Below are 288,358 nucleotides of genomic sequence, written 5' to 3' on the forward strand. Positions count from 1 at the left end.
GGGCAAATCCCTTCTGGTAAGGACAATAAGCGTAATTTAGAATTTTAGGCTTCTAACGAAATGATCAAAACAGGCCTACGCTACTGATTTGCCTCCTGGCTGTTTCACAACTTTTGCCACATTGAAGCACATGGACAATTTTTTCTTTTTGCCTAATTAACTCTGTCTACCCTCAGAAGTTTAGAAGTTGTTTCTTAATTTATGAAAATAATTTTAAAGCTAAGAAAGAGTTTGAGGTTTAGGGAGACAATTTAGACTTTTGCCTTTCTGTTTTTTTCCATCAACCATGTACAACTTCAGATTTGTTTTGAGTTTCATTATGGGTCACTTAAGACGGGTAGAGCAGAATAACTAAAAAAACTAAAGATTTGAGATGATCTGGTTTTGTTGAATCATGGAGACAAGGATGAGACTGTTTTCTTATTTATGCCTTCCCTCATTCCTAATATTTGTTTTCTCTTTCCCGGCAATAAGATATAAAGCCCATTAGAGCAAGGCTGCTGTCTCATTTGGTCCCGCTATATTCCTAGTACCTAATAAATGCCTGGTACACATTAGGTTTTCAAAAAATATACATTTGAATGATGAGCCCATAGCAGAAGAGAATGAGGCCTGAGTGAGAGTAATGGGCTTGGGGAAAGAGGGGAGGCAGGGCTGGTGAGAGATCAATGCAGGTACAGAACTGACCGCCCCTGGAACTGACTAGACGAGAGCTCATTGGGAAGGAAGTTGTTAAAGCGGCAGCAAAGAACGGAGACTGGTGGGCTGAAATGGTAAACAAAGAGCAGTTGAGTGGAGTTTGGAGGGGGAGTTGCTGATCTCTGATGTGGGCACGTGGAGTGTGAAATTCCAGGGAGAGATCCCCAGTAGGCAGGTGAAAATGTGGAACTAGAGCTGAGAAGGAAAGTCAGGGGTGGAGATACATATGTGATCATCGAAGCCCACAAATGTGATAGATTGTCAAGGTAAAGTGAAAGGAATGAAAAGAGAAGGAGCCCCAAGCTGGATCTCTGTGGAATATATGCCTTGAGAGTTATGGGGGCTATCAAAAACTGGAGGTGTGATCAGAGATGAAGGCATATAATCAAGAGAGTTAGGAGGAATTAAAGAGAGGAGTTTTAGGAAGAGCACTTGGCCAATGGTGCTAAAGTCTGCAGAAAAACTCACAATGTTTAGGACTGGGGGGGAAAAGATAGACTTTGGCATTTAAAACATGTGTGTTTAATTAATATGAAGATAGCAGATTCCTTTTAAAAGTTTAAATCATTTTTTAAAACTTTCAATTACAGCCGACCAATATTATATTAGTTTCAGGTGTCCACCCCAATGATTAGGCATTATATAACTTACTAAGTGATCATTCTGATAAATCTTGTACCCACCTGACACCATACACAGTTATTAGAATATTATTGACTAAGCTGATTCTATAGACTAGAGAGTTGTGGGCAAAAGCAAGATTGCTAGAGGACTGTTTAATACTTATCTAACACACCTCATATTATTCAAGCCTATAGTAGGTGTTCAATAAGTACTTGTTTGAGAGTAGAATCAAAATTTCCATTTTTAAAGAAGTAGCTGTTTTTGCTCTTCAATTCTCCATACTTGCTAGATTCTCAGGTAGTTGCTGAGATTTTAGAGCTCCTTTCGCAAAGTCGAACCCAGCAAGGACCTCATGTTGTGGTTATCAACAATTATCAGGAGTATTTGTAGTATTTTCTTGATGTCTCCTTGCATGTCGAGCTCTAGGCTGCGGAGAGCAATCTGCTGATGGGGTAGATCTCTACCTATCTGAGTCTGAGTGCACCAACTTAGTGAATGCCTAAATCACAAAATAATTTTAAAATCACTTTATGTTTTATGTAACTGGAAATTCCTTCTTTCCTTTGGAAGTTGCTTTTGGAAGGTTGCTGGAAGTGACTGCTGGGGTGCGAGGTGGGTGGAAACGGCAAAGGGGGCGCACGGAAGAGCCTGTTAAGATGTGCGGCGTGCCAGCAGTTAGCGGCTTTCACCACTAGATGGCGACCTTGCACCGGCCTGGGATTCGCCCGTTAACAGGGTGGCAGGGTCCATTACAGGGGGTTGAAACCCACCCCAAGGGGAAAGAGAAGCTTTTTTGGATGTTGTGAAAGACAATGGTTGATGAGGTTTGAAGTAATAAAAATTGAGGAATAACAGTGTCCTCCCAACTTGTTGCACAGCCTATGATGAATTTAGAATACTTGAGCATCTGGCTGAAAACCTACAATGTGAGGAATGGGAACAGCTGTTGCCATTTGCTTGTGCTATTTTTGGAAAGCCATTTAAGGTCCAGGTGCCTCAGTTGTTTCATCTGTAAAATGGGAGATGATAATACCTAACTTGTCAGAGACTGGGCCAATTTTCCCCAAGGCCTTCTCCTGTTTTCCCAGTGAAGGAAAAAAGAGGTTGAACTTTAGCATCTCTGAAAGGAGAACAAATAAAGCTTTAAAGAATATTGGTTGGTCACCGTCTACTTTTTAACTCTGTAATTTGGTCAGGTGGATGGAGGCTTTGTAGATGCTTCTCTCATTGGGAGAACCACGGGTCTGAGTTTTTTGCCACAGGTTGGAACTAGGGAAGGGAATAGAGGTAAGGGTTGAAAGGGGTGTGGTATGTGCGTGTGATTCTGCATATGTGCCCACTTAGGTCCAGAACCATAGAAAGGAAGAGTAATAGAAAATGCTCATTGTTTCTGGGAATTATTATTGTTCATTGGGCAACACATTCTCAGTTATCTTATTCATTTATTCATTCAGTTGTTTATTTATTTGAGAGGGAGGGAGACATAGAGAGAGAAACATCCATGTGAGAGAGATACATAGATTGATTGCCTCCTGTACACTCCCGGATCAGGGATGGAACCCACAACCTAGGCATGTGCACTGACCTGGAATCGAATCTGAGACCCTCTGGTGCATGGGACAACGCTCCAACCGAGTCACACCGGCCAGGGCCATTGTCACTTATCTTGAATCCTCACAACCTGTGATAATGATGGTCTTGTGTCTCTGCTTTACAGTCGAGGGCCTTGGGGGGAAGGCTTGTTGTGTTCAATATATTTAAAGATTTATTTTCAGTCTCATCATTAATATAACAATGACAGCCTTTTTATTTCATGCTTACTCACAGGGCTTTGTATAAGGAACACTTTAGACATTTATCCAGAATTTATTTGAGTTTTAAATTGATACAATTTCATTAGAAGAAAATAATGTCTCTAGCAGGCAAATGTCCGGGAGGTTTAAGTCATGGCTGCTTTTCTCAGTTTTCTGTAGGATGCTACGCAAATGCTGAGCTGCCTTTGGCAGGAAAAAAGGAGCTGGATTCTGTCCTCTGTAATCCAGGATTTCCATAATTGAGCCAGGGAGAGTGTCTTGCTCAATCTCAGAGTAATTAGTGTTTCACCCAGAGTTCATTGAAGGAGCCGGATTGCAGCCTTTCTCATATGAGAACCACTGAAGGCTCTTTAGCTTAGCCATTGTCTACATCTTTTTATTGGGACATGATAAATAAATTAGACAAGGATTTGCTCTCAGAGAGGGAAAGGAACGGACAGAGGGCTATGGAAGTCTGAAAAGATACATTAAGAGAAAATGTGAATTAGATGAGGGAAGGCCCTATGTCCTATGGGATATATTTCTGTGATTGTCTATTCAGTCCTCTCAGGAGTTACTTACCACCTTTGAGCAACTGTTGAAGGTAATCACGTATTCTCTCTCTCGTGCTCCTGGTGAGCTTTGATTAAATTAATCGATTCTGAAATTCTCTCTTCGTTTTGTGGGTGGTCAGAAAAGCTGTGTAGCCTGAGCTAGGAGCAGGCATGTAATCTAGCTCTATACTCAGTCATAAGTATCCTTGTCTTACAGTGTGGTTTAAAAAATTTTTCTTACCAAAGTTTTTATTGTAGAGCCTTAATATACCTAGAGTCACTTGGCTCTGTCTTTGAATGGTGTTGCCTTTCTTCTCTGAACCTAACAATAGAGATGCCACAGGAAAAAAAAGATTGTTGGTGCTCAACCATTTTCATTAACTAAGCCAAAAACTGTGAGGACCCTCGGGAGATACGTGTTTGGCTGCCAGGTGGGAGAAATGATGGACTGGAGAGGAAGAAGCCCAGGGACATCCGAGGGATTGGCTGGCAGAGGGACTTCTAATGTGTCCTTTCTCCTCTCGCATCTCTCCGGGGACGTGGGCAGGCGAGCGGCGGTTCCAGGCGGACGTGCAGCACCACGGTAGGGTGACGGCAGCTCTGGAGCCGAAGGGAGAAGCCAGTGGCCACAACACCTGTATGCCCGAGCATTCCCTTGTCCTGCCTTCTCCCTCCGCCAGCCGGCTGGGCGTTATGCCAGAGGCTGTGCGTGCCTGTGAGAACACCCGGGAGATGAGGTGATGGGATGTTCCCTAACGGCCGGGGCAATGCGTGGGGATGGTGGTGAAGGTCGCGGCTGAATTCAGATCGCAACCTCTGAGACTTTCGACCTTGAAGACCATCCATCTAACTCACCTGGAGAGTAAACAAAGCCTAAGTTTTTACATCTCTCCCAGATAGACATTTTTTGCAAAATAGTTGGTCATCCTAAGGGAATAAAAGATGAGCTTCCAAGGAAAAATAGTGAGACATGCGAGGAGTAAAAGTTCTATGAAAGGAATTTAACAAAATTAATAAGCTAAACCATGGGAAACAGAATGAACAATAATTTAACAAAAAACATAGTAATTATATTTAAAGATACAGGAGAATATTGAAAAAATAAAGAATGGAGAAGCAAATAGGAAGAAAAACCAATTGGAAATATTAGGCACCTAAAGATAATTGTTGAAATAAAGAACTCAATGGATGGGCTACGTATGAGAATGGATCCAGCCAAAGACCATATTAGACTGAAATGTTGGAACAGGAATTTTTCTCAGAAGGCACTGGAAAAGATGATGGGATGGCAAATTGAGAGGTGTGGAAGGCTGAAGGAGGAGTATAAATTTCCCTCAACAGAATCACAGAAGAGAAGAGACCTTTAACTGGAAAGACACAGAAAGTGCTGAGTAGGAGAGGTGACCTCACGCAGAGACGTCCCAGTGACATTAAAGGATATCAAAGAAAGAGAGAAAATTCTAAAAGATTTCAAAGAAGAAAAGCATATTACCCAGAGGAACAAGAAAATCAGATTATAATCATACTTTATACGATTATACTTACACACTTTATATATTCATCTGTATAATCAGCAGCTATACTTGATATGCTAACGCAGTGAATCAATATCTTCAAAGTGTTGAAGAAAAGACAATAAAACTAGAATTTTATAATGAGCAAAACTATTATTTAAATATGAAGTTGAAATACAGATGTTTTGGGGCACACAATATCTCATAGTAATTACTACCAAGGATTCACTTTGAAAGAACTCTTGAAGGATGTACTCCAGCTAGAAGAGAATGAATCTGGGAGGAAGCAATCATTTCGAGGAAGAAAGGTGAATGCATAACAAAAAAACACAAAGTGCACATGATTTTGCGTAAAAGTGATAACTTAAAAAAAATTGTCCATGATATTAGGCCACAAAGGATCCATCATTAAGTTCCAAAAAATCAATCTCATACAGACCATTTCTCCAACTATAAAGAAAAAGTTTAGTAATCAGAAATAATGAAAAGCAACTTATGCATTTATTGGTGTTTCTTAAAGAATGATTCAGTGGTCATTCTTCTACTGTCTTTTTGCCCAGAAGAGTAAGATTCTTTCCTTGGAACATATTCCTAGAAGTGGGAAGTCTGAGCTTTATGATATGTGCATCTTTACTTGACTGGATATAGCGAAACTGATTTCTAAAGTTCCACAAATCCCTACCTGTGAACTAAAGTTGGGAAATGTATTGAATTATACACTCATTTGGATGAGAATGATATCTTTATGATAGTGAAATTTCACATTGTTGAACATACTTCATTTACGTCTACTCTCAATAAGTTTTATAATTTCCTTCATGAAATTCTTGAGCTTTTTAAAATATTTACTCCTATGTGTGTTACTATTGTGAGGGTTCTCTTTTCCTCCTCTACTATATTTTCTCATTGTTACTAAAGGAACCCCAGACTTCTTTCATGGATTGTTTAAAAACTAAGATATAATACATACAATAAAATGCACAGATCTTAAGTGTTCGGTTTGATAGGCTTGATAATTGTTTACATCTGTGTAACCACCACACAAAACATAGGCTGCTTCCATCACTATTCAAAGTGTCCCTTTCCAGTGGAAACCTTACCCTAAGACCACCCTGTTCGGACTTCTGTTAGCACACATTAGTTTTACCTGTTCTTGAACTTTATGTGAATGGAATCATACGGTATTCAGTCTTTTGTGTCTGGCTTCATTAACTTCAGGGAATGCTTTTGAGATTCATCAGTGTGTGGTATGTATGGATAGTTCATTCATTTCTATGGCTGAGTAATATTCCATTGTTTAAACGTACCATTCACCTTTTGATGTACATATGCATTTGGAAATGTTTTTGGCTGTTATAAATAAGACTGATATGTACATATATTTTTGTGATGTATTTAAAAAAATCTCTTGTGGAAATATCTGGGAGTTGCTGGGGCATATGGTAGATGCATTTGTCTTCCTCTTATTGTCGGATTGTTTATCTTTTTATTGTCCATTTGTAGGAGTTCTTTATGTATTCTGGGTATGAATCCTTTGTCAGAAATGTGCATTGAGAATATTCTGTTAGTATTTGCTTTACACATTTAGGTGCTATGGTGCTGGATGTGTAAATGTTCACGATTATTATATCTCCTTGATGGGTTGACCCCTTTATCATTATAAAATGCCCTTCTTTGTCTCTTTTGACCTTTTCAGCTTAGTGCATTTTGTCTCTTGTGAGTATAGTTACTTCTCTCTTTTGGTTTCCATTTTCTTGAAATACCCCTTTTCCATCCCTGCACTCTCAGCCTGTGTGTGTCCTCAACGCTAAAGTGAGTCTCCTGTAAGCGGCGTATTGTTGGATCTTGTTTCATTTTTTTTATCCATTCAGCCATTCTATGTCTTTTGATTGGAGAACTTAATTTATTTATGTTTAAAGTAATTACCGATAGTGAGGACTCGCCATTGCCGTTTTGTTCACTGTTTTCGGGCTGTTTTGCAGAGCCTTTGTTCCTCGGCCCTTAGCTTGCTGTCGTCCTTTGCAACTTGATCGCTTGGAGTGGAGCTCTGACTACTTTATCATAATCTGCTGTGTATCCACTGCAGGTTTCTCCTTTGTGGTTACCATGAGGCTTACATAAAATGTCTTATTTTTGTAACATCTTATTTTAAGCTGATAACAACCTAACTTCCTTAGCATAGAGAAACATTATACTTCTCTCCCCCTCACATTTTAGGTTATTGATGTTACAATTTACATATTTCATATTGCATATCCGATAAAAATTATTGTAGTTATTTTACTTTTACTTTTTACTGGTTAATAAGATCATGTAGGTTTCAAGTGTACATTCCTATGATACATGATCTCTATATATTGCATGGTGTGCCCACCACCCAAAGTCCAATATCTTCTGTTACCATGTATTTGTAGTTATTTTTAATACATTTGTTTTTAAAATTTTAAACTATTTTAAAGCAAACTATGCACCACCATTACAGTACTAGAGAATCTGACTTTGGCTATGTATTTACCATCACCATTGAGTTTTACACACAAACATTTGCATGTTTTTACAATGCTAATTAGCATCTTTTTATTTCCTCTTGAAGAAAATTTTTAGCATTTCTTGTGAGGCAGGCTAGCTGTGATGAATTCCCATACAGATAGAATTATATGTCCCTTGTCTGTTTCCTGAGCTGGTCCCTTAGGGAAGGGAAGACATTTTACTCATTTTTGTAATCCTGCTGCCTAGCACAGTGCTTGCTCCCAAGGAGGTGCTTAATCAGTATATGTAAAGTGAAAAAGTGATGTTTGAGCTGAGTTTTTAGAGATGAGGTGCTTATTAGGCAGGCAGACGGAGGGCGGGTCTTCTCGGCAGGGAGCGTAGCAAGTGCAAAGGCACAGCAGCCTGAAGGACAGGGAAGTTCCAGGAGAACCGGCCGGGCTGAGACAGGTAGTCGAATAGCGAGGGAACCAGGGAGCAGATTTTTGAGGGGTGAAACTTCTGAGGGATGGGGGCTATTTCTGGAAATTATAAGGTCTGGATTGTGGATACATGTTACCAAAGTCCATGTAGGTGTAAGGCACTGGGAATGCGTACGTCAGAAAATGGTAAAGCTGAGGTCCAGGCTGGATGACCCATAGGGATGCTGACGTCACCGGGAAGATGCAGAAATGGGGAAGGCGGTGGAGACAGAGGTTTTACTAAACACCCTTGTACCAGCAGTTTTAATGAATAGGTGGAATTCTCTGAAGGGCAGAGCAGGGTCTACATGGATGGGTCCCAAATGCAGCTGACAACACTGGGAGCTGTGAGGGAATAGGATGACTTTTAGGTCTTTTTGATTCAACAGCCCCTGGAAAACTCTGTTCTCAAAGGTGTGATGAGGAGGATGCTGAGGAATGATGACTGACTCTCCTCCGAGTCACAGGACCTTCCTGTTACCTCCTAACTGGATTTGGCTTTACCTGGAGGCCGCCACGGTGGGGACATGGCACGCTGAGGGGACTTCCTTGGCCTGATTTGTCTCAGTGTCTGCATCAGGGTTCCCTTGCCTCTGGCTGCTTTGATCGGCCTTCAGAAATGCGAGGCCTCAGGCTCTCGCAGGCCACAGAGTGATTGTGGGCAAGAGAAGCAGGAGGGACCCTGAAAACCTTGCTCTCCCCTGCTGTGCTCCCCGCTGCACCCCATCCCCCCACTGTTGTGTGGATGCTGTTGTGACTGCAGTTGGTATATTGAAAGGTTTTTATATAAAATTTGTTTGGTCTAAAAATAGAAAGCACTTCATTTAGGGGAAAAAACCCACCACCCTGAAAACCTTGAATAGTTTTCTTAGTGGTAGGAATGGGAGGGTGATAATTCATCTCTACTTCATGCAGACCGTCATTAACATCTGCAGGACGCAGGGCAGGGTGCAAATGGAGGTGCTGGCCCCAAGCTCCTCCTTTCTTTTCCTGGCCTGATTCCATCTGGCATGTGTGGGGGCTGCACCCCTGGGCTCCATCAACACCCTGCAAACAGTGGGCCTCAGGCCTGGGGGTGTGCACACTGGGGGTGTGTTTCATTGTAGGGAGGGCAAGGCAGACCCTGAGTATTTATTTGGCAGGAGGTTTCAGGGCCACAGGTATCTGCATGTTCAGTGCAGGCTTGGGTGGTCATGCCCCCTGGGCCCTGTGGGCTGCTGGACTCCTTAGCTGTGGGTGGCACATGGCCAGAGCGGGCCTCACGGTGGGGTCTAAGGGCCCTTCTGTCCTCATAGTGTTTCATTTGTGAGATGACTGGTTGTGGCAGAGAAAAGGGCTCAGGCCACTTTTCATTCAAATGGGCTCTTATAGGGATGAACAGAAAAGCACTTAAAGGTTACGCCCTTCTCGAGGAAATACCTTGGAGTGTTCAAACTTCTTGCCTACCTCGGCCCACGGCCAAGCTTCACCGTAGCTTAGGGCTCTGCTGGGTTAGAGTGCACTTCATGGGCTTTTTTCTCCCCTGGCTTTTGCTGAGCTCAGCTGCAGGGCGAGTCAGGGTGGCCTTGTATTTGGGGTCAGGAGGGGAAATGGTGTTGCAGGGAATTAGTGAGTCTTGCTCACCTGAGTGCTGTGCCCTGTGACTCTGCTGTCCTTGTTCATCTGATGAACATTGTACCATCAAGGCTTCCCCGGGACCCCGGAGCGGGGCTGTGCGCGAACACAGTAGCTGTCAGCGGCCGGGCCAGGCCTGCAGCAAGGTGTCTGACACGGGCCACGGCCCTTTGCTCGTGCTGAGACTGGTGTTGTCAGCATGTCTACTGTTCCGGACCTCCAGGAAGGGGACAGTAGGTGACTTAAATTCTAATCTTGCTATATGCGGCCTGTTAACTGCATGACCCTAGATAGGTCACTAAACCTCTAAATGTGATTTCTTCCCTTATAACAAGAGAATCCTTCTACCTCACAGGGACATTTTAAGGATCTAATGAGCCAGTGCAAGTCAAAGTCTTCTAGAATGTGTAAAGCCCATTGAAATTTAAGAGATTATTACCACTGTGGTGTGAATCATTTATCATGTCCCCCGCAAAGTGACAGCTCTGCAGGAGAGCAGCTCTGCTACGGGGAGGGTGGAGGGATGACTCGGAGGAGGGCGGGGGGCTGGGGAAGCCAGAAGGGTGAAGACAGAGGAAGGGGAGGAGGTGGAACAGCTGTTCAGGAAAGGAACAGTGCCTAGAACTCAAGGTCTCCTAGTGGTCAGCACTCGGCTAGGAGCCCTTTACACAGCGGCTCAATTCATACTTAGTATAAACTTTCAGATATTTTTCTACCATTTCGCCTTCACCTTTCCAGGAGTAAAGAGATTAAAATAATCTGGCTCCCTGCATTTTTTGGGCCCCTTTCCCTCACTATTTTATCTTTTCCCCTTTTCTCTGCTGCAGCCACACTGACCTTATTTCTCTAGAACACAAGCTTAGCTTAGCCCAAAGGCTTTGCGCTTGCTGTTCCCTCTGCCTGGATCGCCCTTCCCTCAGTATCCACCTGTCTCACTTTCCACGTCCTTCCTGTCTTTAGTCAAAAGTCACCTTTTCAGGGAGGCTGTTAGTTACCCCCTGACATTTCACATCACATCTTGCTTCCTAATTTGTGTTTTGTCATTAGCACTTGTCACTGTCTAGCATTCAATATATTTCACTTATTGAGCTCACGTGTCCTCTGTAGCCTGGTACGGTGTAAACTGCACAAGGGCACGCTTTTGTCCTGTTATTTACCACTGTATTTCCAGTGACTGCAGCTGTGCTTGGCTTAGAGTAAGCACCCAATAAATGTTGAATGAGTGACTGAGTGAATGAACGGAAAACAGCGCTGCGTGGGCTTCTTTACAGTGGGTTTTTGATTTCGATAAGAAGTCACCAGTGATGTAATCTATCCCAACACCAAATATTTGCACAATTCCACATGCTAAGCAGCATGTCTTCGGATTAGCCTCCCTCCCACAAGCAAGTTGGCTGTTGAATTTTGATATAAAGATGTTCACTGAAGCACATGGAAGCACTCCGGATACCCCAGGAAGCTCAGCACACCAGCCTGAATGACCCACGGCCCAAGGTGGGCCAGCTCAGTGTGCATGGGGGGCCCCCGGGCCGTTTCCTGGGGAGCACCCCAGGGCCTGACTAGGTATGGGGGCGCCGGGCTGGGGGAAGCCCTGCTGTACTTGGAATAGATGGAGGGGGGAGTTTTGCCGGGTTTCTGCAGGGATGTGGCCATCACTTTGCAGATGGAAGCAGGGTTCCCTAAGGGGTATTTTTCAAGTTTTTTCCTGTCTTCTTCTTCCTTTTCTTCCTCTGCCTCCCCCGCCCTTTATGGAAACCAGGAACACGCAGCTCTTTGGTAGATTTATTCTTCAGTGGCGGGAACCCTGCAGTACAGCTTCTGCTATTTATGAGACAACTACAACCCCTCTGTACCCAAATCTCATCTTTATGCAAATCATTAATACCTGGGAGTTTAAATGTCCCTGGCTAATGACACGTGGGGGGAAAATGGCCTGAAAATTCTCTAAATGCAGAGCTGGAAGTGCTTTTGCATCTCATTACGTGAAAATGATCACCAAAAATAAGATGCTTTTTATGATATCTTTCTCCTTTTCTGTTTGTTTGATAAGAAATGTCTCAAGACTGTGTTGTGAAGAAGACAGAAGAAGAGAAAGCGAGAGAGCACAGATGGAAACACTTCACCGGCTTTGGGACTTAGTGCGCTCCGACAGAGTGCTCGGGGCCACGGGTAATGCTCATGGAGAGGAGAGAATACTGTGAGGACTTTGGGTCTTTTTTTTTTTTTTTAATTTTATTTTTGTTTAAAATATTACAGATGTCCCTTTTTCTCCCCAATGAGCCGTTCTCCCCAGTCCCACCCCTCTCCCCAGTCCCTCTCTCCACCATTGTCCGTGTCCTTGGGTTGTGCATATTTGCATATAAATTCTTTGGTTACTCTCTCCCCCTACACCCACCCGCCCTCCTCCATCTCTCTGACATTCGTCAGTCTCATCTATGCTTCCATGTCATTGAATCTATTCTGTTCATCAGTTTATTAAGTTCTTCAGATTCCACGTATAAGCGAGATCATGTGATATTTGTCTTTCTCTGCCTGGCTTATTTCACTCAGCATAATATTTTCCAGGTCCATCCATACTGTCCCAAAGGGTACGAGATTCTTCTTCTTTACAGCTGCATAGTATTCCGTGGTGTAAATGTCCCACAGCTTTTTTATCCACTCATCTACTAATGGGCACTTGGGCTGTTTCCAGATCTTGGCTACTGTAAACTGTGCTGCTATGAACGTCGGGGTACACATATTCTTTCTGATTAGTGTTTCAGGTTTCTTAGGATACATTCCTAGGAGTGGAATCACTGGGTCAAAAGGCAGCTCCATTTCTAATTTTTTGAGGACCTTCCATAGAGGTTGCACCAGTCTGCGTTCCCACCAGCAGTGTACCAGGTTCCCCTTTCTCCACACCCTCGCCAGCACTTGTCCTTGTTGATTTGTTGATGGAGCCATTCTGACAGGTGTGAAGTGACACTTCATTGTGGTTTTAATTTGCATCTCTCTGATGATTAAGGACGTCGAGCATTTTCTCATGTGTCTCTTGGCCATCTGTGTGTCCTCTTTGGAGAACTGTCTATTCAGGTCCTTTGCCCATTTTTTAATTGGATTGTTTGTCTTCCTCTTGCTGAGTAATACTAGTTCTTTGTACACTTTGGAAATTAGCCCCTTATACATCCTTGGCAAATATGTTTTCCCAGACCGTGGGGTTCCTTTGTATTTTGAGGCTGTTTTCTTTTGCTGTATAGAAGCTTTTTAGTTTGATGTAGTCCCATATGTTTATTTTTTCTTTTGTTTCTCTTGCCCTAGGAGATGTATCTATGAAAAGTCCACTATGTGGGATGTCTGTGACTTTACTGCCTATGTTTTCTTCCAGGATTTTTATAGTTTCGTGACTTACATTTAAGTATTTTATTCATTTTGAGTTTATTTTTGTGTATGGTGAAAGGTGGTGGTCTAGTTTCATTTTTTTGCATGTATCTGTCCAATTTTCCCAGCACCACTTATTGAAGAGGCTGTCTTTACTTCATTGGATACTCTTGCCTCCTTTGTCAAATATTAACTGACCATAATGGCGTGGGTCTATTTCTGGGGTCTCTGTTCTGTTCCATTGATCTATATGCCTGTTGTTGTACCAATACCAGGCAGTTTTGATTACAATGGCTTTGTAATACAGTTTGAAGTCCGGTAACGTGATCCCTCCCACTTTGTTCTTTTTTCTCAAGATGGCTGCAGCTATTCAGGGTCTTTTTTGGTTCCATATAAATTTTTGAAATGTTTATTCTAGGTCTGTGAAATATGCTGGTGGTATTTTAATAGGAATTGCATTGAATTTATAAATTGCTTTGGGTAGTATGGACATTTTAATGCTATTAATTCCTCCAATCCATGAGCATGGTATATTCTTCCACTTGTTTAAATCTTCCTCTATTTCTTTTTTCAGTGTCATGTAGTTTTCCAAGTACAGGTCTTTTACATCCTTGGTTAAGTTTATTCCTAGGTATCTTATTTTTTTAGTTGCAATGGTAAGTGGTATTGCTCTTTTAGTTTCTCTCTCTGAAAGTTCATTGTTGGTGTATAAGAATGCCATTGATTTCCGGGTGTTGATTTTGTATCCAGCTACCTTGCCAAATTTGTTTATCAAATCTAGTAGTACTTTGATGGAGTCTTTAGGGTTTTCTAGGTACAATATCATGTCATCTGCAAATAATGACAGTTTTACTTCCTCCTTTCCAATTTGGATGCCTTTTATGTTTTCTTCTTGTCTGATGGCTGTAGCTAGGACTTCCAGTACTATGTTCAATAAGAGGGTGAAAGTGGACATCCCTGTCTTGTTCTGGTTTTTAATGGAAATGGTTTTAGTTTTTGCCCATTGAGTATGATGTTGGCTATAGGTCTGTCATATTTGGCCTTTATTATGTTGAGGTATGTTCCCTCTATTCCCACTTTGCTGAGAGTTTTTATCAGAAACGGGTGCTGGATTTTGTCGAATGCTTTTTCTGCGTCTATTGATATGATCATATGATTTTTGTCCTTCATTTTGTTTATGTGATGTATCACATTTATTGATTTGTGGATGTTGTACCAGCCTTGCATCCCTGGAATAAATCCCACTTGGTCCTGATATATGATCTTTTTAATGTATTGCTGGATCAGGTTTGCTAGTATTTTAGTGAGAATTTTAGCACCTATGTTCATCAGGAATATTGGCCTGTAATTTTCTTTCTTTGTAGTATCTTTATCTAGTTTTGGGATTAGGACGATGCTGGCCTCATAAAAAGAGTTTGGGAGTTTTCCCTCCTCTTGAATTTTCTGGAATAGTTTGAATAGAATAGGTGTTAATTCTTCTTTGAGTTTTTGGTAAAACTCACCTGTAAATCCATCTGGTCCAGGACTTTTGTTTGCTGGGAGTTTTTTGATTACTGCTTCAATTTCATTACTTGTTTTTGGCCTATTCAGGTTTTCTGCCCCTTCTTGATTCAGCTTTGGAAGGTTGTATGCTTCTAGGAATTTGTCCATTTCCCCCATGTTGTCCAATTTGTTGGCATATAGTTGCTCATAATATTTTCTTACAATCCTTTGTATTTCTGTTGGATCAGTTGTTATATTGCCTCTTTCATTTCTGATTTTACTTATTTGGGTCCTCTCTCTTTGTTTCTTAGTGAGTCTGGCTAAAGGTGCATCAATATTATTTACCTTTTCAAAGAACAAGCTCTTGGTTTCATTGATTTTTTGTATTTTTTTTTAGTCTCGATGTCGTTAATTTCTGCTCTGATCTTTATTGTTTCCTTCCTTCTACTTCCTCAAGGCTTTTCTTGCTGTTCTCATTCTAGTTCTTTTAGTTGTTGTGTTAGATGGTTCATTAGATCTTTTTCTTGTTTCTTGAGATAGGCCTGTAAATGCTATGAATTTTCCTCTCAGGACTGCTTTTGCCGTGTCCCATAGGTTTTGGGTTGTTGTCTGTTCACTTTTGTTACTTTCCATGAAGTTTTTGATTTCTTCCTTGATCTCCTTGGTAACCCATTCATTATTTAATAAGATGCTATTTAGCCTCCATGTGTTTGAATATTTTTGAGTTTTTTTATAGTGGTTGATTTCTAGTTTCATGGCATTATGACCCGAGAAGATGCTTGATATGATTTCAGTCTTCTTATATTTGTAGAGACTTGCCTTGTGCCCTAACATGTGGTCTATTTTTGAGAATGTTCCATGTGCTCTCCCTTCCCCCTCAGGACTGTGCCCTGTGGGTGTGTCTGGGGCCTCAGTGAGCGGGACCGCCCCTTTCCTGTTGGGAGTGGGGCTCCCGGCTGCAGGAGAGGCCTGCTGGCTCCGCCCCTCCCTGCTCAGCTCTGGTGGGCTGGTCCCACCAGGCCAGCCCCTCAGACCGCCTACTGTGCAGACCCCAATGGCAGCCTCCGCTGGACTGTCCCTACAGTGCCCGCCGGGAAGGTGGGGGCCAGTTCTGATCAGAATAAAAAATGCACAAAGCAACCCACAGGCAGAGTCCGCCCGGCAGGGTCCCGCCGCCCGTGAGCCAAGGCCCCCAGCGGGAGGGGACCCAGAGTCAGCTCCACGCAGCTCCCCGCACCGCTGGTCTCAGCAAAGCTGGGGCGGCTTCACACGCCACCACGGCGCCCTCAGGGCCGGTCACGGATCCCAGCCTCTCCCACCGGAGCTCAGGGCGGGAGGACACCCTCAGGGCCGGTCACAGATCCCAGCCTCTTGGCACCCGGGAGCTTGTGGCGGGAGGACACCCTCAGGCTGGTCACGGATCCCAGCCTCTCCCACCGGGAGCTCAGGGCGGGAGGCTCCTCCCCTCCCCCGCACCCGCAGATGCAGCGCTCTCTGGGGCTCAGCACAGTGCCCCACAGGGAGGCAGAGGGGCCCCGTGTGCGGGTGCTCAGCGCAGCCCTCTGGTCCCTCACTACTTGGGTGCGACAGGCCTTGGGGCAGCCTTCCCTGTGGTCGGCACCCGGAGCACCAGACGCCGGTCACAGCCACCACTAGAGGCCCTGTTTCCCAGGAAGGCGCCGTCGCCATTAGAGGCCCTGTTTCCCGGGAAGGCGCCGGCCGCCGTCAGAGGCCCTGTTTCCCGGGAAGGCGCCGTCGCCATTAGAGGCCCTGTTTCCCGGGAAGGCGCCGTCGCCATTAGAGGCCCTGTTTCCCGGGAAGGCGCCGTCGCCATTAGAGGCCCTGTTTCCCGGGAAGGCGCCGTCGCCATGAGAGGCCCTGTTTCCTAGGAAGGCGCCGGCCGCCGTCAGAGGCCCTGTTTCCGGGGAAGGCGCCGGCCGCCGTCAGAGGCCCTGTTTCCGGGGAAGGCGCCGGCCGCCGTCAGAGGCCCTGTTTCCGGGGAAGGCGCCGGCCGCCGTCAGAGGCCCTGTTTCCGGGGAAGGCGCCGGCCGCCGTCAGAGGCCCTGTTTCCCGGGAAGGCGCCGGCCGCCGTCAGAGGCCCTGTTTCCCGGGAAGGCGCCGGCCGCCGTCAGAGGCCCTGTTTCCGGGGAAGGCGCCGGCCGCCGTCAGAGGCCCTGTTTCCCGGGAAGGCGCCGGCCGCCGTCAGAGGCCCTGTTTCCCGGGAAGGCGCCGGCCGCCGTCAGAGGCCCTGTTTCCTAGGAAGGCGCCGTCGCCATTAGAGGCCCTGTTTCCCGGGAAGGCGCCGTCGCCATTAGAGGCCCTGTTTCCCGGGAAGGCGCCGGCTGCCATTAGAGGCCCTGTTTCCTAGGAAGGCGCCGTCGCCATTAGAGGCCCTGTTTCCCGGGAAGGCGCCGTCGCCATGAGAGGCCCTGTTTCCCGGGAAGGCGCCGGCCGCCGTCAGAGGCCCTGTTTCCCGGGAAGGCGCCGGCCGCCATTAGAGGCCCTGTTTCCCGGGAAGGCGCCGGCCGCCGTCAGAGGCCCTGTTTCCCGGGAAGGCGCCGGCCCCTCCGGGACTCACCGCTCCCCGGGGTCCCTCTGCCCTGTGGCGGGGCGCTCCTCCCCCTCTCTGCTCCGGGTGTGGGGTCCCCGCTTTTGGATGCCGTCCGCACTCCTGAGGGGAGGGAGCCCTGCAGCCTCCAGGCCTCGGGGCTCGGAGCCCCGCACAGGCTTCAGGGGGCTCCCCCTTCCTGCGCCCCCTCTTACCGGACTCCGTGGTGTCTCTTCAGCGCTCCCCACTCGCGCTCCGTCCACTCAGGTATGTTTCTCTGGTTTCTCCAGGCTGGCTCCGTAGGGTTTTAGGAGTGAATGGAGCCCGTGGCTGGGAGCGGGGCGCTGTGCTTCTCCCAGCGCCGCCAGCTTCCCTCCCCGGGCTTTGCGCCTTCATGAGAAGCAGCAAGTCGTCCTTTCATTGTCTGATGTCTGAAGTGAGGAGGCTTTGAGGACCGCAGAAATATTTTTCCATTACTCCCCTTTCAGCTGGATCCCAGGGGCGCAGAGCGTGGTGCGTGGAGCCCCGGGAGGCCTAGAACCCCTGGCATGAGCCGGGGGCCTTTCTTCTGGCACCTAGGGCTGCGCCCATCCCGGGTTGTGAGCTGAAACCTTTGCACCAGATGAAAGGGCTTTAAGACCAAGACGGGCAAGCGCTAGCCCAGAGACACCGCCGGCGCCCCGCTCCCTCCCGCATTGCTCCTTTCTTTCTTTGTCTTGCCCTTCTCTCTCTCTCCTCCTATCGCCCCTTCTTCTGTCCTGGTGCATTTCTTTTATTCGTGACTTTTTTCTTTTCTTTCTTCTTTCCTTTTTTTACATTTTGCCTCAAACGGGGCATTCCTTGGCCAGTGTCTGAGTCCAGTGGTTGCCTTCAGATCTAAGCAACTTTTAGAGTTTGTTCCAGGGAGCAACAGGACAGACCAACGTGGGGAGCAGGGAATAGGTAGAGGGGGAGAGGAGTGAGGGGTGAGGACATGAAATGTGAGGGGTGAAGGTGCCATGTGCACCCTGACCTTGAGCCCCATGGGCTTCGTCCCATGGGGGAGGATTGGGTTTACTCAGGTTGGAGGCCGGGCTGCCTACCTGGCATTCCTCCCACTGCAGCTGCCCCTTCCACCTTCCTAGCTGGCAGACATCTCTCACCTAGAGAGGCTAAATGTGGCAGAGGTTTGTTTTGCCACCTCTCTTGCAGCCAGGGCAGTGATCTTGGATAATGGGTGGGACGGAATGTTTGCTGAGGGTCTTTGGGAAGAAATTTTCTTCCCTTTGAAAAGACAGATGCATGGAAGAAAAGACCTTTCTTTGTTTCTGGATTTGCTCATGTCTACATGTGGCATCTGGAATTGCTATAGCAACCTTGCTACCGCCACCAGGGAATCATAGCTGAATCCTCCAAGGATCACAGGGCAAAAACCTGGGTTCTTGAGACCACTGAGCTTCCCATGCAAGTCTGGAGCATCTCATGTAATTGGTCATTATTCATCTCATTACTTCAGCCATTTTCAGTTGGAGCTGCTGCTTCCTGCAGCCGAAAGCAATTGATGAGAATCAGCAAGCACAGTCTCATGGTTGGCTTTACTTTGTGCTTCTTGTTAGTTTCTTTAATATAGTAAACAGACAAAGCATTCTATTTATGTTCCCTCTTTCTCTAATGCCCCTTATTATCCAGAAGCTGAAGGTTTATTCCTTGCCTGTCTTTATAAACTTTCCTAATAAAATAAAATACTTTATGAGCCCAAAATGTGTGGCCATCGCACTAGCATAAGAATAATCAGTTTCAATGATTTGTTTTTGGTCTTCTAATGAATGCTACTATATGATGCTGGCCTAAAGAAGGCAGAGTCACTTCTGGTAAGATCTGTCGCATCTTGGTGTTACAAGTGCAGAAGGGTCTTTCCTCTTGTTTTACTCCTCTCTCCATATCCTCCTTCCAGAAACAAGGTCTGAAGGTCGTTCCCCTGTTTAACACATGGAGCCCTGGTGTTTAGCTCCATGATGAAGAACCCCAGATTCTGCAGGATACTTTTATCACCAAGGTCAGAGGCAATAAGGACAGAAATGGGGCTATTTGACCTTGTGAGGTTTCATAGCATGCTTATAACTTCAAGAATGCTCCTGATCTTTCCTCTGTGACTGCTTGCCTGTGGACTTCAAGCTCCAGCATCAGATGTAGAGATGACATCTTTACAGATGGCTTAATCAACCCCCACAAGCATAAGCCAGTTCCCTGTAACACATATATACCTCTGTGCATGCGTGACTGGTTCTGCTTCTTTAGTTGAACCCTAACTGGTAGAATATACAACCTGGCCCAAGATTCAGAGAACTTGAAGGAGGATCCAGGGGGAGGTGGAGCAATTGCAGGCCCAGCTGCTGGTTCGTAGCAATGAGCTGAATCAGCTGATCAACAATAAACTATATGAATGACCAGTGACTGCAGCTTCCTTGCTGCTCTCTTGTTTTCCCAAGAATCGTCGCTGTGGCCCGCCCTTCTAGGAAACATAAGAAAGGAAATTCTGGGAAATGTAGTTCAGCCTATCCAAGTCGACACATTACAAAGCCATCATGAGGGTTCTCTATAAATATTTGTTGAATGAATGAATGAATGAATGAATATTGCCCTCCTTTTCGTCTAAGTTTTCTGGTTGTCAGAGCACCTAATCCTGGCTCTACCTCTTACAAGCCAAGCAGTTTTGAACAAGTCACTTAACCATTTGAGTCTCGATTTCCTCATCTAAAAAACTTCAAGAATAACCCTTGTTCTGCTTATTTAATAGGACTTTCATAGGCATCAGGTGAGGTGATCTGAACAAAAGCACTGTGAGCATTATAAAGCATAAAAGAAATGTGATTTTGTGGTATTGTATTATTTTAATTATTAATGTTGCTATTAATACTTCAGCTTCCTAATAGTTAATATGGAGTTAACAGTTCCTGACCAATTTACCTTATGGGGAAGCAAGGAAATTAAAGTTAGACGATGTACGTAGAAGCACTCTGTCAGCTATGTCATGGCATAGTTTTCAAAGGCAAGACTTAATTATCATTCAACACTTGGTTATATTTACACATTGTTTTATTTCTGGGCTAAATGGCTTAGAGGAACAAGTGTGTAATTGGAACCATTGGTAACCCTGGGAACTTTCGGGCAGTGGCCATTCCTTGGATGGGAATTGTGGGCACTGGATGAGGTTTCTGTCTTGTAAATCTGGGCTTGCATTTCAAAGCAGCCAAACTTGCTCAGCAGGATGAAGAAATCTCTGCGGAAGTTCTTGGTGAAGATAGCATAGAGGAAGGGGTTTGCACAGGAATTGATGGGGTAGAACAGGACCAGGAGGATCTTTGAATTGGACACAGTAATGAGGGGCACCTTGAGGGAGGCAGAGATGGCAAAGAAGGAGATGGGTGCCATGCAGAGGAAGTCTGTGAAGATGAGCACGGCCATGCGCTTGGCGATCTTGGTATCACTAGAGGAGGACACGATGTTGGGGTTCCTCACTGTGAGGTAGATGTGAGTGTAGCAGCCACAGATAACCACAAAGGCCAGCACATTGAGCACAAGGAGGGACATAACATACAGCTGTGACAAGGGGCTGTCGATATCCATGGGCAGGCAGATGCTCACCTTCATGTAGCTGCTAATGCCAAAGATGGGAAAGAGGGCGGCCACAAAAGCAAAGATCCAGCCTACCAGCATGACACTGGCAGCATGGCGGAGCTGCACCCTGCATTCCAGCTGCATGGCATGGGTGATGGTGTGCCACCTTTCCAGAGTGATGGCTGTTAGCGTGTAGACTGAGAGCTCACTGGCGAAGACGGTGAAAAAGCCAGCAGCATCACAGCCCACTCCAGTTTGCCAGTCAATGGCATAGTTGTGGTACTGGCTTTTGGTGTGGATGTCAACAGATGCTATGAGCAGCAGGTAGATTCCAATGCAGAGATCGGCAAAGGCCAGGTTGCACATAAGGAACCGGGGGACAGTGAGTTTGTATTGGCTGGTAATCAGAATCACCAGCACTAGGATGTTCCCAGTGATGGCCAGGATGCTAATAAACCATATCAAGATTCTGAGAATATCATACCCCATGATATCTTCACATGGATTGAATGCATCTGGCTTAGGAGAGCAAGTCACATCAACTACCTCATTGCATAAGCCATAGTCAAATTCACTGTACATCATGTCAAATCCTTTGGCGGAACTGGACTCATCTTCTGCCAAAGAGACTCTCTGACCCCTAGCATGAGTCATATAATCAACTTCTTGCCTTAAATTAGATTTGTTGCAAATTGGATGAAGCACAGAGCTAGAAAAATACAAAAAGGAATAGAATCAACATCCTGGATCCAGAATAGCAAATACATCACTGTCTTTTTGCACAGGGTAGAAATGATGTTTTTTTCCCCCCTCTTCTACCAGTTTGTCTGCCCTTGAGGCTAAGCTCAAGGGTTAATGCTGCTTACTGTAAATGAACAGAACAACTCATGTATATATTCCTAGAGTTGGATGGCCCACTGGGGAAACCATCTGGCCACAACCTGAATGTGGGGAGGAAGGCGCCTGGGACTAGCTAAGCCTTTGCTGTTAAGTGCAAATAATTTACAGACCTGATATCAACTCTACCCTCTCCCTCCCCCATCTCCAGGTATTTCTTAATATGCCTGAGTAGGGTCTGTTCCCATTCCTGTACTCTGTACTGAGGTTGCTGGAAGATCTGGACAGTTTTCTGACTCAAATGAGAACTTATGTCTTTTATCTACATAAATTGGAGGATCAGACTATAGTTAGTTCCCAGCCAGCCCGTCCCTGGCTCTTCGGTACTTAGGCTACTAGGCGGCCGGCTAGTTTGCTTGAAATGTTACTGAGGGCCCTCTTCTTTATTAACTCAATCTCCAGGGGTCACAGTAGGCTTCAGGCATGCACTGTCCACAGAGTAAACCTGGCCCTCTCGTGTTAAATAGTTCCCTAGTGAGTCCCCCAAAGAGCAAATTCAGGTTGCAAGGGGACCTAATTTATCCCAAGATTGTCATCTCCTGGGAGCTGGCTCTTCTTGGGCTCACTCTTCGGTCTTAGTTTTCCTTTTATCCCCAAATGTACAAGAGGCTTTGTCAACAGAATAGGGGCACCTTCAGAAGGATTTGGACGACAGCCAGATGATAAATATTCTACCCAGACAGGTGAATGGCACAGGTAGAGACAGAGAGGGCAATGATTCTGTTTTGAAGCAAAGGCTTCAAAGGAATGGGGATGGTTCACACTGGGTCTCTTTTGGGATGGAAAAATCTCTCTCCCTCACACGCAGCCCTAACTCCCTCCCTGGGGAGCAAACTCATAGCAATGTAAAGAGACTGCATTTCTTTCAAACCTTAACCTAGACTTGCATGTGAGTGGGAAGCAAGTGTTAAAACTCTTCAAAGCCCCCTCATAGGAAGGAGATAGAGGCTGAGGGAGTGAAGGGAGTAAATAGACCATTTGATAGTCAAGTGTCCCGACATGCATGGCCTGAACTTCTCCCCATTCACCTCTGTGAGAAGGGGTATCAGGGAGAATCCATTCCTCCCTTTTCTCCCTCTGAGAAGTGAGTTGAGTTGCCAGGAAGTCATTTTCTCTTGGCCCAAGAGACTCTCCTTTTTTGTTGGGGAATGTGCCATCTTTCGTTTTAGAGAGTGATAGGGCTTCTCACATCAGTCATGGGTTGCACTAAGGGGGCTAAACAGTTAACATACATGTAATTGAAAATGCACAGACAATCTTTTGATTTAGTCAGAGATCTTACAAGAGAGGAGAGACAAGCTCAGAGATGGGCACAGAGGGAACATGAGAATACTCTGTGGTCCTTATTCTAACTTCTGACTCCCAAACCCTGTCATTGGATTAGTGACAACACAATCTAGGAACAGAAAGCAGGTAATGGCTCCTGCAGACTGTGATTCCATTCATTGGACCAAACCTGGCTTAACTATCTAGAGACAGTCTTCACTTCCCGGAGCTGATGTTGGATTCTGTGAAGATTCTTAGTGTTGATACCAATACCAATGTATTTTAAATATCGATGCTTTCCTTTACTGAAACAGAAGTGACCCAACAACATGAGTGTGGAAAAGGTAAACAGTGCATGTCTCTGAGAGAAGAATAGAAACAAAGATGGAAATGAGGGAAATGAAGTCTTGCCCCTGCAGTACCTTTGCAAATACTAAGAATCATAAAGAGTTGGGAATTCAGTTTAGGGTCAGTTAAGAAAGTGGTACTCTTGGACCCTGATAAGTCAGTGAACAAATACTTGGGAAGTACATGGTGGGATGGCCCAGAGCCTGAGCTTTGGAGACAGATGGAGCGGCAAAGGGTTTGGATCTGAGTTCGGTTGGTCTTGGTCAAGTTATTTACTGTCTCTGAGCCTTAGTTTCTGTTTCTGAGAGAGGGGAATAAAAATAACACTGTTACCTTTGTGAGAATTAAATGAGATAAAGGTACAGAGTATTACAGTGAGCTCTTAGCAAGTATCAGCAATAAGAAGACAGGCAATGGTGGCTACTTATTGAGATCATGTTGGGGTCTAGGTCCTGTGTGGGTACTTAGAAGCAAATGTCATGGTGCATCAGTTTAAAATCTAGCTGTGAAGAAGAGGCCTAGAAACAAGAAAAATTAAATAATAAAATGAACAAAATAACATTGTAAGCTGAGTATAGAGCTATGACAAGGAACTACCTGTTTCAATGACAAATGAGGGGTGTGGTTAACAAGGTCTTTCAGTGAGAGGCCAGGAGAGCCACTGGCCAAAACCTCACAGTCATAAGGGCCTAGCATTTACACTTTGGGTATTTCCAAATGAGGAAGGAAAGAACAATTTCCTCATACAACTTTGAACTTGAATCTCATGACCAAACCACACCTAGTACGGCATACAAAGAAATCACACCATTTAAAAAACCCTGTGATTATCTTCTGAGTAGCATAACTATTTTGTCCTGTGTTTGCATGTGTAAATTTGTAAAATTAAAGACTAAATACCTGCTGAAATTTTACTTGATTTTGGCATGTCTTTTTAGATGAGGCATTGGTCCCTCGTTTGCTGTATTGGATAGGCTCTGTTGGTGAGTTACTGTAGAGACCTAGAGAGGGTGAGAGCTGGGTGATCTGGGGGGATCAGGAAGGCCTCAGGTCATGGGACAAGGTAAGGCAGACCTGGAGATTTCTGGTTGGGAGAGCCCTGAGGCTACATCTATACTGCAGGGGGTGGCAAGACCACAGGACTCAGAGCAACACAGTAAGATAATATATATCCCTGTGGCCTGTTGGTGTTGGGCCTGACAGCATACCATGTGCTGCTCTTACAGAGGCCTTAATATCTTCTGAGGTTTCTCCTGAGGGGCATTCAGTTCCAGGGTTTTGGCAGTGAATTGGTATCTTTCTTGCCCTGGCTGGAATAATGCTTGTGTGGAATTTAAAAGAGGCGAGCCTCCTGCCTCAGCCCAAGCCCTTAAGAATTTTAGTCATTAGGAAGAAATTCCCTGGCCCTTGAGCTAATTGGTGAGGAGTGTCCAGTTCTGGATAGTTTCCCGGTGATGCATGCAAATCCAGAAAAGTAGCATCTTTTCTGAAAATCTTTCAAATGGGTCTGAGGGCAGACTCCTAGTTACTTTAAAACCATGTTAGGATGTTTCGCTTGTTGTTTTGTTTTTGTTTTATTTTGTTTTTGAGTAGGGTCTATGTCTACATGATCAGGTCAATATATGTTAAAGGTTAAGTAACAGAGGAGACTGTGTTAAACAGTGAAAGAATAGCACCGGAAAGCTGTATCAGTGCTGGGCTACTGCACAGGAGTGGTGACAAGGCACCATGTGATCGAGCGCACTGCATGGCTTGGATTGTATCAGTTCAAGGGTGGTGAGAGCTTAGAGAACTCCTGGTATCCAATTACTCTATCTCCAGTGGATCCTTTGAATGTCTGGAACATGTGCAATTTCCAAAGTACTCCCTCTTCACCCTCTCCAGATCCTGGCAATGATTATCTCACAGTTTTATCCAGTTTTCTACTGGGATGTGGCTCTCTTGGGATTACCTTCTTTAATCTGACTAACCTTGAAAGCCAAAGTGAATAGATATCCCAAACTTTGTCTTCCCTGTGAGGTGCTAAAATCCAAAGATGGGTTAGCGAGGCTTAGAGTGTCTGGGATGTGTTGTGATGTGTGCATTCGTCTCTGGTACGGTGTGCATGGGTCTTCCCTCCAAAGTTGACTTTGAGGGTCCCTGGGACACTTATGAGGTACAGAGTTTGGGACTTGAAAGATAGATCCATATTGGCACATAGGAAAAAGGGAAGAAATATTAATTTAGCATCAGCCATAATTTAGGCACTATGCTTGGTGTTTTTCATGTTATCTTATATAATGTTTGATAGGTAGCCTACCATGTGGGTAGCCTTCTCCTGCGAGCCCATTTTCAAAGGAGTTAGAAACCCTCCACAGTACTGAAGCTCTGATGTAGAATATGTCTAAGGGCTTTCTTCAGGAAGATCTCTCTGCCAGTAGATTCTCTTAATGCCTCAGATATGTAGAAGTTGTGGACCAACTTCTGCACTGGAGAAATCCCAAGCAGGGCCCAAGGGATGAACATGAAAAGACTCACATTTGCTGTCTCCAGTTTGCAAAGGCGCAGCAGTGGCTAGGGTAGGTGAGGCTGGCCTCCATGAGCTCAACAAACTTTTCCAGACTGGGAAGCTTTTTTAAATTGTAAGTCGACCTGGCCCGCAGCTTCTTAAGGTTTTCTAAGCCATAGCTAGGCAGGGAATGGATCTTGGTTCTTGAAATATCTCTATAAGGAGAAAAAGTAGATATAACCTGATTACCATGGGCCTAAAATGTTCTGCTCCATTAGCAGGCAAAATAGAAGACACTGTAGTGATCCTCTTACATGGATGAGGGGAGGAACTTCAATTCATCCAACACCTCAGTCAGATCAATATTTGGCTAACAGGAAATTTGGTTCAGTGGGAGCTCTGGCCCTTATGTTCCTGGTAGGAGGACGTAGATAACAAGAAACTTTGAATCCTGGATATATCTGCTCCTGGCTGATCTGGGGTTTAAAGATAGCCATCTCCCCTTCTATAGTCTATAAAATAGGTACCCACTAATTTCTATAGGAGAGAGGGACTCAGACCATTTCCTCCCTACTATAAATACAGCTATAAAAATAGTTCTGATGACCTGAGTGGAATCTGTGGCCAAATATCAGAAAAGGGTGAGAAGAGAACATACTATAAGGGGAAGAAGGGCCTGGCAGGTAGTAGAGGCACCCTCAGCACAAAGTCAAAATGGTGATATAGAGTAGTAGTTACGAGCATGGCGTCCACAGCCAGACTTGCCTGCATATGTACCCTGCCCCTCTACCTCTCAGATTTGAGACTTTGCTCTAATTATGTCACTTTTCCATGTCTCAATTTCCCCAGCTATAAAATAGGAATGATAAATAATCATACCTACTTCAGAGGGTTGTTGTGAGAATTAAGTGAGTTAAAATACATAGAGAACTCCCTGGCCAAAAGACAGCACATGACTTGTAGCTATTACCCGTAAATCAGTCAATCTCTCTGTCTCTGAGACACACACACACGCACGCACGCACGCCGTTGTTCTTGCATTGCAGGAGAGTCTCTGCCTGGGTGAACCAGCAGACGTCCACATGGAAGGCAACACAAATGGAAGTCCCATCCTTTCTGGTAGCAACACGAGTGAACTGGGTACTTTTCTGGCAGCACTGTTGGCAGCCGCAACCCTCAAAACAGCCAAGACCAGCTGGTAAGAGCAAGGAGATTTAAACGGCACCAGCTTAGACCTGTTGGGGCCGGCAGGTTGGCCGTGAACGAGTGCTTCTAATGGGGGTGGTGGCAGCAATGACCAGGAAGGGTTAACTTCAGCACCCTTGGATATACTTGGGGAAGGAGAATCTTCTAATGTCTATGTTTCCTATAAGTCAAAGCAGTGGGCACCCAGAGCAATGAAACTTGGGGGCGTGAGCATATACTTGTTACCCCATATGTTCTCATAGCCTGATGAAATTTACATTCTCACAGCCTTGTTTTCACTGTGTCACTCATTCTCTTGCTAAAAAATTTGTAGGGCTTCCTATTGTTTAATGAAACCTACCCCTAACCGCTGCCATGCTTGTCACTTCCCTTTCCCAATCAAACTTCTTATATTTAGTTGTCCATACTTGATGCCACATCTCACAGTTCAACCCAGTTTCTTCCCAACCTGAAGAGAAACAATCCTCACTAAAGTCATATCTTAGTTCCAACCTTCTTGATTTCTCCATTATATTTTATCTGGAAACCACGCCTCCTTTCTGAAACACTCTTGGCGTTGCATTCTTTTTAATTTTTAGTGAGATCTTCTTTGACTTCTTTTGCAATTTTGTTTTCTTTCTCCTTTATATACCCTTTAAATATTGGCGTTTCTCTGAGTGTATATAATCTTCCCGGGTGATCTTACCCACTTCCTTGGTTCCAGATACCAGGTATATGTTGGTGACTTCTAAATGTATATCCCAGTTCAGATTCTACTTCTGAACCCCAGGCCCAGATAATCAGTTGTTAATTTTCCCCATGGATATGAGTCTGATCCATAAACCTTTGTCCCTGTGATGAGTCTTCACTCTCTGCTGCTGGTAGATCCAGCTTATACTTTCCTTTGTTCCAGAGCTTCTCAGTTTTTTTTTCTGCCCTAGAAAAATCTCTCCAGTTTCTCTCTTCAGACAATTGCTCCTCTGTACAGTTCTGCAGTTGACATTCATTCTGGTCTTTATGATCAAGTTCTTGTTTCATCTGGCATTTTGTCTCCTTTTTTCCCCCTCAAATATGGAAGGGTGCAAAGACTGCCTGTTTTGTGTAAAACAGTTCAAGGATCCCTCTAAAAAATGAGATGAAAGCATAAAAAATGTTCTTCAGGCCTTGGCTGGTGTGGCTCAATTGGTTGGAGCATTGTCTCATGCACCTGAAAGTCACGGGTTCAATTCCTGGTCAGGGCACATACCTAGGTTGCAAGTTTGATCCCCAGGAGGCAACTGATCAATGTATCTCTCTCATATCTATGTTTCTGTCTATCCTTTCCTCCTTCTCTAAAATTAATTTTTAAAAAAGTTCTTCAGGAACAATTTAAACCAGGGCAATCATCATCTGCCATGAACACTTTTCATATGTCATAAAAGTAAGCAATATAAAACAGAAAACTATTTTTTTCTTAGTTATGCCTTCTTCCATTAAATTTATAATATAAAAAATCACATTAATTGAAGATTTCCAAAAATAAACACATTTTTATATTCCATGCAGGATCACCCTATTATCTCATATACTCTGTGGTGGATTAAAGCTGACTGCAAATTCTTTACACTCTTCCAGTAGAGGGTTTATTTGCCCTTCCCTCAAACCCAGGTTGACTTTTGATGTCTTTGGACTACAATAGGGTGTAATGAAAGTGTTTCCATATCAGTTCTGGACCTGCCTTTAAGAGCACTGACAGCTTCTGTGTTGGTCTTACAGAGCCCTAAGTTGCCGTGAAAGAATACGGAATACCCTGAGACAGACATGCTAGGAAAAGTGTAAGCCATGTGTAGAGGTCCTAGAGCAGGGGTGGGGAACGTCTAGCCTGAGGGCTGTATAAGGCCCGCAAAATCATTTGGTCTGGCCCTGCGAAGGCAACCATAAGTAGGACTCAAAATTCAATAAATCTAGAAGGTTTTTTCATAGCTAATTTTTAAGTTGATAATTTTGTATGGCCTGCAAATGATGTTATAAATACCCAAATGGCCCTTGGCAGAAAAAATGTTCCCTGTCCCTGTGACCTAGAGTATGAGATAGTGCGTGTGTGTGTGTGTGTGTGTGTGTGTGTGTGTGTAGACAGTAAAGGGGGTGGGCAACTAGGAAGTAGATTCCCCAGACCCAACCACTTGAGCTGACATCACATGGATCAGAGACAAGGCAACCAGATTTCTGAAACACAAAATTATGAGCAAAGTGGAATGATTTAAGCTACTAAGCTTTAGGGTAGTTTTAATGCATCAGTGGAGAACCAAAGCAGCTCCCACTGGAGTCTCTGTGATTCCATCATCTCTATCATTTTTAACAGTTGTAGAAGTATTTTTTCTTGAAAGCCATGTACAGCACAAAAGCCTTATGTTTTTATGCTTTCTGCCTGTCTCACCACTTACTATCTTTTGCTTTTATAAACCAGCTCCTTGTATTTGCATTTTATCTCTCCTTGAGTGCTGAGGGCTCCTTGCATTACGAACAGTGCCTTTCACATTGTAAGCACCCAGGAAATTGCTATTTTGTTTGAAGATAGGTTGGGGAGTGACACTGAAGGATTGGGAAAGAGAATAAATAGATCACCCTAGCCAACTGTGAAGTCTTCTAAACTCTAGCAATTACAGAGAATCTTGTACCTTGTGTTATCTCTTCTATTGCTTGATATTGTTTGACTTTTCATGTATATTTGTTTTGTCTCCTCAGCGAGATTTCAGATGCTCTAAGAGGAGGGATTATTAAGATATTTTTGCGTTCTACATCGTATCTGGGACACGGCTGGGCTCATGAAATCTACTCAGTAGATACTTGTCTGATTAGCGGAGATGCCTCAACATCCTAATAACAATGAGAGGCAGGAGCAAGTCTTACAGGGGAGCAATTCTGAAAGGAGGAGTAAGCAACATAGACTGAGAGAGGAAATCTGGATTTAAAAGGAGCTCAGCAAAATGGTGTTTCTGCAGCAGGCAGTTACACTGACTGACAGCATCAAAGGCACCAAGGAAAGGAGCAACCTTATGCAAAGTTTCCAAGGAGAGAGACCTGTATTAGAGAATAAGCAGGGTGATGTGTTGGGTGGGTTGACGTGAGTGCAATCCAATGCCTCCGTGTTTGATTGGTGCCTGCCTTGGTGCCTTTCTGTCTGCTCAGTGTTCTGGAGTCAGCTTGTATTTCTGAGTCCTTTCCACAGCTACAAAATCTGTGAGCTGCTGTCATTTGCACTAGGTGGCTTTGCTGCTGTGAGACTAAGGCATCTTGTCAGTGTCCCGGCACCCAGATCTTTCCCTGGTAGATGTTGAAAGGAGGGAATAGTTGGTAGAGAGAGATGCAGAGCCTCTTAGAGTTTGATAAAGCAAAAAGTCTTTAGTAAAAATGGTTCCTGGGTGGTAGGGAAATAAAAGTGTTCATAGAAGTGTTTGCTTAAAGCTTACTGGATACTTGCTGAAGTTAGCAAACATGGAACCTTTCAAAACTTCCAAATTTTAGACTGGCAGAAAGATGTCTTTCTGGTTTCTCCAGGGATTAAGAAAAATCCATAGAAATTTATGTCAGCATAAGATAAGTGGATGCTATTCCATGTGGTTTGAGACTTAACAACAAACACTATTCTCTTTTTTGCTCTCTGTTCCCCTAACACACACATACACAGACACAATCACACACACAGACACACACAGTCCATTCCCTGGCCATGATCCTTCTACGTGGCCTAGAAATCTAATGTTAGATTTTAATTCATTTGTGAAAGCACTTTCCGCTCTTATGATGCAAATATCCCTGGGGGAGTAACAAAATAAGACTATCAGTTATTCCCATCTTCATGGAAGGTTATTATGACTATAGGCTAAAGGTAGGCTTGGTGAGAGGCCCAGAACACAAAGCATGGCAGGGAGAGATTTTCAGAAGGATTATTCTGGTCAACCATATTATGAGGCCTAAAGGGAACCACAGGAAGGGATCTGAGCCTTGAAAGTGGGGCAGCAGAGTTTAGAATTTACGTGAGCAGAAGAATGACTTATTGAAAGCTGTGTGGTAAGGTTCATCTTGAGAACCTTGAGCTTGGCACATAGTAGGTACTCATAAATACTTGTTAAATGAGTTGGGAGGAAAAAGGATTGAAGGTAGGAGGAGATGAAGGCTGTTGCAGAAATTTAGGCATAAGCTAAGAGCTCTCTTCCCCACACACTGTCATTTCATCTGTTAGGAGTCACTGTATCGCATGACAAAGATTTATTGGGCACCTGCTGTGTTACTATAACCTCCTGTGACAATTTCTGCAGAGTTTATTGTTCTGGGCAGTAACATTTTTGTTTTTTCAATCCTCACCTGAGGATATTTTTTCCATTGCTTTTCAGAGGAAGTGGAAGGGAGAGAGAAAGAGAGAGAAACATCAATGTGAGAGAGACACATCGATTGGTTGCTTCCCCCACGCACCGGGGCTGAGTCTGCAACCAAGGTACATGCCCTTGGCCAGAATTGAACCTGGGACCCTTCAGTCTGCCAGCTGATGCTCCAACTACTGAGTCAAACCGGCTAGGGCGTGGGCAGTAAAATTTGTCCCTCTACAGGAACGAGATACTTTAGGGCATGTACTATTTATTTTTAAATCTCTCTATCCCCTATACCTAGCATAGTATCAGACACATAGTAGGTCCTCAGTCAACTACTAAATGTATCACATGTAAGACCTAATATGCTCAGGGAATAGTAAGAATCTTTGCTTTATTACTGACGTTCCTAGTGCTGGTGGGCTAGGCAAGGGGGCAGGGGTAGTCAAGGCCAGGTGATATTAACCCCTTATCTTTCTGGCTGGTTCAATGACTGTCGTTTTAAGATGTCATTTTGGTTAACATTTCAGCACATGCTACACTCTGGCAGTGACTGGTTTTGAGAATTTAAACCCTAAAATGTACCAATGGGAGACTTCATGGATGATGGCTGGCGCTGAAGGGATTTAGTAATCCTAAACTGTTTCAACACTGTTAGGATTCTTGACTTGGAGGTGCGAAGTGGAGAGGGAGACGGCAGTCAGCAATAAGATGCTGAGTCAGGAGAGGCAGGAGTTAAGTTGCGCTCTGTGCCCCATTTAATAAAGTGTGTTATAGCCAGTGCCACAAATTTGATTTGAACAATTTCTATCTTTCCCAGCAAAGATGTTATTATAGGTCAATCATTTCCATAAGTGCCAGCACATTTCTGGTGTGTACTACACTGACAGATGGTTAGAAGACCTCTCTTTCATGATCCCAGGCGGAATAAAAAGGCAATTTACTGTCTATAGGACTGTGGGTACACTGGTAATGGAAGAGAATCATTCTTATACAAATAACTCAGTGTTTGAATCTCAACTATCAAATGAATCTGAACTATAGCCAAATCAATTTGATAAACTATCAGAATATGACTGTACTGGCTCCAGCTTGCAAAGGCAATGCATTAAATTTTTCCCACAGGAAACTGTTTCCTAAAGAAACAGCAATTGCTTGATTGCTTAAAAAAAAACCCCAAACCTGAGTGAGTTCAGAATATCAGGTGAAAACTCAGGTGGCCCCTGGCGGTCAAGGTCAGGACTCATGAGGGGGAAATCAGGATGCTGGGCTGCTCCTCTGAAACTCGATGGAGCTTGTCTGTGTGCCCCTGGCTTTCTCAGAATCTATTTCTCTTTGCAATGGAACATCCTGCCCTTGGACCCTCAGGTGTCCAGAGGCTCCCTGTTTTACACTCAACTAAAAATTTTGCCTTCAGGAAAGGAGTTATCATTGGTTTGAGAGCCCTCCCCTTAACTCTCTTAGGATTCCTTCCATATACCTACTGTTGGGGTGGGAGATTCACACAGTTAGCTCATGGTGGAGATATTCTAGAGACCAGGGCGAGGCTCCTCAAGTCCGAGCCCTGGTGCTAAGGCAGTGATTCTCAGTGTGCTTTCTGGACCAGCAACATCAGCTGGGGAGTGATTAGAGCTGCAGTTTCTCAGGCCCACCCCTGACTTGCTGAATCAAAAAATCTGGCTGTGCGGATCAGCTATTGAGGCTTTTACCAGCATGCCAGGTGAGTTTGACATATGATCAAATTTAGAACCACTGCTTGAGGATAGTTGAGAACCAACTCATTGCTGAGGTGGCTCATAGCTGAGTTCTACCCTGGGAATTGCCTTTGTTTGACTTACCCAAGATTTGGCTCCTAACTAGGGAAAGCCTGTACTCAGTGACTGCTGACAAAGAGGCCTGGCCCCTTGTCTTAATTCAGTACAACTTTGAAGGGCCATCTTAACTCCAGAGCTCCCTGTGGGATCAGCTGAGGTCTCTGTTGCAAATGCATTGCTGTCAGCTTCCCTCTTAGCCTGAGTCTTCTTCCATCAAGCACTTCCCAGGAAACCCCCTGCATGCAACTATCCATATCACAGTCCATTTGTGGGGAGGGGAATCCGACCCAAGGCTCAGTCATAGCACTAGCCTGGGCAACATCTACTGTGGGCTGGGCAGTGTGTGCACACTCCTCCTGCCCATTAACCCACAGCACCTGTAGTGCTTGTTAAATGTTGTCATTGTTATTTCATTGAAAGTGAGAGGGTGGATCAGCCCTAAATTGTTCCTATAAGTTTCTGCAGATGACACAGATAAAAGTTGACTTGGATTGCCAGCCCTGTCTTGAAGCTTGTATGAATTGGAGAAAGTTGACTTTGAACTTCTACACGCTGATCTCTTGTACATGGTAATGGGGCGAGCTACTCACAGAATGACTGGTCCAGAGGCTCCCTGGAAAACATCATTAGGCAATTCTTCCAAATTATTGTTATCACTTAGATTCCTGGGGACGGAGTTGAGGAAAGAAGAAGGGAAACACAAAGCCACATAAACATCACTGTAGTAAGAGCCATTTCCCTCTCAATGGCCTGGAAGAATAGTCAGGGCTACTTACAGCTCATCTAGTTGGGTTCCATTGAATGCACAGCTGTGTATTTCTTCAATCCCATTCTTACTCAGCCAGCTGAAATAAAAGACCCATTAAAAAACCAATAATGTCAGATGCAAACAATACAGGGTTTCATAATTGGAAGCACTGGGGCAAGGTCAGACAGCACAGGTTAGTGCCATAAATAAAACACCAGCCTTAAGGCTTGGGGATGGGGCAGATGGGAGGCTGATTTATCACTGCATAACCTTTTGAAATGTTTGATGTTCGCGTTATGTGCATTATTGCCTATTCAGAGAAATAAATGAAATTTGATTTTGAAAAGGCACACTTAGGCATAGCTGTCTGGATCTGTTGAGGTCTTTGCACACATCATTCGTGTGCATGTGCAGAGGAGATGCCATGGGGGGAGCAGATGAAGATGTTCCTCCTTCTAAAGGACAGAAATCATTCAATTGCACAACTGTTTATGACAGACAACATTTGTATCACCTCCTCTAAGGCTTTAAGCCTCTCACCCAGGCTCACCCACAGCAGTAGGCCTGGCTGTCATCAAAAAGTGATCTAATTAAGCTGTCACGCAACCTGAACGTCTCCTGTGACCCATAGGGACCCCCTGTTATTGGAGGTTTGTGGAGGTGGCTCTGGGTTAAGCCAGAAAGGAAGAGAAATCAATTACAGAGACTGTGGGCTGTGGCAGGGCGAGGTGGTGAGAGTGGGCATGGAGGAGGCTCTGGGGTGGAAGGGACTGGATGTGGAATAGTCATCCTGATTGTGCAAAAAGGGTCAGTGAGCAGGTTTGCCTGGACAGGGAAGCCCAAGGGAACCTTGGGCCAACAGTTCTGCCTTGCTGTGCTCCTGGGGGGATCTGAAAACAAAAACAGAAATCCAAGGTCAGGAGAGCTTAGCCTGAAGAGCCTTTGACCACCTGCTTTTGATGTGCTCCCAGGTTCTTTTCCCTGTCGGGCTTAGTGGGTTTACAAATAACACTGTTCAAAAGCTGGCCCAGGGAAGCTCCTGTGCACTCAGGACTCTATTTCCTAGACTGCAATGGGCTGCTAGAAAATGCTGAATATCATAGAACAGCTATATGATTTTTTTCTTCCTCCTAGAAAGCAGTGTAGCTAAAAAAATCCAGACAGGAGTAAGGTAAATCTTTTAAAACCTTAGCAACCAATTAATTGGTGGCTTCTGATGGCTAAGGAGTGGCTATGACCTCCCCCCACATCCCACCTGCTCACACCCACCCAGGAGAAAGACTGTCCCAGGCACGTCCAACCTCCTGACATCTTTGTCAGCCTGTCCCCTGGTAGTGAGATTTGCTGGAGTAGCTGCCTCTAACCTGTGGGATCCTTGGGGGTTTTGTATCAAACACAGGATTCAGCAAACTTTTTCTGTCAAGGGCCAGTTAGGAAACTTTAGGTGTTGTGGGCCAAGAGGCAAAACAGGTTAGTTACTATATAGGTACATTATAGGTACTTATAAAACAATTTCTACAAAAATTTTAACCAAATTAAAAAAACATATAATAGTAATAATTGAGTACATTTTTGGGGGGGTAGGGGGGATATAGGTCTACTATTGAAAAGAATGACTTTTTTTCTTTTCATAGGGATAGCGCTTGGCTTAATTTAGATGTCAGTGTTTCTATTATCCAATGTTCACTTGTAGAAAGCAGCCCTAGCTCATGGGCCTTGGTTGGCTGACCCTTAATCTAACACAGGGCTGTGTAAATCCACATGGGCTCCGTCTATTTTTCTGTAGAATAGATAATTTCTGAACATGTATGTCCTGCAAATAGATGTCACTATGATTAAATAATATACAGAGTAATTTAAAAGAATTATTATATTCAAAACAGCCCTTTGGCTTTATGGATTTTCTCAATCAACAGATACCATCATATGGGGTAGTGATAGTGGTACTGGCATTTTTTTATGTCAACAATGACAGTGACATCATCACACGAAAAACAAACTGTTCCCTGGCCCATGAAAGCTCATTGAGGGGCAGGCAGGTGAGGTAGAAGTCAACTGAGGAAGGGAGGAAATGCACCTGGTGTGTGAGCCTCTCCTGTGGTGCTCCTGCGTCCAGTCATAGCACCCTAACTAAGAACAAGTGGAGTCTTAAGTTGTGTTGAGTATGGATCTTCTGACTCTGTTATTTGTGGATTAAGAACCATCTGAGGTAAGAAAAATAGATTTTGCTCTCATAAATGTGAATTTATTCTTTAGGGACACATCTGAAAAGGGATGACTCCTAAGAGTCATTCTGGGAAACCACACAATGTCCATGAACGAGAGTCAGTGAAGAGCAGTTATGATCTGCACATTCCTTTTGTAGGTTTGGGTCTGCAAGGATCTGTCATAAATTCTTATTTCCTCAGGTTCTTTGCCTCCACCTGGGGAGAAGTAAGACTAGGAAGGTTAGGATGCCTTGCCTTCTGCCCTTAGGTTCTGGACAGAAAAGATGCATGTCAACGTGCAAAACTGTGAGAACGACATTAGCACACTCCTGCTTAATTATATTTTTTCTAGAAGGATATTCTGTTGATAAATTTGCCACATTATGACATTAACAAATTTTGAATCACTATGTTTAAAAGTGATACATACATTTAGAGCAAGATTTAAAAGGTATTAACTTCCAGGTACAACTGGTCTCCCTCCAAGATGTGGCCCAGGAATCCTTTTACTGTTGTGTTTGTGTCACACCCACTGGGCAGGTACTCACTAGTTTCCAAAAGCTCCTTTTGTTTTGTTTTGTTTTATTTATCTATTAATTTGAACCTCATGGCCTTGATGATTCTGTTTCCTCAGTTTGCCCTTCGCCGGTGCTCTGGCTAAACCCCCCTCATCTCTTAAAGCCACAGACACATCCTCCTTTCTCAGCCTTCTTCCCCTCATTTTAACTCTTCCTTCCACCTTCACATCACAGGCCGGTCAGCTTAAATTATTCTTTCTTTATCCTCAGAATAATTACTTTTATTTTGCATATATTTTACTCTGTATTTTAGTTAATTTCTTTTGCTTTCCTATTCTCTCATACTTCCCACACTTCCATCACCTCATTCTAACACACACACACACACATTCACACTCTAATTGTCACGAGCATATTAAGTGAAAGGATTAAGCATTATTCATCTATAATTTTTGTCCTGATACTATGTACTCTGAATACATGCCTTTGCTTTTACTTTTTCGTCACACATCCAATTCCTCTGCTAGTCTCTTTCCAACCCTTTCCTTTGTTTTCTGTGATTAGCTTATATAAAATACTGTGCTTAGCTTTATTCTCCAGCATGTCCTCGCCTGCCCCGTTTCTCTGTCCCCCCCCAGTTGCTTCTCTGAATCATATCATCGCTCTGAAAAAGAAGGAGATCCCTTCCACACTGAAACTCGCCTTCTGTACACATTAGCGTATTACACAGGCACATGCGTGTTTAAGAAAACACAATGATTTGTGAAATAGATGAAATGCTTTGCTTATAGATGGCTTTTCAGTTACTGGTCCCCTAAAACCTATTCTGTTCATCTAACTCCCAAGGATCCCACACACACTTGGGGAGCCCCGGTGCCCTATTTCTTGGCCATCTTGGGAAGTAGATAAAGGGCCATGCGGGCCCGTGGCACAAAAGATTAGAACGGTAGTTTATTAATGACACAAAGCGCGTTAAAAACTTTCCCGATGTCAGAGGGAGTCACTCAAGCTCATTAAAAAATGTGATTGTTCCAAGAGAATGAGGAGCCATCTCATGCTCAGCACGGGGCTGAGCAGGAGCCGCTTCGCATAGTGACGAGGGAATTTCCATGCCTCCCTGGACTCAGCCTCCTTCCTGCCTTTTTCTTTGGGCAACAGAAGCCTTGCCAGGCAATAACTAGCGTTACCGATGCACGAGTTATTCTGTCCTCCGGAACAGATGTTGCATGGCAGGAGACCATCATTCAAAGAGCAATTTTAAATACTTGAATCACACCACAGCCTCATACATTATTAACACAATTCCATGTGGTGATTCTGAAATGTACAGATGGGACATGAGAGAAAATCACAGAACCAGCGAGAGATTTAAATGGTGAAATGCCGGTTACCCAGGTGAAAAAGGAGTGTCCCATTATGAGAAAGGTCATTAAAGGAAGACCCAAGTGTGGCTCCCCTACATTTTTTCCCCCTTTACTTACAGAATCATGCTTTCAAAGCTCAGTCCCACGAAAGAATTTCTCTCCACCGTGTGGATGTTTATATTGTCTTGAATGTCTCTAGAAGAAAGTATGGACAGATTAGGTGTTTACGTGGGCTCCGCTCACGTCGCCTTCCCACAATTAGTTTACTGGGCATGACGTGGTCTTTAGCTGAGGCAGTGTTTGAGTAAGGTGATGAATTCCAAGTGTGGGAAATCAATGACAGCTTATTTACCCTCAGTATATTTGTTATTAACAATGGGATTGTACGCAAGCAGCATCTTCTCTCTGAAAGTTTTCTTGGCGAATTTCACTGTGTTAAGGTCCTAGCATACTTATTAGCCTTGCCTCCACAGTTGGTGTTGGCTCAAATATGACAAAGACACTTAAACTGACCCTCCATCTCCATCCCAAACTTCTCCATGCCCCTTAGCTGGGGCTTCATCTTCCTCCCACCTCAAGCCCCTTCTTATAGGCCAGTTTCCTTCCTTCTGTTCTCTTTGGGTCACAGAAAAATTTTATCATTGATTTTTTTCCCCCCTCCTGAACAGAAGGATGGAGATAGTCTCATATTTCTGTTTGTACCATTCACCCTCCCATTAAGATTCCCCGTGGGGTCAGATCTAACATATAAATGTAGAAGTAGTAAATTGCTTGGAATAATTTGAGAAATTTTGGGAGATTCTCTATCTTTCTGGGTCCCTTGCAATCTACCTCCCCACCCCTTCCTTCCTTAGCTCCTCGTGTCCCTGCCCTCCCATGTCCTTTCGGGTCTGTCCAGATTCCTACAGGTTCTTCTATTGAAAATAAACCTGCCGTTAAGCATTGCATTTCTCCTCCTCTTCGAGGAGGTCTCGAGAAAAGGCCAATACCTGTCCCTGACATGGTGTGAATTTGTCTGTCAGGTGGTTTCTTTATTCCTAGGGCAGCACAGGCATCCTGGAGGGAAGGGCAGGGGATGGTGGCTGACAGGGGAGCTGCAGGGGGAAGGTATGTGAGGCACTAACCGGCGAAGAAAGGAGAGACTGCTTGATTTGCTACAGGCTGGGTCTGTTGACACCTCTCTTACTGAGGAGCCTGCTGACTTCCTCCAGACTGAGGTTAGCCGGCCTTCAGGTAAAACCAAGGCCACTTGCTGTTTGCTTTCCTATCTCTGCTCAGCCAGAGCAACGTATTTGGAAGATGCAGACAAAACAAGGCATATTACAGGCCCAGGGGCTGATGGGCAATACAGCTCCTGAGTCAATGTTGGTAACCGCTGAAGGAGAAACTTACAGTAGAACCTTTTGGAGAGACTGAATCCTGTGAACAGTTGGCAAGCGCTTAATACCTGTGTTGGATATTAGCCTAGAGAGAGACAAAATGAGAGTGAGGTAAAAATAAAGCTGGCTGTTTTAACTATTGCTAAAGTATATGCTTTCCATATTTAAAATATCAATTTTGAGCTATCAGAAAAACCTACCAGAAAATCCCATAATATAAGTGAATCATGCTTGCGTTTTCTATTTTAAGGCTCTAACTAGGTCTAGTAAGCTGTTGATTCCTTAGAGGGAAAAAAAAACCAAAACATGCACTTCAGGCACACAGGGGCTAGTATGCCACAATGTGTACTTTCTTCCTTCCTTTTTTTAAATTGAGACGTCAATATGATCCCAAAGCAATTTTCAACTAGATAACAGAATTTTCCTCAATCATTATTTGCTTCTAACCTCCTCATACCCTCTGGAGAACTATCTCTTCTCCATTCCAAATTATTCTGTTGAGATTAGAGCATGAGATCCATGCCCTTTCGCACCAGAGTGGGCGTGTGCCTCTCTCCTGGGAAGAGGTCGGAGTTTGGTTAGAGCCAAGCCCACTGATACCATCACCTTAAGAGACAGTACATCAGTTTCTACAGCTGAAACTTCCTGAGTTACATTGGATCCTTCCCAAGGCCTGCTTGTCTGGGCCTGGGTGCCCAGGAAGCAGAGACTGAGGTAAAGGTTGGCCCATAGGTAGTATGAGTTCAGAGGGTTTGGGATGGGGGAATGAAATAGGGAGGGAGGAAAGATAATTAATACAACTTCTCTTTTCCATTCCTTGGGTGAACAATTCTGAATGTATTCTAAATGACACCTTAGAGGGGCTCTAGCATGATTGAGCTCCAATATCTATCTATCTATCTTTCCTTCCTTCCTTCCTTCCTTCCTTCCTTCCTTCCTTCCTTCCTCCCTCCCTCCCTCCCTCCCTCCCTCCCTCCCTCCCTCCCTCCCTCCCTCCCTCCCTCCCTCCCTCCCTCCCTCCCTCCTTCCTTCCTTCCTTCCTTCCTTCCTTCCTTCCTTCCTTCCTTCCTTCCTTCCTTCCTTCTTTCTCTTTCTTTCTTTCTTTCTTTCTTTCTTTCTTTCTTTCTTTCTTTCTTTCTTTCTTTCTTTCTTTCTTTCTTTCTTTCTTTCTTTCTTTCCCTCCCTCCCTCCCTCCCTCCCTCCCTCCCTCCCTCCCTCCCTCCCTCCCTCCCTCCCTCCCTCCCTTTCTTTCTTCTTTCTTCTTTTTCTTCCCCTCCCTCTCTCTCTCTCTCCTCTTTATCTTTTAAATTAAACATTTCTTTTTTATTGTTCAAAATATTACAGATGTCCCTTTTTTCCCCATTGACCCTTTCCAACCCACACCCACTCCCCCCTCAGGCCTCCACTGCACTATTACCTGTGTCTGTGGATTATGCATATATGCATATAAATTCTTTGGTTAATTTCTCCCCATCCTCCCGCCCACTCCCACCTTCCCCCTGAGATTCGTCAGTCTGATCCATGCTTCTATGTCACTGAATCTATTTTGTTCATCAGCTTATTATGTTCTTTAGATTCCACATATAAGCGCGATCATGTGATGTTTGTCTTTCTCTGCCTGGCTTATTTCACTTAGCATAATTTTCTCCAGGTCCTTCCATACTGTCCCAAAGGATACAAGATCCTTCTTCTTTACAGCTGCATAGTATTCCATGGTAAATATATGTTTTTGTTGATTTTTTAGAGAGAGAGAGGAAGGGAGAGGGAGAGGGAGAGGGACATTAATCTGGCTGCCTCCTGCATACCGCCTACTGGGGATCACGCTTTCAACCCTGGCATATGTTCTGACCAGGAATTGAACCAGTGACCTTCTGGTGCATGGGATGATGTTCAACCAACTGAGCCACACCAGCCAGGGCAAGCTCCAGTTTTTTGGCGGTGATCACCTGGTAATACATCCTTGAGTTGGCTTTCCACCTTCCTTTGTTCTCTTTTTCTTAGTCACCCAATCTCCTTTCTTGGGTTTGGATGAAAAATAAACTACTTGCGTGTAAGTCCTTGCTCAGACACATTCTAGAGAACCAAGGCTAAGGCAGACACCAGAGTGCACTGAATTTCACGTTTCATGTGGATTCGCTCATGGTTGCTATCTCCCTTTACTCTAAGTCTGTCTGCAGTTGCAGCCCAGCTCTGTTCCTCTCCCTTCTTTTACAGCAACATTTCTAGAGAAGCCGTCTTTGTCTGCATGAGGTATTCATTTTCTTGTACTCCATCTTCTCTACCTGCTCCAGTTTGTTTTTATTTTACATCTCTCCACCAAAACTACTTTTGTCATGCCCCAGTTTCACCAACCCACAACCAATAAACCTAACGAACAGTTTAAATTCTCATTTTTTAGATCTCTCAGGAGAGTTCAGTACTCTTTGCCACTCTCTCTCTTCTATTAGTTTCTGCCGCATTGCATTCTTCTCCTCTGCTACTCTTAAACTTTTGTTGTTGTTGATTCCCCCTCCTCTATATGTACTCTGAGCCTTTTGCCTTTTTTCTCTATAGTCTTGCTGGGAAGATCTCACTTCTCATGGCTTTAAGTGCTATCAATATAGTTCAACTACTAGATTCAATACTTGACTACTGGCCTCTCTAGTCTCTCTCTAATTAAAGTTTTCTTCATATATCCTTTGAATGTCTCATTTACATAACAATGTAAAGTTCTTCCCTTCCATCACTTCCACTAAACCACTCCCCCTCTGTTCTCCCCCATAAATAGAGCTCCCATTTATCAACTGTTAGGATGTGACAGTTCAACTTGGCTTCCTCGCCCTCATTCCCCAACATCTCACCCATCTCAAAGTCCTCTTAGATCCCGCTTCCAAAATATTTCTCGATTCCGTACAATTTCTCCCATCTCTGCCGACACCATTCTAGAACGAGCCACCGTGATCTTTCCTCTAGATTTCTGCAATAGTCCCCTGCTTTCCACACATTTAGTCTTCTTTTGTAACCCATTCTCCATACAGCACACAGAGCACTCTTTAAAAAATATAAATCAGATTGCTTTTGTTTTCTGCTTTTCTTTAGTTCTTTCCCATATTAAATTTATTCTCCTTACTGCCTACGCTTGGCCCTCATCTCACTAATTGAAGTGTATCCGCGTTGCACTTCAGCACTGGTAGCTTTCTCTCAATTCCTCAGATACACGAAGTTCTACCCAGTCTCCAGGCATTTGCACATGCTCTATCTGGAAGGCTCACCACCCACTCCTCACTTGGCCAACCTCAATTTACCCATTAAGGTTCAGCACGAATGTCATTTATTCAGCGAAGAGCTTCCTGATGGCCAATCTAAAGTAAGGCCCCTGATTTATTCCCAGTATGATTATATCCCTTTTAGCACTCATCAGATTCTGAAATATGTATTATTCTGTGTTTATTTATTTATTCAGGGTCTAGCTCTTCAACCAGATTGTGAATGGCAAGAAGGCAGAAACCATGGTTTTCCTGAAAACAGTGTTGGCACAGTGGTTGGCACATATAATGTTCTTAATGTTTATCAGGCCAGGCAATGTGCTAAGTGCTATCAAGAGATGAGCACAAACAAGGAATCATTCACTACTTGTGCTCATCACATCTAAGAATTTTATATAATTGAAGGAGGGAAGAATTCATAATTGTCAATGAGAAATGTACAAGTACATTATTTAATATTAATAGCATGAGCTTCCAAAGTTACTATACTTATGGGATATCTATAAATGTCTATATATGTATGCACATTGAAATATTTGGTCTTTAAAGGAAAGGAAACACACAGCAAAGATGGCTAAAATTATTCGAGTAGTGCTGAGTTTAAAAACACTTAAAAAGATCTAATAAGATGGACTATTGGTGATAACTCTATATCTGAGACTCTCCATAACCCCAAGAGAACTCAGGAAATGGAGCTGGGATGAACTCTTACTTTTCAGTTCATTTCCCCCCTTTGATCAATACATTCATGTCTGACGGAGGCTAAAAGGGGGTAATCAACTAGGAGCTCTATGTCTCAATGGGTTTGCTTTATTCAAATGACTGTTGGCTGCAAAATTATTTTGATTCATTCAGCTACAGTTTATCCTCAAAAACAGGTAAAGTTTCGAGGGTAAAATGTCAGCAAATTTAAGTTCTGCAAATGGACCTTTTATAGAAGGGTAACTGGCTCGCAGTCCTCCCCTCTCTACAGCCACTTGCACATCCTGAGCTGGTGTTAACACCTTTCATGCCTGACTGTCCCTAATCTTTTGGTTACAGTACTGAAAACGGCCATCTTTTCTGTCAAGATGAACTTTCTGAGGTCCCTTCAACTGCTGGGAACCACTCCCACTATGTCCTGCCACCTAACAGGATAATACATTTGCCTTTCATGAACAGGTGACCCCACAACTCTAAAGCTCACTGTCCTAGACATCATTAGTGCTTTCATTAATCTTGATGAGTACTGGTGATTTTCTTTTCTCCCCCTCAGATTAATAGCATGTGTGCTTGTGCTTCTGTTAACTTGTGTTTCATTGGACTATATGCCTTTCTTCAATTCAACCCCCATTCCATCCAAGTGAGGATGCCAAAGACCATGTCCTGTCTCTGGAAGCTTGCAGGTGAATTGAGGAGTTAAGACTGGTGCAGATGAAATACTCAGACTGGTCTAGTGCTAAACTGTACTTTATTGGCTGTGAATGTCTTAAGAGTTCAGAGAAGGAGAGAACAAAGTGGAATGGAATAGTCGTGGAGAACTTGTAGGAAGCGAAGCAAACCAGATTTCCGAGAGAGTATGGAGCCTACTGGCCTGAGCTAGAGCAGAGACCACAGGAGGGATGTGGGAGGTGGGCACAGAGGAAGATAGAACTAACTGAAAGGGAAGAAGGAGGCAGTATCTTAAGAACTTAATTTATCACGGAACATGATGCATGCCATCATTTATGAAAACTTTCATGTCGCACATTTTAAAAACAAGGAAAAACAACTTTCTAACCCATTTAAGTTATTTTACTGGGTTTTGAATACTTTCATGAGAAATATAAAAATGCAACATCTTATGGGTTGTTGGTAAAAAACATCTGATTGACATTAGGAAAGAAAATATACTACCTAAATTTCATAAAAACATTTTCATGAAAGTTTAGGAACTGAACTCTAGGTATGACTCAAAGAGTGCAGCTAAGGCTTGTCTTCCATTGGTTCTACTTATTTTAGTAAAGTTCTGTTCTCAGCTTTGACAGCCATTGAAATCTAGTATTCATATGACCTGTGAATTGCTTTTCTCAGTGTTAAACTGAGGATTAAAAATTAATGAAGCGCATCCTATGACAGTGCTTTCTTTAAAATATTGTTATTATATTTGGTGAGCGCAAAATAAGCTTTTTGTGCCATATAAAATGGTATATAAGATGTAAAAGTAAAAGCATATTATTTAATTTATTTAATTCATATTTGTTTTATGCTTTCACATGTTATTTTTGTGTGTATAATTTGTAATGCATACATTTGTACTACAATTGCATGGGCATCTGCCTTATAAATACAGTTATTTTGGGACATATACTCAAGTTTTTTTGTTTGTTGTGCTGATGGGATGAGGAATCATGACCATATTGTCCAGTGCATAGGATATTTTGCTTGGAAAGAGAGGCTTGAGATTCTGAAGGGCTGCCAGGTGGAAATGGTAATAGATTTGTGCTGTGCTGCTCTGGAAAGTAGGTATAGAATTAATAATAATAAACATTTATTGAGCACTTCCTATGCACCAGGCACCGCACCAAGCACTTAACATTGATTATTTTATTTATTCCTCTCCTCTACCTTAGGAGACAGGTATCATTACCATCCTCATATCAGAGTGGAGGGGGCTCAGCTGGGAGAGGTCCAGAAACTTTTACAGAGCCATATATGAGAAGGGCAGAGCTAGAGGTTGAATCTACTTCTTTCTGCCTCTAATAAAGTTTGTGCTCTTACCATAGGACTGATTCTCATTCATTATGAAAATTGCCCAACAGAGGAATGGATTGTAACACTAAGCACTTGGTTCCCTACCTCTGGAAATGTGTCCAACTAACTGTGTGGAAGAGTTTCTTCATGAGGGGTGTAATATTGTGATTTATAGTAAGAAATATATATTTGGTCCTTGTACCCCTTCCTGGAACAGAACTTCCAGGTTAGTGAACATGGGGAGATTTGGGGAGAGTGGTGTGTTTGTAGAGATCATGGAATCTCTGAACCCTTCCCCATGCCTTGCCCTGTGCATCTCTTCCATCTGGCTGTTGCTGAGTTATATCCTTTTATAATAAACCTATGTAACCTGGAAAGCAAAGTGTCTCTCTGAGTTCCATGAGCACTCTAGCAAATAAACTGAACCCAAGGAGGGTCACTGGAACCTCCAATCTATAGTCATTCAGTCAGAAGCACGGGTGAAAACCTGGGCTTGTGATTGGTGTCTGAAGGGTGGGCAGTCTTGTAGGATGAAGCCCTTCATCTGTGGGATCTGATGCTATCTCCAGATAGGCAGTATCAGAATTGAGTTGGATTATAGGACGCCAGCTGGTGTCTGGGAATTGCTTGGATGTATAGGGGAAACACCTATTGCAATTGGGTATGGAATTAGCAGGGGTGGGGAGCTTGAACTGTGTGACCTCTTAGATACCTTCCAACTTAGGAATTTTGAGCATTTCTCTAGACAGACTCTTTCCAGGTGATATAAATGCTTCATTTACTAATGAGAGACGGCAATGTCAAATAATTTGAGGAAATGCCAGATTAATAAGACTAAGCAGTTTCTTTCCTGCAGGGTTCTCAGAACCTTTGCCATGATATTATTCATCGTACATGTCCAAGGGAAGGAAATAATGTGCTGTCTTTCCCCAGACACATCAACATTGGACTCCTCCTTTATGGTAGAGTATTTCCTGGGCTTGGTGTTTCCTATTCAACCTTGGAAGCCCTGCTAGAAGCTAAAATATTTACACCGATTTATGGTAATTCTCTGAAAATGCTGTTACCATTTAGGATGTGGTCAGCAAACTCTCTCTTAGAATATTGTATTAGTTAGTATCCTCCATTCCTCTACCATGTTATGAATCAGAAAGCTTACAGTTCAGAAAATCAGAACCACTCTGGTGAGAGGGCACACTGTGTCAAGGGAACTTTGGTTCAGTTCCTCCTAGCATCTGAGGTGTCTTTGGATGGCCCCCTTTAGATTACAACCTGAGCTTACGACCTAAGGTCTGAGTAACTTCTCTGCAGCTGTACAGAATACATTAGTCACAGGATGAGTTTCCTACTCCTAGCCCAGTCACTAACCTCTACATCTACCGTGTCTGGGTAAGATATCATGTTCTCTAATGGCCAACCATATCAGAAGAGAACTCAATCAAAGAGAAACCTGACAAAACAGGCTTGAATGTACAAAAAGAAGTTTGTGATGGGCTGTGTGCAGCTCTCACTATTGGTTGGTTGTTCTTTCAATTTAGAGTCTGCTATCGGATCCCTTGGGGGCTAGGGCAGATCTCAGTGTATCAGGATGTCAAAGTTGGAGTTTTCCTTGACACACCAAGGCATGAGAGGTGCTACATTCCAGTTTCTGGCAGCAGTTACACAATTTTGAACCACTCAAACCCATTCGACATGGAAATAGTATAGAGACCTCATGAGACAACTGTGAATTTGCCCTTCCCACCATGGGGAGAGGTAGGAGCTGCTTGCTGCTCCAGTTGCATTGAGAGGAGGACTTTAAGAAGACCAGGTGGCAGTTTAACAACTGTACCCTTCTGCCTGGGGGACCCAATGACCAGTGTCTGACTTGGGCCCAAGTGAGAGGCTGGCTAAAGTGGCAATAGCTCAGAGGACTGCTATTTAGAAAGTAACCAAAGTCCTAGGACCTCATCACAGTTCTCACCCAGACTTCCAACAAGAAAAGTCTGGAAAACTACCTTGCTTTACATTTAATTTTTTTAAAAAAAATATATCTTTATTGATTTCAGAGAGAGGAAGGGAGAGAGAGAGAGAGAGAGATAGAAACATCAATGATGAGAGAGTCATCATTGATCTTCTCCCTCCTGCACGCCCCCGACTGGGGATCAAGCCTGCAACCCAGGCATGTGCCCTGACCAGGAATTGAACTGTGATCTAGTGGATCCTAGGTCAATGCTCAACCACTGAGCCACGCCCGGCCAGGCCAACCTCACTTTATATTTGTGTAGCATATATGACTGGCAGCATTATTTTATATGATCTCACTTCACAGTGAGTTTTTAAGATGAGCAAAATATGATTTCCATCTTACAGATAAGGGAGAAAATGCTCAGAGAGAGTAAATGAATCACCCAAATTTCTAGACTTGAACCAGAAGGAATAATAGCTGATGCTTACCAATGAGCTTACCCCCTTGTTAGGCACCATCATAAATGTCTTACCTACATTAAAGTCATTTAATCCTGCCCACAACTGATGAGGAAGGTATTATTAACTCCATTTTGTATCTGAGGAAACTGAGGCTTAGAGAGTTTCAGCTAATTTGTCTGCCAGAAGGTGGAAGAAAAAACCCAGGCATTCTGGTTCCTTTGTCTCTGGGTGAGTTCTTTCCATTGTACCACATTGGCCAATTTTAAAACCTAAAGATCTCTCCAGGTTAGACCCACTGCTAACAGAGCATTGCCAAGTGGCAATCTTCTGAGACCTTCCTGGATGCTGAAGTAAGAATGACTTTAACCAAGCAGTTACTTTTAATTAATTAATTAATTAATTAATTTTTAAAGCAGTTACTTTTAAATTACATAGTGGAGTCGCAGAAGCATTGTATTTTAAACAGTCTGCTCACCCTTCCCCAAACTCATTTCTAACATTAATTATTTAGAAAGCTATTTCTTAGGTACATTTCAACTTATCCTGAGTAGATGCTCACAGGTTCCAAATGACAAACAATAGTAAGGTGTCAATGTTGTGCTCAGAGCACTGGGTCCACTTGCCTTGGCTCCATGCACACCCTACGTCTCTCCAGCTGTGCTGTGCCAGGGAGCAGGATGAGCTGTGTTGGAGTCAGACATTCCTGGCCTCAGTTCTCAGTTCTATCAACCACATAATCTCTGAGTTTCAAAAACTCTTCATTTGTGAATCAGGGAGAATATGTCCCTCACTGTTTTTGGAACACTGGAGGATGAGATGAGTTGTGTGAATGAAATACCTAGTTAAGGGTCTACCATATACTAAGTAGATGTTCAACAAGTTCCATATTCCCTGTCCTCCTGCCCCGAGATCATTTCTTAATCCCATCTTGTGAGTTTGGGCAATTCAGTCATCTCCGAACCTCAAGTGCCCCATCTGTAAAATGCAGCCATCCATAAATATCTCTTAGGGCTTCTTAAAGACTACCCAAGTAAATACAGAGTGAAAGTACTTTCTAAGTTATGATTCTGTTCCTCATCACATCACCCAGCAATGCCTCGTGCAATTAGCAGGGTTTGCACTTGTTTGCTGTGTTGAGCTTTCTAAGTTCTCCCACACTCTGCCTCATCTCCTCCCTTCCTTTCCCTTCTTTACATCCTTTGGGAAGGAGATAGGGTCATTCTTTTTCTCTCCATTTCACTCGAGGCCCAGAGAAGCCCAGTTCCTTGCTTACAAGTTCTCACAAGCAGGACCAGGGCTGGGACCTGGGTGTGTGTCTCTCCTGTAAAGAGAAGAGCTTCTCCTTGGTGTCTCACCCAGTGAATCTGTGTCCTGGTGGCTGCTGTGGTTTGGCCCTTGTCCTGAGAGACTGCCCTGGGTGCACTTTGTGAAGGAGGTCACCTGCCTAATTTCTTCCCTTGCACGTCCCCCGGACATCTTGCTTCCTCTTCCTAACGCTGCTCTCTCTGAATCCCAAACTCATTGCATCTTGAACTAGACATTATTTGTGGGGTGTTTGCTGTGGGTGAGCTCATGATTAAACTGCAGCAGAACGTTTGTGTAATATCTGCTGGAGATGAAAATACTCTTTCATAGAGCATTTGTCACTGCAGTGTTCACACGCTGTGACGCCCCAAGATATTTCTCTAAAAACAGCAGCTGCTTCCCTTCCACTACCCAAACAGAAAGGTTCAGACCCAGGCCCACATTTGCATTAAGGGCCGGCTGTGTGGGGGCTTAGCTGTGGCAGACCCTGTACTCTGTGAGGGCTCAGAGATGAACTGGACACGGCCTTTGCTCTAGATTAGAGGTCATTGGAATCAGGGGGTGACCTCTCCTGGCACTTCATTGCCCCCCAGTCCTGAGCCCACTGATCTGCTGGCTGGGGCACCCCCAGGATAGCACCCCTCCTGCAGCTGTGCCCATGGAGAAGACAATGACACCCTTCCCCAGGAGGAAAAGCTGAGGTTGGGAGCATTTGGCTAGAACATGCCTGTGTTCACATCCATCATGAAAGATAAAGCAGATGAGACGAATGAGGGCGAACAGGAAAAGATGCCACCCTCAGCAAGGGCGGCAGGGGGACTTGAGGACAGGTGCGCGAGAGGCCTGGGCCACAGCCAGGCTCCATGGAAGAGGAAACGTGAACAGTGGGATCCCTTTTTATGTGCCGGGCCCCGGGGACATAAAGATGAAGAAAACCTGGTCACCACCCTGGAGTGGCACAGAGCCTGCGACCTAGAGTTAACGCCCCCTTCCTCACTGTCCCGCCTGCCCCTGCTGCCCGCTGCGCTGCCCAGCTTCCTCTGGCCACGTCTGCTGCCCGAGGCTGCCCTCACCCCACAGAGATGTAGCTCCTAGCTCCCGTGTTAGCTCTCATCTCCTCGTGTGCCACCCCTCCCAGGGATAACCACAAATCTAAAAGGATCTGTGAGACCAAAACTGCCCTTCAAATCTCCCAGCATGGAGGCTGCAGGGTGGAAACAGCAGCAGCAGTTTATTTTCCATGGGGCGCTGTGATTCCCCTGACGCCCCTGCAGGTTCTGCCCCCTAAGCTGACTCTCCTCCTGCCTGTGCCTGAGACGGGACCACTCAGGGGGTCTGCGATTTGTCCCTCTCAGGCCTGCTCAGTGCCTGCTGCCTCGGAAGCCTCACCTCCACACTGGGGGCCTCTCGGGCCCTGCTGAGGCTGGCTGTGCTTATCAGCGAGGGACCGAAGTGTCAGGGGCTCATCCTGCCACTCTCCTCTAGCTCCAGGAGTTGAGCTTTCGAGAGTAATTGATAGCTGGTTTAATGCACCCATAGGATCTCATCTTGAATCCTGGGGAAAAGGAGCCTGATCTGGGAAATACAAGATGCTGGGTCTTCCTGCCTTGCAGAGGGACTTTCTCCTTCCATACTAGAGCCTTCACACTGGGCCTGACTATGCTGAGCTCGGACAGGCAGTGACACCGGGAGCCCCAGGGCTTGAAGAGATCATAGAGGGCGCAGAGTCCATTTCCCTCATCTCACTCACCTCTTGAGGCATATTCTGTTATTTCCATTTTGCAGATAAAGAGACTAAGGCTTAAAGGGATTAGTCCATCGTTGTCCGGAGATGATACTAGCAGTGAGGAAGAAATGTGGCTGATTTCACACAGTTAATCTGAGACCCTTCTCTCTGAGCCTTCTCTAGACTTGTCCTTATATCTGATTTCTGTTGATGACAGAGACACATCTTATTTCAAAATTAATGAGGTGAGGATACATCTACCTCATAAGAAGGTGTATCCTGTGAAAATATAACTCAGAGACTCTGCAGGTAGGTGGAGTAGATGGTTACCTACATGCTATTGGAGAGGCTCCTGTAGGGGCTTTTCTCTCCTCAGAGCCCTCTTTCCTGGGAGTCTGTCATTACCAATCCTTGGATTTAGCATTGCCTTTTCCAGTCTTTTCTTTTAAAAAATTCAAATTCCCCTGGGAAGAAGAGTATCAAGACCTAAACATATTGCTGTGAATTAATAGATCAAATAATTATCTCCTTGATGGAAAAAACCTGGGCTTCTTGCAGGATAAGGCAAACTGAGCAGGTTAGAGGAGCAAGGAGAGGTTACTGGCACAAAAATGCCACCTTCTTTCAGATCAGGCCCTCAGACAAGAGGAGGTCCTTGCCTTCCTTGAACTTACATATTCAGGCTAAAATCTCATCCTGAATTTCAGTTTTCCAGAAGGAAAATCTGGCCATATTTTCCTGGAGTTGACAGTGGCAGGCAAAGTTGGCTGTGCTAGATAGATTACTGATAAAAGAAGCAACTGTGTAATTTCCATTGTGCCCTAACATGCTTGTAGTCATGACAACATATTTAGATACTTACAACATTGCCAGCCAGGGAGATGGCTAATAATTTCTTCCCAACAATCACAGTCCCTATGTAAGATGAATTCTGGCCCAGATTGAATTTTGATGAGTGTTGTCTGCAGGATGATTCTGTGTGGGGGGCGCTGGGGGTGGGGGTGGGAAAGGGAGGCTTTGGGGTTTATTAGAGGCGAGTGGGTGAAAATCACTGCAGTCACTTGGGTCCATGTCTGACATAGAGGTGAATCATGTAGTACCAGTGATTGTTGTTTAGTAACATGTCCCCCATTACCTTTCTATTTCTCCTGGTGCCACCATTAATGTACCTCTGGATTATGGCAACTGCCCCTTAGCAGAACTTTCTTGAGTATGTCTATACTCTGCTAGTGGTTAATCTAGAGTCTAAGTCACTGTCTTCTGCTCAAGAATCTCCATGGCTTACTCTTTCCTTCTGTGTTAGACCTAAACTCCCCTCCTTAATGTTTTTTCCAATCTTGCCAAACCCAATCCATGCAGATATAGTCATACTTCTTTGTTCCCAGTGCATACCTTTTCAGTTGGGACTCAGTTCCTCCCCATCCTCTGCCTACTCCATAATGGCCCTTTCACATTCTTTGTTTTCACTCACCTCTTTCTTTCACAGGAAATTTCTTCTTCTTTACTGTCTTTTCAAATTTTAATCATCTTTCCAACATTCATTTTATCCCTAAGAAGCTTTCCCTGATGAGTCCAGCCAGAGGCATTGGGTCAGCCCTCGTGTCTATTACTGGTGCCACACAGATCTACAGATGTGTCATTATTTTTGGAGTTAGTGGTTGATAGTCTTTTTCCCCCCCAGAAGACTGAACTCTTTGAGGTGATCAAGAGCTGTCTATAGATGTCTCCTGTATCTCACACAGGGTCCTCCATTCTTTCTCAACCACTCCTTCTAAAGCATCACTCTCTGCTTTCTTTTTCATTACACCACTATCACCACATGACATTATCTAACATTGTTTACCTCCACAAACAATAAGCTCCATCAGAGTAGAGGCTTCATCTGTCTTGTCATCTTTTGTACACCCAACAGCTGCAGCAAAGTCTCAGATATAGTGTAACCTCAATAAATGTGTTGACTGAATGAGTGAGTTTGTATTCATTGGCCAATTCACATCCAAAATGACGAAGAAATGGGGAGACACCAACCCTCTCCACCATGTGTGTGGCTGCCATAATGTCTAAAAGTGAAATCTAGTTTATATCTTTTCCAAGCCATCATAGAAAGCCACGCATTGCTGAATATCTAATGTATTGGAGAAATACAATCTGTAGGGACACTGTACATCCCTTTCAGAAGAGCCCTATAACCAGGGACCACAGGCAAGGCTAGTTGACTTCTCCTATAAAATGCATATACGCTCTTACTGTGCTGCTTATTCCTTGGATTACTGTGAGGTTCAAATGCATTGAAGTATGATAAAAGAAAGCAGGAAATTGTAAATCAACATAAAAACGGTAAGCGTTAGCCAACCAGCTGGCAGTGTGAAGAACTGAAATTTATTTTGATAGAAATGGTTAGAGAGATTGTGGGCCACTAGTGTTGGAAATAACATTAAAGGGAGGTTAGGAGCCCCCCATTAGAACTCTGCAGGATAATGTACTTTTGTCTGTTGGAAGGATCTTTACGAATATGTCAGGAGTTCAGTAAGAAGAATGCCTTTGTCCTTAGAAAAATACCAGTGATATATTTCCGTGTATGAATGCTGATCAGTGGGTTCTATCCAAAAGAAATAGTTAAAGAGGCCTTCAAAACCTTAGAAATGTTAGAAGGAGAAAGAGATGTCATCATCACCACCATGATGATCGTTATTGAATTAATCCTTACAACTGTCCCAAAATGTTGGTGTTATTATTATTCTTGTAAGCAGAGGAGAAAACTTAGGCACAGAGAGATGAAGTCCCTTACGTGGGCTGCCTTAGCTAATAAATCACAGGGTCAGGAGTGTAATAAGAATTGCTAACATTTATTGAGAATTTTCTAAATGTCAGTCATTCTTCTAAGTACTTCATTTAATACAATCTAAGGATGCAGATAGTGTATTCCTAGGTTAAAGAAAGTAAGACTGAGACTTAGAGAAGTTAGGCCAATTACCCAAGGTCTACATACAACTAACAAGGGTAGGAGCTGACACCTGCGCCCGGACAGGTGGCACTAGAACATATGTGCCTCCTTGCTACTGTATACTGCCTCCCTACTCTCTGCCCTCCGTCCCTTTGCCATGCAGTGTCCCATGAATGCTTTTATAATCAGGGAAGCCACTTTCATTAACCCCCACAAACCAAATGAAAGAGAGGAATGCAGAAAAGAGAGGAATTTAGGGGTGGGAAAGAAATAGCCTGAATCACTGAAGTGAGTTCCAGTGAAGAATCTCCAAGAATTATCCCCAGCTGGAGAAAGCAGATGACGTGGTTGCCACTGGCAGGCATCCTAAGGAGGTCTGACAGGCCCATGTGTGAGTGGAAGATGGTTGTCAGTTAGATGGGGGCCTACCAAGCTGTGTGAAGGGTTTGCTAAGATGGAATTATGGTCTATTGAATGGCAAAAAGCAACATCCGGCTGCCTAAAAATTACATTGACAGGATGCAAAGGCAAGAGGATATTGTTATAGATCAATAGGTAATCTTTCATACACAAAAGGTCAACTCCAGGAAGGTGGAGAGATAGAGAGAGAAGCATTGCCTGCAAACACAATATTGACTTAAAAAAAAAATTCCACCCAGTTGGCTTCTTTGATGTATCTTCTTTTAGTCAAAGTACATTTCTTTATTCATGAGTTTTTTCCCTAACCACTTTGGGTTCCTCAGTGAAGTATGAAGGCCATGATGAAGAATACTGATTTCTAGTTGTCTCGAATGCTGTGCTGTCAAATGATCAGCCTCAAATGGAAGAGAAACACTTTTAGGTCCATGTGTGCTGCAATTAGGATGCTCAAGTCAAATGACAACTCACCCCTACCCCTTGTCATTTCCTGCTTTGGTGGCTGTGATGATAAGCACATTTCCTGGCTTAAGGAAATAAACAACTACTCAATCCTACAGGTCCCTCTGATTTCTTCATCCATTTTGTGTGTTTTTTCCTTTTCTTTGAAACATGTAGTTCATCATCCAGAAGAATATTTGAAATCATTGCCATGATTCTCAGAGTCACTGGGTGCTACATCCTGGGGAGGAGTGGGCAGGTGGGGAAGGCCCACCTTGGGCAATAAATCAACAGGCTTAAGATGAATAACCCTTTGTCTCAACTTGCTGATGGGGATCTGCATGGCAGCGGATGTGAAAGAATTCTGGACACTGTAGAATTATGTAAGGATATTATTTTCAGAGCAGTCATGAAAGATCCTTTGGCAATGACAGGGCTTCTCCAAACTGGTTGCTAATTCTTTTCATTTCTCAGTTAGAAAGCACGTTTTAAATGCTCTGAGAACAAAATCCTCTCAGGAAAGGATGGAGCTGGAATCGGTCACCTCCAGCTTTGTCTGCCTATGATAGGGAGCCAGATGGGACTGGGGACTGCTCAACACCTCAATGTGACACAGAGGAGGGGCTGGACTCGATGACAGATGACACAAATTTCAGCCTCTTCCAGAGTCAAAGTTGCAGCTTTGTCCCCTGTGTTCTGCCAGAGTTTCCTCTTCTTCCATGCCCACATTCTCCCAGTTCCTCCCCAGCCCTCATGCCCTAGAGGAAAGGCCAAGGGTTCTTGCTAATAAGAATGAATGGTGCTGGCCACAAGTAGGGGCCCAATATTGGGGCCAAATTCTGCCTCTCTTGATTTCAAACTTTGCAATAATTATTTTTTTAATTTTATTTTTTTAGTCCCTACCCGAGGATATGTTTTTATTGATTATTTAGAGAGAGGAAAGGAGAGAGAGAGAGAGAGAGAGAGAGAGAGAGAGAGAAACAAGCTTTGAGAGGTGAAGTTCTTGTCTGAGATCAGTAAATGAGCCTAGAAAGTTTGATTCCGTAGCCCAAATTCTTACCTATTGTTTTGTGGGGCCACATCATAGCATCCAGGGCTTTATCAAGCTCAGCTAATTTGAAAGCCGCTTGAGTAGAAGAAGCAGTGTTTTTGCTGATGGGGGCAGGCCCAAGGGATGGAGCTCAAACACTAGGAATCTCTCTACTGATTAATATCATGTCTATTATTAGCCAAAACTTACAAAATAAAACATTGTAATCTGTCAAAGAAAAAAATGCATATATGCAGAACAAAGGAGATGATGTCTTTGAGGTCAAGGTCACAAGCTAAATGCTAGCAGAAATTTTGACTGCATCTCATTAACACTAAATTAAGACTGAGTTCTGCAAGAGGTCTGTGTGACAATCCCATTAATGCAAATGACATTCCTTGTGATGTCTGTTTTAGTAAATGGAAACAAAATGCAATTATATTAGTGGCATTCACTCATTAAACTAAACTAAAATCCACCAGCAAGTGCCTCCCCACCTCCACTTCTGCACCACATCTTTGATAAAAAGCAATTGCTTCCCAGAGTAGCAAGTGGACATTTTGCTAAAATAGGAATACACGATTTTATCATAGAGGGGGCACCAGAATACAGGAGTTCTTACAAATATCGGAGGTTGGGCAGGTTCTGGAAGGCATCGGGGTCGATGTATAGCAGGTTGTTGGCCTTTTCAATTCTACTGTAAAAGAGAAAAGAACATGAACATAATCTCTAGAGTAAGGACTGCTGTAGTATTTTCACACTATGCAGAATATATCAATGTCATCTGCCCGTCCATCGTTTCAATAAAAATTGAGCATGCATGCAGTGCCTTTTACCATGCTAAAGTGTGCAAACTAAATATTAACCCTGTCCTGTTTAACTCTCATCCACCAAAGTTCTCCTGGGCTGTCTATCAGAGGTGAACAAACACTGGCTGGGTGAGTCATTTTCAACCTGAGCACAGCTGAGCCTTTAACCAGTAAGGATCTCCCAGAGTCTGAGGAGGCTAAGAGGGTAGGGATGGGACTAATACAGGGAATCAAGCTTTTGTCTGGTCAGGAGACAAAAGATAAGGGGATGGAAAACAACAAAAGAGGGTGAGAAGAGAGATAGGAAGGAAACAGGCTGAGGGGCAAAAGGAGATTGGAGAACCAGAGAATGAAAAAGCAAAGGAAGACAAATATTGGGGCAGACAGTGGCCATCTGGTTTTAACCATGAAATCCTGGCGGACAGTAGCTGGGGATGTGCAGTGGCTCCCTTCATGCTGTAGACTGAGGCCGCTCCCTCAGCGTGTGGGAGGTGGTAACCTCTGCTGCAGGTTGGCCTGAGCCGTGTCCTGATCAATAGTCCGGAGGTGAGCATGTTCACATTTGGATTCCAACAGAGAGCTGCCCTTTCCTCATCTTGCTGGATCAATGTATATTTGCAGAGACGCTCTGTGTTAATTACTTCCTCCCTGTTTCATTAGCTTTTATGTTGCAGTAACATGTAGCTACCCAGATCCAAGTCCCAGGTAATTAATCATTTTAAGTACAGTCAGTGCTAGGATGGGGTGAGCACCTCTCCATGCAGGAAGGAGCTGTCCCATTAGCTCCAGTGCCCATTGAACTGCGTAGGGGGATGCCTGCTTGACCCTGCTCAGAGGGCTGGCTGCCCTTTCGTTCATTTCTCTGATAGTTCCTGTGGGTTCTGAGACCCTGGTCATGCCTCTTTTTCCCAGTAGGGTAAGGAGAGGCCAAGCAGAGAGAGGAGAAAGGGCGGATCAGGAAGGCAATGACAAAGACAAACCTCATAGGTTCTTGCTTACATTTCATGTAATCTGGGCAGGTTGGAGAACGTGTTCGCCTCTATCACTTCCAAGACATCATTCTGCGAGATCTCTCTGTGAAGGAAGAAGTATAATTCAAGTCAGTTCAGTTATATCTGTAAATGGACTCAGGGATCATCATAGAGGCTGGTGCTTAGGATGATTCATGAGACTCACAAAACACTTTTCTGCCCTCAACGAAGTCTGCTGTAATAAAATGAATATATGAGATGCTAATACTTATAGAACAATGAGACAGGAAACCCAAGGCGATGCCTCACTTTAGAGGCTTTTCAGTCTATAGATGTAGACACTGAGGTCTGGAGAGGGAAGGAGATTTGCTTCAAGATATTTAGGGAATATGTAGGGTGAGAACAAACTTGAAGTTCCCTATACTGGGGGTTGGTTAACTTTTTCTACAGGGCCAGATAGTAAATATATTTTTTGGTTCAGCAGACCATTTGGTCTCAGTTGAAACTACTTAACTGATATTTAGGGCAAAGTAGCCATAGATAACATGTAAATGAGCATGACTGTGTTCCAATAAAATCTTATTTATAAACACAAGTGGCAGGTTACTCTTGGTGCCACAGACTGTGCTCAGTGACCCTGCCCTAGACCATGGAGTCAAGTTCTTCTGTCCACTGATCTGGCTGCCAGAGATGAGAACCTTGATTCAGTGTCTTTTAAAGAAACATGGAAAATCCTTCCCCCTTCATGCCATCACCCAAGTGGGAGTTGCTGTTGCAAGGTCTCTGGCATTAATGTTGTCTCGGCCTAAAATACCCCCCAGAGATCCTTCAGGCCCCAGCTTCTTTCCCCCTGGAGTAATTTGAGGGCAGTGGGGAATGAAGTCCACCATGTTGAAGCCTGGAGCTTGGGAAGAGAGAGGGTGGCTTCATCTGTTAGTGTTTAGAAAGTGGCTCACAGATGAAACGTACTGTTATTAGGCCTCCCGGGGAAGACTCTGAGAGTTTCATTGCTGCAGCTGAGTGTCTCAGGAAATCTCAGAGGCAGCATGCACTCAAATCAGCTGAGGAAGAAGCCTGTCTGTTGGCCTGGGAGCTCTAGAAAGGCCCTAGATCAAGGGACCAGCCTGGAGGGCAGGACAGGAGACTGCCTTGTGGGGGAGGGGACGTGTGACTGTGAACAGCAGCCACCTCAGTGAGGGGGGCTGGTGACATCTGGGGCCTGTCAACTCCTTGAAGGAAGGTAGAGTCATTTCTCACAAGCCCCCGTGAGGGAAGAGAAAATGCCTCTTATTCTAGGAGAGCATCTTTTATGATTCATTTGGAATATTTAAGTCTTCACGATTTTCACAGTTGAAGATAGATGAGGGTGGTGTGTGTGTGTGTGTGTGTGTGTGTTTAATAGAACATGTTGGCCATTGGCCATTTATCTTGCTTGTCAGTCCGGCACATGGAAGGATTGCCAGGAGATACAGGGATGCAGACTAGGAGAGGGGTGGTAGGCATAGAGAAATAGGCATTTATTTCAACACTTATAGGAGGAGTGAGAGTTGCATGGGTAGAGACTAAGGTACAGAGGAAAGAACTAGGTGACAGAGGGGGTTTAAATGCAAATGGAGTCATATTTTCCCAAAGCAATTCCCAGGTTCACTAACAGTTACCAGTAGGTTGGTCACCACTTGTGGAAATATCTCAGTTTAATATTGCCCCAAAGGTAGGCATGTCTCCTTAAAAGATAACTAAAAGTTAAAAGAACACACAAGCCAAGAAACACTTCTAAATTAATCCAGAAGGTAGTTCACATTTAATGGCCTCACCCTCAAAGATAGGAGAGGGTATAAGGATTGGATAGGGTGGGGGTGGGGGGAGCCTTAGGCTGAATGAGGGGTGGGGGGAGGTGAACAGTGTGCTGTAGTGGAAAGGGACTTCCTCACTGAGAACCCAGTCCAGCCCAGTTCTGCCTCTAGTTATTTCTATTACCATTTAGTAAGTGTCATCTATTTACCAGCCACTCTGCACACTTTCTCTCCAGTGCTTTGAACACACCCATGAAGTGGGCATTTTGATCTCTACGGTAATAAACAGTCCCGCCTGTATGCAGAACCAGCTCTGGCTGGACCACTTCCTTCCACACACCCGCCTCCCAGGCCACGTTGGGCCCAGTATTTCCACTCCCATATATTTACTCAGGAGAAATAAAAATTTATGCACTTCCAAAGATTTGTACACAAATGCTCATAGCAGCTTTATTTGTAATAGCCCAAAACTGGAAGCAACCCAGTTGGGTGAACTGTGGAATATTCATGTGATGGAATACTACTAGTTGATAAAATGAAACAAACTGCTGATACGACATCGCTGAACCTTTAAAAAGTTATGCTGAGGGAAAGAATGCAGACATGAAAGCATGCATACTTCTTACTGTGTGGTTCCATTTATATGAGGTTCTAAAACAGGGAACACTAATCTGCAGTGACGGAAATCAGGGTAATTGTTGCCCGAGGCCTAGATGGAGGTTGCTGACAGGGAAGAGGCAGGGAAACTTTCTGGGGTGGTGAAAATATTCTATATTAAGGTTGGGGAGGTAGGAACATGGGTGTGCATATATTTGTCTAACTTACAGACTTTAAACTTAAAATGGGTACATATATTTTATTGTATATATAACACTAAAGTTATTTGAAAAATGCTCTTGTTTTTTTTTTTTTTTAAAGGAAGAAGACTAAAACTCCGGTTTTTATTTTGTTTTGAGAACTGAATTAAGAGAACAATGGAAAAATCTTGGTCATGTTGTCTGGCCAGACAGTGGCATTTAAATCCTGTTCTTTCTTGGTGATCCTGTGTTAGGTTCCTCCCTGACTTGGCTGTCTCTCCCTCCTCCCTGCCTATGGAAAGTGAAGACTTGGACTAGATCAGAGTTTCTCAACTCCAGCTGTACATTAGAATCTTCTGGTGGACCTTTAAAAATTCCAAAGCCTGGGTCCACACCAGAGAGTTGGGTTTACTTGGTCTGGGGTTTGACTCTGGTGTTGTTTTTTCCTCCCTTTAATTCTCCAAGCCATGGCGATTCTAATGTGCATAAAGGATTGAGAACTGCTGGGCTAAATGACCAAAAAGTCCCTTTTAGATCTATGATTTCTGTCTTAAAACTTGCTTCAGGAGCAAGGGCCAATTTTCCCTTGGCTGCTAAGACAATAAATTAGATAAATCAGGTTCTTGGAGCACAAGAGGCAATGACACTAAATAGTAGCAAGAGAAACCTGGTGACAGAACCTGGAGACGGCAGTAAAATAGAGCAGGTATGAGTTAGGTTTATTTTTTCATAAGTAAGAAAGTTTCATCACAAAGTCACAGCACTGCAAAAGTATAGCAAGAGATGTGGAAAAATATGTTGTAGCACCTTACGTTTGGTTAGTGTTGATAATTAACAGAGTTTTTTTTAATGCATAGCTTCCCTTCATTTTCAGTGCACTTGTGTAAGTTAGAGTGAGTGCAGCCAATACCATCTCCAGCTAGATTAACAGAGGTGACCAGGCTTGGCTAGGATAATACACAGTTGTGAGGATTACACAACTGGTCTTTGAAGGGAGCATGTAGAATCTTGACATCCAAAGAACTTACATAATTAAAAATCATTCTTTGTCTCAAATGATTCTGTTGACAATTTTCTTTGCATTGCGACAAATCATTACAGTTGGCACAATTCAAGATGTGATGGTGTTTCCTTAGAGTCAGAAGTATAGGTTCATGAGAGAGAAGAGCTCTAGGGATGGGATAGATTTCAAAGTGTGAGCCAGTAGTCTATATGGTAAAATGATTTTTTGTAATAATGCTGAAACAGAAATTTTCATTCTCATTCTGTGAGCATATGGTGTAGTCCTACTTGATATGTGATATGCAACAGCTATAGCGCAGAAGCAGATATGAGAATGCATCTGTCTTCTATTAAGCCAGGAGTTAAAAATATTTGCAAATATGTAAAACCACGGTCCTCTCCTTACTTATATTTTTTGAAAGGGTGGTTATTTTGCATAAAAACATATTTATATTAACATGGAGGAATTTATTGTTTTTAGATGAACTAGCAAATGAATTATTCCCCAGTTTTAATTTTTAGTATGGTAAATGTCATTAGCTATAACCCACATAAGCAAATCTTTTTGGTGTCTTTAATAACTTTGTAAAGTGTAGAGATCCCGAGACCAAAAAGTTTGGGAGCTGTCCAAGGTAGACACTGAGCGCCGCCCTTCTGGGTTACGGATCCTGACTGTGGAAAGCTTATTTCCGGAGGAGCCTCTCATCTCCTAGGACAGTGCTTCTCAAGTGTTCATGCATGTGTGAATCATCTGGGGATCTTGTTAAAATCCAGATTCTCAGTGAGAAGATCTTGACTGGGGCCTGAGGTTCTGCATTTCTGATACCCCAGGGCAGGGGATAGTGCTGGTATTGAGATCACACTGATTGCAAGGTCCTTTAGAATGGTTAATAACACCCCCCCGGACCTTTCTCTCCAACACACACATATGAGTGAATACGAGGAGCATGACAGAGGAGTTCAAATCAGCTTAAGAGGAGTGAAGTATTTGAGTTTAAAAACCCTACACCCCTCTGGAAAGCTTTCCATTACTCTCTCATCATTGAAGTTTTCCTGTCCTCTACATTCTCACAAGACTTCTTTCATTTCCCAGTTAAAACAATTAACATTGTTTTGTCATTGCTTTTTTGGGGGGGTGGGGCTGGTCGTTGTTTAATTCCCCAATTTGACTTTGTGTTTCTGGATGGTGTCTTATCTGTCTGTCCTTGTATCTCCAGCATCTAGTGGTAAGTTGGCATGTAATATGTACTCAAGAAATGTTTAGTGAATGGACGGGTAGATGAAGGAGAAGTAGTCTTCAGGTCCAGAAATGGTATCTGCAAAACTGCGAAGGAGATGAAGCTTGTCTTTGGTATTTATTTGCCCTCTTTTCTGTAGGCAACATGCCCAAGTCTGCAAAGAGGTTGCCAAGGCTAGCTTGTCTGTGGGTTAGGCTTTTGTCCCAGTAGTTTTAACATTTAATACGGCATACAAGGGGCATATATGTGTATTTGGTCTGCTGCACTCATAGTGTCTGGATGTCCTTAGCTCTACCTCTCTGCATCCCAGGTGAGGTCCTTGAATTGACAAAACACCCAGACAGGAGAAACAGGGGAGGTGACTGGCATGACTGTAGGTATGCTTAAAGCATTTGATTGGGGGTTAAGAAGGTGAATTTTAAGGTCCTTTCTGTGCATGAAATTCCATGTTTCTTTGAAAGAAGGGGAGACGTGCTTGCAAGAGGTACTGGGGGTTCTCAGGGCATTCTGTCTGGAGTGAGTTTCAGAGCCACAATCAAGTTCTACTCCAGGTTTGCATTCTGGTCAATGGAGTGGTATTCATAAACAAGTACAGGCGTACCTTAGAGATATTGTGGGTTCAGTTCCAGATCACCGCAATGAAGTGTCATAATTTTTTTTTGCTGGTGGAGGATCTTGCCTTCAACTTGTAAAAAATGCAACATTTATGAAGCACAACAAAGTGAGGTGCAGTAAAACACGGTGTGCCTGCATGCTTGATGGGGAAGTGGGGGGTGTCAGCAGGAGAGATTTTAGGGAGTAAATGACTATGTAGAATTAAGCCAGGTCCAGCATAAAATTTCAGCCTATCATAGAGTGGTATTAATTTGTCCACCATTTCATGTGATACTCATTTGCCAAATGCTGGGACTGCTTCATTCAGAGCAGATTGGCTATGGGTCTTATACGATAAGAAAGAACTGAAAAATTATGAGCAGCAATTAAAGGTTTCACTAGAATTTCAGTGGCATCTATGAATTAGAGAACAGGATGTAAATAAGAAATCACATACGCAGAAATGTCTTCTTTGTTTTTGCTTTTTTCTGACACAGGAGATATTCTCCAACAGGGTCTTCTCCACCTTTTCCCTCCTCCCCTGACTCTCCACACAGCATTTTTTTCCAGCACAAGGTGCGGCAAAAGGAGGCTTACAGTTGTGAGTACATGAAACACAGAGTTTATTCTTGTATTGTTATTTATTAATTATTGTATTATTTTTCCATATGAACAACTGTAAAACCTACTTTTGCCCCACCATGTATATTCAATATACTGCCCCCTAACTGGGTACATTAGGGGATTTGATTGAATTAAAATGTTTTTAATATTCACTGAATCAAATTTATTTCTTTTGTTTTCAATAACCTTAGGCTAAATTTAGTTGACTAAATTTAGTTCCCTGTGTTCCCTCTGGTCTAGGATCCCCACACACTCCATGGTACAGCCCTTCCTTACACACTGCCTTGGGTTTGTATTCTGCTTTGTCTCCTTCACTAGGCACATAACTCCTGGAGGACAGCGACACTGCCTTTTACCTTAGTATTCCTGCCCCAGCCAAGTGTTTGCTGAATGAATGGTCTTTGAAAGACTGTAAAAGATTTCCACCTTTGCTCTTGCACAATAAAGCTGTGTTCTTGAAAACTTGCAGTAAAGAAAGCATTTGCATATCAAATAGTGTGTTAGCACAGGAAGGAAGCTTCCTGTTTAGCAGAACCTTGGAGTGAAATTTTAAAAGAGCGAAGCACTAATTCAACAAGTGCTCAACAAATTTTTATTAAGCAGCTTTGCATTTCAGGCACTATACTCAGTGCTGGGGATCTGAAGATGAATAAAAGTGGTCCTGGGCTTTATCAGTTATCTCTCCCTCAATGAGTCTAGTATTTTAGGCTTTCCTTAACTGGGTGCTATCTTTATCTGATGTGCTATATCTGAGTTACTGGAAAAATAAAGTGGATTGTTGGCACATTGCATTTCAATATAGCTACAGATATATCAATAATGATATGCTTATATGTAGTATATATTATACATTATATATGTATTATATTAAATATGTTATATATGATTACATATTATGCATATATGATATATATAAATAAAATGTGTTTTCCTGTATTTCTACCACATGTCTACTCCCCCAGTTCTTTGGAAATATGCTGTATAATTAAAAAAAATTTTTTTATTGATTTCAGAGGGAGGAAGGGAGAGGGAGAGAGAAATAGAAATATCAATGATGAGAAAGTCATTGGTTGGCTCCTTCTGCAGTCCCCCTGCTGGGGATCAAACCCACAACCCAGGTGTGTGCCATGACTGGGAATCAAACTGAGATCTCCCGGATCATAGGGTGGATGCTCAACCACTGAACCACACTGACCAGGCATGTGCTGTATAATTTAAATACATACAGAACAGGGCAGGTAAAAATTCCCATGAAAATGAATTCCAGAATATTTCATAAAACTCTCCAAATATCTACTCCCACCCTCATTCAGAATTCCCTTAGGGTCAGATCCAGAGACTTTATACTAGAGATCGGAATTTGAATCCTACCTCCATTTTTACTAGCTGTATAACTATGGGCAAGTTACAGAGTTCCTCTGATCTTCAGTTTTCTTGTTTATAAAATGTAAACAATGACTACCTCACAGGGCTGTCAAAGGGATTAAATATGATTGTGTGTGTGGAATCACAATACTTGTCACATGGTAAACTCAAATGTCCCTGTGCCACCCTGACAGCCTGCCTTTTGTGTAGTTAAGGACTGAATTTCTCTGCAGCTGGGAAACACTGGGCTAGCCAACCAATGGTGTTTCAAAAATGGTGCTAGCAAAGGCTCTAGCAATGCTTCTCTTAAACTCATCTACAGATCATTTAAATCCTTAAACCAGGCTGTGGCATTATCCCCAACTCCATCCTGAGTCTTACCCACAGTGAGACCCACCATCTGGTTTGTTGGCCAACAAAAGAGATTAGGCAGAACACATAGATGCCCCACCAAGAATGTCTCCACCGCTGAAGCCATAGCCTACAAAGTATGCTGTTCCATTCAGGAGAGGGTCAATACAGGGTGGGACATGTCAGGTGTGGTAAGGACATTGCCAAGGGGCTCCTCTCACCTCCTCAGATGACAACAGGTAGTTATCTTCCTTTCCTAACATGTCTCATCTGCTTTCCTCTCCTGGGTAAGGAGAGTCTTTGCTAAAAATGCTTTGAAGATGATGTCCCCCAAATGAGACAGAGATAAAAGCACCCTCAGTGACTCCACCTAATTCAGATATCTGAATTCAATTCGTTCACTTTAAAATATATCAATAACAAACTATCGTGTCCATTTTAAATTGTGTCTTACTTGAAATGTTTGATATAACTTATGTTATACCAAAGTATAGATTATTACTTATTCCCCTTCCTCTCCTCAGCAGATGAGGAAAGGGGCTAAAAATTAGTCAGATTAGCTGACATTTCTTATACATTCTTTATGTTCCAGTGAATTCTTGTATGCTTCATATTTGTTAAAGTGCTTAATCCTCCCAACAACCCTATGAGATGAGTATCTTCCGTAGCTCCTTTACAGAAGAGGGGAAAGAGACACAGAGCCAGGAGGCGAAATTCATCTGAGACGTGAACCCACCATTCACGGGCCTCAAAGGGTGGCAGAAATCCGGTAGGTCATATTTCCAGGGATTTGCAAAACCATTTCCATTTCAGAGATTCCTGTTGTTGTTATTGTTTTAACTTCTAATAGAATAGAAATCTTTTCTGGAGCAATATGACTGTAAAACAACTAAATGCCACCCCTTCCTCCACACTGCATGGTACTTGAGTTCTGGCAAGGCAACATGTAAGTCAACGTGCGCATTCACCCTCCACGGACAAATCAGAGTCCCAAGCAGCGACCCATGTGATAGGCTCTTTTTAGTACATTCGCTATGCAAATATAAAGTATGAGGAGAGTAAAAAGCTTTCAAGAGTCTGCGATTTAGAAGCCATATGAATGAGAAGTTGGGAGTGAGCGCAAAATTGATAGAAGTGGAAAAAATTGTGAGAAGGGTGCCAAGCATCCCAAACAGAGCAGGGTAAACAGTGGGGATTCAATGCCTTTTCTTATTTTCCACATATACCATATTTTTCCTCTTAAACCACTCTAGCTGTCAGCATATTCAAGCTCTGTCTTAGTATCCCTCAAGCCTGCCCTGCTAGAACCACTCTGTGGATGCCTCACATGTCATTGGAACAAGTTTCCTTGTTAGACCAGAGTCCCAGGTCTGCGACTGGCAAAGTCGTGTTCTGTGACGTGTCCTGCGAACCTGTCATGGACAGCTAGTCTTGGGCAGGCTTGTTATTTTCCTCGTTCAACTCCTCCCCTCCCTAATCGCAGACGCAGCTCCATCTGTCATCCCCCTTTAAATCCTGGGGTCATCTCTGACTACTCTTCAACGTTTAACAGATCCCAAATCCTCTCAATTACTTTTTTCAGTATTTCTTGCAAATGTCTCTTCATTTCCCACCATCATTATCGTAATAATGACTCTTTGCAATTTCCATTAGACCAGCAGTTCTTAACAATCAGGTGATGACTCAGGAGAGGTTCGATGTGGGTCATGAATCTTCTTTTTTCAAACAGTTAAGTGTCCTGATGATTTACTTAAAAATTTGGAGTAGATTCAAGGTTATGTATGTAATATGCAAGAAAATAAAAATGGAGTGACTAGCTGAGAAAAGGGTGGAAAGGAAGGTGATGGCCTAAGAGTTCATCTCTGCCTGGATAGGGGAGTGTGTCTAGTACTTATGATTGGGAGCCATGAGTAGGGCTGTTGTTTGGGAAAGCAAACGGAATGAAAAGAGGGTGATAAAAAGCGAAGGAGGGGGAGAGAGCAGGAGAGAGAGGGAAAGAGACTTTCTAGAAATAGGATAGTAGAGTTAAAAGTTAGAAAAGGTAGACAATTCCTTTATTAATGTGTGTATGCCTCTCAGAAATTGTTTAAACATTAACTCATTGAGTTCTAAGTGATGGAAGACAAAGAACTGGCAAGATCATAAGGGAGTGAACACTGTGTGTGGTGGAGAAAGGGAAGATACATTGATTAGGTCACTTGGCTTCGGTGTTGTCTGCCAGCTTCCGCAGATGCCAAAGATAGAGGTGAGAAGCTTGGAGGGGCCTCTAACACGTAAGGAATGATAACTTGTCTATAGGTTCGGGACACTTCTGAGCTTGAGCTGTATAACTCGGGGCTGCAGGAATAATGATGCTGATAATTAACCTTTATTGGACATTTGCTGTGCAGCAGGCATAATGCTAAATGCTTGACATGGATAATCTTACTATGGCCTTGTCTTATCAGAGTCCTGCTCACTTGTATTTGTCTTAGTTCATATGCACATGTGAGTGGCAGAATGAACCTGGAAGCTAGACAGGCCTAGATTCAAACTCTAGCTTTATCATTGCCTAGTTGTGTGCCTTAGACAATTCAGCTAAACTACGTAAGATTTGTTTCAATGGGGGTAATTATAACTACCTTTTACGGTTTGTATGAGAGTTACTGATATATGGCATGGAAGAGATTTCTAGCTGTCCACAAAAATCTGTTTTTCCCCTCATATTTTTGGTGCACAGCTAGATTACATTTCCTGGCCAATCTTGCTGTTAGGTTTATAGCCTTGTGGGGATGGCTTCCTCCCATGCAGTGTGAGCAGAAGTGATGTGTGCCATCCCAGGCCTGGCCAAATCCCTCATGTGTGCTCCTTTGTGCTCTGTCTCCCTTCCATCGGACTTGGCTGGAGGTGCCCAGGGCAACCTTGTAAGCCATGATTAAAGATGGTGAAGCTGCTCTTGCCCTGGGATCCTAAGTAAAGTGCTGAGGAACACCACCCTGAACTACTAGGTAAGAAAGAAAGAAGAAAGAAAGAAAGAAAGAAAGAAAGAAAGAAAGAAAGAAAGAAAGAAAGAAAGAAAGAAAGAAAGAAAGAAAGAAAGAGGGAGGGAGGGAGGGAGGGAGGGAGGGAGGAAGGAAGGAAGGAAGGAAGGAAGGAAGGAAGGAAGGAAGGAAGGAAGGAAAGGAAGGAAGGAAGGAAGGAAGGAAGGAAGGAAGGAAGGAAGGAAGGAAGGAAGGAAGGAAGGAAGGAAGGGGAAAAAAAGAAAGAAAGAAACTTGTTCCTAAAGCCTCTGACATTTTGGAGTTTCTTGTTGCCATACATTCTGACACCTGAGCTAAGAGTCTAGCACCCTGCATGGTATCTTGTATTTGCTCACAAATGATTCTCTAATCAGGTATGAGTTTTGCATTTACCATCTGGTGAAAAATGGGTATGTATAATAAGTGTTGAGAAAATTTTTGTGGGCTGATTAATTAGGAGTCATGCAGGAGTGTTGCTTGTCCAAATTGGAAGGAAACAACCAACCAAACATCCCCCTTGAAACTAAGTCTATATTTGACGTCATTTAGCCAGAAACCTCTCTTCCTTAGTGACACAGTATTTACTACCTGCAATTGAATTGCTTGGCCCCTTGCAGTGAGCACACCAGGTGCCTGCTCCTTATTGAATTATGGGCCCTTGGCTTTTTTCCTGCCTTCTTCAATTTTTAAATGAAACACACACACACACACACACACACAACTCCAACATGCCAGAAAGAACAATATTTTAACAATGGGACTACTAACTCCATTAGCACACAGACCCGGGAGGTGCTCGGGTTAAGAAGTTTGAACTCCCTGCTGCTACACTGCAGCGTGGTGGAGCTGCAGGAGGAAGCGAGGGCTCTTGAGTGGCAAGAGGCGGTCCTTCATCACTTTAGCAAATCACTGGAGCTCTCTGAGATCCATTTTCCTCTGTGAGATGTTGTGAAGACCCTCTGTACCTTAGTACATTTTATACTCAATCCTCTGTAGTTGGCGGGCTATTGAAGACCATCTGAATAATGCATGTCATGCAGGAGGGAAAAAGCACATCGTGTTATGCAAAGGTTATGCTGTTACTATTATTTTTATTACATCACAGGAGCCAGGAGACACAGGTTCTAGTCTCAACTCTGCCATGAATTAACCACTCTCCTTGAGTCAAATCAGTTACCTTCTCTGGGCCTTTGTTCCTCATCTATAAAACAACACTATTGATTCAGATACTCTTGTGGGTTCCTCCTAGCCCTAGAATTCAGTGATTTTGATTATTTCTCCGATTCTATTATTAAAAGGCAGCCAGCTGCATGGCGGCAGTCCCCCGCGACAGCCAGCTTTCCTTTCTAGCAAGCTGGGGTGAGGCAGGGGCTCTGCGAGGCACTTCTTAAGTCACCGCACCTGTGTTCTGGGGAGCAGCAAGGTGGGCAGACGCGTGAAGGCGCAGTGGCAGGGTAGCCAGCAAGGGCCTCCTCCCTGCGCCCTGGACACGGTGAAAAAATGCCCCTGGCCTGGGCCATTTTTCTCCTGAAGACAGTGTTGGTTTTACTGTCAGCTTAAAGAGGGCTCCATTGAGCTCCCTGTAAGCCGGTGTTGATTTCTCTCTTGTCATATATCCTGAGCCTCTTTACCAAAGAAACACCAAATGTAAGTGTGCGTGGCAGCTATTGTGGGCTCTCCTGTCCGCCTCTGTCACCCCACAGCACCCAAAGGTCTTCCTTAATACTCTCTCTGGGATCTGTTTGCCTCTTTGCTATCCTTGCCTCACCTGTAACACGACCTGTCCTCCCCGGCTGGCTTCCAGCCTCCTTCCAGCCTCTGTTTTCACTCTGTAACACATAATTACTCTGTCTTTTATGCCCCTTCATTTTCCACCTCATTAACTCTCATTCTTGGCACAAAAGTGCCTCCTTTATGGGCTGCAGTGAGGGAACAGCAAGGAACTCACATTTGGCCACTTCTGAATTTGAGTCACATTGATTGTTTAACTTTCCTCTTTGGGATGCTTGAATGTAGCGCCCTCATAAACACTCTGTGTACAGAGCTGTCGTCCATTCTGCTCTTTGCTGCATTTTCTGAATTTCTTTGAATTTAGAAATTCAGGGCCCTATTTTCACTGACTCCATAATCCATGTCTGAGCAGTACCTTCCCCATCCCACTCCAAATCGTAGTCCAAAGCCCTGCTCCAGGTCTTTTTTTTTTTTTTTTTCCCTTCACGTTGGTCCTGAAAATGGCCCCGTTTTTACAGCAAAGAGATCTGTATGGTCAGGAAAAAGGAAGACAGTTTTTAAAAAGAGTTTCTATTTTATGAGGCTTTGCCACTACCTGGAGTCATTCTAGAAAGTAAGGAGGAGAGTGGATTCTCTGATTTAGCTGGTGAAGGCCACCCAAGATGTTGGGAGTCATCAAGCAGTTCAGCATATGTTCAGGCCTTTTCAGTGCTCTGGAAACCTTTGTTTCAACAAACACTTGGAAAGAAGCAAAGCAAAGAATGTTGGAGTTGTTCCCGTGGAGGTCAACGGTGTTGGCTGCATGGGGCAGAAAAGAAGCGAGGTCTCCTTCCTCACTTAAGGAGCTTCTAAGGGGCTTTTCTGTACCCTTTGTACGTGTGCAATTTAATTGTGAAATACATGTTTGTCCTTTACTAAAATAATTTCAGGTCGTGAAGATCCTGTTAGAAAGAGATCTTTTAGGAAAAGTTATCTTGCTTTGTGATGCCCTTGAAAAGAGAATTTTAGAGTACCAGCAAAGGAAGGGATTTTTAGTAGCTATCTTATAGATTTATTTTCCTACACACGCCCCCTCTCTCCTTTCCAGATAAAGTTACAGATAGAGTAACAAAGGCACCAGAAGCTGTAAATACATGGGCAAATCACCACTGAGCTGGTCTTGCTTAAAATGTTCTTTACCTATGATGATAAAAGTGAAGTTTTACTCATCAATTCAAGTTACATGGGTCTCCTCGCTGGAGTTGTAGAAACAATAGTCAAAGCTCAACTGTCTTCCAGGAAAGGGGCCTATCTGTGTTCTAAGCCAGTCAATAGAGCAGGACCCTTACAAGCTGTGTGAAACTGGCAAAGTTATTTAACCTCTCTGAGCCTCCGGTCCCTCATATCTGAGATGAGGACGATAGTATTTACCCTGTAAAACTGTGAGGACTCAAATAACTACATGTTAAGTCTCTGAAGCCTGGTAAGTTCTAAAGATACGGTATTTAGTACCAATGTTGTTATTTTTTTCCTAAAATCTAGTGACTATAAGTCTCTTAGGGTGAAGGACTGTGTTACATCCCTAACTTGCGACCTTGCAGCGAGCAGCCACTCCACATCTGTGTGCTGAGTGGACACAGGGCATATGCAGGGCTTGACGCCTTTGCCTTATGCTGATTAAAGCAAACGTTTGCCCTGCCCTCGCACCTGAGCAGTGGAGCGGGAAGGAAACCCATGCCAATCTTAAGGCCCAACCTGTAGCCTTTTCTCCAAGGAAGCCTTCTCTAATCCTCCAGAATTACGACATTTGCCTTCCTCTGAGCTTCCCTAGCACCCTCCTTGTGTCATCGTCAGAGTATTTTATCATAGCAGGACTAACAGTCATGCTGGCTGTAAGTCTAGAACTGTGGCTACTGTTGAACTCTTAATAGAATAAACCCAGTGCATCACACTCAGCAGGCTTTCAATTTTATTGAGTTGGAGGGAACATATATTAACAATGCTTTAGCATTTTTGGTACCAAATCTCAAATTCCTTTTCAGGCCTCTTTTTCATACATACTCAGCAGAATACAATTTCTGCCTTTAAGATACTTCTGACAGGACACTGCTCTGTCATCTTATCCATTGAGACTGATTTTCAAGGCTTCTTGTTCAATAAGTGATTGTTGATTGACTGAATTAATGAAAGAAGCAAAAGCTGTTATCTCATCAGTGAAAATGATAAAGCACAGAAAAGTGTGGTGATTTACCTAAGGTCGCACAGCAAGTTAAAGACAGAGAAGCGGAACCTGGGTCTGTCAGCTTCTATGCTGATGTTCTTCCAAGTGCACAATGCAGCATCCTGATGCTATGGATCCTTGTATCTAATTTTAAGCTATGAATAGCCACCTCCTTCCTGTTTGTCCATGATACCCTTTTTTCCATTTTTTTATTCTAAAAATATAAGTACTTGGAGGAAAAGAAAAACATTATGACCAAATGTACCTTTGGTAGAAATTCTGGGACCAATTTATTACATCAAATCCTGATTTAGATTTCAGAATTCATTTGAATGGATTAGTTTCACAATTTGTATATCTAATTATGTTTTCCTATGTCACCAACTGCAAGCAATTTCTCTCCTTTTAGGATTATTGTATCTTTAAATGTAAGACATAAGACACAGGAATTACCATAGCAACTTGCTTTTCTAATTAGACTGCAATTGCTGACAATCGATATGATTAGACAAGGTCAGTGATAGAGTAAGCCCCATAGTATTTAAAGACAGCTGGGAGGTGCAGAGGCAATGAAGAAATGAGAAAACTATTAGAAAATCTCTCCCCAGAGTTGAGTGTGAGTCTTTTATTGCTCGCTGCTTGTATAACCTAAAGAGGTGTCTTATAGTGGCAACGGTTTATAACCGGCCAGCAAACTGGGGAATGGAGGCTGAGAGATGCTCAGCTGAGGTTGGTTTTGTTTTCTTCTAGTCCCCAAACACTTTACAAAACTAAAGACTGAAAATCACCAACTTAAAAGTGAGGATAAATAGTAGCCAAAAGGGGAGTTAATGAAGAGGCAAACTCAGGGGAGCTGTTTTCAGCTCAGATAGGGAACGAAGGGATTTGAGGGGAAATGGGAAGGGATGGTCCATAACCAAGTTTGCCTGGAGTGGGGCTCGTTGAGCTAAGTTTGTGTAGCTCCAGGCATCATAGGGAGCTGAATTGGTTTCTAATTCTGCATCATCTGAGCTTCCTTCAGTGGCTTCCTCTCCTTGCCTCCCTGTACTGATCTTTGCTTTAAAGAAAAAGTCACTCACACCAGTGCCAGTGTCTGACAGCTGATTAAAATCTGATTGACGGGGAGGTGGGGATTACATGTCAATAGGGAGCAAAGCTTTAACAAAAGAGTTGTTATGAATATTGGACACAAAGGAACAGATAGTAGAAATACTTGTGGAGCCCTTAGGTCTTTCTGGAGATCCTTAAATCACATCTTTGATCTACCATGATTTTATAACAGGCTGGTTAAGAATGAGCTCCAGGCCCTTACCCACTGATGAGAAAGATGAAAATGAAGTAATTGTCCCAGCAGCTGAATTGTAGGTGTCTCTCAGACACAATGCACCACCATGGAAAGCAAACACAAAGCCATGCTCCCTGGGAACATTTGTGTTACGGAGATAAGACCTGGAGTCTGGGGGGCTCAGATGATTGATATCTAGTGGGAGAGTGTAGAGTGATTAGCTTTCTGCCTGATGGTCCCACTCCTGCACCCCCTTCTCCAGCCATTCTCTGCCTAATGACTGAGTGGGAAGAAGCCAGTTATGACAGGGGAGAGGATGAGAGCTAGAGCTCCTGAAAGTTGCTGAGATCAGGCCTTGGATTATCAGAGTATTGCTCAACCCCTAATAAGATCCTGAGTAGTTAAGGAAAGTTGACCTGCTCACCTGTGGTTAACATTCCCAAATCTCCTTCTAGCAGGGTATCTGTAGCCCTCGAGACACCTTTAGAGCACAGCCCTATGTGCAAGACAACGGTCGCCAGTTAGTTTTAGTTTTCTACTTGCTTATCAGTAATATATGTATTTATAGATATGTATGTATATTTATATATTTTTAGGCTGGACCTTGGGGAAAGTTACTCTTGGTGTCCTCAGCATCTTGTTTCTAACACTTCTTTCCCCTTTCTGTCACTTCTTCGTTGAGATGCTCAGTACCGTCAGGCAGCCCAGCTTGTCAAGGTCGAAGGTAATCTAAATTGTATCTTCCACTAAGATAATTGGTTACCTCCCTAGGTCAACCTATTTTCAAAGCAGAGCTGGGAGAGGGTGGTATTCTCTCACAGACAATGATGCTCTCAGTGATGCTGAGAGTCCTGACTGGTATGGAAGCCTGAGATGTAGGCCTTTCTACCTCCAGGCACATGCCGGTGCTGGATGAAATAGGTCAAACATTTAAAAAATACTTAGGCAGTGTAGAAACTATGAAAGTGACTCTATCCCTAACCTGATCAGAATGATGAAGCCAAAGGACCAAGGGAAAACTCTGATCAGCTTAATGGCTGGGTTTTGAAGCTTCAAAACCCACTTGGGAAGATTAGTCCAAATTGCAGATTGTATCTGAGAGGAGCTAGAGTTGAGCCACCTTCATGAAGTCAGGAGTCAGGAAAGGCTGCATGTTAGTGAAATGCGGGCTCTAAAATTCCCCTTAGTAACTGGGGGAAGCCGCTTGGGCCCCAGGTGGAAACAGTCACCTGCAAGTGTTTATAACACCAGGCTGGTGACACATGATTCTGTTGGTTGAGAATTCACACCATCCACTGGGTACAGTAAACTCAAACCATGAAATTAATAGAAAGATCATCCCCAAACTGGAGAACATGGAAGCGCTCCACAGCAGCACATGAGAAACTGTCTGTTAGGATGTTTCTACACCCAGAGCGTGGGACGTTCGCTGAACACACCTCATTCCTCCGAAGATGGGCTGAGGGAAGGAAACACCACACCAGAGAGAATATTTATACCTTAATGACTGGAGATTAAAATAAGACTGCAAGAGGTTTAAAAATAAGTATTTTTCAAATGCTCAAAGAGATAAAGGAAGATCTAGAAATCTTAAGATAAAACAGAAAAGTGTGAAAAAGGACAGGTGTAAGAAAGAATTAGTGGAAAATGCTGCTATAAGAATTTGCAGTCAAGGTAATTAAAAATTCAATAAATGGATTGAAAAAATGATAAATGAACTACAAAGTGAGTAGAACATGTAACTTCTAGAAGAGTATAGAAGAAAGGGAGACTAAAGAACTTGTAATGTGACATGTCAAGCTTTCGTGGGAGAGGTTTTATTACTGCATGTGTCTATGAGTACATATACAGGGCGGGGCAAAAGCAGGTTGACAGTCGTGAGTACACGAAACTCAGAGTTTATTTTTGTATTATTATTTATTAATTATTGTATTATTTTTCCATATGAACAACTGTAACCCTACTTTTGCCCCACCCTGTATGCGTATTTGCTGGATGCCGAGTGTCCTCTCATAGATCGCACGTTTATTTCCACAGGGCACTTGCATGTTTCCTAAATGTAAGTCTAAAGCAAAGCTTTAAGCATGCATAGGCCAGGGGGCATTTCCCGGCCGTTCTGTTGCAGCAGGTACCCGTGTGCTTGCTGCTGCATGCGGCTTTGTCTCTGAGAAACCGGCTGCAGGTGCTTCGGGGGCTCTTTTATATCCTTGTTTTCTGGTCAGTTTTGAAGGAGCCCACTGTCTTCTTTTTAGTGTGTTGCCAGGCTTGGATTCCGGAGACTGGATGTCTTTTATGTCTTTTACATTGATTTCCCTCTAATGATATTCAGCATCCTCTGACAGTAAAGATGCCATATTCACAGGCCTTTCAGAGGCTTCTGTCTCACTGAGCTTCCCAGACTCAGCCTCCCTGGAGGACACAGAGCAGCACAGAAGGAAAAATGATGCATGACTCTCTCGTCTTCTTTCCAAGATTAACAAAAAGTGTACCTTCCTCGTATCGTTGCAGTGTCTCCGCAGTGTTTTTCTCAGCACTCTACAGGGCTTTCGATTTGAACTAGAGCAGACATGTTCCTTGTAGACTCCTGCTTTTTCCCAACCTGGTATCTGATCCCTTGTGTTTATCATTTTCTTGAATTAGGGATCCTTGCCCTTGTCTTTTATCACTTCAATAGCTATCATTTTTCTCTAAAACATTATGTCAGCATACAGCTATGGGAAAAAATTAGGATACAAAAGAGCATGCGTAATATAATCTCATTTTGATTTCTTAAAACGTGAGTCAGCAGAGAAAGAATTGTGAAAGGCTGTTTAGTAAAATGTTAACAGCACATATCTCTCATTGTGGAATTACATAAAACCCTCATTCTTTCTAACTTTCTGCATTGCTTGTTTTTTTCTACAGCAAGCATGTATTGCTTTTATAGTCATAAAAATTCCTGTCTTAATTGTGAAAACTAAAACCCAAACTGTTTCCATCAGGGACAGTATTCCTGGCCCCACAGTCTGGGAGAGTCTCTAGGTTGTTAAAGGAAGGCAGACAGCACTGTACACAGTGCCTTGTGAAACAATATAAGCTGTGGTTTGGGGAGCTACTTAAAAAACAGAGTTGTCGCTTACTTTGTGTTTCCTATTCAAGTGCAGTTAGGCTTATTTTAGGAATAGGCCCAGAGAAGTGCTGCAGAGGTGGACATGGAGATATTAAGGCCTGGTAAGACCAAAATGGAATCTGGGTCTCCAGTGGACTGCTATATCTCAGACCAGGGGAGTAAGTCTTCTTGAAGAGCACTCCTGATCTCCCTTTCCCTGCTCTGATTTTTCTCCCCACCACTACTCAGAACTTATCATCTCACTCTTTCTATAAGTTACTTCATCTTTTTTTTTTAAGTTGATTGTCTTTCTCCTGGTCCAAGAATCTGAACTCCCTGAGGGCACAGATCTCTGCCTGCTTTGGTCACTGTAATCTCTCCAGTGTCTAGCACACAGTAGGTCTCAGTAAATTATGCTGAAGGAGGAAATACATGCTACATGTTTATGTGTACACAGAGGGAGGCATGGTAACCCTGCAGGCAGGGGAACAGCGTGAGTAGAAATGAGAAGGCAAGAAAGGGGAGAGCATGGATATGGGTGGCAGTTAAGGTCCTTGGAGATGAGTAGTAGCAAACAAAGCCGGATGGCTAAGCTGGGGAGAGATGATAAAGAGAGACTTGAAAAGAAAACAGGAGGGAATCAAAATAAAGAGTGAGCACACTCAGGGCATGTGCTGAGAGCAATGCAGAATTTCCTAACATTGTATTAAGTCAGGGCTCCGACATTGACATTGGGGGAAAAGTTCTCTCCCTGATTGAAGGAAAAGTGGACAGTGATACAAAATTTGGAATAGAAATGGGCTTGATGGTTTCGTTCATTGTCTGTCTGTGATAATATTACCTGAGTCAAACATTCAGAGTTTAAAGGCTTTGCCTTTGGAATCATTTCCAATTCAAGCCACCTGACAATGCAAGATAGCTATACTCATGCAGAAACAGGACATTTAAGGAGATAAAGACCTTTTCTTTAGGCTTCTCTGAAATTCTAATGAAATGAAACAGATCTGTGCCTCCTGCTTAGCTCTGAGTTTTTCATACAATGCATTTGAGAGCCCCTCTGTGAGGATGTATTTGAGCATTTTGGTGGTGTTCATTTGTGATGAGTATGGGTCGAAATGGAATTCACTCAGTATAAAATGTTTACATACTACAGTGAGCACGCCTCTGCTGTTTCTGAAGAGAGAGCACACTTTTCTACTTAGTCCAGCTTCTCAGGCTGACATGTCACAGAGCTCCTCCTGCCATGCAGAAAATCTAAGTTATAAAGGAAATTGCAATTAGGGCGGGCAGAACGGAGACCCTGTCTTTCCAGAAATGTGCATATCTCATAAAGATTTCCAAGCTACATTTAGAATTATTTTGGTCCTCATGTTATCTTTAATTGATAGCCCTGGAGGATTTAAAAATATATATTTCTAGATTATTCTAAGGAAGGTCCAAAATAGGGTTGCTGGGAAACATTGTAATGCAATATACTAGAATTGACCGTGAGTCTGGTCTGAGGAGTTTCCCTGAGGTCCTTCCTGAGGACCTTTCTGAAATCCTTTCCTTTTTCCCCTTGATGTCCTTGTCTGAAGGGGAGGCGATAGAGTCTCCCAGTCTTAGACAGAGCTTCCTTCCTGTCTCATTTTAAGAGGTGAAGGGGAAGAAAACATTGGAGAAATGGTGCCATCCTCCCACCATATACATAGCAATCATTTGGAAGTATTTCCAGGGACATAGGCAAGGCAAATGCACATTCATCCATACCATATTTTACACTGTAGAGTCTAGAGCTGGTGCTTTTGAAACTTGACCTTCCCAAATTTTGTCCAGTGGCCTACTTCTGGGGCATTTAACCTGTGGCTTAAAGGTGACCATCAACTTCTGTGTTTAAGAATTATTTGGAGTGAGAATCAGACCAGATTTGATGTCAATGGCTGAGTGAGAAGATTTTAAGTGCCAAAGACGGAATGAAAGAACAAAAGCGACACTGCAACCCGAAAATAGGATTGCCAGAGCACTGTGGGAAGTCTCAGAAGGAGGCAGGAGCAGTTTGGCAAAGGTGGGAGTCAAAATCCACCAATGGCCTTGATTAAGGAGTAAAAAATTCATTGCTTGCAACATTTTTTCCTCTATATAGGATGGGCAGAGAATTCACCCGTGTTTGTTACTGTATCTTTTGAAGTCCTTCAAAGGACATAGTTTTGCTTTTAATCATACATTAGTGAATGTTGGAGCAGCAATTTCCCTTTTTTATGGCTTTCAATGTGACATATTAAGCTCTAAAGAGCCAAATGTATCTCTAAGGTTGGCATCCCCAGACTCCAGTGGCATGAGCCAGGAGCACAAACAGGTTAGGACCAAAGAGACAGAAATAATGAGGGAGGACCGAGGATGTGGCATATTTAGTTCAGTCAGATCCTGCCATTTGCATTGTTTAAATAGAGGATTGCCAGGAGGCAGAGACCAGCTGTAGTGCTGTGTCACCTGCAAACTCACTGAGCGGACAGAGCTTATTTTCTATCCTGACATTGACAATAGTGTATGAAAAAGGTGGGACGTAGGAGATCTTAGAGCATTTTAAAAAGCACATCAACACCTTCTCATATTTCTATGATGAAGATAAGCATTGACTTGACTTTCTCTAGAGATCAGGAAAACGCTATTGTTGTTCTTGGGAGAAGAATATTTCCCTGTATGACTTCAGCTCTGCCCTGGTTTGGGGGAACACTGAGGAATTTTACTCTGTCCTCAGGAAGAAAAAGCACTTTCTGGAGCTAAAAGGCCTGGGTGTGCCAGACCACCCCAGGTTTACCACTTCTCCCACCTGTGCTTCTGACTAGATGTGGTTGTGGTATGTTTATTATTTACTCAGTGAATGCAATCCATGAAAACAGAGAAACTGGACAGGTAGGGCCCTGAAATGAATTTTACGTGTGCCCTGATTTGACTATGGAATTAGGCTGAGATAAGTGGACATATGGAGAGTGTTTTGAGTCTTTGCCTGATCTGCTTCAGGACCCTGGCCTTGGAAAAGCAGACTTTGGTGTGCATCTTGGTCCTGTCCAAATATACCCGGCCCCAGCAGAGGAGACCTCAAGCCTAGGGTTGTTGATAGCTCCAAACAGGGTACTCAGGGTCAGTCACAAATTACATCTGACATTGGCCTGTACCAGAGACCCTCCAAAAAGACTTACAGGCCTAGCAGATCTATCTAATACTTAGAAACAAACCCAAAAACATAGCCAAAATGGGGAGACCAAAAAACAAGCCCCAAATGAAAGAACAAGAGAAGTTTCCAGAAAAAGAGCTAAATGAAATGGAGATAAGCAATCTCTCAGATGCAGAGTTCAGAATACTGATTGTAAGGATGCTCAACAGCATGAAAAGTTATGGAAGCTATGAAGGAAATTAAGAATGGCATAGCAGAAATAAAGATTACATTGGAAGGAATAAACAGAAGATTAGAGGAAGCTGAGGATTGGATCAGTGAATTAGAAGACACAGTAGGAAAAATTACTTAATAAGTGCACATATGTAGATCTCCTATTTCCTTTGGTTCACAAAGCCAGTCTAAGGGACATCTATGCCATGGAGAGAGCTGACTTCCTTAACAACAGTTCCCCAAAATCAATGACACTATGCAGTTTTAAGTGTAATTTGGGTCTGCCTATTGTACACAGACCATTATACTATCAGGACAATGGCGGACAAGCTCCTAGCATCCCGCCTGTAGAATCATAGTGGGACTTTAAAGGAGTCAATATCCTGGTGAATTCAGGTACTTATCCTAGTATATGAAGCTTTCCTTTCCATTCTAGGTTGATCTTTCAGAGCTTGGTGGAAGCCCATCGTGCCCAATGTGATAGAAGGACAAGAGCTGTGGGAGACTGCATACCTCTTTAGGAAGACCTCAGATCCCCATTATGACTTCTATTCTATTTCATTAATATCTGCCACTCAGAACATTTCCCCCTCCCCTTTGATTATGGAAACCCTACAGTCTCCGCAAAACCTTCTCTGATCAAATTGCCACCTCTTTGAACTGTTTTCAGCACCTGAGATCTGGACAGCAATATTTAGAGGTTGCTCACTTTCTTGTGTGTGTCTTCTGTTTCACACAAATTCCTCTTATTTCTATAACTACATCACAAACTTCTTGGGGGTTAGAGCCAAATTCCATATTTCCTTTCAGCTCCCAATATGAAAGACCGAAAGACAAATGATAGATGATAAAAGGAGCTAAGAAACTTCTAATAAGAACGAAACCGAGAGTTTGTGGTGTGTTGTTCTTTTTGATTATACAAAATCATAAGCAGTGGGGGAGATTCACATGCACAGTTGGTGAGGAGCACCTTCTGTTTATTGCCATTCCCTCCCGGAACCCACTCACCCTCCCACCTTCCCTCATTCATTTTATACACCACACTTAAAATTGGAGGCATAACCTTGTTCAAGAATGTGCAAAACAGGAACACGGTAATGAACTCTTGTTGCTGCTATAAACTTGATGGATGGCTTGTGGAGGAAGGGCATTAAATGGCAATCTTGGTCCAGTGATTAGCTCTGTGGCATTCCTCCCTTGGAGCTCATGCAGATCGGCATAGCTTTCCTTCTGCTCTAGGTTTCCTGTGGGCTTCATTGTGTGCCAAGAATGTTTCTGGGTCTTCGCTGGAGGAGAAAGGAGCAAAGGTCTTTCTGCTTCTTTCCAGCATTCCCACTGCCTTCCTCCATCTCACTTCCCCCAAGCCACCTAACTCAGAACTCTAGCTGTGCTTGACCTGGATAAAACCTTATGTGCTACCTTGACCTGCACTTTCCCTCTGACCTCTGCCTACCTCAAACTGCCAGGACATAAAGCCTGTATTCAATATCCTACTTTTTGCCTGAGATACAGAATTCCTGCCACAAGGAGTGCTCAGGCTCAGTTTTCCCAGATGAACCATATAGTGGGTTAGCTCTTGAAGTAGTTGCATGTGAATTGTATTTTCCATGTCTGGCTGTGTTTCCAGAGCAGCGACAGGGGGGCTCTCAGGAACCGGGACAGTACTTTCATAGTGACTAATTATACTAAAAACAGGACTATTTTAACCATTGAATGTGACCTGACAATGAGAAAGAAAGTGAGAACACTTTTTCCCATTATCATTTGCTTATAGCAATGGGGCAAATGTTTATGCATTTGTGCTGGGCTTTTCTCTAATTGTTTTGTGTATATTTTATTGACAACTACTCTGGAGCAGGGAGTGTCAGCCATTTCTCTTTGATCTCTCACTTTATAGCTCCTTACACAGTAGTAGTATTTTTTAGATCTTGTCACTCCTTATGGATCATGGACCAGCAGTATTGGTCTCGCCTGGGAGCTGGTTAGCACTACAGAATCTCAGGTCCCACCCAGACTTCCTCAGTCAGACTCTCCTTATTAATTGTTCCCCAGATGACTTGTATGCACATTAAGATTTGAGATGCCGTGATGTAGGAGACATCTAGCAGGAACTCATAAAGTGCTCATTGCATTAACTAAAAGAAAAATTCTCTCTTGCAAAGATGAAATTCTGTGTCTTGGCTAAAAAGTTCTGGCTGAATACACATGTTACTAGAATGTTAATTCCAAGGGGAGACAGAGAGAAGTAGGCAAAAACATGGGCAAAATAAGCCAATAAATATGGTTGACTTAGAAAAGAAATTTCTATTAAAAATGATGTTTTGATAAGATAGTTTGGACCAATTTTTAACAATGGACACACCCTTTCAAAGCATTTCCTCTTTGGCATGGAATAGGCCAGTTTTGCACTTGGATTTTCTCTGCTTGGATCAGGCATTCATCGACTTCTAGGACATCAAGACTGAGCAGGGAGTATGAGAAATGCTGAGCAAAAACACCTGCATGTGAAGGTTATGCACCTTGTAGAAATATGTGTTGCTTTTTTCTTCTGACTTGGACAGTCTGTAACTATCCGGTACTGATGCAACTGTAAGACTCTCAAGGTGTAATTTCTCTTTAATAAATGAGTGGCAGCTTTGCAAAAAACCACGCATTACATGGAGAATGTGCATGGGATGTGGCATTGGAGGAATCCCACCTCCATGACTTCCTAGCTGTTGATCTCAGGCCAGTTACCCAATTTCCCAGAACTTCATTTCCTCACCTGTGAGATGAGCAAAGATACCTGCCTCAGCTGCCACTGAGGGTTGGTGTTGGAGATTGTGAGCTAATAGGTATATGAAGCATTTCAAAACCATAAAATTGGAAACCAATGCAAAGATATTCATACTACTGTTACTACTACAAATAAAATGGATGAGACCTTTGCAAATTTGTTTCTGTATGTCTTACTTCTCTCCATCAGAGAGCAAGATGATCACCCTCCTATATAATATATTATCTGGGCCTATATGTTACATTCAGAGATATGAGAGAATAATAGATTACTGTATGTGCATTGGAGTCAGAATGCCTGGGTTCATATCCTGGTTCCATCACTTATTAGGTACATGATATTGGGCAAATCACATAACCTGCATGGCTTCAGGGCCCTCACTGTAAAACAGGGGTGATGAGATTATGACAATTAAATAAAATAATGCATGTAAAGCAGCTTATCTCAGTTTCTGACAAAATAATCACTCAACAAATGACAGCTGTGATTGCTGTTGTTCACCAGTTTGGGAACTTCTTTAGAGCAGGACTGTGTATCTTTATCTTTATTGCCTGGAACATCCAGCATTAATGTTCTAGGTACATAAGCTTCCTCAAATCATTCCCTTATCTAATTAACCCGTATCTTGTGGCTCATGAAGAACTTGTGGAATTATTGACTGATGGATGGATTATGCTTCTCTGAGTTTGTTTGATCTCTCTTGGAGTTGCTCACAAATGGAACAGAACAAACACAACAGCACATACACTAGTGAGAAGGAAGTGTCCCTGGCTTGAGGAAGCTCATTAACTCTACAAACCTCATCCTCACAGGTGTCCAGGGAGTGATGGAAGTCACAATCACTTACTCTGTGAACCCTGATAAATCATTTGATGGGTTCGCTGGTGTCATCCATCAGCCTGCACTTGTCTTGAGTACTTGACTGAAATCTATAAATCTACTCCCTTTAAAAAGCCCCAACAGGCAATCTCTGATTTGGCCTCATTTTCTTGAAGTTAGCATGGAACTTCTTTCTCTGTAGATTTTTGTTGTTGTTGTTATGGAATTTGGTGCTGTCTAGGCCACGATCCTTTCCCCCCAAAGCAAATGTCTGCTTTACTAAATGAGAAGTCACATCTTAAGTGTCTTACTTGATTGGACTGAGAAGTTTTATGTATATATAAAGGAAAGCATAAGGGGGCACATTTTAAATAAGTACATGAAGACTGGCACCTCAATTTTTAACATTCAGTAAAGAAAACAACAACACACCAGCCTGAGTTCTCTATGTGGTCAGTCAGACCGTGAGGGAGCCTGTCCTCAGTAGTGGAATCTCAAAGGCACTCATGTCAGTGTGATTAAGGGGAGCTCATCCTTCCTCAAATTGTAGTTCATCTACACATGGACTTTGCAGCCCAAACAAGTAAGTCCACCCCAGATATGGGTTTTCATGTATTGAAGCCAATCTCCTCAAGAACATGTGCCATGTTGACTAAAATCCCACCGTAAGCGATTCACCCCTTTGAAATAGTCATTAACCACTTCATGTCTTTTTAAAAAGGCAAATTGTACTGGAGGAGCCAATTCATAAACTCCTTAGACTTTAATGCCAACACATCCTTCAGATGCTGTTATTTTTACTGGGAAAGAAGAATGGAGGATAAGATTTAAAAGATATTGAGAGCCTGATTTGAGGAAGAGCTTCTGAATGGTTGGGAAATGACCCAAGAGGTAGAGATGACAGATTCAAGAGCTCTGCGTGCCATCCCCTCCAGTGTGCCCAGCCCTGTGCGGCCCTTTGGAGGAATATGAGAAGAGAGAGGGCCACGAGGAGTAGTGAGTGTATGGCTGAGCTGAGGCACCATGAACGGGGAAGCAGAGCCTCCACATACCTTGTGTTTGTAGGCACTTGTAACTTTTCAAAGCACGCTCACATCCAAGTGCAAATTACATGTTTATGAAGCACTTGGCATCAACAATTGCTATCTCTATGCCCAGATTCTCTCAGAATCTCAGACCCACTGGGGTGGTTAACTTCCACTTTATTCATTGAGGCTCCTCTGGCATTTATCCCTCACTCTTATGCTTTTCCTCTCTGCCTGTTCAACTTCTGAAATGGTCTGAACTATAAAAACACATCTCTGATCATTTGAAGCCCACGCAAGCTGGCAAGGGTGGATCTGAGCCCCATAGGAGAGGTTTACGGAGTGTGAGATACAGGCAGTTTATTTGTTGGGGAGCGGGGTAGGCAGACAAGCGGGTCCATATTCTATTTGAGTCTTTTACTGTTTAAAGCATCTTATTAAGTCATAAATGACCCAGATGGATGTGGTCATGATGGGCATGGGCTAAATGAGGAAATAAAAATGAATAGTTTGTCCATCGATCGGAGCTTGCTTTTAGATCACATCTTTTTATTTTAATACCATTCTATTAAAAAAAAAACACAACACAAACCTAGCAAGAGTCCCCAGGGCAGAGCCATGAGGCTATTTTTAACTTGAATATTATGCTGCCTTAATCGTATCTTCTCTGAGTAGACAAAAACATTGAGTTACTGGCAGAGAGAGGGAAAAAAGAGACCAGTTCATTTTCTGGTATATCTGTGAGCCCCAACAAACATTTGAAGGCCTCTGCCACAGCTTGCCTTGTCAAGAAAGGTCAGAAGGGCAAGCATGGCTGAAGCAGAAGTCTTAAAAGGTGATGTTGCTTGGCTGTTCATTAGAAAATTGAGGATTGTATTTGATGGAAGCCAGGAAAGCCTTGTTTAAGTAACCTATGTCAAGTCTTGCCTCCTGGGAGGCTTAGCTGCTGAATAAAAGGCACTAAAGCAGGGGTCACCAGGACCATGAATACCTTGGAGCATTAAATGGCCAAGAGGGTGGAGGGTCTTAGAGATCGAACATGTAAATTAGGACCTATCTATGCTTTCCTAGTCCAGTGAGCATCTACAACATGTATATTTTTTATTACTATAAGCTTGCTGGTTCACAGTGGGTGCTATGGACTGAATGTTCGTGTCCCCAGCCCCCAATTTATATGTTGAAGCCTCAATTCTCACTGTGGTGATGTTTGGAGGTGGGGGCTTTGGGGAGTAATAAGATGAGGCCCTGGGAGTAGAGCTCTCATGATGGAATTGGAGCAGGTATAAGGGGGTAAAGAGACCAGAGCTCTCTCTTGGCCATGTGAGGGTATAGCAAGAAGGCAGTTGTCCACAAGCCAGGGTGTGGATTCTTATAAGAACCTGACCACGCTGGCATTCTGGCCTTGGACTTCTAGTCTCCAGAACTGTAAAATAGAAGTGTTTGTTATTTAAGACGCCCAGTCTGGTATTTTAGTATAGCAGCCAGAGCAGACTAAGACAGTGCAGCTCTCACTTATATTTCTTACTTATAATCCCTCTCAGCAAAGGAAACCCTACACTACCTTTATGGATAAAGAATAAGGGACTGAGGTGTGAAGAGTTATAAGGAATATAGTGTTGGGAGCATCCATAACATCACTAGACTTCAAGAACTCTGTTTTCCCTATCAGACTCCCCCTCCCCCACCCCAACACACAAAAAGAAATCAAAGCAGAAACAAACAAGCAAAACCCCAAGCACATAAACACAAAGCTCATACATTGTTCTCTTTCTGAGCTGGGCAGCTATTAGATATCGTAGAGTTTATTTTAAGGACCCACCTTGAAACAGTTGAAAATAGGAGACTTAATGGAAACACTAAAACCACATCAACCCAAAATGTGACAAGAAAACAGCTTCTTGTGTTCCTGGTGAAGCAATAAATACAAAAAAACTGCTTATTTTCAGAATATTTATGGAGAACAGGAAATGAGGTAAGGACTTTCACTTCTAGACACTAACTCATGTTTGTTTGACCTGGGTCAATAACGACAACTTAATTGGCCAAATTCTTACATTTCCCAACTGCTTACTAGTTACTTTGCAACTTAACACAGGCATCTCCGTTCGTCAAACCCTTGGACTAAAGACGGTCTCACCAGGAGCTTTACCCAGAAATGAGTTGGCACAATTGAACTTGAAGGCAAAAATGCAAATCAGATCATTCATGTGGTTGCTCAAAATAACCCATCTGACTTCCATCATTAACTATGACACTCAAACTGGCCCCATGGCCATGTGCTCCATGGCCTCCCCCAGCTTCTGCTCTGATCGTGCCTCCTACCACCTCCCTTTTGTTGGATCTCCAGCCCCACCATATAGACGCACTACACGTGCTCACGCATGTTCTTTCTGTGAATTGGATTCAGACTTAAATATCATCCATCTCAGCAGCTTTCAACTGTGGATGTACGTTAGAATCATCAAGGGAGCTTTAAAAATGATCAATATTTGGCCCCACCCTAGACAAATGGAATTTAAAAACCCCTGGAATAGGTAGGCCTGTGCATTATTTTAAAAGCTACCTAGGGGATTTCAAAGTGTAACCTGAGATGACAACCACTGAACCTTGCTGTCTTTTTGATGCCCAAGGACTCAAATCCCCTCTTCCCATTCAGAGGCCTAACTGCCCCACCTCTGGTCTCCAGTTTTTTACTAGGAGCCTGTAGAATCATCAGCCTGTCCCTCTTGCTTTATTTCAGTAAGTAAGACTCAGCATTCCTTTGCCTGTTAATTCTCAGAATCACAGAAGGCCGGGGTAGGAATGCACCTACCTTATCTAACAAGAAGGTGCTCAGGGAGGCCAAGTGGATCGGAACCCACATTTTCTAGCACTGTCACCATCATGGTTTTAATTGCCTGATTTACTTCGTTTCCTTTTATCTGTGCTGAATGAGGCCCAAGAACTTAGAATTCGGAGGGTCCTCAACTTTTTTAGTGTGCTAGCGACAGTTTTCATCCAATAAATCTTCCTTTATAAGTCCCTCTGTTAACTTTCCTTTCCCCTGTGATTTGGGGGTGGAGGCTGGAGTGTCAGACTAGTGTTCTCATTTTTATATGCAAGTAAATCACTTGATTATATTTTTTGTCCTTATGTTATCATGAATATTTCAGATGAATTTTATATGGTTCATATTTATGGTTTGGGAGCTATTTCACATTTTGGCTCATTGCGGTCTCATCTGCATATACGGTGTCTCAGCTGATGTTGATTGGTCTCATTTACATTTTCATCATGCTCCTATTTTCAAAGATATTTTGTTATACCCTGGCTTTTCTCTCCCCTCCAGTGTTATAATAGCACGGTAGATGTGTTTTTAAATTGCTCTCATTTCCATACATAATTTTCCTGGTTACCATAAATCACCACATTGTCACCTAGTCCCCCCACCCTATTCAGTGTAATCTTCACACTTATACCAAGCTGACATATGGCTCCGAAGTAATTAAAGACCATGTAAACAGTTTACGATGCACTTTGCAAAGCCACTTCACATTGCAGAGAGTGTAATGATTTCCTTTCCCCCCCAGCCAGTCCCAAAGCAGTGGAGAGGAGGTTGGAGATAGTGAGTGCTGATTAAAACTAAGGTGTGAACAGTAATAATTTCATTTCCAATGGAGATGCTCCTGCTCTGGTTCTACCAAAAAGCCTCCTTTCCCTTTTGAATTCAAGCAGAGGGGAGTGGGGTGAACTGGGTTAATGAAAGAAGAATCATCAGCATGGGCTGAGGCAGAGTTATTGGATCCTTTCAATCATTCTAACAGGAGGAAGGGGGGACAATCAAGGTCATCAAATCCCAAACCACCCTGCCCACAGGGACCTTTCTCTTCTGGATGGGAACAGGACTAATTTCTTTTTTAGACCTTAGTTGTTTGCCCAATTACTGACATCCAGTCCCCACTATTTTTCCAGCAATGACATCAGTTTTTGTTTGTGGATCTCCCTCCCCCACTCGAAGTCCACGTGGTTGGGGTAGATGCTTTCAGCTCTAAGCATGGAGCCCACTGACCCAGCTGCAGCCAGTCTGAGTATCACATTCCCTTAGCTGCAGTGGTTGGGCCAGGGATGGTTGTGTGGCCTAAGCAAGTCATACAAATCTGAAGATTTTGGGGGATGGGGCAAGAAGAAGATTAGCTCTTTCCTTCTGAATAGAACCCAAGATGGGAAGGCAGCACAAGGGCTGCCTGTCTGGCCAGCAGGGGCAGGGCTGATGGCTGAAACCAACATAATGGAAGCAAGACCTGAGGGAGGGAAAGAGGCCAAGTCGTAAGTACACTGAACCTGAGCACACAAACAGAGATGTTTCTGGAGCCATTCTTCCTCTTGACCATCAAGTTAAATGAGCTATTAAATCCCCTTTCTTGTCCCTTCAGCCTGTTTGAGGTTTATTTTCCTTTGTCTCTCACAGCAAAGAACCCTAACAAATGCAATGTTTGTGTTTGCACATATTAGCTTGTATATTTTTGTCCTGGGTTATATTTTAAACTATAACTATGTAAATGTCTAGATCATAGTGGATTCTCAGCCAGTGTTTGTGTGCCTTTAAACTTCTACATTATTTATCATTATTATTCATATTATTTAGTATTTTCTTTTTATATCTGGGTATCTTGTCTCTCCAACTAATTATATTTGTTTATTCACTCATTTTTTATTCATGCATATACCAGTTATTTATTGCATTTAATCTGTGTGAGGCACCATGGATCCAATATAAAGTAAAAGCAAAAATGTCCTTGTGCTCATGGAACTTCTAGTCCAATAAGGGAGTTAGAAATGAATTAAATTATCATCTAAATAAGTGTAAATTTGCTAAAATGATAGTCCGCACATAGAGACTAGTGGTGATATGAGAATGTATATATTATGGGTTATCCCCTTATTGGGAGGCCGGGGAGGGCTTTCCTGGGCAAGTGACACTGGTGTGGGAATCTGAAGGATGGGAGGAGCTGGCTAGATTAAAAGGACAATGTGGAGACGACACCTCCATCAGAGGAACAGTGTGTGCCACGCAAGGCCCATGGTAGGCAGCACTTTTATGAACTAAAAGGGGGCTAGTAGAGCAAAAGAGAGAATGTAGAGGTCCAGTTTCTTTTTTTATCTTAAGAACAGTGGTAAGGCATGGAGAATGTGCGCGCGTGTGTGTGTGTGTGTGTGTGTGTCTGTGTGTAAGATGGAGGGGGGCGGGGCGCCAAAGATGGAGCCCTGGAATATCTGAACTTTCGAGAAGAAAGATGGAAGGATGGCTGTGGAGTAGTCTGGGAGGGTGAGAGGGCAGGCAGAGGGGTGAGATGGCACGGAGGTTAGAAGGGAAAAGAACATTAAGAACAGCATGAATGGCCAGTGACATCTAAGGCTGCATATAAGCACTAAGAAGACAAAGCAGGAGTCACTAGATCTGCCTGTGACGATATTGTCGGGAACTTTACTAGAATATTAGTGTCAGACAATCAGTGGACACACAGCAAGTGGGCACCCTAAGGAATAGTTGAAAGGAAAGGAGAGGGAGGCAGTGAGTATAGGCCGCTCTTTTGAAAGAGTGGTAGTGATGGGAGGAGAGAGGAAGGTAGCAGGGAAGGAAGGTAGAATTCATACAGAAAGCTTTTTCTCCCTTTTTAAAAATAAGGATAAGTGGACCTTGGCCACACGTGGAACATGAATGAAAGGGATTTTATGAGTTGTGGAGAGGGAGATATTGGAGAGGAAATCAATATTTATTAAGTTCAAGAAACTAGTTAAAAACTGAAGGAAGAATGAGAATGCAGGGGGTAGGTTGGGGAAGGAGCTGAGAACTCCTGTAGAAGGTGAGACAAGGGATGAAGGTGAGCGTAGAGACCGAAGGGTACAAACAGTCTGTTCAGAGTTCAGTTCAGTGCCAGGCTCTCTACTAGTAATGTTTTTGAAGCCTTAGGACATAAAAGGTACTGGGGAAAATAAGATCACTTTAATTTTCTTTCTGGCATCTCAGTGTGTCAGTGCAGGCTGATTAATAAAGACATGAGGCAGAGATGGACAAGCTGTGTCTGAGGAAGTCAAGGAGTTTCTGAGCCAGCTGCCCTGTCTCTGAAATTATTGCTATGTCAGCTCAGCTCAACCATTAAATCACCGCAGAAAGATCGTGTCTGACGTTAAACGCCCAGTTAGGGGTCAGTCACATTGATGGATTGAACTTGATTAAGGTGGATTATTTGTGATATCTGATATTCCTGTTTTTAGAATAATTTTGATGTAATTATAGGGCTGTATGTGGGGCAAGGCATATCTAATTATCATCTGGTCTATGTTAATTCCAGGAAGGGCAAAAGCTAATTCATCAGGAACACACCTTGAGCCAAAAGCTCTGCAAGTCTGTTGCTTTCCTGGTTCCCTTATCTCCCAATTCCTGTGAGTGCTGAATGTCTTCAAGAAGGTAAATCCTGAAGACTGCAGGTCTTCAACTGAGCTCTCATGCAACTGGAGGATGCTTGCACTTAGAAATTAGAGGTCACATAGACCATCTCCCCCTTTTAGAACTCCTCCTTTAGCACCCAGATGAGGAAACCAAGGCCCTGAAAGATACAGTGATGTAATCAAGGTTACACAGTAAGTTTCTATTAAAACTAACACTCAAACTCAGAATTCGGACCACCCTCCTCTAAGCAGGTAGTTTAATAATAACTACCTGATTTCTGTCTCTTCCACTAATGCGTTTTTTTCTCATGTTCTCAGACCTCAGTAAATATTCTCCTTAAAGGGTGGAATGGCAGGGGGGTGGGTGGGTGGAGGAGTGAAAGGACCAAGAGGAAAAATTGAATAGCTTCAAGAAGGAGAAACACAGGTAACCTGGGGGATTGCTTTCATTCCCTTCCGTGTAATTTGGTTATCCGTTGCTGTATTTATTGGCATTTAAGTCCTGAATTCTGGCTGTTGCTGCAGTGGAGAACACATTTTCCTGACCCTAAAGGCCTGAGAGACATAATCAAGAGCCTTCAAAGGGAGAGTGGGTTACCTTAAATATGGGAGAATTCCTTCTGCTTTTTATTGCTCTTTCCCATTTTGAAAAAAAATCCCATTTGGGGAAATCCCTGCATTAAACTAGCCCCATAAGAACTGAATGAATATTTACATTAACAAAGGAGTTTTCTCTTTACAAAGGAAGTTTTCTCAGGGTTGTAAACTTTCCCAATACTTTTAAATGTTTATGTATCAATTAACTTGTCAGCATGACTTGGGAACAGGAAGCCTACAGAAGCTCTAAAGCACACATGTTAGGCCTGCTGTCAATTAAAAATTAGTCGGAAATGATAGAAAGTTTCCCTGAAAATGAATGGATGTCAGCAGAGAAAAGAGGCTTTTGTTTATAAAACTTCCACTTACAGGTACTTTGGAAGCAACACCTAATAGAAGAAAATGGTGAGGATTCTTGGATCGTTTATGCTCTTTCAATGCCCCACTCTGAAAGATCGCATGTTACTGTTAGGAGCTAGGATACAGAAAGAAAACGGGGGGCAGCGTGAAGGGGGCTCTGGCTTCTGAGCAGAGGGCATCCCGCTGGATGGGACCGAGGCGGCTGCCCGTAGCCCAGTCGAGGCCTTCCCACACGGTGTTGTCAAGTACGTACATTTTCTCCAGGTCCCCAAATCCCGAAAACGCTCCTTTTGGGATGACTTGAAGCTTGGTGAGGACAAACCTCCTGAAAAGAGAGTGGACACAAAATATCACAGCCTATCCATTCATTGATAAGTACTCGATTGCCTAGCGTATTATTATGAGCTAGCAGCAAACATGGACCGTGTTTGGTACCATTCAGTGATGGCTGCAATAGCTTTTCCATGGCCTTTCTTCCTTCTCACCACGAAGCAGTGATGTTGGTACTATTGTTAGCCTCATTTTGAGTAAAAAGAAACTGAGATTTAGGGAGGTTTAAAAAGTTGCCCAGGGTCACAGAGCTCATGGCAAGGCTCATGGACCTTGCTTGCCACCACTATTCCTTGTTGCCTAGCCGTGGCCGTAACACCCTTTCTCTTCCTCTACTCCAAGCCCAGTACCTCTTCCCTTATTGTCATTCAGAGCTGACCTTTCCAAGAGACAATGCACCCAATAGAAGAGAACTTCCTTCTGCATGCCCATGGCTCCCAGCCATCAATCCATCGGTACTTGTGCTTGTACACCCCAACTGCCCCCCTGTTACGATAGGTGACCAGGACCTTGGACCTGGCTAAGAACAGCTCCTCCAATCCACGTCAGGTCTTGTCCCCTCTTCTAGTCAAGGCGGCCACTGCAATATTTTCCCTTCATTCATTAATTTTATTGACCCATGGCTGCTTCTCTCCTGGATCCTGCCCACCAATATACAGACATGTCATTTCTCCCATCAAAAAAAAAAAAAAAAAAAAGTCTTTCCTCAACTCCCAGCTGCTTGAAATATTTGTCTCCTACTTTTCTCAAAATTCCTTTCAACAGCTTCTCAATTCAAGAAAAAACCCCAATGATATACAATGGCCTACGGGAGCCTTCAGGATCTTCCCGCTCCCCCTTTCTGTAGATGCTCTAATTTCAATTTTGACAACTCTCCTCTGTTCATCTCCTTCTTGTCACAGTGCTCTCTTGCTAGTTCTTGGACATGCCAGGTTCCTTTTTGCTTGATGTTTATGCATTTGCAATTCTTTTTACTTGGGACATTTCTCTTGCAGATATCCTCTGGCTTGCTCCTTCAGCCTGCTGTTTCCTCAAATGTCACTTCCTGTAATCACCCTATTAAAAATGATAGTCTCCCCAACCTGGCCCTGGACCCCTTTCCTGCTTAAATTTTTCTTCATAGCTCTTCAGAATACTAAGAGAGTAAACTGAAGCCAAAATATGGGGGAGGGTGGTTTTTCTGGACTTTGTAGCGAAGGGATTTGTGTTTTGATGACACACTGGTACATGAGATGAAACAGGGAAGGCGGATGCAAAGATCCATTCCTTTCATCTGTCTGATCTCTCTCTGCATTCCCCCCTCCCCCTCTCTCTCTCTCATGCATTTTAGAGAGAAAGGTACAGAAAATGGATGACAGGCAATTTTTAATGAAATATAATCTGGAAGTTTTCCATAATTTATAAAAAATGTAAATCCTCAAGTTCAGAAATCTCAATGAAGCCCAGGATAGGAACAAAAATAAATCCACTGCCACATTTCTATTAGTTAAAACTGTAGAGCCATAAAAAAGTATTTTAAATGCAAACAGAGAAAAAAAAACATATTATCATCAAATAAAAAAATAATTGGAAAACTTGTAAAAATATCTTCAAAATTATTAGGGAAAATAATTGCCAATTTAGAATACTATACCCCAAAATGATTATTTTCAAGTGTGAGAGTAAAGACACATTTAGACAAGTTTAATTAGCCACTAACAACAAAGTTTTAGCAAAAGATTTTCTTTATAGAATAAGAAAATTTAATTTAGTGGGAAATAACAAAAAGCAAGAAGGGATATGAACAAAGAAATTAGTGCTCCCTACTGAATAGGTGGGTTTTCATAATTGTTGGAAAACTTGCCTATTTATTAAGAAATGCTAAAAAAATATTGACCAAGAACTGGGTCACAAACAAATGGGTTTCAAACAAATCATTTTCTTTGATGATGATGCAATTAAATTACTTTGAAATCAGCAATAAAAAATAATTAACTCTACCCCACCCACAACACATATACGGTCTACTAGAAAGCCTAAGCCAAACCAAACTGAAACTAAGATCCTTTTAAATGATATGGGTCAAAGAAGAAATTACAATAATAGTTAGGAATTATTCGGAATTGAATTATAATTAAAATATAAATATAAAACTTATGGGATGTAGCTAAACTGCTACTTATAGAGAAATTTGTAGCTTTAAATTAGTATACCAGAAAAAAGAAAAAATATGGAAAATTAATGAGCTATATTTCCACCATAGGAAACTAGTGAAAGAACAACAGAATCCTGGAAACAGAAAACTATAAAGCCAATATTTCTTTATTCCATTTGTGGAATAAAGGTACAAACTCAAAAGCAGTTTAATAAGAAACATCGGTAAAATGAGGAGCTGTTGATAGAAATGTTCTGAGAAGATAAACACTTAGCTAAACTTAACATGATACATAGAGCTTAAGTTCAATCTATACTAACATGGTATTTCACAATTATAAGGTTAAGTTTCTACATAAATTTATTGCTGAGATGGGTAAAGGAGTGTTCTTGTAATATTGAAAATATTTATTACAGTAGTTTCAAGGACTCTTGATTTATAAATCTAACACTAAAAATGATTGTCATAAAAAAGTAACATTACTTGAATGTTTATTGGAGAAAACTGTTTATCACTTAAAGTTGCAAACTCTACTATCATGGAAGGTTTTAACCAGAAACTTTCTGATAATTAATTCATTATGTCTTTATTGATTTAGCTCTAATTAATTAATATAAAATGTGTGTGTGAATTTCTTTTACATAGTGAACATTGGTAAAGGCAAAAGGAAAAGGTACTTTATTCTTAGTGAATTTTCATTTTTGAAATAAAGTAAATCAGTCTGACAGATTAACTTAAAGCACATTGCAAAATTTAAGTATGCCTTGAGAGAGGAAACCTAAAGAAAATGGAGAGAAAAAATAATAAAGATAAGAGTAGAAATTAATTAAAAACAATAAAGAGGATCGGCAAAACAAAAACTAATTCTTTGGAAAGATTAATAGAATAAAAAAATGTTCATTTTAAGCAAGAAAAAAACTGACATACAACAATGAGAGACATAAAAAGTGGCACTTAACTACCAGTATAATAGGTTTTAAATTTGAGAAACCTAAGAATAATTTTATAACATTAGATTAGAAAAATCAGACAATATGGACAATTTTCCTAGAAATACAAACTTAACCAAAACCGACTCAAGAAGATATAGAAAAATTTAATACATCTATAAACATTAACAAATTGGGTTGGAAGTTTCAAAGCTGCCCACTGTAAAACAAGATCAGCATCATATGATTTAAAAAGTAAATTCTGTCTTTTGAAAATAATAGAAAACCTCAATTGTACACAAATTATTCCAGAGACTAGCAAAAGAGAATACTCCCCAACCCATTTTATGTGGCTGGTGTAATATCAGGAAAAAAAACCAGACAGGGACAATAGAGGGATGGGAAGATTTAGGCCAATCTCACTTAGTAATGTAAATGGAAAAGTTGAAATAATATAGTGACAGTATATATCCAATAGAGTGTAAACAAATAACACATCATCACCAGTTTGGATTTGTCCTAGAATTCAAGGGTTGCTAAATGTCAGAAACCTCTATTAAGGAAAATTTTCACATATCAGGGACTAAAATAAAAAAGCCACATGGTTTTCTTGAGAGTCATAGAAAATGTTTTTGATAAAAACCAGAACCCACTCATGATAAAAACCTTTTGAGGAGGAAGGGAGAGGAGGAGTGTTCCTAACCTGCTAAAGGATTAAATCTCTCAGCGGCTACAATAGATGCGATTCTCAGTGGTGCAGCGCTAGACACACTCCACTTACAATGCGGAGCTGGCAAGGGTGCCTGCTACCCCTTTACTCAGTACTGTGCCGGGGCCTTGTCTATTCAGTAGGAGAGGAGAAAGATATGTCAGGATTATTGATTTAAAAACTGTCATTATTTATAGGTAACATGATTATCTATACAACAAAGAAACTTCATTCTTAAAATAATCAGAAATTATTATTAGAACTAATAAGAAAGTCTAGTAAGGTGGCTGGCTATATAATTAGTACACAAAATAGTTTGCATTCTTTTAGTATTTTAAAGTGTATCAACTACAATGACCACAAAACTTATACAATATAAGACATTAAGAAAACGAGACAGGGATTTATGAAGTGCAACAAAATATTTAATTAAAAGACATTAAGAAAAGCCCTGAACAAACAAAAATAGCACATTATAAATGGGAAGATTGTGAGGATATCTATTTTAATGAATATTAATACATAAATTAAATGCAAGACCCATCTAAGGCACAATAGTTTTTGTTTGTTTTGGTATGTGTGTATGGAAATCGACTAGCTGATGAATATTCATATGGAAGAGTAGCCAAAACAATTTTGAAGAAGTAAAGCAAGACTGGAGAAGTTACATGTGAGGCAATATGATTTTTATGAAGTTACAGTGATGAAAATGCTGTGGTATTGACAGGAACTAAGAAATAGACCAATGAAAGAGAATAAAGAGCACAGAAATAGACTATAAACAAAAGAAAATGACAAATGACTGGGTAGCATTAAAAAATCAATGGAGGAAAATATGGACTAATCAATAAGGGATGCTGTTGATTATCCTAGTGGAAAAAATAACATAAGACCTTTGCTTATTGCCATAGTAAAATCTCAGTTCTAGGCTTACTAAAGATCTAAATGAGAAAAATTGAAACATTAAAACTTTAAAATAAAATACAACATTCTGTTTAGAAGACTTTCTTTAAAAGAGACACAAAAAATTGCACACCTAAATTGGAAAGTAAATTTCCAATACATTTGACATTATTAAACTTAACTTTTCTGTAAAACAAAGATACATAAAATAATTGAAAAGATGGGATATAGACTTGGGAAAAATATTTACAACACATACAACTGAAAAAGTGTTAGTGTGCAGAATATAAGGAACTTTACAAAATAACAAAAAAATACATGCAACCCAGTAGAAAACTGGCAAAAGATGTGAATAATTTATATAAGAGAAAATCCAAATGGCCAATAAACGTATGAAAAGATGCTCAGATTCACTAATAATCAGGAGAATGTAAATTTAAACATTAATTAGATACCATTACATGCCATCTCATTGGCAAACATTAAAAGGAAGACCTCACAATGTCAATGCTGCAGAGGCCGTGGAACAGTAGGACATTTTCTGTACTCTCGATGGAAGGGCGATTTGCTGCAAGTACTCTCAAAAGCCATTTGACAAAGGTATTCAAGTTGAAGGTACAAATACTCTTGGACCCAGTTACTCCATGTCTCTCTGCTGTATGTGCACCTGGAGGCAGGTAAGAGATTAATTACTGCAACATCATGTGTAACAGTAAAAGCTGGAGACAAACGCTGAGCAATGAGTAAATGAGTAAGTGTGAAACTGGCACGCTGACACCGTGTCAGGTGACAAAGCAGTGAAAAGGAGCGAGCTGAGTCGGGCTGTGCGCAGCAATGTGACCGATGCCCAAAGCCTGATGATGATTTTCATAAAGATTAACAGCATGCAAAATAAAACAGTATTTGCATGAATCGTGTCATTTCATTCTGTGTTTTTGATGTTTTGACATCTTGGGGCTTTGTGACTCCGGAGAAACTCCTCCTCCCAGGGCTGATTCCTTGAGTTGGCTCACACCTGGCCCGCGAGTGTGCCTTTCATCTGCAAACCAACCACTTGGGATTATATGCCGAACTGCCTGCTCTACGGAGCCCTTACTCTCGGGGCCACTACTCCTCTGCCCTAATCACCCCTACAGAAGGGTCTCTATGCCTCCCAATCTGCTGAAAATATTCAAACCAGCCAGTTCTAAACTTGTTTACCCTCTTTTTTCTGTTATTTTTCACAGAAGCCAAAATAAAGACTTGCCACGTGTTCCTGTGGTTCCTCTGCTTCCTAACTGACCCTGGTGCTTCCCCACGTGCCCCTCCCTGGCGTGGCACGCCCTCCTCTTGGGATCTGTGAGTATAACAAGCTATCTTTTCAGTAAAAATTGTCTTCTGATCTGTTGGCCTCACCATGAAGCCTATATGTTAAAACATGTTTAGTGATGCATATATATTTATCAAAAGGAAAATTCTGAGAATGATCAATACCAAAGTCAGCATAGTGTTCGCCTCTGTGACAGGAGGAAAAAGAGTGCTAAACAACTATATCTAAAGTAGTTTCTATTTTTTAAAAAAGAGCTGAACCATTATGGCCAAATGTTATGATTTGGCAGAGCAGATTGGTACTTTGTAGGTGTTTATTATATTATTTTCTATACTTCATGTTTGAAATATTTCATAATTAATTTCTCAAGATTTAAATTCTTACCAGGCCATATGCCAAGCATCATTTATTTATTTGTGTGTTTTTTTGTGTTGTTTTTTTTAAAAAAAGAGCTATTTAAAAGTGTCATCATCCCCTTCTTATCCGATGGCACCTTTACTCCATTCTGTAAGGTGGTGTAAAGTGCCTGAATGATTTCTGTAAAAATGCACAAGTTATCAAGCTGGCTCTGAAAATAAATTTCTTCTTTACTATTGCAAGTTACTTAATGTCTCTTCCCTGATAAATGTGGTGGGTGGGATTTACTGTTTTCTTTCCTGAAATTGGGAAGCTTTAGGATCCCTTGAACTATGCCTCTGTTAGAAGCAATTCACCCTTGGCCAGATTTAATTTCCCTTTTTGGCTTAAAGGAGAATGGTTTTAAAAATCCCATAGAAAGCTTCTGGCAGCTTGGAAAACAGCCAATATTCTTTTTGAGAAAGCTACCATTTTTTGATGGCCCAAGTGTAAATGACACTGGCCTCCGTGTTCTTTGAATTTTACACAAGTTTAAAAATTATAGTGAGAACAGTTTGTCAAAGGATATGCAGAAAGAAACTGATCATCTTCTTGACTTCCAGATGCCAAGAGGTTTTGTGCTTCACACTCTTTAGGTCAAATTCTTACTCTAATCAACTTCCTGGAAATGTGTGTAGGCAAACTATCCAAAGAGGTGTGTTGAACTACATAAACAAATCATCCAGGAAAAAATTGAGTTTAAATAACTTGATTTGGCTATTTACCATGACCCAGCAGATGACTACCTTGCTGTCAAAATCCTTTGGACATCTAATTGGTTGCATCTTTCATGTTGTTGTTCATAGGTATTGAAGCTAGTGGGACAGGGAATAGTAGGAGAGAGGTACCAAGGTAGGAAGAAGGGGCTTCTATGTATAATTTGACTTTAAAATTAAACTTAAAAACAAAAACTTTTCAACATTGTGGCATGAGTCTTAACTGTCTAGAACAATTAAATAGATGCAGGTGTTCCCTACCTTAATGTGAGTTCAGTTAGCTTTAGCCCTTCACCCACGTTTAGGGTGCATACACAAATGGCAAGGATTCACTGTGGTTACAGATCTCCCTTGAGGATTTCTTGGGACAGAAGTGTCAATGTTCTTTGTATCCCCTCTTCCATGGCATGAAGGGGGCACCTGTCCTTCACCTTAAGCCAGATGTGGGAGGTATTAGAAGAACAACTTAAAGCGGTCGACATGCATTTCTTACAATTTGGGGAGATAATAGAGACTGAAACATGACAAGCCTGACTTAAAAGGTGGGAAGTGGCCAGCTGCTTCAGGAGAGAGCTGTTGTTCCATAAGCAAAGGTGTGGGTTTCCCATGAGCCAAACCTGGACCCTGTAGAAGGGAGCTGGGCTGCTCATCCTGAGGAAGACGGACTTGCTGACATAGTGAACTGATCCCACAAGAGAACCTGTCTGGAGTGGACTGCTGGAAGCCGGGGGAGGGGGAATTACTCTCAGGGAAGTACAGGTGGGGGTCTCCAGTGTGAGAAATCCTGAGGAGCCCATGTGCCACACCCAGAGGGTCCCACAGTCAGAGGGCCACTGTGCCAGCAGCATTAGATCCAGCTATTTTCCCTTCCATCTCTCTCCCTCCTACCCAACCCAGGTGAGGCCAGAGACAGCAGCAATTGGGAATAAGTAAGAGTGAAGAAATTGTCCCTTCCTCACCAGTTGTAGGTTTCTGAGTCCGAAGCAGGCCCAAGCAGCGGGTAGGGAAGTTTTAAATAGGATGAGAGTGAGCCTTTAATAAGAGATGACCGTGGACTTTCATTACAGCTATGAGGCTGGAAAAGGTATGCCTGCCCAGAATTTCATCTGGGGTGGGGAAAAATGAGTCAACAGGGTAGGTTTGCCTGCAGTGGCAGTAAAGAAAGCTTTTTTCTGGTTGTACCCTACTAAATCCATCTTGATCAATGTTATGATTTCTGAGTTGGTGAAAACCTTCCCTGAGTCATCCTTGGTACTGCTTTATCTGTGATAGAAAACGTATTATGAGCTTAATGGGACAATCAGTGGAAGGCATGGAAAGCATTCACATTCCTGCTTCCTGCCCTGTTATTTAGCTCTTATTACGTGGGCTGTCAAGTAATTTAGGACAGAGGGCAATTGGCTTTACCTGTTGCACAGTTTAAGATTGCCAGAAACATTGGCAAGTCAGGAGCTGAGCCATGGGGATTGTCTACATGACACCAGAGTGGCTGGAGAGGAGTGATCCAATTGTCTAGGTGTTGTTTCCCTTAGATCATCTACTCAGCTAGACTTCTGGATAATCTGTCCTTGTAGACATTGCCACAAGCTATTGTGTTAACTCATAATGCCGGGATGTGTAATTTAGGAGAAAAAGTTTATGTTTACAGGACAGAAACTCACGAGGCAGTCTCCACTCCAAGCCCAGCTGCAATGACACCTCACTGTGCCCTGAGTGTCCACGATTTCCCCTCAATAGCCTTTCCAGAGTGGCAATGCTTCACTTTTATTATCTTCCAGGGAACAGGGCTTCCTAATAGCTGTTTTGAATCTGCTTTCCTTTTATTTCCATTTATGTCCCCTTATCTCAACATCTGTGCTAGGCTGATAAAAGCAATGTAGGCTCTACAGCTCACTGTATATCACGCTGACTTTATCTCCTCCTTTGTACAACCTTTACATCAAGGTTGTGGAGACTTTCATTCCTGACTCCCCCTCCCTTGTTTGCACTGAGTGGTTATGGAATCACGCTCTGCACCACATTTTATCACCTGTTCACATTCATTTTTCTCACCTGTTCATGTTCATCTTCTTACCTGAATCTGATACTTGATTTATAACCCACTTATATGCAAGCTCAGCATGAAGAAGCAACACAGTGAAGAGAAAAGATCACTAGGGTAAAACTTAGGAATATGGGCTTTATTCTGGCTCTGCTATAAGGTACGTGACTGGGAAAGCCAAGCCCATCTGTAAAGGAGGTGGTTGGGCCAGATGATCTCTAAGGCCCTATGAGATCAATTTTACAATGTGGTTCTATACTAGAACCCTCTTCAAGTGCTCTCCCATTTCAGTCATATTCTGTTTAAAGCAAAAGAGATAATTTCATGCTAAGTGTTCAGTACAGAACAAAACCCATTTTAGGAGATGACTGAGTGATATCTAGCCTTCTCTAGTAAAGGTCAAAATCACTTGAGCCTACCCTTTCCTTTCCATCCCTCTGCACCACCCAGGCAAGACCCTCATTCTCTCATGTCTGCAGCCTTGGCTGTGACCTACTAACAGGTCATCCTCCTCTGGTCTCTACTGTCCAGTCTGTCTCATCTACCATGGTCAGAGTGCTCCTCCTAACACTGCTTGCCTTGAAACTCTCCTACTCAAAAGCAAGACAAGGCAAAAGAAAAAAAAGCCATAAAAAACTGAAAACACACAAAGACCCTTCAATTGCTCACCATATCTCTAGAAGTTTTAACTCGTTTGTCATCCATGTGAGGCACGCCATAACCTGCCTCCACCTCCTTTTCAGTGATTTGTTCTATTATTTCTTAGATATAAATTCAAACTAGCCAGGCCCTCACCATTAATAAATGACTTGTGTTGTATATGTACTAAAATCCTATGGATCTATGCCCTACCTTCGAAGTATATGGAATGGTTTGATAAAGCAGGGACTAAATCACTTGTCTGTATTCCAAAGGGCCTAGTCAGTGCTTGCATATTTCAGGTGTTAATACATGTTAGTAGATGGGGGATGATGTTTATATTGGCAATAGCTCTCACTTTGAGGCTTTGAGATTCTCATATTCCAAATCACAAAATTTTTTTGTCCTTTAAAATTATTCCAAGCATACCAACGAGTTTTGTTCAAAACAATGTCTGGAACATACATGAATGATGAAAAAGGAATCTAGCTTTCTAAGAATTTAATGCAGACTTGGTGAAGAATCTAGAAAGAATTTCTTTGGGATAGGGGCGAGCAGAAGGTATAAAGTAAAAACCACAAATTATTGGACCATGAATGGAATCTAGCTCTAGATAAATTTTGTTCAACCCACGCAGTATTTTAAAGGAATTTGAATTGGTTGCCAGCAACCAATTGAGAAAGTTCACCATAATTGCAGATTTACGGCTTCTCTTGAAGATTTAGAAGATCTGTCAACACTGGGCTACATTCCTACATAATTACAAGTGGCTACAGTTGAGTGATGGCTGATGCCTTAGATGTGGCATAAGCTACCTGTTGGGCAGATTCCTTGCTGGTCTTTTCTTCTGTCTTGTGCCTTAAGTTTGGGATTTTTGGTACCTGAAAAGCTACTCCAAATGGGAATGAACCCTTTAGAACCCTGTAGTTCTCACCCCTGGATGCATATTAGAGTCACTTGGGGGAGTTTTTATATACTCTAAATGCCCGAGCCTGGGAGCAGCAGGTGTGTGGGCAGGTATCCTTATTTTAAAAGCTTCCCAGGTGAATCTCAGGCATAGTGAAGACTGAGAATGCCTGACATAGGGGGATGGCACAAAGAACCAGCAGCAAGCTGCTCTGATCATTCAGTACTTGGGAGTTGGCAACTGCTTGTGGGCATGATGGGAAAGGTTTTTACAAAGCTATCCTATCCTGTCCCAAATCTTCCTCCCCTCAGTACATGGGAGGGTGGGGAACCCCAAGTTAATACATTACCATGATTCATTGTAATAACAACACAAGAAATAGGATATGTACACAGTTCCTTAGAGGTCTCCTGTAGTCAATGGGGTTAAGTTTTGGGGTGCTGGGGCTGGATCAGGGTGGAGAGAACTCTACCTCAGGAGGCATATAGTGCAGTGAATAAAAGTAGAGTATACCATTGTTGAGGAGAAGAGCATTAAATAGAATTGAGATAAGTAAGCCAGGGAGGGGAGTCCAAGGTGAAGGACCAAAGGCAGACATTGAAATTCAGAATTAGAGAATATCCATTTTTTCTTTTGACAAATATTTATTGTGTTCCTTTGTGTATGTCTGACACTGTTCTGGGCCATGATGACATATTGATAAAAAAGACGAAGTGTCTGCTCTAATGAGCTTATATTCTTCTAGCCAGGGAAATAGGAATTAAAAATGATTTGAAAAAAAAAAGCAGGTATAGCCATGGGGCAATTACTTAGGATGAAAGGAGGGTCATTTATATATAAATTAGCAGATAAAGAAGAAACATTCCTTTAAAATTACATACATAGCTAGCTAGCTAGATTGATAGATGGAGAGGGGAGGGAGGCAGAGAAAGAGGAAGAGAGAGAGAGAAGTGAGGAGGGAGATGAGAGGGAGAGACGTGCCACGTACATTCATTTACAAATCATTTATTGATCACTTACTACATGACACATTATCTAAGGTTCTGCAAAAACAGTGGCGAGCAAGACACATTTCATGCTCTATCAATTTTAATTCTATTGTAAGAGATATTTTAACCTGATTATTATAGTGCAGAGTGTATGGTGGCGATGACAGTGGACGTATCTAGTGCCGGCTGTGTCAGGCGCTGTGCTAAGTATTTCATTTCCATTACCTAACGTTCAAAACCACTTTATGAAGGAAGTAATGGTACTTGTGTCCACTTACAAATGAGGGCATTGAATTAAGAAAGGTTTAGTAATTTGAACATGGACACAGCTAGTGAGTGGTAGATCCAATTTTCAAACTCAAGCCTGGCCCTCAAAGCCCGTGCTCTAAGAAGGAGAGAATGGGGCCCAGGGCTGGTGGCGTTTTAATGGGGGCAGAGGGTTGAATGAGAGCAAAACAGGTCTGCAGCTTAGATGTTCCTTTCGAGAGCAACACTCGCAGGCAAATTAATTCAGAGTGAGGACAGCAGTCGTTTGAGACTGTGCTGCGATTGGGAACATACAGGATGCCTCATCCTAAGTAAAAGGAGAGATTTCACCAAAAATTCTTTGGAGGGTCAGTCTTATTAAATTAACTCAGAACTGGGTTTTTGCTACTCTAGATTCTGAGTCTGGGTCTGGGTAGACGTCAGGGCTGCTCTTACTGACTTTATTTTATTTTATTATTGAATTTAATGGGATGACATTAGTTAATAAATTATACAGGTCTCAGGGGTACAGTTCTATAATACATCATCTATATATTGTATTATGTATTTACCACCCCAAGCCAAGTCTCCTTCCATCTAATGAACAAAATAAACTAACAAAATAGAAACAGACTCCACAGATACAGAGAACAAACTGACAGCTGTCAGACGGGAGGGGGAAGGGGGCTGGGTGAAAAAGGCGAAAGGATTAAGTAAAACACAAAACAAAACAAAACAAAAACTCCTCTGGGTCAGACAACAGCGTGGTGATTACCCCAAGGAAAGGAGGTGGGGCGGGTGAATACCGACGGAAGGAGGGCCGCCCTTCCTCTTACTCGGCAGAGTGAATAAACGGATTCCTCTTTAATGACCCACCGGGGTCTCAGACAGCATCGGATAAAATGGCAAAAATATTATGCCTCTAAAGCAGCCCTTTTGGTCCCCCCAGTTAATGTCAACCTGATTTAACTGTGATTTTTATTGACAACATTTAGCTCAAGATGCAATAATGCAAGGCGACTGTCACATAAAGGTCACTTTAGAGCTGCTTCTGCTAAGATATGGGAGGATTAACCAGGGATAAACTTCCTTCTCGAATCTATGGGCTCTGGCTGACTATGACTGTCACTGAAAATGAAACCACAGGAACGCCACAGGAAAAGCCGATCACTGCTCCATCACTGAAGATATATTTAAGTCTTTTATAATGCACTTAAAACCAATTTCCGTTTTCTATTTAGAAGTTGCACATATTTAATCAGAAAGCATATGCTTTGAATAATTATCTTTTACTGTCTGTGTAAAATGCAAATGTTGAGTGTTCAAATGAACTCTGTTAGAGACAAGAACAAAGGTATAAGACTATTTAAAATAGATCCAGAGAAAAAGGAACAGGACGGTGCTCAGAAGGCAACCCTATATCTAAATTCACTCCTAAGATAATAAATATGTTACTTATTATGGAATCTCAAAGAATGACTTGTTTAATCTTCAAGGCAATAACCTGATGATATCTTTACCTAATCTTAAAGAGCAACATGTATTTTGACAGAGGGAAAAATCCCTGAAAAATTTAATTTCCTCTGTGGGGATGAGAAGCAGCATTATTCAGCATTTTTTTTTCTAATAAGAACCAGAGATTTTACCAGAAATCAAGATAAATACCTCTACTTTGCATCAGAAGAATATAAAATAATATTAAGCTAACATTATGCTTCTCTAGATACTAGCTGCTAACCCAGAGCAGATCCTGAATAAATAGTTCCCATGTTGTGACAGAAGCAAAGCAATCCTCTATGATATTTAATTGGTAGAAATAAATAACAATGGTCAACAGAAACACAAGGAGTCTTCGTTAATAATGCTGAAATTTATAAGTGATAATGTCTAGAGTAACCGTGTGTGACCAAGAAACAGCTTTGCAGGAGTGATAGAATCATATTGATACCTGGCATTTAACAAAGGGCCATGTCTCCATTTTCCAGAACATGGGGATATGTTTTGTGTTACTCTAAGAATAAAATCTGTATCTTTTTTTTTTTGTATCTTGACTTTTGACATTTCCCATTTTGAAAACATTCATTGATCTAAGCAATAAATGTTCCTGTTCAACAGGGCCTTTGCACTAAGTTTAGACTAAAACATGGTGGTTAGGAGTCGAGTCACAGCTGGTGGGTGCAGATCTGCAGCCTCCACCCGGTTTTTCTACCTCTGAACTGTGTAAAACACACAGATTCTCGCTGGTAGGGGCACTGACCACTGGAAAGGGGCTTGACCTTGGCTAAGAGGAAGAAAGATTGTGGGGAATGAGCTAACATTTATTGAGGACCTACTATGTACAGCCATTGTTCAAGGCTGTTTACCACTTAATCCTCACTTTTAGTTCTCACTACAGTGTAACAAAGTAAGTGTGTCTTACAATTTTTTCAAAATTGTTTTGGCTATTTTAATTTCTTTGCCTTTCTATGTAAGTTTCAGAATGAGCTCTAATCTGTATCTATAAGAAATCCTATTGTTAACCTGCAGATCAATCTGGGAAGAATTGACATATTAACTCTATTACATTTTCCAATTATTAAACACAACGTAGTATATTTCACCATTTATTTAGGTCTTCTTTGAGTTCTTTCATCAACATTTTGTAACTTATAGGATATAGATCTTATGTCCATTTTTATTAGGTTTATACCTATTTCATTTTTTTTTTTTGAGCCATTGTAAATAGTATTGGATTTTATTTTTGGTTTTTTATTGTTTATTGTTAATTTGAAGTAAAAATGATTTTAACTTGTTCACCTTGCATCCTGCAACTTTGCTAAAGTCACTTAATAGTTCTAGGACCATTTTGTTTTTTGAGACTGCATGGACCTTCTACATAGATAATCATGTTATCTGTTAATAGGGACAATTTTATTTCTTCTTGTCCAATCTGAATGCCTTTTATTTATCTTCTTTGCTGTATTGTATTGGGTAGGCTTTCAGTACTCTGTTGAGGGGCAATGGTGAGAGTGGGCATTCGTACTTTATTCCTGACCTCAGGAGAAAAGCTTTTCATCTTTCATGATTAAGTGTGATGTTAGGGGTAGGTATTTTTGTTGATGCCTTTTATCAATAGGAAGTTTCCTTCTATTCCAAGTGTGCTGACTGTTTTACCATGAATGGATATTAGATTTTTTGAAATGTGTTTTCTACATTAATTAATATAATCTTTTTTGTCTTCTAATTACAGCCTATGGATAACAATGTTTGATTTTTAAATATTAAAGCAGTCTTGCATTCTTGGGATAAATATCACCTGGTCATTGTATATAATTCTTATATATTGCTGGGTTTGGTTTGCTAGTATGTTGTTAAAGATTTTTCATCTGTGTTCATGAGGAATATTAGTCCACAGCTTTCTTCTGTTGCACTATCCATATCTAGTTTTGATATCAGAGTAATGCTTGGCCTCATAAAATAAGTTGGGAAATGTCAATTAGGTCCATTTGGCTTATGATGTTGTTCATTCTTCTGTATCCTTACTGATGTCCTACCTACTTGTTCTTTTGATTACTGAGAGATGACTCTTGAAGCCTTCAAATGTAGTTGTAATTCCATTTCTCATTTAAGTTGTGTCAGTTTTTGCTTTATATATTTTGAAGCAATATTGAATAATTTTCAAATGGATTTGTCGAGTGCATACACATTTAAAATTAAGTCTTCTTGATCCTTTCACTTTTTTATGTAATGTCTCTTTTTATTCCTGGTATTTTCTTTGCTCTGAAACCTATTATTTCTTTTCTCTGAAGTTGATATTAATGTAGCCACTCTGGCTTTCTTTTGATTAGTGTTTGTATGATATATCTTTTTTCATCCTTTTATTTCCTACCTTCCTATAATATTATACTTAAAGTAGATTTCTTTTAACATATAGTTGAATGTCTTTAATTGATGTGTTTAAATCATTTATGCATTAGTTATTAATATGTTTAGATTTAGTCCTACCGTTTTCAAATTTGTTTTCTGTTTGTTACTTCTATTTCTTATAACTCTGTTCCCCCTTTCCCTCCTTCTTTATGATTATTTGAATTTTTTTCAAATTATATTTGACCATTTGTCTTTATATAAATTATTAAGGGGCTGCTGGAGGGATTAAAATATACACACTTAAAATTTCAGACTCCACTTAGAATTAATATTTTATGACTTCAAGAGAAAAGTAGAAATCTTACCACCAAGTAGTCCTTTTAACCTTCCTTCATGTTGTGGTTGTCATATGCATTTCATTTACATATGTTGAAAATTCCATCAAATAAAGTTACAATTTTTGCTTTCAACTGCCATATGTAAGGGGGTGGGGCAGATAGTCCATTATATTTATTTAGATATTGTAGATATTTTATCATTTTTGTTGTTCTTTCTTTATTATTAATGTACTAAGTTTCCTTTTGGCATCATTTTACTTCAAACTAAAGAACTTTCATCAAGATTCCTTTTAGATCAGTTTCACTAGTAATGAATTCTCTTCATTTTCCTTCATTTGAGAATGTCTTATTTTACCTCTATTCTTTAAGGACATGGAACTCTGGATTGAAAATTCTTTTCTTTTAGAACTTTAAAATCTTGTTCCATGAATGAAAACAAAAACACAACATATCAAACCTTATGGAATGCAGTATTATCAGTGACTAGAGGAAATTTATAACTATACATGCCTATATTAAAAAATGAGAACGCTCTCCAGGCAATAACCTAAACTGGCCACCGTCAGAAGTTAGAGAAAGAGGAGCCAACTAGACCAAAGAGAAGCAGACTGAGCAGACTGAAGGATGTTAGTATTAAAGCAGAAATAAGCAAAGTAAAAAATAGAAAAACAATAGAAAAAAAATCACAGTTTTTAAAAAAAGATTAATAAAATTGACAAACTGGCTAGGATGACTAAGGAAAAAGAGAAAAGACTCAAATTACTAAAATTAGGAATAAGAGATAGGATATTGCCTGGCCGGTGCGGTTTAGTTGGTTGAGCATTGTGCCATGCACCAGGAGGTTGCCAGTTCGATTCCTGGTTCAGGGCACGGGTGCCCGGGTTCAGGTGCCCGGGTTGTGGGCTCAGTCCCCAGTATGGGGGTGCATGAGGCAGCTGGTTGATGTTTCTCTCTCAGTGATGTTCTTGTCTCTCTCCCTCTCCCTTCCTCTCTCTCTCTCTAAAAAAATATATATATACATTTTAAAAAAAAGACAGGATATTATTAATTTACAGAATGAAAGGGATTATAAGTGAATACTATAAACTACTGTATACCAACAAATTAGATTACCTGAATGAAATAGCCAAATTCCTAGTGAGACATAAATCACCAAAATAAACTTCGAATAAACAGAAGTTTGGAATAGACATGATAAAGATACTGGATTAGTAATCAAAACACTTCTCACAAAGAAAAGCCCAAGGTTTAATGGATTCACTGGAGAATTTTGCCAAATATTTAAAGAAGCTTTCACATGAATCCTTCACAAAAGAAAGAGGAATGAGTACTGTTTAACTCATTACATGAGACAAGTATTACTCTGATACCGAAATCAAACAGTCATCACAAGAAAATAAAATTACATATCAATAACCCTTATGAATATATGTGCAAAAGTCCTCAACAAAATATTAGCAAACCAAATTCAGCAACTATGAAAAAAGATTATACATCATGGTCAAGTGGAATTTATCCCATAAATGTATGGTTGCTTTAACATGTGAATATTAATCAAAGCATTACACAATAGTAATAGAATAGAAAATAGAAATATTATCATCTCAATAGGTGCGGAAAAAGCAGTTGACAAAGTCCAACACCATTTTATGATAAAAATACTCAATATACTAGGAATAAAAGCACTCTTCTTTAACCTACTAAGGGCATCTAGGAACACCTCACAGCTGAAATGTAAGAGTGCAACTTTTTCACTAGGATCAGGAAGTAGACAATGATATCCACTATCAAAATTTCATTTTAATGGTACTGGAGATTCTATCCAAAACAATTGGGCAAGAAAAAGATATAAAGGCTTCCGGATTGTAAAAGAAGTAAAACTATCTTTTTTCACAGATGACATGATATTGAATACAGAAAACTATGAGGAACCCACAAAAAATATCAGAACTAATAAACAAGTTCACCAAGGTTGTAGAATACAAGATAAATACACAGAAATTAGCTATTTCTATACACTTGCATTGAACAGTTCAAAAATAGAAGGAAGTAAACAATTCTGTTTACAATAGCATGAAAGATAATAATAGAGTTAGGAATAAATTAACAAAAATGCTGTTAGATTTCTTCTTTGAAAACTTGAAAATATTCTTAAGCAAAATTAAAGAGAACTTAAATAAATGGAAAGACATCTTGTTCTTATAGAATGCAAGACTGAATTACTGTTAAGATGGAAATACTCCCCAAATTAATCTGCAGATTCAATGCTATTTCTATTAAATTTCCAGCACCTTTAAAATGACAAGCTGATCCTAAAATTCATATAGCAATGCAAGGGACCCAAATAGCCAAAATAATCATTTAAAAACCCCCACAAAGTCAAAGAACTTATACTTCTTGATTTCAAAACTCACTACAGGTTACAGTAAGCAAGTTCACATGGTACTGGTACAACAAGGACAAACATATAGATCAGTGGAATAAAATTGAGAAGCCAGAAGTAAGCCCATACATTTATGGGTAATTGATATTTGACAAGGGTGTTAAGGCATTTCAATGGGAGAAAGAATAGTCTTTTCAACAAACGGCACTGGGACAACTGGATAGTCATAAGCAAACGAAGGAAATTGGATCCCTACTTCACATGTATACAAAAAATCTGTTTAACTACTGTGTGTATATTTGTTTATGAAATATGCCAGGTTAAGTTTCACATATGCGGCTTAACTGTTTTTTTCTGCTTGAGGGATCATCAAGCCTGGTCTCCATTTTAGCACTATTCTCTTCTCTCTTACACATAAAAGGGGTAAAAACTACCTTTCCTCTCTCTGCCAAGAACCAATTTTTCCTCCTTGGTGGTAATATTGTATTGAGAAGGAATGTTCTAGGTAAACATGTTTGGACTTGGGAAGAAATGGAAACCACTGAGGATTTCTAAGAAACGACTGATATTGAAATGTCATGGCTCTTCTAATAATTTGTCAGAGCCTTTCTTCTACAGAAATTAAAGGATCATAAATCAACTCAAGGTCACATCAAAAAGTAGGATTGGCAGATCTCTCAAAATTTGGTCACAAGACAAGATTTCAAAAAAAAAAAAAGCTAAGGCCTGCTTCAGGTAGGACCTTAAAGGCCCCCTTTTGTCCACCTTTTCCAAAGCTAAAAACTTGCAGCCCCTTGTGAGCAGATGTGGACCTCAGCACTGATCTTGGGTAGTACCGATATCTCAGGTGGTACCAGGTTGTACCTAACATCTCAGGACGGAAGGCACATTCTGAGAGGGCATCCCGCGGAACTGGTGGTCTACCTCCAACGGCTGGCTCCTCGGCAGAGGCCCTGCTCCTGCCTTGTTAAGGGGTGGTGAAAGCGGGGGGTAGCAGGAGTCTCTAAGCCAGCGTATCTGACTCCGGATCTTAACGAAACAATAATCTACATAAGGGTCAGAGTTTCTTTCTCATGATGTTACAGATCAGACATACGAAAGCCCACACCACTCTTTGTGTTGGATGGAATTTGGAGTAAAGACAGATCAACTTACAGCAGGGCGAGTAGAGGATGCCAGCAACTATCTATTTTTTCCTTTTACTGTGACCTGAGTACCTACTGGTTTTCTCCAAGCCCAAATGCCATGGCTTATTGCGACTAGGGTGAGCTGCGGTTTTCTTATCCCCTAAAGAGACATTGAAAGAACTCACCATTATCATTGTGATTTCAGTTTGTAAGAGTCTGGGAGGAATGGCAGTATCAGCGATCATGCCGGAGAGGGGGAGTGTTAAAGTAAAGTAATAAAGTGGAGGGCAGGCTTGATGGTCCCTTCAGCACACAAAACCAGCTAAGCCATGCAAGTGAAACTTAATCTAGCATATTTCATGAAGGTAAGAGAAACTTAATTTAGGTTATTTCTTGTGTTTCTGATAATCGTTAAGTGAAACTTAAGTCGTCATCCTAAAATGGTATAAGATAATCACTTTTAACAATCCTCTGCCATCTGGAAATGCTCACTATAATAACCAATCGTTGTAAAGGTCAAACAGCATCCTCACGTTCGCTTTATAAGCCATCCTGTAACGTCATCCCTCTGAGAGTCACACCATTCTCAGGTTGGAATTATCCATGTCTGAGAATGGTTTGTTTCTTGCTTAATAAAATGTTAATATCAAGTAAAGCTCTCTGAATTTTCTTTTGACAATAGAAAAGGTCATTATGTGGCAAACCCTCACATGGAGGAAGATTAAAGTAGATTTAATCTTTGCAAAATGCTGACCCTGGGCCCAGTGACCCCTCAGAGAAAGGTAGGTCCTTGAAGCTGGCAAATTGCTTTTCTCCAGCATCCCAGAAGGCTGATCGGACTAACAGGCACACCTTGACCTTCTGGTCGGCCATGGCCATTTCCTTGCAGGACAGGCAGAGACTTGCTCTGTACTGAGTAGGAGCAGGTGGTGCTGTGCAGAGGCCACCTGAGCCAGAATTCTTTATGAAGGAGGGAAAGGGCAGAAACATGGAGGTGCCTTTGTTTGGTCAACGTTCAAAACAATTCACCATGGAAAGTTGCTCTGAGAGCCATTCTGCTTCCATTCTCTTTTGTATCCGTCAAGTCTTTTCTTTTACATAGAAGAAAAGGAAATGTTTAAGAGGAGAAATATTTCTGTTCAGTCTTTGCAGTCTAGTCAAGCTGTTACTTTGACAGAAGCAAGTTGATTTCAAACTTAACAAGGGAAAAATGGTTTGCAGAAAGATACATTGTGTTCCCAAGGGCCTGCGGGATAGTATGAGAAGGGACTGGAGGACACCATGAGTGTGAGGAAGACTGTGGGTGCTTCAGGTGGGTCTTTCATTTTGGAAGGAACAGAGTAGAGAGGGAAGGCTGCAGTCGCCCCATCTACCCAGGCAGTCTAGCTGGTCCAGCCCTGCTTGGCCCTGAGGTGCCCGAAGCTCCTCTGGGTATGTGGCAGGGGGCGGGAAGAAGATGGGATAGAGAGGAGACCCGTCTTCCAAAACTACTTGGGGCACGTGGAGGGTGAGAAGGAGTTGGCAGTGGAGACTCCAGAAGTAAAGTTCAAAGTTCACAGATACTAAGGCACTGGGAAAAAGGGCTTAAGCCAAAAAGGGCTTAAGTCCTAATGGCAGGGGATGGGAGTCTGGGGCCAGTCACACTTGGTGCTTCGCAAAGAAGCATGACACAAAGCATGAAGAATCAGTGTATTTTCACCAAGGCAATTTGGTTTTTTGAATATCAGGAATGGCCTTGAGGAGAAAAAGAATCAGCCTGCATTGAAGGCGCACCGGTAGTTTCCTTTTCTTTGCCTTGGTGGTGGGGTGGGGGATGTGCTGTTGGTATTTATGTGCCTCAGGGGTGTTGTATTGGTAAACTCCCCTCCTTAGCTTTCTCCACCCCCATCCCGTTACTCCTGAGACTGGATGCCTTCTTTCCTAAGTTCAGTGAAAGGGCTATGGTCCCAAGAAAGCTTACTTAAGGTCACTTCATGCATTAGAAAGCCAGACACCTCCCCTTCTGTGCTTAAAAAACAGAAGCTGGCAATTAAATTTCAAAAGTCAGGAAGCTGAGAAAAAAATAGATGGAAAAGCTTTAAATGAGAAAAACAGTTGAAGTTTCTGCTTCCTCAGAAAGATCAGGCTCTGCAAGCTAACTCGTCAACGTGCCTGTTGGCTCTCATTCCCCAACTGTCCCATTTCAGTCTCAACACTGATACATTTAGCTGTTCAGGACAAAGCACCTCTGTCTTTGTGAGCTGTGCTCCCCTGCCAACCAGCTGGGAACCGCAGGACTCGAGGTCACCAGGCAGACAAACAAAGCTCTGCGCGGACGTGCATCTGGATATTCTGACCTTGATTCACTATGTGGAAATGGGAGTTGAATGCTGACTTGGAAGAGGTTCGTGGCAGGCTGAGGGTACCCCTCCTTCCCATCATTCAGCAAAGCTAGACCTTGCCCCAAAAGTGAACTGCATGGCCTTAAGCAAATCATTGAATCCCTCCAGGCCTCGGTTTTCTCCTCTGTAAAGTGGACATATGATAATCTGCCCTGCCTTCTGACCAAGTTATTAGGAGATGTCTGGCTTTCTAAGGCATGAAGTGACCTTAAGTAAGCTTTCTTGGGACCATAGCCCTTTCACATGATGGGGAGATGGAAGGCCAACTGGAGCAATATTTGGTAACTATTAAATACCATATGGGTATTGTTAAAGATTTCAAAGGTGTGAAGATTAGGCTCTCTACCTGCCTACCTCTCTTTATGAGCCCCAAGGCCTGAATGGTAGGATCAGCCCCAGCCAAATTGTAAAGTTGGGGACTTTTTTCCGGGGAATCTTGTCTTTCCTCGTCTTCACCCTTCCCCATACACCCACAGCCCTATTCTCAAGCCAACTGCAGAAGTGCTCTCTCTCTTTCCCTCCCTGTCAATCCTGACTCTCCAGACATCTCTGATGCAGTCACTGACCCCTAGGTGTAAATGTGTCAGTGCTCATCTTCCTGGAGTATGTGCACTCTATCACAATTATCCTTAGAAGGACAGGCACAGTATTTTATTTATCTGGTGTCTTGAAAATAATAGGTGTTCAATACATATTGAATAATAATTGATCCTCTATGATGTTAGCATCTTGAGATCTAGTTATAAAGTGGGCAGAGGGCTGGAGAGGCTCATTAAGTGTTGACCATGTCCCATCTATAATTCAATGCCAAGAATCTGTCATGTGAAAGTTGAGCATGGAGAGGTTTCAGAAATGAAAGCAAAACAGAGTGAGGCATACTTTCAAGGGAGAGTAAGGAACTGGGTGAGCTTTTGAGAACATTGGCTGGGCTGGAATGGAGGGGGAAGCTGTGGCCTGCAGGTGAAGGTAGCTGTGATAGTGGGAATGATGAAGAGGGGATATACTCCAGAGACAGGTAAAAGGCTCAAAAGCTTAGATACCCAACTAAATATGGGGCATTGAAGAGTCATTTATACATTCATTCCATAAATATTTTTAACCTAATATGTGCCAAGAGGGGACCAAAGGGACAGTTAGGACCAAAGAGACAGTTAGGAAAGTTGGGAGAGGGAGGGGAAATGGGGAAAACATTGTTTTGGATATGAGAGCTGGTCAAATAAAGAGAAAGCCACCTGCATGGAAAGCTTCTTGCACCATCACCACCCGGCACAGCTCAATATCACTTCTTCCAGGAAGCCCTCTGTAATCCCTCAGAAGTTAATTGCTTTCTCCTTCACACGCCATGATGGGGAGATGGAAAGCAACTCTGCCGCATTAGGAAAATGAAAATAAAATTTCAAATTTGGAAAAGGATAATATATTCTTCAGTAAAAAATATGATAAATTTTCCACTTCTCCTAGGAAATTAAGACAAATCTGTTTAGATTGGACCAGAGTTAAGGAGTAAGAAAAAGAAGGGGTCTCGGGGAGCAGGGCCATGGAGGTGGCCAATCAGGGAAGTGCCCGAGATGCAGATCAGAATAGTTTCAAGAGGAGGCCGAGAAGAGTGCATTTGGAAGCAGGATTTGTATGTTGATGGTTTGCAAACTGAGTCATTCAAGAATTTTCATGTTTACATGTGGTCTACACCCTTTATATTTAATATATCATTACCCAGTAACAACAGCCAACAGGAACTTAGTGCCTACTCCCTGACAAGCATGGTTTTATGTATTTTAACTTTACAACTCATTTAATTCTTTCAATAACCATGATGTAGGAACAATCTCCATTGTCATTTCATAGGTGAGAAAACTGAGGCACAGAGCGGACAAATTTTGAGAAGAGACAGACTCAAGCTTTGAACACAGGCCTTCCAGCCCTAATGCTGATTCATTAGCACTTAATATACTGTCTCTGCTCATTAAATCCCTCCATTAAATCCCTGCGAAGTTCTTGTAAATAATTGTCTTGTCTTGTAAATCATTTATTTCTAGGTAGATATATGACATTCACTAATATTCCATAAAAGCGAATTAGCTGACACAATTCAAGAAAAATGGAATGGACAGAGGTTCAACATCTAATTAGTTTTCAGTTGACTGTGTATATGCCGTCGTCATTAGATTTTGAGCCTCTTGAGGATCAAGGGCTCTGATTTCTCTGTCTCCCTTAGAACGGGTGGTTATAGAACTTTGCAAAAAGCAGGTGATCTCCAATGCCTGTCGGTGGATTCCCCCATCCCCACATTGACAGTTTTGTAGCTTCCAGCCGTACCAGGGTTTGTCAGCGTCCACTAGCTGCTGCTTGCACTACCCTCCGGCCGTGTGGAAGGTAGACTGGGGTCGCCGCCCAGCCAGGGACGGCATCCCGGCCCACTTGCATCCTGGGGGCCAGTTTGGGGTTCTGGCAGTGGGCTGAGTGGAGGAGCCGCCCGGCCAGGGACTCGGCTGGGAGGAGAGAGACATTTTTGCCATGTGAACCACTGTGCTCTGGGGAGGCTGCCTGTTTCGGCAGTTAGCCTACGAATACCAGTGGTCATGGAGACACAGTGATTTCTTTAAGGAAAAAAAAGAAGGGGCCCTGAGTCTCGCTTCGCATGTGGCCGTTGGCCATGTAACTTGACGGGGCAGAGCCCCCCGGGACCCGTCGTTGTCCTGAATAGTTAGTTGTTGCCACCTGCCCTCGCTGACCATCGGCAGGGGAGAGGGCCCACGCCCCGAGCGCCGGCGAGAAGGGCAGCCCAGCGGCTCTGACCCACGAAGGCCGCTGCGCGCCCGGCCGCTGCGCGTGCCTTCCCGGGCCTGCTCCTGCCTGCGGCTCTTTTCGGCCGGTCCTGTGAGGAAATAGGTGAGGGCAATTTTGGTTTTAATCCGTGGTCCACAGCGCTCAGGTGTTTTCGCCTTTGTTTGCCCTGGGTCTCTGAAAGAATCATCGTCTGCGCGCAGCTCCGCTGGTTACTTTGTTTCCCTGGCGGCTGGGAAGAGTGTGATTCTTAGACGACTTCTCTTCTCTCCGAGGGGAAAGAGACTGTGATTTGTTCCTCTGCTCAGGTCTCAAAAGAAGGTGAAAAATACCCTTTTCTGGTGGCTTTTGTGCCCGAACACCCCGCCCAGTGCAGGGGGAAGCAGCCATGGCCCAGGATGGCGGTGCCTTGATGGGGATCATGTATGACGAGCCCCCCTGACACGCCTGGCGGGCGCTCTCCACGCCTCCCCGGCAGGGCAGGCGCCCACCCTGAGCCCCCACAGGGGCCCCGGGAGCCCCGGGAAAGTCGGGGGGAATCTCCATGCTCTGTGCATTCCCGCTGAGCTCTGCTTCTGCAGTGTGTCTATTTTTTTCTCTTTAGTAATTACTTCTTACAATGAAATAGTACATTTTCTTTACAAAGCGATTCCACATGGATCAGCCCATGGGATTCTCCCAACATTTTGGTGAAGCCAGTGGGCGCAGGCAATATTACCCCCGATTTATAAAAGAGGAAGCTACAGGTAATTTGCTCAAGGACACACAGCTGCTAAGTGGCCGGGTGGCAGCTAGAATCTCCGAAGCGTCTTTTTCACTTTATAGGGTCACTTCTCATGGAAAGCGAGAGTAAGGCCTTAGTTAAGCGTGCGAGCTTCTTGTAACTGGAGTCCTCAAGTTCAGCAAAGAGAAAAATCCCACTCTAATCATTACATTTCTATTCACAACTTTAAGTGGATATGAGCAAGGTTCTTTAGGGGAATGTATATGTATTGTGATAAGAAGGTGGGTAAGAGAAATGCCCCTTTTTTCTAGTAAAAGTCATTTGAATATATTTTTGGATGAGATAATTATGTCTTAGATTTTCTTTAAAATAATACAGTAGAAAAGGTTTTTGAGAAGGTGGGGGTCATAGATGAAACAAGACTGGCTATTGATAATTGTTGAAGCCGAGTCTTAGGACTGGGGTTATGACGTTACTTTCTGCACACTTCTAAATATTTCTTTTTTAAAAAATTCTCACCTAAGGATATTTTTTCCATTGCTTTTCCAAGAGAGTGGAAGGGGGAGAGAGAGAGAGAAACATCGATGAGAGAAAGACACATCGATTGGTTGCCTCCCGGATGCACCACAACCGGGGCAGAGGATCGAGCCGGCAACCGAAGTACATGCCCTTGGCCAGAATCGAACCCAGGACCCTTCAGTTTGCAGACCAATTCTCTAACCACTGAGCAAAAATGTCTAGGGCACACTTCTGAATATTTTTTAAAAGTATTTTTAAAAAAATTAATAACAAAATGCTAGACATATAAAGATACACTGATAGAGAAACTCCTGTCTTTGGAATCTTCCAGCAGAAGTAGCAGAGCACTTGGTGAGGATATACAAGAGAGCCCCGGATGTTTTTGTTGTAAACAATGCTTCATTTAGGTTTTTAAATTGCACCAAGATATTTAGATGAGCTGGTCATGCTGTGTATTGAAAGATGCATTAATGCAAAATGGGCCATTAGGGATCCAGCCCTGAAAACTTTTATTCCTGAGACAAATCCCAAATGCCCTCTTGGGAGAAAGCAATTGGGGGAAAGGGAGAAGAAAAGCCTCCCTTGGATTGGAAAAGGGGAAAGGAAGGGGTCAGCTGGTAGGTCATGCTTGAGCAACAGGAAGGAATGGTGACAGGACAGCACCCTGGGAGCTGTGACCTAAAAGGTGATAATGAATATGCTGTGGGAAGGGCTGCTCCCCCACCAGCCTTACCCAGTGACCTTGAGGAGATGCCAATGCCTCCAGATGTGAGAGGCTGCTAGATCCCAGAGCCAGTTCTGCCTGACAGGGCTAAGCCATTTTAACACATTGCTTATCCCGCTGGCAAAACAGGGGCTGGGAAACTGTGCAGATGGCCTTATGCAGCTCTGCAAATCCAGGAGGTGCTGGGGGTAAGAGGCTGAGCCCCGAGCTACATTCTCAGCTCCTGTGAGTTCTTGTCTCCTCGGTGCTAGAATTTAAAAGGATGATTATTTATGAAAACAGTTCACCCAGCAACATCTCCACCTTATGTTCTGGGAAACTGTGGATTTACACAGACAGGGAGAGAGCTGGTGTTAGCTCAGCGGGTTAGGAGAGGTGATTTAAATTGAAAACCATTCAAGCCTTTTTTGTTTTCCTTTTGCCCAAATGTATTTTTTTCCCCTTTAAGTCAACAGTAGCTAAGTAGAGCCTGTGAGAACGTGAGTTTGTTTGTTTATCTACCCCCAGCCCTCAGACAACTAGTTTTAATCGAATTGAATTCTTCCATTAGGGACATGGCTTCTGGTTTCCTATTGTGACAGTGACATTTTGTGGGAGGTGGATTCTGAACTAAAACTGAGCAGAAAAGGACCCCAGAACACAATGAGGGAGGCTTGGCTCCCAGGTATATAGGCTGTGACAGAGATGTCAGACTCGTTGGCAGCAAATTCTGCCTTTGCCTTGATTACATACAAAGAGCCTTAGTTGTCTCACACTCATTCTCTCCTGTCATTCTCAAGTGACCTGTGAGTTGTTTCAAAGGAACTTATTACTCCCATTCAGAAGATGGAATAATTAAGGCTGAGAGAGAAATGCAGAGTCAGTCAGCAGCTCATTTCTCTAGACCCAGGTCACACAAACAGAACTCACTGCCATCCCGTCAGCAGGATGGCTATGCTCCTGTGCCTCTCTCTGCAGACTTGCTCTCCAGCAAGTTCGTCTTTTTACTTCTCTCCTTGGCTACCAGAGGCTGGCACAGAGACCACTGTGTGAGTGAGTAACTTTGGAGCCAGCACCACCCCATCACCAGTATAGCCCCCTGCACCCAGGGAGGCTTTGCTGCTTCTCACATCGCAGGGCTGAGCGTTATCTAAAGGCTAAAGAAGGCCATTAAGGGGCAACCCATTCTGCATCCTGAGGAGCCCCTGTGGACTCCTACATTTATTCTTGGCCTAGGCAATGCTCTCTGAATGCATCGCTTTAACATAATGTGTCAGAACCAGGGGCTATATTTTCCTTTGTTCATAAACTACAGTCTTGCATTTGGGGAAGAACTTCAGAGGAAAAAGTACCAACAAGAAGGTCTGCACATTCACTGGGAGTCCCACGTTCAGACTGTGGCTGCAGGACTTAAGAGCGGTGTGGCCTTGGCTTAGTGAGTTACTGCTTCTGAGTCTCAGTTGCCACGACTAAGAAAAAATAATGAGAGTAAGAAGCCTATGGGGTTACTATGGTACTCACGGGGGAAGTTCATGGGAAAGTATCTTGCAAAGAATAGTCAAGATAACGGCAACAATCACAGTGCTTTTATGTTATTGGAGAAGCAAGAAGTTCAGGCGGTTTCCCTCTCCCTCTGCCTTGGGGAGGCTGAGGCAACCTGAGTTCAAATGAAAGCAGGAATTGTTGGAGGAGGGAGTGTTAATCATATATTAGGCTCAGAGCTGAACACTGCTGTAATGATAGTATAAACCTTTGAGTGTGGTGAAAACAACGTGACACAGGGCATACAAGGCGCTTCACCTTTGAAAGGTAAGAAGATATACAGAAACAAGTATGATTGCCTAATGCTAAAGTACAAAGAACTAGAACTTGGTTTAAGTCACTTGGTTGAAAAGTTTGTGTGGCTTCATTCCTGCTCTTAGAGAATGATCCCATCTAAGCCCAGTTCTAGGGGACAAGATGTACAGGAAAACAGCTGACTCCCTGAAACCCCAAAGTAGTGAATGGACAGCACCTGGCTTATAGGAAGTGGACAGACAGAAAGACTTGGCCATAGCAGACCTTACACAGGATCCAACCAGAACATCTGGAGAGATGAGAGAAGAGGGAGATCCTTAAGCAGGACAAACCTCTCTAGACCCAGTACTTTATACATGGGGGACATGAAAATCCCCATAATATTTATTATCTTACACCAAAGTCAAATTGCTGAATTAGTCATTTACTCACCACATGTTTATTGAGCACCTTCTATGCTCCAGACACGATTCTAGCTTTATGGGAAAAGAGAATAGGGTAGCCGTGATCCTGATATGTATAGAACTTGCAACCTAGTGGAGCGATAACTGAAATTTGGGTTAAGTGTTAGGGTGAAAACAAACATGGGGCTGTTGCTGACAATTTGGAAAAAACGACAAGGAAAAGCTTCCCTTGGAGGTGCTGGTTTTAGGGAGTTGTTAGTAATGATGCTGGGATTTGAACCTAGAGGACCACATGCATTCCAGTAGGTCATGCTGCTGGAGACACAGTCCCCTCAACTCAGATTGTATTATCTTATGACAGGGAAAAGAAACCACGCTCTTCCGATCTGCCCTTACTGCATCATTAGTGAGAGTCAGCACTTCCTGCTGAGGTTTCTTCACTCACTCGGCTGATTTACGGAGTGGCTGCGTTATGTCAGTCATGGTGCCAGGTTCTGGGGCTGAAACAGAATATTGAACAGTGGCTGCTCTCAAGGACTCAATCTAGGGCTCTGAGAAAACTGATTTGGTGTGCTATGTGCCATGACCCAGGTACAGGGGTGGCTATAGTACCCCAGAAAACAGGACAGCTCCCTGAGCCTTGTAGGGCCCTGAAGACTTACGAGAGGATGCACACCCTGCAGATGTGTTTGTGTTAGAATAAAACAGGTAGTCAGGGCAGAGAGGGGTACCTGCTATTTTGGGTGGGAGGAGTATTTTGTACTAAGGCCACAAATAAGAGGAAACTTGGCATTTTCCAGGAATTGTAGCAAAATCATCATGGGTAGAACAGAAGGGTGAGGAGTTTGTTAGAGATGAGTCTGTATGTGAGCAAAATCCAAGTCAGGAAGGCTCTTATTAAGCCATATTGGGGAACTTGGGCTTTGTCCCCAAGGAAAATAGGGAGCCCTGAGAGGTTTTAAGCAGGAGGGTGAGATGAACAAACTTGAGTTTCAGAAGTTCCCTCTCCTGCTATGTGGGGATCGGTGGGAGGGACAAGACTGAGGCAGGATGATGCGTTCGAAGGCCCTGGCCAACCAGTTACCTGGAAAAACAGGGTGAGGTCAAGGTGTGACTTTAGCGTTAGGTGGATCAGGGTCTCAGTCTTTGCTATGCTACGTGCAAGCCATTTATCCTCTGAACTTCAGTTTTCCTTTCTGTACAATGAGGGTAAGAATAGTTCTTCCTCATAAGGATGTTGTGAGGATTAAATGAGATAACGTGGGTGCGCGAAAAGGTCTTAACACAGTACCCAGCACATAGTTAAGCTCTTGCTACCTGATAGTTGGAAAGCTAGAATTTTTCATAACCTCCAGTTTTGTCAGCAATAGCTTTTTGCACACCCACATTTTGCTACCATACTTCTTAGAGTAATGCCCTTAGTTCAAGAGTCCCGCCTCCTTCCCCAGGGTCTGCTTTGTTGGCTTTAATTAGAAGCCAAGAAGCATACAAGGGAGCATTCCCTTGCCCTATTCTGTTTCTGCCCGAGGCTTTGATAAGGGTGGTGGCATTTTCAGCTCAGCTCGCTCTAAGAGGAAGAGGAAGAGAAACCCGTGAGAAAGGGGAGCTTGGGGGAGGGGAAGACGCCTTTTCCTTTTCTTTCTCCATCTACCACTATGTAAAACGTGGCTTGGAATTTATTGAGCATCCCGCCTTGTTAGCTAGCATTGTTATCATCGGCTTGGTCACAGTTTGGAGGTTGCCAGCCCTAAAGCAGACCAAGGAAATAGGTTCACGGGAGAGATCGACTTCTGTTTCAGACTTTAAAAAATTAATCACTGAGGGCAGCCATGGAATGTGCAGCATCCGTGTTTAATACTTATCCTCCTAGGCTTCCAGGATGTGCCTTGCAAATCAAAGCAACACCCTCACTCCCCAGCACACACACACCTTTGCATATCTCCTGTGCCATTACTGTCACGGAGGGAGCTTCTCTACTGAATGAGACGTTCAGGCGAACATCTTTCATCTGATATGGCTTGCTCTGGCTCTCCTGAGCATCTGCATCATAATAGTTGATGGAAGACAAAGGGGAAGCAAAGAAAAACTAGTTTATATGTGGATAATCATTTTACCTTTCTTCTCTCTGGAATTCAAACTAACTAGCAGCTGCTCTGTTTACCTGAGCTGAGTACTAATCGGAGTTCTAAAGAGTAGGGGTTTTATTCCAGATCACTCTGTGCCCTTACTGGAAGCACTGAACAATGCAGCTAAAGAGGAAGAAAGAAAGGTTCAGTAATATTAAGAGCCCAATATCTGAGTCAGAATGAATCAGATTGAGCACAGCACCAAGGAGAAGTTTTTTAACTTTCTCACTCCTGTTTCTCAGATTTCTTTCTATATGTGCCTCTAGCTCCACTTTCACTGTTTGTTTTGCTTGACCATTCTTGAAAGTGAATTATTTTACTCTGACTTTCCACCTGATCCCACGTTATCAATTTTATTTACTCCCGTGGGCTCTATTTTGCACCACAGTGATGCTCACCCACTATAGCAAAGAGGTAGAGAACACAGAGAAAGGAGAGTTTTGGGATTCTTTTAGGGAAATATGAGGTGGCACCAAATTTAGTCACTTAGCAAATACTGCTGTGCCCTGGACTAGGAACTGGGCTGACATATAGATGTATGGGATCCAGATAACTTCAACACTCAGAGATTTAGAAGTGTTTGGGCCTAGCTGGTAAATAAGTATGCCAAAAGCTGTGGGGCATCTCTTTGAAAATGTTCGTTTGATGGATTGGTGAGGAGAGGATGCTCTCTAGGAACACGGTTTGTATGTGAAGGGCCTGGAGGAAAAGTTGGCACAGGGAAAACCTGAGAGGATATCTGACCCTCCCAAGACCGGGGACTGTGTCTGAGTGCCCTGCAGGGAGGGCCCCAGGCAGAAATAGGAGTTGGGGGAGCTATTTGGGGTGTGTGTGGGGGGGTGAGAAGTACAGGGGAAGTGGAGGGTTGGGGAAAGATGGAGGTGGGTTTGGGGTGTGCCAGGGAAATAGCCAGTGCAGGGGGATCCAGTGAATGTCTGGCTGAATGGGACCAACTAATGACTCTAGTCCCCCAGGGAGGGCAGTACTAGTTGTTCCATGAGAGACGGTGGTTCATCACCTCAATATTTCTCTCACTGTGGCATCAGAGGGACTGGAGAGGTGTCATGTGAAGTGGCTTCATGGGCAGTGGACTTCGGGGAGGAAGCTCAGAGTAGGATAATATTGCTTTTGGACACATGTAGTCCCTTCCCAGGAACTGCCAGGGTAACTCAGGGACCATTTAAGGGCAAAGTAAAAAGTGACATTATTGGGGAGTGACAGAGTGGGGGTGAGAAGAGAGAGACATTATAATTTACTGGAACTACAATGTGATTTGTTTCTACTCTGCTGGTGGACTTTGAGGAAATTTAGGTTACATATATTAGAAAGTGTTCTGTGGATGAAAAAAGGGGTGCTGTAATAAACTAATGGAAAGTAACCTCACAGGGTGGTCTGATCACAAATTCCTAACTGGGCAGGTTGTGGTGGATAGTCACACCCCAGGCCTTCTTAGTAAATGGTTTTAAAGTCAGCTCTGTCCATTGTTCTTGTGCCTAATCTTTTCATCACCTGTGTCTTCAGGAAAAAAGTGAATATTATTCATCTTGAACATGATGCTTTTCCATTTATTTATTTATTTATTTATTTATTTATTTATTTATGAAAATTGTCATCTAATGCACTTCAATCAAATCTTTTTGTGTTTCCCCTTCACAATGACTGCTCTCTCAGGCCACATGCCCACCACTGCCAATTGCTCCTAACTAGAGAAACAGCCCTTGCTGTGGCTTATTTTCTTTTATCCACTTCTTGGTGCTTTCAAAATCCTGGCATTGATGGCATGGGAGTTGAACTTTTATACTTTCTCAGCTTTGAGATGAAATATGCTTTGCCTAAAGCACACTCCGAGCATTTTTCTTTGTAGCCTCAAGATAGAAAGAACTGAAACCAGACTGACAGACCCACATGGGCATGTTCTTGGCTTACACTGGAGTGAGGTGGCTCCTTACTGAATTTGCTGTCATTCTACTGATGTAGGGATAGGGGTGGCCCTGGTTTCCCTAGGAATGGGTCCGCATGTGGCTGTATGCTTGTTAAACAGAGCCAGCCTCCATGGTTGCAGCCGTTGGGGGTCTTTAGCTTGTCTCTTGTTCTCAACCTCCATTACCCAGAAGTCTGATTGCTTCTTCCTTGGAAAATTCCCTTGGATCCACCCTGTTCTCCATTTCTAGTGTTATTCTGGTCAAGAGTCTTATTCACCTCATAACTGAATAAACTGCAATGGCCTTCACCCTGTCTCCATTTCACCAGTTTCTCCCCTTTCCAATTTGTTTTGGACAATTACTTTCAAGCAAATACTCCAAAAGCATGACTTCTCACTCTTGCTCCAGGGCCTCCCATCGCTTTCCATTGCCTGCTATATTAAATCTACAATCCTCTGCCCCACTTTCAAAGTCCCTCCTGGTGAGGGCTAGGCTGTAATAGAAGACTCTTCTATTAAAGACGAGGGTCTAAAACTGTGGGTTCCGTTCTTGGCTTTGCCACACCCTGACTCCGGGTCCTTAGCATGGGCGCCTCACCTCTCTGCACTTGATCTTAGCCCAAAAGACCAAGGCACGGTTGCCTCACCTCTTTGGATTCAACTTCTAAGTTTATAAGATGAAGGATACAGTAGATATGTTGAGGACTATTTGCCTAATCCACTACAATTCTTTTCTCTAAGAACATAGTAGTCCTCTCTCACTTCCCTCTCTATGTCTCTCCTTCTTCCCTCCCTTTTTACTTTTATCCACATTTTGAAACAACCAGATTTAAGAAACAACCAGAACATGAAGAATTTAAGTGACACATTTACTTGAGTTATGTAGAATCTGTCTTCCCATATTATGTGGGTAAACTGTTTTGAAAGGAATCATGTCCTCCCAGCAAGGGTGAGATTTCCAAGATCTCCATCCAGAGTTGTTCGGTGGGAAAAGGGGATTGGGTAGAAACACTGGGACTTTGCTAAGGGAGGGGACAAAGCAAAGACAGGTGAAGAGTGTTGATAAAATGAACAGATCCAGCAGTTGTCTTGAGGGAAGAGAAGATCCTCTCTGCATCATCATTAGAGAAGAGAGTACGTGGCTTATGTTCACAGCTGGAGAGAACTTGTTTAGCTATTAGAAGGCTTTTTTTTTTTTTTTTTTAAAACAAAACTAATCCTAAGGTATAATGGAACTCTTCAGAAGCTCTTGGTTTTTTTTTTAAGTGTAAACATTTAGTGTGACATTCTAATGGCAAGGGTTGGGTTAGGCAAAAGTTTAGACTGGTTGGCATCAGAAAACAAGAATGTAATTAAATATCCAAATCACAATCTTTAGACTATAGAATTATTAAGAGGCTAAAGATATGTCTTCCTTAGGTTGGTCTGTCTCATAATTTTTACCCCCACACAGCTGTGTTTCTCCTGCATTCTGCCTTCCCATCCTGGGAAAGGTAACTTCATTTTTCTAGTTGTTCAGGTTTATAACCCTCCTGCCATTTTTGACACGACTTCCCCTCACACCCATATTCAGTTTGTCAGAGATCCTGTTTTCTCTACCTTCCAATATGTCCAGAATCTGACCCCTTCTCCTCACCTCCACTGTTACCACTTCCATATGAGCCACAATCTCCTTTCAAATGTATTGTGATAGTCTCTTAATTCGTCTTCCTGCTTCTCTGTTGACATTTTTCAGCCTATTCTTAACAATAATTCTGTTAAAGTTTAAATCAGATTACATACCTCCTTTGGCTTCCCATCCCAACCTGAACAGAAGGCAGTATCCTTACAAGGGTACTGGCTCTTCATTACTTGCAAAGTTCTCTGATCTTGTTTTATATGATGCCCTTTCTCCTCATCCATTTAGTCACTCTGACTTCTTTACTGTTCCCTGTGTATGCAGATGTGTTCCTGCCTCAGAGTACTTACTCTTGCTGGTCCCTCTCCCGGAACACTCTTCCTCCAGATCTTTACATGGCTCAGTCCTTAGCCACCTTTAGAACTTTACTCAATTGGTTCCTTCCCAGGAGGGCTCCCTGACTAGTGTGTTTACCACCTCTGACCATTCCCTTTCCCTGTTTTATTATTTTTTTAGTAGCATACATCACCATCTAGCATATTATATATCTTACTTATATTTTATGTTCAGTATTGGTCATTTGTGATAGAATATAAGTCCCACAAGAACTTACCATCTTTTCCTGCAGTCTGCTTTGTTCTCTGCTGTATTTCTAGCACAGAGAGCTGTCTGTGGCACATAGTAAGCAATCAGTATTTGTTGAATGAATGAACAAATGAATGAATGAATTGGTGCTCACCAATCTTTGCTTTCTTCTTTCCTAGGAAATACCATTCAACCCTTGAGGAATTTTAAAGCCATCTTGTGCATCACATTTGTAGGAGTGTTGATTTTAAATATTGGAGTTGGCAAAGGAAAGCCTGGAATGCTCATACACACACATTTGTAGTGGCCCTCACTCCCCAGTCTTGCCACTAGCTATAAGGGTATGGATGGAATGTCAGTTGCCAACAGACCTAAAAACTAGGAAACTGCAGATGGCTGATGAGCTCTGTTAACTCTGCTCTTCCTCTCCTGGGGCAGGGTCTAGAGGGCAAACTGTCAATAGAAAGACAATGAGTCCTTTCACTTGTTCCTGTTGCCACTTAATCATGACAAGTCAGAAGAAAAAGTCTGGAGAAAAAAAAAAGGATTTTCACTACACATGTGAGATTCCTAGAGTCACAGCTGACAAAACTGCAAAGGGCTTCTGGGAGTGGAAGGCTGGAAAGGGCAGTGACTAGACATGATACTATTCCAATTATTATTTAAATGGTTGAATAGCTTCAGTCATAGTTTACTCCCAGTGCTCACCTTTTCCTTCTGCCTGTGGGGAGGCAGATGACTTTGGGGATAATCATGTTGAGTTCTGCCACATGGTACAGGAGTAAACTGTGGCCTAGGGAAATTAGGTTGTATAATGACACACTCTTGGGACTAAAACCAGAACCCAGGTCTTCTCATTCCTAGTTCTGGGATCATTCGACTGTGCTGTTTGACCTCCTTGCCCTAGGACACGTGTCTCAGTAGGTGGAATGTAAGGGCTACAGGGGTGGCCTGTGGGTCTGCCCAGGGGGGAGGCATCCATCCTATAGCTCTGCTTCCAGAGAGAAAGGTTGTCTACTTCTGTCAAGCTGGCATAGGAAGGAAGAGGAACCAAGGATGGGTTTGAGCAGACTCAGGGGAAGGAAAGGGAAATGGGGAAAGGCAGAGAATAATGATCCTGGGTGAAAAAGAGTCCTGAGGTGGCAAAAATAATAGAAATATCTGAGCATATAAAAGAGTAGAGGTAAGACATAGCAAGAAAAGTGCATCATGGGAAAATGAGAAGCAATAAGAAATAAAATGACACAAGTATACACATTAAAGTTCCCTGTAGTAATTAAAAGGTGATATTCAATAATGTCTTTATTCTTTCTGGAATACCCTACTTCTCACCGAGGACTACCATAACACACACACACACACACACACACACACACACACACACACACACCCCACATCCCCCCACACAAGCATATAATTCATCTTCCCTTATCTAAATTTCTCAACGTGCAGGTGCAAGTCTACTGCCGTCCACACCATAAAGCCTTCCTTCTTTGATCTACCCTGCAAATGCTGCCTCTAGCACCTGCCTCCTCTGAATTCCCACAAGACACATGTCTTGTGACACCTGTGATTGTACGTGGCTTGGTCCCATGTTAGTCTCTCAGCTTCCTCAACTCAGATCTGTTTCTGATCCATCTTTCTGTGCTTTGCAGTAACTACTGTAATGCATGCTCAATAGATATTTGTTGAGTGAATGAGTTAATGAATGGGAACATTTCCTTAGAGTAATAGTAACAAAATTGTGAGTATTTGTAAATGATATTATACATACACATGAAAAAATGGAACAATGGCTGAGAAAATATCTCAAAAAATATTGCACTAAGAAAGTTATACTGTGTACAAAAAAATAAAAATAAAAAAGGAACATAAAATCAGGAGTGGAGACAAAACAAAAGAGGGGTAAGAACCTCACTCCTAGAGATGCTCAGCCTGCTGCTACTGGGACTTGGGAAAAATGCTAAGACTTACAAAGAAGACTTTCCATCTACATTTCGGGAAAGAAAGCTAGAGATGCTCCGCCTGCTGCTACTGTGGCATTCACAGATGACAAGGGAACCCAGGCATGCCTGACTCCTTTTTGACTTATACCTTCTTAATTAGGGAGAATAATTCTGGAAAGTGTTTCATAGTCTTTTGTTATATTGGAGATGAAGTTTAATATATGAGAGGAGAGAGGAAAGGGGGAGCTAGCTGCTTCCATTGAGCTTCTACTTCCATATACAGATGAGTGGCATCTCAAGGCTCTGGAAAAACTTGGGTAAATGGAGAAGAGATTCTTTAATCTTTGAAGAATTATGAAGAACAGTGAATTATGAATTAGGAGTGAAATCAGAAGCCTGGAGAGTAAAAAGTAATGGCCACTTTTTTCAGAAAGGTGGAAAACAGATTCTAGAAACTATAGATCAGAAAACTTAACATCAATCCTATTAATAATTGTAAAATTTTGCAACTGGAAAGAAACAGATAAACAAAACTAAAAATTACTAGAAACTAGCTTGAATTCACTAAGAGCATGACATGACAATCCTAATTTCACACCCTCATCCCAGATGGTGGTTAATGCATATGAATCTTCCAGATAATTTATCTGTTTACTTATCTCCACTCTTGTGTTTCAAACTGATCTCAAACTTATATCTCAAACTATAATTTTGTTTTCACACTTTCCCTCCCCTACCAATATGCTCCTCTCATAACCCAGTAAATAAATGATAGTGCCATCCATTGGGTTGCTCATGTCAGAGCTGGGCTTTGTCCTGCACCTTGCCTCTCCCTCACACCGTAGGTCAAACCCCTCATTCACCCCTGAGGATTCTGAGCCATCTCTCGCCTTCCTGCCTCTGCAGCCATCCAGGTAGCCTGATTGCTGTTTGACTCCTAGTGAGTAGGGACTGCTAAGTCATTTCCCAAAATATATGGAATGACTTCTATGTGCTCAGGACTCTAAAGAGCTCAGATCTTCAGAACTAGAATAGTCAACAATTAAAATCATTTTGTAGTTCTGATTCTAATAGGATGATTAGAGCCCCTCTGTATGCAGGGCTCAGTGGAGGCAGTCAACTACTCCTCATTGATGAGAGCAGGCCTTTGGGTACAAAGGGCAGAGAGATAGTGCCATCAGAATTTCTGGTCATTCTGAAAGTAAGAACATAGCATGGTGTCCAGTACTGACTGGAGCCTTCAAGTCCCAAGACATTAGTGAACATTTTCAATATTATAGGACTATGTTATAGAATATAATGGGTAGATAAATATAAGTTATGTATTTTTCAAAAGCCCTTATGGCATTTCCAGAAATTGGAACCCCTATACTCATCTAAGTCTCTGTACAATATAGTCTGGCAGACTCTACCAAGGCCTAACTTCAGGAAACCAAGATATGTGACATAAATATTTTAAAATGTTTAAGTTAAGGACACTAGGTCAGGTTTATAATTTCAAGTCTTCAAGAGAAGGGGAAAAATCTTTTCTTCTGTTTCTCCATTTCCTTAATATTCATTTTCCTTTTAAAAAATTCTAATTTAAGTTATGTTATCAACTTTCTTCCTCTGCTGGCCATGGTGCCTTGAAATGGTTGAGAACAATATCTTGGGGTCTTGCTTCCAGGGTCCAAATCCTGGATGTGCCACAGGGGCAAGTTGCTTAGTTGCTTTTTTTTCTGAGACAGAGGTGCTTATCTGAAGGTGGAGATAACAGCGGGGCCTGCCCCGAGGGGTTGCTGTGAGGAATAAGTGAGGAGACAGAGTGAGGAACTTAGAACTGGTCCTGACACATGGTCTGTACCCAGTACAGTCAAGCCCAGTTATTTGTCTGTATTGCTACTATGGCTGGAGTCTCAGCTCTGCTTCCATTTTGCTATCTGTCCTTGGATAACCACTTAACCTCTGTTTCCTCCTCAACAGCCAGGAGGTCCTGGACTCCCCGATCATCCCAAGTTCTGGCCCTGATCGGCTGGTGAATGTGACACTCTGACCTTCCTTCTGGTTTCACGATAGCTACTCTGATAGTTCAGAGAAGCTCTGCTCAATTCATTTCAATCCAGTCCAATCCAATTCAATTTAACTCATCAGTTCGGTTTAGTGCAAGTCATTCATTTCATTTATTCACAAATATCTCCTGAGGTCTAAGACACGCATAATACTTACCAGACATAAGACAGATAGAAACGAAGCACGGGAAACCTTGTTTTTGAGTCCTAACAAATCTGAATGCTTTCTGGAGCTTCACATTTTTTCCAAAGTAGAGAGAAAATAAAAAAGACTATCCTCTTAGGGGTTTAAAGGACTTTTCCTTTAAACAATCTTGAGGAAAACAACATCTAGCCAGCTGCTGGAAAATGCAATTCTGATGTCTAAGTGGTTCTAATTATTCTCTGCTCAAGGGGGCAGTTCCTAAAGGCTGGCTAATCTTCTCAGAGGCTGCAGCAGACAATATTCAACTTGGGTGAAAACAAGAGGGTGGCATGGTCCAAACAGCAGCAAAACAAACAAAGCTCCAATTATGATTAGAGGGAGGTAGACTGGGCTTTTCTGTTTAGTCAGAAGAAATTGATTTCCCCTGGAGTGTCACTTACACCATAATGATTATTGGAAGAGAGAAAACAGAGTAAAGCAAAACACAAAATTAGATGGGCTGCAGATCAGTAGTTGATCTTGACTGCTCGCCTTGAAGGCAGAGTTAGAAAAATACAATAAATGGGGAGGCAGGTATTTGAAGAGGTTCTTGATATTTATTGTTTTATATTCATTCATTCATTTTTCAGTGCTTTCTTTTGAAAAGCAAGGTGAGTTCAGGGTCAACAGACAAAATGGTAAGTTTAGGTTAATTCTAGGAAAAGTTATCTAGATCTAACGGAGTCTGTTTTCTTATTGTGTCAAAACATAAATTAACCCAATGTTTAAGTAACTTTCGCTGAAGGAATTGTTTATTTTAGAAACATGTAGCTTTAGATCCTAAGCTCTTCTAGGCATAATATCATCTCAGCTGCCCCTATTCCAGGCAATTGAAACAAATAAATGAATAAAAAACTAATTCTATTCGAAAAGTCTTATAGTGACTTAAGTGATTTGTATTTCTTTACTGCAAACTAAGGCTGGGTTTAATTTGTTCTGCATTCAGTCATCTCTATGAATGTTTAAAGCCATTTATTGCAGCCCACTAATTTTCTCTGAACCACACTAAAAGAGAACTTTATTATTATTATTATTTTTCTGCTAGGTAAACTTTCTTGAATTTAAAGAACTGGAATAAAAAATGTTGTAATTTCCTCCACTCACCCAAGTGGTATACTTGGCACATTTCTAAATATAAAATTGATAATTCAGAAAAAATAATATTTTCTTTAGGAGAGAAAAGATTTCTTTGACTTGCTGCTGTTTGGCTCTCCAGGTCTTCTTTTTAGCTGCTATGCATTCTCCCTCACTACCATGTATTTAAATATTTCTTTCTATCCAGCACGTGTCACACCTTTTCAAGAAAGCGCCCTATGTTCATTCTCAAATGTAGGTACCTCGCCCTTCAAAGAACCCCACAGTGGTCAGATTTTGTTCTGCGTAGCCTACGCTTGTCATGTTAGCACCTGATGACTGAACAGCCTTATTCTCTTTTTCTCTGTCTGCGTATCTGTGACTGTTCCCTTCAGCCACGTTTGAATGGTCTGTGGGTCCCGGCGGCGTCTTCGGCTCTTCTACCCCTGCGGTGGCTGTACACACAATAAGCACTTGATAAAGGGGTGTTGCCTGTAGTGGCTTGTGGCTGATGCACTGCTTTGTTTAGGGTCTCAATGATTTTTCTGTGAAGATGCTGAACTCAGGACTCTGACATTACTTTTGGCTTGTTTCCATTTGGTACAACTACATGCTCCCTGTTGCTGAAATTACTTCCGTCAAATGGTCAGGACTGTAAATACACAGGGAGAAGGTCATTTTGTTTCTATCCTGTCCAGGAGAAAATAAATCTGTCCTTTGATCTAACAAACCAAAGCAGCCCTGGAGAGCACCCTTTCCGTTGTAATTCCATTTCCCTCTGTTTTACTCACTGTACCACAGTGTTATGCCTGCCAAGGAGATCAGTTAGTGGCCTTATTTTGTAGGTGATAGAGCCATTACCAGCCACCAGGCTGATATTTAGGACATGCATACTGAATTATTTAAAACTAATAATGCACATGAAAACATTAAAGTAAAAATGGGGTGAAAACTTCATTGTAATAACATTTATTTCCTCCTGGCTTGCCCAGCTGTCCTCCATGTTCAAGGGCACACCAAGAACTTCAGACACCATAATCCTAAGTACAAGACGGCTTTGCTGTTTTCAGCCACTCCCCACCATCCCCCCCTTTTTTTCCTGATCAAAAACATGGCCTTGGCATTGACTTTCAGCATGACTTTGTGGGGCGCTATGCTGACTTGTTCTGTAGTGAAACTGGTGAAAATTATAAAAACACAGCCAAACAAACAAACAAACAATATTCAAAGCCTCTGGAAATGGTCCTAAGAGCAAAGACCAAAGATGGGTAAATGTAAAAGAACAAACAGCTATTTAAAAAAAAAATCTATAAAAATCCATAAAAAAGGCAAGAGTCTTTAGTAATTTAAACCAAAACTACCTCAGAGACATGGAAACTCCACCCCAGACTGCTGCAGCTCAAAACACAGGGTTTCCTTTCCTTCCAGGTTGCAGCCAGAGGGCTTTCAGCCCAGGAGGAGCAGGACTTGAACATTTCTCATTCTGCCTCCAGCTGCTTGTTGCTGAGGCTATTCCCTGGGCAAGTGCTGTTGGGAAGCGGGGCTCCTCTCTCCTTGCGCGCATGGAGGCTCTATCTTGGGTGTAGCCTGCTGAGAGTACTGGGTCCCGATAGAGCTTGTCTGGGTATATGAGGTGGTGGTTTCATAACAGAAAAGTCAAACCAAGAGGATTTCAGGCTGTTGCCCTAACCTCCATCAAGTGCTTAGCTCCTAGAATGAGGGTCTTAGAGAGAAGCTTGCCAGTGAATCCACTCCTGGCCCCAGAGCACTGGCTGAGATCCTGCCCAGGGAGAGCAGCAGACTGTAAACATGTACTCACTTCCCAAAGGAACTCCTTCTATTTGCAACAGAGCATGGAGATGTTTAAGCCCAAGAGCACTCTTAAGAACAGTAGAGGTGTGGATCTAATAAATATCTAATGTAAAGCCGCTGGTTTGTGGGAGGGAACTGGGAAAATAAAACAGCTGGAAGGAGCCCTCCTGAAGTCAGAACAAATATCAAATACTGACCTCAGAAATGGTCTCTTCAAAAGGGCTACAATTTGATTGGATTCGTTTGTAGAGGAATTTATGTCCCCCAGGGGATTGTTGAAAATAATAGGACAGTTTGCCTGTAAGTAGTGGAATTTAACTTGTGGATGTGGCCAAAAAAGAATGAAAGAGAGCCTTATTAGTACTCTTCGCCCAGGGTAACCGTGGATATATATCCAAAGCTGTACCTCCAGGAGAGCAGCATCAGATGCATCACTAATATAATTCAGCTAATCACTAAAACACAAATAACAGTACCAAGTCATGAGGGGGAGCCAGTAGACAAAATGCTATAATATATTATCTAACCTGTTTCTAGCAAAAAATTGAGGCAAGCAAAGAAACAGGAAAATATGACCCATACACTAAAAAATAAAACAGACAACAGAAACTGCCTGTGAAAGTGACCAAAATGTCAGATTTAGCAGAAAAATATTTCAAAGTAGTCATTATAAGTATGTTCAGAGAAGTAAAGGAAAGAATGATTTAAAAAGTATTCTGATAATATTGCATCAAATAGAGAATATTGATACAGAGATAAAAATGTTATTTAAAAACCAAGTAGAAATTCTGGAGTTGAAGAATACAATAACTAATAATAAAAAAAATAAAAAAAAAATCACAAGAGGATCTCCATAGTAGACTTAAACTTGCAGAAGAAAGAATTAGTAAAATTAAGAGTAAATCAATAGAGATTATACAAGTCAAAGAACAGAGAAGAAAAAGAATGAAGAAAAATGGGGAGAGCCTCAAAAACATATGGAACAAAATTAAGCACATCAATATGTGTGTAATGGGAATACCAAAAGGAGAGGAGAGAAAAAGAAATGATACAAAGAATGTTCTCTAACCACAATGGAATGAAAGAAGAAATCAATAGCAGAAAAAAAAAATCAGGAACTCACAAATATGTTAAAATTAAACAGTGTGCTACTAAATACCAATGGGTCATAAATTTAAAAAAAGAGAAATAAAAAATACTTTAAGATAAATGAAAATCAAGACACAACATGCCAAAATATATGAGGTACAGCTAAGACAATACTTATAGGGGAATTTATAGTTGTAAATGCCTGTATTAAGAAAGAAGAGAAATCTCAAATCAATAACCTTATCTTCCATCTTAAGACACTGGGAAAAGAAGAACAAACTAAGCCTAATGTGAGCAGAAGTAAGAAAATAATGAATATTACATTAGAAATTAATAATATGAAGAATAGAAAAAAATAGAGAAAACAACTGAAATAAAAAGCTGATTTTCTGAAAAGATTAAAAAGTTGACATGCCAATGGCCAATAAGCATAGGAAAAGATGCTGAACATCACTGCTCATCAGGGAAATGCCAACCGAACCACAATAAGATGCCATTTCATACTCATTATGATGGTTAGAAGAAAATAGTCAGGTAACGAGTGTTGAAGAGAATTTGGAGGAACAGGCAACCTCACACACCTTTCATGGGAATGTAAAATGGTTCAGCCAATTTTGGGAAACAGTTTGGTGGTTCCCGAAGGATTAACATAAAGTTTCCATATGACTCAACTATTCTACTCCTAGGTATATATCAAGAGAAATGAAAACATATGTCCACAACTTTAAACTTGCACACAAATGTTTAAAGTAGTGTTATTCATAATAGCCAAAAGGTGAATAATCTCAATGTCCATCAACAGATGAAGAAATAAACAAAATGTGGTATATATATGCAAAAGAATATTTTACAGCCCTAGGAAGAATGGAGTATTCACACCCATTACTACTTGAATGGGTCTTGGAAATATTATGCTAAGTGAAAGAAGCTAGTCACAAAGACCTTATATAATTCCATTCTATGAACCTCAGAATAGAGAATTCTATAAAGACAGAAAGTAGATTAGTGGTTACATCTGGGTAGAGGATGGGCAGGTAGGGGAGTGATAGCTAAAGGGTATGTGTTTTCCTCTGAGGTGATGAAAATGTTTTAAAATTGACTATGGTCATGGTTGCACTTATCTGTGAATATACCAAAAACCATTGAAATGCAAACTTTAAATGAGTTAATTGTATAGTACATGTTATATCTCAATAAAGCCTTTTTTTTTTTTTTTTAAATAAAGCAGGCAAAGGTAAAAATAAAATGGTTGTGGAATTCTAAAGCTTATAATATCTCCAAGGCATTTCCTTCGTTGTGAGGGGACAAAAGGTAGAGGTGGCATGGTGGTTGGGGGGGGGGGGGGAGCCATTGCCTGTGTTTTGTTGGAGGTGACAGGTATGTTTTATCACCATAGAAACTTGGAAAGTGAGGATTGAAAGTTTTTGGCTTTGGAAATAAACGATAGATAATACCTTCAATTACTCACATGACCTTAGACAAATTGTTTTACCAGGACTCACTTCTTATTCCTACAATAAGTAAGGTTAGGGAGGAAATGTATGCTTACTGAAGCTCATCTAGCAAAACGTTCTCTGATTTGAAGAACAAAGCAGGTTCACACATAGGATTTTAAAATATACGTCTACAACATATTTGGGGTTGTACACAATACCTTTCTCAGCCCTTTAGTTTCTGTGGATATATATGGATACCCATTTGTGAAAGCGTATTTTTGGTTAGCTGCATCTCACTAAATCACAGTCTCCTAGTGTATTCTGTGGAGCGCTTATGGATTATATAAAATTGGAGAGCCTTGAATATGTCATGTGCATTGTGAATCTCTAGAATAGCGGTATAACATGGAGCATTTTCCAAACCTATTTGATCATGGAAGACCTTTTAAACTTTTGCTTTTCCCAGAGGGTCTTATGAAACTAGAGCTGTGAGGAATACACTTTTAAAAATGTTGAAGGACTGGCCTTCAGGAGCTTAAGATATTTATCCCCCAAGAGGATTTTATACGTTTCAACTTCAGAGTCTTAGAAATTAGGGAAATCTTTTAAGCTTCCAGGATTCATTCATTAATGGTGGTATTGTGACAAATAACGGGAGATATTTGAGGCAACTGAGCCAATCATAACTACATAGGAAGTTGGGAGCTAGTTAGAGCAGCCTTGGTCCAGACTTTACATCATTTCCAAAATGAGAAAGCAGAGGTACAACTCCTCAAAACTAGACAGAAATCTTAGAAAAGAGTCCTATTAGATCAATAGGATTTAAAAAAAACACCTCTGTTGAGCTTTAGAAATGTCATCAGGGTTCATCTAACTGTAAGAGGACCATTTAGGGAGTATCTACACGGATCCCAAGCCTCCATCAAGCGCCCCATGTCACATGGCAGTCACTGCTGCTAAGCCTCTCTACCTGCGGAAGATCAGCTGCTCAGCCTACTGAGAGTTAAGTATTACTGGGAACCATCTTCCTAGGAAATGTAAAGGACAGAGGAGAGTTGGAACCAACCCTTCCAAAAGCCTCCTTCAGAAGCACGCATATCGCTCAAATAGCTCTTCAGCTTTATTAGACAGCTTCTGGTTATTTTGCAATTTATCACTGGAAGTGGCCATTGACATTAACTTTTCAGGCTTCCTTCTATTTATTCATGACCCCACTCACACATTTTCTGTCTTTCTGAGTCTCTGTCCATCTTATTGAATAGTTATTGAGTACCCAGTCCTGCTGGGTGTGGGAGAAGGGTGCAGTGCTAGCCCTTAGAGAGCATACTGTATTTGAGGGACAAGAAAATATATGTTTTGTATTATGGATGACTGTAGCATTGTGCATATTTAAGCTCAGATGAAGAGTTTAGATCTTTTGCTTTAGGAGTTCAGAGGACAGGATGGTCCTCTTTCTCTTTTTTCACAGTTAGTAAAAAGACTAGGCATTTAAAAATTTTTAATTTTTAAATTACAGTTGAAATTTAATATTATATTAGTTTCAGGTGTACAGCATAGACATTTATATAACTTACAAAGTGATCCCCCTGATAGGAAAGACTAGGCATTTTAAAATCAGGTATATCAGGAAATTCAATTTCAATTCTGACACTGTGTGGGCTAGTTCTTCTTTTGATTTCATTTTTCTTATCTCTTAAAATAGGAAGAGTAATAGCTACAGTGCAAGGCAATTGAGCAAGATACTGTAAGAAGCATAAAGCATGGTGATATAGTGGTACTTAATAGGTATTTGTTACATTCAATCTTTTAGTTCTTAGTTGCTTGAAGGGCCCATTCATTCATTCATTCATTCATTCATTCATTCATTCATTCATTCAATTCAAGCATGTGTTGAGCATTTACTTTGTATAAGGAACTAGTTTATATGCTAGAATCCATGCTATCATAAAACTTTAGTCCTAGCTTTTAGCAGGGGGAGATAAATAGGAAAACATAAAAGCATTCAAATCATGATAAGTTTAATGAAGAAAAGGGTCATATGTTAGAGCAGCGGAGATGCTGCTGTAGTGGAGTGGGATGCTGCAGAGATGAGGAAGACCTCTCTGGCATTTGGGAAGAGAATGGAAAGATGAGAACCCATGTGAAAAAGAGAGAGGAAACCGTTCTAGACAGAAAGAAAAGCAAGTGAAAAGATGTAAGGTGGGAAAGAGCTTGGTGGGAAGAGCAGAAAGGGGTCCAGGGTGGCTGGAGCACAGTGGTGATGGGCAAGTGGTACGTGGTGTGCACCGTAGCTGCGGAGAACAGGCAGAGGTCTGACCGTGGTGCCTTGTTGCCGTGGCACGGCGCACACGCTCCACAAGGGGGGAGCTTGTCTGTTTGGCTCGCTGCTGGATCTCCAGCCCCCAGAACAGCGCCTGCCATAGTAGGTAGTCATGAAACATGGGTTGAATACATTTTATTCTAAGTGCAATTGTAAGTAATTGTAGGCCAATAATTTCTTAAAGTCTCTCTAGCTGCTGTGTGGGGGATGGACCCACATGGAAATGGGATGGAAGCAGTGAAGACTATTGCAGGAGCTTAGGTGGGAGACAGTGGTGGTTTAAGATGGGGTGATGGTAGGAAAGATAAGGAGAAGTGGAGACATCTGAGCTGTATTTTAGGGGTTAGATCCCTAGCATTTTGAGGCATAGAGCCACAAGGACAGATGAACCAGAACAACACTTTAGGATCGGAAGGAATCCTGGGTGGGTGTGGTTCTGGAATTAGTGTTGTCGGCATCTCCCGGAGCTGGTTAGAAATGTAGAATCTCAGGCTCCACTCTAGACTTACTGAATTCAAATCTGTGTTTTCCCAATGTATTCCTCTTATTTCCTTGCACATTAAGGTTTGAGAGGTGCTGACTTGGCAGACTCTAGGAAATGGAGTCCTCAGCCAATGTGATCTACACTGCACAATCCCTGAATTCCTCGGGAATTAGAGACACTAGCGATCGTGGAAGTGGGGGAGGGTGGAGATAGGGTGCAGTGGCCAAAATAAAGAGGATTGGTGGAAAGTTTAAGAGGCAGACATAAGTTCCACGTGGAGCAGACAGACACATGCCCCTCACCAGAACAGAACACCAAAGTTTTCTTTTTTAAAGAAACTGGAATAGAGAGTTTCTGAACTGGAGGATGCCTGGGACCACTTATGAGTGCTGGCTGCTGAGATCTCCACCCCTCTTCCCCACCCACCAGGATGCTGGCAGGAGGGCTTCACACTCCACATAGGAACTTGGGAGAATCTTTTCCAGGGAATTTGATCAGCCCAAGAGGGAAGATCTAGGCACTGACGGAGCGATTCCCCAACTCAATGGCCCAGCTATTTCTTTTATTTAGTTTCCGTTGCTGTTTTTGCTTTTCTTTCTCCCGAATCTTACCCGAGCTACTTTGTAATTTTCCTATCTAGCTATTATAACTGTTTGTTCTCTTTCCTCTTTTCTCTAGTATTTGTTTGAGGGAATCAAATGCCATTCCAAGACTGTATTTTTTTATTGAAGGAACTCAGATTTTCACAATCAGGAGCCTGATAAGCAATTTTGCTACTGTATGCAGGATTCTAGATGACCTCTTTGCTATTCTCCATAACTCTTATATTTCTTTCCTTGACTTTTTAATTTGTTTCCTAAATTTAAAGAGTGTTTTTGTCGCATTTTCTGCTGCTCCTCTTTCCCACTATATTTACTTACTGAACCATTACACTGCTTGCCCACAAAACAAATGCCTATTAAATGAAGGTTTCTTCCTTTCACTCCCTGACCAGTAATTAGCCTTGGTTGGAATATGGCAGTTGGTAAGGGTTCGGGGCTGGCTGTTGCTACTTGCTCAGGCTGTGATCTGATGATGGAGAGAGATCATTCTTTTGCACTCAAATTATTTTTTTATTCTATACATAGCCATACAAAATACAGTAGTTTGAAAGAAAGGGAAATTGCTGATGAGTTCAAGAGCATGCAATAATTCCTTATTAGTGTCCCCTTTATGCCACAGTAGATATTTTTAAAGGTGTGACCTTTTCAGAAGAGATAGCCATGCTTTGTCAAGGCTAACCGTGTGATTACCAGGTTTCAGAGGTGACAGGCAGCTGCTCTGGAGGGAAGCTGGCATACACAGCCCACAGACATGGAAAGTCCTTTTACCCTCCCTCTGCAATATCCACATTATAGTATTCGTGAGCACAAGAAGCTTTAGGAAATTTTGAGACTGGCAAAGACACAGCACAGCCTAAGTTTCCTTTTTTGGTGCTTCCACCAGTCCCTTGCATTTTTATAATTTGAAAACTTCTAGTCAAACTTAAACAATTGGACATCTGGCAGTTAAACCCTATCATAAATTTGCCGATGTTCATTTGTCATTCTATTTGACTTGAAGTCAGTGCTCTCCTCATAAAATAGAGCAAGGATTTTCTGACCTTTTAAAGAATGGGGTATTCTGAAAGTGACCCTACGTAGCTCGTGAAATCAACCCTAGGTGGTCATAAGGTCAGATCTAGGTGGGACAGGCAGACACCTGTCTTTTTACCAACTTTCTTCCAGCATCAAGCAGGCAAGCATGTTCTCAGTGGCTTTCACTAGGCATCCATTCCTTTCAACGATCAGTCTCTATCATTTCAGAATGCACAAAGCAACTTGCAATTGCTCGTCAAATGAGTGCTACTGATAATGACTCTTCTGGGTTCTGAGGGGAGATTTTGATTGTTGTGGGTAACAGTGAGGAAAAACATTATTGTCATTACTTGTTTGATGTCCCTCTTTTTTTAGCAACTCTAGGAGACCAGGCACTGTGCCTCTCCTATTGATTCTTCCCTGCCAAGTGCCCAGTATAGTGCCTTGTACAAATATAATCAATAAATATTTGCTGTTGAAAGAAATTGCATAAAAAACAAGTAACTTTACTCTAGGCTCAAAAAAGGAACAATATTAGAATAGGAGAATGTATTTCAGGTTGGAGAAAATAATACTATTTGGGTAGGGGAATATAAGATATATTTGGGGGGATATAAGATATATTTGGGGGCTGGGGAAGTACATAGAGCAAAGGGTTGAGAGCACGGGAGATGAGAGAGGACAGGAGAGTTAATTTGAGGCCAAAATGTGGAGGACTTTAATGTCAAATTTTGAACTTTTATCCTGAATCTGGGCATTTGAACCCATAGAGGAATTAAACCAGAGCAAGAGCTCAGAGCGGGAGCTGGGGTGTGTGGAGGGTGTGGGTGTGGGTTGGGTGGGGGAAAGACTGAATGCACAGAGCCCAATTCAGAAGCTGTTACCATGAGATGCTGAGAAGAGTAAAAGTGGAGGCAATCCTATCTTCTAGAAATGTGATCCTACCTTCTGAATGAAGAGTTAGTCAACTTTCTTCGAAAGAACAGAATATTTTAAATTGGGGCCACTCCTAAAAATCTAGTCCTCAAGGCTGTGGTCTTTGCATATAAGGGGACTTTCTTTTTTATTCTCTTCTTATTCTAGGAGGATTCTGAATGAAATATTCCATGACCTCCCATCAGCCTTTGTTTATTTAGTTACAAAGTCAAATTCTTTGCTTAAAACCCTTTGCTTAAGAGAGCTACCTATCAAGGCTTAGGGAACCCTCCTCACCAGCCCCCTTCCATTCCCAAGGCCCACACCTGAACTCACAGCAGTTTAGGAATTACATGCCTCCTGGACTCTGAGGCTTAGAAAAAGCCTATTGATTCTGAGAAGTTTAGTGCCTAAAGATGTTTGTGAAATCAGAGAATTTTAGAATTGAAGGAGACCTGAGCATCATTTTACTTCAACTTTTCACCTACCTACTGATGGATTTTTCTCTCTCATGTCCTCAATTGATCTTTTTGCTTCATTGAAATTTAGCTGAACTTTTTGGGTCCCTTTTCATCAAGCTTGGCATTAAGGAGATACAAACAGTTGGCTAATGCTGTACATTTCCCCTTGTTTCTGATATAGGATTCTGTGATGGCTGTGTTGGCTCTTTCTAAAACAGGTCTGGGAGAAGGGATGAAAAATGGTAGACTCAAGCCACTCCTAAGACAAAAAAATATAATTGAGTTCAAGTTTATGGCAAGAGTCTGGTTGCTTTACTCAAATATTTTTTGTACATCCCTTGGAAGATTTTCAGATCAGTTGGCATATTCTGTATGAAAGAACAAGGTAATGGCATGTTCAGGTCAGAGGCACAAAACATCCTCCGAGATACTTCAGGGAGAGGTCAGATTAAGAACAAACATCCAAATCTCATTATAATCAGATCCTAAAGCAATTAAAAATAATTATGTACTCTTTTTCCCAACTGACCTTGTGGGATGTATAAGCTAGAATCTAGTCTAAATAAAGCCTAATTGGAGAGTTTAAGCCTAGCAGCTTAAAAAAAAAGGGTATGGTCCAATCATCCACAGTGAATAGATAACCCAATTAGTGGCTTTGGAGAAGGATAATCATTATGCTGAGTGAAATAAACCAGTCAGAGAAAGACAAGTACCATATGATTTCACTTGTATGTGGAAACTAATGAACAAAATAAACGAACAAAAAAAATAGAAACATATAACAGACTGACAGCTGTCAGAGGAGAGGGGTTGGGAGGCTGGGTGAAAAAAAGTGAAGGGATTAAACAAAAAAACAAAACAAAACTCATAGCCATAGACAACACTATGGTGATTCCCAGAGAGAAAGGGGGGATAGATGGTGACGGAAGGAGGCTTGACCTGGGGTGGGGAGCACACGATACAACACACAGATGATGGATTATAGAATTATACATCTGAAACCGATATCATTTTATTAACCAGTGTCACCCCAGTATATTTTCAGAAAGTTAAATGAATTTCCCATTTGTGGCCAAGATGTCCTGCTTCTGAAGCTTAGGCTTCTTTAGTAGAGGACTTGGGTGAGGAAGGACAGCACTCGCCTTTAGGTAAACAAGGGGATTTTGTCATCACCAGCAAGAGCAGTTCTGAGCTATCAAACCCTACTCTTCAATTGCTGGTAATGACTCTGTAAATTATAGCTCTTAGCCAATTCTCAGGGTAGAGTTCACCATCTCCCTTAAAGCATCTGTCCCTGAAATATAATTTCCACCTTTTCCTTTCAAAGTACTGCCTTCTGTAGCTATTCCTCGAGTCAGCTTTCTGGTTCCCCTGCTGGGGGAATGGGAATATAAACCTCCCATACCCCCAGCCAAATTAAATTCCAAATGTTGTACATAGACATATAATTTCTCACGAAAGTAGATGAAAGACTTTGTTTTGAGAGAAAGGATTATTTAAAGCATTAGCATGAAAACTGTGCTGTTTGTTTCTTTCAAAGACATATCTAAACAAGGCAGTAGGAGTCTCCAGATATGGGCACCTAGGGCAGTCTGCACAATGGGGTGTTTGTTTTTGATATCCAGACAGAACTATAATAATCAAAGCACATCTGGGGAGCACAGGAAGCCTAACAGTCAGGGTTAGAAATCGGACCTTAATTGAAAAAAATTATATTTCTTTGAACATTTCTGCCTGGCTTAAAGTGATTTTGTTTAGGCAATTTCATCTATCCTTTTAATATTCTTTGTAGATATAGAGAGGCAGGTATTAATACTTAAGTCAAGAGAACTGAGTGATGGGCCTAGTGTATAGAATATTCAACTTTTTAACTTAGGAAATCTTGTTTCAAGTCAATGTATCTCTCTTTCTGAATAAATTAATGGATCACCGAATGACATATAGACATTTTTGTAAAACAAACACATAAAAAAGCAAGGAAAACAAGGAAACTATCAAATCCTATAGTAGTTCACCACAGGGAGAGCAATAATCATCTTTTATAAGAACCTTTACTTCAATACTGAGGAGCAGAGCAAATAAACAGATGTAATTCCCCTTATTTATTGTATAATTTGTTCTACACGTAATTGAGGGCCTAGATCATACACTGCATTGAACCAGGCACCATAAGGAGTACAAAGGAAATTTTTACTGCAATCGAGGAAACGAGACCTACACGAAAAGTGTGTGCAAAGCTAGATTGTGAGATGAATGGCACCAGGGTTCAGATTAAATAAAGATGGAGTGGTCGGGGAGACTTCGTGAAAGAGGCAAACTTAGAGCAAGACTATGATAAGTAGGTTGGATTTCAAGAGGCAAAGAAGAAACTGAGGACAGTGTAAGTAGCAGGCCTAACATAAGACATAGGGAGGCAGGGGGGGCAAAGTGTGCTTGAGAGCAGGTATATGTCAGTCTTGCAGAGTAGTCGGCTCCTGATGAGAATGGTGAAAGGTCAAGTCCAGAAGGTGAGCCACTGAAGGATTTTGAACTTGGGAATTATAACACGGCGGCAGTGGTATTTCATGGAGAGAGATGGATGGTGGGTTTGGACAAGAGAGATTGGCTGGAAGGAGATAAATTAGGAAGTTATCATATAATAAAGGCTTTAGATGTCCAGGACCCCCGAAAAGAAGGTGGCAATGAATCGCTGCCAGTGGTACAACGGGAGTTTGTAAAACTGATTAGCTATGGGCAATCAGGAAGGTGGAACCTGCCTGATGATGAGATTTAAACCATCACTATGGAACTAATGAGATTGTCAGGAGAGGTTTCAGCAGTCTTGTAATCCACTGTTTTATCTTCCCTTTCGTCAACTCAGAACAAGTAACGCCTAGTTCCATTGCGGCTGTCGTCTGTACTTCAGAACCATCTCCCTCACGAGAACACAGCACATTTGTACACAGCTACTGCTCGGGCACAAAACAATGAAAACCAGACAAGAGTCCCTCTCCAGCTGTTACTGAGCCCTGAATTGGGAGTTAGAAGGTCTGGGCTACCGTTCAGACTTTACAAGGGATTTGTTCTGGTGGCTGGGGTTGGATAGACCAGAAGTCGATCAGCCTTTCCCAAGGTATGTTCCACAGAATATTAATCCTTGAAGAAGCTCTTAGAGAAAAAGATTCCACAATTAAACACACTTGCAAGCATCAGAAACTCTACTTCCCTCTTGGAGATCACAGAACTTATCAGCATAGCAAAGCCTTCCCTTTTAGGCACGTAACACTGAGACGTCTCTCAGAACTAAGGACCTAATAAGGAAAGACTGAACTAGGCTCACTTTAAAGCTCCTCACTAAACAACAATCTAGGGTAACAGGGTATTAAGAATGATCTAAACCAAGACAGCCAAACAAGGAATATAAGGCAAAGGAAGAAAATAAAACTGGAAAAATATAATTAGATAATTAGAGGTAAGTGCTGATCAGCTGAGACTGCAGTGAGATACAGGAACTTGCTGTGAGGAGAGTTGTCGATACAGGCAGTTTACAATATAATCTCAGTACAGGTCTCCCTATGCTGAGAATGACCATCAGTGGACTCTTTTCTCCTCTTAGTATTGTGGTCATCGAACCATGCTAAATAAAAAGATAACTGTATCTGCACCGTCACTTACAGTTAAAATTCCAGATTTTGAATAGGTGTTTGAATTCTCCTTAGAAATTCTAGCTCCAGGAAGAATAAAGTCCTTTCTAGATTCATTGACTGCCTCCAGGTGAAGCTGAGTTTCTAGACTAAGTCAGGCATCAAAATTCCTTTGACTATGGTCAGAATGAAACCCGCTCCCTGAGTTCTTGAAAGCTATTGAAAGCCTGAAGGAATACATTTTCTTAGAAAGAAAATGCACACAGAATAAGTGTTCCAGCCACTGGGAGGAGGAGAAGGTTATTTTTAAGTAAGTGGGAGACTAAAAACTGTCTCAGAGTTGTGAAGATCTTTACATAAATTTCCCAAAGCATTTCCATATCTATTGACTCATTTGATCATCACGAGTGGCCTCTGTGGTAAGTGTTTTTCTCCTAGCATCGAACAGATGACAATAGCAACCGCCACCACCACGACTGCCACCCGAGAGGCTTTGTGCTATGTGTTTCGTTTGCATTGCTTCACTTAATGCTCATGGCACCTCTGTGAGAACCACACACCACCATTTCCATTGTACCACCAAGAGCCCACTTGAAAGAGGGAAGAGAAACAATGGCACGGCCTGGGTGTGAACTCAAGTCTCTGGGATTCTAGATGCGACGCTCTATCATCTCTGTCTCGTCGGAGACAATTACAGGCCCGGCCCACCTGTGAATATTCCCTTAGAATTCCCTCCGCTCCTGACCCTGCTCACCCCGGTTAGTGCTTTCTCCCTGGTGCCGTATTGTCTCCGGCGGCCCAAACCCCACTTAGGCCAGTCATAGTTAACCACTCTCATCCACAGTCTAAACCAGCCTTTGGGCCAAATCTGGCCTGTCCCCCAGTTTTTCTGTGGCCCATTAGCTAAGAATGTTTCTCACCTTTTCACATGATTGCAAATAATCGAAAGAAGAACGATACTTTGTGACTTGTGAAAATGATATTAAATTCAAATTTCAGTGTCTATAAATAAGGCTTTGTTGCAGCACAGCCATGCTAATTCATTTACATTTTGTCTAGGGCAGCTTGCCTCCAACTGTGGCAGATCTGAGTAGTTGCACCAGAGACTGAATGGCCCATAAAACCTAAAGCATGTATTATCTGACTTCATAAGAAACAATTTGTTGACCTCTGGTCAAAATTCGAAAGGACACTTTTTTAGAGGAAGGAATGAAAGGAGTCAGAAGACTTTCATTGTACACAGCATGCAGGGGAGATATTAAGAGGCTTAAGTTTGGATCCCAGCTCTTCCATCGGGGAGCTGCAGGGATGGCTGCTCAAGTTACTGAACTTCTCTGTTCTTCAGTTTGCCTCTTTGGAAAATGGAGCAGTAATACCAGGCTTGCAGTTGTATGGTGAAGTTCAGTGAAGTAGTATGTGTAAAGCATCAAGTAAGCGGTAGGGGCCCCTCAGGAAATGAATCTACCTGCCTGTTGATGACACTTTTATGTGCTTTTGGTGTTGATATCAGCACGTGCAGATTGTTGGGAATTAGAATCTTTAGTGATACCTGGCAGGTGCATAAAATGACACTGCTGCAAGGTGGATGGAATCTGATAGGATGAAAATGTACATGGTAAAATTAGGAGAGGTTTCCCCCAGTGAACCTGACTGACAATGAAGCTTTGACATGTTGATGGATTAAGCAATCGCCGTCCTGGAAGCCCAGCTATTCCATCCACCTATGCCTGATGTGTCATCATTAGAGTCAATACCCAAACTTGGAAGGTGCACCGTGAGTTAGAAATACTTAGTTGAACAAGTCTTCATCTTCCTTCTACCAATGTTCCAGATAACCCTGATCCAGCCCTTTTAAGGAAGCAAAAGTAATTGCTCTTTCATTCTAACTCTAAGTCTGAGTTCCCGTTTACTTGGCATTTTATCTGCTCTTCAGTGATTAACAAACTGACCAGAAAAATATCCCCAAATGATTTTTTTTTTTTTGTTCTAACTGCCAAAGCAACATTTATCTTCTTTTTCTCAATACATCTTGCTGAGAAGATTGCAAACCTGAACTCTAGAATGGTTCAGCTCAGGCCCAACTGAGTGTGCAGAGAAAAGAATCTTCTCAAGATAAGATATCTGGGGGAGCTACTTTATTCCTTAAAAGCTTTCAAACAACCACACTTATTCCTCTGGTGGGGAAAATGCCAGTAACAGGCAAGCACTTTCTTCCCCTTCATAGTTCTAGCAGCTTTGGACACTGTTATGTACCCTAAGTAAGGGATTGACCATGGGTTAGCCTTGTCAAAAGTGTGAAATTTGTTCCTGGTGTTCTGTTCACACACCCTCTTTTACAATCTCTTTCCTCAGTTGCAAAGTGCTCCTGGGCAGAGATAGGTGTTAGTCGTTTACATCTTAGTATGAATTAAAAAAAAAACACCTGCCCCTGCTCCTCCCACACTAACTCATACACATACTCCCAGAAGTTTGGGGTTTGGGAATCAATTTTATTCTTTCTCGTCCACTCTCCTTCCTTTCCTTCCTGTTTTCTATGCATAATTTAAAAAATATATATTCTCTTCTTTTTTTTCTTTTATCTTTTAAATTTTTCTTTCTTTTTTTTTCTATTGTTTATTATTATTTTCTTGTAAAAAGATATCAGAAAGCAGGCAATCTAGTGGAGAAGGGGGTTTGGGATAGAGTAGCATCACCCCCAAACTAAACCTCATTAGGGGCTCTCTGCTTTAAAACTGGTTGGTGCTACTCGACCCACAAGAAACAGTTAGAAGAAGTGGAGAAGAGAGGACAGGTGGAAATGGGTGTGTATGTGGGTGTGTGGGGGGTATAATTTTTAGTATTCACAACAATCCAACCAAGCATGTTGGATTAAACTCACTTAGGAAGCAAGGAACCAAGACTCAGAGGGGCTTAAGTAATTGTTCAAAGTCACTTAGAAGGAACTGACTTCTTACAGCAGCTCAGGTACAGGGCCATCTCCTGTGTTTATGATGACCTAATACACCAGACTGACGTTCCCATAATCAGGAATAACTGTCTCATCTGAAGCAGTGTAGCCAAAACATGGAACAGACCAGTTATTTTCCCTGTTGCCACAGCTGCCTCTGGATGGGAACTGGGGACCTGGGTTGTCAAGGGAAAGAGCAGCAGCAGACTAGCCAAGTCTGCGAGCATTTGTTCCCGAGTAAACTCTGAAATGCAACACTAACGTCTTTGAGTGAACTGAAGAGATGACCACCTTCTGCACTAAGGCAAGAGTCACCCATAGCTTTAGGGGAACCAAGTTTGAAACAGGCTCCCAGAAGAGCGGCTTCTGTTGAAAATCCTTGGAGTAAAAACACGGTGGATGGCTACAGTCTCTGAGCTACAACTTGCCAGTTCTCAGGGGAAGCAGTAACCTTGCTCTAATGAAATCACACATGGGATTTGGGGAAAAACAGTAGATTGTGAATCAAAGGGCCTAATTTCTAGTTTTGGCTCTGCCTCAACTCATTGTGAGAGTTTGAGCAATTCTCCTGACTCTTCAGACCCCAGATACCTCATTTGCAAAATAAAGAGAGAAAGTGAAATGATCTTATCCAATTCGGTCTACTTCCTTTTAAAATAGTTCAGTAAAAATCTAAAATTGAGGATCATATATTCTTACCTGTATGAAAGATTATCCTGTCTTTCTCCCTCTGTCTTCACATCCCTTTTTTCTTCTTTCCCCATTTCTTCACACCCCTTCCCCTGTCTCCTCCATCCCTCTTTCTCCCCAGGAAGCAGAATCTCAGTTCAGGAATTATTTGTTCCTGCCTCCAAGGCGACAATGACCGTTGCATTCTTGATTTCGGTGTCCTCAGGAGGTTCACATTGTACGTACCACTTAAATCAAAGCTGCTTTTCTGCCTCCAGTTCTAGGTCTTCTAGGTTTTCTTAGTTTCAATTTTCGGGTTCCACCAGAGAGAGTATAGAACCCAAGGACAAATGTGTTGAAAAGACACTCCGTTTCCGCACTGCCCTTCCCTGACAAGCGCCCTGACCAGCTCTCACTAAAACCCTTGGAGAGACGCAGGTCTCGAGTGTTGAGCTGGGGGAGTTTGTTTTATTCAAGCCTTAGGTCAGGGCAGAAATATTTCAGCTCAACAGTTATCAGCCTAATGCGAAAATAATACTAGCATCCAACACATAAATGCCTGCAGTGGCAGTTCCCACGGCCTCCGATACTCACAGTTCAACCGCATTCCTGGGAAGGTCGGAGGGAATCTCCTTCACCTCGCTGTCTCGGCAGAGGAAAACCCTGCTAGAGCAGTGGCAGATCCGATGGGGACATCCCGAGCCCGAGCTCAGGAAGGCCAGCAAGGAGACCAGGAGCAAGGCCATGCTTAATTCATTTATCCATCCACCTGCTTTCTTCCTGCATTTGCAGAGAAAAACCTCCACAGATTTCAGAGGCTCCACGCAGCGCCCTTATGAGATCGGCCTCCAGAGCTGGTAGGGTCACATGACCCAAGGGATGGATGCTTTTTTTTTTTTTTTTGTCACTTCAGAAGAATAGCCAAAGTCCTGTGTGCCCAGTGATTTCTGGGGCAAAATAAGCTATTCCCTTATTCTCCTTAATTGGGTTTCTTACACCCTCACCCAAGGAAGACAGCAAGTAGAAAGAACCCTGATGGACGTCTGGAATAGGTTGTATTAGTTCACTGCAGAACTGTCATTACTGGTCACCATTCTCTTCTCAATAGAGTGACATGATGGCTTTATCCCAAAAGAGACACAACCTACAATGTGACACTAAGAGTGTCACTCAGTGAACAGTGGGGACTTGTTCAAGTCTTGGCATCAATGTCTTCCTCCAACCAGCTTGATATAACACCAGAACTTCTGGGTTGTAGTCATCAATTCTCTTTTTTTTTAAAAAATATATCTTTATTGATTTCAGAGAGAAGAAAGGAGAGGGAGAGAGAGAGATAGAAACATCAATGATGAGAAAGTCATTGATCAAGCCCACAACCTGGGCATGTGCCCCGACCGGAAATCGAACCCCGATCGCCTGGATCCTAGGTCGACGCTCAACTGCTGAGCCACACCCGGCCAGGCCATCAATTCTCTTTCTTGCTGTAATTAATAACCCTAAATGGTGCCAGTGGGTTAGTGAACCCCGGGGCAGTCGGCTCTCAGCAGGCAGGAGGCACTTCTGAGGGGGTTCTCTCCAGAGGTAACTGACTAATCTGAGGGGCCTACGGAATGGGCCGTTTTCAGTGACTAGGTAAATGCTGGCAGTCCAGCTCCTATTGCGTATCCTTTCTGACTTCTTTACAGACTCCGAAGCTTGCCCTTGCCTTCTGGAAATTGGCACAAGTGAATTTATTGAATCTATGCCTTTAACTTAGTTTTATATGTTCCCTGTGGGTGATAATCGTGGCTCTTTTGTTGGCATTCCCAATCTCCTCAATGGTGAGGGAGCTGAGGAATGCTCAGCAACACTCAGTAAAGCGGCCCCCCACTTTCAACTCCAGAATCTATGAAGATTGAAAGGCAGAATCTTATCTAAGATCCTGACTACAATCTGTTACTTGCTAAAATTAATTTTAACATTAACTTTAGGTGATTAGTTGCATAAAATTGAGTTATGTGAAACTTCTAAATAGGTATATATAGATTCTCCTCTCTCCTTTTCCCCTACCTCACCCAGGAATAATGACGTATAATGCATTGATTAAATTATCATTAAGGGAAAACCAGGAACAAGTAATTTTTAGGGCGAAGTTATTCTCTACCTTTTTCTGGGAGCAACTGATTCATTCTAACTTCAGGATCTGAAGATCAGGACAATATCTATATGGACTCTCTATTGTTACAAATTTGGCTAATGTGAACAGTTATAGTATCTCACTCAACAATTGATTTGTGGAATCATAGTCTTTCAGTCATGTAAGAGTTTAATTCAATCAAATGACTGATGGTTAAGTTTACATTAAAATATTCACATTAATTTAAAGGGGTTTACTTACCTATGCTTGACTAAATCATTGTTATTGATTTAATTTAATCTAATTTAAATTTAGTTGTGTAATAATCAGAGAATGTGGTCTGTATTGATTCCCACCCTCACTCCCAAATGTTGATACTTGATTTATGGCTTATGGTAAATTTTTGTGAATATTCAACTTGTGCTCAAAAATAATGAATATTCTCTATTTAGTTGTTGACAGATTCTATATTTATCCCAGAAATCCAGCATGTTATTATTTTTCTAAAATCTTCTATATATTTACCAACATTTTAAGTTTTCATTAAACTAGTCAAGAGATTTCTGTTGAAATTTTACATGATCAGGTTGATGAAAGTTGTCCTATATCCTGTCAGTTTTTCTGTATATGTTTAGATGCTATTTGGGGCATAAAAGTTTAGAATGCTATACCTGGTAAGTTAAACCTCCTGTCATCTTATAGCATTTTACTCTATCCATAATATTGTCTCTTATATTAATGTCTATTTTATCTGATATCTATCTATCTACATCAGCTTTTCATTTGATACATATTTTTTTCATTATATATTTTTCTACCTTTGTGCTTTCAATTTTTCTCTTTGTTTTGGATGTCCTTTTATAACCACTCACCGCCTGGATTTTGTGTTTTATTTCATTCTTACTATCTCTTTTAACAGATGATCTTAATTTACATTTATCAACCTATATGTATTTTTTCCTACCATGTAACTTGCTTTATATTTAGTTCTAATTTTACATGCTCCATTTGTCTCTTTTATTGGTTTCTGTTTGTTAAATTTTGTGGCTTTTCCCCTTTATTGCTGTTGTTTTGTGCTGTTTTCATATTTTATTTTATTTTATTCCACCTACTGCTTTGACGTTATATACTCTCCTTATAAATTTTAATGGTTACTGTCTAATTTTTACCTTATACTTTAACCTTATGCTTATATCTTTTACTTACAAAATTTAATTTTATCAGTATTTTAAATTCCCTCCTGAAAAATGCATGGACTTAAAATTTTTAAGCCTACTCACTGGCTAGATAAAATGCATGTGTTGTTGTCCAGTATTTTAGTTTTGTTATTATTACATATCCTCATTATGTTATATAATCAATATTTGCTTAGATTCTCTGTCACTCTGGCCCATGTCAGCGATGCTCTGAGGAGTTTGTGTATTCTCATTTGCCTTTGTGGACGCTCGCTGTATTGGAAAGCTTTGCAAAGCATTGCTGATGACCAAATATAATCGCACTAAAGATAATCCTTGAAATAACTGAAGACAGCTATTTTCTGTGGTACTCTGATACATATTTAACAATCAGCTTTCCAGAAAAAAGTTCTGATTCGTAGCATTTGTTCATTTCCATGGTACAATTTCTCCTGTCATAGTTTATGTCAAACCACCAACGTGCTGAGGGCCAGCTTGTAAAATCCCTGAACATTTGTTAACCTGGCTTAAGCGCTGACCGAGCCCCGGTGCTTTGTACTTCTCGAGTCAGCGCCTCACCTGCGTGGGAAATCTCCAGTTCCTCGCGCGCTTCTTGCCTGTGAGAGCTTTGAATGTCCTACATTTATGTGAAGCTTCACTTTAGAATAATCTCTTACCATGAGCTGCAGCCTAACATGTTGTGGGTTGTTTCACACCGTTTGGAGTTCGGGAGCCTTTGGAGGGTCTGGCCAGACCCAGCGCGTAGGCCCCGAGTGTGTCCGGGGTGCTCTCAGGTGCCCTGCTCCGGGGGGTGCTCTCAGGAGCCCTGCTCCGGGGGGTGCTCTCAGGTGCCCTGCTCCGGGGGGTGCTCTCAGGAGCCCTGCTCCGGGGGGCCTCTGTCCTGCGGGAAAGAGAAGCGGCTCCTCGCGCCGTAGTCAGAGAACTGGGCCGGGCAACGGTGGCAACGGCGTTTGGCACTGGGATAGGACCCAGAAGGGAAAAACCCGCCTCATATGAAAGGGAATCAGCTGTGAAAAACGACTCTAACAGCTTGCCAGGACGTTAGTGGTGATAAACCTGAATTAAACATCTTAGTACTGAGTGTTCAGTCCTGAAAAATTGTGTGGCATACAGATCTGTTTCTACCCCATATGTCTCCCACCCGACCATCCTTTTGACCCCGTCACTAGCTTCCCTTACCTTTTTTTACGTTCGTTCTATTTCATGAGTAGAATGGATTATATTCTATTTCATGCCAGTTCTTCCTTGTTCAGAATTCCTTGTAGATTTCCTGGAGATTAAAAAAAAGAATTATGCAAATGTCAGGTGATGATTATGACTTTATCTTAGGAATTCTCTCGGGAAGCTATACTTTAGGAATCCAAGGTCCATTTCGGCTTCCTGATTTCATAAGTTAAAGGTTGTTTCTCAGATCTCAAGATAGGGTAGTATCATGTGTCTGCACCCCTGGACTGGAGGATGAAGTGTAATTTCTTCAGGCAGCTTTTATTCCAGGGACTCTGACGGTCTCACAACTGTGTCCACTCCTTCTATTCCAGGGACTCTGACAGTCTCACAACTGTGTCCACTCCTTCTATTCTAGGGACTCTGACGGTCTCACAACTGTGTCTACTCCTTCACTAAGGAAGGTTTGTCACAGGTCAGAAATTTGAAATGACTCATAAATAAATGTGAAAAATTAATTTCCAAGCCAATTTTCCTTTCAGGGCAGTCATGTAAAGATAGGGTCAGTGGGATCAGTGGGAGAACACCCATGTGTCTGCTGGCTGGTAGAGAAAGTAGCCACATCAAGAATAAAACCCTATGAGCAGGACCGTAAGTGAGGTGAGGTAAAAACATTTGTCCTAGAGGCTCCTTTGGCAAAGGAAACTAGGTGTAAAGGCTATAAGATGATTGTTTTCTCCCTTAAGTGATGAGTCAATTAGATTTTGACACTTAATAAACAATCCCAAACCTTCGTGTCTTAAAACCACCACCATTTGTTTTATTTATGAATCTGGGGTTAGCAGTTGGGTCTGGGTTCAGTTGAGTAGTTCTGGATTTAGCCAGGTCACTCATGTGTCTGCGGTCAGCTGTTGGGTCAGCTGGGATCTGGCTGGTTCCATACAGCTTCAGCTGGGATGGGTTAGGTCTGCGCCCCGTAATCACTCATCCCGCAGGAGGCTAGTTTGGTGCTGTTCCCACAGTAGCCTTCCAAGAGGCTCAAGACCGGCACACCATAACTTCTGCTGGAATCTGTTGGCCACACCAAGTCACACGTCCAGGTCAGATTCCAGGGCTGGGGACACAGAAACTGCCTCTACTGCCAGCATTTATCAGAGGTGTGCAAGTGCTTAGAGAGGACGTCGTTGTCAATGCTAGGTATTTTTTGCTATTTTTCTTATTGTTTTCCAAGGTACAAGTTAGGCAAACAGTAGAGGTACTGACAATGATAATGTTGAAGATTCAGTTTCAGCCTTTAGTAGTTTGCTCAGTTATTAACTGAGCACGTTGCTACCCCAAGAGGAAAAATAATGTAGGCTGGTCTTTTTAAAACTATGATGTTATAAAATGACCAAAGATATTTGTTCTTCATTCATAAATTCCTATTTGGTAGGCTTATATTTATTTATTTTAAAATTTCTCTTCTCTTTTTATGCACTATCATGCTGTAATTTCAGTCGTTCATGTGGATCTAATGTAGCCTTGTTAAGGATTTAATATAGACCTTAATGTAGTATACTATAAGACATATGGCAGGAATAAAATTCCTTGTGATATGACAAGAGCATAAAAATCTAGCTCGTGAATTTTTAGTAAAATATGATAATCTTTAAACACTAAATCTTTCAAGCAGCATCCTAGAATCCTTATTATTATCCATATTATAATACTAATTATAGCTCCTGTTATACTTATTTTTTATACAGTAGGCTTTATTTATTGGTATTTTATTGTTCTATTATATAATTTGTAGTGAGCACTAGATGGGATATGTAAATGTAGTGAGGCATTTCCTGTGAGCTTAGCACGCCTGCTCCACAACCAGTCATAGCTGATCTTTTGTGTATTGAGACAGGCCAGTCATTCAGGCCATAATGTTAATGGACCCTCTTGAGTTGAGCAGTGTACAAGCTAAACACCTCCACCTGGTGACCCTGCACTGGCCCTCGGGGTGGATGCCAGTGATGAGCGCTTGACCAGGTGAAGGTGAGTTTATTGGGCACTGGCAGCGGAGGCTGAGGAGGGCATGTGACAGTACTCAGAGTGATGAGGAGGTGCCAGAGGAGCATCCTTCAGGACACCACACAGCTGATGGTCTGCATTACCCATTCCAAAGGCCAGCAAGAAAGGAGCAGTATGCTGGAGTTGGGAGAGCTGGGCTCTGGTCATAGCTTTGTCCCTACTGTGGCATCTCAGGAGATTTTTAATCATCTGGAAGTCAATTTTTTCTTCTCTAAAATGTGAATGCACACACTTAGCTTACAAGGCTTTTGTGAGACAGAATGAGGTGCATGTGTGAAATCACGGTGGCTGAGAGAGACTGGTATGACATGATATTCTCCCCAGTGCTCTTGTGAAAGGGGAAAGTAAATTGCTCATCCCTGGAAAAGTGTATGTTTTTAATAACAAATTTTCAGTTTGTTTATGTGGTGAAGGGGTATGTGGACAGCTTTGGTCACATGATTGTTCAAAACTACATGCCACTGACCATGCCTGAGTCAGTTATCATAATTAAGACATTGGTAACACTGACCCTGTCTCCCCGTTTAGACTCTTTCTCCCACTCAGGACTTGAGGAGTTCAAGGCTGACCTGTTGTGGGCAGAGACATGATGTATCCTCCTCAGCTTGTCCTTGACCACGTTGTGAAGTGTATGGTCAAATTTACCTCAACAAAAATGTTACTATGAAGACTAATGATAGGTGAAGAGAAGGGATTTTTTGTAAGCTTGATGGGCAATTGGGTGCTGCTTTTGAGCAAACAAAGTGGATTTTGAAATTCTAGCATTAGTCTAATTTCTCAGAGAGAGACGCAGGAAGTCTCAAGCTCTTTAAAAACAAAATAGAGAGAATCCAAATCACATCTGGGTCATTGCAAATGATCTTTGGGTCCCTGTTTTGATGCCCAACATTTCTAGATTTTGGAATGAACAGAAATGGAAAGGGAGCATATCTGGGAATTGGAGTCAGTTACACTGATATGAAGGCAGGGGCTGGGGGAAGTGGGGTGGTGGTTTGATCATGCGAAGTTTCATAAAAACTCAAGGCAAATGAATGTTCTCAGGAGTGCTTGCAGTAAAGCCAGTATTAATATAAATAGACATCTAATATTGGGCAAAAGTTTTAGCCCTAGGAGTTGGTTCATACTAAAGTCTAGGCAAATTCCCCCTTGCCTTGAGAAGCTTAAATATTTAGTTATGAAAACATGACTATAGCATATGACATTCTTTACTTCACGGGAATATAATCAAGAATTAAAGTATTGCATTATAGTTAATTATAAGTTACGTAGGTCATAGTGCTTGAGGAAACATGGATTTTAAGCCAAGTCTCCATAACACTGATGTTAAAATAGATTTAGCAATTTTCTGGCTTATCTGGTTCCTGCACCCACTAGACCTCTCAATCAGACCCCTTCAGTTAAATGAAATATTTTGAATATGTATACATATGCAGTATATGCACATATTCAAAACATAATAGCATCTTGGGGTGGGGTATCTGTTGATGAAAGCATGAGTTTCCATTGCCAGCAACACAGTGCTGGAAACTGAAAACCCAAGGTCTATTTTCTATTTTTATTCTTTGTAATGAGAAAAAGTAATGCCAACATTCCATTATTTATGAACATGGTTAAAGGAAAGAGAAGCAGTGAAATTTCACAGCTTTCAAAGAATAATTTATTTTGACTCCACAGAGGGCCTCGAGCCTTTTGCCTTACAAGATGTCCCCTTCCCTGTGGACGCCTCAGGCAACACTGGTGCTGTGATACCTTGTAGGGTGAGGGGAAGAGCTGGCAGGCCCTGGCCAGGAGCGTGCACTGGGCTTGGGAGGCATTTGAATAACTGCTCAGGAATGAAATGAAGGCTTTTGTGCCTTCACTCTGGAACACTAGGTGCTACGGGCAAAACTGAGGTATGAAATGGGGACTGTCCTCAAGGGATTTGCTGATGCCCAGCATCAATGAGAGAACTGCATATAAAAATAGAAACCCATTTATAAGATAAGGAGAGTCTACTACTAATTGTTCAGAATTCAGATTTAGGCTAAGAAAACAGCTTCCTAGTGTGCTTACTTTGCACTAGACCCCAGGCTTAAATACTTTACTTACTTAATCTCTGATCCTTATACCAACGCTACAAGGCAACCCTGATTATCCTCATTTTGTGTATGGAAAAACTGAAGCTTAGAGAGATTGAGTGAATCAGCTCCAGGTCATATAGATGGCAACTGTTAAGCCCAGAATTCATATCCAAGTGCCATGGCTCCAAAGCCAGTACCCCTTTATTTAGGTGCAGCACCGCCTTGCAAAGCTAGGGTAACAGGGAGGGAGGACCAACTGGAATTAGCAGGCTGAGGCTGGTTGACTGGCAGACAGGGGAGAGGAGCCCCTCCCTCTGCTGCCTTTGTGACCTTGGGGGTTGTGGTCCCTTATTTATTTCTGCTGAATGGTCCTGCTGAGTCCCTCCAACCTCACTATGGCCAAATAACCTGCATTAATGCTTTTTAATTTTTTTATGTGTGGCTCTGACTTAGCTGGAAATAGTTTTAATGTCAATGTTTACAGTAAGTTTTACAAGAAACCGTTTAATTTATCATGTAAACTAGGATAATTGTGAGTAAGAGGAGATTCTATTAGTAATAATGCCAGCACTATCCTGGGAACTAGTCTTATGATCATTTTACCAGTATGGGATCAAGGGATACAGTTAACGTGGAAATAAGACAAGAACATCTTCTGGACAGGGAGCAGCTAAATGGAAATAAATGTCATCTAATAGAGGAAAGGTTTATCTCTTATCTGATTTTGGGATGTTTATTTGAGCAACTTTGTCCCTCAACCCGAATTCATCCCATAATAAGTCAAGTCAGCTCTGATTTCCCATGTCAGAGTGACATTGTTATGTGGAAACCTCTTGCTTAAGTTAGTGAGTTTGGACTGTTCTAACTTATAAAGAACTTATTCTTGAAGATCTTTTAACATTTTTGCCTAAAATTTATAAATTGGCCTATAATAAGAAATGCTGGAGTTTCTCTTAACAGGTAATCTAACCAAAGGCATTGCCATAATCTGAAAAATATCACATATTGCTGGGCTGAGGCTCCAAAAGAATAGATAAAGAGGGGGGAAGAAGAGGGGAAGGAAAGAAAGGGGGAAGGAAGGGAGGTAGGACAGTTTAGAGGCCTTGAAGCCAAAAAATCCAGGAATATCTTCCAATGTGACAGTAGACTTCTAACCCAGGCGACTCCTCTTCTCAGTCCCTGACCCTCTTGTCATCTCTTTGGGCTGACAAATGGATGTTGATTCATGACAGCATCATTGATCAAATGACACCTTGTTTTGTGTTATGTCTGGAAATGAAGAAACATAAAAATGCTTCTTGGATTAACTTGACAGTATCAGTTTAGACAGTAGCTTCTAGTCCTAAATCTTTCTGAGAATGACAGAAAGATTCCCTTTGTCTAAAACACATGATTTTCATCACTAATACCAAAAACAATGCTTTCTCTGAGACCAGGTTCCTCAACAATTTCTACCATAATGGCGGGGGGGGGGGGGGGGTAAGTTTTCCAGAGAGATCCCCAGTAAAGTCAACATTTCTTTGGAGTCTCTTATTTTATATGATAAATTTGTGCAAATTTTACATTCTATTTTTTCAATATAGCCATGTTTGATTTACTGTAGAATTTTACAAAATATCTTTAATAAGATATATATGCAAAGAAATGCCACTTTTATTGTGCAGTTTCCCATTATCTACGGCACACCAAAAAATATATTACATGTATTTTTGCTCATCTAATAAAAAATAGATATAATTTTGATTTATTCACACTGGACACCTATTGTTGTGTTGGCTGTTGTCATTTTTTTAAATTTGACAATCTAAGGGAAAAGAGATCAGTGCCCCTGACTAAATAGTCAGGCATTGCATGTTTCAAAAATTCATGTGGCACACTGGTGTGCCCCGGCACACAGGTTGAAAATCACTGATCTAGAGTTTTGATTTAAAAGTCAAATAAAAGCCTGGACATATTAATTTCATTTCAAAACTTTCCCCCCAAATACTTCAATAGACCATAAAATACAGTACCAGATAAATAAGTCATTCTGACCATGGTATTGCTCACAATATTTACCTGCGAAGAAGCCAGGGAGGGAAAACGAGAAGGGAAATATACTACAATCTCTGTATTGACCAAATAAAACCTGCAGTGACTTCTTTCTCCTAGTGGCTCCATCACCCCAAATGTTCACTGTTCTTTTATCAAAAGAATAAATTATAATTTTGGATTCCAGTATATAGTAAGATTAAAATAAAGTCACAAGAATTTGTGAAGATTCTTAATAACTCTGCCCTTCTCTTTTTGTCGATGGAGACATCTTTTCCCTCCTCTGAGATAAGGACAGATAGATATGAACTTTGGTATTCTTGGAGTAGACTTGAAAAACAGATTTGTGTTCAAATTGTGTCTATTTTCTGATAAGAACATAATTAACCTCAGGATAAATTTGTTGACATACTACAGCTCTTCCATATGCATTGCTCTCAGCATCCTAAAAACCATGTAGACATTATTGGTGACCGTAGATGGAATAGTTCCAGTGGTGTTCATTTTATTATTACTAGTGTTCTGAACACAGAAACTCTTGAGAAAATTATATTGTGTATATATTAAACTTATGCAGTTAAGGGAACCAAGCAGTCTTAGCGCCACGGTCAGCTGATTTCCCTCATTCATAGAGACCACTTCATTTAAACGTAAGAGAGAGTGTGTTGATCAAGGTCTCAGAAGCCACCTCCAAAGAAGTCAGTTCTGTCTGACTGTTATAAGTGGTGAGCCATTTAAAACCCTTCAATAACTTGTCAATCCTTGAACAATGTTGAGAGAGATAGGAAGAGAAATGGCTTTTTTCTAAACCTGACACTTGCTTGGTTTTTGCCTCCTCAATCAGAAATCATGTTTTTCGATTTCTCTGGTAAACTGTCATCTTTCTTCATGAGACATAATGCAAGGAGTGATTCTCCATCAATCTCTGCCGTAGGAATCCTGGCTGCTGCCACCAGCCCAGGGGCCCAGAGGATGAAGCTAAAGCTACTTTGCCATGTTGATGGGAAATACCGCAGAGGCTGCAACTCCAAGTACCATCTCCCTCTTCCTTATTAGTAGGTGAAGTTAATTATGTGATATCCTCCCTGCTCCCTTTTGGCATTCAGTTCGCAGAGACTCATTTTTTCATTTACATTCTTCTGATGTTTTAATAAATGTTCATTTATTTATCTTTCGTTAAATCCATCCATTTGCTTTATAAAGATTGGGATTAACCACAGTTGCCATGGAGCAATCCCTGCCTCCCAGGGGCTTGTGACTAAGTGGCTTTTGCTGTGTCTTTGCCCCTTGCCCTAGGCTAGCCAGTGGCTTGTTACAGAGGAGGAACATTTTGAGGCACCAATTGCTTCCTTCTTGTAACAGATTACAAACCTAGAAATAACTATTCGTACTTTGACCTTTTATTGTTAAATGGCAACCCTCCTAACTTGCCCACCACCCCCTCATACTCAGAACATATACAAACAAATGACCACCCACTCGATTTCAAGAGCTTTGAAGGTAGATGCCATGCTTTGCTGGCTTGTGTATCTCCAATTCCAGGTGTTGTGTCTGGCACATCTAAATGATAAATGCAACTGTAAAATTCTACTTGTTTTGCTCCTGAAATTGAGTGCAAAATCCTAGTTGTGTTTCAAGATCCAAATTTTAGGAAAGCCAATCTTTCTCCCAAGTTTATCTTCCAAGGGGTTCCCCAATAAACGCTTACATGTGCCTCAAAAGAGGCTTGGTAGTTACTTGTTACTTTGTCCACCAACTCAGCTCCAAATCATTGCTGCTCCCAAATGCCACATCACCATGTTACCTTATGATTTACTTCTCCAGGCTGCTGGCTCTTTCTTTCTTAAGGATGGCACTGTCTCCTCCATTAGGTCTTCAAAAGCACAGCAAAAGCCAGGCTCATTTACAGAATGCTGGTGGAACAGTGGAAGAATAGCCCCAAGTTTAATATGCACTGTCATAGGCGGTGGTGGCTCCTGAGACCCACAGGCACTAATGCCTGAGCCTGGAGAGGGTTGTATCACCCCTTAAATACAAACACCCATTTGTTTCAAGGGAACTATAGAAAAGGCTGTTGAAATAGTCAGCAATATATTCCCCCAAGTTTGGAGTCTTCTAGTTTAAATAACGCCATTTGAGGAACATTGATTATTAATCCTACTTTAGAATAGTTACCTAAATCTTTAAGGGCCCAGTGTAGCTTACGATGAATGGGCCCAATTTGCAGAACTAAAAATATGCGAACTTCAACCTATACCATCTGCATTCATATTTGTGAGGAAATCAGTTTTCTCTGAGAACTGTCAATTTCTCCCAAACCCAGAAAGTCCATTTCTAAATTATCTAGCAATTTCCAAATAGCAATTTTCCCATCAAAAGAAAATCAAAACATTTAAAGTTTGTCTTCACTGGTATCTCATTACATAAGTATTTTTTGAATTAATAAATGAATTGTAGAATCTTGTGATTTTAAAAAATATGTCATTAATAATTGCTTCTTAAACCAATGGCAAATAGAACAAAGGGCAATGACCAGAGAAGTCAATCTAAAATTTTGCATCATCAGTACTGTTGTTGCTGTTCATAGAAAAAGAGGTTCTAGTATTATATACAAAATGGCTCTTGAATTTTCCCTTTGCTCTTGTGGTCCTTCTTCCTCTCCACTCATAGTAATAATGTGGGAATCCCTGCTGCTATTAAGAGGGCAGATCTGTTTCTCAGACAACTCAGTGTGTTTTAATGAGAGCAGCATGAACCAGGAGCCAGGACTCACGGGTTCACATTCTGCATCTGCAACCCCTTCTCTCAGTGATGTTGGGCAAGTCAGTTCTTTGTGCTACAATTTCCTCCTTTATTCAAAAAGAGCGATGAGACTCATCTCCTTATAAGGTAAAATAAAACAAGTCAATCTAGGATTTAGGGCTGTTACTTTCCTTGCATCAGTACCTCTCATGGATAAATCTTCCTGGTAGGAACAGGAGTCTCTATGTCTGTGGGCGGGGCATGTAGAAATTGGAATGGGGGTCTGTGTTTAGGGTCCAGTAGAAAGAGCCTGAGCGTGGAGGCTCTGCATGTATTTGAGAGGTGTCTCTGGAACCAAGGTTTTTTAATAGCAGATAATCCTTGAAAGAGCCATGCACTCTCTAACACTGGATGCTGGGAAATCAGCAGCCATGGTTCGTTTCTCAAACTGGAACCCATGGGCAAATTTTCAATAGTCTAAATGTCTCATAAAAGAATTTTTAAGTTTGTGTTGTATTTCAATGGTAACCGGATAAATCAACAGGCATATTCTGAATCATTGTAAGATTATTCATTTTAAGAACCACCAAACAATTTCCATGTGGACATTTGCACTTGTTTTTATAAATTTAATTTTACTAAGGGGAGATCAAGTGACTTCAGGGAGTGATGCACTAATAAAAGTATCACAAGAAGAAACATAATGGGAGAGCTGAGGTAGCAGAGGGCTAAAGGGCCTATGGCCTACATGCACATAAACTCAAAATAGTATGCTCCCCGGCAGGTGCTCCCAAATTGCACAGATACCATCTATAGAACTGGTCTTTGAACAAGACAGTTGCCGCTCATTTTCTGTAAGCATGACCAGACACACAAAATGAGACCTGCTTCTGGCAATCAAGGTTATTTAATGAAAATTTTAATAATGCTGCAATCATAACCTTCTTTTCAAGTAAACAAGACAGCATTACACAATTATCAAATGACAATTAAAATTGACACTTGAAGATTGTTTGTTGGCAGCATTCTAGAAACATGTGAGGTCTATTTATTGTGAACCAACAAGCAAAGCTTTGAAATAATTAATAACATACTCATGCTAACAGGCAGTATCTGAATTACTGAAGCCAAAACACATGCCAAAAAATTACTAAATACAGAACCTGACCTGAGGTTAATTTTTCTCCTATTAAAACCCACACTGACAATCTAGTTTCAGCAGAATAACATCCTTCAGCTCATTGAATTAGTGTGTTTAATTCTAATTTTATTGATCTTACAGTTTAGTTATTAAATGTTTTTAATATAGATGTTTAGTTTTGGTTTCATAATTTTAGATGTAATTTATAGCTAGTTTTATTTTTTTGGCACTTTAATAAAATTATAATAAAAGTAACTTAAGTAAATAAGTTAAGGAGGTGAGGTGCATAAGATTTTTTTTCCCTTTAAAGAAGTTTGTGCACCATTCAAATTCGGGAGACACTGTTATAGTATTGAGAGCATAGAGTTCAAAATCAGAGAGACCTAAGTTCAAATACAAGCTCTGGCAATTAAAAACTATAAGCCTGAGCTTGTTATTTAACTAAATTGTGCTTTATTTTCCTGATTTGCTAAAAGGGTTATAATAATAATACTCTCATCGTGGTGTTATTATGAGAAATAAATGAAATAATGGCTTCTCAGTATATGGTCTCTGGCACAAAGTGAATGCTTAGTAAATTTTAGCCATGATTGCCATCATCATCATCATCATCCTGGTCTCAACCTGGTCTTGAGGATTCAAGAGATGTTAGAGCCAATCAAGGAGATATGAGTTGCTCTAGTAGCAGCGCTGAGAGCCATTGCTGTCAGTGGGAGCAACATCTTTTAAGGACTGCTGGGCTGGAGCCTCAGTAAATCCCAGAGGGAATAGTTTCACCAAAGTAGCAGCCAGGTGCTACCACCATCTCTAGAAGCAGCCAAGACTATCAGTCTGGTGAGACCTCGTTGTCTGGAGGTCCCACCCCTCTTTAGCACCCCATAGCATGAGTCACCTTTGAGGAGGAAAGCCCTGCTTTCATTTCTGTTGTCTCTTTGACTGTTGCTCCAGAACCTTCCTAATTTGCTCAGCAAGGCTCAGCAAGGCTGCCTGACCTGTGTTCTCAGTCACCCCTTGCATCTAGTCCTTTAGTTTTTTTGGTCTTGATTTTGCTTAGGTTATGTCTGTTGTGACCATTCAAGGGACATTCCAGCCTCATCTATTGTGTTGCCTGAGACCACTGTGGCTGTCATTCCCTGTGGGTTTCCCCAGCTCCCTATGAGAGAAACCAGAGACTTTATGCAGAAGTGTTATCAGTGGAAGTGGAGTTCTTGGGGTGCCATGAGGAAAAAAATTTCCTGAGGCTTCCACGGGAGGATGGGGTTTCATGGAAAGCTTTATTGATGATGTACATTTAAGGGGGTTCTCCTCCAAGGTCCCTCTCTGTCTGTCTTGCCATGGAAAAAGTCCAATCTTGTCTTCAGCAGGGCCAGAATAAAGGCCATTGCTCATAGTTTCTGCTTCATATTATGATACAGTCCAGCCCATTATCTGGCTAGCTTAGCTTGTGTTACTAGGTGCAGTTCATTGTGTATGGGGTCTGCACAGCCATGGGCCATGTGGCTGCTTTAGGCCACATGGCTATGGAGAGAGAACAGGTGAAAGCATGGGCGACTCTGGGTCATGGAGCCAGAGAGAATAAGAGGACACGTGCAAGAGAGCAAGAGAGCTAAGAGAGCAAACACGCAACAGAGAGAGGGGACTCTTTGGGGATTTTAACTTTCCAAGGTTTTCTGTACTTCTGATGGGGTCCACCCCCTGCCAATCCATTGTTCCCCAGTCCAGACTGACAGGCTAGCTCCTGTCCTATATCACCTTGACTTCACTGTGCATGTGTCCATCTCCCCCTTTGGTGGTTTCCTTTCCCCAGTGATCTGCAGGGAATGGCCCAGCGATTCCCTAGGGCATGTGAAGCTATAGCTGCCTGGTGAAGCTGCCCAGGGGACCATGCTTGTCATGCCGAGCCTCCCTTTGCTTTCTTTCCTTTGTTAATTATAACAAGCTAATTAGGATAACAGAAGGAGTGGGCTGGTGAGAGAATTTTCTAGTATGAATTATCTTCTATTTTCTCTTCCTTTTGTGCCTGGAGGTTTGTTGAAATATCTGTATGAGTTAGAGAACTAACAGAAATCCTGATCAGATTGTCCAGTGGGGTTTCCTCAACCCTGGCTTCCCACTGCAGTTGTTGGATCACAAGTTTTTCGGATTTGGTTCAGGGATCTGAGAGCTACTGCCCCTCAAAGTGGGGCAGGGGGTGAACACCAGTGGGTAAAGCTGACCTGGAGAGAAAGGAGACATAAACCTGTCAGGATAATGGAAGGAAAGAAAAAAGGCAGGCTGTTTCAGCCTCGCAGACCACACAGAATGTTCACTGTGTGATGATTTTTTAAAAACCATTTGCAAAGCTGGTTGAACTCCCACAGCAAGCCAGTCTGATTCCTTATCACATGATCTGCAGAGAGATTTGCTGATCCAGACGCCTGGTTAGAGTTGCTTTAACATGTAGTACACACACTCTTCTCTTCCCGAACCCACAAACCCCTCTGGACAGCTCCCCCCACTTCTTTTTCCTAGAGCCTCTCAAAGCCTTTCTGTGATCCCAGAGAACATGAATTATTCACAATATATAGCATCAGCCTTCAAAGTATACTTTTTAAAAAGTAAAACTGCCTAAAAGACCCAATGCTTTGCCTCTGCCTTCATTTTCATTAACTGGACAGCATCTGTAGAATGATCGCCCACCTTCCTTCCTGGCCATCTCGTGGATTTGGTTTCCCTTCCCACCTCTCCCACCTCAACAAAGTAACGAGCTCATCCTGTTTTGCCTCAGGCATGTCCCACCCAAGGGTGTGGTTTACACACAGACTCTTTGTCCTTGTAAATGTCATCATTTACATTTCAAAAACCTTCATGATCACAAGTCGAAGGGTACCTTCTCTCCTGCAGCATCAGGCCAGCTGCAAATTCTACTGACAGATGATATTGACCACTTACCTGCATCCCTTTAGCATTTGTAAAGATTTGGAAAGCACCCATAGTTTAAGTTTGCATTCCAGCACTGCCATCTTCTAGTTTCCTCATCTGCAAAAGAGGATAACTTAACTATCCAGCAGCATGGTGAAGATTAGAGACTTGAAGCAAAAGCAGCACCTAGTATAGAGAAAATGCTAAATTAGTATGTAAATAATGTACTTAATCAGTGGCAGGTGTTCATTTGTGACCCAGAGTCTAGGTTAATGACCTGGTAGCCCCTGACTCCAGCAGTTGCAGGCTTTTCTTACATCAGGTGTTAGAGCTCAGCTCTGATATTCATCAGATTTGAGTTCCCATCTGGTCTTGGCCACTTGACCATGTGTCTGTCGCTGGGTAGATTATTTCATCTGTTATTTCTTTTTTCCTCATGTGTGCAAAGAAGACCATAAAAGTGCCAACCCAATTATTTTTGTAGTGATTAAATAAGATATTGGATACTCTAAAATATTTAGTGCAGTGCTTGACACTTGACAAATATTTATTTTTAAACTGCAACTTGTATGCATTAAGTCTGGCCATTCTGTCCTTTCTCCACAGCCATAGACGTGTTGAAAGCCTGTGAGGGGGAAGAGGGGAATGGCCATAGGCAACATGATCTGCTGTTGTCCTAAACAACCTCTATTGTTTTCTCATTTTATCATGAAAAATTTAATACACCCAAAATAAAAAATATAACAAAAATGAGCTATCAATCAGAACGCTGACATGATCACCCATAAAACACCATGAAGAATTGAAAGTTACCTATAAACCCTTAAAACTTCTATGAATTTTCCTGATTCCATTTCTCTACCTTCCCTCAGAGGTAATCGGTGTCTTTATCTTTATTCTCTTTATTTTCTTCATAACGTTACAACATATGCATGTATCCCTAAACAACATATTGTTTACTTTTGCTTCCTCTTGCTTTTTATGACAGGGATGCTATACTGCATATATTCCTGTGAAACTTGCTTTTCTCATTTGGCATTTGTTTCTGAGATTCATTTGCATTGTGTGTGGCTGCTGTTCCTTCATTTCTATTGCTGCATAGTATTCCATTCTCTGAGCAGTCTAACTGAGATGTGCCAGAAGATAAAACTTACACAAGATTTTAAAGATTCAGTACAAATATGTAAAATATTTAGTTAACATTTTGTATTGATTTCATGTTTAACGGATAGAGTTCTTTCCAGTTTTGTTCTACAGATTTTGGGGTATATTAGGGCAATACAGATTTTGAATTATTGCATCACCCTGGAAAATTAAAACTTTTTTCACTATAGTGTGATCTTCAACTCTGGTATGTGTGTGTGTGTATATATATATATATATATTTATATATATATTTATATATATTTATATATATTTATATATACATGTATATGTACATATACACATATGTATATATATTTATATACACATATATGTTTATATAAAATATACTATATATTTATATGTGTGTGTATATATATATTTGTGGCAAGGTCTTTTTTGATTAGTATGATATACTAGATATTAGATATCTTTGCCTAATATTTGCTGAATGTGTTTATTTCATCCTTTTATCCTCGGTATTTTTCTGTCTTTATGTTTGAGGCTTGTTGCACCTAACGAGCATATATTCTTTGATTTTTGTAATTTAGTCTGACAGTTTATGCCATTTACCCATAGAGCTCAGCCCATTTTCATTTACCGTAATTTCTGAAACACTTTTATTTTTATCATCTTATTTTAAGGCTTTTTATTTGTCCTACTGTATTTATATATCTCAGATTTTCCTTCTTTCTTGGTTCCTTTTGAACTGATTGGGTTTTTCCTTCCTTATTTTATTATCCACCCCTCCTCATATCTATTTGGAAGATATATACATACATTACTTTTATTTTTTAGTTCTGAAATTTTAACCTCCATACTTCGTATACTTAAAGTTAAATTTAATTGTTTTACTTGCCTTCAGAAATATAAAAGCCCTAGAATAATTTCCTATTTATCATAAGATAAATTTATAGAAAGACTATATGGACTGTAATGATACATATGAAGGGTTAAAAAGGCCCTTTAGCACTTTCTCTTTCTTTCTTCCTCTCTAATATTTTTATCCACAGAATTTATCATCTGACTTTGTTTGCTAATTGTCTGCTTTTCTATACTAACATGCAAATTTCACAGTAACACAAATCTTTGATTTAGTTCACTTTTATATACCCAGTGGATTAAATAGTTCCTGCTTATAGTGAGTGCTCACAGAATCCAGTCGGGAAGGAGCAGTTTCCCCAGCAAAGAGAGCAAAGCTTTCCTAAGGAGTGTTGGTAAGATCACCTGACACCACACAGAGCATCGAGACACCAGCATCCCTGTCCCCGCGTACATAACGCCAAAAAAACCCCAAAAAGTTTTCTCTGCCTTCTTCAGATTGATTTAATTTCTCCTAAATTTCCCAGGCTGAGCTTCATAATGTGGGCCAAGGCCAGCTTCCAGTCCTATGACCATTACTGTTCAGTTGCAATTTCAAACAGAAAGTTAGTTTTCCCCAGAATTGGTAGCTCAGCTGTTTTATATCATAATGGCGTGGAAAAGTGGCAGGCGGGCTGTCAAACCTGATGCAAATAGTATTTTATAAAAAGTGGTTTAAATTGGCTGAAGCCGTTTTTAGACTGATCAGTTAAAAAATATGTAGGGCATCTTTCTGGCTTGCAGAAACACAGCTCCCAAGCATTTGAGTTTCCCTCGTGTACCTCGGGAGAAGTTTGGGGGTGGGCACAGGCTTTCCAGAAAAAGCGGGTAAGGATTTGTTAATGTGGGAATACGTAAATTGGGTTCAGGCTGCCCTCAATCAATGGAAAGAGACTTGTGCGCTAAGTGGGGAGAAAGGAAAGAGATTGGAATGAATATGCTCGCATGCCCTGGAGAGAAGCTTTGTTCTTGGTTTCCTCTGGGCTACTCAAAGAGTTGCAGGAATTCTGCCCCAAGACCCAAGACAGGGCTCCTTTGGCTCTTTGGCATTATAGTTACTCTCATTTTCACAAGGAATAGAAGAGGCAGGTGGTATTTTGACTCAACAAAGGGATTTCAGGAGTAGCAGGTAACTACTGGAAAAAGTTAAGTGTTCTGTGAAGACCATTTCTCTTGAGGTTAGACAAGTCAGGAACTCAAAATTCCACTGCACGTTAGAGTTTGCAGTTTATATTAATATCTGGGCTGCCCAATGTCCTTCTCTTCCTTTCTACTCAAGTCCTGCTCTCCGCTATTTTTCTGGCTCGGGGCCCGTCTAGATGCAGCGAAGGTGCTCACTCTCTGGAGCTGACCCTGCTCTAGAGACGTTCCACAGGACAGAATACAGTTGTGTCTCTCCTCTTTCTTTAAGGCTTGGAATTAGGCTCTTTGGACCCATGTCTTGTATAATCTAGATAAGTTGCAAAATATTGAACATACCTAAACACATTTGGTTCCATATAGAGTAGATGTTGGAAATTTCTGTGAAAATGATGAATATGTGATTGTCTACAAAATTTCCCTACTCCTGCTGGCTGTCAAGTGGGTTTATTCAGTGTCTCTCTGCTTCCTCCCTGGATTCTTTCTATGGCTAGGGGATAACAAATTGGTGGGGGACAGAGTGACAGCAAGGAGGTTTTGAGGGGTGGTTTCAGGTGGTTCTGAGGAGAGGCCTGAGAGGAGGTGCAACGTGTACAATACATGCACCGGAGAAGGAAAGAGCTTTTAAGAAGTGCTGCTGTTCACTAAAGTCCTTTTCATGGTGTTAAGTGCTAGAGAAAAAAATAAATATTGGAGCTAAATTATCTTATGTTATTTTGGTTGTATGACCCATATTCTTTGACTGCAGTACCATTCTGGGGCGAAACCATGTGATCACAGCATTATAAGCCTCATGTTTGGCTCGCCCAGTTGGCCAGTTCCTGTACATTGCTGGGCACCTGCGCTCGGCCTCCTGCAAGCGCAGCGTAAGCTGTAGTTGGAGCCCTGGAGAAATCTACCTAGGAAGGTAAAAGGTTGGAAGGATTTTTAGCGGTGTTGTTGTTCACTATGTTGGTGGTTCCCGATGGTGATAACAACAAGTACAACCGGAGAGGGGCTCAGTCACACAAGAACTTCAATAGCTCCTGTTTCCTGCTGGGGGTAATCGGACCCTGGGCTTTGCAGCCTTTCTGTAGAACACATTGCAGCGCAAGGGTTTGCTCGTCCGGGGCCTTCACCTCTCTTCCTTGCATGTCTCCTCCGCTCTGACCCTGCCTTCGCTCAGGCTCGTGCCCGCACCTGGAACACACCCTCCCTTTTTCTCTTTGCCTCTTCCTCCTGCTTCAAGAGACAAGCAAAACCCTAACGGCCTATTCAGCATCTCCAGGTTCCCAAGCTCACACAGGTCCTTCTGTGTTCGTTGTACTGCTTTGTCAAATATTAATTATTTTATGCAGCTTAGTAATTAGAACCGTAAGATTGGAGTTGGCGGAGCCCTTACAGAATGTATCTGATGTTCCCGGGAGGTAACTGAGATTCAGTGGCATACTGTTACTGACTTTAGAGCGCCCACTGGAAATATATATTAACATGTTGATAAACTGAAAGTTGCTAATACAAGCAGTTATTCTTGTAGTGGCAGAGTCATGTCTAGGAGCCAAGTCTCTGACTCCTTCCTGCTCTGTCCATTACGTGGAGCTGCCTCTATTGAGCGGCGATCGTTCTGTTTAAGCTTTGTCTGCCCAGCTTGGGGTGGAAGATGAAAGTTGGATGGAAGCTTCATGTGGCACCCACCATGTGCCGGTGGCCACATTTGTTACAAACACCCTGGGAAATAATGTATCACACTTATTTTTACAAATGAAGACACTGAGCCTCACAGAAGTTAAAGCATTTACCCAAGATCACACAGACAGCAATAGAGGCCGTATTCAAATGTAGATCTGCCTAACTCAAAAGCTTGGGTGTCTCCTTTCTCTTTTCTCTATGCCATCCTCCTCGAGGCAGAGAGGGATTCTTTTTTCTTTTATTTTCCTCAACATTTATATCACCTTTGGCCACAGTATATGATCAATCACAATGTTCTGCTTTATTGATAGCTAAGTTCTCCATGGGAAGTCTCTATAAACCTTGTCTTTTTCAATGAGCAATTTTTATGGATGACCCATCCCCACAAACTCTATTTTCTAGTGGTTCACAATCATTAAAAAAAATCAAAGTTTAAAAAGAACTTCACATGCAATGGCTCTCTAGAGAAATATGTGAGAATTTGACTGGTGCTTTGAACTCTTCAGTTGAAAGTTACTCATAAAATATAAAGAATAATTCATTTTATTTTTTAATGGATGAATTCTTCATGATGATTGACAAGAATAAAAATGGGGTCAGAGGCTGTTACAGCCCAAACTGATCTGCAGGGTTCCTCCCTGCCCCATCCCCAGATTGTAGATGCTGACCACGACTCTTCTGGACAGTTCATCGATGACAGTGACCTGAGTACAGTGGGCTTTGTTCAGCTTAAGAGGCTCTCCGATTTCCACTGTCAGTTTTTTTCTCTCTCTCAGGGATCCTGCTACTGAACCTGGCCATTTTAAATCTGGGTCTGCTAAATTGTCTTCATAAGATGAGATGTCCCACACGGCACCTTCTGCTGAGGGAGCCCTGAAAAGTATTAATGCTACTGTTCTAGGGTAAATTTATTCTTTAAGAGGGTCATTAGAGGCATAATGCTTTTAATCCTAAAGAGCGAGTATAATTTAGGATTGTTGGTGACCTGTAAGGCTGATGAGATGCTTGGTGCTCACTGACCAACTGTAGATATTAAATGGAAAAAGGAGGGAATATATTTTTTGTTCCTTTCCAGTCTACCATAGTACCTTTGAGCACTAGGTATTGAAAATGGACCCTAATTTGTAATGAGGAGGTAGTGGCTGTGAGCTAAAGAAATAAGGAGAAAAGGTCCATATTAGGGGGCATTCATAATGAGACCAAAGTCACTGAATTGCGATCCCTGCCACTGATTCAGCAGCAGCCCTGCGTTCACCTGGCCTCCACCCAGCATCCCTGTGTTTTTTCTCTTATTCTCTTTTTGCCAGCGACTGGTGAGTGATTTTAATTTCAAATGGTAATCTACACATTCAAAAATGACCTCAGGCATACACTATACATAACAAGGTAGCCTTCATCCAATTGTACCTGTCGCTACCTATGTTTTTCATCTAATGATGTGAGAGTCTATTTGGCAAACACTTGCAGTTTGGACTGTGGCTTTGAATAGTGTCACTGGCAGATGGGTCTATTCAGCCTCTGGGGATGGCATCTCTTGATGACTCTCCTAATGCCCCGTGTTTATTCTTTTCACTGCCAAAATGCTCACCCATTCATCTAAACTGTCAACTTTCCCAATAACCTGTCTTATAAAATAGCAGCCATTGTCTCTCTGTGTCCCCTGGGGACAGAAAGGAAAAAGGCAAGTTTTCTGCTTCCGTAGCATCTACCTGCTGAGGGAGAAGTTTTTGAGCAGACTACACCTCCATCTAAAGCGGTGTTACAGCCCGGCTGGCGTGGCTCGGCGGCTCAGCGTTGACCTATGAACCAGGAGGTCATGGTTCAATTCCCGGTCAGGGCACACACCTGGGGTGCGGGCTCGATCCCCAGTTGGGGGCACGCAGGATGCAGCCGATCGATGACTCTCTCGTCATTGATGTTTCTATCTCTCTCCTCCCTTCTTCTCTCTGAAATCAATAAAAACATATTTAAAAAAAAATAAAGTGGCGTTACGGAACATTGACTAAGACAAGGGGCCAGTCTGATGGCCAATGCGTTCTCCTTCTGTACTTTGAAGGGTCTGTCCCCTTGACATCCATCATAGCCCACTTATTCATGCTTACTGTGTTCCCTGCAATGCCTGGGGTGCTGAGGGGCTCTGGAGCAGCTTAAAACGTATTCTTTCCCTTAAGGAGTGTACAGTCTAATCCATTCCTTCAAGAATATGTGTAAATTACCTATTAGTACAACATGTTGTCTTAGGCACTAAATGGAAAAGACCTGGGCTGTGTCCTTGGGGGGTCATATATCTATCGTAAGATTAGTTTTATAGAAAACGCACTACGGTGTCTTATGCATTAAATGGCATAAGAGTATGTCACAGAGGTTCAGAGGCAAAGGTTACTGGCGGTTTTTCAGGTATGCCACGTTTTTAATGTACAGTGCCAAACTCGTTTGCTTTTATTTTTCTCTTCCTACCCTCGATTTTTCTCCTCCTTCTGCCTTCTTTAAATAATGTCATTCTAACCTAGCAAACTAGCAATATTGATTTTTTCCTCCCCACTCTTTCCCCCCTTCTCCCCAGCCAGGCTTTGTCAAGTCTCTGTGATAAATGTCTCACAACATGTGCCCTTCCTCTCCTCCCTGCTCCCACCCTCTCCTCCAAGGGCATTCGCTCCCTTTTCATTTGTAATTTTGGTCCTTACAGTAATTTCCAAGTGACTGATCTGTATGGAGCTGCTGCCTCATCTGATTCATCCCCCACATTGCTGTCAGAGTTATGATTCTGATTTTATTTAGCTATTTTATTTCTTTTAAGTGTTCATAGGAAAAATGTTCAACTATGTAAGCATGGCATATGGGGACATACACCGGGGTTAACAAGCTTTCTTCTATAAAAAAATTAGGAGGTATTTTAGGCTTTGTGGGCCATGTAGTGTCTGTCACAGCTACCTTGCCATTGTCGTGCAAAAGCAGCCATAGATAATACACAAACAAACGGGTGTTGCTATGTAGCAATAAAACCTTACTTATAGATACTGATATATATTTCAATGTCATGTAATTTTCATATAATAGTATTCTTCACAAGAAGGATACATAAAATAGTATTTTTCTTTTCTTTCTGTTCTCCTCCCTTCCCCCCAGCAAATTAAAGATGGGAAAACCATTCCTAGCTCACAGACCATACAAATGGCAGGCCAGGTCTGACCCATAGGCCAAACCCTGGCCTACAGACAGAGTCTGATCCTTCCTCACCTCCCTAATGCCTCCTTACCTCCACTCCTTCATCTTCGCTCTCATCTTTTGTTTCTGCCACACTAGACTACTAACCTATTCCTGTATGTGCCATATACTTTCATATGTCTTTGCCTGTTCTTAATCCTGACTGCCACTTGGGCAAGGGCATTCAATGCTGTATCCTAGGGAATCTTCTCATATCCTTGAAACCGGCCCATGGGGCCTCTGTATTTCATCTCCAAGAAACATGTCTCTATGAACGTCTAATATCACCTTCCAAATGATCAAGAACAGTGAAGGGCTGATGTTTTACCCTATCTGCAAGGTAACAAGTTGGTCTGCCACAGTGTCACAGATGCTGGCAGAAGAATGTTATTATAGCAAGGAGCATGAACACCAACATATTTGCAACAGTTTCTCTTGTCCCCAAATCCCATTAGGGTGATGCAGACAGATCCAGATGAATGCATGTGGTTTGTGTAATGGGAGTAGTAAGCATGCCTGCCTTGTGCTCTAGAGAGACACTGTCTTTATCTTCCAAGGCGGTGTGCTATTCAACCATCCTTGAAATGGTAATCTGGAACAAAGGGCCATCAGTGTCTCATTCTCAAGATGTTCAGAGATGTGATAGAGCCACAGAGGATTATCTGCCATCAGAGACCTTTATGTGTTTATTGCATGGGGATGTTTTCAGTTGATGGTTTCTCTATGTACTGAAAAACTGTTCTTGATTTTACACTGTTAAAATATCTGGTAACAATCTATTTTTCTCTCCCTTATAAGTGACTAAGTGTTTTTGTTTAAATTTCAAGGTACTTTTTTTTTTCTCTTTCTTCAAAGTCCCATAGTTTTACTAGAATATTTCTTGTGCAGTTTGGGAGGTCCCCAAGACCGTCACCCAGTCAATGACTCTCTGGAAGAATTTACAAAACTCAGAAAAGGTTTTATGCTCACAGTTTTGGTTTATTACAGCAAAAGGATACCAATTAAAATAAGCAAAGCAAAGAAGCACATAGGGAAGGGCCATAGGGAAGAGTCGAGGAAAGACCAAGCATGGGCTTTCAGTTGTCCTCTCCCAGGAGAGCCAAGCAGAATGTGCTGCATCTCCCAGCAATGACATCAGGCCGTGCACATGGAGCATTGCTAACCAGGAAGGGTTTCCAGGTCCTTGGTGTCCAGGGTTTTTATTAGAGATCAGTCATGTAGGCAAGGCCAACATCCCACACGGGCTGACCTTATTTTCCCTCTCCTTTAGAGGTCAAGCTGATAGCAAATGACCCCAGGCACCCACCATAAATCTCATTGTTACAGATGATCTGGCATGATCCAAGGTTCCCAGGAAAACAAAGACACACCGAGGCAGGAGATTCCAAGGACTTACAGGTTGCCTCTCGGGAGGGAAGAAAGGGCAAAACCTTTCTTTAGAAGACATTAATCCATTGCTGAACACTTGTTCTGGTTCTTCTGGGTTGATTTATCCCATGTGCTCAGTGTATCAATTAAACATGTAGATGTATTTCTTTTATTTCAAGAAAATATTTTTAAGTTATAGATTTTTTTTTTAAATTTTATTTTTGTTTAAAATATTACAGATGTCCCTTTTTCTCCCCAATGACCCGTTCCACCCCGTCCCATCCCCCTCCCCAGTCCCCCTTCCCACCATTGTCCATGTCCTTGGGTTGTGTATATATGCATATAAATTCTTTGGTTAAATTATAGATTTTTATGTGTCCTGTTTTGTTGCCTTTCTTTTTAAGGGACTCCTATGGTACATCTGTGATATTTTTTTAGCCTATATCACTTTCTGTTGAATCCTTCATGTCTGTTTTGAAATTTTCTATTTGGTTTAAAAATTTTTTCTTTCCATCTTCTTTATTTTCTAACATATCACTGATTATGTTTATTTTCCTTGGTAGTCCTTCTAGTTGAGTCTTCATTTCTGAAATAATTTATTTCTAAGTTCTTTTTAAAATTATCCTTTTTATAATAACCTCATTTCTAAATTTTTCTAATTCTGATATGTTGTTTTTCAAAATATTTATAATTTTCTTTGTACCTTTTAGCTCATTTGGAAATATTGGACTGCTGCTCCCCTCCACCCCACCCTGTTAAATAGGCATGACTTTCTTGTACATCTTCACTTTATCTAGGGATACTGGTCTCCTTTTTTTGTTCCCCCGTACTGATCTTGTTTAGGGTTCATCCACGATCCCCGTTTGTTCTGTTTTAAATGAGGTGAGCGCTTCTGCACGTTCATCGGGAAGGTGGCCAGGTTAAATGTTCCATCAGAGCTCTAGAACCCTCTCTTCTGTTGTTTTCAAATTGTGGACTCTTGCTTTCCAAGGCTTATTGACTCTCTTTCCCGTCTTCACTTTTATCTAGATATTCTCTTTTTTGCTGTTCTTCCTATTCCACTTAATTTGAATTCTTTACTCAGCAATTTTTCCTCAGATTTTTTTGGTTTTCTTTTCTTGAAGGGAGCTTCAGTTTGTATACTTTAGATAGTCTTTAGGCTCCAGACCACGCCAGCCTCATTTGACTTTATTACCACTGTCCCTTGGCATTCACCCAAGATTTGGAGTCTGTCAAACTTTCTCCAGTTTAGATGGTATTCTTGTATTAACCTGCTGAGATTGCTAGTAAGTATCCCTAGGTTATTTTGAGGTGCTCATGAACTTAGATGTCAGGAGTTTCTTTTCTTTCCCTTTATCTACCCTGTATGGTTGCTATTATACAGGTCTTCTCAGTAATTAGAACTCACTTGTATTTTGGGGTTCCTGGTGATATCTGGATATCATCTTGTAGTAGAAGGGTTCTGTAGACTTTTGGTCGCCTTGTTCATTTGCCGTTTTTTTGTGGGGAGATGTGAGGAGACTGAATGAACATGACACAGTTGCAGCCCTCTTCCCAGAGTCCTGTCATTTCCTTCTTTCACTGTTTTAATCTCCATTATGACCGTTCATAATTTTGTATGGTCTCCTATTTACAGTAATCTTTAAGACCTTGTCTGGAACATATTTTATTTTCATTTGTTCTCTTTTCTAGTTTCTAACCTAGACCCCTTTTTCAGAATGTGAACATTTTATAACATACTCTAATATATCCTACTTGATAACGTCTAAATTCACTAAAATTCAATACTTTCTGTTATTCATTTTGTACTTAAACCTTCTCGTTTAGAAATGAATTAATAAGTCTCCTATAATGTATTTTATGACTTTTCCATGAAGACTAACAAGTAGTGTAATAACCATGACAGAAAAGGTGGCCAAGTTACACTTTATGGTACATATTACCATATTAGTGTCTTTAGCTATGTGTTGAGTTAATGACTAAATCACCTTTAATAGACAGCTGATCCTGAGATACATCATGTTTTTCTGGCTATTCAGCCATTACAACCCATCTTTTATGCAGAAGTATGTAGATCCTGTCAAGCTTCATTGATATCTTGAAGATGAAAGTACTTAATATTTACAGCATAAAGGCCCCTTTAAAAATACAAAGTGATGCAATATAATGTTTTGATATTATAAAGTCTCTCAAAATGTGCTCGATCCAGTGACTCAGATAATCCATTCTGAATCACATAAGACTTTGCGGGAAGTATGACCTGTTTGAATATTGCGTTAGTTTTCTATGCTACCGTAGTTAGTTGGTCAGCTGTCTGGGTGGGTGTGACTAGATCCTCAGACGAGGTCCAACAAGGCCAAACTCAAGGTGTTGGTGGGGCTATGTCTTTACTGGTGGCTCTGGGAAGACTTTACTTCTAAGCTCATTCAGATTGTTGCCTGAATTCAGTTTCCCGCAATTATAGAATTGAGATTCCTGTGTCTTTGCTGGTTCCTAGCCAGGGACTGGTGTTTGCTCCTAGAGGCTGCCTGAATTCCTTTTCATGCTTTCCAAGCAGCCCCAAACATGGAGACTGAGTCCTTTCTTTCTTCTAACATCTCTGACCTCCCCTTATACCACTTCTCTTTTGCCTCCAACCAGGGAACATTCTCTGCTATTAAGGGCTCATATGATTAGGTATGGCCACCTAGATAATCCAGAAGAATTATCCTACTTTAAGGTTAGTAACCTTAATTACATTTGCAAAGGTCCCCTTTGCCATATCATATATCCTATTCACAGATTCCAGCAGTTGGGGCATGGACGTCTTTGGAGTGCCATTCTGTTTATTACAAATGCTGTTACAATTTTATTTATTGGTGCCTGGAAAATATATTAGGTTAATAGGAGTAATTAAGCAATAATATGAAAATACTCTTTTATTTATCATGGAATAAGGATCTCTACATTACCTCCTTCATAATTCTCATGAACTCTCCTTCCCAGACTTCTTCCTCTTATATTGAAGAGATAATTAATAGGCATAACTATATGTAACAAGGATTAATTTATAGATGACTTTGGTTGGCCTATGTAATTTGCAGAGGCCAGAGACAACTCTAGAAATATAGTTTTCTTATAAAACTTCTTCCATCTCTGTTATCATAAGGATGGAATGAGAGAATCCTCTGGCAAAAGGCAAGTTTGCTTTTAGCTAACTTAGGGAATAATAATAATAGTTATGCCCTTAAATTTACCAGGCTATTTGATTAGCTCTTTACAAACATTATCATATTTGACATTCACAACAGCTCTGTGAGGTAGATATTATTTCCCCCAGAATGTAGATAAGGAGACACTGAAGGAGTCAGGTGATAAGCCCAAGGCTTGTAGGTGGTGGAGCTCAGATTTTAAAAGCCAGGTGCAAAGCCTGTGCTGCTTAGAAAAAAACAAGTGCTTATCTTTATTAAAGTTATATATGAAAATATTTTAAAGGGTTATTATACAAGTCTTGTTACCAAAAATAGCAGTCTTCTGCCCTTATCATTTCCATTTTCATCTCCCAAGGATAACTGCTTCCAATTATTTTATCCGTTTGGTTACCTCTGTAGGTCTATACAACATGTGTATACCGCTGTTTCTTGGTTTTCCAGTTTTCTTATTTATATTTTGACTTCTCCCTTTGGAAGATGAGGATTTAACTCTCTCTTCTGCCTTACCTCATTTCTTTTTAAAAAAATTCTCAGTTAAAAAATCTTGTCATTTTGCACATCTTTTGGGATAATTTCTTTAACTTTTTCTCTTAGTTTCTCTTAAAATTTTTAATGCATGCTATCATAGTTTTAATTTATAGAAGTTTTTTTTATCTGTATGTTAATTTTGCATCGCATAGTGTTCTCAGTTCTCTAAGGATATGAATGATATATTTGTATTTTATTATTTCCCCCCCAAGTTGCTTTTCTCTGTTTTGGTTTCTGCTCTTTAAGTTTATGGGAATCACCAATGTTGTGGGGTAGGCCTTTCTCTAGAGCTGGTCAGCTTTCTAAGAGCCATAGCATCCTTGGGACTTGGTAATGAAAGAGACCTCCTGGTTGTTGTTATTAGGGGTGGGGCGCATATCAAGATTCTACATGTAGGCTTTTATATTTTCTTTCTTTTCTTGGTTTTACATTCCTATTTAAGAATGTAAATCTAGTGCTTTCTGTCCTCCAAATCAGAGACACTGTTTTTTTTCTCTGGAAAATAAATCTCTAGTCTTCTGATGGGGTGGAAGTCTTCATTAAATCACAGAGATCATCTTGGGGACTAATGGCTCTGTAACACACTTTGAACCGATTCTCCCACTTGGAGCCCCATACACACCCCTACTTCCAGAGGTGACAGGGGATGCCCCCTTTCTAAGCCTTTGCTGGGGTTCTGAAGTTGATTTTCAGCATTCTCTCCTTCATTTAAGAATCAGCTTTTTGGGTTTGCCCTTGTGCATCTTCTTGCCAGATTTCACAATGTCGTTTTCTCTCCTTGGCTTTATGAGATTATATCTTTTAAATATTGCTTTTCTATCATCTCAGTAGGCCTCAGAAGGGAGCAGAGGTAAACACTTGTGCTCACTCTGCCATCTGCCATTTCTCACTGGCACCTGAGCCAACTGCATTATTGATCCGAGTATGTTGTCTTTTCAGGCCCTCCTCGGTCCACATTGGCAGTTTGGATTGTTCATTCAGGTGAACAAAATAAGAATCCAGGGTGAGAACAATATGAAAGACCCTTACTTACTCCAGAGCCTCATAGAATGTGCTAGTGTTAAGTATAGGTTTTCAGATACAACTATCAGCACCCACACTTCCTTCCTCAACATCAGCCTTCAGAAACAGCTGCAATGCTCCCACTTATCTCAGCTTAGCAAAGGCTCATACAAGGAGTGGGGAAATTGCAGTTGAGTGTTATGTAGGCTCTTTAAAGAACAGGACTAGCGACAAGACTTTCTAATTGTGTCCCTTCAAAAAGAAGGAAATCCAATTACTGGTATAATCCCGAGAGTTAAAGCAAGACATCCAGGTTTTTCTCTCCTCTGCAGTAACCATGCCCTTGACAAGTTACCAGGGATTCTGAAGGCAGATAGGAATAAATCTGTTACAGTAATAGGTGGCAGACAGTAGCTTGATTGGAAAACCCTTAGTTCCCTTGAATTTGTACTTTTGCTTGAGCTGACCAGGGATTTGATAACTACTCACTAAGCACTAGCTTCAGGCCAGGCAGAGTGTGAGGCTCATGGTATTAGAACTAAAAGGAGATGTGGATAGGAACTACCACAGTGCTTGGAACATATTTACCTTCAGTAAATATCTATTAAAGAGAAAATATGGGCATTGCTGTCAAGTAGCATGCTCCCTGGACAGTGAGGTAAAGGCAATATGTGAGAGTGCATAGAAGAAGCAAAGCTTTAGATAGGTCTGAAAGCTAGAGTAATAATCAGGTAAAATTAATTACCAGCCCAACTCCCTTCCCATGTGTGCCTGAAAAATTTGACCAAGTTGAGGAGAGAGTAATTGCATGATAAAATCTTATGTAAAATAAGGCACTGAATATCGCCTGGTGTGGCTGGAGGTGTAAGGGCTGAATATTTGAGATCCAAAATAGTTCTATGAATGAACAAGGGTAAGGAAAATATTTGGATCCTAAAGCGCTCATATTTAACTGACACATTTTTACTTCCTGTTTCTCAGTGAAATGAAAATATAAATTTGCACCTATCAGACTGGTATTATATATGAGGAATTTTTGGATAAATTGTTTTGACTAGATTATCTAAATTGTTCAGTTAAAAACCCACTCTTACAACAGATTTGAGTGACATTTAAAAATCCGGAGTCCCTTAGTTTCAAATGTGATGAAGTTGATGTAGTCATCCAGTTATCTTGTTATCACATGAATACAGTGCTGATCTGGGGCTTAATTTGTAAAACTAATGTAAAGCTCTCGAGGAATTTGTACCAAGTATCCTCTTGTGATCATTTTAGACTTGAAAAATATAAAGGGAAACATTTAAACTCTTTTAGTCTGTGTGGCAGATATAGTTTATACACTGGCCCTTACATACCCACCTTTCTACTGGTAGGACATTTCCCTAGGCCCCCTTTCAGCTGGGCCGGAGGGAGGCTCCGTCCACAGGAGACCTTGGAATATTGGAATGCAAGAGGCCAGCAGGAGCCACGCTGCTTCTTCTGCACTTAGGCAGGAGAACCAGCAGTGCCAGCGCTTCGGGTCATGGCTCTGCTTCGGCACCTTCAGTGGCACTAGAAGCAAGTGCTGTCCTTTAGGTTCTTGCAATGGCACCAGTGGCTGCTGGATCTCTGGTCAAGATCACCCTCCCTCTTTTGCTCCAGGGGAACTTCCAACCCTTTTCCAACTAATTTCTTGCATTAAATATCTCTCTCTAGGCTATGTAGAGTGGTTTCTGTTCACCCCCCTGGGCACTGGCTGATAAAGAACAGAATTTTTAAAAAGTAAAATCAGGACTTTTCTGTTTTTTGGAAGAGTGTTTTATAATTTCTGGATGTTGGCCTGGTGCTCTGGTTTCCCTGCCTCTTGGCTTTCTGAGGAAATTGATTTAGTCTTATTTGGAGCTCATATGTGTAACTATATAGATATTATTTTCATGTAATCAAATAGCCTTCAACCTTATTTTGTATTATATGAATATACTACATGTTATCTACCCTTCTGCTGGGTGTTATCTATTTAAACGTTCTTGAATTAGTTATGTATCGTAGCACGTCAAATTACCCAAAGACCCAGTGGCTTAAAATAACATTTATTAACTCCCAGTTTCTGTAGGGCAGCAATCTGGTGTGGCATGGCTGAGGCAGATGTTTCAGGGTCTCTCTCAAGACTGCAGTCAAGGTGGTGGCAGGTGTCTTGGTCTCATTGGATGGCTCAGCTAGTGGAGGATCTGCTTCCGACATGTGGTTGTTGACAGGATTCAGTCTTTCGTGGGCTGTTGAACTGCAGGCCTGAATTCCTCACTGGTTGTTACCTGGAAGCTGCCCTCAGTTCCTTGCGGTGTATTTCTCAGCAAGGGAGCTTGCAGGATGGCGTGGTGGCTGGCTTCATGATAGAAAGCAGGGGAAGAGGGAGGAGGATGGGGGTGGAGAGAGAATGAGAATGATTCTAATCTTGAATGGGACATCCCACCGGGTTTTCCATATTCTATCTGATGGAAGCCAGTCACTGTATCTAGCCCCCACACAAGGGCAGAGAGCTCACACAAACACATGAATAGCAGGAAGTGGGGTCATTTGGAGCCATTTCAGAAAGTGCCAACCATATTACTTTCCTAAAGAAACAGCCTATTTCATCATATTGATGAAAGTCGGGCTTGGTAGTATAGACAGCCTAATTATTTAGTTTTAGCGACTATACATATAAACTTATAAGCAGTAGTGACAGGTAGCTGAACAAATTAATCCATCTTCTTTTCCACTCCAATTGATGCATTATTAGTTTTCATTTGTATATTGTGTAAAATCACCAAATGAGTCACCTTAGCTATTGCTGGTTTACCTGAGATTTTCTTTAGTTACAAAGAGAACTTGAGGATCTCCAAGTCACCCTCCAGCCTGGATTCATCCTGTTACGGCCACAGAAATGGAAAACATGCCACCTTTCAGATAAACCAATCCCCATTTCCAGTGGGTGCGAAAATGTCTACTTTTAATGGAGTCTTTCAAAATTGCATCACGCTCGCACCTCAGCCTCTTCCCTAAATCCTGATAAATAGCAAAGTGCTCTCTTTGGATAGGGGCAGGTTCCCGCTGTTACAGACGTTCATATGGCAACCCCATGCTATCTCTTACAAGTCTCGCCGATGCTTTTGTCAGCTCAAATCTAAAACAGGGCTTAAAGTGGCTTCCTTAAAACCTTCTCTGTGAAAAGCCAAAATCCTTCAATAAGTCAGAATGAGACGCTGCTGTATAAAGACACAGCAGTTACATTACTTTCCAGGTAGGAAATGCAAGGGCTATGCCGAACCATATTTCATTTGAAGAAGAAAGTTTTTATAAATCTTTATAAAGTTTTGTAGTTTTTATAAAGCTATCAGAGCTATCAGCACACAAGTTTCAATGTACATATTAAAATATTTGGCGCAAGGCTTTGCCTTGTGTGAAGGCAGAGACAGAATCACCCACGTGGCGAGATTTGAAGAGCGATAGCAAAATAGCCCCCTGGATGGACTCCTTCCTGTTTGACCATGATGCCTGCTGTTCTATTATTATTATTTTAAATTAATTAAGTCGCTTTTTTATCCTCACCTGAAGATATTTTTTCCATTGCTTTTCAGAGAGAGTGGAAAGGAGGGGGAGAGAGAGAGAGACGTCAATGTGAGGGAGACACATTGATAGGTTGCTTCCCGCCTGCGCCTGCTTGGGCCCCGGGATTGAACCTACAACTGAGATACGTGCCCTTGGTCGGGATGGAACCCTGGGCCCTTCAATCCACAGGCCAGCGCTCTAACCACCAAGCTAAACTGACTAGGGTCTGCTGTTCTGTTGTTTAAGAGACACTCCTATGGTTGGATTCATTATCCCCTTTCCAAACACAGATGCCTCTGCAAAGAAAAACATCGAAGTTAGTAATTTTCAGATCGCAGCATATTTGGGCAAATGAATCAAATCCTTTCCTTTGGGACTGTTGATTAAGGGCAAAGGGTGCTGGGAAGGAGAATGGGGATAGCCGAGCAGCCAGGCCATTCGGAGAGCAGATGGCACGTGGGGAAGGATGAGAACGCCCCATGAGTCAGGCCCTTCCTCGCGCCCTAGGCTCTGTGAAGCACGGCCTGGCACTGTCACCCGACGCCCGCCTCTCCCTCGAGGCCTGGAAGTGGCAGAGCTGAGATTCAGGCTCAACCGTGTCTGACACTGAAGACGGCTCTTTGCATCACACTTTCTCAGAATAATTCCAGCAGTTTAGGTGGGAAGCCCCAGGGATAGAATTGGCGACTTATTTTCTTACATGTGTATGTGGTGAAAGAGAATGAGAGCGCCGCCCTAACCAGAAATGAAACCTGCTACCATCTTTAGAGAGATCATGTTTGGATTAGTTCCTTTTTCCCAAGGAAATTGTTTGTTTGGTTATCTTAGAATTTGTGTCTCGCATGTTCCAGGCCATTGGGATAATGGCTTAAGGGAACTGTGAGGGACTAGTTTGCTTGGGCGCCTCCTTTCCTTCCTGCATATGTTAGACTTAACCATACCCTCAGAGGCAGAAGTAAACAATAGTTGATGTTCATATTAATAACCCTGAAACATCAAGGAAATGTCAAGTTGTGTTCAGTGGCCTATATATAAGAAGACAAAAATATGCATCCCATATTTCAGAAAGATTTTAATGTGTTTATTTTTCTAAATATTGGTGCCTGAATCCATTAATGTCAACTCATTCCTTGACATGTTACTTAATTTTTAAAAATGGCTCAGAGGTATTTGGCATGTTTCTTGTCCTCTAGGATTTATACTCTTGTTCATTCAACAAATATCTATTAAACACCTACTGGATGCTGGGCAGAGGTCTAGAGGCTAGAGACAAAGCAGTGAACAAAATCATGTAGAACCAGAAGGCAAAAAGACATTTGAAAAAAGCAAGATATGGTATGCAGACTCCCAGGACTGAAGGATTCCAGGGAGAAGAGAAAATAGGCGGAAGCACCGTCTTAGGGGAACTTGGCACTTGGCCAAACAGAGACAGATTTTAATTTCCTGAAGGGTTTAAACTTTAATTTAAAAAATATGACTGCTTTTAAAGGTACTGTCTGGCCCGCACATCTTTCTCCCTAGGAATGTGACCTGCTACCATTCATTTATTCATTCCTTTATCCATTCAATGAATACTTGAGTGTCTGCTATATGCAGGACAGTGGGTTGGTTTTTTTTAATATAATGATGAACAAAAGGACAAAACCTGCCCCATCATGGGGAGATTTATATGTTGCAAAGTACTAGAGAGGAAAATAACAAAGGGTTGTCTGCAAAATAAGTATTGAACGGCCTCTCTTAGGAGATGACATTCATGTTTGAAACCTGACACACAAAAAAGGGGCAAGCAGGTGAAGAAGTGAAAGAAGAATGTTGCAGGCTCAGCATTCAGCCTTCAAAGACCAAAGGCTGGGATGAGATTAGCATGTTTAAGGACAGAAACAAGGCCGGGATGGCAGATGCATTGGGAGTGAGGGTGTGAGGAGGAAGAGGTGAGCAGGAGTCAGATTGCCTTGTAAACCATCGTGAAGAGTTTGGGTTTTATTCTGAATGCAAAGGAAGTCACTGATTGGCTTTAAGCAGGGGGAGATCCAATTTATGGTTATAAGTATCCTTTTGGCTTCTTTGTGGAGAATGGATTTGAGAAGGGAAGGAGTGATAAAAGACTGTTAGGAGGCTCTTGCTATAGACACCACGTGCTTTTCACTTGGCAACACTAACAGATCATCTCAGTAGAGTCAGTACTTTTGTCTTGCATTTGGCCAAAGCACTTACTTTTCTTTAGGTTTAGAGATGCTGCACCAGCTCAACAGTGGCAAATGACTTTTCTCTGAGGAATCACTCTGACTCAACAAACTTTCAAAGCCAGTGTCCAGCTTAATCTACCAACAGGGCATTTTTTTCCTGTCTGGTCAATAGCCTCTTCTCCTTTTCCTATTTTTGTTATTATTATTATTATTATTATTGTTTTCCCATTAGTCCTTGATTCTTTCAAGCAATATTTGCTACCCATGCCACATCTACTCTCCCACATACCAGCTCAAACAAGAGACTACTCACATTCTCAATCACTCTAGTCACTCTAGTCTAGTCAAAAGGTAAATACTGACCACAGTATATGATGTGTACAGAACAGGAGGATCAAGGTGATTATATTATGTTTACCATTTAACAATATGGATGGAAAAACAGCTTAGAGGTGAGAATTCTGGTAGCCAAGGGAGGATGATGTCAGTGGGTGAACTAGGGGTCAAAGAAGGAGACAGTTGCTACAGGCTGGAAAAGAGCAGGCCTTGAATCAGTACAACCTGGGGCCAATTCCAGAGCCTGTGAGTGGAGCCAATTCTGGCCTGCCTTCAGTGTCTACCCAAGGGGAGAGAGAGGGGCACATATCAGTGATATAAACTCCCTAGACTGTGTGTTGGTCAGCTTGGGCTGCCACAACTAAATACCATAGACCATGTGTTTTAAACAACAGACATTTATTTTCTTATGATTCTGGAAGCTAAAAGCCCGAGATCACTGTTTATACCATTATTCGAGGGCCATACAAAATTATCAACTTAAAAATTAGCTATGAAAAAAGCTCCTAGATTTGTTGAATTTTGAATCCCACCTGTGGTTGCCTTGGCAGGGCCAGACCAAATGATTTCGTGGGTTGTATAGGACCCATGGGCCTCACGTTCCCCATCCCTGGTCTAAAGAATTATCCAAGAACACATTTCTATAAACTCTTCTATTATTTGCATTATGAGGAAACTGACAGGAATTTATAGTATTACATAGAACCCTCTGTGGCTTACTTGATAGCTTCTATTATAAAAATCACTTTCAGTCCTTTTGGTCCAGGAAATCCTAGCCAAGAATGCAAGACTCCCTACAGTCTGTTCCAGTCTCCCTCTACTGTTGGCATCTATTTTCCTTCAATTTGCTGGCTCCACTAAAGACTGTCTACCAGCTTATCTGCTTCACAAGCATGCCCTTCAACTTCACCCCTTTTGCTTCCTAATCCCAGTGATTGCATTCTGAGCTGAGCTTTCCCCAAGGCTTCACATACATAACCCTATGAGGTGAATATCGTTATACAGATTTTATCTGAAGAAATTGTAGATCAGATAAGTGAAGTAACTTGCCTAAAATGACATGGCTAATAGGTGGCAAACCCAGGTCTCTACCCCAAAGCCTATAATCCCCAACATGATACCATCACCTCTTTAATGTTCTACCCAAGTCTACTTAAATCTTCAAGGCCCACCTTGGATCTTAATTCTGCTATAAAAGTCTTTACTAAACACTCTAGTGCAATGAATCATCCATTATAACAACAAAAATAGCTACCATTTATTGAGTGCCTACTATGTACCAGGACTTCTGTTAAGTTCTTTAAATAAATCATCTTATTCAATGCTCTCATCGACCTTATGAAATTAGTATAACATTAGGAAGGAGAAGCTAGCTTCAGAGTGATAGAGCATCATGTTGAAGATCACAGAGCTGTAATATTTCAGAGAAGGGGTTCAAATGCAGATCTGTCTAGTCCTAGAGCCAGAGTTTTCACCCACATGTCATAATCCCCCATGTTAGGAGTGCCACGTGCCCACCAGGCATTTGTGGTTATGGGATAATATGTTAATCTGAATAATTTGAGTGAAGTGATCCTGAGTAGAAATAATGACAAGGAGTAACCAACACAACACAGATCGATATTAAAGAATATAAATTGGATGGCTGTATTAGTTTCCTATTGCTATTGTAACTAATACCACAAATTTATGGCTTAAAACAACACAAATTTATAATATTACAGTTCTGGAGGTCAGAAGTCCTAAAATCAAGGTTTTGGCAGGACTGTATTCTTTCTGGAATCCCTAGAAGAGAACCTGTTTCCTTGCCTCTTCTAGTTTTTATAGGTTGCCTGCATTCCTTGGCTTATGGTCTCATCCTCCATCTTCAGTCAGCAGTGTAGCAACTTCCAATCTCTTTCTCTCTAATCCCTATACTTGTCTCTGAAAACGACTCTTGTGATTACATTGGGCCCATCTGGATATGTCAAAATTATCTCATCTCAAGATCTTCCACTTAATCACATCGGCAATTCCCTTTTGGCAAATAAGGTAACATGTTCATGATCTTGGATTAGGACATGGACATTATCAAGGGAGGAGGCATTAAGGTGTATGGGGCATTCAGCTATCAAGGGCTGGGAGAAGGAGTTAAGGACTGATTGTTTTGATCCGTAATATAGGTCTTTTTATTTTAATGAAATAAAGGGTAATATTTAATCCAAAAGAAAATAGCTCTAATGGTGAGATTTCAGGCACTGCTACCTATAACACTATTTCAAAATTCAATAGGTAAACAATTTTTTATTGTACTAATGTGGAACACCAACCTAGGAATAGAAAATTCCCAGACATCATCTTTGTGAACCTCTTCAGTCCCATTGGAGCGCTATGACTGGAGACATCATCATACAGCAGGGAAGGGAAGGATAGCCTAGAGTGCCTCTACCTGAAATTAGCACACCTGTTTTCTGGGTGGTGGAGAGGTGGCATCTAAGTGCCTGATCTACTTGTCTAAGTGTTCACTGCAAATGGACTAAAGGGTTGGAACTAAATCTGTGGTTGCTTGAATCTCAGCCTAGTGCCCTTTTCCATTCTGACTCATTAAAATTGAGGAATGTTTTAAAGATAATGAAAGGAAAAGAGGTGACAATTAGGAAAGAACAGATGGTAGGAAAGATGACCAGCACCTCAGACTTGGGAGTCAGGGTGGGGCACTGGATTTCTGTCCATGCTTCACTTCTAAATAGGATGCTGCTTTCCATGATCTCCTCTAGGTCCCCTTTCCCTCTTCAAGACAATGTCAGAGTCTGCAGTGGTGGCTCATGGTATGGCTGCTTGGGCCAGGAAAGGTTAGAGTTGATAGAGGACTATAAGCAATGCCTTTTCTCTCATCTCAAATTCTGTTTATATTACTCACATGACTTAGAAGTAAAATGGTTTAATGCGGAAACAGAGGTGCTACAACCACAGAAAATGTTTCAGGTTGTTATGCTAGATATCATGGTATCTGTATTTCCATGTGCATGTCTTTGAAAGCTGGACTCTAAACTTGATGTTACTCTTTTCCTCCCAATTCTGCAACACAGGCAAAATTCTGCAGCACAGGCAAAATGCAGAATGCTGAGTTTATTTTAAAGCACTTTATTGAGGTATTATTGACATAAAAAAAGTTGAGCATGTTATAATGTATACAACTGGATGAGTTTGGGGGATACGTACTCACCCATAAAACCATTATTACCATCAAGACCATAAACATATTCATCACCTCCCAAAGTTGCCTATTGTTATTATTTTCATTGTAAGAACACTTAACATAAGATCTACCTTCTCAGCACATTTTAAGTATACAATACAGTATTGTTAGCTATAGGCACTATGCTAATAATAGATATACAGAAATTATTTATTTTATGTAACTAAATGCTGAATTTTTTGAGGCTACTATATCAAACACTCAGAACAAAAATAGAGATGTAACTCTAGTATCTTGCAAATAAAGATGCAAATAAGTAACTGAAATAGATAGCAGGCATTTGCAGAGTAATGTGAAAGAAATAAATCTCTTTAGTGAGAGAATTTTAAAATAGTTAACTTCAACTACAGGAGGTATTCTTTGAGTTGGGTATCTGATTATTGCTTTAAGATTGGTATACACTTTCGGTGAATTGGATAATACAATACTTCTTGAGAAAAGTTGGCTTAACAAGGTGTATTTAACTCTCAATATGCTTTATATTAACTAACACTTTCCACTCTAGAAAAAAGTTGAAGTTCAGCATAAGACTTACCTCACCCTGTACAACCTCTCCTTTGTAGATTCACCTCATTCAAGCTGACACAGGCTCTCCTACTTGTCTACACCCAAACGTTAGAGCTGACGTGCTCCCCTCTCAAGGGAATTTGCTTTTAAAAAGCCTGAAGTGAGTGATACTGTCTAGTGCATTTAACTAGTACAGAATTGCAGGTAAAAGTGTAGAAGATATGTGATAAAAAAAGGAATTTTCTCCTGCAATAAAACCCACACATTTTGTATCCTAGTATTTCAATCTTTATCAGAAAAAGGAATTTAAATGCTATTTCTCAGTGTAATGTCTAAGTACTTTTTCTAATGCCTCATTCTCTGGAATGCCTACAAACGTATTAACAGTTGACTTGGGAATGGACTTCTAAAGGTTGATCAGCTCTCATTCCCAGTGCTAGGGCCAGGGCTGAATCAGCAGCACAACAACCTATAAGCAGCTGCAACATCTGGAACAATATCAGATGTGTAAAGGAAACGATTTCTCACGGCCAGGTCTCAGACTAATTCAAACACAAACAAATTCAATCTGATGATAAATTCTCTTTGGCTCTTGCTCTTGTGTTGGAAGCATGCAGTCCCTGCCAGGACAACCAGTATGGCTGAAAAGAGAAAGTTAAAACAGCAATTAGATGGTACTAATATGGCTCCAATATAATCCCTCCCCTGGTTTCATGTCTGCCTGCCAGGGCTCTTGGCCACCATCCCAGGGCTTAATTGCATTTTGCAAGTAGTAATACTACACTTGCCACTATATCTCCTAATTTTCAGACACAATCCTCATACCCAATTCAGTAAAAAGGAATTGAAATACCTCTTACAGAAAAATGAACACATTTTCTAGTTTAAAGACTGGCTCAATTAGGGGAATATTGTAGTTGATTCTGAGGGAGAAAGAACAGGGGTAAAACAGACAAATCATAGCCTTGAATTCTGGGAGTCTCTTTCAGTAAAGGACCAGAGAGGAATGCTTCATGGTAATATTTGAGGCATTGCTACTGTTTAAAGGTTATATACACTTTCAAGTGGAATGGGTTTTAATTGGAATTTGGCCTTATATTAATTGAGGGCCAGTGGAGCTTAGTGAAATGAGCACTGGTCCTGTTCTGGAGATCACGGACTCTAGGCTTGATGAATTGCATTTTAATCTCACCTATGCTAACTGCTAAATATATGAGAGACCACTGGAAAATTTCACATCTCACTTTCTCATCAACATATTGAAGCTAAAAAAATTGTTTCCCTTATCTAATTTGCAGGATTGATTGTTTAAATACTTGGAAAATTACAAAATGATGAGTTTAAGGCCATATAGTAAAATTTAATTAGTAAATATTTCTAGTAAAATAAATAGATGTTTATCAACCACCGTCATCTATAAAATTGCAAGGAAGGCTGAAGGAAGGTAAAGAAAAAATATGAGTTTTATGGAGGACAACAGCATGAACAAAAAGGGCACATTGGGAATTTCGCCTCCTTGAGTTGTTTCTGACCAAAATTGGCAAATCCCATTTTCCCATGAGGCTGCAGTGCATGGAAATGGAGCTTCTAGTCCACTAGTTGACAATATCTATTGAACACTTACGGTGCACTTAATATTAGGTTAGCCATTGTGGGAATTATAGAACATTCTAGTCTCTTCCTTAAGGGGATCTAGCTGAAGAAACAAAACCCAGATATCACTCTAAGTAGAGAATCAAGAGTTCAAAATCAAGGAGATGAGGTCAGTCAAGAGCAGAACCTCTAGAGAGGTCGGGTTAGGAAAGGAAGGCTATGGGCCTTTGCCTCCAAGGCCAGCTAGTCATCAGAACTTGCTTTTATGAGCCTACGGAAGACAGTCAAGAGCATGACTTAAAGGACTAGGGGTGGGGGAATGGGTGGGGGGCCATTAGATCAATAATAACTCTCAGTAATCAAATTCTACATTGCAATCCTGCTTCCTTAAGATCCTTGTCATAGGAAGAATGTCATGCTCACCAAGTCCAAAACTACAGAGCCTGAAAGAGGAAATAGGCCTTATTTTATTTCAGATAAATTGTTAATACCAAAATGTTTGGAGAAATCTCTGGAAAGATTTGACTCTATAGACTGGAAGAAAAAATAATTAAAAGCAATTATATTTTGAAACATGAAATTTTGACTTCTAATAGTTACAGGGCATGTTCATCCTATACTATTTGAGATAATGGGAGAAATTTAGGGAGGTAGAAATTGAATTTTAAAAGAAGAGTAGCCTGAAACAAGTGTCTACAGGGCAGTCTTATATTGATTTAGGAATTCTCTCTGCAACTTTTTCCAAAGAACTAATATTCCTAAGAGTAGCATCAATGTCAGCTTTTGCAAAGGCTATGCTTATGGTGCCTGTGGTATTCTTGTAGCAACCTCAGCTTGAAGACCAGATTTGGCAGAAGCCAAAAAGGGAACACAATCAGGAAAATAGTGGTTACAAAGCCCATATACTTTATTAAACTTTATTAACAAGTTTAGAGAAGTCAGGTCAGATTCTATGAATTAGAACGTTGTATAAAATAGTAATTTGAAATTAATTATTCTGGTTAATCTTTTATTCCTGGTACCTTTATTTCTCTCAGTTTATCAGAAAAACCAACAACCCAAAGAATAGAAGTTATGAACAGACAACACAGTCAATTGAATTTGCATGTGAAAAAAATCTAGATACTTACCACATGCCTTAAACCAAAATAAATTCCATATGGGCTGAAATTTTAAATATAAATAACAGAAGCTTGAGAAGACTAGAAGAAATAAGTGAATAATTATATTACACTTGGTAAAGGAGGACTGCCTAGGCATATCCTCCAAACAAAGCTTCTAAGAGAAAATATTGATAGATTTAATAACAGAAATTTTAAATTTTGTAAGGCAGATAAACCCATAGACCCAGTTAAATGGCAAATCACAATCTGGAAAAACATTTATAATACATTTGACAGATAAAAGACTAATTTGCTTAACATTTAAAGAAATATTATAGGTCAGTAAGACATGACAACCTGAATGGAAAATGAAATAACAACATAAGAAAGAATGTTCATCATCACTAGTGATCAAATAAATGCTAATTTTATTACCAATAAATACATATTTTAGCTTTGAGATTATAAAAGAAAACTATCTAGTGTTGATAAGAACATGGGTAAAAGACAGCCTCATACACTGAACTAGCAATGGTTAAATTTTATTTAATGTATACTATACATATCAGATTGCACTTTACATTTTTATGTATAATTTCACATTTAATCTTCAGAACAACTCTATGAAACAAGTATCATTATTTTACATATATTTTCAATGTAGACATTAAGTCCTAGAAGGATTCAGTAAGTTACCCAGAGGTTCGTAAGCTGAGATTTGAACCTAGAGGTCTTCTAAGAGGCCATAGTCTTAGTCATCACTGTAAGGCCATCACCATTAAAAGGGAGTATAAAATGATTATGCCTTTATGGAAGACAATTTGGCAAAATCAAGTTAATTGCAAAAGTTGTTAAAATGTTCATATGCTTTTACATAAGAATTCTTATTTTAGGAATATAATAAATGATGTGAGAATAATACAAAATTATATATGCAATGATATATATCATAGCATAGTCCATAATAAGAGATAATCTTAAGTCAAAGATACAGGAAATGGCGATGTAAATTCAAGGGACAAATATTGGAATATTATGCATATATTAAAATGATAATGTAAAAATGTATTTAGGGTTGGGGAAATATGCTTTATTTTAGTTCAAAAAGCCTAGTACAACAGCTCCGGTATTTTATTTGTTGCCAAGTTTAATTACAAGCCCTTTTATGGTAATAATATTCTTCTTTATAGAGAGCCCTCTATGAACTGAGTATTTATGACCAAAAGAGACAAATATCTCTGTTGTCATGGAGCTTACATTCTAGTTGGGGAGATAGACTATAAACAAAAATAAAAAGGAAAATATATAGCATATTAGAGGTAAGGAGAAAAAATAAGGCATATGCAATGTTGGGAGGAGAGTGTCAATTGAAGTTTAGGTGGAGTGACCAGGAAGGGCCTCATAGTGATGACTTTTTCCTTTAGCAGAAAAACCACATATTTCATGAGAAATTGAAATGTGGAGTCATGAGGTAATTTTCCTGAGGTCTGCCACCTGGTTAGTACAAGGGACAGAACACAACCACCCTGATTCCACTGTGCTTTAAATAAAAACTTTAGAATTATATTTTGAATTATTAATAGTAATTATTCATGGCGTTGAGACATTAATTCCTTCCAAACTACCATGTTTGCTGATGTTCACGGTACATGTTATCAATTAGTGACACTGTGTGTGGCCATAATAGTGGCAGAGAAATAGCGGAGTGGCCCATTAGAAGCCTTAAACAATTGTGAATGGTGTCAAGGCGCCCGGACATGGCTCACTTCTCTGGCTCCTGCTGCAGTTCCTGTGCTTCATTCCAACACTGTGATTCTCGTAACGATAATTTTATCCCCAGTTATGGAATCTTTAAAGTGGGGTTTCCCCTGGGCCGCCTGTATAATGGCCCCACCATTATTCAAGCCCCCGGATCTCTCCTGCTTCACTCCCTATTCCTCAGGTCCCACATTCAAGGAACGCAAGTCTGAGGGTTTCACCTTTATAATTTCCTTACGTATGCCCTTTTCCCCATTGTCATAGTTGTGACACCAGCTTAGGCTTTAGTTTTCTCTCCTCTCGCTCTCTCTTTCTCTCTAATATAGGTAAACACTAATCTCTCCATAGCTCGCAGAAGACCACCTTCAGGATAATAGCTGGATTTAACCAAACCCAATCCAGTCATTCCCCTGATCAAGCACTTTCCTTGGACACCCCAGGCTCTGTTCCAGTAAGTGCAAAGCTCCTCATCCTAACATCGATGGCTGGAAGTGACTGACATTGCTTGTTTTATCTTTTCTCCCAACTGTACATGTTTTATAGTCCAGCCACTACAGAGAGTGATGCTCACCAAATAGTCTCCTTTAGATTTTTGAGCTGCTTGCAATTAGGCGGCCATATGGCTAGTCATGGTTCACTGGCTCTTCGCAGACAAGACGTGTCACTCAGGGCCAGAGCATAGAGCAGGTGTGAGGTCTCCCTGCTTCTTTATTCTCCTGGAGCACCCGGGGAAGCTGCACATTTCAGATCCTGCAGCTACAAAAGAGTAGAATCTGAGTCTCCACTGATCTCGGGTGGATACGCAGCGTGAGCAAGAAATAAACCTTTGATGTATTGCTGCGTTGCTGTGTTGAGCCACTGGGATTTTGGATAACTTGTTACCACAACACAACCTAGCTATTTAAACAAATACATCAACGAAAGTGGGTGAGCTACCAATTCCCATACCAGTTTGCTCTTACCCATAGCCTTACCCTTGCATTTGCTAATCTTTCCGTTGGGAACTTCTTTCTTGGCATAGTCAATTCCTCCATTTCTCATCACATTGCTCTACTTATTTAAATTTTATTCATCCTTCCAGAGCCATCTCAAATGCCAACTTTGCCTTGGTGCTTCTTCTTATTTTCCTGATCAGATACGATTTATTTTTCTTCTAATCATAGAGAAACTTGGTAGTTACCTTTCTCATTGCTCTTCACAAATTCCGTCTCATATTGTAGTTATTGGTGTACTTACTTTTTCTCTCAATTAGAATAGTAAGTCCTTCCAAGGGTTGGAAACATACATGCCTAACATGCACAGCCCCTTGTATCACATAGTTTTCTGAAAAATATTTGTGGAACTGAGTTGAAGACTCGGAAGTGTGTGATAGTTTTCAAAATGTCTACCAAAATGGCTAAGAAAATATGTTTTGGGTTTTTGGGGAACTAACTTCCATAAAATGATTTTTTTTTTTACACAATTTTTTTTTTTTCAATTCATCATTAAATGGCAAACTTTTTTTTCACTGTTGTCCTCTCAAAGCCTTGGACATTGCTTGGCAGAAAATTAAATGCTAGATAATATGTTAGTGAATAAGGAAAGATTCAGTACATAAGATATTACTGTATTAAAAATTGAGTTAGCTAAGGTTTGATGGCATACAAGACCTGTAGACCTGCAAAGAGCCCTCAACACACAGGGATGGGTAAAAGTAGGTTAATAATAATAAACGATATAATAATAAATAAGAATAAACTGTTTCATGTACTCATAACTGTAAACCTACTTTTGTCCACCCCTGTATAAGATAAGACCACTTTAAAGCTAATAATAGCTTCAGGATAAGGGAAATGAAAATTAAGTTTTAAAGGGTTCACGCTTTGCAAAGGATTCTCATATATATTATCTCATCATTTGTTATAAGAACTCTTTGAATTAGGCAGATTATTATCCCCACTTTAGAGATGAAGAAACTAAATTCCAGCCTGGACAGTGCTGCTCAGTGGTTGAGCATCAGCCTATGATCCAGGAGATCTCAGTTCGATTCCCTGTCAGGGCACATGCTGGGGTTGCGGGCTCCATCCCCAGTAGGGTGTGCAGGAGGCAGCCGATGAATGACTCTCTCATCATTGGTGTTTCTATCTTTCTCTCTCTCCCTCCCTCACCCTTCTTCTCTGAAATCAATAAAGATATATTTAAAAAAAAAGAAAAAAAAGAAACTAAATCCCAAAAAAGGTTAAATGACTTGTGCAAGGTCAAACAGATGGTTTAAAATATAGTTCTCAGGTGTCCTAATTCCTCCTGGCCCACTACCCTTTATTTTATATGTCATTGCCTTTTCTTGTCTAAGTTTAGGACAAGGAACATCTTTAGTATCATCATTATGCTTGTGTAATATGTCTTCTTGGCAGCAGCAACTATGATAAGAAATTGCACGTGTGCAGACACACACACACACACACACACACACACTTATACAAGCCTCCTCCAGTCTAGGCTAAAATTGAAGTAATGCTGTGCTCACTGCTGGTGAATGCTGAATCCTTCCACATTGGTGTTTGTGTTTAAGAATAAGTCAGTATACACACTCTGTAATTGAATGTCAAGAAATATGAAAATATATTGTTTTATTGCTACTGTTCATTGATTTATCGAAGTGATTTATTGTCGATGGACATGCAGTACAACAAATCACTTTGCTGACACCATCAGCTGCCTTAACTAGGATGTCAGTTCACGACATTAAAGGTAATGGATGGTGATTATTTTACAGTAATGGGTTTAATCAGCACTTTGAATGACTTAGCAGTCATGTCAGAATAGAGCCAACTCATCATTCATCAAGGCAGCATTTTGTTTATCAACATCATCTATAATTCATTTGATTGTTGACAATCATCGGCAAATACCTCTCAGGCAGAGTTTTATCACTGGCTGCCTGCTCACAGGCGGGGAGGGACGCACCTGCCCTAGGCCCTTATGGAGGCGGCTTGCACCAGCTGGGCTTCTTGTCATCTCATCACTCCCAAGGATTGGATTTGTTCAGTTAGCTTCAACCCTTGATTTCATAGGGTCCTCAGTAACCCACAAAGACTTCAGGTAGAAAGTCTATGAAGGTTGGAAAAAGAAGCACATGATTTTGTTGTTTGAATCAGCTCAACACAGCTACACACATGGTCATGGCTCTGCTACTTGTGGCTAGTAACAGTGGCGTGAGCTACATCCACTATGGAGGTGATGGGGGGGAGATGGGACATAGCAAATGTCTATTTTCATAAGATATTTTAGTCCCATAGGAAAGCTCAACATAAAGCTAGGACCATTTTTTGGCCCTTTGAGCATCTCTCATTACTCACCAGAAAGAAAAATTTATATACATGTAATATTGTTACACATAATTTTAGTGAGTTTACAAACTCTCTGAAGCGTAGCCATAGGTAGTAAGGTGGGTTGGTTAGGACCTTGGTTTCTGGAGGCAGCCGCAATTGGCCAGAATATCTGCTTTGCTCATTACCAGTTGTGAGCCTGGAAAATTCCTTTTGTCTTGGACAAGCAGTCTTCTCTCACATAGACCCCACAGAGAAAGGTTCAGGTCAAGGAAGGAGAATCACCACCATGATGATGATGAGATCGCCACGGCCCTGTGGCAGTGACAGGGCACAAACATGGGCACTAATCCCTGAAGGAGTGGCAGAGATTACAAAAATAAATGGAAAGAAAAGGAAAGGAAAAAGAAAAAAAAAGGAAAAGGCTCCTAAATCCTACTTTGGATTCTAGTGAAAGAAAGTGATGATGCACCTTTCTCCAAAACACAATTGCTTATTTAATAGCATGCATTTTATTAGATAAACATTTCCCCACCTATTTTATCATCTGAAAAAGCTAGGAAATATTCAGATTTAAGCAACTACTATAAAAAACAGGAGACTATAAAGGAAACTTTTATTGCTTTTGAAACAACCCCATTTCCTTTTATCTCCATAATGCAAGAAGAGCTGTCTGCTTCCACTCTGACTCCAGGAAATATTAATGTATAAGTCTTATCTCTGCCAAAACCATCTTCTCTCATTTCCAGATGATAGAAAAAACACTCAGGAAGTGGGTGGCGGGGAAGGAGAAGGGGTCTTCAAAATGAGTTTATTCCATTTATGATGAGTAAAAACTACTACTGCAGAGATGTTTCTTCATTTACTAAAATGCCTTCTTGCCAGATGCCTTCACAAATCTCCAAAACGAAGACACACCTGCTCACACACCAGAACTTCCCACTTGTAAGGAGCTCTCATTACCAAAAAAGTGGTGTCACAGCTCTGAAGAAATGAGGAGTGCTCATAAACAAGAAATACTCTATTCCCCTTTCTCCCACTGCAAGGGACAGGATGCAAACTGCTCCTTACCTTTGATGATAGAAAGGCTCAACTAATTGAAATGTGAAGGCTCAGGACTTGAAATTTAAATAAAGTTTTCTGTTCAAGTGCCACACACAAAGTTCAGAGTTTATGAGGGATTTCAAATGTTTGAGCAGCCACTCTGCTCATCAGGGACCTGCCCTTACGTAAGATTAGCCATTGAATGACATTACAAAACTGAACATAACAAGGTGATAACAAAAAAAACCCCAAACTACAGAAAGGAGTTATCCGTGTGGGCTGAGCTTGTTAGGTAGGGATGTGGGACACAGTGGGCCTGGAGGAAATGACTGATCGCAGAAGCAGCGAGGACACTCAGAGGACAGAAGGCACATTCACAGGGCCTGAGAGGTGGGGATGCCCGTGAAGAACCAGATGACCCCCGGGAATGGGACTCGGCTGGGCTGCAGTGTGCGTATTGAAATCACCATCTGAAAGCATGTGGATAGTACTGTAATTTTTGACGAATAGCACAGGACTCATATGTAATTTTCAAACCTTCAAAATGCAATGGATGTGTGAAGTTCAGCAAAATTCTGAAAAAATAGCAATGACAGGGTTGCCAATTTCCTTCTGGAAGAATGAAGGAGAGGAGACGATATCTCTAACTGGAACTTTTGCTGTGAATTGTGAGTCATTCTGACACTTAAACAGTTGGACCAATTCTCTATTGTTGGGTGGGAAGTATCCACAGATAATTTTATTTGAACTAATTTTGAATCTTTATAGAAATAATGCATTTGTATTTGTTCATTATAGAAAAAATTTTAACTGCACACTTTAAGAAAAAGAAGAAATTACTTATCTACTCACTGCTCTCCCCACAAAGATCAGTTAATGTTATGGTGTACCTCCTTCCCACTGTGTGCACGAGAATGTATGTGCTAAAATGGGATTATAATGGCATGCAATCTGTGGCCGATTATATACAGTAAGTTCTTATTTAACATTGTGGATAGGTTCTTGGAAACTGTGTCTTTAAGCAAATGATAAATAATGAAGCCAATTTTACCACAGGCTAAACGATACGAACAAAGGTGAAGAAGCTCCTACACCATATTTCTGGTCCGGTCACAGAAAACATCACCAAATTTTAAATAAAAACCCCAAACACTTCTAGTATTAAACACTGATATAAATGTGAGCTTTATATACATTTAAGAAAGATTAATAAAAACAGGTAAGATCATGATTTTCCAACCTGATTCCAGTTCAGGGTCTCAGGTGGCCGGAGCTTATCCTGAAGCTGAGGGCACAAGGCAAGCACCCACCCTGGCCAGGGCACCATTTCATCACGGGCATCCTTCCCCCTCCACTCCCCTCACACACACACACACACACACACACACACACACACACACACGCAGACTGGTACAATACAGACACACCGATTCACCTAACGTGCGCATCTTTCAGATGGGGGAGGAAACCAGGGAACCCAAAGAAAACATGTAGAGGTGGAGAGTATGTTCCACTCCACACAGACAGTGGCCCAGCGGGAACTGATTTTTTTCCTTCTCATTAACGTTATAACGCAACAGCATTGTTTGAGGACCTGCTGTATACTATGGCTTCTAATGAGTCACCCCTCCACGTATGCACATGTCCTGGTATAGAAACCTCCAGCATTGCCTTTGGAATCAGCCTTGTGACTTTCTTTGGCCAACAGGACACCAGGAATCATGATGCAAGCAGAAGGCGTGGTGACCAAGAGCTGCAGCTTCTTTGAGGATAAAAGACCACATTTCCAGAGAAGTCCGATTATCCCACGGATCCCAGACGAGCCAGGGCCCAGGTAAGCCAGTAGCTGCATTGCATAGCATTCCTGTGTCAGGGCCCCAGGAGACGCCAGCGGAAGGACTCCTTAGCCAAACAAAAGATTGTGAGAGGTACTAAATTGTTATGCTAAGCCACTACGTGTGGGGGTGAAGTTGATGCAGTATTTTAAACTTGATTTTTCACTTAATATATGGTGAACATTTCTTCTCTTCCTAAATAGAATTCAAGAACCCTATTTTTAAACAATGTCATTCTATTCCATTACAACATGCACCATAACCCATTTAACTAATGCGTCACAGTTTGCCATGCTTACAATTAATTTTTAATGCTCAATTGGTGACTCCCTAATGTCATTTCCACTACATGTCATTCATGGAATGTAAGCTTGTTTTAAAACAAGTTTATATCATTACAGTTTAAACTCTTGGAGAACATTATTTATAAATTCATCAGTCTTCCCTCCCTTAGGCCCTCCCACTTTGTATGGCAAATGGTCAGTGTTCAAAATATTTATTGAATGAAAAAAATGAATAAGTAAGTGTTTTATATGTAATTTTGAAAAAATAACAGTTAATATTCTATAAATTTCAATACAGTATCATATCCAGGCAAAAGGAAATGGGCTTTCATGCTGCCCAGAAATCCTAAGCATTGAGTATTTCCATTGAATTCAGTGTTCCCACATCAAAACTACTTATTGTTCCATGTCCCATTCCCTTGATGTCCTACTTAGAATGAAGGTGACAACCTGATTGACTAATCTGTGCTAAATTGATAGCTTACTGTGTTTATCATCCCAAATATGTGTATGTTCATGAAGAAACAGTTTGTGTTCCCTCAAAACATACTTTACCTGTATTCTGACCTTTATGACAAGAAAATACTTTGAGGCAATCTGTTGTCTTAGGGTTTTTGTTTCTTTGGCTCCCTCTGTAAATAAGGATACAAAATAATTGTATTTTTCAAGAAATTACCATCTTTCATTAAAACTAATCCAATATTCAATTTAGATTTGAATTGAAATGTTTTGCAAAGGTGAAAGAATCAAGATAACAAGTTCTTTTTCACATTAACCTCTAGGGCAACTTCTTTTGTATTTTGTTTCCTTTGGATAAGGGGAAGTATATTGTAATCTTCATTTTTTAATTAGATTTTAAAGTCTGTTTAATCCCCAGGTTAAGGCATATTATTCACGTTTAACAGAGAAAATTAACAACCTTAGGGATGTCAGCTGCTGATTGAAACCACAGTTCTAAGCTATTTGGAGAGCACTGTCTAGGAGGCATTGAAACTTCAAAAGACATTCTTGTTTCAAGTGCTGTCTCAGAAAACTCTTTTTCTTCACTGCTTTTTATGGGTTAACCATTTTGAATATCCACTCATTTTCCTTCACTTTCCCCACTGTATTAGTCTTCCTCTTTGGGAGGCAGGGGAAAGGGAACCAATATTGACTGAGCACAGCTCCAAGAAATGGACATGTTTATTCCTATTTTGCAGCTAACCAAACAGACCCAGATGCCTACAGAGGGCAGCGGCTGTCGAGCTGGCACTCAGATCTCTCTAGATCCACAGCATGCTGTTTCTGAAACTAACAAACAGAAGGCCTAGATTCTAGTCATGGATCTTGCAGTGCTTGTGAGGTCTGGAGCAAATGCATGAGCCCCAAATTTCCATCTTTCTTACCTATTCATAGTGATAACATTACTTTTCTTTCCTGTTTCATGGGGCTGATTGATGAATGGTTGGGAATATGTTTTAAATATTGAAACATCTCATAGAAATATATTGCATTAGGCTTCAGATTCTGAATGAGTTTAAATAGTATGATGACTGGGCCCACATATGAGACATAAGCACTTGGGCCATTCCCGTGAATGAGAAAGAGGGGGCTCTTTAGAGTGTCCCTTTTAACTAAGCCTGCTTGTCCTTTTCATGGTGACTCATTGATTTTTCTTTTCTTCCAGCTTCAAAGCTGTCTTTGGGATTTTTTTTTTTTTAAACTTAATGTAACAGGGCTGAGGTCTTCTCACCAAGAGCAGTTTTTGAAGAGAAAGAAAATGACAGCCATAGAGAAGTGCCACTTTATTATTAGAGACACATGTATTAAATCTGGTGAGAGAAGATCTGAGATGAATTTGGTGATTTCTAAACTTAGAGAGAGAAATTTCTTTTAGCCAGTGATTGTAATTACTGGCATTGGTATGCGTGTTTAGGACACCAACGCCCCTTCTACTGTCCTCTAGACTAGTACCTTCCCCTTTCTTTCACAACTTTGATTTCTTGCAACAGTTTCCCTCCTATGTTCTCATTCTCTAAAATATCAATTTTTGTGCCAAGAATTGGACACTAAATGATGAGATACATGTTGGCCATCAATTTACATTATGGTTGGTCAATTTATTTTTAGTGGCCCTTTAAAATTCCCATCTACAAAATGGGGATATGTTGCTTGCTTGGGTCTCTTCAATCTAAATACCATTGAAAAGGTGTTTGGAAAACTTATGTGTTGCTCTGAATCACACCCGATCGCCTACAGTGCCTTTTTGTGATGGCAAATAGTAGTTCAGTCTTCCAGAACTTTTTTTCCTCCAGAGGCAATATGCACTTTATAAAGTAATGTAATGATTCTATTAGGTTGAACTGTATGAGATTGCTGTGTTTGTAGGGGAAAAATGACCAAAACCCAGCAATTTCATATCTGCTAGTATCTCAAATGATTGTTTTTCTGCATAAATGTTTGCTTTTTAATATGTGGGCCACACCATATCCATCCTGCTACCCTGGAAAGAAAGAATGCCATCCTGTGTTTTTATTAATCGATGTTATTAAGTAATAAGGTTTTCCTCTTCTTCTGCAATCTGGAGTGATTGTTCATCAAACGATACACTCGGAGGCTGGAGAGAGGCGATGCAGCCCTGAGGAAATGCTGCATCGCCATTTTGAAGGTGGACTAGTGTGCTCTAGGAAAGGACAAATTGTGCAGAATGGTCTTGGAAATAAAGAGGAAAGGATGGCTTGCCCAGCTGCATTGGGTCAGTTGGTTGAGTGTCATCCTGTGCGTGGAAAGGTTGCTGGTTCAGTTCCCGGGCAGGGAACATACCTGGGTTTCCGGTGTAATCCTCGATCGATGTTTCTCTCCCTCTTTCTCTCTTTCTCTCCCTCAAGCAAGAATCAGATTGTGGCCTAAGACAGGTAGCGGTGAGAGAAGGCTTACTGGGAAGATCCAAAGCCTTTTCTCTAGGGGATCACTTTGTTTCGGAAATGAGCTTCTGACTGTTGAGAAGATATCCACTGAGAGTAGGGAAGCCCAGCCTCTAGGAATTATGAAATCTTTGCCTCCAAAACTCACTTTGCCACTTACTCCAGGTGCTCTATATATTCTCATGGTGAAAACAGAATTTGCTGATTTCTTGAGCTCTGATTTGTTCAAGTTTAAACAAATCTGATTTGTTCATGTTTAAAGTTTATATATTATAAGCTTTCTCATTAATTATATTCCTTTCTATACATTAGTTCTCAAAATTCATGTTAGAGGGTAGTATTACAATGCCCACTGGGGTGGCTATTTCTAGAAATGTCAGTGAAACCATGCCAAGAGGATTGGAGTACTCCTTAGGTCATGGCCGAGGTCCAGTGTGGCATCCTTAACCTCCACCAGGGCAGCAATGGTTTTCCACAGTCAGTCGTTTGTTAAAGGGGAATTAGCCACATAAGACAAAGTGAGGAGCTTGAAGCAATTAGATGTGAAAGACATTTTTTTTCAGTTGATTATGCTGTGAATACTATTGTACTGTTTTTCACCCATGGGCACTGCTGTGTAGCATTAATGAGTATAAAAGGGATATCAAACATTTATCAAGAACTTTTTACGTGGCAGGTTTTCTAATAAAAGATTAATATTCTTAACACATTTAAGCCTTACAAAATTCTTGCATGCCAGATACCATTAGTATTTTGCAGATGGAGAAATCTAGAGTTTGAGCGGTTAGTTAATAAGCCTCAGATATGACAATTAGGAAGCTCAGAACCAAGACGCAAGCCATGATCTGTCCAAGAATCAAGGCAGGTTTTTCTATGACCTGTGGTTCTACCACCCTGATGAGCTTATAAAAACGACAGAAGGAAAAATCCAGCCGGACACTCAAATGACTTTTGGAAGCAAATGAGACCTAAGTGCCAATCAGGGAATGTAAGGCTGGTGAAACAGCCAAGCATTCCTAGTGTCCATGTACGGGAATAAAGCTCCACGTTCCTGTAGCTGTATTACCAGGCGGTCAGCTTCGTTTATTCCAAATTGACTGTTGATTAATCTACAGGTTCACCCTCTGTTCCTCCATTTAGAAACCTGAAATAAAATGGAGATTTACACAACCCTTCACGCTCTTTTGCTTAAAATTTGAAACACTCACATTAAAACTTAAAAAGTCACTTGGCCAGAGTGGCTCATCCTGTGCACCGAAAGGTTGAGGGTTCGATGGCGGTTGGGCCCAGGTTGTGGGCTCGATCCGCAGTTGGGGGTAAGCAGGAGGCAGCTGATCCATGGGTGGTCCATGCTCACATAAATGTTTCTCTTTCTCTCTCCCTTCCTCTCTATAAAAATCAATAAAAATATTTTAAAAATTTAAAACATAAATCAGAGCAGGTGAGAAAGCTCTAATTTTGAGTAAAAGTCAAAGTTCTCAAAACTGTGCACCAAGCTCTGTGCGCAGCTGCTCTCCCACCACCGAAACCTCCCTTTCCTCACGTGTCTCTGCCATGCTGGCCTCCTCATCGTCCCACAAACACACCAAGCAAACTTGACCTTGGGGCCTTTGCCCTGCGCTCTCCTTTGCCTGGAGGTTTCCTTGCCCCATATTCTCATGGCTTGGCTCCCTCACTCCATCCTTCAGCCTTTCAAATGTTGTCATATTGAAGACATTCTCCCCCTTCCTCTACCCTCTTGCCCTCACTGTTCCATGTACATTGTTCAATTTTTCTCCATAGAATTATTCACCACCCGATACCTATTTATTTGTTTGCTTTTTGTCTGTTGACCCACATAGAATGTAAACTTAGTGAGGGCAGGGACCTTTACTATAATAGCCCCAGAACTTAGTAGAAAGTACTGGGCTCCATGAAAATCTGATGAACAAATGAACGAAATCAACAATTGTTTTGAAGTAGTCAGATGCAGAAGATACTCACAGAAGAAAATATGGTTATGTGTATGAGTTTGTGAATTGGAATATGCATATTTGCTTATAAGGAGATGCATGTAGGAGTAATTATCTTTGTGTTTATGTGAGGGTCTTATATAAACTTAGTGTGCTTAAGTGACGAGGTTACAAAAGACCTATCTTCCCTTCTCTGTTCTCTTCTGTTTTTACCAGTAATCTATTTATGTCTCTGTCTAATGTTTTGTGTGTCTATAATTAGAATTTATTTTTTTGCTTACATTATTCAGAGGAGAGACAAGGGAGTTTTTTCCTCAGTATTTTGGGTAATGCCTCCCTGAGTCATATATTAGCAGTGATAACTGTTTATCTGGGCTGTCCCTCTTTCTCCTGGCATGTGCATTATTTCTTTTCATCACACACCCATTACCTTCTAATTATGTAAAATTATGTTATATTAGGTATAATTTCTGTTGGTAGCCACAGGGTGGCATTCATGTTCTTTGCCATCACTTTAATGACTGATAGATTACAAGGTCACTTTGAGTAGATAAATAGCCTATAGATCCTTTCCAGTGAGGTTCACATCCTTATTTTTCATATTAACACTTGTAAATTGCAGAACTTATTATGCTCTCCCACCTGCACTTCATTTGGCTTCCAGCACCACCAGTCCCTTCCTGCAGGAATCCAAGATGACTCGATCAGGTGGCCTTATTTCAATATTTCACTCAGTCAAAGAGATTCTAATGCACGCCAGCAGCTGACACCATCTTGGCATTCATTTCAACTCAGCCATCGTGGGAAGACTCGTCAGCATCGGGCTCTGACTGAATGCTCGCTGTAAAGACTAAACTGAATAACAATTAGGATCATTCACCCCAACAGGTTTGTGCCAACCTAGGTGGATTCTCCAGACTAGTCCTTGAGGCAGTAGAGCCATCAACTTAATATTCAAGCATGACTTTGATTATTAAAAGAAAACACACGCAAAGAATGTTTACATGGAGAAGTTTAGCTCTAATGTAGCATCTGGATTTTGTTTCCAAGATGCAGAGTTTATCCCTTCTTTCCTCCAAGTCTTACACCAGAGACAGGCATTCATTCATTCTTTAGATAATTCAATTTTATTCATTTAGCTAATGGTGACTTCATTTATCATTTTATATTTTATCAAATTTATTTTTCAAGTATTATTTCCCCCAGTTTATAGAAGAAGAAAGTGTGGATTAGTAAGGTAAACAATTAGTTGATAGAAACATTAAAAATAAACTATAGAGGTAAAATGTATACAGATGGTTTTTCACTTTTTTTTTTTTTTTTTACATCTACACAATTGGTCTGAGGGTGACACAAACTCCTCTTACCTCCAGATGCCCAGCTCCTGAAAGGGGTCCATTCTCTCACTGCCCCACATTGGATTATTTAAAACAGGGGCTTTGCTGACTTTCTTAACTTCAATCTCTTCTCTACTTTGTCTATATTACCTTCCCCTTCTGGAATCATCTTACTAAAACTGCGATGTAATTTTTTTCTTACTTAGAAAAGTGGGGTCTCATCAAAAACTCAACTTATTTTTACCTTCCATTGACCCTTAAAAATTAATTCACTGAAAATTTCTTTTTTTCCCTCTGAACAAACACTTTAGTGACCCTCATGAATTTTCCAGTGAATCCTAGGTAATAGAAAGCCCTACTGTTGCTCTAAGTCACAAATATAAACTCAATACAGAAAGTAAGATGACCATTCTCATATATTAAGCAAGACTTTAATCTTCGTTTAATGGAAAGGTTTCTCCCCTTCACCTGCAGCTGAGGCTTCCTCCCTTCAAGGAGCAGAATGCAATCAGATCCATCCTTTCTGCTTGCTCACCTGCTCTCCAATTTGCTAGATGCTGTCACTGACTTTTTCAGGATTGTAGTGCATGTACAGAGGAGGGGCCGCGGAACAAAAGTACTTACTTGACCAGTATTATTAGAAGTCAGCTTTGCCTTCCTGATGCCTCAAAGATATTCAAAGTGACTCTCTCGTGTCATTTGTGCATGATTCAGGGGCTCCCTGGCTGGGGCCCTGGCTGTAGCTCCTTTCATTTGACAATTAACTCCTCTTTGACTGGCTGCTCCTTATGTCCCTTAGCTTCTGGTTTCCTGGCTGTCCACTTCATATCTATCCTCTGTTGGAATTTCATTGTCTCCAGAAGTACTCCTTTTGATGCAGGATCACTTTAAACATGATCCTAAACTCATATTTTGACTATAGGTTCCATATCTAGTCCCCAGCTTTCATGGATCTTTAACCATCTCTGAGGGCAGTTACCTCCTAGGTAGAGCATTTTACTCTGATGCTATGAGATGTTGAGCTGGCCTCTTTGGATTCTTTCAGATTAGTCAGCACTGTTCTTCATGTGTAGAGAATGTTCCTCAAACTCTCAAACTAGACTTATAAATACTTTCTCTGGGCTTGAGAAAATCCACAATTCTGTTGCATTTCTCTCAATACATTTTTGTCTTTCTCGTGGGCCAGTTGTCTGACTGGCTCTCTAAAACCTACTTTGAAAAATCTGCTTCTTAGTTCTTTCAAATTTGAATTTAATATTTATTGTTTGGAGCTTCAAATTGAAATTCCATGGCATATATTTGAAAAATATTATTTAGATTTCAACTTTTAGAACTGGTAGACTAGGTAGTTCAGATTAGCCATTCTACTGAGGACGAAATATAGACCAATTTTTGCTTTTTAATCTGCTGGAAGGCCTTAGAGAACGAATAAGTTGCTGAGCAGTTATAACAGTAGCATATTGGAGATCCCAGCATTTGAGGCCCACTTTTGCCCAAGAGGTATTTGCTAATCAGAAGAGACATCTAGGAAGATAAGTATCCCAGCAGAACAGATCTGAAATACAGGAGTTTCCCTGAAAAATACCTGAAGAGCTTCACCCTAGGCGAAAGGACAAGCTTGTAAACAAGCTATTGCATTGACTACAGAGTTTTGACTCCTCTCACTGACTCAGGACTTCTCAGTATTGTATTAAGGTGAATTGTATTAAGGTACCTGGATAAAACAAAGTGACATCTCCTGTCAAGGACATTAACATAATTCTAGGCCCCAATTAATTTTATAAATAGTTTTTAAAATGCAACTTTTGGCACAGAATAAAAGAACAGGTATATGTGGATAAAAAATGTAAATGAGAAATAGTAAAAATATTGTAAATAGAAAACAGGTCTACAAGGTTATCTATAGGAGGGAGAGAGATGGCTGGGGTTTGGAAGGAACTTGTTTAAGATTAATGTGCTGGGAAGAGTCTAGTCTCTGAACTGGACATATTTCATGGATATTTGCTTTATAATTATTTTTGAGCTGAACATTTATGTGTTATGTACTTTCTGATATGTGTTCAATTTCAGGACAAAAAAAAGAGTTTTAAAAAATAAGAAAAGGGTTACTCTGGTTGCCAAATGAAAAATGGACTTGAAGAGATAAGCATGGAAACAGGGAGGAAGGAGGAACTTACCAGAGTCTACGTGGTAGATGATGCGATGGACCAGAATGGTGGCCAGGGAAATGGAGCTAAGTGGATGAATTCCAGACACAGTTTGGAGATAGAATTAATAAACCTTGTTAATTCAATGTCTGTGTAGACTGAATCCTAGCACCTTCAAAAGAAGCGATAAAGAATAGCATGCCAGTTTTTGGACTGAGTAACTGTACAACCAATGGAGTTATTGCTGAGACGAAGAAGAACATGAAAGAAAGAGATTTGAAGGGAGAAATCAGGAGCTTATTTGGGAGGTATACAGAGAAAGACAGTAGAGACCAGGACCAAACCTCAGGGCACTCTGGGAATGTGGTATCATGGAAAGAAGAAATGAGCCTTTTAAGAAGAAGGGATTAGTTAAGTAAGATGAAGTCAGAGAAGTAAGTTTTGAATCTGGCAAGATGAAGATTATGAGTGCCTATCGAAAGGGCAATTTTGGTGGAGAGGTAAGTAGAGATATAAGCCTGTTTGAAACGAGCCAAAGAGAGGATGGGAGCGGGACAGCCAAGAAAGCCAGAATTGGTAACTCTTAAGATGTGTTCCTATGGAACTGAATAAGATAAATAGTGTAATTGTTAGGTGGGCTACATGGGGTCATAAACATTTTTTTTAATAAGGAAGAAACAAGGGAAGAAACAACCATTTCTAGGTTGATGAAGATAATTTAATAAAAGGCAATGGTGATGCAGAAGAGAGATGGAATACGTCCAGGGATGAGGTTCTTGAATAGAAAATAAGTTATGGGTTTTATTGAGCATCCATTCTGTGGCAGGCATTGTTCAAGGAACTGTATGTATTAAACATTCATTTTCTGCCTCAATGACAGCACAGAGTAGTGGAGGAGAGAGATTAGTAAGCTAACAGCATAGTACGCTGTTAATACACAAGAGTTCATGGAATATTCCATGAATATAGAGCTCCTAAGAAAACCTTGGAAAGAGTGAGGACTTTCTCAAAGGAATGACACTTAAGAAGTCTTAAAGGATTCATTTAACTCTAACCAGCTGTGGGAGGGATAAGATAGTAAAAGTTCTTCGGTAAGTTCAGCACGGCTAATCTTTCGAGCTTTACCCCTTGTCACAGTGTCCCTGCCTCCAAAATGCACATCTGAAGATGCACTGCCACTCAAGTACCTCTCATTTGCCTAGCATATCATGCTATTTTATGACGCACGTGCTGTTGGTGTTCTGTGAAATGCCCTTTCCTTCCTGGTGAACTTTTACACATCTCTCAAGATTCAATTTAAAAGCCACTTATTCCATAATACTCTTTCTAACTCTGCAGGCAAAAGAAATTGCTTTTGTCTTTGTGCTCCTATGGCACATTGTAAGTGTCTCTATTTCATGGGGTAATTGGGACTTTTTTAAGGTGGGAGTTACAAGTACAGATTCTGGTGCCAGGCTGCCTGAGTCAAATTGTAGCTCTGCCGTTTACCAGCTGTGTCATCTTTGGCAAATTCCTTAATCTCTATGTGTCCCAATTTCCTCCTTTCTAAAATGGGAGGAATAAAACTAACCTGATGGAGTAGAAGTGAGAGAGCTCAAAAAAGGGGGAAGGTGCAGAGGATACAGAAGCAAGGGACACCCGAGATGGAAACTCCGGACTTCACGGGTTTCCCTGCTTTCCCTTGACTGGCCCTGCCTGCCTTCCCTGGAGAAGCGATCACTGTACAGGGTGGGACAAAAGTAGGTTTGCAGTTGTGAGTGTGTGGAACACAGAGTTTATTCCTGTATTATTATTTATTAAGTATTGTCTTATTTTCCATACGAACAACTGTAAGCCTACTTTTGCCCCATCCTGTACATTTTGGAGGGGGAATTGGTCCTGGTTTCTATGTTCAGAAACATAAGTGCATTGATTATGCATTATGTGAGATTCTAGAAAGGAAACTGCTTTTATTTATTTGTTTATTTATTTATTTATTTATTTTAAAAATATATCTTTATTGATTTCAGAGAAAGGAAGGGAGAGGGAGAGAGAGATAGAAACATCAATGATGAGAGAGTCATTGATCGGCTGCCTCCTGCAGGCCCCCGACTGGGGATGGAGCCCACAACCCGGGCCTGTGCCCTGACCGGGAATCGAACAGTGATCTCCTGGATTCTAAGTCAATGCTCAACAGCTGAGCCACGCCCAACAGGGCAAAACTGCGTTTATTTTTGACAAAATCTTTTTTGTCCTCTGCATTCTTTCTCTTTCTGTATTTTTTTAGATATACTGTCCACTTTGCCAATTTATTCGCATAGAAACAACTGAAAATTTACAGCTTATTTAAGTGAGTCTGAGAAGAGGCATAGGTTGTTGTGGGTATGAAATGAGTTGATACTGCAAAGCACTTAGAGCAGTATCCGGCATATAAAAACAATGCTCTATACATTTTAGTTCTTATTACTATAATTATATATGTTTTTCTATCATAATAATAAAAATAATCTTATCTATATTTATTTTTTTGTATCCTGCCACTCTTCTGCCATCCAGCCAACTTGCCCTTGCATGACATGAAGGAGCTCAATAGAGACCTACTGGAAGGGATAAATGAATGGATTTCTGTCTCCTCTCTCCAACCAGTTTTATAGTAAAGCAATTTTCTTGGTATCTCCTTTGGGCTTAGCATACATTTAGACATAAAGCACTCATGGCACAGTGATGTTTGAATGACTTTTTAAAGTATTGGCCTCTAAAGATTTCTGAAATTGCAGGAATATCAAGAGAGATGGTGCATTAAGTCCTTCAATATTAGTGTGATTGCTAAAAGAATCAGTGGTTGCAAGGGTAAAACTTCAAACTCAGACTTGAGGTTTTTTTCTTTGTTAGGGCACCCCTTTTCGACACCCCTGAACAACGACCTGTCATTTAAGCTTTACTTAAAAGTAGGTTAATCAGGAAACTTCTCTCTGGGAAGAGTACAAATACTGGATGCCAGAGTGGAAGTAAGAGAGAACCAAAAAGAGAGGAAAGGGCAGAGAAGATGGAAAGAGGGGACACCCAAGACAAAAAGGCCAGATCTTGTAGATCTGCCTGCAGGTCCTGCCCTGCTTCCTCTTGGCCAGGCTTGCCCAGCTTCCTTGAAGGAAGAGTGATTTTCATACTGAAGAAAAAATTGGTCCTGATTTTTGTCTTTTGAAATCACAAATGTAATGACAGTGACATGTGTGTGATTTTAAAAAGAAAACTTGTTTTATTTTTTGATACGGTCCTTTTTGTCCTTTGTGTTCTCTCCCTCTCTCTCTCTCCCTCTCTCTCTCTCTCCAAGTGCACTGTCCATTTTACCAAATTGTTTCCATGGACACCACGATGATTTATAGGTTAAGTGAATCTAGGAAGAAGCAGTAGTAATAAATAAAGCCATGGCATGGGCTATAAATAGTAAGAGCTCTCTGGACTGCACATCTTCCACCGGCCTACTTACCACTTAGCAAATCAAGTTTACAATAATAAGTTAAAGTACACTGCACTTTTTTTTTTTTCTAGATGTGAGCGGTAGGCGGGAGATAAAAGCTTGTCAATCCAATCCCTATCCCTTTGGATATCATAATGGAAGCTGTGGCCAATCTAATAGAAGAGGACACTCCCAAAGGAACCTATGGATTATTAGTTAGTGTCTGGCCCCCACACAGCTGTTAGCACCTACTCTTCTCAGGGCAGCTATGGCAATTGTTGCTCCTGAAATGATTGCAGACATCAGGGAGGACGGAGATAAGGATTTTCACTGATAGTGAAGGGGTGGATGGAGCAGAGAAGAGGTGGCTGCTGAGAGCTACAGCAGACAGATGCCAAGAGTAGGAGGCAATTTCTGCATTGTAGGGGACCATCTCCACAGCATCCACATCAGAGGAGGCAAAGCAGGAAGAGCAGGAGAGCTGGGTTCCAGAGACTGGCTGGCTCAAAAGAGGAGGGTTTCCCCAGTCCAGACAAGTGTACCTCCTACCCCATTCTCACCCTCTGCCCCACAATAACTATGACACTTGATACTATTCCCTGTTGTTTAGGTTTAAATTAGTAGGGAGATTGTGAAGAAGGCTGAGACTCATAAGAAATAAAAGAACAAAAGGAATAAGGGTGGTGGTGGTGAGATAGAAATGCAGACACACAGAGAGAGATAGAATTCAAGACTATGTTGAAGGACAAAAATAAATCAATGAGTTCTAATGATAACTCTCCTAAGACTGACTAATGAAAAATGAGTGATTATCCATCTGTCATTTCCTCGGGATTCTGCTAGGCAAAATGGGAAAAAAAAAAAAAAGGTCAAAATTTTTCCCTGGAAAATGTACAATGGGGTGAAGGAAAGCTTGAATGTCAAAATAAAATTTATTTCTCCAATTTCATAAGTCATCTTTTTTTGGGAATAAAGAGTTAAAGCTGAAACAATGGTAGATGGTAAATCATACTTTGGACAAGGCCAAACAGCCCTGGAGAATACAGCCACTCTTCTTGCTGCTGATTAGTGTTGGATTAGAATCAGCAAGGATGTCAAAATGTCCCCTGGTCAGGGCTTTGGAAAATAAAGAAGCTGAAGAAAATTGCTCACCTTTCTGGTGTGGTATGAGCTAACCAGGTTAGCTCTGGCAATCACCCTGGTTCCCCAGTCTTGGGGCAAATACTCGTACTAGCGCTTAGTTAGGATTTTACTTATCAGTACTGAGAGGTGGCAAAATTGGGGAACTAAGAAGAGGCTGTTACCATGCTGGAGTTCTTCTCACCAGCTAGAAGTTCTAACTGGCTAAGTGGGGGTGGAATCTAGAGAAATCTTGCCAGGCTCCTCTCCATATACACATAGATTAGAACCTCTAGGAAGTATATGAAGATGGCTCTCTTAAGGTTTAGAGTGCAGAAATACATATGATTTGATGGAGTGTTTTAAAGGATACTAAAGTACTTGTCCTATGTAGCAATTCCAATGGCTTGGAATTGCCCTGTAATTCTATGAGGTAAGGGGCTCTGAGTAAGTATGGTACAGAATAATCAAAAAGATAACATGGGACCTTGGTATACATCAATGATGAAAGTAATCAGATCAAAATCAAAGTCTAATGGGAGCCTAAACCTCACTAAGGAGCAAGAGAAACTTCTCAAGAAGGGGCTGGTAAGGGGGGTGACCCCTTTAAGAAACCCAAGGAACAAGCCAAGTGGTTAAAATATCCAGTGAGTGAGGTACTCCTCTGCAAGATGCTGAGAAACCTGTCTATTGACAGTTTCACCAGCTAGACAGAAGACACGCAAACAGATGAATAGCCAGATAAATATTGCATACAGTCATTATGCAGCAGCTATAAATATGGTGAGTTGATGTTTTGTGCCCTCGGGGAAGTGCAGTTAAAATTGGGATAGCAATTTTGATGAGAAGGGAATCAGAACTCAGTGAACCTGAGTCCAGAATTTTAAATAGCCCTGGAGACCGGGTCATCATAATAAAGCATTATACAGCTCGAAGGAGAATTTTATTTTCTTGTGTCACCACCATGATGTTTGCATACGAAGAGGTTAAGATCCTTTCCTGCCTCTTCGTTTCCAGCAGCAGCAGGATTCCTTGGGCTATGATGTTCATTTATGTTACAGTATTTAGCCATGGGGCAATCTGATCTGGTCACTTTTTCTTTGGTTGGATGCTCCACTGAAGTAATAATAAGATTAGCTGCAAAACCCCAAACATCTTGACCCCTGTCTTTGCTGAAACTTGTTCTCTAATGTTTGGCAAGTGTAAATTCTGAAGCTGAATCCTGTGTATAGGAAGATAAAAAAAACTATAAGTGTACCTCAGAAAGTTATATCTCTGCTAGTGATTTATGTTTTCTGCTTTGTAAGCTGTGATAGAAATGTGGTCTTAGATTTGAGGATAAAGTGTATCATCCTAGTGTTCAAAATATATGTCCCCAGTGCAAACTTTTCCCACTCTGAGTTGCTGTAATTTTGATTAACTGTTTTCCTTCTTTTATTCTTCAAAAATCTTTGTTTCCTATTATTATATAACACTCATAGGTGAACAATGATCCAAGGACGTGGCTGCCCTCCCTCCATTTTAGTAAAGGAAACAGGTAAAGGAAGTGATCCCCATTGGCCTGTGCTTCTACCTAGTGTGGGTTAGTCCAGAGTTCATGGGGGAGGGGAACTGGGGCTCTTGGGGTCACGCTCACATCCTACATCCTCTGCTGAGTTCTTCTTCAACACTGAAGTGCTCAGGACAGGTCTCTACTCAAAAGTATTTTCTTGGTTCCTTATCACTTGTTGGTTTGAGTCTAGATTTCTTAGCATGGCATGCGAAGCCCTTAATAATATGACCCCAACCATGCTAACTAAGCCATACCAGTCCTTTCTGTCTACTGATCATTTATCCCTAGAACCACACCTAGCCCACCACACCTTTATTTCTTCTTGCCTTTGAATACGCTTCTTTCTCTTCTTGGAATTCCATTATTTTACTCTCTATCACGTCCCTTGTCGAGGGCTTCCTGACCTACTCATCCTCAAAGACCCAGCTTAAAATGTACCTTTGTGAAGCCCTCCCGAACAACTCTCCTGATAATGAGGTAACAAAACAATCCCCTTACTTGTCTCTTTTCTAGTAAACTGGCTCACTCAAAGTCAAGGGTGGTTTCCCATTAGCCCCTAGATTCCCCAATGCCCAGTAGGACAAAAAAGAAAAGAAAAGAGGAAATGGTGGATACTAGTGAAATACAAATATTGAAGAAAAGGGACAACTACATTAAAATTACATATTGTCTTTTTGAACATGTGCTTTATATTTTTATTTGTGCAATTATATTACTCATATTTATTTTGTTACTAGAAAATAAGCAAAAATTTAAATTCAAAAGAAAATCACAAAGTCCATTCTTTTTCGTTAGTCTATAGAGAAACTTCAGATTTACATGGTATAGATAATTATTTTGCTTATCTATTTCTGTATTACAAGCTACCCGAAAATTTAGAGGCTTAAAACAAAAGTTATTTTACTCAAAATTTTGTGAGTCAGGAGTTCAGGAAGGATTTGACTGAATGGTTGGACCCTACAGTTGGAGGATCTCCTCTGAGAGAATTGCTTTATTCATGGTTCTCCCTGACTTGTCTCTTATCTCCATATGTCAACACATCTTCCAGGGCCCCTTCAGCTGGTTTGGACTTCTCACATGATGGTCTCTGAGTAGTTCCACTTCATACCTGATGCTGCCTCCCAGAGGCAGGGAGGCAATGCTGCCAGACCAGTTAAGAACTATCCCTGGAGCTGGCTCTGGTCATCTCCTCCACACTTTATTGGTCAAAACAGATGCAGAGTCCAACTAGATTTGATGGGGTAGAGAAACAGACCCATCATTAATGGGATGTGATTAGATTGCATTGAAGAAAAGCATGTGAGATGGAGCTTGTTTTTGCAGCCATCTTTGGGAAATACAACCTATGATGTAACTAATATATGTTTGATAAATCAGTGCCCAAGGAACTTTGTCATAAAAATCAACTAACCCTCTAGTTCCTTTCACTACGATAAGGTTTAATCCAGTGTAAGCTTCATTTTGTAGTCTCTCTGCCATAGAGATGGAATCTCTGAGGAAGGGAAGGAAAACCAAGCTTGCTGTCCTTCGTCTAGATCATCTGATCACACTTACCTTACCTAACATACTATAGAATCACAGGTGAGAGTAAGTTCCACTTCATGTTGTGAGTGCTTACCCTTGGAGAACTCATTTTGCCCAAAGGTGGCTTTGGCTAAATTCATGGGTAACAGATCCTTAGAGGTTGACAGCATGTAGAGCAAGGTATTTCGAGCAGTACCTTTTGATCCTATTAGTGGATCATGAAATCAGTTAAGTGGGTTGGGGTCAGTTACACACAGCATAACATATACATAAGTATGTATTAGGTGTAATTTGTGTGCACTTGTGTGTGTGTGTGAATGTGAGTGTGAGTGGGTGAATACTGGATTACAGTGCAAACTCTATTTCTAACTGTGAGCCACAATCAAAATGTTTTTAAAGCCACTAAAATAAAGTATCTGTGTCGTCTCCTGAACCCTCTCTTGGTGCTACTTTCAAAGGCAAAACACGGGACTAGAGGGACCATGAGTTTGATCCAGCATGGCATTTCTGATGTTCTTATGAAAAATGTTTTGTTTGGGGCTTAGAATAACAAACAGCTCAGAGTCCAACAGAAACATCATTTTCTAAGAGAAGAAATTGCTTTACTGACAGTGCACAGCAAAATAAAATATCTCACCTTCACAGTCATGCCCTCCATCACCTATAAAGAGTTTTTATATGACTTTTTTTCTTTTATCTTTTCAAACTTACATTTGGTTGACTAGATTTCCCAAGAACTTAATTCTTCACCTGTCCAATGTTTCTGACCCTTGACAGGCTACAAGACACGGTCCAGGTTAGATCCTGAAGCACAGAGAACTGCCTAGTCGTGTGCTGACGGCCGCATCTAGTTGTACTGGAAACTCTTTCTGCCCCAGTCTCAGCACAGGTGTGAGGGGTCAGCATAGAGATATTTTTTTCAGACTCTGATCTTTCATTTATCACACAGTCTCCTTCCCTCTGCCAAAATATTTCACCACTCTTGTCTTATCTACACCTATAAAAACACAATGGTTTCTTCTAGTGTCTATTTTTTTACTTTCCAAATCAAACCCCTTTAAGATTATACTTTGGTATGAACAGTAAATGTAGTTTACAAAGTGCTTCTCAGATACATTCTTTCACTTAATATTCAGAGCAAGATTATGTGCTGATTATCATAAATCTTTTCATTTTAAAGTAGGAGAAGTTGAGGCTCAGAGAGGCTGAATTGCTTTTTCGAGGTCGTACACGCAAATTAAGCAGAGGGCACAAGGCTTGACTTTGACCCCAAATCCTATACCACGCTGCCTTTGGTCAGAGGGAAAAAAATGGGCCTGAACTAGCTCTCTGGATTTGTGCAATTTTCTTGATTTTATTTTAAGTTTCTTTCCTGAGGATGCCTTCAGGGCATCTATCCATTTACTGGCCCAGCTCTCAAAATCAGGAGGTACTTCAAATTTTGTCCTACTTCTAAAAGTTAATGTCATTGTAAAAAAAAAAAGTGATATAAGGGAAAGTATCCAGTGATGTCCAAGGAGAGGTATTTAATGTAGGCATCTCAGCTGGCTTGGGTTTATCTGATTTTTGTACTTCTCCTTGGCCCTTGATTTGTGCATGTAGCTGTTGAACCCCCAAAGCACTGGTGTGTGATTATGAAAAGGAGACCTCACATGACACCTCTGTTGTTCTTAGAGATGTACATTCTTTTTTTAAAATTATTTTTAAATTACAGTTGACACACAATATTATATTAGTTTCAGATGCACAACATAGTGATTAGGCATTTATATAACTTATGAAGTGATCAGCCTAATAAATCTAGTACCCATCTGACACCATATGTAGTTATTACAATATTATTGACTATATTCTGTAGTCTGTATTTTCTATCCCCATAACTATGTTAATAACTGGCAATTTATACTTTCTATTATCTCTCTCTCTCTTTTTAATATATCTTTGTTGATTTCAGAGAGAGGAAGGGAAAGGGAGAGAGATAGAAACATCAGTGATGAGAGAGTCATTGATTGGCTGCCTCCTGCACGCCCCCCAACTGGGGATCAAGCCCGCAACCCCGGACATGTGCCCTGACTGGGAATTGAACCTTGATCTCCTGGATCCTAGGTCGATGCTCAACAGCTGTGCCACGCCTGGCCAGGCCTTTCTATTCTCTTTTATCTTTTTTTACCAATTCCCTTAATCCCCTCTCATCTGGTGACCACCAATTTGTTTTTGTATTTTTGAATTTGTTTCTGTTTCGTTTGTTCATTTATTTTGTTTTAGGTTTCACATATAAGTGAAATAATATGGCGTTTACTTTTATCTGTCTGATTTTTTTCACTTAACATAATACCCTCTAGATCCCTCCGTGTTGTCACAAAGGGTAAGATTTCATCTTGTTTTGTGATTGAGTAATATTCCACTGGATATAGGTGCCATATCTTCTTTATTCATTCTTCTATTGATAGACACTTGGGTTGCTTCCATGCCTTAGCTATTATAAATAATAGTGCAGTGAACATAGCAATGTATATATCTTTTCCAATTAGTGTTGGATTTCTTTGGATAAACACCCAGAAGTAGAATTGCTGGATCATATGGTAGCTCTGTTTTTAATTTTTTGAGGAACCTCCATCCTGTTTTCCACAGTGGCTGCACCAATTTGCAACCCCACCCACAGTGCATGAGGGTTCCCTTTTTTCCACATCCTTGCCAATACTTGTTGTTTATTGAGTTTTTGATGATATCCATTTTGACAAGTGTGAGGTGATATCTTATTGTGAGAGATGTACATTCTTTAAGGGATATAATATGCAAAGAAGAAGTAGAGACTTTGGTTAGACATGTTTGTGTGTGTTGATTTCCTAGGTACCTTAGGAATTTGTCAGTTTATTATAACCATTGTAAGTTAACAAACAAGGGTTTTTCTACTGATTCTGTGCTATTATAGGGTGAATCATTTCCCATTAGCTAAATAACGTGAGCATATTTACAAACTAACAAACTAATGACTACATACTGCATGCCAGCACTGCCTTCCCTTTCTTACCAGATTATTGGTGAAACTCTTATCTCCATGTGACCCAGGAAGATGCCTCGCCTTTTGTAGGCTTCTTTCATGCTCTCATTTTTGGGAGGGAGGCGGTGGTAATCAGCCTTCCTATTTTTATCCACAGCATATTCTTATGTGGGTAAAAATAGGAAGGCGTATAGACTAATTACAGATATAATTCACATGTCCCAGGCCTGAATAGTGTGAATCTATAAAATAATGATACAATTACATCAATACCCAGATTCCTGCGAGAGCCGCTTTCCTGCTGGAGTTCAGGAGTCTGTTCTCTTTGCCGCATTGTTCTTCCCCATGGCCCACTCAGACTCCTTCACAAATCAGCCTGAGCATCCCCTCCTGTCTTAGCCAGCCCCCGCTCCCGGCTGCCACTCTGGGCCTCTGCCTGTCACCACCTGCGTCGTGAGTCTGGCTTCCTTTAGGTTTGCGTGCGCCTTCTGTACGCCATCTCTGGGCTAGTGGGCATTGCTAGTACCTTTGTTCTGACCCCCGGAGGGAACAGGGCTTTCTGCTGAGTTACTTCTTCTGAAGTATGGGAAGGTCTTCCAACTATTTCAAAAGGAGGCACTTCCTAAAGACCATATACCCAAATCGTATTTCAGAGTTTTTTAGTGGGCATGTTTCCTGCCTACCTTCCTGATAGTCACCACATGACAGGAACAAGCTTATACTCTCCCTATCTTCCACCAATTACTAAAGATCTCCAGGGTTCTCTACACTTTAGAATCCAGATCCAGAAGAAATCCCCTGATCCAGTAAAGGAACTGTTACAGCCCCTAAGAAAAGTGGTTAATGCTTATATCTGTGTTATCCAACTAAGCTTGCAAAGCATTCCCTCCTAGACAGAGACTCCTTGCCCAAAAGGTGAGCCCCAGAAACACAAATGCCTTACATTTTTTAAAACAGAGACTTTTCCTATTTTGAAAAAATGATTAAGGCTTGGTCTTTGTTGAATACCCAATTGTGCAGAGAATTCTACATCCTGCTATTTGCAATAGCCCAGAAGTTCAAAATCTTCACAACTGTTTTGACAGTTGTTTATATGTTTGTGACTCTTACAAGCTGAGAGTTAGGAAGTTGGGAATACCAATTTCCTGTAGACCCTTTAGTACTGATATTCAACTATTTACATTTTTGAAACCTTATGTTTCCTTTTTTTAAAAATATTTTTTACTCACCTCCTGCCCCATGCATATAGCTTCCCCATCCCACACCCTCAATAAAGTGTAGAACACACTGGCCTCCTTTAGCCAAAAGTGCATCACTCCTATTCTACTGTCTCTTTCCCCCAAATTTGGGAGCCTGAAGATGAATTGGGGAAGTGGTTTTCCAGTGCCCCTGTCTGGCTAAATTTCTGCCCTAGGCCTGGAAGTCTTTCAGCCAGGGATTTTGCTCAACTGTATATATTGATCAGATTACCCAAATAACAAAATTGTCAGTTCATTTCTGTCAACCTTGCTCCTTGCTCAGGACATAACAATTGGAAGGGGTTCAAATTATCTTCCCTAACATTTATTGTGAAGGACAGCTGTCTCTGTAACTTCCAAGATCCTCGCTTACCAGCCGAGTTGGAATCCTGGGCCAAAATCCCATATGTACTTATACTAGCCAGTGTCAGTTTGCTGACAGCTGACATTTCCCACTGCCAATCATTCATAGAAACTTTGCCTATTTAGTTAAGAGGTGGTAGGTCTTGGGAGAGGAAGATGAATAGGAATGGGTGAGTGCAGAAAAAATGTGATTCTAAAACTATAAATAAAAGCATGAATTAGAAATGACTAAACACCTAATAGCCAGGCTTTTTGGATTATATTATTATATTTTCAATATGTTTTATTTATGTGTTTCTGTCGTCTGTCTCTCTCTCTCTCTCTCTCTCTCTCTCTCTCTCTCTCTCTCTCTCTCACACACACACACACACACACACATACACACACACAGAGCTAAACAGAAATAATAAAAAGTCCTGTCATCACTTAAGGCCACTAACCTTAGCTTTCTGGTTTACAGAGCAAATTCAGTATTATTATAATATTCTTCTTTACCTGGCATCCATCATGATTTGTATTAGATGTGTAGCCTTTGTGAGACTTACTAATATGAATTTGATCAGGTAGACTCGAATTCACAAGTGTTTAGTCTTTTTCTCCCTCCTCCCTCTCTCCTTCCTTCTTTCCTTATTTTAAAAAAGCCATTGAATACCTATTACACATACAGTACTACCTAAGTTTGTGAAGGATTCCAAAAATGTAGTTGAAGATGTCATTGCTCTCGAGGATGTTCTAGCCTGGGGAAATAAAACAAATGCACAGGGCATGTTAACTGTTATATAATTAATAATAATAATAATAGTATAAACAATAATATAATATATGTCACAAGTCAGACTAGGAACCATTAAATTTCAAAAGGGCAATGCAGGCTATATGTGTTCAAGGAGGGAAAGGGTTTCAGGGAATGTTTCTCAGAGGTGTGTAGGGCTGTAATAGAACTTTTATGAACATGTAGGGTTAGAACAAATGAAAATAAAATAAGGAACATATTGCAGGTGGAAAGCAGAGTATCCGCAAAGCTTCTTCCCATTGGGGAAGATCTGCTGGTGACCTGCTCAGAGTGGAGTCAATGCCTTTCACCACTGAAGGTCAAGCAAAGGGCCTGGAACCTGGGAGCATGTGGTACACAAGGGTGAGATTCCAAACAAAGCCACACGGGCATCCACACTCAGCCTCTTTACCTGAGGCTGTGTATTTTGAGATGGGAGATTTAGGGAACAAAGTGTTTTGTTTTGCTTTGCTTTGCTTTTTAAGTCTGTGACAGCCACTGTAGACAGAGGCTATGAGCCACTGTCTGGGAAGAAAATTATTTTAGAGAGAGGTGGGTGATGAAGACAGGGGTGTTGATTACTCATAATTGACTCCATTATAGCCCCCAAACAAGAAGCCACTCTATCGCCCCATGCTCTCCAGTTCTCCTTTCAAGTACAGTAGATCTTAGAGGTCTGAATGCTCATAAGCTTTTCAATGAATAATGTCTGTACTTTCCCTTTCTAAGTGCTTCTCATGAACTTGAAATTAATATTTCTTTTATTATAATCAAGGGACCATAAATCAGGACAAGGTGATTTCTTCATATCTAGCCACAGCTGAGTCTGAGGGGAAATGCTTCAAAACCCACATCTGTCCAGGTTTTCAACTTTTGAGTAAAAAAAAAAGTCTTAAGAAATGACCTTTCAAAATGTTCTCTCTCACATAAGATTATGGTAGCTGCCTAGGAGATAAAACAATGATATTCTCCACCCCTGAGACTTCTTTGTTCCTTGTGGTGAACTTGGTTCAAATTAGGTGGAAGAATTGTCTTCCATCCTTCCTGCTTATAAATAGTAATATGTAATCTGATTGGTTCAGCTGTCAATAGTTTTACATTTCTACCACAAGAGCGTATTCCACATATGCCCCAAAGTTTGTGATCTTATTGTTAATTTGCCAGATTTATTGGGTTATTTTTTTTATTATCCTCTTCAGGGGCAAAAGGAAAAAAAAAATCCAATTTCTGATGCAGCTTTAATCTAGTGAATACTGTTGGGAACTAATAGAAATGAAGCCATAAATTCAAAATGCACAAAAGTGCTGGATGGGGGCTGGGTCTGGAAGGGAGATTTGTTTGTGTCACCAAGACTTAGAAATTGGCATCCAAGTTTTCCAGTGATAAGGAATATAATAGGCAGCATAAATGTCAGGGAATTTTAGGACCAATTCCATTCATTCACTTGGGTCTACAACAATTGTTAGGTGAGATTGATCTTATATTAATTATGAAGCTTCAGGGCCCTAACTGTCCAAGTAGTGTACCCTCCTCTGATAAGACTTGGATCGAGGGGCTGCTGCTATCTTTCCAGCCGACAGTCTTAGCCCGCTCTCTTCAGTGATGGTGGCTATGATGGTTCCCGTGAATTGCCAAGATGAGCCATCCTGCTCAGAGGGCTCACAACATGTCTTGTTTAATATTGTATCTAGAGTATCTAGAACTGTGCCTGGGACAAATCAGGCCCACAACACACTTGTTGAACTGAGTATGTCCTTTAATGCCTGGTGTGGCCTGCTGCTGTGATTTTACCTCCATGTGTTTATCAAATATGCATAGACCAAATGAATCACCAGAGAAAATAAAGTACTATTTAATGTTGCTTCTTCTTTAACTTGTCTGGAAGAAGTAGAAAGAACATAGAATTCTCTTTGTTGTCTCTCCTAGAGCTCTATAAGGGTCCTGATAAATTGCAGAGTCCTCCAAAACTCCATTGCTTCTCTAAAGTGTTTCTTCCAGTGGCCTTTTCTAGCCCTGATTCTTAATTCACGTACTGAAATGCCCCTGGCCATTTAAAAGAATCCTAAATTGACTCCAGTGAAGTTGAGTTTACAATGTTCATGTCCAGAACCTCCAATTTGAGTGGACTGTGAAAGTATGCCATACTGAGGCAATTCCCACAATGCTCGATGCTCTCTCACCTCTGTGCCTTAGCACAAGCTCTGCTTGGAATCCAAGAGTCTTCTGGTTACTGCTTAAAAGTTCCACAACCCTCACCCCAGGGATCATGCCATCTTGGAAGCTTTAACTCCACTCCACTCTAGGGCAGGGTCCTTCTCTTGTACTCCCATAAACTCCTATATGTTCTAATACTTGCTCCTATGTCTTAGCCTACTGACTTCAATGCCCCCCCCCCCACATTCTTATGACCTTCTTAAAGACAGGGGATTCATGGGTTTTATTTGTCTTTCTTGTCTCTTAACCAGCATAATGTCTGGCAGATATTAGGGACACAATATATATTTTTGAATAAATGAGTGAGGCTGTTCCTAAGAGATTATCTAATATGATTTGGAAAAAGAAAACATAGTAGAAGGAGAGGCTGTTTCAGGTATTTCTTGGATTGATTTAATTTGTGAAAATCAACTGAAGCCCAGGGTTGAGGATGGTAGGCCTGGGTTTTCTAGTCATGGGCTGATGAGCATGCTCCCCATTTTCACAAACTGTTCCCTGAAAAGAATAGAATGGCTCTCATCACTTTGCTGAGCTTAGAGACAAACATCTGAACATCCTCCCACCCTATATTTGTCTTTGCACACAAGTCTCAAGAACCAGATACTCAAGGCCAGCCTTACAATAAACCCTCAGGCCCCTCTACCACCTTGAGTCTGTGGCTGCACTTGATCTGTCAAGATGGGATGATTGTCAGTTATGGGAAAAGAAGGTAAGGGGAATCTCATAGGCCCAAAATATTTTACAAACCTGAGGGAAAAGATAATTCTGTTTCCAGAAGCCATATGAACACTTCCTGGACCTTCTTGTCCAGACCTGTGCTAGGTGCTAGTCTATTATTTGTGTGAGATTATATGGATGAGCAACACTGAAAAGATATAGCACCCAGTTCCTTCTCTTCTGAGCCTGGCCCCAGGGCTTTTAATATGGCCAATGGCAGAGGAGAGTACAAAGCCATATTTTTTGACATACATTTATTGAAAAGTAAATAAAATCAAGTCATAAAAGTATATTCAGCAACTTACTCTAAGTGGTCCGGAGGAGAAAGGTCACTAATGACTAAAGTTATTATTAATTGAGAGATGAGATTGTTATACTCCTCAGGTCCCAAGGACACTCTCAGCCCTCCAGGCACCTCTTGGTTCTTACTTAGGCTCTCTCACCCACGCCTCCTGGCTTGCCTTCGGATTCATCAAATAATCCGAAACCTGGCTTGCAACTGCTATCTTACTCCACTACCTGACATGTTTTTTGGGTGATTTCAAGTTTCTTCTGGGTAACTGTCCCAAAACCTTGGATTCCTGGTTTCTTAATTTACTCAATCTTAGTAATATCCCTACTCAGATCTTCCTAGGTGTTGATGTCATTAGAACTGTTCTTATTCTAAAATCCTAAATCTGAGCTCTGTGATCACCTAGGGAGAGAGAGGAAAGAGTACAGAGGGAGGAGAGAAGGGGGAGAGGTAGAGTCTAGAATGCCTCAGCGTTCAGACATTACGTAGAGGAGAAAGTTAGCAAAGGACAATGTGATAGAAAGAAAATCATGGTGCCACAGGAAAACACACCATGGGTGGTTTTTTTGGAGACAAATTGAGGTCAGCTGTGTCAAATGCTATTGAGAGGTTGATTAAGGTAATGAGAGAAAAATGGCTGTTGGATTTGGCAATAGTAATATTATTGGTGACATCAGCAAGTGCAAGTTGGAGTCTGGGAACGGTGTGAGCCCTAAACAATGTTCTGAGTAAATATTCCCAGGAAAATGCCACTGACTGGTGGCAGAGGGGACAGCAGAAAATGAACTGGCTTGTGCACCATTGAGTATGATTTTTTTTTTTGTAAATATATCTTCACTGATTTCAGAGAGAGGAAGGGAGAGGGAGAGACAGAGATAGAAACATCAATGATGAGAGAGTCATTGATTGATCCCGCAACCTGGGCATGTGCCCTGACCGGGAATCGAACCCGAATGCCTGGATCCCAGGTCGACACTCAACCGCTGAGTCACGCCCGGCCAGGTGAGTATGATTTTTGACAAATAAAAGTGATTAATCAACTAGGGAGCATATTCTGGGAGATTACATGAAGTCTCTAGCTAATACCCTAAAAATATTGGGGGGAATTAAGTAGTCTAAGGAAACTAGAAAACCAAAACAAGTGTCAGTTGAATATAGACAGCCATCCAGACAGCCAGAACCAAACAAGAGTTCAAGCAGGAACTAGAACTGGAACGCCCAAATACTTTCTGAACATATGCTGGGCATTGCTTATTAAATAAAGAGAAGCTGAAGGCTGGATCAGAGAAGGAATTTCAAATAGAGAAAGGAATGTACATACTGAAGAAAGACTCAGGGCTGCTGAGGAACCAGATGGGTCAAAACTAGAGGCTGAAAGGATTTTTTTCACAAAGCAGACCAACAAACGGAATGCTTATAATCTCTTTAGTTGACCACAGTCCTACCTGTGTACAGACCTTCTGTAGGCAGAGAAGAGGGGTTAGGTGAAGCATTCTGCCCAAGTAGACTGGGAAAGTCACACACTTCTCTGAATTATAATGTACCCTCAAGTGAAATGCTGCTTTAGACCAACTAATGAATTCTCTGAGCATCAATGCACTCATCTGTAAATGGAGGGGTAATTTACCCAGTGAGTTATAGGAGACCATTTATATTTCCCATCTTTCCACTGACCTGCCTAAAGAACAATAATTATCAAACCCACCAAACCCAGAACAAAGTTTGCCTCTGATGAGGCATATATCCATTGCAGTGGAGCTGTGCGCACAGCAGAAGGAAGCTTGAAATAGCCATATCCAGAAAATTTGTGCTGCTGAGACTCCATCTTTAGCCTCATGCACTATGCCTGTGTTTTAAGAGACACAGAAATCTAAGCAAGGAACTGGAACAATTTGCTTTGGGCTGGTGACAAATCCTGTGGGCTGGTACATGCCAAAGGAATTGTTATCTCATTCTTAGCTCCCTCCTCTCTCTTTTCTGATGTCGAGACAATCCAGAGACTGTTTTTAAACTTTGTGATCCTTTATTCAAGCATGAATTGAGGACCCACTAAGTGCTGGGTATAGAAGAATGAATTTGGAGGACATGGGCTCTGTCCTTGAGGAGCTCGCAGCCTAGTGAAGGGGACAGATACATATCAGAGAGTTTAAATAGTTGCAGGTCCTCTAACACATGAGTCGTGCATTTGGTGGGCATCTCTCTAACCTCCATTCCACCTGCCCTGTGTTGGGCAGTGTGGAGGATGGACCTCAGCCTCAGGCATGGGCTTTGTAAACTCTGCCCATGTTTATGTTTCCACTGGACTCTTTTTAATTTAACATTTTGAGTGTCATTTGTAACTCTGAAAGGACCTATAGACTGATATAGGTATCAAACATTTTAAAGTACCTGTCTTAAGTCAGATAGGGGTAAAATCTTAGTCATTTATATATTTAGTGCCAACTGGGTCTATCACAGTGCCTGGCACATAATTTGTGCTCAATGAGCATTTATTGTACCCAACTGAGCTGTGTATGGGGGTTTCATCTGTCACTGAACCCCTAGAACATAGGGGCAAGTGGCCCCCCAAGGGGGAGAATATTGGTCCTTGGAAGGTGAATAAAATTTACACATTAAAAAAGTTGTGGTCTTCCAAAGGGCCATAAGCAGATATACAGTATATGTGTGGTATTAAATTTTCCTGGGGGAATGTAGTTAGGAAAAAAAGAAGTCTAGAAAGGCTCCTTGGTGAGAGATAATTGAAAAGAAGATTGAGAAATGCTATCCTAGAATTGTGTTTCTGGAAAAATGTTTGGAAGCTCGCACCCCAGAATCAGCTTCAGTGTTGGCTAAAATGCAGGTACCAGGCTCTGCTCCAGGCTTCCTGCTTCACGCACTTGGAAGGGGACAGATTGGCACCTAGCAAGTGCTCAGGTGCTCCCCTACCTTCCCATTTTCAGTATAGTCACGAATCTCTTTTCTGTACAGATTCCCTCTTGTCAGGTAAGGTTTGTATTTCTGCAGACTCATATTCATTGCATTTGTTACACAAGGAAAACTTACGCCGATCACTGGAAAATAAAATAACCCCAAAGGAACAACATCCACAGCATAAGATGAATCACGCTTACTTACCAGGGGCTGGGTGAAAATGTTTAGCTGGGATAGGCCTCACTGCTTCTTCAGAATGTGTGGCATCTCAATTCTAGATTAAAGTCCCAATTCCTTCCTTTTCATCTTCAGTCACTGCCTCCAGATTACTGCTTCTAGAAGTCACTGTCAGCCCATACCCACATGACTTTACTCCCAAGGGCCTCTGACTGGGCCAGAGAAATGGGATTTCTGACATCACCAACCTGTGCAAAAATAAGGAGTCACTGCTGAGGGCCTTTTCAGAGGATGTCAAGAGATTTATGAGCTATTTCTTTTTGTTTTTGCTTTGTTTTGTTAATCTTCACCTCAGGATATTTTTTTCCATTGATTTTTTAGAGAGAGGAAGGGAGGGAGGGAGGGAGGAAGGGCGAGAGAGAGAGAGAAACATCGATGTGAGATACATTGATTGGTTGCCTCCGGCACTCACCCCAACTGGGGCCAGAGATTGAACCTGCAATCCAGGTACATGCCGTTGACTGGAATCGAACCCGTGACCCTTCGGTGGGAGGGCTGATGCTCCAACCGCTGAGCCACACTGGCCGGCGTGAGCTGTTTCTTTTCTGTTTTTTCATCCAGTCATTAATATTCCTGCCAGGCCCACAGTGGCTTACTGCTTTTTTCCCTAGGGTGGGCTCTTCCATCGCCTCTTCTTTACACTGTTTTTTTTCCTTCTGCCATATACCTGGATTATTTATTTCCCCCATTTCCATTCAGTGTCTGTTTTCCTTTGCACAATTGTATTGAATTATTTTACAGGTGTTCTATTTTTTTTCCTGTTCACGCCTTCCCTCTTCTTGCTTCTGCTCTAGTGTAGCATTCCTCTTCTTTCTGAACCCTAAATCATGGTGGGGGAGACTCTGTGGGCACGGGGCAGGAGATGTGCGGCCCCCGGTGGGTGGGCAGGGGAGGAGCATGTATCCGTGACTTACTTTTAGGAACTATTAGATTTGATCACTTTTCAGGGAACACAGCAGGCAGTCTGTAATTGGTCATGAAGATGCATCTTTCCATCATTTTTTGCTGTACAGAACTTGGGTTCACTATGCCTGCAGTTTTCAAACTTTTCACTGAGCTTTCCTCCTGGCAGCTCGGGGCAAGTTAAAAGGAAAATAATTTTGTTATTAATAAAATTTTTATTTTAACTTTTCAGTGTTTTCATGGGTGTCAGTAGCTGAAAAAAATTTAAAAAGCTTACAAAAGGAGGAAACCTTTTTATACGTAGGTCTATACAAATACACATACCCACATACACATTTGGAAAATTTGTGACATTTGATGTTAGGCCTATGGTGACTTTCTTTTAAATACTTCCCCCCTCAGGAGCCTCTCCATGGAAGGTTCCCATGGTCTCTTGTGGTCCTCTTTCTCCAATCTGAAGAAAAGGGACCATAGGATAAAATCATGAGGTATACATGAGAGATTCCTACCAGGAAGATTGCAATTAGGCCTAAACCAAAAGGAAGAGCCTCTATAAACATCTTAGGCTTCTGGCAAGCCAGTGGGGGAGACACTTTTGGGATAATGACAGACCATATTGATATTTTCTGAATCTTCGCTGTTATTTCCCCCTATTTGTGCAGTAAACCAAACAGGAGTCAGCCACATGTCTTGTGATGTTCTCTGTCAGTTGCTACTTAGACGCTCTTTGGCCCAACTTTGTCGCAGGGTTGTTATCTAGTTGTATACTTGTGAAATGAGTGCTTCCAAAAAGCAAGCTTTGTGGAGGGATCCAGAGTTGATGTTCCGCCTATGGCCGCTTAGGTCTTCTTTACTCAAATATATAACTCGTTCATGCTCATTCATTCTACCAATATTTTCTCAGTTCCTGTACTTAAAACAATGGGTAAGTCACATTGCATAATACAAAGATAACTCTGGTCTTTTGTCCCTGCATCCATGGTCAATGAGGAATAATATATTTCACTATTTCCCAAATTGTGGTTGTTTTGGAACACTGGAATCATGTGTTATTAATGAGTATTTGGGGGGAAATGGGTTCCAGAGTAAAATAAATGGGGGCAACAATGGGAAAAATAAGGTTAAAAATGTTTATGCACTGCAGGACTTCTTGTGTTTGACATGCTAATAGATATTGGGTTGGTAGGACCAAGTGGGTGGAGTTCTTCCAGATTCTAGCTTGGGAAAGCTGCCTCACTCAATGTGGAAAGGGGTTAAGTGCTACAAGAGATACAGATAAAGTAGTTTGGATGAATAGAGTAGAGGATTTTTCTTTCAAGCTGGGAAAATCAAGGAATCCACAGAGGATACTGCATTTAAGTTGAATCCTAAAGGCTGGGTTGAATTTGGAACTGGGACTTGTGAGGACAAGTTATTTCAAAGAAGGGCACTTAAAAAAACCAAACAGGTAGAAAACACAACACATATGAAAGATTAGGTGAGGTGGACAGAAAAATTGCTTGCTGAAGAGTCAGTCGTGGTGAATAAGGGTTAGGAAAATAGATTAAATTCAGGATGATTTGACTCAAATGAAGGAGCCTTTTTTTCTTTTTTCCCAGTGGAAATAAGCACTTTTTTCTAGTCTAAAAACAAACAACAACAACAAAACCCCACCTTTGCTAAAATAGTTGTCAGCACAGAGTTTGAGTTTGTGCAGTGGAGAGAGACTTCGTAGGTCGTGTACTTGAGCAAGATGCCTCACATCACACTGATCCTCTGTTTTCCACATGAAAAAATGGGGATAGCCATATGTACTCCTTGGGCTATTGTGGTCATTAAATGGATGTTCTATGCAATGTGTTTAGTGTAGTATTTGATAATAGTAATTATCTAATACATATTAGTTAGTTATTTACTAATTTCTGTGAAGAGAGAAAAATATAAGCAAAGACTGCAAGTGTTCTAAAAAATATAGAACACTGGTCAATTCTACCTGCTTTGACTAGCATCTGTTAATTCTTTCATTTTTAGATTTCCTGTGACCCAGATTTCCATCTGTACTTCTATATTTTAAATACGGAAATTTGGTCATTTCAGGCCTCACTTTCTTTGCCTTTGGAGATTTTACTTTCGGTACTATCTCTCCTATCCCCAGTCCTCAGTGGGTTCATGGTAAGTGTCCGACAACTGGTTCTCCTAACACACACACTTATTATGAATTTATTGATGTAAAGGATGTGTAGCACACAATTTACAAATAATAGTAATATAAACAGTACTCTTTATTTTAAATTTTGTGAAGCCAATTGATTCTCATAGAATATTTTTGTTGAAATTTTTTATCTGTAGACAACCTATGGTTGCAACTGATAAATAAGAGTAGTTCCAACATAAACATTGGTTGGAAATTTTTTTACATTAAAGAAAAAGACAAACATAAAACAATGGAGATGCATGCCTGAAATTTATTCTTTCATCAAGGCCTTGAGAAACTTCATTGTTGAATCAGGTAATAGTTTTTTAAATACCCGAAGGATATTTCAACTTTTTGCACTATTAACAATGTGACAACTACAGAATGACACACACAAATTCAATATGTATTATTGCTATTTCTCCACCACTTTAAAAAGTTTAGACAATCAATAAGACAACCCTATTCTTCATGCGAAATGGTGGTAGTGTGGTATACAAATGGCACAGTATCTGCCTTCTCAAACTTGAGGTCATAATTTTTGGATCCAGCATGAAGGGCTAGCTATGAACCATGTGTCCAGCACCATGATGGACCTTCTGGAGGGTTGAGAAGGAAATTAAATAATGGTCAACCCTTTGAAATTTACTCTTGCCATACTCTGTCCTTCATTTGGTCTAATGGATTTACTAAGTTGTAGCCAGAATTGAATTAAAGAGACTAGAATACTTTTCCCAGGGCTCTCCCTTATGTGGAGACTGGTCTAGTGACTTGATCATTTAAGATGATGCCAAGGCAGGTGGAATTTATGTTTTCTGAAGATATTGGTACTGAGAAAACATTCTTACTGGTGAGATGCTGACATAGCCTTTTTTCCTGCATTTCCCCTGCAGCTTCTTGCATTGAGAAGGAAGAATGTTCTGCTTCAGTTTTTCCAGCATGGACCTGCCTCCACTAGTGCCATTTTAATTTAGTTCTAGAATACCTCTTAGGCCTGCCTGCTTTAGTCTCATTGCAGCATGTTCCAGTAACATTTTTTTGGCTCCTATTTTTGCTACTTGGCGTAGGCAATTCTAAAATGAATGCTCTGTTTTATAGGGTCACATGGTTAGGCACTGGGGAAAACATCACAGCTCTGGTCACCTTGTGTCAAGGGGTGCTCTGACAGGTGTTATGCCCCTGGAACAAATTTTAGGTACAATTAATTCACCAGCATTAAAATTTTGCTTAATGACTAACTTGTATTTCCATTTCATGGTTTCAAAATATATCCTCTCCAGAAAATGTCAATAATAACCCCCCTGATCCATTCTTAGCACCTTCTCTAAAATTCTATATGTAAATGAGAAGCATCTAAGTTTGAGGGCATCCTTTCTCCAATTTGATATATATACATATATTTTTAAAAATATATCTTTATTGATTTCAGAGAGAGGAAGGGAGAGGGAGAGAGAAAGATAGAAACATCCATGATGAGAGAGCCGCCATTGATCAGCTGCCTCCTGCACGCCCCCGTGATACTTTTTTTATAAAGGTGTGAGTATCACTTTTTCTGTTACTTGTGAACAAGTAATGCCCAAATGCAGGACCTTTTCAAAGCCATCCTGAAGGCATAGAAAATAAAATTGCTGTACACCAGGCACATCTTGCTGAGGTTAGAGTTTACTCTAATTACTGAAAATGAAGCTGTGAGCAGTAATTGCCAATTGCACAGGTGTGGCTGTCCACAGCACATTTAAATGATGTAAGGATTAGTCCCCAGGTTCAAGTATCTCTATATTTTCTCCCAGACTGCTCTTTGAAATCATGCAGCTGGATATGGGACCAGTGTTCCTAAATTGGCTGTCCTGCTGGGAATTGTTTAAAGGCATATTCCCCTACCCAGACCATTGCCATTACTTCCACTGGAATCCACTCAGCTGATGTGTAGCTTTACTCTTTAGAACTTACTTGTGGTTTTCCATTTAAGCTGGTTTTATTTTTCCATTCAGTCCATTATTGCAAAGGCTTTACTGCAATGTCATTCCAGACTAAGACAGTTACTATTTATGTTCTGGACAGCGTGTTGATGTCCCTCATGTCTTTGGGGTTTTCCCCCCTCCCCCCACCTTATATGAAGACAAATGTTATCCCTCATTTTACAGGTTAAGGTGGATGGAGACATCCCATGATCTCAAAGGCAGGGCAGTGATTTTCATGAGCGTTAGTCCTGCATTGTTTACAGAGGACAGCAGGGACAGGGGTGCTCCTCCCCACATCCCCACACACAGGCTGAGAAAATTAGGACAAGTGCATGTTTCATCATTTCCCAGATAAATAGAAATGCTACTTTTTTCCAATCTTGCCTCTGAGAAGGACACGCTGAATGTTAAAAATACAGGTCTCCAATTAACAAATGAAAAATGAGCCACCTATTCATGTATCCTTTCCCCTAAACAATGCCCTTGATGGGGATCTGGCCATCTTTTTAATGACCTTTCTGCCCTTTTCTTCTTTTTCTTGCCTCCCTTTCCTCCTTTCCTTTCTCTGCCTCTCCCCCCTCCCTCCCTCCCTCCCTCCCTCCCTCCCTCCCTCCCTCCCTCCCTCCCTCCCTCCCTCCCTCCCTCCCTCCCTCCCTCTCCCCTTTCTTCCAGACAAGGAGTGAATTCCCTATTGGCAGGTCAGTAAGCTTTTGGCAGAATGGAACCCTTTGTTATATCTGAATATGCCTAAGCTTGCCTCTCAGGCCCAAAGCTACAAGGGGTGAATATAATTAAGGACAATATTTAAATGGTGGAGTCAAGTATTCACTCACCTCCCCAAATGATTTTTCTCTTAACCCTTTTAGGGATAAAGCATCGGCCACCATAAAAGTACAACACATTTAACAGTACTTATCTTAAATCTATATTTCTCTCAGTCTCCATAACCAAACCACCATGATTTCTAACCTGTATTACTGCAATAACTTCCTAACTGGTCTCCCTGATTCCACTGTTACTGGTTCTAGCATTCATTCCACAGCTTCTAGACTGAGCATTATTAATGAACGTGAATCAGCTCATATCATGACATGCATACTTAGAATAAAACCAAATATTTTATTGTGGTTCCCAAAGCCCTGCTTGATCTGGCCCCCAGGTACCTTTCCCCATCTCATCTCCTTTCTTCACACTTCAGCTCTCATGGTCCAGCTACACTGGCCTCCTTCCTGTATTTCTAACAGACTAATTGGGCTCCCATATTAGGATCTTTCCATATGACCTTTTCCAGGCCCAAGACATTTTATTCTCTCTGATATTTACATGTCTGGGTCATTCTTTTGTCATTCAGATCTCATCTTAAATATCACCTCATCCTAGAAGCTTTTCTTGACTACATTAAATGTATTAGCTGTCCAGTTAACCTTACTCAATTGTCCAGTTTTAATTCTCTGCATTGCTGTGAACATTAATTTGTTCTTTTATTTATTTTTTAAAAATTTCTTTGTTGTCTATGAATTGTTTCCTGGAATGGAACTCAGTGACATGAGGGAACTTCCCTGTCTTGCTCAGTATCATATCCTCAAGTGTTTAAACAGGTGCATGACACAGATGGAGCACTCAATTAATGTTTGGAAAATGAATGAATAAATACATGCAAGGGATGCAAATACGCTACATGCAAAACGAAAGCTGCACACTGACGTGCCACATGCCCTCACTTCTCTCCTTCCCAGCTTAGATTCCATCACCACGATACTCTCTACCTGTGTGTCCTTCAGCTCCCTTGCGCCCTCTCCTTTCAGCCAAGAGGTGAGGAAGGATTCTTCCCCAGAACCTACTCCATTGCCCTGCCAACACCTTGATTTCCTATTTCTAGTCTCTAGAACTGTGAAAAAATTCCGTCGGTTTAAGCTATCAGTCTATGATTCTTTGCTGTGGAAGTCCTAGGAAGCTAATACTGTGCATTTGTAACTTTGATAACTATTCCTGGCTTAGCCTCCGTGGCCATTGACCATGCATCCCATTCACTAGCAAGCATGGCAATGATGGTTATCCTCTAACCTCACTAACAGAGGATATTGTTAAATTTCTGGGTGGCTGCCCTTCTCATAGTTGATAAATGATACTTCAGTGTAGTTTTAAGTTATATTTTCCTTTTCAAGAGTGAGTAAGTATCTTGTCCTGTGAATAAAGGTTACTAATATCTCTTTTTCTGGAATTCTCTGCTTATATCTTTTGCCACTTTTTGTTTGTTACTGTCATTTTTGTTCCAATTTATAATTATCTTAGGGTATTAGTGCTTTGTGATATGTATTACAAATATCTTTTCCAGTTTGTCATTTGTCTATGGAAATATTGACTTGCTAAATTTTTGTTTAGAGTAATTTATTGATCTTCTGAGTGGCTTCTGGAATTTAAGTCATAGATAGGAAAGTTTTCTTTACTCCAAGATTATAGAGGATCTCACCCAGGTTTTCTTTCAGAGCTTTCTTTCTTCATCAAAGCAGTTCATTGGAAAACTTGAAAGGATAACATTGGATCCACCTTTATCTTTTTCCATATGGTACACAGTTTATTTCAACACCATTTATTCTTGAAACGTTACCTTTATCATATAACGAATTCACATATATATTTCCATCTAATTCTGGAAAATCTATTGTGGTTCATTGGCCTCTCTTTCCATTCATGGGCCAATGAAACCTGTCTTAATTTCTGAAGTTTTGTAATATATTTTAATATGTAGGCAAGCTAGTCAATTTCCCACACATTTTCTCTAATGACCCCTCTCTGGTTAAGCCTCCATCCCCATTACTTTACTTACATTGCTCTTGTCAATATTTCCAGTGATCTCCATGTTGCTAAGACAAATGGTAGGGTCTCAGTCCTCATCTAACTAAATCAACCAGTAATATTTACATAGTTGAAAAGTCCCTCCTTATTAGAATACTTTCTTTGGGAACTGCCTTCTCTTCTTCTTTCACTAGTTGTTCCTTTTTGACCTCCCTTGCACAGTCTTTCATTTCTCTGACCTTCATGTGCCCTGTGTGTCTCATGGCTTAGTCTTTCCACCTCTTTCCCCCTCTCCATACTCATTTTCTAGCTGATCTCATCTAGGGACAGGGTTTTAAATACCATCTGTTTCCTAATGACTACCACATTTTATGTTTCTAGCCAGGTCCTCTCTCATGAACTCCAGACTCATATACTCAGCTGTTTATTTCAACATTTCTACTTGTACTCAAAAATCACTTTCCCCAAACCTGAATTCGTGCTTTCCTCTATAAAATCTGCTTTTCTTTCCGTTGAATAAACCAAAAATCTTGGAGTAATTTTTAACTCTCCTCTCTCTCTTATACCTCACATCCATTCCACTAACATATCCTCTGAGCTCTAACTTCAAAATATTTCTAGAATCCATCCACTTCTCAACATCTCCACCTCTATGCTCTGGTCCAAGCCATGGTTATCTCTTTCCAGAATTATTGTAATATCCTCCTACCTGTTCTTTCTGCCTCTCCTATAGTCTAGTCCTCCCGTAGCAGTCAGATGGATACTTTATAAAACATGTCAGATCACGTCACTTTTCTGCTTAAATCCCTCCATGGAGGTATCCCATCTCACTCAGAGCAAAGGCCAGAGTCTTTATCATGACACAAAGGCTCTAAACAATGTGATCTCCATGATAACCTCATCTCCTGCTCTTCCAGCTGCAAAGCCTCTGTTCTGTTCCTCAAACCTACCAGCACATTCTCACTGCAAAGCCTTGCCCCTGCTGTTGTCTAACATTTTATTTCATTAAATTCTCACAACCACACACTGTGAGGATTAGTATCCTCATTTTGCGGATGAGAAAATGAAGCGTAGAGAGTATAAGGTTCTTCCCAAGTCTGCACAGCTATTCATTAGCGGGAGCAACACTCTAATTCAGATCTCTTCGGTGGTTAATTCTATGCTCTTTTTATTATAGAAATCACCTGGTTTCCAGTTCCACCTCTATGGCTGTTTTATTTGGAGTCCCTCTCTGGGTAATATATCTTGGCTTTAGTTTATTCACCTATGAGAACTTCAGAGCAGGTGGTCTCAAAGTTCCTACTACTCAGACTCTCTGTAACCTTGTGACTCTGGAAGACTCAGTAGTGCTCCGAGTGAGAATTTTGGTGATTGCGGTGAGATGAGTATGGAGTAAAACATAGTCAGGTATCAATAGAAGAGAAATCTTACTATTGCAGAAGGGGGGAGGTACTAAAGACTTTTTTATGATGACAGGGATTTTTTCTAGGCCTATTCCTTTTGACTTAGATTATTTAAATTCAGTGCATACATGTAAATAAACCACCCGGTCTTTATAGGGCACTTTCTTCACCACCTTCATCAGACAGACAGGTCATGAAGACAAATGTAAACTTGCTTTTATTCAAACTTGTGAGCTCAAAGAACCTTTTATTTTCATTTTTTAAACTTAGGAGGTTTGTCTAGCTACTTAGCTTCCTAATTCTGCCTACGCTCAGGACAAAATTCTGCCACATCTATAACCCACTACCCCAGGATCAACCCAATTCGAGTGCCAGGGGGATGATACTTTTGTTCCCAACTCTAAAACCATCCGTGCCATCATTCCAACACACCTGCCTCCTCTTCCCCTGGGGAAACTCTTCCTCAGCTTGCTGAGGGTTATCAGACGGCTGTGACATCACTCTACCTGAGTTTAGTTCTGCGGCTGCCATTTTCTTGTGATGTCATCTGCTTTGCCCAAACTGGGCCTCCGCTCTCCTAAAGCAGGACTCTCATTGGCTCGGACTAAGGCCTTCCCCAACCTCCTTCAGTCTTTCACCTTGGTCTCCTACACTAAAAAAAGCACCTTTGGTACTTGTTGTTTTTTAAAGTTTTTATTGATTTTAGAGAGAGAGGAAGGGAGAGGGATAGAGAGAGAGAAACATCGATGAGAGAGAAATATCAACACTGATTGGCTGCCTCCTGCATGTCCCCACCAGGGATCAAGCCCTCACCCTGGGCATGTGCCCTAACTGGAAATCAAACCAGCGACCTCTTGGTACATGGGTTGACGCTCAACCACTGAGCCACACTGGCCAGGCTCCTACAGTGCTCTTAATGTTCCCTCTGGGAACTTGGATATGTTCACTAGGGTCTAGGATAGAAAACAGTTTAATAGAGGATCACATCACTGCTCCATGCTTCTGTGGTAGAAATAATATTACAACTTTGGGGTGCGCAAGAACTGCTGTGTTTCTTTATTATCTTTCAATCTGATTAAATCTAACCCAGAGCCTCATCCTACCTAGATGACAAGAAATTAAAACTCAGTATTCATTTGGGACCCACCCTTACCCTGCAATAAAGCAAGGTTCCGTGCTTAGAGATTTTACACTGTTACATGAGTACTCAGGCCTAGCCGTCTAAGATCCACATGGCTGCCGCATGCGACTGGTTTGGGAGTGGCATTCCCACAGAGGCTGATGTGAGTGGAAAACCTGGAGATGAGCAATTATTTAATAAAACTATACATATAATAATAAAACCACAAATAAAGCAGTAAGGAAATAAATAAATCCAGATATTCTTTCCTATCCCAAGGTGACTCGTGATCCCCACTCTTCTCTGAACCCAGTCAAATGCCCCACGCCTGTGTTTTCTGTGGCCTGTGGAGTGGGCAGTGACACAGTCACATAGGACCAGAGAGCTCTTTGTGCTTTGCGTGTGATAACCCAGTTAGTGCTCACACCACCTACCCTAGTAGGTAGGGGCTACTGTTTTCTCTGTTTCACAGAGATACAGAGACAGTGACTGGGGCAAGGTTACACAGCGATTCAGCGGCAAAGCCAGGATTTCAGCCAGGCTGCTCCGGCTCGGGCTCCAGAGTCCCCGCTCTGAAAACATGCCACGCTTTGTTACTCTCACGTAAGCCCCAGAGGTCAGAGGCCTTATGGCTCCTACTTTACAATAATGGTACCAAGGCAGTGGTGGGGTCCGTCACTTGCTCATGATTTCTCAGCTATGAGAGTGAGAGCGGAGCCTGGACCCAAGCTGAAACCTTTTCAATCCCATAATCTTCATTCTTTATTTCCCTTTAATCCGTCGTCTTCTTGGTTCCTCTTTTAAAAATAATCAAATTCCCCGAGAGTAATGGGTCAGCCTGACTGCGCGTTTCTCAGCTTGCTTTTGTATGCAGGGTGTGTGAGAAAACATGAGCAGAGAAGGGTCCCAAAGGAGGCAGAGACTAGGTCACCTCTGCCCACGCATGCTGCGCCGTGACCTTATTTTTTACCGCTTTAACCAGATACAGGCCGATGTGATGTAGACAAGTACATCAAGAGCTGGAGAGACACCCAATGTCGAGCACACTGAGGGAATGTTCCGTCCCAAGCCCAGGCTGTCAGTCCACTGTCTGCAGTTCACACGCCCTCCCTCCCGAGGCAGCACCTCAGGGGCAGGCGGAATGTAATCACTCCAGTCTCTGGAGTGCAGGCCTCTGTGGTTTAATATGCACACATCACAGATTTCCAACGTTGCTGCTCAAATTTAGTCTTCAACAAAAACCTAGCTGTCTCTTTGACTTGAAATGTGTTCTAAAATGTATAATAAAGGTCTGTTGAAACCAATAAAGCATCTCTGGGAAATGCTGGTTTAACCCACACAGTCAATTCTCTTTTTCATAAATTCAATTTGTATTATTTGGTTGAAGAGACTGTTCTCTGAGCCCTGATGTAAGTGGGTGCTGAGGCTGACACCCAGCCCAGACTTTGCGTGGAAAAATCTGTGGGAAAAGTCACGTAATTGATCTCATTTGTTAGGTGTCAGGCCCTCCCTGGCTCTAGACTCTGCATGCCTTTTCTCCCTGCAGCTAAAGCTCCTGGGCCGACAGTGCTGGCTTTCTCCACCCCCTGGATCTAAGTGACTCCAGCCTGACTCTGACCGGTCGGCACGGCAGGGCCTTGGGCCTCTGGCGTGTGCTGACGGCTCCCGAACACACTCCTGCTGTTTGTTTACAGCACCTCGTCCTGTACCTTACTCCTGGGGCTGAGTTTGCGGCTCCTGCACCAGGTCCCTGCCTGCCTTTCTGTTTAGCTCCCCGATTCTTCGGAGAACAGAGAATCTTGCCTGTTTATTCGTACTCCTCTTTCCCCAATCCCGGGTTTCTCGCTTTGACACTCTTACTATTTGGGGTCTACTAACTCTGTTTTGGGGAGCTGTTCTGTGCATTGCAGGATGTTTTAGCAGCATCCCTGGATTCTTCCCACTGGATGCCAGTGGCACCCCAAACTCAGTCACGACAATCAAAAATGTCTCCAGATGTTGCCACATGTTTCTTGGAGGAGGTGGAGAAAATTGCTGCTGGTTGAGAGCTAGTACTTTATTTTCACCTGGGGACCAATGCGCTGTCCTTGCACCCCAGTAAGTTTGCCAGCAACTGCCCAAAGGCCTCCCTAACCTCAGGGCTGCCCAGTAGAAACACAATGTGAGCCTCAAATGCAAGTCACATCGGTAATGTTAAATTCTCTAGTAGAGACGTAGATAACAAAAAAAAGGAAAGGCAAAATTAATGTTGATAATATATTTTATCCAATATAGCCAGGTTATTAGTCTCATTTTTTATACTAAATCTTTGACATCTGATCTGTATCTTACACTTACCAAACATCTCAATTTGAACTGGCCACATTTCAAGTGCTCAGTAGCCCTGTGTGGCCAGTGGCAGCACTGATGTAGATTTTGAAACTACCCCCATTCCTCAGTTCACTCCGAGACTTACAATAGTGCGGTGATATCAGCATGGGCCTAAGGTGTCTGTTGTGCCTGGTTTGAGTAGTTCTGTATCTCTTTCTGACACTATGACCTTGAAATAATTATTTAATATCTTGACCTCAATTTTTCAATATTGGAGATATTTTAAAAAGTTTCAATTTTTCAATATTGGAGATATATAAATTTTACAGTACAAATGTGGACTTGTGAATTTTATATATATATATTTAAAATATGTCTTTATTTGTTTTTAAATGTGTCTTTATTATTATTTAAAATTTTATTTTTGTTTAAAATATTACAGGTATCCCTTTTTCTCCCCAATGACCCATTTCACCCTGTCCCACACCCCTCCCCAGTCCAAATTTAATATTTTTAAAAAAGAATGCCATCTTAGGTAAACTGGCTTTTCCTAGCAAGTGAAAAATTCTTTTTCAAATTTGTTTTTAATTCAGTCTCACAGTAGTCTTATAAGGTTGAAATACTATTACACTAATATTTTTCTCCTTTTACACATAGGTCAACAGAACACAAAATGTTAAGTGACTTGCCTGGGATTATGTAAAATAACTTCACCTGCAATGCCAGGACTGCATCCCAGGTTCCCAAGTTTTAGTCTTTGAGCCTAATCAGAGAATTTCTGTTTGGTTTACTTAAAATGTGTGTTGCTCTTAGTGGATTTTTCTCAACAAATTTCTAGCCTTTTAAATATTCTAACACCATCATTCTTATTTATCTATTAGTTGAGAAACTTCACAGTTTGATGTAATCAATTATTATTGATTGTCTTACTAGGTATAGAATGGCCAATTATAAAACAGGCAGCAAAATTGCTTTCCTCAAGGAACTTACAATGTAAATATTGATGTATAAGATCACCTTAGCATGGGATAGAATAATTATAATAGTCATAGAAAACCTGTTGGTTGTTCTAACCAATAAAAATACTATTGGTCAGATTCTACTATATGGTTATTTCATCATGGGCCCTAGCATCTGTGTGATATATTGGCAAGAGAATAGACAGATAGGCCAGTGAAACAGAATGGAGTCTAAAATATACCCACATATCTACAGCCACCTGATTTAAAACAAAGGTGTTATTATAAATCATGGAGAAAGGATGGTATTTTCAATAAATGGTGCTGAGGTACATGGAAATTCACATAGAAATAAATGTAACTTGATTCCTATCTCACACCATAGTATTTTAAGATGAATCATAGACCTAATTGTGAAAGACAAAGCAATAAAGCATATAGCAGATGACATAGGAGAATATCTTCCTGTCCTTGGAGTAAGCAGCTATTCTAATAATATAACTCAAAAATATTAGCCACAAAAAGATTGCTAAAAAGATCCTTATTAAAATTAAGAAATTTGTTCCACGAAAAGTGATCATTTCAAGAGTGAAAAAATAGTCAAAGTTTGGAAATATATTGCAATGCGAACATCTGAAAAACGTTCATTTCAAAATACATAAGGAACACCTGTAAGTCATTTTAAAAAGGCAGGTGTGTAAACCTAACAGTGAAATCAGCAAAAGATTTGAAGACAATATGCAGACAGCCAATAAACATAAGAAAAATGCTCACCATCATTAGTCATCAAGGAACTACAAATTAAAAATGCAATTACAGTAGTGAGATACTACTATAACCACACCTGAAGCCCCAATTTAAGATGCCCAGTGATATCACATGTCCTTGAGAATGCAGAGCAACTGAAACTCTTACCACTGCTGGTGGGGGTGTAAATTTGAACAATTACTTTGAAAACCTCATAGTATCTACTAAGCTGAACATGTGTACACATATGAAACAGCAGACATATAAAATGTTTACAATAGCTTTATTCACAGTAGCCCTAAACTGTAAACAACTTAAATCCCTATCGGTCATAGAATGGGTAAGTCAGCTGTAGAATATGTACACAATGGAATAATACACAGCAATGCAAAAGATGAGCTATTGCTGTAGTTGTATGAATGTGGATTAATCTCACAGGTAAAGTATTGACAAAAAAGAAGCCTTACACATAAATAATATATATTGTTTGATTCCATTTATATAAAGTTTAAAAACAGGCAAAGCTAACCAATGGTGATAGGTCAGAAAATGGTTATTCTAGATAAGTGTATGACCTAAAATGGTCACCCAAGTTCCAAAAAACAGGAGTGTTGAAGTGAGCTATAGCTTTTCTTAGTGGTGGTTATATGGGTGTATACACATAAAAACCCATCAAGTTGTATACTTAATATTTGTATAATTTACTGTTAAGTTATATATTTTCTGGTTAAGGGAATAATTGGCCCCCAGAGATGTCCACAACCTGATCTTTGGAATTTGTGAATGTATTATGTTTTCTGGCAAAAGATATTTTGCAGAACTAATTAAGGTTAAGGACATTGAGTTGGGGAGGTTATCCTAAACGATTTAAACGGACTCCATCTATTCACATGAGCCCTTAAATGTTGAAGAGGGTGAGAAGAGCAGGTTAGGGAAATGAGGCATAAGGACTCAGCCCTTCCCTGCTGGCTTCGAAATGGAGGAAAAGGCCCTGAGCCGAGGAATGTGGGCAGCTTAGAATCTGGAGAAGACAGCCGATTCTTCCCTAGAACTTCCAGAAAGGAACATACCACCCTTATTTTAGCCCAGTGAGACCCGTATCACATCTCTGACCTACAAACTATAAAATGATACATTTATGTCATTTAAAGGAAGTAAGGTTGTGGCAATTTGCTACCTCAGCAATAGTAAACTAATATAACTCAACAAAAAATGTTAAAAAGATGTTAAAAACAAAAAACTCCCATTTCTCCTGCCTTGAAGAGTCTTAAAATCGACACCTTACCCTCTTTGCTTCCCCTATGCTTGGAACACCCATAGAACTCTATCACTACCATTCGCCTTACGTCTCATACCCATATCAGGTTGCGAGCCCTCCGAGGGCATCTTTACACCACCCAGTGCCTCACGAGCAGCGCACTGTCCATACGGGCATTTTATTTATAACTGCTCCATCATGTCCCATAAGTTAAATGAAATCGAACTGTTTATCTGTATGAGAGGCAGCGAGCAGGACAGACGTGATCCCACTACTGTGTTTTTTTAGCCTACTTAGCAAGCTTTCCACTGCAAAGATACATTAACGTTAGTGGTTCTGAATAATGAGGCTGGGGCTGTTGAAAACAGCAGGCTGGCATCAGATGAAATTCCAGATCATTCTAGATTAAATAAAACATTTACCATTTCATGCTTTCTTTCCCAGTAATTTTGCCTTGTCCTTCATGTTAGTGATCTGTTCCATATGGCCACTCATTTGGGATGATAACAGGCCAAGGGGCGTGACAGAGGGAGATAGTGCCCTACCTGATCACCAATATCCCATTATGTTTTCTTGAGCTGTGCGCCTGGTAAAACTGTCAGTGTCTTAAAACAAAGAAACTGAGCTTGAGTCTACATATTAGGAATTCAATGACTGCAGGAGCAGTAATCAAATTATATAGTAAGTGGAGCGACATGGCTATAAAGGGAGGCCACTGTCAAAATGAACTATTTTCCTCATGTCCAAACAACAAATACTTTTTAGCAGCTATTATATGTGCAGCCCTGTGATAAGTACTGTGGGGGATATGAGAGGAAGAAGATAGATTCTTTATATTTCAAAAATGTATAATGTAGTTTGGGGAAATAAAACATTTGAGAAGAGGAACACATAAAAGGGCCCAAAACATGCTATAAAACTGAACAAGAGGGAGGGAGCATTGCATTTGGGAGGCTTCTGGAGTTGGTAGGAGTTGAGGCAGGAGTTACTCTCAGGGATGGAGGTGGAGGCTGAGGCTGTATGGTGAGGCGTAAGTGCAAGGAACATTCAGGAACAACCCCAACCCCATTTGTCTGGGGCAAGGTTTCTTAATCTCAGCACTATTGCCGTTTAGACTTCGTAAGTCTTTGTTGTGGTGGGTTGTCTTGGGTATTGTAGGATGTTTAACAGCGTCTCTAATCTCTACCAACTAGATGGCAGAAGCTCTCCTCTGAGTTATGGCAACCAAATGTGCCTTGGGGAGTGAAACTGCCCGCAGGTGAGAGCCACTGTACTGGAGGAAAAGTTCACGGAGGGAACTCACGGGCTCTAGGTGCCATGGTAAGGAGTTTGGATTTTATTTAATGTACAGGGTGAGGTAAAAGTAGGTTTGCAGTTGTTTGCACGGAAAATAATACAATAATAAATAAATAATAATAGAAGAATAATCTTTGTGTTTCCTGTACTCACAACTGCAAACTTACTTTTGCCCCGCCCTACATAATAAGGAGCCAATAAAAAAATAGTTTGCTGAAGAATGGCAGGCTGAAAAACTGCAGTTGGGAGGTAATTGAGCTGATTGAGGTCCCCGGGAAAAATTGGAAGAAGGCATTGTGGGAAAAACAAAGACTGCCCCAAATCTCATCATAGCAGTCCAGGCATGAAGTGACGGAGGCTGGACGGCAGCTGGGCTGGAGAACACTCAGGGCTGGTACATTATTGTTCATGCCCTTTGGCCTCAAGCACTTTTATATTTAGATTAGCACTTCAACATCATATTGTGGATTTTATTTGAATGCCAGGTCCTTAGAGATACTTCACCTTTTAGGAAAACGAGCCACAGACCTACGTGCACCCGCTCATGGGCTTCCCTGGAGAGAGGAGCAGTCCCGAGCAGCGTCCAGAGCAGCCCGTGGCCTGGGAAGCCTGCCGGGGAGGCTCATGGCCTGGCGGCCGGCCGGCGGTGCAGTGGCACAGGGCCCAGGGCGTGCGAGGCCTCTGGGGCCCCCTGCAGGCCGGGGGGAGACCCGCAGCAACTGCTCGGCCCTGAAACCGCCAAGGCGGCGCTTTCTCACGCTCCATGCTCCCTATAAATTTCCAATGTAAATCTAATTATGGTAAAAAATATCTTTACAAGTACTTTTTTCTTTCTTTTTCTGTTTGTCTTTCTTTTTCTCCCCCCCCCCCCCCTTCTCTAGTGGAATGGCAGCGAGGAATAGAGGAAGGAAATGTGTCCCGGGCTGTCCATCCGGATGGCCATTTGCAGGCTCGCGAACCAGGCCGGGCTGTTAGACAACCTGCCAGTGGCTGAGCGACATGGACGGCCGCTTCCTGCGTGACTAAAAGCAACGTTGTGATGCATTTAGAGGGGCGTTTAAAAACATATGTAATAAAGATGTTTATGAGAAAAAAAGAAAATGCAAATACTTAAAGGAAGAGATTACTAAGAATTGAGAAAATTTGACAAATATAATAATACAAAACTAGTAATCTTAAAAATATACAATATGTTAATAAATAAGTTTTAGTTCTCAAACTTAAAAAAGTTCATTCATCTCGGTAATATTTTAATGAGAAAATTCATGGACGACAACTTCAAGTAGTGTTTATCAACACTAAAACTTGATTCAAAACTAAACTTGAGTGAATGGACAAAAGTATATACCGAGTGGAAAGATTAAACCAATATTGAGGGTGTCATTTATTTTCGAGTCAATTTACTGAATTTTGGATATTTTTTGAAACACAAAAGCATTATTTTGATGTAATGTAAACTTATAATGCTTGTACAATTAAGATTACTCTCCTTCAAAAGTTCTAAAAAGGTGAGAAGTGGTGCAGGAATATTGTAGACCTTCCAAATGTTAAAACATGAAGAAAGAAAAAACCCCAAAATGATGCTAGTTAAAATAGAAGATATGGCGACAACAACCGATTTCTAGCATAGAAGAGCTTAGAAGAATGTATAAACCTCCGTAAAGTAGTATTTAAAATAAAACTTTAAAAATAGTTCTTAAAGAAGCAACACTGAAACTCAATAAATAGGTGTCCTTATTTAGGATACACTGATAGTATTCAAGATATTTCTTCAATAGATTAAAATTTCCACAAGACAATGACCACATCATATATCCCATTCCCCCCCCCCCCCAACCTCATCCAGTGAGCTGATGGGCAAATAACTTTAAATCATCACCTGTCTGAAATTAAATTTACCATGACCATCAGTAAAATGATTTGTCAAAAGAATGAAGTTCCGGAGTGGCATAGTGTCATTTCACAGGTCGAGAAAGCGTTCTACCCAACAGAGATATGGTGTGCTGCCTTGGAGCATGAGCTCAGGACTCAGGAGACTGGGGTTCAAATCCTGCCTTCATCCCCTTCTAGGTATATGACCTCAGGAGATTTATTCATTCTCTGTGCCCCAGTTTCCTCACTTTTATAATGAGGCTAAAATAGGACCCATCTTACAGGGGAATTTAAAGAATTAACACATAATATGCATAAAATATATACATACTTAATAAATGGAAACTATTATTGGAATAGTGAATGCAAATTAAATATAAAATAAAGTTTAATATTTTTAATATTAATTGTTTAAATGTTAGTATTTTTAATATCCTGGCCATTTAAAGGGACCTACTAGGAAATCTTTTTGCACTATAAAAAAGCACCTTCAGATTTGTTATTCTGTGGCTGTGGATTTTAATATGTTGGTTTGCTAAAAGCAGAGAGTTCTCCTCAATCATGGATCATTGGAATTAGCAAGGAGGAGAAAAAGCAAGACCTGTGGCTGTGACACTGATCTCTCTGTGACCTTATCTCCCTGAGCCTCGTGCTCTCGCCTATTGCAAGATGATGAACCTCACCTTTCTTGTTGAGAGAATTAATGCATCTAAGTTATTTATTGCAAGATCCGGGCCACAGAGAACTTTAGTGCCCCATTTACCTTTCTCAAAAAAAAAAAAAAAAAAAGAGAGAATTGGTCTGTTACCATGTGGGGATTCTAATCCTAGAAAACAAAAAAATCTGAGAACTTCTGGTAGAAAAGTTCTCATCCTTCCTATAAATGCAAAAATATCTCCATTTCCATGGCAATCAATCCCAAATGCATGTCTCTCAATCACTTTTACGTTTTCCATCTGATCCATCAAGTAAGTGGGCCTGATTCAGGTGGGTGCAAAGCTTGTGGGGAAGGAGCAGACAAACCTTGGAAGGTAAATTCTTGCATTGCAATCTTCAAGGAAGAAGCATATCTGCTTTGTAGTAGTCACTTCCTTGGCTCACAAAACTCTTTTTTTTTCTTCTTTTAATTGACTGTACAATGTAGACAAGCTGTCAACAATTTTGAATCAGTTTTATACAATTGCATTTTGAGCGAGCATTACTCCAACAAAATTCATATCTACAGGTGACTTGGGGAGAACTGTGGCTAAAATATCAGAGCTGCAGTTCTTACTGAAAAATTCCTCTGTAGATTGTTATTTTTCCGGCACTTAAAAGCCTAATACCAGAAAGAAATGAAATCCCATTTTGCATCGGCCTCTTTAAATGTGGCCCTTTAACTATCATAATTCCTAAGCCTGGGTTCACACATAGCACCTTACTCCAAACAGAACATTGGGATTAATGGTCTGGTATTAAAAGCAGAAACAAAAATGCAATTGCTTTGGGAGGCACTTAAGTACCGTTATACCTGGCAGAAGAAAAGGGTTTGATACACAGCTGAAAAGCTGGCTTTGCATTAGTTATCAATGCAGTAATGTTGGAACATAATAGACCATTCTTCCATTTACTGGCATTCTGAAATGAATATAATTTATGTGCTTAACCCTTGATAAACTAAGTTCATTTAAACTACAGCACTGAAAATCAATAAAAAAGACCAATCCAGGTGTGTGTCTCTCTCTTCATCTTCTGCTAAATGCTAGCTTCCCGACAGCTGGGATTTCAGGTTATTAGCCTTCATAAAAGCGACAACACTCAACCCATATCAGGTCCTCAGTATGCCTGTCCAATCCTGTTCAGGCACTGGGGACATAGAAAGGAAGAAGAAATGATTTCTCCCCTCACATATTAAAAGGAGAGAGCTAAGATGGAATCAATTAGTAGCAAATGAAGATGTTTTAAAGTACAGTTAATAGAAAATTGACATCTAGCTCTGGGCCAGTTGGAAAACAAGTAAGACTTAGCCTATTCCCTAGAATCTTAGAATTTCCACAAAAGGGAAAAGGAAGTTGATGGGTTTCAGAACAAGTTTACCAAACAAAATTAAAACATGTGAAACATTTTGGGAATAGGCGAGTTGGCCTCTGAATGTGTTTGTGGGAGGGTTGGGTGTGGCTGGAGACCAAGGGAAGGGTGAGGGAATAAAACATAGTTTGCAACAGGAGAGGGCTAAGGGGGTGGACGCTGGGTGTTCCTAGAAATTGCTTTCTAATCACACCCTTTCATCGCTATTGTGTTGCTTTGGATAGATCATCACCTGCACAATAGCTACCATAGGAGAGAGAAGTAGCAGATCCCACTGAATGGGGGAAAGCTTTAGTCCTGTTGGTTGAAATGGGATTTCAGGGAATCCTTTATAAGGGCTGGCTCAGAGGGTAGAAACAGTGCAGGCGGTGCAATGCAGAGGCTCCTCCCTGAAGGATGCGCGAGAGGCCTTGGGTATCAGGGAAGATGGTGAAACAGGTGGGCCAAGCATCTGTCTCCCCTACCTAGACAACAATTATATTTGCAGAATGTGTCTGATTTAACTGTTTTGAAACTCTAGAGTCTATTCAATGGCTTGCAGCTTTCAGGCGAAGGCTTGGACAGTAAATTGTGGTTAATTTTGACCAATTTCAACTCTTAGGAGGGTAGCAGCTGCTCATCCAGCTCAGAGTCAGGTAGCCATTCTTGCTTTGCTGCGTCAGCTTGCACACTGCTTGTGGGAACCAGGTTGAGCGATGAGAACCTTCCACCACTTCTATTCAACATAGTATTGAAAGTTCTGTGTTGAAAGTCTACAAATATTGGGGGTCAGAGTTGTGATTGCTGATTGTAATTGTGGAGGTACAGACAGAGACAGGCTGCCATTGCTGCAACCCCCTCTGGTTCTGGTTGAAGGGGCTTCCAGGGGACTTAAAGGACCAACACCTGTGGGTTTTTCCCTCTTCATTTCTCACTTTTTCTTCTTTTGGGAGCCAGACCTTTAAAGACTAAGACATTCAAAACCAACTGCATGCACAGGGGAAATCAGAAAGTCACTTCACATCCCAGGGAAAGTCACAGGCTCAGAAAAGACCTGAGAAGGATCTAAGTTTACACCTCAGGCTGATCCCTGGCATGGACACATCCTACAACAGTCAATCAAAGGAACAAACAAACAGCAAGCAAGCCTTGGGAAAGGCAGCTGTTCTTCTGAAATCAAGAACAAGACAAGAGTGCTCTCTTCCATCCCTTCTATTCAACACAGTATTGAAAGTTCTAGCTAGAGCAAATAGGTTCTAGCTTGAAATAAAAAGCAATATAAGGCATCCAAACTGGAACAGAAGAAGGAAAATTATCTGTTTACTGGTCACATGATCTTAGACATAGAAAACCCTGAGATTCTTCCAGGATCTGTCATTTGTAAAGTGGGAATAACAATATCTACCTTCTGGTGGCAATGTTATGTTTAGATGAGATAATCATTCAATGTCAATAATCAACAAATGCTAGACAGTGTCATTATTAGCTCCATAAAACCGTGGTGCTTAAAATCACTCTTGAATGAGGAAGACATTTTCCAAGAATACAGCGGAGTTAGGCAGACTGGTATTCCAGGACACAGACAGTGCTGAGTAAAATCATGAGCCATGAAGCAGTATTCATTAAAGAAACCGTTTATTTGTTGGGTTGGAACTGAGGTTATACACAAGGTAAAGTTGTCAGAAGAGACTGAAGGAGTAGTCAGAGGCCAGATCAACCTTCCCACACTCTTATCATAAATTACTACTTGCTTTATTTTAGGTTTAAATCATAGCCCTTCTTTTCCTTTCAAAACTCAGTCTAACTCATCGGCAATATTCTCAGATTTTTGAAACTGATAGAAGATATCTCTGGTTTAATTTGAGGTTGAGATGGTGGTTGTGAGGAGCACCACAGGTTCCTTTAATAAAATCATGCCTTCATTCTGCAAATTCAGTGATGGAAGGAGGTACTACTTGTATCAGGAGTCTTTATCAAGAGATCCCATGGGGAAGTTAAATTTTGCAATGACCTGTGGCTTCCAAACTCATCGCCTCCTTCCCACATGGACCTTCTGCAAGGAATGCAGAGGCGCTCTTGGAAGCACAGGTGGACTAAAGGTTGAGAAGTAATCCCATGAGACCGAGTGACGTTTAGTGATCCGTCCAGCTTTAAACGAAGGGAAAAGTGTTAGGGGGCTTGGGGGGCTGGGTGAAAAAGGTGAAGGGCTGAAGCAAAAAAAAAAAAACCTACAAAAAACTCATAGACACAGACAAGAGTATGGTGAGTACCAGGCAGAAAGGAGTGGGGGAGGCAGAAGAGCGTAAAGGGAGGGATAAACGGTGACAGGAGACATGACTGTGGGTGGTGGACATACAGTACAATATACAGATGATATATTATAGAATTGCACCTCTGAAACCTATATAATTTTATTAATGTCACCCCAACTCAAAAAATAAAAGGAAGGAAAAAGATGCAGATTTTTGAAAGAAATACAAGGTCACATAATAATATGCCTTTTAAAATATTTACATGGGGGAGAAATAAATTACTAGCTAAAGATTAATGTGTTTCACTTTTCTTTAAAATTCTTCCTTGTAAAGATAAACAAAATGGAGCATAAGGCAGCAGAATGGACATTATCCTGTATTATTTTCCCAGACAGAGAATACACATTTCAGAGCTGAAGGCAAATACATTCGTCCTGCTACCTCTGTGAGGAAGGAAAAAATAGCAATATATGCTCTATACTTCATTTCTATTCTAACCATCAAATCTTCAACAGTTTCCCCTTAAAATATAAAAATGAAAATAAATTGCATTCAAATGCACAATGAAAGATAAGAAGGATGTGGGTTGTTTCTGTTATTTCTTTATAGTTCAAATATGTCTGTGGCTCTTTTATCAGAATGACAAGTGCTCACGGTCTGTGATGCAGTCAGTCAGTGTCCCGGGGCTCGCAGTCAGCGTTCCGAGGGCGGGACGAGCTCAGGCAGGGGCGGGGCGGGGGCACCTCGGTGTCCTTTACGGACTCTGCGGGGGGATAAAGCACACCACCTGTCGGGGCTGGGCTCCGCACTGTCACCCACGAGCGTGATGAAGTGACACGTCATCCTCTGGGGCTCACCTAGAAGCAGCCCCTAGGCTTTGCACAGGTCCGTTCTATTCTCACCAATTTTCTAAACATCAATCTCAACCTAACAGGAGAATAGTAAGAGTCATGGATTTTTTTCTCCTTTTAATAATTTCTTCTCTTTTCATGAGACTTTCCTGGCACCTGGGTGGCACTCAGGGACTACCCCAGAGCATGCGTTTTGTAGGACGTGCACTCACACCGTGTGTTCAGCAGGGATCCTGCACTGCTAGAGCTGGCAGAGATTAATACACAAAGGACGTGCCTCTGGTGTCTCTCAGGGTGAGAACCTGTGTGATCACAAGGGTAGGGGTTTGCAAGGAGCTAGTAATTGCTATACCATCTTTGTCATCTTTTACAAAGTGTATGTGCCACTTGAACTCCCTCCCTCCCTCCCTCCCTCCCTCCCTCCCTCCCTCCCTCCCTCCCTCCCTCCCTCCCTTCCTTCCTTCCTTCCTTCCTTCCTTCCTTCCTTCCCTTCCCTCTTTCTCAGTCTCCCTCCTCCCTTCCCCTTCTTCCTTCTTTCTTTTTCTCTTTTCTTTCTGTAAGTAACATTTTAAAGGGAGGAATTTTATGTCACTACATTACTCTACAATAAAAATTAAATTAAAAACACACGAAAGCAAAAATAGTTATTGAATTTCAGCCAGAGTCAGCTGCCTACCAAGGATCTGAACCTGAAGCTTGACCTTTGATTTTGTCAAAAAGGAAATTAGTAAATGTTCCTGACATTTTAGCCCCCAAAGAGTCCTGCTCCTGATGTGATTGGAAAAAAATGGAAAGGGAATAGACTTTTTTACTGTGATTCAATGTTGGTCAGTGCCTTGCCCATGAGACACTACAAAGTTCCTGTTAGAACCAGAACAGAAAACGCTGAATTACACTGTTGTTTTAGTTTAGTTTAGTTTAGTTTAGTTTTTATAATCATGGTTGCAGGCCCATTTCATAGCCAACTTGTTTGTTTAACAAATTCTTATTGAGCACGGACTCTGCGCTGGGTACTTTTCCAACCGATGGTGAAAAAGCACTAGACAAAGCAGACATCCTTCCCCTCATGGAATTACTTCCTATGGGTTGAGAATCAAAATATACAAATAAGTTGCCCCTAAAATATCCAGTAAGCTAGAGGGAGACCCATGTTATAGGGAACAGTAAAGCAGGGCGGGGGATAGAGAGCGCTGGGGCGGGCTGCGGGCACCGTTGGTAAAGTGCCCGGGACAGCGGCAGGGCCGCCTGCCCGCTCTGCCGGAGGAGCGGGGCACAGGCAGGTCAGAGTGGGTGACAGGGGGGCAGGGTGGGGACAGAGAGGCAACGAGCGGGCAGATCACGCAGGGCCCTGGAGCCGACTCGCTCTCACTCTGCTGAGTGCAGTAGCAAGCGGACTAAAATGTGCCTGGTGGCACAATGGCTCCTTGCCGCACTCCTGTCCCTTGGCAGTGGATGCCTATCCCGCTCTTTGTCAGTGGTGTGCGGTTTTAACTCTTTATTTCCTACAGTGGCTGTGTTCAGGGACAGATCTGAAAACCATGCTCACCGTGAGGCGGGGGCTGTGGTCTCTGAGAAGTCGGCGGGGGCATTTCTTTTATAAAATGTTTCTCCTGACTAGGTGTGTGCCAGGATTACTTATTACTTATGTCACTGACCTGCTTTTGTGTCCTCTTGCAGAGTCAGGGGGAGCAAAACCCTTTTGCATTTTCTATTTTATGTATCCACATTTGGGTGCATGGATTAGTTATCTAACCAGAGGATGACGGGGAAGCTGTAAGGAAAAAATGCAGAAAAGGCACATTAAAATAGCTCCAAATCTATACAGAAATTTAAACTAGGTGAAACTGTGTGTGATGAGTCAGAGTAGAGCAATAAACTTTGTGATTTCTAGGTTGGGAGAAACAAGATCCTTGCGGATGCTAATTTTCCACGGAATGCAAATGAGGGAACGGGGAGCTGGCTGCATGTTCTGGTGGTTTCGGGAGAGTTGAAAGCCTTCCCTGGATGCCAAAGGCACCCCACATTTTGTCAGAGTGAAGGAGATTCAGATAGAAGAAATCACTTATTAAATGTCGGTTATCTGGGAGGAGAGACTTAATACTTCATAATCAGTAATTGATGCCGTATCGGGGAATAATCCGTCTGACTGGCTTATCTTCAAGTGGGAGATAAGACCCTCAGCATCTACAGCATTAGTTCAGATGTAAGGGAAAGGGGAGAATTTTGGAAAGGTGCAGAAAATGGGACTCTATGTGGTGCTTCCTACTGTGTGCGTGTGTGTGTGTGTGTGTGTGTGTGTGTGTGTGAGGGAGAGAGAGAGAGAGAGAGAGAGAATATAAGCAACGTAACACTATAGAAATTTTTTCTCCCTAACTTCTAAAATGGCACCTGAAACATAACAGGTACTCAAAATACATTTTTTGAATTAACTTACTGAATAAATGGATGGTGAAAAGAAAAGGAAAAAAATAGGCTATAAATACCTCTAGGGTAGGGAGTATTTTGACGAAGGAGAAAAGTGACTGCTTGAGGGGACTTGCCTGAGGTGCAGGGCTGATGAAGTGAAAGGAAGAAGCATGGGGGGGCAGCTTAAGGGTGGGCTAAAGACATCCCCACCACAGCAAGCCAATCGCCTTCCTAATCTGTTTCAGGTTTAAAGAGAAAAAACAGTTTGTACGTATCCTATCTGACAGACATGATGTTGACGCCAAGAGCCGGAGGGCCAGGCCCTGGTGTTCTCTACCTCTCCATTGCCTCAGAGACAGTAAAGGGCCAGGATCTTGTATGAAGAGAGAGTGTTCTTGTCATCCAAGGTGCAGATGGGTTTTGGAAGAGTTGTCCATGTTTGCAGGGAGGGATGAGGCAGGAGGAGAGATGGGGAGAGAGAGAGAGAGAGAGAGAGAGAGAGAGAGAGAGAGAGAGAGGGAGATCTCAGAAGTTGTCTTCATTGGTATTTTTAAATAGGCTAATAAGTTGAGGAAACAGTACTGGCCTGGAATTTTACTATTATAAATGGGACTTACCCCTGTATCAGGCAAATCTAAACTTTTATGATGCTTATATACTTGGGAATACATCACAATCCCCTGGGGACATTGTAAAGCTCACCTGGTGATTTATGCATACTGAATTGCAACCTGTTTTTTGTTTTGATTGAAGTAAATTTCTCTAGATAATTCTGATGCTGGTATCTTGGCAATCGGAAGTCAGAGCCACATTTGGCTTGTCTCTTAGACTTACAAATTTCATCTTCCTCCTTTGGAAAATGGAAACACTAATAGTACCTTCCCGTCTGCGTATAACATTACAGTGTTATTGACACGCTGTACAGTTAATGCACAATTTTGCCTTCTCATACACCAGCTCTATAACCTTGGCCTAATGCTCTTCTTATTAACACTATTGATGTAAATCATCACCTGTCTCAAGGGACACGATTTAATAGTCAAAAGCTTGGGTTTTAGCGTGGCCGAGCGTTGCTCAGCGGTTGAGCATCGACCTATGACCCGGGGGACATGTCTTGGTTGTGGGCTCGATCCCCAGTGGGAAGTTTGCGAGAAGCGGCCGATCAGTGACTCTCTCATCATTGATATTTCTCTCTCTCTGTGTCCCTCTCCCTTCCTCTCTCTGAAATCAATAAAGATATATATATATATATATAAAAAAAAGAAAAAAAAAGAGCTTGGGCGTTGGAGTCAGGTATTTAGAATTCTGTAAGGCTGCCTGCTTTCTGGGCAATTTGCCCAAGGGCCCTACAGCTAGTGTGTGTGCGCGTAGGGAGGGTGAGCGGGTGTGTTTCACCTGAGAAAAGGAGGATGATATCTATAGCTGCCTCACAGGGTGGGTGGAGGGATTGAGATGAAGGCTGTACAATGCCTATGGCCCCAGCACTGTGCCTGCACACACAGGGAGCTCACTTTGCTTTCAGGTTTGCTCGCTCTACTGGCATTCCAAACCAGAGTTTGCACTGCGGGAAATGAAATTGTTTTAATTATGAAAGGAACATGCAACAAGAGAAATCAGTAGGGAAGGTATGATTAGAGACCATTTTAAGAGTTGGGACAGCAAACTAAGTTTCTGCAGATGATTTAGGGGCAGAAGGCAGGAGTGAGAAAGTGGGGTTATGCATTTGAAAATAAGTAGCCTACAGTCATCTCCCTCTCAGGAAGACATTCTCAAAGCCTGCTCAGCATATTGGAATTTTAAACGTTAAAGGAACCCAAAAACTAAGACCACACACTGTTAAATAACTGGCCTGAGGTCAGAGTGGCACACTTAAGATGAGCTGAATTATAGAAGGCACAGATGTTTAACACAGTCCAAATGGGTGAGAAATAACTATAGCAAACGTAGTTACTAAAAATATTCACATTTATGCTTCATATCTTCGGCTTTTAAGCCTGCTGACCTGCCACCTGGTAGCAGTCTAGCCTCTCTGTTTGGCTTATAGTATTATGGCAGTTATTGAAATATGGGTGTTTCTTCATTTGTGAATGTGGTTAAAAATGGTATTTTCCAAAGGAGATCATTGTGAGGCTTGCACAGTGCCTGAAGCACAGCAATTGCTAAAATTTGTTAGCTATTAATATTATTGCTGTTAATTGCTTCCTTAGGAAATGTATGACTGTCTTTCTCCCCAAATGTGTGCATTTAGGCCTAAATTGTCACCGTTAGTACAAAGCTCAGGCCCTCTAGAAGGAATTTCAGGGCTCATTAGCTGGACAGGGAAAAGTAATTGTGGTGATTAGGTACTTCTTGAAACCCTTGAGATAACTTTGATTACTCTGGAAGCCTCCAAAAATTTAAAGGAACTAGTGTTTAGAATATTCTTGCTGTGTTCTTGATGTTCTTCCAGGCAATTTATGCACAGTCTTTCGGATTTTCTTCACAGCAGTCCCCTTAGGCTACCAACACCCCTGGTCTACAGGTGAAGAGACTGAGTTCTAGAGATGTTAACTTGGCACGAATCGTGATTAGTGGCTGAGCTTGAATCAAACTCTGTCTTTTCCTCCTTCCCCTTCCTCTCTTCCTTCCTCTCTCTTAAGCACTTGAAAGTTTTCAGATTACATACTTTAATTCTTGCGACCATGCACATATTACCTGTTGGTCACAGCTCTGTGTTAGGGATGTTGCCAGCAGTGAGAATGACGGTGAAAACTTAATCCTGAGGTGAGAGGAAAAGGCGCTGACCAAGTAACTTCGGAAATGGGTGGAGTCAGTAAAACTAAAGGCAAAGAAACTGTGCATAAGCGCTGTACTCTAGCTGATAAAAGTTGTATCCTGTGGGGTGCGGGTTAATAATCCTGATACTTCTATACGAGTATTCTGGAACCGAACAATGAAGTTAGTGAATGATAGGCGGTGGGAGCCGGGTCCTTCACTGCTGAGGTAGTTTACAGGGGAGCGGGAGGGGGGCCCTGTAATGATCCCGCGGTAACAGATGAGAGCTGGAGTCATCAACAGGGACTTGTGCTTAGCTTACTTAGATACAGATGATTACATTGAAAGTACTTATATATGAGTGAGTGTGTGTATATATATATACATATGTACATATACATTATACATATATATGTGTCTGTATATCACAGGGTGGAGCAAAGGCAGGCTTACAGTTGTTCATATGGAAAATAATACAATAATTAATAGACAAAAATACAAGAATGAACTCTGATTTTTGTACTCAAAACTGTAAACCCACTTTTGCCCCACCCTGTATATATGTGTGTGTATATATATGTACACACATATATATACACTATATACTATCTCACGTATACTGTGTACTATATACCATCTCATATATATATACACACACCTACATAAGCACACACACAAGTTAGTATACACACGGATATTGCCTTGCTGTTTAATTGGAAAACGCCTAAAATTAAGGACATTCCATCACAAGGAGCGCATCCACCTCCCAAGTATTTGTTTATAATGTTATTCTCCAATAAAAGAAACTGGGGCTCCTTGGAGAAATGATTCATTCTAGGAATGGGACAGAAAATATACAAAATAAGTTTAGATCTCATAGTGCCATAAAGTGCTCAACGGAAAAAACAAACACTTGGTGTGGAGATATGTCAAAAGGACACGGGAGCCAACTTGAAAGAGCTCATAATGGCCAAAGATGAAAACATTTGAGCAGCAATAAAGTAGTATCAGATTATAACACAAAGTGTAAAATAAATGTTCATGAGTCTATGCTAATATAAATAAATAAACAAATTAATAAATAATAAGAAAAGACACCCCCTGAGCAGAAGAATTCCACATAGTTTATGTAGCTGCTCTACCCTCAAAGAGATGGAGCACAGTTTCCACTCTTTAAGAATGGGCTGTGCATTGTCCCTTCCTTTCAAAGAGCAGAGCATGGAAAAGGGTGAAAGAGAATATCTTTATGGTTCAGAAATCTGACAAACACTCCTCAGTCAAGGTGATCATGGTCAACATCAGCTGTGATCAGTCATGTTGATAGTATGTACCCTTGATTTGATGGGATGAAAATGACTCTAACTTGGTGATTTTCCTCCCCTTCCCCCAAAACCCATAACTTGTGTAACCGTGTTAGGAACAGCAAACCAATTCCAACAGATGAATATTTTACAAAATTCCTGCTCACTCCTCCTCAAAACTATGAGGGTCATTAAAAATAAGGAAAATCTGAGGCATTATGATAGTCAAAAAGAGTCTAAGGTGTTATGGTAACTAAATGTAATGTGACATTTTGGAAGGCATACTAGTATGGAAAACAGTGTTAGTAAAAATAAGAAATATGAATAAACTATGGTTTGTAGTTAATGATAATGTATCAGTATTGGTTCATTAACTGTAACAAATGTACCATTCTAAAGTAAGATGTTAATAATAGAGGAAACTGGGTGCAGAGTTGATGAAAACTCTCTGACTTAGCTTTGCTTTTTTTTTTAAAATCTAAAACTATTCTAAAATGTAATCTCTTGCAGTATAATTTAAAGCCTATTAACTGGTCCAACCACAGAAGTCAAAGCAAAAGACTTTCAAGGAGGGAGAGATCAGTGGTAATATCTTTGAGAAATAAAGGGGAAAGAGGACTGGGCACATCTGGGGATTTGGCAGACAAAAAGCCTATAGTGGACACTACGCTGTTGTGCGCGGACGCCCAGGGTCCTTTACCATTTATGCACCCCTCCCTTGCCATGTGGCTCTGTTTTTAACAACTCACACCTGTGGCTCTGTTTGAAGGCCTTGCATCAGGCTGGAGCCACTCTGCCTGCACCTGCAGACCACTTTCTTACTTTACATGAACCTATCTTTTGGGGTCTGGTTCCAGGGACTCATCCTAAAATAAATCCCCATTTTAAAAATATTTAATAAATCCTTATTTGAAGTAAGGGTAGCTAAGAAAGGGAGTCCTTTCCACGAGGGATTCTCCCCCTGTAAGTCTCTAGGACAGTGCCATAGAACTAAAAGTCCAAGATCACAATTTGCAAACCACTGCATCACAATAAGTCACCTCCTCCTGGAGGCCACCAAGACCTCATGAGTCCTCATTACAGCCATGGTATTTGATGCCCTCTCTTTATGGGAGGTGTGTGTGGAGGAAAGCATGGTACAGAGTATATGTTTGTGCTTATAGAGCATGGCTGAAATATGGAGGAAATCGTGCAGATCCCAAATACAAGGGTACAGAGACAAAAAAGAAAAAACACAAAGAAATATGAAGGACTATAGAAGCAAAAGCAAATTCAGATACTTCTGGCACATGGCAAGGAGAAAGCGGTGGGGTTTACAGTGGGCATGTTTATAAGCACACCTACTTGCTCACACACCGTGTAATATGTTAGACCACCACACACACGTGATGTGTGGGAATGCCGCATGTTGGAAAGCCACTTTTAAAGGGGGAGATTTTAAAAAGAGTCAGAGGAACACTATTTCAGAGAGAAACGAGCCAGTTGAAAGCATTTGGAAAGATAAACTCTCCGTTTATCCATCTAGCAGAATCTCATGCTTTGATCTAATTTCTCAAAATATTATAATTTATCAACACAAAGATCCAATCATTAGCATTTTAGATTTGTGGTATTCATTAGATGATAAGAGATGACTTACTTCTCAGAGCAGAATGAACCAGAGAGCTTTCAGGCAAAGACTATGCAAGTATATTAGTCTAGAACAATGAGCCCTATGGCAACAGAGAAATCAATAAAAGTATTTTTTAGGATTAATTCTTATTTATGATGCTTAATTATTTCATATGTAAAAGTATCTTTACGTTATGGATATAGTGCTTTAGGTGCATGGATGATTTTGAGGGCTTCAGGGTGAGGAAAAGCAGAATGTAGCAAAGGCAAAGGGCGTGAGGTCATCCATTAACCTACTTACAGTCACGGGCTGCCTGGGAGCATTCGCAGGGACTGAGCTGTGTGCACACGCGCTGTCAGGGGACACAGAGGTGCCAGATGCCCTGTTTTCCCCCTGCTGATATCTTGCGCCTCTAATAGAGCTTTAGTGTGTACAGGCATGGCAGTCTGTGCTGTGTCTAGTGTGTGTTTTGAGCTGAAACAATTCCACCCACAGGCCCTGCTCAAGCAAGGAAACTTGCTCTGGAGCTGCCACTGATTGGACAAGAGCAGATTCTTCCCCCAAGGGTGGCCACCCAGGGGCTAATCAGTAAGTCAGTAGGTATCCTGGTGCAAAAGTCATTATAAGAATTATAAGAATGATAGTTTGAGTTATTAGCTAGCTTGTTAGGTCAGGTGACTATAGAATTTCAGTGGGAAAGTTTTAGAAGGTTTTCTAGTTAGCAGGAGACACACATGGAGGAAACCTACAATGAGGGAAATCATGAGTTTTGGGACAATGATAGATAGAACAACAAGTACCAAAAGCTTTTTAAACCCTAAATTCTAATTTTTTAATTAAAGTTCCATATGTTAAAATTTCTTTAGTTTCTGCTCTTGGCAAATGAAAGACCTAGTAATGTAGGGAGGCATTTGGATCCAGAAGGAAGAAGTGTGTACTGTACTTGGAGTTAGAATATATGGATTCAGATCCTAGTTCTTTTATCTAATAAGAGAATTTGGACAAGTAATTTAGTCTCACTGGGACTCAGTTTCCTATATGATATATTTTTTAGGGATGCTGTGAAGATTAAAAGAGGTGGTATGTGTGGCAGTGTTTAGTAAATTGTAGATAAATGGTAACATTTTTTCCATGTTCTGGCTCTAAAAGATAGATCTATGTAAGAGAAAATACCCTTGGAAAGGGTAACACTGGCTATTTAGTAATGAAGTGGGAGAGGCCAGTCTCAGTCACCATGATGAACCATGAGTCTGGGTGCCTGGTAGACAAATATAATTGATATACATATTTTTTCATGGACTTGAGGCACATTTGTTTAAAATTTTCTGAATGACTGAGTTTACTAAAGTCCCTAGGCTAATATATGAGGGAAGAGGGAGTTTGAGTTTCTCAGAAAAAACACACCAATGTCAATTTAAGCCTGAGTTATTGTCTATAGAAGTGAGGTCTATACAAACCCACAAGCTGGGTAGAATTTTAAGTCAATTATGTAAGTACAGTTTTGTTCTCAACCCGGGTATCGTCATTTGGAGAAGCCAAAAGATGTATGTTTGTCTGATTCCATACATAACTATGGAAAAGTTAAAAATCAATTTTGTTTTTCTGCTGAAGGAACTGTTATAAAGTTTTCTTTCTGACTGGATGATACCTACCTAACAGTTTTCTTTCTAATGATGCCTCTGAAATACAGATTAAAATTTTGGATTAGGACATTGAGGCTGGAGCTGAAAGATAGAAGACAGAAAAGCAGAACTAGTTCGAAATCTGGAAATTTGAATTAAAGAGTTAGATTCAAATTTCAAGTTAGAAAAGCACAAATTAGCGGTCACCCTGATGCACACTGCATTGAAACAGACCACTTTGGCTCCACCCAGGATTGTCCAGTGTCTTGGCTATGGACTTAATATAGGCTGCTTAAATTGGAAAGTTTATATTGCTTTTTTCCTTCTCAATCTCATCCAAGGCAGTCTGCATTTTAGATGTACCCTTATGTGGTTACTACTGTTTTTTTCCTCCTCAAAGTGAGATTATAATGATTCCTGGAAGAGACAGAAGTGATGTTCTTCTCAGAAAAAAGGAAGAAGGCATGAGGACTCATTATAGCCCAGGAAGACAGTGGTGTTCAATATAAATTTTAGCCCTCAGGCAAACTTTTGCAAAGGTTCATCAACTGGCACACAATTTCTCTCCATTATGCCACTTTCCTGCGCTCTGTGCAATCTTGTACTTCCAAATGATAGACTTTTAGAGTTAAAATGATCATCTAATTCATTTCTAGCCTTGTTCAGGTGAGACAACTAAGGCACAAAGAAAATGCTATGACATCACCTAGGCATTTGGAAGCATAAGCAGAACTGCATTCCAGTCTTCCTAACTCTCTCCCAGACAGGTAATCTTTCAAAAACCACACTATCTCTAAGGCTGGCCCTGCTTCTACTCCATCTCTATATATTTGTACATTCCAGGAATCACTCCAGCCTTAACTCAAACTCCTCACCCAAACACAGGACACTTATGCAGAGATCACCTCAGGTTCTCCAAACTCCACCAAATGTGAGGTTCTTAACCTGGATTGACTATTTAGCCTCAGAATTTATAGAAATTTTATGTAAAAGTCTGTGCCTAAGTTCTGTGCAAAAGGCACATGACTTTTCATTAAAGAGATTGAGAACCATGGCTTTAAAATATGAATTGTAAGCCAAACTCCTGGCTCGTCTGAACCTGATGAATGGCACTCCTCCTACTACATTCTATTAGGATTCTGAGCATCAGTTAGATGTGACAAGACCTTTACAGGGAAATACAGATGTTATTACACGGTTCATCAGTTGCCATTGAAATGTCTGGCCTTATACATTTCTTGAAAATATGTCCTACTTCTTAAATCTCATGGTCGTTGGCACCTTGTTTCCTGATGATGATAGATGGCAGGCATAGGAGGTAAAAGAGGGAGCAATACCAGATGTTCAGGTGCCCACAAACTTTGAATCAAACTTGTCAAATCACCAGCTTCCACAAAGTCTTTCCTGACAACACTTAGAAATCAGCAAATCTATTTCCTCTAATCAAAAACACTAATGTTTTCTACTTCATTGCACAGAGCACAGCTCATTTTTATTCTTGGGCAAGGTAGTCCTTCTGCACAGTCAATTCATTAACCATGCAAAATGGTAGAGCTTAAAATGAGATACAAGACAAATCTCCAGTCTTCTCACTTGGCAGATGAGATAACTGGGGCCTAAGTCACTTTCCACTGAGTGTACCTGCATACCTTACCATCCTTCAGGCAAAGCCAAAGGGCCGAATAAGGTTCCTTATCAGTTCAGATTTGAGTTCAGTGCAAATACTCACATTGTTCTCTTTGGCCAAATTATGAGGCTAGATTCAGAAAATGGGCAACTTGCTCAGACCAGAGGAAGTACTCAGAATGGATTTGTGCAAGTTGAAGTTTGCAAAATGCCTATGTTCTGATATCCCTATGCCTTGGTCTCAGTGTCAAAACCGTGTCTAAATTAAGTTTAGAAAGATAAACATTATAATTGTTTATTTGTTCATCATTAACTTAGTCAATAAATAAGTACTAGACACATAGACAGAGTCAAGCATTGTGCTAATTGTTAAGGAGCATATGTATAAAACAAAGGCAAAAGCAAACAACAATGGTCCATAAATCAAAAGGCTCAAAATCTACTAAAGGTATTTCTTTCTGGTATTCAATAAATACACACACAGGCCATGTGGTGAGGAGTTCCCTACGCATTGCAGCTTTTTATTTTATTTAATTTATTTTAGGAAATATTTTTAAAGTAAAACTTGTTAGGCAAATTGGCCTTAAGCACATATTAAAGTTTTGTTAAATTCGATAAAATGGGAACTAACAAAGAGAAATAAATTAAGCTAGCTGAAATTGAGTTAGGGCAGAGGATAGTATTTATATACTCTACAGCAATGCTACTCTGTGTATGGTCTGGGGGATCAGTGCCAGGCTACAAACTGTCACCTGTCTATGACCAGGTAAGTACAAAAATTAAGAGAAAGAATTTAGAAACTTTTATAAAAATTTGATATTGTTGCAACATTCAATGATTGGTGGTCTCATCTCACTGAACAAGTTATAGACAATTTTGTACCTTTTTATGCTTACATGGTGAATTGTTTGTAGTGGTGTACAGGTAAACTGGCTCTTAAGAAGAAACAAGCTAACAACAAAATACCTTTTTCGATTTGTAATATTTGCTGATTTCTGGTGTAAATACCCACACCATGGCTGATTTAAAGCTACTGATGTAATGTCAAATAATTAAAATTTAACAGCCAGCTCTCCTGAGCCAGCACAAGCCAGCTCTAGCACATCAATGGGTGTGGTGATCCGCATACTAGTCTGAGCATGTACAATATGTTAATGCATGACAGATTAAGGGGGAAAACTAGTCCTTCAGAAATTACAAGGTGCACGTTATGGGCTAATTGCACATTTTTGTAAATTCTTCCTATTTTTATTAGCTGATTTAGGTTAACCCTAGGACATGGTAGTTTGGAACCATCTTCCCCAAGATGCCAGGTGTGAAGATGAGAATTTAACCCACTTACCAGGACCCATTCTTCCACTTCCTTATTTTTCATTTTCCTAATTGTTAATTTTGTTTATGTTAATTTCACTGTTTACCTTATTGTCATCAGCAGGTAGTTTTCACTGCTGGGCCAAAAAGTAACTAATTGGTGTTCCGTGGCCTTTTTCAATCTGGAGACTTGAGACCTTCAATTCTGCTAATTTTTCTCTTTATTTTTTTTTGGTAATTTCCTCTATACTATCCTTTTGGAAAACCTTAACCTTCTTGTAATTTTTTTACTCCTATCTTTAAAAAACCATTTTATTGAGGTATAATTGGTGTACAAAAGCTGTATATATTCAATGTATGCAACTTCATGTGTTTGGAGATAAGCATACACTTGGGAAGCCATCACCACAATCAATGCCATAAACTTTGCCAAACATCTCCTTTGTTTTTCTTTTTCTTTTTCTTTTTCTTTTGTGGTAATAGTACTTAACATAAGATCTACCATCTTAGCAACATATTAAATATACAGTACAGTATTATTAATCATAAGCCCTATGCTGTAGAGTAGATCTCCCAAACAATTTATCTTGATTACCAGAAATGATGTGTTTTTTTTTTTACCATTACCTCTCTTTTACCCCTCCACTCAGCCCACAGCAACCGCTCTTCTGCTCTTTGCTTCTAATGAGTTTCATTAGTTTAGTTTGCACATGTGAAATCATGCAATATTTGACCTTATGTGACTGGTATATTTTCCTAAGCATAATGTCTTCTAAGTCTACCCATATCATTGAAAATGACAGGATTTCCTTATTTTATAAGGCTGAATAATACTCCATTGTATGTCTATAGCAGCTTTAGATAAAATTGCTCCAAACTGAAAACATCCCAAGTGTCTATCACCTTGTGAATTGAAAATGAAATTGTGGTACATTCCTACAATGGGATAGTTTTCAGCAATAAAAGGCAATAAAAAGTGAAAGAACCCTGAGGCAAAGACTGTATGATACAGTATGATTTCATTTGTATGACTTTCTAGAAAAGGCAAAATTACAATGATGGGGTAGAGAACATGTCAGTGGTTGTCAGTGGTTGGGAGTGGGAGGAGGAATTGATTTCAAAAGGACATGAGGGAATTTGGAAGAATGATGGAAATATACTATACTTTGATTGTGATGGTTGTTACATGATTAAATATATTTGAGTGTAGATACTTCAGCTCCAATCTAGCATCCTTGAGATGACCATTGCCCCAGCCACTGCTTGACTGTAATCTAGTGAAAGACCTTGAGCTAGAACTGCCCAGTTAAGCTGCCCCCAGATACTTGACTTAGAGAAACTATAAGATAGTAAGTATTTGTTTTTTAAACTGCTAACTTTTGGGGTAACTTGTTATATGTGTATAGTGTATATAAATACATATACTATTATTATATACAGTATATATGTGTGTGTGTATATATACACACACATACTGTTATTTGTTGTATCTATCTGTGTTTATATATCTTTATTTCAACATAATCTGTCTGCATGGACTTAGATCCACTGAAAGATATACCCACTGCCCTTTTTTAAACAGAATACTTACAATCTACGCCTGAAACAGTATCACTTGTATTATTTCAGCTTACTTTTTCCTCATGATTGCTTTTATCTGCTTCACCGAGAGAGCTTGTCAAAATGGTCCCCTACGTAATTAAGAGGACTTTCTTCAAAATAAGTTACATTTATTATAAGAAGCTGCCTTTTTAAACTGCTTATAATTTTAAAAAATGGCAATGTATTCATTCAATAATCAACTTTGAGCACCACTTCTGTGCAAGACAGCAAGACAGACATAGAGGTTACATTGGTGTAAGAGATAATGCAGTCGCCACTTTCATGGATCTTACAGTCTAGAAGGGAAGACAGACATTATATGAATAATCCAACCATTTGACAAAATTGTGATAAAACACCGTGGAGGAGACAAGTAGGATCCACTTTTTTCAGTTTCAAAAAGATCTTATAGTCTCCGTTGGTATCTCTATACACGGAGGTGTAAAATATTATTTAGTCCATGATTATAAAATATATTCATGCTTATACTTACAAATATTTAGGAAAACAGTGCTTATTGTAGGAAAAAACAGATGGAAAACTGAGAAATGTTCAGAGAAAAAAGTAAACATTATTGGAGATGACCTTGCAGTCTTCTGAATCTCCTTTGTCCATTTCTCGCTTTTCTTTCATGGGAGGACGGAATCTGCAGCTGACCCTGATATGAGACTCCCATAAGCACCAGCTGCTCCGTTGTGACCTACATCCTGCCCACACCTTGGGTCGGCTGAATTAGATATGTTGATCCTTCTGTTTGCAGCCACAGGGGTCTACTAACAGCAGCCAGCAGTCATTCCGAGGGGCCCTGAATGGCCTTGACGTTGTTTATGAGGCTGGTATGAGCTGGTGTAGGATGGTGAGAAATCAAAGGGACGGTTGTCCTGGGACTGAGCTGCGGTTGTCTAGGCAACTTTATTAAGAACCTTCTGTTCCTCAGAAAATGAAGCTTAAGTTAACTCTTGAGTTTTAGGATTAAGGGCATTTGAGAATTTCCTAGTCTCTTCAACTGAGTCCTTTTCACCTTGTTTGAGGCCCTAGAATATTCACCAAATGGCATTAGCTGAAAAGGAATCTTTATTCTTAAATTATAATTACAAAAAATGTTTTTCATTATCCAGATCCCAATCGGTGTATTTATAGAATAAGATCTAACCCCCAACTTAATGCTCAAATTCTGATTTGGCTCCAAGTCTAAGACCCTTTAAACACAAACGAAAATCCATAGGGTGTGGTTTTTTAAAAACACGTTTCTTCACTGAAGTAAAGTGTGAAAGCATCATGCGCAGTTGTCGCATTTTGGCAGGGGCAGCCTCGCATCCATAACATACCGCACACAATGAATGATGTGCTGCATCGAGGAGCGAAGCACCCACCTGTAATATTTTCAAACAGCTGTTTGTTCAGTTGAGCAGAAAACAATAATAGTTGATTCTTCTGTAAGTACTTACCCTGTGCCAGGGACTTTGAAGACACGAACTTATTTAATCCTCATGGCAACTCTATGAGACAAATGTGCTAGCATCCTTATTTTATAGATAAGGAAACTGAGGTACAGAGAGGTTAAGTACCTTGCCCAAGGTCACACACTAGTATGATTCAGAGCCAGGATATGAACTCTGCCCAGTCAGGCTCCAGCCAGAGCCTATGCTCTTAATCACTGTTAAAGTGCTTCCTAAAGCTGTTGGCTTGTGCTTTAAGAGTCACAGTAAAGGAAATGTTCCCATTTTTAAACACTGGAATTACTCCTAGCACAACAAAAGGCTCACACTAAAGGGAGGTATGCAGGGACTAAGACCAAATCACATAATTGCAGGGTACAGGTTCCTATCTCCCAGATAGTTAATTTAGGATCGACATTATTAAATTAATTCCCTCTCCCCCTCTTCCTTCTCCTGCTCCTTTTACCTCTCCCTCTCTCTCCTTGAAAAAATGTAGGCTTTGAATTCTGGTCTGAATTTTGGCTTCATTGTACCTTTTATACTAGTCCCAAAACCTTTTACTTTCCTCATCTCTAAAACTGGTCCATCATTTCCACTGCAAAATTCAAAGGAGGCAGAGTATAGGGATGCTACGTAAAATATGTCAGAAAGAATTTCGGGGATTGATTTTTATTATTTTTTATGTGGAGTAGGTGTCCACTTATCTGGTACAATTTGAAGTCTCCCAAGAATGTCTTGCTTTCTTCAAATATCTCTTTGTATTTTTCATTAGTGCTTGAAACCCCACCATTAATAAGCAAATCCTTTAAGTTTGAAGATTTTCTCTTTAAAAAGCTGATTGTTTAAATGTACATACCAATGGGAGGCATAACTCTTAAACCTTTTCTACTGATACACTGGGGATTATCAAACAAATATTTGACTACCTGCCCTCGTGGGAATGAGTCATTCAGGCACCAAACTGGGAAAAAGGTGATAGGAAATAAATACTGCAGGTAGTATATTGTTTCTAAATCTCAGCTTTGAGCTATTTAAAGGGCGTAGATCTCTGTGCCCTTTTATTAATGACAATGTCACCAACTCTGATAATCTTTACAATTCTCATAGCAAATTTGAGCACAGTACTCTTACCAGAATCATATTTATCTTTATTTATATATGCTCTAAGTACTGAGCACCCACTCTGAGCTATATGTTGTTTAAGATGGATCTCACACCATGGGTAAGTAAGGCAATGTCTAATGAGAAACAGGGAATTCAGGCAATAAGCAGGTGATTACTGCGCAGTGTGGCAGCACATTGGAGGAAAACCTAACAATGCTTTTGGAGAGCAGGGATGGTTCCCCAGAGGAAAGGATATCTAACCAAAGAGTAGAAGGTAAAGGAAGTGTTAGCCAGGCAAAGCTGTGGTGGGGAGGGGGTGGGGAATGTGTGTCAGATCAAGGCAATGAGACATCCAGTGAGTCAGAGCTGAGATAGAGCCATGTAGATTCCGAGCACTGGAAGGTGCTCCAGTGGCTTGAGCATGGAATGTGAAGGTAAGAATTGGAATTTGAAAGGTAGATCAAGATAAGGTTAGCAAAGTACTGGTAATGCACATTAAGGAGTTAGAATTTTATCAGTGTTAACATCTGGATGTGGAGGTGGAGAATTTGCATTTTTGTGGTTCCAGACATTCCCTGATCTCATCTTCTACAACTTTCTCAGCCACTGTGCTTCAGCCAGGTATACTCCCACCTTGTCTCCACCTGCTGGCATTCTGCTTAATCAGTCTTGTCCCCAGGTTCCCATTCCCTCACTTTTCTCAAGCCTTTGTTGAAAGGTCGGCTTCGCAGTCAGACCTTCTATGTTCACTGTGTATTTGTAAATTCAATCCTCCTTCCTAACATTCTCTTATCCCTGCCCCCAGCTCCCTCCCTCCCTCCCTCATAGTATTTGCCAATATCTGATAGACTATGTCATCTATCTATCTATCATCTATCTATCTATCTATCTATCTATCTATCTATCTATCTATCTATCTATCTATCTATCATCTATCTATCTATCTATCATCTATCATCTATCTATCATCTATATCTATCTATCTATCTATCTATCATCATCTATCTATCTATCATCTATCTATCTATCTATCTATCTATCTATCTATCTATCTATCTATCATCTATCTATCTATCTATCTATCTATCTATCATCTATCATCTATCTATCTATCATCTATCTATCATCTATCTATCTATCATCTATCTATCTATCTATCTATCTATCTATCTATCTATCTATCTATCATCTATCATCTATCTACCATCTATATATCTATTATCTATTTATCTATCATCTATCTATCATCTCTCTATCTGTATTTTCCTTCTATAATCTATTTGCCTGTTTCTCACCCCACCCTCACTAAAATATAACCTTCATGAGGACAAGGAGTGAGATTATTATTAGATCTGCAGTACCTAAAATACTGCTTGATACAGAGTAGGAGGCAAAACACATGGACTTACCAAATGAAAAAGTAAAAGATGTTTAGAATGGTTACTCTAGCTTAAATGTGGAGTGGGGACTATTGGCAGACCTGGAGCCAGTAAGGCCAACAGGAAGCTGTTGCAGAATCCAGACAAGGACATGATGGTGACCTGTACCACTGACTCTAAAAATGTTTAGAAAGTGGAATGAGCAGGGCTTAGTAATTGATTGGGAATGATGGTGGTAGCAGTGGTGGTAAAGTATTGATAAAGGGGAAGGAATCATTAATAATGATGCCTAGGTCTGATAGATTAAATTATTTGTGGAGAAAATACTTCCATCTTATTGATGTTGGATGTGTGTATGTAACTCACTTTGGCTGATAGAATATTATCAGGGCAAGGGCCTAAGTGTCTCTGTGAAGTTTTGGTTGACTCTTGCACTCTAATGATATCTGAAGAAAATGCTCAGGACAGTCATTTGCCTTTTCATCTGGGGATCTAGACACATGTAGCTTAGACCTGGACCCAGCCTATTACTTGAGCTAAGCTTGTTGATCTGCAGCAGAAAGCAGAGCTGCCCAGCCAAGCTCATACAAGATTAATCAAATGACATTTTTAGACCTACAGACATCAGAATAAATGTTTGAGACTAAGCCACTGAGCTTTGAGATAGTTTGTTATACAGTATTATTATGGCAATAGCTGACTAATACACCAGGGTACGTCTCAGGCTACTTGGAAGAGAGTTGATGCTTTCCATAAACATAGGGTATCTAGAAAAAGGAGCAGATTTGGGGGCAAGATATTGAGTTCAGATTTGGACATCTTAGGTTTGAGGTGCTTATGTAACATCCAGGTGCCTTTGCCTAGCAGATTAAGAGATAATTGTGTCTGTAGTAGGAGTGACAGCTGACCAAGAACTAAGACTTGGGCATCATCACCACATAGAAAATGATGGAAGCAACGAAAAGTGCATAGAATGAGAGAAGACCCTAGCACAGAGATGTGAGAGGCGTTTCATTTCATAAAGAACAGTAACTGAAGAACCATAAAAAAACCCCCAAAACTAGACTTCACAAACATGTTACAGGCAGAGGGCACAGGTGAAAGCAGCATGCTCCCAAACCCTGGTTGGGGGTCAGGTTCGGCAGGTGTGTCCCCAGCCCAGAGAGTGCAGCCCTGACTAACAGCTTCTCCAAGTTTGCTTCCATTCTGTTGTCCGCGGCCTCCGTCCTCCACAGCTCTTGACAGAGGCGACAGTAACCCCGGGGGATGCAGAGGGCCATGTGCTATTGCTCCTTCCCAGGCCACACGCAATGGCTGTTTCTGAACTCCTCGTTAGAGAAACATTATAAGTGGCAAGATCCCTCCGATTATCGAGAAAGGCAAGGAAGGGCAGAAGTGTTCTTCTCTGCTCAATGATCCCTGCAGCTCGAGCAATATCCATCATAGGCAAATGCAAGGCAGAGATAAGTTGAGATGTACAGCCCAGCAGCTCTCATAAATGAATTTAGTTCAAGTTGAATTAAGGTGATCTGTGAAAATGTGTTCCGAAACGATTTTCTTCAATATTGGGGACACCAAATCATTCTGAAAAATGGTTTAGCACTTTTGGTAAATGTTTCTATTATAGCGTTATAATTCTATAGAAGTTAGACTAGAGACCTCTAATGAGCTTATTGAAACAGTGAACACTAAATGCTATTTAATATTTGCTGTCATTTTTCTGAAGGCAAAAGACCTCTTCATTCTGCTTGTGCTGACTGCTTCAGCTGAATTGTGAATGGATAAAAAGACCATGTTTGCCAGGCATGGGAAAAAACAATCTGTTGAAGCTGGAAATTACAAATTCTTGTTCTTGGCGAAGAGGGGTAATGGTCTTTGAAAGAGACAGGGACTTTTTTGCTGGAGAATTTTACCAGCAGCATTTTCAGATTTTATGGGAAGTGTCAGGCTTCTGACTTCTCTCATTGCCTACCAATCAGCCTCACCCAAAGCTGACTTAGGACTCTCTGAATCCCACTTCATAACGTGTGGCTGCAGGGGCAGAGAATGTCAAAGAAGCCAGGGGAGGTTTCTCAGAGGGGCCACATCTGGAGGCGATCTGAAGGAGTATAATTTAACTGGCGACTGGAGGGGAAACAGATTAGGTGTCTATATTCAATACAATGGGGAGCCATTATTTCAAGGATTAGGGGAGCATGCTAAAATTTGTTTTGGGGAAAGATCACTTGAGTTTGTAAAGGTGAACCAGTTAGGAAAGTATTGCAGTGGAGTTGTCCAGGTAGCAGGTGCCGGTAGGTTGGATTAGGGCGAAGGTGGTGGCTATGGACATGACAAGATGTATTTGAGAGATAATTAGAGGGCAGCGTAGGCAGAAGATGGAAATGCACCCAGAAGATGAATATGGACGTGGTAAGAATTAGCTGAGGGGATTGACCAACTCTTGGAAGAGAACCAGTTTCTATTATTTATTTCAGTAGTTGGGGTGCAAAGTGAAGGGAGTGGTACAGGAGGACAATTAATTTGGCTTTGAATAACTTAAGAATGAAGTATCACTGAGACATCAAAGTGGAGATGTCAAGTAAGCACGTGGACGTATTGATCTATACTAACGTTGGAAGACTGGAGATAAAGATGGAAATATAAACTGCATTGGTGGTCATTGAAGCTGAAGGCATGGGAAGCTTTTTGTGTGGAGAGGATACTGGGTAGGCCAAGCTGAGGGTGTTGGGCAGCACTGAGGATCTACAGAGTTGAGCACCTGTGGGAGGGAGGGCGAGACGTCAGAGGAGACAAGGCAGGGACAGTGAGGAGGAGCGGGAGCAGGACAAAGTTAAGCCTCAGGGGCAGAGGAGCAGAGCTGTAAGAAGGGGAGGTGGTCAGCAGCGTTGGGTCAGATGAGGACTGAGAAGCAGCCCCTGGGCTCAGTGACGCGGAGCCATTTGATAAGCAGGGAAGAGATGAAACCACATTAGAATAAAAGGGACATGCAACTCCTGAAATTTGACTGTGAAGGCAACTGGAAAAGACAGGATGTTAGATGAATCGGGAGGGAAATGGAGGTCAAGAGAGATGGTTGTTCTTTGTATGGGAGACACTTGATCATGTTTAAAAGTAAAGAGGGTAATCAGGGTGCTAACAGTGTGGTGGGAGAAACAAGTTACTTTGAAAGTGGAATAAGGGCACACACAGCAAGGACAAAGGCACACTGGGCAGTGCACACCGAGGATGGCCTGGCAGGGTAGGTCCCTGGAGGGGGCAAGGGAATGAACGGTCAGGGTGCTAGACAAGGAGCCATGTGGGTGATGAAGTGCCCAGATTTTCAGCAGGGTGTGGGCCAAGCGCCCGAGTCTGTAGTTAATAAGAGGGCATAATCAAGGGTGTGATCGACGATGGTGATGAGGAGGGGGAGGGTGTATTGCCGAAAGGTCTAGAAATCAAAGCAGCAGACATTCTCATTAGAGGGTGGGAAGCAGTGGTAGGGAGTGAGAACATCAGCCCCACTTGTGGTCCCTCAGGTCACCATTTGAGAGGACAGAATAAGAAGGAGGGTCCTCAAAAGGGGAACGTGTTCCGTTAAAACTAGGCGTCCTGGGGAGTGTTTGTGGCGAGACTGAGGTTTGGGGGATTTTTTTACTTGGTATGTGGCATCAGATCCATGGCAAACAGTGGAAGGTTAGCATTACCCAAAACAATTGATTTCCTTATAAAATTTCTTCACTACATAATTAACAAATGCTAAAAAAAGATGTAAATTTAAATATATACATATTTCAAAACTTGTCTAAATCTACTTTTGGTCAGTTCAAATTGGGGTTTTTAAGCTAATAAATCCTATTTCTTTTTAGACCGTAATTAGGAAGGAAGTAGTTTCTGGTTGAGAAAGAAGTGATTTCACTATATTTTTTAATATTAAAAATAACGATAATTACATATCCCGAGTATTATATACTGACTATCCCACTGTGCATTCAGAGACTTCATCGAAGAGCCAGTCTAACAACGAAAGCTAATCTTTAATGCGAGTGGGGATTTCTGGGCACAGGAGGATAACGCACCTGGTAGACTGTCCTGTAAAAATGTAACTTTTGCGATTTGTACTTCACCCCAAATGCAGTGGGTATTCTATGTGGTAGAATTTAAGTGTCCAGCAGCTGTCAACAGCCACACACAGTAACCAGGGCCTCTAGAGATCTTTCTGCATCAACAAGGCAGGAGAATGTAAAGTCAGGTGCTGGCACTCAAACAAGCACACTTTGTATTATTATTACTTTGTATCTATCTGTATTCATTTTTATTCCTTGGAATGTATTCAGCTGTATTTTGGGATGATCAGAGAATCTTGTCTTCCCGTCAGAAAGTTGATGAAGTGAGAGATACTGAAGAGTGGACAGTTTTAATTAGAGACATCTTAATACCATGGAAACAGAGGACAGAATTTATAAAATGAGTTACTAGTTAAACTGGGAATGGAATGAGGGATTTCTGATTCTTAATTTGCCAGTTAGCTTTGGGCCTTCACATATCATCTAGTGTCATTTTTCATTTCCATTTTAAATGCCCAGAAGTGCTTTATTTATAGACACCTTTGTTGCCAAATATCTTCTTAGAACGTGGCTCCGATTTTTCCCCCGTTCTCCAATATATAACAAGTATGTATGCTATAAATTGCCAAAAAAGAAATGGGCACCCATCCTTACAAGATTAGTTTTAAAAAGACACAATCATCACAGCCAGTGGTAAAAATTTCTATTCCTAATTGGCTATGATAGGGAGTGGGGATATGGTTCTATAAGTCTATGGACCTATAAGTCGCACAGATATTGAAAAAGTAGAGAATAGTAATTTTCTAATGTCCCTGCTTACAGCCATCTGTACTTCCCAGGTCTATTTCCCTAATGCATTCTAATACAAAATAGCCTCTTGTCGTGTTTATTCTTAAAGGCAGCTGTTGTTTTAATTGAGCCTAACAGTTAATGGAAGCATTGTTGCTCCCTTCGCCCCCCTTCTTTGTGGGATTCAAGGAGGATGAGAGACTCATCTTCCCTGTTGGGAATTTGTACGTCTGTTCTAATTCTCCAAATGTACTTATTTATTTATTTATATTGTTTAAAAATAGGAGGTTCGCATGATTCCAGAATGCAGACTCTCAACTACAGAATTCTATTCCTCGCCAGAGTAGAGCAGATGCAAACCAGGGAAAGTCCAGGCTGAGGAAGCAGCACACGTAAGGGGTGAGTTAAGAGGCACAAAGATTGCCTCTTCTCCTTGTATCATCTGCTCCCACTGGCCACCCAGAGGACGAGCCAAGCTTTCGTTGACCACTTCTGGACCTAGACCATCAGCACGTTCACTCGTTACCTAGAGAACAGCCTCTGCACATAGCGTCGTTTAGGACTTACCACTTTCTCTGCAAGCAAAGCTTCCATTCTCAGCTGACCTCCGTAAGCACAGTAATTTCAAGGCATGGAACTAATAATCTACTTAAGCACCTGCGAGTTCAGTAAAGCGAGGTGAATTATCCATTCCCCCACATGATTAAAATCAGAATGAAAATCCAGGCTCAGGAGGTATGGTGAAACATAGCCATAGGGACCCGTGAGGGGTAAATTACAGGGACACACGGAGGAAGGCTGAGTATGCCTCCCAGTCTGCCTGCCTAGCAGGGTTGCTGAAGCAAGCTCTCACCCAAGCTACCAGTAAGAGGGGCTTCCATTCCCATTGGCGCCTGGGAAGCTCGGCTACCTCAGCAGCATCCCCATGTGGTCCAGGAATGAAAGCCCAAAGAAATAGAATATTGTCCCAAATAAGAATGGGTCCTTGCTCCCAGAGAGCCAAAGGAGCAGTCCTTCCTCCAGAGGGCTCTAAGCAGGTAAATTGAGTTGAGCTGGTGCTTATTAGTACAATATGAGGGGCAGCGATCCATAGAAACATGTGGGTGGTAAGACAACTTCAGGTGATGAGGGTTCTTGGGGTCCCAAGCTACACGATGCATACCTTTCCTTACTTACTGTCACTTCCCTTCTCCCCCATCACTCTTCTCCCATCACTTGAAAAAACTGTCACTAAGGGAAAGAACACTGAGTGTGCTTGTTAAAGGCAGACTTACAGTGGCTATGCCCTCAGAACATTCACAGCTAGTGGGTGAGACCACACTACTCTCACGTAAGTGCCACACAGAGAGAGGCGTATGCCCCCCACGTTGAGATCACAGAGGAGAGGATGCTTGCTTTTGCCTGAAGCAAGCTGGGAGTGGGCGTAAGGAAAGGCTCATACATTTAAGTGGGTGGGTAGTGCCACACAGCTTGAGCCCTGCGCTACGCCAAGAGTGCCATCCTTCAGCCCCACGCACTACCCAGTTTTGCCATGCAATCTTGTATGCCACAATCTCTGCCCAAATTGGAACTGTTTCAATGGTGGGACTTCTTCATTTCCCACAGATCTTAGCATGTTTTTGACCGGACCAGCCTCACCCTTGATTGTTGGCAAGTGTGTTTTCAGAAGAGTTGCCAGACATCCTGGATTCAGCAAAGGGTGAAAGCATGACTTGGAAATGTCTGCCCTCAGTGGAGGGCCTGACCCTTTGTTGCTCTATGACTTGCCTGAATCCTGGCCTCCATCCCTTTGCCTCATTCCTGCTTCCCCTGTGGCCTTTCCTGCACATCTTTGCTCTGCTTCTCTCTGCAGATGTCCTGGCCCCCAAATTACTTTCTTAGCTTGTAACCCAGATCCCAGTCTCACCTCTTTCTAGTATTTCTCCTTTTTCCCTCCGATTTGCCTGAGGTCTTGACCTGACTTTTTAACTTTCCTATCCTTTGGTATGAAATGATTGACATTTGGCTAATCTACATGATAGGTGTTTATGCGTGCTTATTTCTCAAGTCTTTGCCCTGGCTCTCCTCATGTTTTAGAGACACGGAGCTTCGTTACATAGCCAGACATCACTCGGTTTGAATCACATTTTATAACTGTGTCCATGGCCCAGTTACTTAAACTCTCTGAGTCTTCCTTACCTCCTCAGGTGTGAAATGGTTATGGTGATCACACCTGCACTGCTTAAGTCTTGGAGCAGTTGTGAGTAGTTGATGAAACAATGCCCATTAGCTATTTAACACAGTAACTAAAACATAGTACATTTTTGATGAATGTTACTTATTATACCAATTGCTGCCCAGTCACCTGTAACAGATGTTCAATAAACATTGTGCAAAATCAACAGGGAAATTAGCCAAAAGAGCCAAAATAAGAACATGCACAAAATATTCTTCAGAGCAGGAGTATACTTATAAATGAAACATATTCCATATTTAATGCTCAATGCCACCTCTTCTGGGGTGGAGAGGTTGTACAGTGTACTGAGCAGGGGACCGAGATGAGCCAATGTGCACAGCTCTGGTTCCTCTTCAGCTCTGATTTCAAAGGATGGAAGGCTCAAGCCTCCGTCATGCTAGTTGGCTGTGCAGGAACAAGATCCTGCATATGGGAGATCTGCCATCTCTGGATGCACAAATATAAAACACAACTACATAATGCAGTGTGGAAATTAAGTATGATACGCTATATCAGTTCTAGGCACATTAACGGAGATTGAAAACGGTTTCACACTTAGACATTTCAATGGATGATAAATAGGGTTAATGGATTGTGACTGAAATACTCCTGCCCTCTTAAATCTTCCAGGAAGATTTTAAAACCGATAAATACATATTCTTCATGATGGTTTGCAAAAATCTGCTCTAATTCAATCTTGAGCTGCTTGGGACTGTGCAAAAATGCTAAAATCTGCTTGCAGAACATCCAAGTCCTGACACTTAAAAAAAAAAAACCACAAAAAACAAAACAAAAAAAAACAGTGAAAAATGACACTTTAAATCATTCAGCTTCCCAGAATCTTTTGAAGTTCTACACATTAGAGTTGGCCTGGTGTTAATCTTCTTTAGAGAACAGAATCCAAGGTCAGTGTTTCATTCTGCATGTTTGTCTCAGGAAGCTTTGGAATGCTCAGGGCAATTCTTTGAATTGATTTGTGTGTGTGTCTTCATATATGGGAAGCAGAAGAGGGAATCTGGGGCCATGAATACTGTCATCCAGTCAGATGTGATGTCCCCCCCTTTGCCACACTTAGCCTTCAGGGAACCAAGCTCACTTGAGCCAAAGGAGTAACATGACAGAATGGCCAGGACCGTGACATTGTGGAGTGAGCCAGTCCTAACATCACTCCAAAGGCTTGCCAGATGCACCCCATGGAGAGCTTTGTGATTCAGCGGCCACACCTAGGCGCTCAGTAGGCATCTGCCGGGGTGCCCTCTAGTGATAATTGTGCAGTCGAGCTGGAAAGAGCCCTGTGGCTGAGACGTCGCAGAGGGACAGATCAAACACCAGAACAAAGAAGAAATATGAGAAACCTAAAGCAGCAAGAGTTTCCTCTAGGAGCCGGTGAGCCCAGGGCACTGAGGCTATTCGGAGAGAACAGGGAAACACAGGAGATGTCAGACATGAAGGACAATTCAAGCTGGGAGCAGATAGGTGGGCCTTCTCCAGTTTCTGAAGTGTATCATCTTTGAGGGGAAAAGAGGACAGAACTATCATCTCCGGACTCAAGTCCTAGGCGTAGGAGAAGTGTTCCACTGCGAGACTGACAGCTATGCCCTGAGGAAGCGTGCTTGAATTTGGGTAGAAAATCTAAGCCACTTATCAGCTAGGTATTTTTTCTCCTGTCTTGAGATTTTAGTTACTTCTTTTGAAAAAAAAAAAAAGTGATAATCAAATCTGCCTCAAAGGGTTATTTGCTATATTAAATGAAATAGAAATATTTTTTAAAATTTAGAATCTACATAAATGTTAACTGTCTCCATTAGCACGACCATTCCTTTCTCAGGAAGTGATATGACAAGATAAAGTTTATTTATTTATTTATATATATATATCTTTATTGATTTCAGAGAGAGGAAAGGAGAGGGAGAGAGAGATAGAAACATCAATGATGAGAGAGTCACTGATCAGCTCCAGCCCGCAACCCGGGCATGTGCCCTGACCGGGAATTGAACCCTGATCGCCTGGATCCTAGGTCAACGCTCAACCGCTGAGCCACGCCCGGCCGGGCTAAAGTTTCTTTTTCTTTAGAAGGATCTCAGGCACTGAGACCTTTAACATGACCACTGATCCTTGATGGACGGGCGGGGGAAGTAAGTTGACCTAAAGCACATTTATATCTTCCTGTGATGTAGCCTCCATAGCATCCCCATGGTAAGTTACATGAAATAATTCTTACATGATTTAGTAACAGTGCTGGTCAATGAAATATTGGTTTCGTTTAGGTTTTACTCCTAAGTGATGTATAAGAATGGACTCCTGGGGGAAGGGAATGAGCTAGAGCCAGGATCAAGCATTATAATTCAATGGTTCTCACTGATTTTATTTCTTTATCTTTTAAAGGGATCGTTACCATCTCGACCAACCTGGGTCATTGACAGAGTTGCCAGTGCTGTATTTGACCAAGAAAGGACACCAATACAAAACAGAACAAAGCTATCATCTACTCTTATTCTCATTTCATAAAGGAAAGACTATTTTAACATCCTTCCTTCCAAAGTTGGAAAGACAGAATCACAGATTTTTTTTGGTTTTTGTTTTTTTAAATAGTATTAAGGAAAACATACTTAAAATCCTCATAAAGTCAAAACATTGTCAACACCTGCATTTAGAAACCATTTGTATGGATGTCTCTGGGTACTTTAATCTTCTGAGACCTCTCTGAAACCCAATTCCTCCTTGCCCTCTTCACTCCTATATCTAAGTAGCTATTCCATCTGCAGAAGACATAGGGACAGATGAGACTATAAAATTCATATTCCCAGAAGCCAGTCACCCTTGTTATGGGGTTTCCTGGAATAATTGATTTCTCATTGCACTGGGCGTTTGACAGCCACACACTTTCCTTTGTATGTCTTTCATCACAGAAAGCAGACCACTCAGGGTAATGGAATAAAGTACCACATTAGGATCTGTAAGCATATGTGCATTTATTCATAACAATGCTGAAAAGAATTTAAGGCATTTAAATCAATTGCACATGTATTCACCATGTAATTTAATTAGCACTTATGGAAGGCACCATAAGAGCTTCTATTACACTGTTTCCATTACAAATAATTACCAAAAAAAAAAAAAGAAAAGAAAAAAAAGTTGTAGCATTAAGGATGGTGTTCTCTTTTTGCTTACAGGAGGGCAATTTGTTTAAAAGCTTCCCTGACGTCATGTGTGCAATAGCTATTTGTCATCTCAGCAAAATGCATAAGATAGATCTTTGCCAAAAGCAATAGTGTTTGTCATTGTAGCGTTTCATATTATTTAAATATACATAATGAATCCATTAGAGTTAGATAATCACTATCTACTTAAATCATCTGATTTTAAAATCAAACAAAAATGTCCAGAAAAGGAAAGAGAATAGTACCCTCGATGTTTGTACTCACACCGTAACAACTATCTCCATTTATTGCATGCCTACTGGTTGCTGGGTGGAGAGAACTAGATTTAACATACACAATGCCTCCAATTCTTACAAATAACTCTCTCACAAATAATCTCCATTTTATTCACGAGGCACCTGAAACTCGGCTAGTTCCTTATGTAAATTGCACAGGGTCAAGTTAGAGGCAAGGGAAGGTAAAGCTGTATCAGAATTCTCATATTATTTCTAGTACAGCACATAGCTTTTACTGAAGTATAATGCATTAGTGCAAACATCAGGTGAAAATCAACTCTGAACTGCCTTAGCATTTCCTTTAAGAAGAGCCAAGGTGTCTGAAAATATGCTGCTGTGTGTAGATGATCCCATGAACAGTTAAGCGAATTCAGCTCTACTCAATTGTTTCCAATTTCCACTGCAAATATTTTTTATTATCTTAGTCAAAGAAAACAAAAATGGATTTCTTCCTAAATATTTTCATAAGAAGAACAGAAGGCCCTTTTCCTTCTTTCACAATCAGAGACCAGGGTATACCCCAAAGACCTTTGAGCAATTAAAATATAACCACACAGGGGAACCTCATTAGTTAAAAAAAATGCTGAGCTTGAGGTAGTCCTTATAGGACATTGGGCACCTCCTCTTTCTCTCAAATATTTGTCATGTCATCCCCCAAATGTGGCAGGGCTCACCGGTGGCTCAACCCATTTCTTCCGAGAGACTACCAATTCACTGGGTTAACACAGCTGGTAAGTTTTATAAAATGCTATTTTAAGCCCTTTAAAAGTGGACAGCTTTAAACAGTCAATTGAAATTGCTAATTAATAGAAAATATCATCTCAAAATCAATCATTAGAGTGATAGCTATACTCAGAGCTTGCTTCTTTCTATGACTCTGAACTATTCTTTATGTTGTCGGAAAGTGTATATTCCTAATATATTTAATTGTGTCTATATTTTCTTTAGGAATAGGACTTTATCTGAGACTCTATCGTTGTAAGAAAAAAGTATCAGAGTAGATCAGTGATTTTTTTTCCGACTGGTATAAACTGAGTAAAAGCATTTTGGAATGTCTTTTGTTCCTCTCAAGGAAATTGCAATGCAGATTAGCCTAATGAAGGCTCTGAGAAGTGCTGCAATAGAGAAATCTGTTTAAATTTTTTTAACTGAGCAATTACAGTTGGAGAGTGTTGTTTCCCAGCACTTCTTTTAACATCCTGCAGAACAATTGTTATGGACTCAGATGTGCTATCCAGATACCTCTTCAAAGAGGGACTTCTTGTCCCAGCTCTCGGCTCCTTCAGGATTTGCCTCAGCCTCAGAGAGCTTTGCCCAATGGTATACCTGCCTCAGCGGTCAGGAGGGAGGTGGGCCCAAACCCACTGACTTATTGAAGCACGAGTATAAAGGCCGTTTGGGCCAAATATAAGATAGCTTTGGCCAGCTGTGGAGCTTGTATGGGGTTGAGTGAGGTTTTGTTGGGCCTGAATAGCAGTTTCCCTTCCTCTCCTTAATTCGGCTCCCTCTCCCTTTCTCCCAAGGCTTAACCCTCAGTGTGAGTATGTTTGGAGGTAGTTAAGATTAAATGAGGTCCTAAGGGGGTCCTAATCCAATAGGATTGTTGAAAGAAGAATAAAAAGGGAAGGAGGAAGAGGAAGGAGAGAAAAGAGGGGAAGGCAGAGCGGAAGGAGAGGCCTGTGTTCCTCTCCCCGGTCCTGTGCCAAGGAAAGGCCGCATGAGCACGGTGGGAAAGCGCCATCCGCAAGCCAGGCCGGGCGCTCACCAGCAACCACATCTGCCGGCACCTTGATCCCGGGCTCCCCCTCCTCAGGACCCTGAGAAATAAATGCATGTTGTGGAAGCCGCCCAGCCTGCGGCACCTCATTATGGCAGCCTGAGCTGATTCAGACGGAAATTATCCTGAAAGGAGAGGCGGCCTCTTCCCTGTCAGATTTCATTTTCTGCCCGCAACAGAAAACACTGGCAAGACCCATGTCAAGAAGGGAACTGTTCCAAGTGCAAGTGTTGTGTGTGTAAGTAGGAGAGGAAGCAGATAAAATACACACATAGATCCCACTTTATTTTAGTTTGATATAACAAGTTTACTTGATTATAAGACATTTATAATTTTATAATCCTGTAAGAACAAACTCAGCATGTTGGGTGAGAGACATAAAGGAAGGAAACTAGTCTTTGAACAGGAGCAAAAGGCCTTACGGAGACTACGGAGTTTGGAGGGTGGGGTGTGGAGGGTGAAAACTGGTGATACAATCTTTTTGTTTAAATAAGGCAGAGCAAGTAAAATGAACAGAAGCCACTGCACCTAAATGCAGAGCTTCATTTACATAGAAACAGGAACAGTTTCGTGTTCAAGAAATGTCAGTTTTCTATAAATACGGAGGTTCGGTCATTACCACCAGAATTATTCATTATACTATGATTTAAAGCAAGATGAATATACTGGGCCTAAGACTCCAATCCCCAAAGAGACCTTTCATGTATTTTTCAAAACTGGCTTTGTCCATGTAAAAATAGAAGTTTGCAAGTATGTGATAAGGTCAGAAAATGAAAAAGAAATGAACTCATTTATTTCCTAATTCAAGTGAGCACAGACTAGTTATTATAAACATTTGGGGCATTTAATTGACTTGCATAAATTCTCATTTTCTTAATTACTTAAAATTTGAAATTTGGTAATGGGAGATATTAGCATCTGAGTTCTCATCTCAGGTGTTTCTGTCCTACCCTTTCAGTCACTTCTCTTTTTTTACCTGTTCTTTCCCTACCTGTATTATATCCATTATTCAAATCCAGCCCAAGACTCTCATTTCTACAAGTCTTTTCTTATGCCTTGTTTTTAGGATTTTCTGATGACAGTGAATGTGTGTTTGTGCGCGTATGTGTAGACACCAGCTAGCACAATTTCTTTAAATATAGTTCTTCAATACATAGCTCTGACGGATTGTTGCAGAAACCCATTTTATCTTGTTTTCTTTTGCTTGTTTTGGTGCACGTGTTCACTCTGAGCTTGGTGTTTCTGTGTCTGTGATTATCTTCATAATTTTTACCTGCTCGTGCTTTATGCTGTAGTTTACTCAGTTTCATCAGGCCCAACCCATCTGCTTTTTACATTTTAAGATTCTCTTACAATATCTTAGATTTTCTTGTTTTTTATTTGTTATGGACCCAGCCTTTTCTTGTTGTTGTTCAACTAAATTTATTAAATATAATTCTAATTCTTAAGCATACATAAAAATTTAAATTCACACTTGAAAATAGTTCTGCAACCATATCAAGTCAGACATACTTAAGAACATATAGTTATTTTGAATTTCAGTTTTTCATAATAAACTATTGTTGAATTGAACTAATATACCAAAAGTTATGTCCACTCTTTTTACCCATTCTTTATCATGATCTAATCTTACAATGTACATCCTGATGATTTATTTTCCTTACTTTAGTGACTAGAAAAATATAAATGTGAAAATAATACTTCTTTCTATCCACTAAAAAGTTAATATCTGGGTATATTTGAAAAATTGCAACAAGGAGGCAACTTTTGAATTTTTTTAAATGCAGAATTAGATTTTGACCATAGCTTAAAGCTACGTGGAGCCTTGGGTTGTTCATTACTGGATTAAGATGTTTCTACTCCTAGGGGCATTTGCATTTTAATAGAGAACTCTTTATAACACAAAAGCCACACTGTGTATATCTTGACTTTCTTTTCCTCCCTATTTTTTTTTTTTTTGTAAATTCTACTCCTGAACCTACTGTTAATTATGCGTAGAAGTTAGCAAGTAAAAAGAAATGGTGATCACCCTCAAGTCCTGGGACTGATTGGGTTATAGAAAGTGAGCTCCTTTCTCCCCTATTTTGCTTCATAAATAAAATAAAGGGAAAACAGCAAGGAAAGAGGGAAGTAAGATTCTTACGTCCAGCCAGTAAAAACCTAAAATGAATTTTGACAACCCCCCCAACACAACTAGAGCAATTGCTTAGTGGTAATGTAGATACGCTGTTTTGCAAACCAGGTTATACTTTCCTTTATTTAGGCAATGTAGTTACTTTCACTTAAAAATGAGGTTGAAAACTGGAGAGAGGTATTTAGTTCTCATTGTATAACAAATATCTACTGGAGACTTTTATACCCTACTTTTTCGGAGAAAAAGGACATGTGAAAAGTCGTGTATCGTCAAGCATTTATAAAGATAAATATTCTGGTCATTTTAGTCAATTTGCATTCTGAATTCTCAGAGTCCTGATCATACCACTTTTATATATGCATTGATAGTGTTACTGGGAAACTCCGGTGGGGTCTGGCTGCCTGTCGCTGTGTCCAATTCAACAGAGGCCAGATTGAATCATATAAGGCATTTATTGAGAAGGCTGGCCAACCAAGAAGACAGGGAGCACACGAGCATCCAAAACCTGTCTTAAGGAGCAGCCTGAGAGATTGGGTTATATAGGGAAATAGGGGAAACTGAGGCTGGGCACAGAACGCAGCTACATGCAGTCCTGGAAGTCCTCAGACGTCATTCTTTTGTTCTTGGTCATCTGCGATGTCTCAGTGAGGTGATATCTTGACTCATTGCCCACAGCTGCGTCACCTCCTTTTTGTTTTGTCTGGGATCAAGGGGAGTGTGTGGGTGCAAAGGCCTAGGAGAAAGAAACTTAAGGGAAAAGAAACTTAAACCCCTGCTCACTTATGTTCTACAATTTATAAGTAATATAATTATATTTCAGATTAATTCAGATGCTCAATCTTTGGAAATTATAAGTGCCATAATCCATAGAAGCATGATGTGATTTCACTCCATCTAGTTGCCATTTTCTTAGAAAAGTGTCCTTTCTATGAATGAATGAAATATCTTTGACAGTCAAAACACTTAAATACAAGGTTTTAGGACTGTTGTTCCTTTTAACTTAGAAGAATTGTTGTCTATCTAGCTTTTATAAAAAAAAAAAACTGCAAGAATCATTATCTTAGACTCCACTGGAAATAACAGATGCCACAGACAAGAAGAATTCTAAGTCATGTGTCACAGGAAAAGCAGGTGAGCCCTCAAGGGGGAAAAAAAACTCTTGTTTTCATGCAATTATCTTTTTTAATGAAAATAAATGAAGCAGAAAAACTCACAGGACCGTAACAACATCAGTATCTTCTCTCTGTTCCCCTCCCAAAGAGTTTTCCCTGAAACTGAAGCAGCTCTTTAACCTCCTCAATTCTTGAATAATCTACTAAGTAAGCACTCATCAAGATAAGTACCAAAATCTGAAAAGAATCTTACTGATTGGATTTCAAAAACAGCCATTCAACCTCACAAGAGTAACTTCTTGAAATTAAGAACTGAACAGTAGGTAGATTTCAAGAAGATGTTGGAACAGATAAAAGAAACATAAGAAATGCTAGGCGAATCTTAGGTAATGGATGTGAGAAGGCATTCTAAACACAGTGGCTCCAAATGCATTTTATGCTACAATTCAAGAGATCAAATGAGGAGAAATTTAGAACATTATAGTCCAAAATAAGAAATTAAGATACTTGGATCAGAGAAGGGGCTAAAGTATTTCATAACCGCACTCTTCTATTCACATAAAAAAGAACAATGGGAAAGTTGCAGAGGTTTGGAGAAAAGTGTAAAAACAGCTGATGCTCTGAGAAATTCAACAGTGTGAATACCCCAGTGAATGTAACCTGTCCAGGAGGGAGGTGAGGGTGCAGTGCTAACGATTATGCTCTTCATTCCCCCCCCCCCCGCATTTTAAATGGTCTCACCTTTGTTCATTTACCCTCCCACCAAGAACACTTTCCTTCTCTCTACAACACATATTTATATTCTACCGTTCTTCAGTTCCTGTCTCTCCTCTGAACACCATCCTGTTTTCTCAGGCAATGACATCAACAGCAAAGAGAGGGTCAATTAACA

The 288,358-nt window shown here is 41.2% G+C and overlaps 1 protein-coding gene across 1 annotated transcript; it reads right to left on the reverse strand.

The window, feature by feature from the left end:
- Positions 1 to 20,208: 20,208 nt before the first annotated feature.
- On the reverse strand, positions 20,209 to 150,613 carry FSHR (follicle stimulating hormone receptor; the record flags this gene model as incomplete). The annotated part of the gene is made up of 10 exons (XM_081156310.1): positions 20,209 to 21,439; positions 25,759 to 25,944; positions 33,665 to 33,739; positions 33,851 to 33,919; positions 38,029 to 38,106; positions 39,304 to 39,375; positions 56,142 to 56,216; positions 57,328 to 57,402; positions 91,993 to 92,064; positions 150,462 to 150,613. The coding sequence occupies 10 exons, from the start codon at positions 150,611 to 150,613 to the stop codon at positions 20,209 to 20,211; spliced, it is 2,085 nt and encodes a 694-aa protein (XP_081012436.1).
- Between the last annotated feature and the right edge of the window lie 137,745 nt (positions 150,614 to 288,358).

The sequence above is a fragment of the Miniopterus schreibersii genome (assembly GCF_964146895.1).
Source record: "Miniopterus schreibersii genome assembly, chromosome: 13".
Classification (NCBI taxonomy): domain Eukaryota; kingdom Metazoa; phylum Chordata; class Mammalia; order Chiroptera; family Miniopteridae; genus Miniopterus; species Miniopterus schreibersii.